This window comes from Mobula birostris, chromosome 16 (genome assembly GCF_030028105.1).
Source record: "Mobula birostris isolate sMobBir1 chromosome 16, sMobBir1.hap1, whole genome shotgun sequence".
Lineage (NCBI taxonomy): Eukaryota > Metazoa > Chordata > Chondrichthyes > Myliobatiformes > Myliobatidae > Mobula > Mobula birostris.
The window spans coordinates 55,306,957-55,595,314 of record NC_092385.1 but is presented as its reverse complement, the minus strand read 5'-3'; the positions used below and the strand labels follow the sequence as shown (position 1 = coordinate 55,595,314).

General features: G+C 46.0%; 1 protein-coding gene across 1 annotated transcript; it reads right to left on the bottom strand.

Moving 5' to 3' along the window:
• Window positions 1-89,070: 89,070 nt before the first annotated feature.
• grip2b (glutamate receptor interacting protein 2b) lies at window positions 89,071-246,714 on the bottom strand. Its single transcript, XM_072280078.1, has 24 exons — window positions 246,699-246,714; window positions 245,716-245,796; window positions 232,639-232,774; window positions 228,887-229,032; window positions 219,653-219,739; window positions 217,648-217,723; window positions 216,202-216,347; window positions 213,163-213,310; window positions 205,962-206,131; window positions 202,400-202,534; window positions 198,128-198,280; window positions 172,835-173,021; window positions 153,836-153,981; window positions 146,145-146,229; window positions 135,148-135,207; window positions 126,033-126,178; window positions 123,996-124,140; window positions 122,807-122,946; window positions 118,202-118,378; window positions 111,500-111,656; window positions 107,742-107,853; window positions 96,854-97,078; window positions 91,398-91,544; window positions 89,071-89,567 (listed from the first exon to the last, which is right to left on the bottom strand). The coding sequence occupies exons 1-24, from the start codon at window positions 246,712-246,714 to the stop codon at window positions 89,364-89,366; spliced, it is 3,225 nt and encodes a 1,074-aa protein (XP_072136179.1). The 3' UTR covers window positions 89,071-89,363.
• Window positions 246,715-288,358: the final 41,644 nt, after the last annotated feature.

The window sequence follows — 288,358 nt, the reverse complement described above, 5'->3', positions numbered from 1 at the left end:
CTCTCCTCACAATCGAGGACATCTGCCAAGAGTAGAGCTCTCCCCACCATCAAGGACATCTACCAAGAGAAAAGCTCTCCCCACCATCGAGGACATCAGCCAGGGGTAGAGCTCTCCCCACCATCGAGGACATCTGCCAACAGTAGAGCTCTCCCAAGCATCGAGGACATCTGCCAAGAGTAGAGCTCTCCCCACCATCAAAGACATCTACCAAGAGAAAAGCTCTCCCCACCATCGAGGACATCAGCCAGGGGTAGAGCTCTCCCCACCATCAAGGACATCTGCCAAGATTAGAGCTCTCCCCACCATCTAGGACATCTGCCAAGAGTAGAGCTCTCCCCTCCATCGAGGACATCTACCAGGAGAAAAGCTCTCCCCACCATCGAGGAGATCTATCAAAAGAAAAGCTCTCCCCAACATTGAGGACATCTACCAAGAGAAAGCTCTCCCCACCATCAAGGAAATCTGCCAAGAGTAGAGCTCCCCACACCATCGAGGACATCTGCCAAGAGAAGAGCTCTCCCTACCATCGAGTGCATCTACCAAGAGAAAAGCTCTCCCCACCATCTTGGACATCTGCCAAGAGTCGAGTTTTCCCAGCCATCGAGAACATCTACCATGAGAAAAGCTCTCCCCACCATCGAGGACACCAAGAGAAAAGCTTTCCCCACCATCGAGGACATCTGCCCAGAGTAGAACTCTCCCCACCATCGAGGACATCTGCCAAGAGTAGAGCTTTTCCCACCACCGAAGACATCTGCCAAGAGTAGAGCTCTCCCCCCGTCGAGGACATCAACCAAGAGAAAAGCTCTCCCCACCATCGAGCACATCTACTAAGGGAAAGGCTCTCCCCACCATTGAAGACATCTGCCAAGATTAGAGCTCTCCCCACCATCAAGGACATGTGCCAAGAGTAAAACTCTCCCCAACATCCAGGACATCTACCAAGAGAAAAGCTCTCCCCACCATCGAGGAGATCTATCAAAAGAAAAGCTCTCCCCAACATTGAGGACATCTACCAAGCGAAAGCTCTCCCCACCATCGTGGACATCTGCCAAGAGTAGAGTTTTCCCCACCATCGAGGACATCTGCCAAGAGAAAAGCTCTCCCCACCCTCGAGGACATCTGCCAAGAGTAGAGCTCTCCCCACCATCGAGGACATCTGCCAACAGTAAAGCTCTTCTCACCATCGAGGACTCCTGCAAAGAGTAGCTGTCTTCCCACCATCGAGGACATCTGCCAAGAGAAAAGCTCTGCCCACCATCAAGTACATCTGCCAAGAGATAAGCTCTCCCCACTATCGAGAACATCTGCCAAGAGTAGAGCACTCCCCACCATCGAGGAGACCTGCCAAGAGAAATGCTCTCCCCACCATCAAGGACATCTGCCAAGATTAGAGATCTCCCCACCATCAAGGACATGTGCCAAGAGTAAAGCTATCCCCAACATCGAGGACATCTACCAAGAGAAAGCTCTCCCCACCATCAAGGAAATCTGCCAAGAGTAGAGCTCCCCCCACCATCGAGGACATCTGCCAAGAAAAGAGCTCTCCCTACCATCGAGTGCATCTACCAAGAGAAAAGCTCTCCCCACCATCGTGGACATCTGCCAAGAGTAGAGTTTTCCCAAGCATCGAGAACATCTACCAAGAGAAAAGCTCTCCCCACCATCGAGGACACAAAGAGAAAAGCTCTCCCCACCATCGAGGACATCTGCCCAGAGTAGAACTCTCCCCACCATCGAGGACATCTGCCAAGAGTAGAGCTTTTCCCACCATCGAGCACATCTACTAAGGGAAAGGCTCTCCCCACCATTGAGGACATCTGCCAAGATTAGAGCTCTCCCACCATCAAGGACATCTGCCAAGAGTAAAGCTCTCCCCAACATCGAGGACATCTAAGAAGTGAAAAGCTCTCCCCACCATTGAGGACATCTGCCAAGATTATAGCTCTCCCCACCATCGAGGACATCTGCCAAGAGGAAATCTCTTCTCACCATTGAGGGCATCTGCCAAGAGCAGAGCTCTCCCCACCAGCGAGGACATCTCCCTACAGAAAAGTCCTCCCCACCATCGAGGTCATCTGCCAAGAGTAGAGCTCTCCCCACCATTGAGGACATCTGCCATGAGTAAAGCTCTTCTCAACATCAAGGACATCTGCCAGGAGTAGATCTCTCCCCACCATCGAGGACATCTGCCAAGAGTAAGGCTCTCCTCACCATCGAGGACATCTGCCAAGAGTAGAGCTGTCCTCACCATCGAGGACATCTACCAAGAGTAGAGCTCTCCACACCATCGAGGACATCTACGAAGTGAAAAGCTATCCACACTATTGAGGACATCTGCCAAGAGTAGAGCTCTCCTCACAATCGAGGACATCTGCCAAGAGTAGAGCTCTCCCCACCATCGAGGACATTTGCCAAGAGTAAAGCTGTCCTCACCATCGAGGACATCTGCCAAGAGTAGAGCTCTCCACACCATCGAGGACATCTGCCAAGAGAAAAGCTCTCCCCACCCTCGAGAACATCTGCCAAGAGTAGAGCTCTCCCCACCATCAAGGAGACCTGCCAAGAGAAAAGCTCTCCTCACCATCAAGGACATCTGCCAAGATTAGAGCTCTCCCCACCATCGAGGACATCCTACCAAGAGAAAATTTCTCCCTACCATTATGGACATCTGCCAAGAGTAGAGCTCTCCCCAGTATCGAGGACATCTGCCAAGCGTAGAGCTCTCCCCACCATCGAGGACATCTACCAACAGAAAAGCTCTCACCATCGTCGAGGACATCTGCCAGGGGTAGAGCTCTCCCCACCACCGAGGACATCTGCCAAGAGTAGAGCTCTCCCCACCATCAAGGACATCTGCCAAGATTAGAGCTCTCCCCTCCATCTAGGACATCTGCCAAGTGTAGAGCTCTCCCTTCCATCGAGGACATCTACCAAGAGAAAAGCTCTCCCCACCATCGAGGAGATCTATCAAAAGAAAAGCCCTCCCCAACATTGAGGACATCTACCAAGAGAACGCTCTCCCCACCATCAAGGAAATCTGCCAAGAGTAGAGCTCTCCACCCATCGAAGATATCAACCAAGAGAAAAGCTCTCCCCACCATCGAGCACATCTACTAAGGGAAAGGCTCTCCCCACCAGCGAGGACATCTGCCAAGAGAAGAGCTCTCCCTACCATCGAGTGCATCTGCCAAGAGAAAAGCTCTCCCCACCATCGTGGACATCTGCCAAGAGTAGAACTCTCCCCACCATCGAGGACATCTGCCAAGAGTAGAGCTTTTCCCACCACCGAAGACATCTGCCAAGAGTAGAGCTCTCCCCCCCATCGAGGACATCAACCAAGAGAAAAGCTCTCCCCACCATCGAGCACATCTACTCAGGGAAAGGCTCTCCCCACCATTGAGGACATCTGCCAAGATTAGAGCTCTCCCCACCATCAAGGACATGTGCCAAGAGTAAAGCTCTCCCCAACATCGAGGACATCTACCAAGAGAAAAGCTCTCCCCCCCATCGAGGAGATCTATCAAAAGAAAAGCTCTCCCCAACATTGAGGACATCTACCAAGAGAAAGCTCTCCCCACCATCAAGGAAATCTGCCAAGAGTAGAGCTCCCCCCACCATCGAGGACATCTGCCAAGAGAAGAGCTTTCCCTACCATCGAGTGCATCTACCAAGAGAAAAGCTCTCCCCACCATCGAGGACATCTGCCCAGAGTAGAACTCTCCCCACCCTCGAGAACATCTGCCAAGAGTAGAGCTCTCCCCACCATCAAGGAGACCTGCCAAGAGAAAAGCTCTCCTCACCATCAAGGACATCTGCCAAGATTAGAGCTCTCCCCACCATCGAGGACATTTGCCAAGAGTAAAGCTCTTCTCACCATCGAGGACACCTGCAAAGAGTAGCTGTCTTCCCAACATCGAGGACATCTGCCAAGAGAAAAGTTCTGCCCACCATCAAGTACATCTGCCAAGATTAGAGTTCTCCCCACCATCGAGGACATCTGCCAAGAGTAAAGCTCTCCTCACTATCGTGGACATCTACGAAGTGAAAAGCTCTCCACACTATCGAGGACATCTGCCAAGAGTAGAGCTCTCCCCACCATCGAAGACATCTGCCAAGAGCAGAGCTCTCCCCACCATCGAGGACATCTGCCAAGAGTAAAGCTCTTCTCATCATCGAGGACACCTGCCAAGAGCAGCGGTCTTCCCACCATCGAGGACATTTGCCAAAAGAAAAGCTCTGCCCACCATCGAGGACATCTGCCAAGAGTAGAGCTCTCCACACCATCGAGGACATCTGCCAAGAGTAAAGCTCTTCTCACCATCAAGGACATCTGCCAAGTGTAGAGCTCTCCCCTCCATCGAGGACATCTACCAAGAAAAAAGCTCTCCCCACCATCGTGGACATGTGCCAAGAGTAAATCTCTCCCCACCATCGAGGACATCTGCCAAGAGTAGAGCTCTTCCCACCATCGAGGACATCTACCAAAAGAAAAGCTCTCCCCACCATTGAGGACATCTACCAAGAGAAAGCTCTCCCCACCATCAAGGAAACCTGACAAGGGTAGAGCTCTCCCCACCATCGAGGACATCTGCCAAGAGAAAAGCACTCCCCACCATCAAGGATATCTGCCAAGATAGAGCTCTCCCCTCCATCGAGGACATCTACCAAGAGAAAATTTCTCCCTACCATTATGGACATCTGCCAACAGTAGAGCTCTCCCCAGTATCGAGGACATCTGCCAAGCGTAGAGCTCTCCCCACCATCGAGGACATCTACCAACAGAAAAGCTCTCACCATCGTCGAGGACATCTGCCAGGGGTAGAGCTCTCCCCACCACCGAGGACATCTGCCAAGAGCAGAGCTCTCCCCACCATCAAGGACATCTGCCAAGATTAGAGCTCTCCCCTCCATCTAGGACATCTGCCAAGTGTAGAGCTCTCCCTTCCATCGAGGACATCTACCAAGAGAAAAGCTCTCCCCACCATCAAGGAGATCTATCAAAAGAAAAGCCCTCCCCAACATTGAGGACATCTACCAAGAGAACGCTCTCCCCACCATCAAGGAAATCTGCCAAGAGTAGAGCTCTCCACCCATCGAGGATATCAACCAAGAGAAAAGCTCTCCCCACCATCGAGCACATCTACTAAGGGAAAGGCTCTCCCCACCAGCGAGGACATCTGCCAAGAGAAGAGCTCTCCCTACCATCGAGTGCATCTGCCAAGAGAAAAGCTCTCCCCACCATCGTGGACATCTGCCAAGAGTAGAACTCTCCCCACCATCGAGGACATCTGCCAAGAGTAGAGCTTTTCCCACCACCGAAGACATCTGCCAAGAGTAGAGCTCTCCCCCCCATCGAGGACATCAACCAAGAGAAAAGCTCTCCCCACCATCGAGCACATCTACTCAGGGAAAGGCTCTCCCCACCATTGAGGACATCTGCCAAGATTAGAGCTCTCCCCACCATCAAGGACATGTGCCAAGTGTAAAGCTCTCCCCAACATCGAGGACATCTACCAAGAGAAAAGCTCTCCCCCCCATCGAGGAGATCTATCAAAAGAAAAGCTCTCCCCAACATTGAGGACATCTACCAAGAGAAAGCTCTCCCCACCATCAAGGAAATCTGCCAAGAGTAGAGCTCCCCCCACCATCGAGGACATCTGCCAAGAGAAGAGCTTTCCCTACCATCGAGTGCATCTACCAAGAGAAAAGCTCTCCCCACCATCGAGGACATCTGCCCAGAGTAGAACTCTCCCCACCATCGAGGACATCTACTAAGGGAAAGGCTCTCCCCACCATTGAGGACATCTGCCAAGATTAGAGCTCTCTCCACCATCAAGGACATGTGCCAAGAGTAAAGCTGTCCTCACCATCGAGGACATCTGCCAAGAGTAGATCTCTCCCCACCATCGAGGACATCTGCCAACAGTAAAGCTCTTCTCACCATCGAGGACACCTGCAAAGAGTAGCTGTCTTCACACCATCGAGGACATCTGCCAACAGAAAAGCTCTGCCCACCATCAAGTACATCTGCCAAGAGATAAGCTCTCCCCACTATCGAGAACATCTGCCAAGAGTAGAGCACTCCCCACCATCGAGGAGACCTGCCAAGAGAAAAGCTCTCCCCACCATCAAGGACATCTGCCAAGATTAGAGATCTCCCCACCATCAAGGACATGTGCCAAGAGTAAAGCTATCCCCAACATCGAGGACATCTACCAAGAGAAAGCTCTCCCCACCATCAAGGAAATCTGCCAAGAGTAGAGCTCCCCCCACCATCGAGGACATCTGCCAAGAAAAGTGCTCTCCCTACCATCGAGTGCATCTACCAAGAGAAAAGCTCTCCCCACCATCGTGGACATCTGCCAAGAGTAGAGTTTTCCCAACCATCGAGAACATCTACCAAGAGAAAAGCTCTCCCCACCATCGAGGACACAAAGAGAAAAGCTCTCCCCACCATCGAGGACATCTACCCAGAGTAGAACTCTCCCCACCATCGAGGACATCTGCCAAGAGTAGAGCTTTTCCCACCACCGAAGACATCTGCCAAGAGTAGAGCTCTCCCCCCATCGAGGACATCAACCAAGAGAAAAGCTCTCCCCACCATCGAGCACATCTACTAAGGGAAAGGCTCTCCCCACCATTGAGGACATCTGCCAAGATTAGAGCTCTCCCACCATCAAGGACATCTGCCAAGAGTAAAGCTCTCCCCAACATCGAGGACATCTACGAAGTGAAAAGCTATCCCCACCATTGAGGACATCTGCCAAGATTATAGCTCTCCCACCATCGAGGACATCTGCCAAGAGGAAATCTCTTCTCACCATTGAGGGCATCTGCCAAGAGCAGAGCTCTCCCCACCAGCGAGGACATCTCCCTACAGAAAAGTCCTCCCCACCATCGAGGTCATCTGCCAAGAGTAGAGCTCTCCCCACCATTGAGGACATCTGCCATGAATAAAGCTCTTCTCAACATCAAGGACATCTGCCAGGAGTAGATCTCTCCCCACCATCGAGGACATCTGCCAAGAGTAAAGCTCTCCTCACCATCGAGGACATCTGCCAAGAGTAGAGCTGTCCTCACCATCGAGGACATCTACCAAGAGTAGAGCTCTCCACACCATCGAGGACATCTACGAAGTGAAAAGCTATCCACACTATTGAGGACATCTGCCAAGAGTAGAGCTCTCCTCACAATCGAGGACATCTGCCAAGAGTAAAGCTCTTCTCACCATCGAGGACATCTGCCAAGAGTAGAGCTCTCCCCACCATCGAGGACATCTGCCAAGAGAAAAGCTCTCTCCACCATCGAGGACATCTGCCAAGAGTAGAGCTCTCCACACCATCGAGGACATCTGCCAAGAGTAGAGCTCTCCCCACCATCGAGGACATTTGCCAAGAGTAAAGCTGTCCTCACCATCGAGGACATCTGCCAAGAGTAGAGCTCTCCACACCATCGAGGACATCTGCCAAGAGAAAAGCTCTCCCCACCCTCGAGAACATCTGCCAAGAGTAGAGCTCTCCCCACCATCAAGGAGACCTGCCAAGAGAAAAGCTCTCCTCACCATCAAGGACATCTGCCAAGATTAGAGCTCTCCCCACCATCGAGGACATTTGCCAAGAGTAAAGCTCTTCTCACCATCGAGGACACCTGCAAAGAGTAGCTGTCTTCCCAACATCGAGGACATCTGCCAAGAGAAAAGTTCTGCCCACCATCAAGTACATCTGCCAAGATTAGAGCTCTCCCCACCATCGAGGACATCTTCCAAGAGTAAAGCTCTCCTCACTATCGAGGACATCTACGAAGTGAAAAGCTCTCCACACTATCGAGGACATCTGCCAAGAGTAGAGCTCTCCCCACCATCGAAGACATCTGCCAAGAGCAGAGCTCTCCCCACCATCGAGGACATCTGCCAAGAGTAAAGCTCTTCTCATCATCGAGGACACCTGCCAAGAGCAGAGGTCTTCCCACCATCGAGGACATTTGCCAAAAGAAAAGCTCTGCCCACCATCGAGGACATCTGCCAAGAGTAGAGCTCTCCACACCATCGAGGACATCTGCCAAGAGTAAAGCTCTCCTCACCATCAAGGACATCTGCCAAGTGTAGAGCTCTCCCCTCCATCGAGGACATCTACCAAGAGAAAAGCTCTCCCCACCATCGTGGACATGTGCCAAGAGTAAATCTCTCCCCACCATCGAGGACATCTGCCAAGAGTAGAGCTCTTCCCACCATCAAGGACATCTACCAAAAGAAAAGCTCTCCCCACCATTGAGGACATCTACCAAGAGAAAGCTCTCCCCACCATCAAGGAAACCTGCCAAGGGTAGAGCTCTCCCCACCATCAAGGAGACCTGCCAAGAGAAAAGCTCTCCTCACCGTCAAGGACATCTGCCAAGATTAGAGCTCTCCCCACCATCGAGGACATTTGCCAAGAGTAAAGCTCTTCTCACCATCGAGGACACCTGCAAAGAGTAGCTGTCTTCCCAACATCGAGGACATCTGCCAAGAGAAAAGTTCTGCCCACCATCAAGTACATCTGCCAAGATTAGAGCTCTCCCCACCATCGAGGACATCTGCCAAGAGTAAAGCTCTCCTCACTATCGAGGACATCTACGAAGTGAAAAGCTCTCCACACTATCGAGGACATCTGCCAAGAGTAGAGCTCTCCCCACCATCGAAGACATCTGCCAAGAGCAGAGCTCTCCCCACCATCGAGGACATATGCCAAGAGTAAAGCTCTTCTCATCATCGAGGACACCTGCCAAGAGCAGAGGTCTTCCCACCATCGAGGACATTTGCCAAAAGAAAAGCTCTGCCCACCATCGAGGACATCTGCCAAGAGTAGAGCTCTCCACACCATCGAGGACATCTGCCAAGAGTAAAGCTCTTCTCACCATCAAGGACATCTGCAAAGTGTAGAGCTCTCCCCTCCATCGAGGACATCTACCAAGAGAAAAGCTCTCCCCACCATCGTGGACATGTGCCAAGAGTAAATCTCTCCCCACCATCGAGGACATCTGCCAAGAGTAGAGCTCTTCCCACCATCGAGGACATCTACCAAAAGAAAAGCTCTCCCCACCATTGAGGACATCTACCAAGAGAAAGCTCTCCCCACCATCAAGGAAACCTGCCAAGGGTAGAGCTCTCCCCACCATCGAGGACATCTGCCAAGAGAAAAGCACTCCCCACCATCAAGGATATCTGCCAAGATAGAGCTCTCCCCTCCATCGAGGACATCTACCAAGAGAAAATTTCTCCCTACCATTATGGACATCTGCCAAGAGTAGAGCTCTCCCCAGTATCGAGGACATCTGTCAAGCGTAGAGCTCTCCCCACCATCGAGGACATCTACCAACAGAAAAGCTCTCACCATCGTCGAGGACATCTGCCAGGGGTAGAGCTCTCCCCACCACCGAGGACATCTGCCAAGAGTAGAGCTCTCCCCACCATCAAGGACATCTGCCAAGATTAGAGCTCTCCCCTCCATCTAGGACATCTGCCAAGTGTAGAGCTCTCCCTTCCATCGAGGACATCTACCAAGAGAAAAGCTCTCCCCACCATCGAGGAGATCTATCAAAAGAAAAGCCCTCCCCAACATTGAGGACATCTACCAAGAGAACGCTCTCCCCACCATCAAGGAAATCTGCCAAGAGTAGAGCTCTCCACCCATCAAGGATATCAACCAAGAGAAAAGCTCTCCCCTCCATCGAGCACATCTACTAAGGGAAAGGCTCTCCCCACCAGCGAGGACATCTGCCAAGAGAAAAGCTCTCCCCACCATCGTGGACATCTGCCAAGAGTAGAACTCTCCCCACCATCGAGGACATCTGCCAAGAGTAGAGCTTTTCCCACCACCGAAGACATCTGCCAAGAGTAGAGCTCTCCCCCCCATCGAGGACATCAACCAAGAGAAAAGCTCTCCCCACCATCGAGCACATCTACTCAGGGAAAGGCTCTCCCCACCATTGAGGACATCTGCCAAGATTAGAGCTCTCCCCACCATCAAGGACATGTGCCAAGAGTAAAGCTCTCCCCAACATCGAGGACATCTACCAAGAGAAAAGCTCTCCCCCCCATCGAGGAGATCTATCAAAAGAAAAGCTCTCCCCAACATTGAGGACATCTACCAAGAGAAAGCTCTTCCCACCATCAAGGAAATCTGCCAAGAGTAGAGCTCCCCCCACCATCGAGGACATCTGCCAAGAGAAGAGCTTTCCCTACCATCGAGTGCATCTACCAAGAGAAAAGCTCTCCCCACCATCGAGGACATCTGCCCAGAGTAGAACTCTCCCCACCATCGAGGACATCTGCCAAGAGTAGAGCTTTTCCCACCACCGAAGACATCTGCCAAGAGTAGAGCTCTCCCCCCATCGAGGACATCAACCAAGAGAATAGCTCTCCCCACCATCGAGAACATCTACTAGGGGAAAGGCTCTCCCCACCATTGAGGACATCTGCCAAGATTAGAGCTCTCTCCACCATCAAGGACATGTGCCAAGAGTAAAGCTGTCCTCACCATCGAGTACATCTGCCAAGAGTAGAGCTCTCCCCACCATCGAGGACATCTGCCAAGAGAAAAGCTCTCCCCACCCTCGAGGACATCTGCCAAGAGTAGAGCTCTCGCACCATCGAGGACATCTGCCAACAGTAAAGCTCTTCTCACCATCGAGGACACCTGCAAAGAGTAGCTGTCTTCCCACCATCGAGGACATCTGCCAAGAGAAAAGCACTCCCCACCATCGAGGAGACCTGCCAAGAGAAAAGCTCTCCCCACCATCAAGGACATCTGCCAAGATTAGAGATCTCCCCACCATCAAGGACATTTGCCAAGAGTAAAGCTCTCCCCAACATCGAGGACATCTACCAAGAGAAAAGCTCTCCCCACCATCGAGGAGATCTATCAAAAGAAAAGCTCTCCCCAACATTGAGGACATCTACCAAGAGGAAATCTCTTCTCACCATTGAGGGCATCTGCCAAGAGTAGAGCACTCCCCACCAGCGAGGACAACTGCCTAGAGAAAAGTCCTCCCCACCATCGAGGTCATCTGCCAAGAGTAGAGCTCTCCCCACCATTGAGGACATCTGCCATGAGTAAAGCTCTTCTCAACATCAATGACATCTGCCAGGAGTAGATCTCTCCCGACCATCGAGGACATCTGCCAAGACTAAAGCTCTCCTCAACATCGAGGACATCTGCCAAGAGTAGAGCTGTCCTCACCATCGAGGACATCTACCAAGAGTAGAGCTCTCCACACCATCGAGGACATCTACGAAGTGAAAAGCTATCCACACTATTGAGGACATCTGCCAAGAGTAGAGCTCTCCTCACAATCGAGGACATCTGCCAAGAGTAAAGCTCTTTTCACCATCGAGGACATCTGCCAAGAGTTGAGCTCTCCCCACCATCGTGGACATCTGCCAAGAGAAAAGCTCTCCCCACGCTCGAGGACATCTGCCAAGAGTAGAGCCCTCCCCACCATCGAGGACATCTGCCAAGAGTAGAGCTCTCCACACCATCGAGGACATCCTCCAAGAGTAGAGCTCTCCCCACCATCGAGGACATCTGCCAAGAGAAAAGCTCTCCCCACCCTCGAGGACATCTGCCAAGAGTAGAGCTCTCCCCACCATCGAGGACATCTGCCAAGAGAAAAGCTCTCCCCACAATCAAGGACATCTGCCAAGAGTAGAGCTCTCCCCACCATCGAGGACATCTGCCAAGAGTAGAGCTCTCCCCACCATCGAGGACATCTGCCAAGAGTAGAGCTCTCCCCACCATCGAGGACATTTGCCAAGAGTAAAGCTGTCCTCACCATCGAGGACATCTGCCAAGAGTAGAGCTCTCCACACCATCGAGGACATCTGCCAAGAGTAAAGCTCTCCCCACCCTCGAGAACATCTGCCAAGAGTAGAGCTCTCCCCACCATCAAGGAGACTTGCCAAGAGAAAAGATCTCCCCACCATCAAGGACATCTGCCAAGATTAGAGCTCTCCCCACCATCGAGGACATTTGCCAAGAGTAAAGCTCTTCTCACCATCGAGGACACCTGCAAAGAGTAGCTGTCTTCCCACCATCGAGGACATCTGCCAAGAGTAGAGCTCTCCCCAACATCGAGGACATCTACCAAGAGAAACTTTCTCCCCACCATCGAGGACATCTGCCAAGAGTGAAGCTCTTCTCACCATCAAGGACATCTGCCAAGTGTAGAGCTCTCCCCACCATCGAGGACATCTGCCAAGAGTAGAGTTCTCCCCACCATCGAGGACATCTGCCAAGAGAAAAGCTCTCCCACCATCGAGGACATCTGCCAAGAGTAGAGCTCTCCCCTCCATCGAGGACATCTGCCAAAAGTGGAGCTCTCCCCACAATCGAGGACATCTAGCAAGAGTAGAGCTCTCCCCTCCATCGAGGACATCTACCAAGAGAAAAGCTCTCCCCACAATCGTGGACATGTGCCAAGAGTAAATCTCTCCCCACCATCGAGGACATCTGCCAAGAGTAGAGCTCTTCCCACCATCGAGGACATCTACCAAAAGAAAAGCTCTCCCCACCATTGAGGACATCTACAAAGAGAAAGCTCTCCCCACCATCAAGGAAACCTGCCAAGGGTAGAGCTCTCCCCACCATCGAGGACATCTACCAAGAGAAAAGCTCTCCCCACCATCAAGGATATATGCCAAGATAGAGCTCTCCCCTCCATCGAGGACATCTACCAAGAGAAAATTTCTCCCTACCATTATGCACATCTGCTAAGAGTAGAGCTCTCCCCAGTATCGAGGACATCTGCCAAGCGTAGAGCTCTCCCCACCATCGAGGACATCTACCAACAGAAAAGCTCTCCCCACCATCGAGGACATCTGCCAAGATTAGAGCTCCCCCCACCATCTAGGACATCTGCCAAGTGTAGAGCTCTCCCTTCCATTGAGGACATCTACCAAGAGAAAAGCTCTCCCCACCATCGAGAAGATCTATCAAAAGAAAAGCCCTCCCCAACATTGAGGACATCTACCAAGAGTAGAGCTCTACACACCATCGAGGACATCTACCAAGAGTAGAGCTCTCCACACCATCGAGGACATCTGCCAAGAGAAAAGCTCTCTCCACCATCGAGGACATCTGCCAAGAGTAGAGCTCTCCACACCATCGAGGACATCTGCCAAGAGTAGAGCTCTCCCCACCATCGAGGACATTTGCCAAGAGTAAAGCTGTCCTCACCATCGAGGACATCTGCCAAGAGTAGAGCTCTCCACACCATCGAGGACATCTGCCAAGAGAAAAGCTCTCCCCACCCTCGAGAACATCTGCCAAGAGTAGAGCTCTCCCCACCATCAAGGAGACCTGCCAAGAGAAAAGCTCTCCTCACCATCAAGGACATCTGCCAAGATTAGAGCTCTCCCCACCATCGAGGACATTTGCCAAGAGTAAAGCTCTTCTCACCATCGAGGACACCTGCAAAGAGTAGCTGTCTTCCCAACATCGAGGACATCTGCCAAGAGAAAAGTTCTGCCCACCATCAAGTACATCTGCCAAGATTAGAGCTCTCCCCACCATCGAGGACATCTTCCAAGAGTAAAGCTCTCCTCACTATCGAGGACATCTACGAAGTGAAAAGCTCTCCACACTATCGAGGACATCTGCCAAGAGTAGAGCTCTCCCCACCATCGAAGACATCTGCCAAGAGCAGAGCTCTCCCCACCATCGAGGACATCTGCCAAGAGTAAAGCTCTTCTCATCATCGAGGACACCTGCCAAGAGCAGAGGTCTTCCCACCATCGAGGACATTTGCCAAAAGAAAAGCTCTGCCCACCATCGAGGACATCTGCCAAGAGTAGAGCTCTCCACACCATCGAGGACATCTGCCAAGAGTAAAGCTCTCCTCACCATCAAGGACATCTGCCAAGTGTAGAGCTCTCCCCTCCATCGAGGACATCTACCAAGAGAAAAGCTCTCCCCACCATCGTGGACATGTGCCAAGAGTAAATCTCTCCCCACCATCGAGGACATCTGCCAAGAGTAGAGCTCTTCCCACCATCAAGGACATCTACCAAAAGAAAAGCTCTCCCCACCATTGAGGACATCTACCAAGAGAAAGCTCTCCCCACCATCAAGGAAACCTGCCAAGGGTAGAGCTCTCCCCACCATCAAGGAGACCTGCCAAGAGAAAAGCTCTCCTCACCGTCAAGGACATCTGCCAAGATTAGAGCTCTCCCCACCATCGAGGACATTTGCCAAGAGTAAAGCTCTTCTCACCATCGAGGACACCTGCAAAGAGTAGCTGTCTTCCCAACATCGAGGACATCTGCCAAGAGAAAAGTTCTGCCCACCATCAAGTACATCTGCCAAGATTAGAGCTCTCCCCACCATCGAGGACATCTGCCAAGAGTAAAGCTCTCCTCACTATCGAGGACATCTACGAAGTGAAAAGCTCTCCACACTATCGAGGACATCTGCCAAGAGTAGAGCTCTCCCCACCATCGAAGACATCTGCCAAGAGCAGAGCTCTCCCCACCATCGAGGACATATGCCAAGAGTAAAGCTCTTCTCATCATCGAGGACACCTGCCAAGAGCAGAGGTCTTCCCACCATCGAGGACATTTGCCAAAAGAAAAGCTCTGCCCACCATCGAGGACATCTGCCAAGAGTAGAGCTCTCCACACCATCGAGGACATCTGCCAAGAGTAAAGCTCTTCTCACCATCAAGGACATCTGCAAAGTGTAGAGCTCTCCCCTCCATCGAGGACATCTACCAAGAGAAAAGCTCTCCCCACCATCGTGGACATGTGCCAAGAGTAAATCTCTCCCCACCATCGAGGACATCTGCCAAGAGTAGAGCTCTTCCCACCATCGAGGACATCTACCAAAAGAAAAGCTCTCCCCACCATTGAGGACATCTACCAAGAGAAAGCTCTCCCCACCATCAAGGAAACCTGCCAAGGGTAGAGCTCTCCCCACCATCGAGGACATCTGCCAAGAGAAAAGCACTCCCCACCATCAAGGATATCTGCCAAGATAGAGCTCTCCCCTCCATCGAGGACATCTACCAAGAGAAAATTTCTCCCTACCATTATGGACATCTGCCAAGAGTAGAGCTCTCCCCAGTATCGAGGACATCTGTCAAGCGTAGAGCTCTCCCCACCATCGAGGACATCTACCAACAGAAAAGCTCTCACCATCGTCGAGGACATCTGCCAGGGGTAGAGCTCTCCCCACCACCGAGGACATCTGCCAAGAGTAGAGCTCTCCCCACCATCAAGGACATCTGCCAAGATTAGAGCTCTCCCCTCCATCTAGGACATCTGCCAAGTGTAGAGCTCTCCCTTCCATCGAGGACATCTACCAAGAGAAAAGCTCTCCCCACCATCGAGGAGATCTATCAAAAGAAAAGCCCTCCCCAACATTGAGGACATCTACCAAGAGAACGCTCTCCCCACCATCAAGGAAATCTGCCAAGAGTAGAGCTCTCCACCCATCAAGGATATCAACCAAGAGAAAAGCTCTCCCCTCCATCGAGCACATCTACTAAGGGAAAGGCTCTCCCCACCAGCGAGGACATCTGCCAAGAGAAAAGCTCTCCCCACCATCGTGGACATCTGCCAAGAGTAGAACTCTCCCCACCATCGAGGACATCTGCCAAGAGTAGAGCTTTTCCCACCACCGAAGACATCTGCCAAGAGTAGAGCTCTCCCCCCCATCGAGGACATCAACCAAGAGAAAAGCTCTCCCCACCATCGAGCACATCTACTCAGGGAAAGGCTCTCCCCACCATTGAGGACATCTGCCAAGATTAGAGCTCTCCCCACCATCAAGGACATGTGCCAAGAGTAAAGCTCTCCCCAACATCGAGGACATCTACCAAGAGAAAAGCTCTCCCCCCCATCGAGGAGATCTATCAAAAGAAAAGCTCTCCCCAACATTGAGGACATCTACCAAGAGAAAGCTCTTCCCACCATCAAGGAAATCTGCCAAGAGTAGAGCTCCCCCCACCATCGAGGACATCTGCCAAGAGAAGAGCTTTCCCTACCATCGAGTGCATCTACCAAGAGAAAAGCTCTCCCCACCATCGAGGACATCTGCCCAGAGTAGAACTCTCCCCACCATCGAGGACATCTGCCAAGAGTAGAGCTTTTCCCACCACCGAAGACATCTGCCAAGAGTAGAGCTCTCCCCCCATCGAGGACATCAACCAAGAGAATAGCTCTCCCCACCATCGAGAACATCTACTAGGGGAAAGGCTCTCCCCACCATTGAGGACATCTGCCAAGATTAGAGCTCTCTCCACCATCAAGGACATGTGCCAAGAGTAAAGCTGTCCTCACCATCGAGTACATCTGCCAAGAGTAGAGCTCTCCCCACCATCGAGGACATCTGCCAAGAGAAAAGCTCTCCCCACCCTCGAGGACATCTGCCAAGAGTAGAGCTCTCGCACCATCGAGGACATCTGCCAACAGTAAAGCTCTTCTCACCATCGAGGACACCTGCAAAGAGTAGCTGTCTTCCCACCATCGAGGACATCTGCCAAGAGAAAAGCACTCCCCACCATCGAGGAGACCTGCCAAGAGAAAAGCTCTCCCCACCATCAAGGACATCTGCCAAGATTAGAGATCTCCCCACCATCAAGGACATTTGCCAAGAGTAAAGCTCTCCCCAACATCGAGGACATCTACCAAGAGAAAAGCTCTCCCCACCATCGAGGAGATCTATCAAAAGAAAAGCTCTCCCCAACATTGAGGACATCTACCAAGAGGAAATCTCTTCTCACCATTGAGGGCATCTGCCAAGAGTAGAGCACTCCCCACCAGCGAGGACAACTGCCTAGAGAAAAGTCCTCCCCACCATCGAGGTCATCTGCCAAGAGTAGAGCTCTCCCCACCATTGAGGACATCTGCCATGAGTAAAGCTCTTCTCAACATCAATGACATCTGCCAGGAGTAGATCTCTCCCGACCATCGAGGACATCTGCCAAGACTAAAGCTCTCCTCAACATCGAGGACATCTGCCAAGAGTAGAGCTGTCCTCACCATCGAGGACATCTACCAAGAGTAGAGCTCTCCACACCATCGAGGACATCTACGAAGTGAAAAGCTATCCACACTATTGAGGACATCTGCCAAGAGTAGAGCTCTCCTCACAATCGAGGACATCTGCCAAGAGTAAAGCTCTTTTCACCATCGAGGACATCTGCCAAGAGTTGAGCTCTCCCCACCATCGTGGACATCTGCCAAGAGAAAAGCTCTCCCCACGCTCGAGGACATCTGCCAAGAGTAGAGCCCTCCCCACCATCGAGGACATCTGCCAAGAGTAGAGCTCTCCACACCATCGAGGACATCCTCCAAGAGTAGAGCTCTCCCCACCATCGAGGACATCTGCCAAGAGAAAAGCTCTCCCCACCCTCGAGGACATCTGCCAAGAGTAGAGCTCTCCCCACCATCGAGGACATCTGCCAAGAGAAAAGCTCTCCCCACAATCAAGGACATCTGCCAAGAGTAGAGCTCTCCCCACCATCGAGGACATCTGCCAAGAGTAGAGCTCTCCCCACCATCGAGGACATCTGCCAAGAGTAGAGCTCTCCCCACCATCGAGGACATTTGCCAAGAGTAAAGCTGTCCTCACCATCGAGGACATCTGCCAAGAGTAGAGCTCTCCACACCATCGAGGACATCTGCCAAGAGTAAAGCTCTCCCCACCCTCGAGAACATCTGCCAAGAGTAGAGCTCTCCCCACCATCAAGGAGACTTGCCAAGAGAAAAGATCTCCCCACCATCAAGGACATCTGCCAAGATTAGAGCTCTCCCCACCATCGAGGACATTTGCCAAGAGTAAAGCTCTTCTCACCATCGAGGACACCTGCAAAGAGTAGCTGTCTTCCCACCATCGAGGACATCTGCCAAGAGTAGAGCTCTCCCCAACATCGAGGACATCTACCAAGAGAAACTTTCTCCCCACCATCGAGGACATCTGCCAAGAGTGAAGCTCTTCTCACCATCAAGGACATCTGCCAAGTGTAGAGCTCTCCCCACCATCGAGGACATCTGCCAAGAGTAGAGTTCTCCCCACCATCGAGGACATCTGCCAAGAGAAAAGCTCTCCCACCATCGAGGACATCTGCCAAGAGTAGAGCTCTCCCCTCCATCGAGGACATCTGCCAAAAGTGGAGCTCTCCCCACAATCGAGGACATCTAGCAAGAGTAGAGCTCTCCCCTCCATCGAGGACATCTACCAAGAGAAAAGCTCTCCCCACAATCGTGGACATGTGCCAAGAGTAAATCTCTCCCCACCATCGAGGACATCTGCCAAGAGTAGAGCTCTTCCCACCATCGAGGACATCTACCAAAAGAAAAGCTCTCCCCACCATTGAGGACATCTACAAAGAGAAAGCTCTCCCCACCATCAAGGAAACCTGCCAAGGGTAGAGCTCTCCCCACCATCGAGGACATCTACCAAGAGAAAAGCTCTCCCCACCATCAAGGATATATGCCAAGATAGAGCTCTCCCCTCCATCGAGGACATCTACCAAGAGAAAATTTCTCCCTACCATTATGCACATCTGCTAAGAGTAGAGCTCTCCCCAGTATCGAGGACATCTGCCAAGCGTAGAGCTCTCCCCACCATCGAGGACATCTACCAACAGAAAAGCTCTCCCCACCATCGAGGACATCTGCCAAGATTAGAGCTCCCCCCACCATCTAGGACATCTGCCAAGTGTAGAGCTCTCCCTTCCATTGAGGACATCTACCAAGAGAAAAGCTCTCCCCACCATCGAGAAGATCTATCAAAAGAAAAGCCCTCCCCAACATTGAGGACATCTACCAAGAGTAGAGCTCTACACACCATCGAGGACATCTACCAAGAGTAGAGCTCTCCACACCATCGAGGACATCTACGAAGTGAAAAGCTCTCCACACCATCGAGGACATCTGCCAAGAGTAGAGCTCTCCCCACCATCGAGGACATTTGCCAAGAGTAAAGCTGTCCTCACCATCGAGGACATCTGCCAAGAGTAGAGCTCTCCCCACCATCGAGGACATCTGCCAAGAGAAAAGCTCTCCCCACAATCAAGGACATCTGCCAAGAGTAGAGCTCTCCCCACCATCGAGGACATCTGCCAAGAGTAGAGCTCTCCACACCATCGAGGACATCTACCAAGAGTAGAGCTCTCCACACCATCGAGGACATCTACGAAGTGAAAAGCTCTCCACACCATCGAGGACATCTGCCAACAGTAAAGCTCTTCTCACCATCGAGGACACCTGCAAAGAGTAGCTGTCTTCCCACCATCAAGGACATCTGCCAAGAGAAATGCTCTGCCCACCATCAAGTACATCTGCCAAGAGATAAGCTCTCCCCACTATCGAGAACATCTGCCAAGAGTAGAGCTCTCCCCACCATCGAGGAGACCTGCCAAGAGAAAAGCTCTCCCCACCATCAAGGACATCTGCCAAGATTAGAGCTCTCCCCACCATCAAGGACATGTGCCAAGAGTAAAGCGCTCCCCAACATCGAGGACATCTACCAAGAGAAAAGCTCTCCCCACCATCAAGGAGATCTATCAAAAGAAAAGCTCTCCCCAACATTGAGGACATCTACCAAGAGAAAGCTCCCCCCACCATCAAGGAAATCTGCCAAGAGTAGAGCTCCCCCCACCATCGAGGACATCTGCCAAGAGAAGAGCTCTCCCTACCATCGAGTGCATCTACCAAGAGAAAAGCTCTCCCCACCATCAAGGACACCAAGAGAAAAGCTCTCCCCACCATCGAGGACATCTGCCCAGAGTAGAACTCTCCCCACCATCGAGGACATCTGCCAAGAGTAGAGCTTTTCCCACCACCGAAGACATCTGCCAAGAGTAGAGCTCTCCCCCCATCGAGGACATCAATCAAGAGAAAAGCTCTCCCCACCATCGAGCACATCTACAAAGGGAAAGGCTCTCCCCACCATTGAGGACATCTGCCAAGATTAGAGCTCCTCCCACCATCAAGGACATGTGCCAAGAGTAAAGCTCTCCCCAACATCGAGGACATCTAAGAAGTGAAAAGCTCTCCCCACCATCGAGGACATCTGCCAAGATTATAGCTCTCCCCACCATCGAGGACTTCTGCCAAGAGGAAATCTCTTCTCACCATTGAGGGCATCTGCCAAGAGTAGAGCTCTCCCCACCAGCGAGGACATCTACCTAGAGAAAAGTCCTCCCCACCATCGAGGTCATCTGCCAAGAGTAGAGCTCTCCCCACCATTGAGGACATCTGCCATGAGTAAAGCTCTTCTCAACATCAAGGACATCTGCCAGGAGTAGATCTCTCCCCACCATCGAGGACATCTGCCAAGAGTAAAGCTCTCCTCACCATCGAGGACATCTGCCAAGAGTAGAGCTGTCCTCACCATCGAGGACATCTGCCAAGAGTAAAGCTCTCCCCACCCTCGAGAACATCTGCCAAGAGTAGAGCTCTCCCCACCATCAAGGAGACTTGCCAAGAGAAAAGATCTCCCCACCATCAAGGACATCTGCCAAGATTAGAGCTCTCCCCACCATCGAGGACATCTACGAAGTGAAAAGCTATCCACACTATTGAGGACATCTGCCAAGAGTAGAGCTCTCCTCACAATCGACGACATCTGCCAAGAGTAAAGCTCTTCTCACCATCGAGGACATCTGCCAAGAGTAGAGCTCTCCCCACCATCGAGGACATCTTCCAAGAGAAAAGCTCTCCCCACCATCGAGGACATCGGCCAAGAGTAGAGTTCTCCACACCATCGAGGCCATCTGCCAAGAGTAGAGCTCTCCCCACCATCGAGGACGTCTGCCAACAGTAAAGCTCTTCTCACCATCGAGGACACCTGCAAAGAGTAGCTGTCTTCCCACCATCAAGGACATCTGCCAAGAGAAAAGCTCTGCCCACCATCAAGTACATCTGCCAAGAGATAAGCTCTCCCCACTATCGAGAACATCTGCCAAGATTAGAACTCTCCCCACCATCAAGGACATGTGCCAAGAGTAAAGCTCTCCCCAACATCGAGGACATCTACCAAGAGAAAAGCTCTCCCCACCATCGAGGAGATCTATCTAAAGAAAAGCTCTCCCCAACATAGAGGACATCTAACAAGAGAAAGCTCTCCCCACCATCAAAGAAATCTGCCAAGAGTAGAGCTCCCCCCACCATTGAGGACATCTGCCAAGAGAAGAGCTCTCCCTACCATCGAGTGCATCTACCAAGAGAAAAGCTCTCCCCACCATCGTGGTCATCTGCCAAGAGTAGAGTTTTCCCAACCATCGAGAACATCTACCAAGAGAAAAGCTCTCCCCACCATCGAGGACACCAAGAGAAAAGCTCTCCCCACCATCGAGGACATCTGCCCAGAGTAGAACTCTCCCCACCATCGAGGACATCTGCCAAGAGTAGAGCTTTTCCCACCACCGAACACAACTGCCAAGAGTAGAGCTCTCCCCCCATCGAGGACATCAACCAAGAGAAAAGCTCTCCCCACCATCGAGCACATCTACTAAGGGAAAGGCTCTCCCCACCATTGAGGACATCTGCCAAGATTAGAGCTCTCCCCACCATCAAGGACATGTGCCAAGAGTAAAGCTCTCCCCAACATCGAGGACATCTAAGAAGTGAAAAGCTCTCCCCACCATCGAGGACATCTGCCAAGATTATAGCTCTCCCCACCATCGAGGACATCTGCCAAGAGGAAGTCTCTTCTCACCATTGAGGGCATCTGCCAAGAGTAGAGCTCTCCCCACCAGCGAGGACATCTGCCTAGAGAAAAGTCCTCCCCACGATCGAGGTCATCTGCCAAGAGTAGAGCTCTCCCCACCATTGAGGACATCTGCCATGAGTAAAGCTCTTCTCAACATCAAGGACATCTGCCAGGAGTAGATCTCTCCCCACCATCGAGGACATCTGCCAAGAGTAAAGCTCTCCTCACCATCGAGGAAATCTGCCAAGAGTAGAGCTGTCCTCACCATCGAGGACATCTACCAAGAGTAGAGCTCTCCACACCATCGAGGACATCTACGAAGTGAAAAGCTATCCGCACTATTGAGGACATCTGCCAAGAGTAGAGCTCTCCTCACAATCGAGGACATCTGCCAAGAGTAAAGCTCTTCTCACCATCGAGGACATCTGCCAAGAGTAGAGCTCTCCCCACTATCGAGGACATCTGCCAAGAGAAATGCTCTCCCCACCCTCGAGGACATCTGCCAAGAGTAGAGCTCTCCCCACCATCGAGGACATCAGCCAAGAGTAGAGCTCTCCACACCATCGAGGACATCTACCAAGAGTAGAGCTCTCCCCACCATCGAGGACATCTGCCAAGAGAAAAGCTCTCCCCACCCTCGAGGACATCTGCCAAGAATAGAGCTCTCCCCACCATCGAGGACATCTGCCAAGAGAAAAGCTCTCCCCACAATCAAGGACATCTGCCAAGAGTAGAGCTCTCCCCACCATCGAGGACATCTGCCAAGAGTAGAGCTCTCCACACCATCGAGGACATCTACCAAGAGTAGAGCTCTCCACACCATCGAGGACATCAACGAAGTGAAAAGCTCTCCACACAAGCGAGGACATCTGCCAAGAGTAGAGCTCTCCCCACCATCGAGGACATTTGCCAAGAGTAAAGCTGTCCTCACCATCGAGGACATCTGCCAAGAGTAGAGTTCTCCACACCATCGAGGACATCTGCCAAGAGAAAAGCTCTGCCCACCATCAAGTACATCTGCCAAGAGATAAGCTCTCCCCACTATCGAGAACATCTACCAAGAGTAGAGCTCCAACCTGAGTGTGGCTTCATCTTTACAGTAGAGGAGGCCATGGATAGACATGTCAGAATGGGAATGGGATGTGGAATTAAAATGTGTGGCCACTGGGAGATCCTGCTTTCTCTGGCGGGCAGAGCGTAGATGTTCAGCAAAGCAGTCTCCCAGTCTGCGTCGGGTCACGCCAATATATAAAAGGCCACATCGGGAGCACTGGACGCAGTATATCACCCCAGCCGACTCACAGGTGAAGTGTCGCCTCACCTGGAAGGACTATTTGGGGCCCTAACTTCCGCTAATGCCCCACCTCCCCCTCGTACCCCATCTGTTTTTTTTCTTTTAGTAGTTGGTGTTCTCTTTTTCCTTCTTTTCTTTATAAAAATAATTTTTTTCATTATCATATTATTCTTTTTTGATAAGTTGTTTCTCCAGCTTTATTAGTTGTATATATATATCAATTTGCTGTACTCTTGCACCATTTTAAAGCTGTAGAAGATTATGTATTAATAAAAAGATTTTAAAAATGAAAAATGAATCTGCCTCTTGCATAACACCTGGCAGTGCGTTGCACAGGCACACCTCCCTCTGTGTAAAAAAGCTTACTTCTGACATCCCCTACTTCCTTTTCTCCAATTACCTTAAAATTATTCCTCTTATTAGTCATTTCTGTCCTGGGAAATAAATCTCTGGCTATCCATAAGACCTATGTCTCTTATCATCTTGTACACCTTTCATCCTCTTTTGCTCAAAAGAGAAAAGTTTTATCTTATTCAATCTCTAAGATATGTTCTCTAATTCAGTCAGCTTCCTGGTAACTCTCCTCTGCACCCTCTGTCAAGTTTCCACATTCTTCTTATAAATGGATGACCCGAACTAAACATTACATTCAAAATGTAATCGAATCCAAGTTTTATTGAGCTACAACTTGAACTTAATCCCCAAACTAATGAAGGTCAATGCCGTGTTAACCACACTATCAATTTGTGCTGCAACTTTGAGGGATCTCTGGGCGTGAACTCCAAGATCCCTCACTTCCTCCACACTGCTAGAAATCCGGCAATTAACCGTGTTTTCTGCCTTCATGTTCGACTTTCCAAAGTGAATCATCTTAATGTTTTTCAAAAGTCCCTGTGTATCCTCTCTCTTAATATCAGTATGTTGGTGCATCTCAGAGATCTATGGCTGTTCAACCATTCACTACATTTATGGGTGACATTCATTTTTGTACACAGTGGATTAGAGCTTATGGGGTTATGGTTTGGAAACAGGCACAGAGCAGGATCTGCCATGCTGGTTGAGCAGGTTCCAGGACTCTCTGGTCTGCTTGACCTTTATGTTTTTAAGTGGTACTCAGTTGGGATTGGGGCAGTAAACCTTAGCCGATTTCCTGTATTTATTCCAGTGCAGTGACAGTCCAGTACTGGCCAGCTGTGATTGTCCTGTCCACATACTTCGAAGTGCAAACAGGATGAAGGAGAACTATTAGAAATGAAAATCAAGTAATGACTATCATGAGGTCATCACTTTCTGCTGTGCCGGGGCACACATAATGTTGGATACTGTCACTTGCACTCTGGCACTTTGTCTCACAAGTGTTGGACTAAAGGATGGCAGCCTCCTGAAAGGGCTGTGTTGCTTTCATTCAGTGATGAAATACTTTCCCTCATAGAACCCTACAGAAGTGGTGGATGCAACCTGATCCATCACAGGTCAAGCCCTCCCACCACTGAGCACATCTAGAAGGAGCAATACCACTAAAAAGCAGCATCCACCGTCCAGGCCATGCTCTCTTCTCGCCGCTACCTTCAGGCAGGAGCTACAGGTTTAAAATTGCGACAGGGATGAGGATTAGGAACAGTTACTATCCTACAACTATCAGCAATGTTCCCTTTAGTTTTTTTTTACAGCTGCACGGACCAACCATTGCTCTGACAAGGAGCTTCTTACACAGCCTGTAAAAACTGTGAGGCACTTTAAATGGTTTAATAGTAAGAAAATTCAAGCTGCGCACCATAGCAATGTGTGGGGGAGCAATTCAGTTACTGCGTGGCCGTACACCTGAGCAGCTTAGAGAGAACAGTGACCATCAGGCTCCTGAAGCATAGTGAATAACTTCACTCACCGCAACACTGAACTGATTTTTCAACCTATGGACTCATGTTTGCTGATGATAATGAAAATTATGATGATTACTATTATTATTATTTTTTGCATTTGCCCAGTTTGTCTTCCTTTGCATGTCGGTTATTCGAACGTCTTTGATTTTGTGTAGTTTTTCATTGATTCTATGTCAGGCAGGAGGTGGAGATAGCAGCACGCCATGTGCGCACAGCCCTCTGGTGAAAATGATATCGTATCCGTTAAATAGGGGCCGTGGACAATTCTGATTCGATGGAGACAGACGTGAAAGCACAGAGGAACATCTGGAGAAGTTTCTGAAACGCAGGTTTGCTGCCGCTGTTACTGGGCGATCGAGAATCTTCCGAAGGAAGGCCCCTAAATCTCTGGCAATGCCTGCTGTTGGCGACCGGGATTGAGGTCGAATCGTTCGGATAGAGATGGTGCTCGGTACTTGATGTCAGAGAGCTGATTGGAAGCTCGAAGTTTTTGGACGACTCAGATTCGGACTGTGGTCGGGCATGGCAGGGAGAGTTTTTCTTCCTTCTCCCGTCTGCGTGAGATGTGGGACATTTGAGAGACTTCGAACTTTTTACTGTGCCATGGACTGTTCTTCATCAAGTTATGGTATTGTTGCACTGTTGTAACTATATGTTATAATTATGTGGTTTTGTTAGTTTTTTTCAGTCTTGGTCTGTCCTGTGTTTTGTGATATCACACTGGAGGAAATATTATATCATTTCTTAAAGCATGCATTACTAAATGACAATAAAAGAGGACTACGTGTCTTCATAATCTAATCTAAAAAAGAATTATACTGTACTGCGCATAAGTCTTAGGCACCCTCGATTTATTTATATGGTTTCAGATTGCATGGCCTCCACTGAACCTTGATCTCAATGTCATTGAGGCTAGCTGGGATTAACTGGAGAGACAATAAGACAGCCAGAGTTCGCAGAAGAGCCGTGGAAAGTTCTCCAAGATGCTTGGAACAACATATCATCTGGTTTTCTAATAAAACTGCACGACAGTATACTTAAGAGAATTGATGCAATTTTAAAGACAAAGGCTGGTCACACCCAATATCGATTTGATCTAGTTTTTTTGCTGTATAGAAACATAGAAAATAGGTGCAGGAGTAGGCCATTCAGCCCTTCGAGCCTGCACCGCCATTTATTATGATCATGGCTGATCATCCAACTCAGAACACCGCCCCAGCCTTCCCTCCATACCCCCTGACCCCCGTAGCCACAAGGGCCATATCTAACTCCCTCTTAAATATAGCCAATGAACTGGCCTCAACTGTTTCCTGTGGCAGAGAATTCCACAGATTCACCACTCTCTGTGCGAAGAAGTTTTTCCTAATCTCGGTCCTAAAAGGCTTCCCCTCTATCCTCAAACTGTGACCCCTCGTTCTGGACTTCCCCAACATCGGGAACAATCTTCCTGCATCTAGCCTGTCCAATCCCTTTAGGATCTTATACGTTTCAATCAGATCCCCCCTCAATCTTCTAAATTCCAACGAGTACAAGCCTAGTTCATCCAGTCTTTCTTCATATGAAAGTCCTGCCATCCCAGGAATCAATCTGGTGAACCTTCTCTGTACTCCCTCTATGGCAAGGATGTCTTTCCTCAGATTAGGGGACCAAAACTGCACACAATACTCCAGGTGTGGTCTCACCAAGGCCTTGTACAACTGCAGTAGTACCTCCCTGCTCCTGTACTCAAATCCTCTCGCTATAAATGCCAGCATACCATTCGCCTTTTTCACCGCCTGCTGTACCTGCATGCCCACTTTCAATGACTGGTGTATAATGACACCCAGGTCACGTTGCACCTCCCCTTTTCCTAATCGGCCACCATTCAGATAATAATCTGTTTTTCTATTTTTGCCACCAAAGTGGATAACTTCTCATTTATCCACATTAAATTGCATCTGCCATGAATTTGCCCACTCACCCAACCTATCCAAGTCACCCTGCATCCTCTTAGCATCCTCCTCACAGCTAACACTGTCACCCAGCTTCGTGTCATCCGCAAACTTGGAGATGCTGCATTTAATTCCCTCATCCAAGTCATTAATATATATTGTAAACAACTGGGGTCCCAGCACTGAGCCTTGCGGTACCCCACTAGTCACCGCCTGCCATTCTGAAAAGGTCCCGTTTATTCCCACTCTTTGCTTCCTGTCTGCTAACCAACTCTCCACCGACACCAATACCTTACCCCCAATACCGTGTGCTTTAAGTTTGCACACTAATCTCCTGTGTGGGACCTTGTCAAAAGCCTTCTGAAAATCCAAATATACCACATCCACTGGTTCTCCCCTATCCACTCTACTAGTTACATCCTCAAAAAATTCTATGAGATTCGTCAGACATGATTTTCCTTTCACAAATCCATGCTGACTTTGTCCGATCATTTCACCGCTTTCCAAATGTGTTGTTATCACATCCTTGATAACTGACTCCAGCAGTTTCCCCACCACCGACGTTAGGCTAACCGGTCTATAATTCCCCGATTTCTCTCTCCCTCCTTTTTTAAAAAGTGGAGTTACATTAGCCACCCTCCAATCCTCAGGAACTAGTCCAGAATCTAACGAGTTTGAAAAATTATCACTAATGCATCCACTATTTCTTGGGCTACTTCCTTAAGCACCCTGGGATGCAGACCATCTGGCCCTGGGGATTTATCTGCCTTCAATCCCTTCAATTTACCTAACACCACTTCCCTACTAACATGTATTTCGCTCAGTTCCTCCATCTCACTGGACCCTCTGTCCCCTACTATTTCTGGAAGATTATTTATGTCCTCCTTAGTGAAGATAGAACCAAAGTAATTATTCAATTGGTCTGCCATGTCCTTGCTCCCCATAATCAACTCACCTGTTTCTGCCTGCAGGGGACCTACATTTGTCTTTACCAGTCTTTTCCTTTTTACATATCTATAAAAGCTTTTACAGTCCGTTTTTATGTTGCCTGCCAGTTTTCTCTCATAATCTTTTTTCCCCTTCCTAATTAAGCCCTTTGTCCTCCTCTGCTGAACTCTGAACTTCTCCCGGTCCTCAGGTGAGCCACTTTCTCTGGCTAATTTGTATAATGCTCTTTATAATTTTTTTGACATTTAGAAAGTTCTCATTTCATTATTTTTTAAAATATCTTCACTTTACAGAACTTTTACATGTGCCTAAGACTTTTGCACAGTACTGCATGTACTTTGCTGATACGTTTAATTTGAACTTTGGCAGATCAAGATGAGGAATAGAAAGGGCACACTAGTTCCTCGCAGTCTGTGGAGTTCTGAGCGTGGATCTCAGAGGGACTGGTGCTGAAAGTAAACTCCTCTGACCTCAGTTTATCAGTAATGAAAGTGCTTCTTACTCACTCATTGATACCTCTCACCTTGAGCATGGAATGGGCGGGAGAGTAATATATGCTTTGCTTCCTTAATTATTACTTTCCTTTACAAGTAGCATTCTTAAAAACACCAACTATTAGTCACACATTAAGAAATCTCTTCCAGTTTCTGTCATTTCTAGCAGGAACCTTTTGATGGAATAAAAGTATCAATTAGTGAGATGTATGTGACATAGACTCCGAGCTGATTTGCCATTTCACAGTGTGACTCACTCTCCCAAGGATTCAGTGAGAAGAACACACCAGAGCTGAAAATTCAGCTCATACCGTGACTCACTAAATTACCGTTCAGTTTTGCAGTTGCATCTGTCAACACACACTCCGTCTAATTACCCTGCCTACAGATTTTGTTTCATCTGAGGTGTCTCGCTTGCTGCAATCAACTATTCACCAGCATACATTGTCTTTGCCACATTACTGCACTCTGTTCCATTGGTATTGATCCATGCTTCTATTTCATCAGTACAGGTGCAGTGCAGGCCCTTCAGCCCACAATGTTGTGCTAACCCTTTAACCTACTCGAAGATCAATCTAACCCTTCCTTCCTACATAACCCTCCACTTTTCTAACATCCATGTACCTGTCTGAGAGTTTCTTAAAAGCCCTTAATCTATCTGCCTCTACCACCACCTCTGGTGGAGCATTCCATACAATGACCACAGAGTTTATAAAAAATACTTCTGAGTTCCCCCCCCCCCAATACTTTGCTCCAATCACCTTAAAATGATGCCCACAGGTGTTAACCATTTCTGCCCTGGGAAAAAGTCTGGCTATTCACTCAATCTCTTCCTATTATCACTTTGTACATCTCTGTCAAGTCACATCGCATCCTCTTTCACTCCAGAGGGAAAAGCCTTAGCTCACTCAGCATATCCTCGTAATCCAGGCAGCATCCAGTTAAATCTCCTCTGCATCCTCTCTAAAGCTTCCACATCCTTCCTACAGTGAAGCAGCCAGAACTGAGCACAACATTCCAAGTGTAGTCTAACCAGAGTTTTATAGAGCTGCAACATTCATTCCACACTCCTTGCTAATTTTACTTATCCAAAATGTACTGACTTTGAATTTCAATACACTAGGTGTCCCAGGTCTATCTGATGTGTCAAGGGAAAAATAATTCTGGTTGAGTTTTTAGCACAGATTTCCAGATAGATCTAATGATTGACTAACCTTCTCCACAACCAGTAAGCTGGTTTATCTGGTGTGGGAAGTAAACTTGAAGGTACAATAGGCAGAAAAGAGGCAAAGGAGACTTCTATTGCTATATTGCAGTGGTTCTGGGGTGCCAAAGGAAGTCATGCTTATATTTACCAAGTTTGGATGGGATTTTATTTAGTGTACTCTTTGCAGATTACATTTCTATATCTAAGGAAGGAAATGTGGCCTTGGGGTCATAGAATCATATAACTACAGAACACAGAAAAAGGCCATTCAGCCCCTATGTCTCTGCTGACTATTGTACCCATCTGTATTAATTCCATTTTCCAACACTTGCTGTGCCTTAGGGAATTCAGTGCTTGTCAGGATCCATAGAGCATAGAGCATAAAACTCTGAACAGTACAGCACAGTACAAGCCCTTTGGACCACGATGCTGTAGCAACCTTTTAACCTTCTCTAAGATCAAATTAACCCTTCCCTTCCATATAAACCATCCATTTTTCTTCCATCCATGTGTCTATCTAAGAATCTCTTAAATGTCCCTAATGTGGATGTGGAAACCATAGAAAGGGTGCAGAGGAGGTTTACAAGGATGTTGCCTGGATTGGGGAGTGTGCCTTATGAGAATAACTCGGCCTTTTCTCCTTGGAGCAACGAAGGATGAGAGGTGACCTGATAGAGGTGTTAAAGATGATGAGAGGCATTGATCGTGTGGATAGTCAGAGGCTTTTTCCCAGGGCTGAAATGGCTAGCACGAGTGGGCACAGTTTTAAGGTGCTTGGAAGCAGGTACAGAGGAGATGTCAGGGGTAAGTTTTTTACACAGAGAGTAGTGAGTGCGTGGAATGGGCTGCCGGCGACAATGGTGGCGGCAGATACGATAGGCTCTTTTAAGAGACTCCTGGACAGGTACATGGAGTTTAAAAAATCAAGGGCTACGGGTAACCCTAGATAATTTCTGAAGTAAGGACGTGTTCGGCACAGCTTTGTGAGCTGAAGGGCCTGTATTGTGCTGTAGGCTTTCTATGTTTCTATGTTTTATGTTTTATGTTCTATGTTCTATGTTCTATGTTCTATGTATCTGTCTCTACCACCACCCCTGGCAGGGTGTTCCACACACATGCTACTCTGTGTGTAAAACCTACCTTTGACATTCCCCATATACTGTCCTCCAAGCACTTTAAATTATGCCCCTTTATATTCGGCATTTCTGCAGTGGGAAAACGGTACTAGCTGTCCACTCTGCCTCTGCCTCTTATCATCTTGTACACCTTTATCAAGTCACCTCTCCTCTTCCTTCAACTCAAAGATAAAAGCTCCAGTTTGTTGAACTTATCCTCATAAGGTATGCTCTCGAATCCAGGCACCATCCTGGTAAATCTCCTCTGCACCCTCTGTAAAGTGTCCACATCCTTCCTATAATGAGGTGACGAGAAGATCGTTTCAGATGGTGATGAGAAGACATACAGGGGTGAGATATCACAGCTACTTCAGTGGTGTCACAGCAACAACCTCGCACTCAACATCAGTCAGACCAAAGAATTGATTGTGGACTTCAGAAAGGGTAAGACAAGGGAACACTCATCAGACCTCATAGAGGGATCAGAAGCGGAAAGTGTGAGCAATTTCAAGTTCCTGGGTGCCAACATCTCTGAGGATCTATCCTGAGACCAGCATATTGATGTAGTTACAAAGAAGGCAGAAAAGTGGCTACATTTCATTAGGAGATTTGGTATGTCACCAAAGACTCTCAAATTTCTATCGATGTACCATGGAGAGCTGCATCACCATGGGGGCGGCGGGGGGAGGCACTGCAGAGAGAAATAGGCCGAAGATCATTGTAAGATCAGTCAACTCTATCATAGGTGTGAGAAGGGAGGGGCAGTGAGTCCAAAGGGGATTTCTGTGACTCATTGGAGACCAGGGGAGACCGAATGACACAACTCATGGCTGAGTGGGGTGGGGAGGGCTGAGGAAGACAGTGCAGGCTGCTTAATCCCAGTTGGTCTGTCTGGAGGAGGTGCCAATAGAGAGGCAGGAATGAGGTTGGAGGAGAGAGCAGCAAAGATGATGCTGGAAGCATGAGATATAGAACACAGGTTGCTATTGAAAGTGAGCCCATAGGTTGTAGAATGAGTTCAGTGTTGCAGAGAGTGATGTTATCCACGCTGATTCAGGAGCCTGATTGTTGTAGGGTAATAGCTGATCCTGAACCCAATGGATTCTGTACCTCCTGCTCGATGATAGAGGTGAGAAGAAGGCATGGCCTGGATGATGGGGGTCCTGAATGATGAATGCTGCATTTTTGTGGCAGCGCTCTGTCACGTAACCCGTGATGGGAATAAAGAACCAACAGAAATGGAAAACACTTTGGAGTCCAGTATTGCTATTAACTAATGATATTTATCAGTAACTACACAATACAGTAATAGAAATGTAAATATATCAAACAGGTTAGCAATGATTATATATATAAGTAAGTATACCAGTAAGTGTGGAAATATATGTATGAAAAAAACAAGCTTCTCTAAGTCTAGGAGTAAAAAGATACAGTCTTACGATGATGAGTAAAGTTCAGTTCAGTTCATGGTATTGAGTTGAGTAGGGATGGAGAGAGAGAGAGGGAGAGATTTGAGTCTTCAGGTGAGCTGACGCCGTCGATCTTCTCGTTGACCTCCGAAATCCTTTAAAAGTCACCAAATGTGACCACAACAAAGGGGACCGGTTTTCTGTGGTGGAGCTATCACCCAGGCGAAGGTGGACACATGGACAACTCCCCACCAGTCAACCACTTTCCTTTTCACTGCAAGAACCACTGATTGATCTGCCTGATCAATCCTCCAAAAACTCACTTTTTCAGTGGACACACAAAGTCCAAAAACATGTGTCTGAGGTCTGCATCATCTGACCTCCTATTTATCTCACCGTACTGGATACCAGCAGTCATTCAAATAACTCCTCCTTCCTCTCTCTGTGTAAGAAATGCAAGCAAGCGATGTCTCTGAGAAGAATCAACACGCTGCCAGAAAATCATAACACCGAGTGTCCATCAAATAACGCCCTCGGTCACCATTGCAACTTACGAGCTGTTCGGTGCTGTCTCCAACTCAGCAGAAATCCAAAAGTTAGCCAGTTCTTTCTCGTGCCTTAGAGTGACAGTCCAACAGTTAGTCTTCGTCTCTCTCTCTCTCTCTCTTTCAAAACAACATGTCGGTGTTAAATAACTCTCTCTCTCTCTCTCTCTCTCTTTACAAAAGCACAGCTCATAGGGGTAATTCAGCTCAGTTTATAGGGGTAATTCAAGATCCTGTCACACCCCCTTTCTTCAGAGGAAAAAAAATTCTACGAAGACGGTTTTCTTTGTCTAGATGTAAATTACAGAGTTTGAAACAATACATGTATGATCATCAGATGACAGAGCAAAAACGTGCACAATTTTTCAACTTAACATTTTGGGTAACTAATCAGCTATAATATTGTCAGTACCTTTCACATGTTTGATTGTCAGATCAAATTTTTGCAATAGCAGACTCCAATTTAACAACCTTCTATTCTTATCCTTCATCTTAATTAGAAACACCAATGGCTTATAATCCATGTAAACCACAAGTGGTCCCTGGGCAACAGAAAGATTTCGAGGCCTCTGATCATAGGCCTCAAAATGTTGTAAAGCCAGAATAAATGCTAACAATTCCTTTTCAACAGTTGAATAATTTTTCTGGTACCCATTAAATTTCTTTGAGAAATAAGCTACTGGATGTTCAATGTCATTCACTCCTTCCTGTAACAGTACTCCCCCAGCAGCTTCGTCACTATTGTCTGTTGCTATAGAAAATGGCTTGGAAAAATCAGGTGCTTTGAGCACAGGATGATAACGGAGGATGGTTTTCAGACGTTCAAATGCTTCCTGGCAAAGATCATTCCATACAAATCTTTCACTCTTCCCCAGGAGTTTTGTTAGGGGGAGAGCGATGTCAGCAAAGTTCTTACAACACTTATGATAAGACCCAACCATTCCTAAAAACCTTCTCAAAGCTTTCTTGCCAGTTGGAACAGGAACTTCAGCAATAGCTTGAACCTTGGCCTGTACAGGAGCCAGTTGACTCTGGCCTACTACATAACCAAGATAAATAACAGTAGCATGACCACATTCACTTTTAGCGAGGTTCACAGTGAGAATGGCCTTGGAAAGTCTGCCACACAGTTTTTCTACAGCTGTAACATGCTCTTCCCACATGTCATTCCAGACCACTAAATCATTGATATAAGTCCCTGTGCTTTCTAAACCTCCAATCACAGAATTGATTATTCTTTGAAATGTCCCTGGAGCATTTTTCATCCCGAAGTGTAAAACATTATACTCATACAGTCTAGATGGTGTCACAAATGCTGATATCTCTTTAGCCCTCTCTGTTAAAGGAACACCCCAGTATCCTTTTAATAGGTCAATCTTTGTAAGGTATTTAGCTTTCCCCACTCTATTAATACAGTCATCCATTCTCTTTCCTTGTTCCTTCTTGTTTCTAATTTTTTCTTCAACCATTTTACTTTTCTCAAAGTTCGGTCTGTAGGGCTTCTGTTTCGTGGGCTGGGCTGAATTGAGAATGACGTGATGCCCTGCACCTGGGCACCGCTTCAGAATGCCAATCAGTCCTTACACTTGGTTTTGCGTCTGGGCCCAACTGATGGACCTTATCAGTAATATTTTTCAAAACAATGGAATTCTGACATCTTGGTGAGACTAGATTCAGTGGGTAAACATGTTTTTCCATCCCATTATCAGATTCCATGACTCAATTTTGTTCCATAACAATTCTCCCAGCTGCAATTCTAGCAAACAAGTGCTTTATTTTGATTCAACCATTTTGTAAACTTCCCTTGGCAAGGACACAAAGCTTATTAAATCTCTTCCAGAATTCTAAAACATAATTGAGCACACTGACACATGTTTCCAAATCAGACCGTAGTTCTCTGAGTAGAGTCAAGGGTCCTTTTGGCCTGTAACTGAACACAGGTTCCTACAAATTTCCCTCCAATGCCTTCTGAATTGAATCTCCAAAAATAAATAAGAGGAGGCGAACCCCCTCATCCCAATTTTTTCCATTTTTCACGCAATATGTTTTAGTCATGGTCTTAAGAGTTGAGTTGAATCGTTCCAAGCTTCCCTTGGACTCCGTGTGATATGCAGGTGGCACCATGTGCCTAGCTCCCAATTCTCTAACTATCCACTGGAATGTTCTTGAAGTAAAGTTACTGTCCTGGTCAAATTGAATTTCTTTAGGCAGACCTAGCAGTGTGTAAAACTTACTGAATGCTGATACCACAGTCTTGGCCTCAATATTTTCAAAAGACATTGCTTCAGGGGACCTAGACACAGCACACACAATTGTTAACACATACTGATAACCAGCTGCAGTCTTTTGCAATGGGCCTACGCAAGCCATTATGACCCTAGAAAAAGATTCACTAAAAGCAGGTGTCGGTTTAAGTGGTGTGACTTGAATAACCTGATTAAATTTCCCCTCAACTTGACAGGTATGGCAAATCCTGTAAAAATCTACAACGTCCTTTCTTAAACTAGGCCAGTAAAATTTCTTCAAAATCCTGTTCACTGTCTTTTTCACTCCACGCAGTCCACCTAAAGTCATACTGTGAGCCAGGTTTAAAATTTCAGCCCTGTAAACTTTCAAAACCACCACGTGACTTGCAGGCACTGTGGCTGGTCTCCACCTCCTCATCAACACCCCATCTTTAAGGTAGTATCCTACTAACTCTCTCTGAACCTCCTCTCCTGTGAGAGCTATCTCCTTTAAAGCCATCATCTCAGAATCTTGCTTCTGTCCCTCTATACATTCCTTCCTCAGTAAAGACAAACCTTTCTCATATGACTTATTCTCATCAGCTTTACTACCCTCTAAGTCCTGCTGAAATCTGGAAGGTAGGGAAGTCTGTGACACATCAACATACTTTAAACCTCTGGTTTTGCTATCATAGGCCTCAACAGCAGCTTTGCTCATCAGTTGAACAGCTATATTAACCTTACCTTGGAGAGGTGTCAACATTCCTCTATTGTTTACTAAACTGAGTACCATCATCAGGCTTATGAGAGCCATGTATACATTATGGAAGAGACCAAACAATCCACCCATCTGATTACGACCTTCACTTCGACTTGCTTCCATAACATCACACTGAATAACATGATGATGACCTTGCAGATGTCCAAATGTCCAAACAAAATTCAACAGAGTAGCACATCCTTTCTCTGCAGGCCTTTGTCCTGCAAGCAGGGTCAAAGGTGGCGCAACCAATCCAACACTTCCCAGCACTTTATCCAAAAGTTCAGGAACAGCACTTTTCCCATTATTTCCATTAACACTTACCTCACCAATTTCCACCTCATCTCTAACTTTTAAAACACCATCTAATACAAGTGACTGAGGATCCTCACAACCTCTTATTCATTGAACCAAGATCAGCTGACAGAAAAAACTGCATTCCTTATCAACTAAGTCAAACACCTCTGACTTCAACTGAGCTTCAACACAAGGTTCAGTACCCTGTGAATTCACAGGTACTTCAACAACCTGAACACATGCAATCGGGACAGCTGCCCCTTTTGGGCTGTCATCATTTGTCTCAGTTTCAAATTTAAGGTCATCCCAAACCTCCCAGCTATTCTCTGACAAACTCTCATCTGGAGTTAACTCAACCTCGTGGGTTAAAACCACTTTGTCTGCTTCCTTATCAGACCCCTGCAGGGTAGTGACATCCTCTGCATCTGGGTATGCCCTTACATCATCAGGAAAACAACTTTTAAATTCATCACACAAAACGAGCCCTTCCGAGCTGCAAAAATCATCAGGGTCTGACACTAAACCTCTTTGCTGCAACTTCTCTACCTTTTCCAGCTCGAACCACCTCTGCTTGTCTGCCACGTGATCTTCATGTTGCCATTTCTCCCTGTCGAGCTGTCTCTGTTTTTCTGCTTCTCTAACCTCCCCCTTGAACTGTTTTAATTTCAATTGCTCCGTCTTTAATTTTTCCAACAGAAGCTGAAGCTCATCCTCAATAGGTCTACCTTCCATGAACATTTTCAACACATCCTCAGAAAATTGCTTCATCAAAATATAATATTCAATTATTTTCCTTTGAATTTCTACCTTAGTCATACCCTTCTTTACTTCAATTCTCAATTCTTTAGCAATATCCCACACATCATCCTTTTTAGTTATCTTCAAAGTCACCGGGTCTGGCAATTTCAGAAAGTCCCTAACATCCATTTCTGCTGTTTTTCTACACAACCAAATCAAAAGGGAATTTCCCCAATCAATTCAAGCAAGCCTCCCGACCAATTTGTTCATATCCCAGACGAGCCCCCAATTTTGTCATGTACCCCATGACAGGAATAAAGAACTAACAGAAATGGAAAACACTTTGGAGTCCAGTATTGCTATTAACTAATAATATTTATTAGTAACTATGCAATACAGTAATATAAATGTAGATAAATCAAACAGGTTAACAATGATTATATATATAAGTAAGTATATCAGTAAGTGTGGAAATATATATGTACAAAAAAAAGCTTCTTTAAGTCTAGGGGTAAAAAGATACAGTCTTACGATGATGAGTGAAGTTCAGTTCAGTTCGTGGTGTTGAGCTGAGTAGGGATGGAGAGAGAGTGAGGGAGAGATCTGAGTCTTCAGGTGAGCTGACGCCATCGATCTTCTCGTTGTCCTCCGAAATCCTTTAAAAGTCACCAACTGGGACCACAACAAAAGGGACTGGTTTTCTGTGGTGGAGCTATCACCCAGGCGAGGGTGGACACATGGATAACTCCCCCCCAGTCAACCCTTTTCCTTTTCACTGCTACTGATCGATCATCCAAAAACTCACTTTTTCAGTGGACACATAAAGTCCAAAAACATGTGTCTGAGGTCTGTATCATCTGACCTCCTATTTATCTCACCGTACTGGATACCAGCAGTCATTCAAATAACTCCTCCTTCCTCTCTCTGTGTAAGAAATGCAAGCAGGTGATGTCCTTGAGAAGAATCAACACGCTGCCGGAAAATCATAACACCGAGTGTCCATCAAATAACGCCCTCGGTCACCATAGCAACTTACTAGCTGCTCAGTGCTGTCTCCAACTCAGCAGAAATCCAAAAGTTAGCCAGTTCTTTCTCGTGCCTTAGAGTGACAGTCCAACAGTTAGTCTTTGTCTCTCTCTCTCTCTCTCTCTCTCTCTCTCTCTCTCTCTCTCTCTTTCAAAACAACATGTCAGTGTTAAATAATTCTCTCTCTCTCTCTACAAAAGCACAGTTCATAGGGGTAATTCAGCATAGTTTATAGGGGTAATTCAAGATCCTGCCACAGCTCATTGCAAATATGCTCAGTTATGGGGAGGACTTTGACTGTGACGGAGTGTGGCTCTGTAGACACTTTTCCATTCCTGGGTTTTGATGTTTCTATACTGGGCCGCAATGCAACCAATTAGGATACTGCCCACTGTGCGCTTATAGAAGCTTGACTAAGGTTTTGTGAAATGCAGAATCTACACAAACATCTCAGAAAGTAGAGGTACTGTCGTGATGGCACTTTTGTTCTAGTTCCAGTACAGATTCTCTTATGTGATAACCCCAAGACCCTCTCCACCTCTGATACTCTCCACTGTGCATCTGTAGACATTTGCCAAAGTTCTTGTGAATGTGCCGAATCTATGTAAAATTCAGCACATCCAGTGGCCTGTTCCTTTATACAGGTGAATAAGTTTGTCCACTGTAGTGTTTGACCATATCTCCTAAACCATTGCTGTAAGAAGAATGAAGTTCTGATGTTCCTTTAACCACCCACAATCAGAAATATGATCCTAATCTGGTGAACAAATGAAGAGCATTTCTGCATTTTTCAGCTCTTATTGTTTGGTCTCATTCCCATCCAGTTTCTTTTAGTGGTCCTCCTTCCTACAGCCAAGCCATTGGGTATATTTGAAGTGGAGGTTAATAGCTTCTTGATTAGTAAGGGTGTTGAGGGCTACGGGGAGAAGGCAGAGAATGGGGTTGAGAGGGATAATAAATCAGCCATGTTGGAATGGTGCAGCAGGCTCGATGGGCCAAATGGCTCAACTCTGCTCCTTGTTCTGTGGTCTTAAGGTCTTTTGTCACCTTTACCTTGCAAATGCAACCTCAAAAACAGTTGGTGTCCTGGTTCCTGTTATTTCATTCCTTATTTCATTTGAGGAGTGAGTGTCACCAGAGAGCCTGTTCTTGTGAATCTGCTCGTGACGTGTTACCTGGAGCTGTTACAACAGATCGGACGGTGCTCGTCAGTTAAATCCAGGAATGATGGAGAAAGGGCAGTTTATTTTCTTGTCAAAGTAATATGTGACTTGTAAAGGAAGATTAAGGTTGGTGTTATTTCGGGTACCTACAGGCGATACTTACTGATGTTCTCCTGGTGCCCTGGCACTTGATGTGTCTGGTCTAGATAAACTTCTACAAAATGTTGACACTCCCACCCAGAGATGTAACAGTAAATCCATTGCAAAGATTAGCTTTATTTTCAGCGTCAGGTTCAGCATTATATTTAGATTACGAAGACACGTAGTCCCCTTTTATTGTCATTTAGTAATGCATGCATAAAGAAATGATACATTATTTCCTCCGGTGTGATATCACAAAACGTAGGACAAACCAAGACTGAAAAAACTGACAAAACCACATAATTATACATATAGTTACAACAGTGCACAATACCATAAATTGATGAAGAAAGTCCGTGAGCCCAGTAAAGTTCAAAGTTTCTCAAATGTCCCACATCTCACGCAGACGGGAGAAGGAAGAAAAACTCTCCCTGCCATGCCAACCACAATCCGACTCTGAGTCATCCGAAAACTTCTAGATCTGATCAGCTCTCCGACACCGAGTACTGAGCGCCATCTCTGTCCGAGCGATTCGACCTCTTTCTCGGTCACCAAAAGCAGGCAAGGCAGGGGATTTTGAGGCCTACCCTCCGAAAGGTTCCCGACCACACAGTAACGACAGCAGCAGAAGGGCGTTTCAGAAATTTCTCCAGATGTTCCTCTGCGATTTCACATCCATTCTCCATCAAATCAGAATTGTCCACAGCCCCTATTTAACAGATATGATATCATTTTTCACCGGAGAGCTGCGCACAAGTAGCGCACTGCCATCTTCTCCTCCATGTACATGGAAAGATACAGTGAAATGCGTTCTTTGTGTTAACAACCAACACACCTAAGGATGTGCTGGGGTCAGCCCACGAGTGAGACCACACATTCTAGGACTAACATAGCATGCCCATAATACTCAGAGCACCAAAAGCAGCCAAACAACAACAGCAAAACAAGCCTGTATCTTCTGTCCCACCTATCCACACACACAGACAGTCTTTCAGCTCCAGGGCCTCCAGTATCCAGGCGTCAGTCATCAGACTTCTGGACTTTCAGTCGACCTGCAGGCTTTCGTTCTTCAGTACTGTTCCCTGGACTAACTGACGATGGGACCCTAAACTACGGGCTTGATTGTTGGGTTCACTATCAGACTGGCCCTCATGCCTCCAGGTTGCATGGACACCTGATTCTGGGACCCACTGACCTGTGACAGCCCAACATCCACAGATGTCCTTTGTCATCCGTCCACGTCATTGTGGAGCATGGAGCGGAGGCCTGGACTCCAGATATCCTTGGTCACCCAAACACATCGTTAGCCTTCGGACGCAGAACAATGCCTTGACTATTTTTGTCAAATGAGACGTTTGTCACATATACATTGAAACTTACAGTGAAATACATTGTTTGTGTCAATGACCAGCACAGTCTGTTGATGCACTGGGGGCAGCCCACAAGTGCCACCATACATCTGGCACCAACATAGCCTGCCCTAAACCAGTGGTCCCCATCCACCGGGCCGCGGACCGGTACCGGACCGCAAAGCATGTGCTACGAGGCCGCGAGGAAACAATATGATTTGGCGATATGAAACGATATGAGTCAGCTGCACCTTTTCTCATTCCCTGTCACGCCTACTGTTGAACTTTAACGCACGCGAGGTCATCAGTGACCTAAGACGCAAATGACCCAAGACCTGCAAAGGAATGGGTCCATGACCCACTTGTGAATGTCCCCGGTGAATCATCCATGTCAGCACGGGAAAAAGACCAATTCCTCAAACTTGCAAATGACGGTGGGCTGAAAAGTATGTTTGACATAACATCTCTGCTGCCATTCTCGATCAAAATCAAGGCTGAATATCTTGAGATAGCCACGAAAGCACTGAAAATGTTGCTTCCATTTCCAACATCATATCTCTGCAAAGCAGAGTTTTCTGCAATGAATGCAACGAAAACTAAATTGCGGAATAGACTGGACATAAGGAACTCCCTTCGAGTGTCACTGTCTCCCATCACCCCTCGATGGCACCGTCTTGTTGCAGGAAAACAAGCCCAGGGCTCCCACTGATTCAGCAATATTGGTGTGTTACAGGGATTTTGTATGTTCATACGAGGAAAATATGTTACTTAAAATGTTATGATGCTATTGACTTATAAGTGACTTATAATTCAGTGGTCCCCAACCTCCGGGCTGCGAAGAATGCAGTGATGCAGCGGTAGCCGGAATGCACCCAGCACAACTTTAAGAAAAAAAGCCGAAATAAACAAGCTAATTGATTAGGTGCCACCCGGCACGTAAATGGGGGCCCAGATCAAAGGCGATTGCCGACTGCGTCGAGCTAGAAAAGTGTCCTGCTCTCACAATGCTACCATGGTGCCCCCTGCTGCTCTATGGATGAGACCTTCCCTCATTATAGGAACAAAGCTTCAGAGAGGGCGCAGAGGAGATCTACCAGGGTGCTGCCTGGATCAGAGAGCACAGCTTATGAGGATAGGCTGAGCAAACTCGAGCTTTTCTTTTTGAAGATGATGAAGGAGGATGAGAGATGGCTTGATAGAGGTGAACAGAATGACAAGAGGTGTGGGTCAAGTGGACAGCCAGATTTTTACTCAGGGCAGAAATGGCTAATACAGGGATGCATTATGTTAATATGCTTGGAGAAATTATAGGGGAAATATCAGATGTCGGTTCTTTACACAGAGTGGTGAGTGTGAGGAAAGACCTGCTGTGGGTGCCTGCAGAGGCAGATACATTAGGGGCATTTAAGAAACTCTTAGATGGGCATATCGTGTTAGGAGCAGATTTAGGCCATTTTGCCCATTGAGTCTGCACTGCCATTCCATAATGGCTGATCTGTTATCCTTCTCAACCCCATTCTCCTTCCTACTGTCTGTGACCTTTGACATTCTTAGTAATCAAGAACCTATCAACCTCCACGTTAAAAATGCTCAATGACTCGGCCTCCACAGCCATCTGTGGCAATGAATTCCACAGATTCACCATCTTCTGCCTAAAGAGCTTCTTCCTCACGTTTGTTCCAACTGAACGTCCCTCTATTCTGAGACTGTGCCCTCTGGTCCAAGACTCAGCCACTATAGGAAACATCTCCATATTCGTTCTTCCTAGATCTTTCAACGTACGATAGGCTCAAATGAAATCACCCCTCCTTCTTCTAAACTCCAGTGAGTATAGGTCCAGAGCCATCAAATGCTCCTTATAGTTAACCTTTTCAGTCCCAGAATCATTCTAGTGAACCTCCTCTAGACCCTCTCCAATGCTAGCAGTTGTTTTCTTAAATAAGGGTCCGAAAACTGCTCGAAATACTCTGTGTTCTGAAGCCTTACATCCTTGTTCTTATATTCTAGTCTTCTCAACATGAATACTAACATGGCATTTGCCTTTCTTACCACCACCTCAATCTGCAAGTTAACCTTTAGGAAATCCTGCACAAGGACACTCAAGTCCCTTTGCACCTCTGATTTTCGAACTTTCACCCGTTTAGAAAATAATCTACACCATTATTCCTTCTATAAAAGGGCATGAGCATGCACTTCCCTACACTATATTCCATCTGCTACTTTGTTGCTCACTCTCCCAATCTATCTACGTCCTTCTGTGGACTCCCTGCGTCCACAACACTACCTGCCCCTCTGCCTATCTTTGTATTTTTCCACAAACTTGGACACAAAGCCATCAATTCTGCTATCCAAGTCAATGTAAAAAGAAATGGTCCCAATACGGATCCATGCGGAACGCCACCAGTCACCGGGAGACAACCAGAAAATGTTCCCCTTATTCCCACTCTTTGCCTCCTGCCAGTTAGCCAATCTTTTATCCACGCTAGAATTGGAAATGAAATCCTGGAGGCTGCAATGTGTCCAGATAAATGTGTTGTTCCTCAATTCTGTAAAATAACTCATGCTGTTTTACAGAACATACATAAGTGACTGGACATACAGTATAATTGATTGTTCCTCTGGAGTTTGGGAAAACCTCATTGTGTGAATTGTGATGTTTTATTACACATTCATAATGTTACCTTGATTGTCACCACTCACCTATTCGATGTACGATAAAGGCTGCAGATGGAGAGGTCAGACTGGGAGAGGGATGGTGAATTAAAGTGGCAAGCAGTAGGGTGCTCAGGATCACTGTTCTATGGGGGCTTTGGGCTGTTGGGGAAAGATGACTGATCACCGAAGTGTATATGTGCAGCATACTGAAGGTGTGGAGACCCCAGGCAGAAAGGAATATCAATGTCTGGGTCTATCTTGAATTCCATTCGGAAATGTGAGATGAGTATATGTTTTTCTCCATTCTTTTTATATAATTTATCAGCTGCTTGAGTAACAGCGGGTATAAAATAACTCGGGCTATTTTACAGAACAAAAGTTTGGGAAAATCTTATAGTGTGAATTGTGTTGTATTATTACACATTCATTATTTTAACCGAGTTATAGGACACGTTTCTCACCTAATGAATGTATGATAAAGTCAACTCGTGTTAAATAAACCACCTTTGTTTCTCCAAGATCTATATGCTCTGCAGTTTGTGAGGAGTTCTCCCACCCCCTCAATGATTTACTTGCCTGCCTCCAAATTTGCTCCAAGCTTGGTCCACTCCTTCTCTCCTTTCCATAAGACCATATGACATAGGGCAGGATTAGGATTATTTGAGGCTGTGTCCTTTGGTCCTAGACTCTTCCCCCCTAGAAAAACATTATCTCCACATCCACTCTATCAAGTCCTTTCAGCATTCAGTAGGTTTCAATTAAGTCACCCCTCATTCTTCTGAATTCCAGTGAGTACAGATCCAGAGCCATCAAACTCTATCCATATGACAACCCGTTCAATCCTGTGATCATTATTGTGAGCCTCCTGGGAACCCTCACCAGTGTCAGCAGATTCTTTCTGTCTAAGTCCTTCTTTAGCCTCTCTACTTCGTCAAAACTGCCTGCCCCTCCACCTAACTTCGTCTGGTCTGCAAACTTTGCAACAAAGCCACCAATTCTGTAATCCAATTCATTGATGTATAATGCAAAAAGTAGCGGTCCCAACACAGACCCCTGTGGAACACCACTAGTCACTGGCAGCCAACCAGAAAACCTCCCTTTATTCCCACACTTTGCATCCTGCCAACCAGCCACAGCTTTATCCATGGTAGTATCTTTTCTGTAATACCACAGGCTCTTAACTTGTTAAGCATTCTCATGTGTGGCACCCTCTGAAAATCCAAGTACGCAACATCAACCAATTTTCCATTGTCTATCCTGCTTGTAATTTCTTCAAAGAATTCCAACAGGTTTGTCAGGCAAGATTTTCCCTTAAGGAAACAATACTGACCACAGTCTATTTTATCATGTGCCTCCAAGTACTCCGAGATCTCATTCTTAACAATTGACTCCAACATCTTCCCAACCACTGAGGTCAGACTCACTAGTCTATAATTTCCTTTCTTCTGTCTCTCTCCCTTCTTCAAGAGTGGAGTGACATTTGCAATTTTCCAGTCTTCTAGAATGAGTCCAGAATCTAGCATTTTTTGAAAGATCATTACTGATGCATCCACAATCCCTTCAGCCACCTCTTTCAGAACCCTATGGTGTACATGATATCAGTAAGACAAAGGAGATGGCGATGGATGACTAAGCTGCTCTGCTCCCTGTTACTATCCGTGGTAAGGACATGGATGTGGTGAGGATTACCTGGGGGTGCACTTGGCTGACAGATTTGAGTGGAGTCCCATCACAGAAGCTGTGTACAAGAAGGGCCAGATTTGCCTCTACTTCCTGAGGAGACTGAGGCCCTTTGGAGTATACAGGCCTCTCCTTCACATGTTCTACCAAATTGCTGTCATCAGTACAATCTTCTATGCGATGGTGTGCTGGGGCAATGGCATAAACATGGGTGATGCCAAAAGGCTCAATAAACTGATTAGAAAGGCTGGGTCTGTTATAGGAGTCAAAATGGACACATTGGAGGCTGTGGTAGAACAAAGGACCCCACAGAAAATCCTGGCAATTCTGGACAATTTTTTTCACCTTCTGCATGCCACCTTGACTGAACAGAGGAGCACTTTTAGTAATCGACTGAGACATCTGTGCTGCTCCAAAGAGCACTATATGAGGTCATTCTTACCCTTGGCCATTAGGCTCTATAACGAGTCAACCTACAGCCGGGGAAGTGATGACCCCCTCCTGTTAGAAAGTTTGAGGCAATTGATTTTTTATTCTTTCTTACCTCTCATATTTGTATATCTGTGCACTTGTAATGCTACTGTGACACTGTAATTTCCCTTGGGATCAATAAAGTACCTAGCTATCTATCTACCTCATCCTCAGCACTATCACTCAGATTCCCATTGATCTCTTCCAATCCATCACCCTCTGGTGCCCCTGCACTTTTCTCATTTAGAACTTTGAATATTTCAGCACAGTACAATCCTTCGGCCCCTGATGTGCCAAGATTTTTACTTCCTCTAAGATCAATCTAACCCTTTCCCTTCTACATAGCCCTCTGGTTTCCTATTCTCCACGTGCGTATTGTTACATACCCCGTAACTGGGTTGTCAAACCAGCAGAAATGGAACACTCATTGGAGTCTGTGATGACTAGAAACTAATAAAGTTTTATTAAAAAAATAAGTAATACAGTACACTAATCGCAAGGATATAAATGTAACAGGTTAGCAATGATAGTATACACATATACACAGAAATAGGGTAATAGGAATCAACCAAGTTCTATCGCAGTCTAGGGGTAAAATGATCGGTCTTAAGGTGAAGCAGAGTTCAGTTCAGTCTAGTGTAGTTCGAAGTAATCGCTGTTGTTGTACCGTTGGAGAGAGAGAGAGAGAGAGTGAGAGATACAGTTGAGGTTTCAGGCAAACCTTTCGAGGCCTTCTGATCCCAATGTGGTCACCAACTGTGACCCCTCCGTTCCAGATGCGATCGTTCTTCCGTGTTGAACCCAGCACCCAGGCAAAAGTGGACACACTACAAGTTCCCACCGGTCCTACCTTTACACCCTGTGAGCCTCTGACTGATTTCCATGAATTGGTCCTCCAAACTCCCACCAACTTGTGGGGCACAGTGCTCTTTCCAGGGTCTCGTGGCGTGTGTCCTGTGCCTTAGCAAACCCGCTATTTTTTCCTCCCCCTGATGGGGTATCACCTGTCCATCAACTTCACACTTCCTATTGTCTCAGCAGGATTGCTAATTAACAGTTCAGGTTCAGAGCAAACTGTCTGTGGCAGATGCCAACATACTGAGTTATGTGTCTCTCTCTCTCACTCTCGATATCTCTCTCTTCCCTCTTATTAGCATTTTAAATGGCTCTCGTTATCTCTCTCTCATTAACAGCATCCGTTCTGCAGCTCTGCTTGGCTTCACACATGACACCCCACCCTTGAAAGAATTTTTACCGGGGGTAAAAATTATGGGCATGAATGCACATTACAAAATACACACTAATATACAGGTAGTCATCAGCTATTTGGCTAATGCAGAGAACTTCAAATTTTAACACCTGGACAGACAATCAGCAATCACATTGTCGGTTCCTTTTACATGTTTTATCTATAAATCAAATTCTTGTAATATCAGACTCCAATTTAACAAGCATTTGTTTTTATCCTTCATTGTGGTCAAAAACACTAATGGATTGTGATCCGCGTAAACTATCAGTGGTTTCCGTGCCTGACAAATATAAACCACAATATATAACATAAATCTCACCATAGTGAAAAATTTCACAAGCACCAGACTGATTGCCAGTAATTCCTTTTCCACAGTGGAATAATTTCTCTGATGGACATTAAACTTAGAAAAATAAGCCACTGGGTGTTCAATTACCTCTTTATCTGTCTGTAACAGCATCGCCCCGGCTGCTTCGTCGCTAGCATCTGTTGCTAGGGAGAAGGGTTTTGAAAAGTCAGGCGCATTCAGTACAGGGTGGTGACACAGAATCGTCTTCAGACTCTCGAAGGCTGGTTGACAAAGGTCGTTCCACACAAACTTCTCATTCTTCAGCAAGAGCTTAGTAAGAGATAGATAGATAGATAGATAGATATACTTTATTAATCCCGAGGGATATTCGGTTTCGTTACAGCCACACCAACCAAGATTAGGGCGTAAACATAGCAATACAAAAAACCCCAACAATCAAACAACAAAATGCAAACTATGCCAGATGGAAAATAAGTCCAGGACCAGTCTATTAGCTCAGGGTGTCTGACCCTCCACGGGAGGAGCTGCACATTCGATGGCCACAGGCAGGAACGACCTCCCGTGCCACCAAGTGTTGTATCACGGTGGAATGTGGCCGAAGTCCAACAGTAAAAAGTTCAATATCCAGTCTGCAAACATGTTCCTCAATCGTAATATACCCCAGATTGCACCATCCGTTGTTAACCAGAACAGTAAGCACCCAATTCCTTTACACTTAACATTCTCAGTGTACTTCCGGTCAGCCGGAACGGTATTACCCACCGAACTCCTCTTCTCCAAAAGTCTCTGTTGTCTGGATCCGGTCCTCTTTCCTCGGCTTTGTGATCCCCCTCTGTGTGTTTTCCTCCAGATTTCAGCAGGAGTGTCCACCGCTCTGTTCGCTAATCTGGCCGGTCTTTGCTGGTCCTTGAAATACACAATGCGACCTTGCTTCTATCCCACGTGTCGGGATGTAACCATTTCCAGCGCTAAAGAAAACCCAAATAAAACTCTCTCTACCAGCATGTTAGAGAGGGTGCAGCTTCGATGTGTTACCGTGAGAAAAAAAAACAAAAAAAACGTAAATTAAAAAGTAAGAAGAAGAAAGTAAGAATAGATCGGAATGGCTGTACCAGTCTGCATGCACGACCGGCGCATGCGCACTGACATCAGGGAGGGTAATATCCGCAAAGTTTTTACAAAACTTCCAATAGTACCCCACCATCCCCAAAAACCTTCTCAGGGCCCTCTTGTCTGTCAGGATGGGAATTTCAGAGATAGCCCGCACCTTAGCCTGCATCGGTGGCAGCTGCCCCTGTTCTACCACATACCCCAGATAGGTGACCTTAGCGTGGCTGAACTCACTTTGCGTGAGGTTCACTGTCAGGTTGGCTTCAGACAGCCGTTTAAACAGTTCCTCTACTGCCACAATGTGCTCCTCCCATGTGTCACTCCAGACCACCAAATCATCAATATACGCTTCTACGTTCTTTAACCCTTTTATCACTGAATTAATCATCCTTTGGAAGGTCCCTGGGGCGTTCTTCATGCCAAAAGGTAAAACATTATACTCGTATAACCCCGATGGAGTGACAAATACTGGGATTTCTCTAGCCCGGTCGGTTAAAGGAACACACCAGTACCCTTTCAGCAAATCGATCTTTGTGATATACTTAGCTCTCCCCACTTTATCGATGCAATCGCCTACCCTTGGGATGGGGTAAGCATCAGTTTTTGTGATGGTGTTCACCTTTCTGTAATCTGTACAGAATCGAATGTTCCCATCGGGTTTCGGGACAACCACACAGGGAGAGGCCCATTCCGATTTGGATGGCCTAATAATACCTGCGGCTAGCATGTGTTCAATTTCTTTCTCCACTAGCTTGCATTTCTCCAAGTTCATCCTATAGGGGTGTTGCTTAATAGGCTGATCTGATGTAACAATAACATCATGTACCGTCCCCTTGCACCGCCTCGGGACATCCGGACATACATCTGCATGCCGGTTAATTAGTTTTATCAGCGGCTCACTCTGTTCAGGGGTTAAGTGAGAGACCTTATCAGCAAAGTTGGCCAAAACAATAGAGTTCTCCAATCTGATCGGCACCATGTTTATCTTTTCAAGACTTGTTTTCCCCTTATCATTTGGCACCACAGCCTCATTATTTTTGTGATAGCACCGACTAGATCTGCTTTCTCATCGTGGCAAGCTTTTAGCATATTGATATGCACTAATTGCGTCAGCTTACGTCTGTCCGGCGTTTCAATAACATAATTCAAAGAGTCTATCTTTTTAATCACTTTGTACGGACCATGGAATATCGCCTGGAGGGGGTTGGTTACCATTGGAAACAGAACTAAGACCCTATCACTCACTTGAAACACTTGTTCGTGGGCACGTCTATCATACCACTGTTTCACTTTTGTTTGGGAGTCTCATAGATTTTCTTTGGCAAGGTCACAGATCCTTTTAAGCCTCTCACGAAATTTTAAAACATAATCAATCACATTGACTTGTCCTGTCGGGCTGGACCATTGCTCTTTCAGTAGGGTCAGAGGTCCTCTGGGCTGATGACCGAAGATGAGCTCGAATGGGTTGAACCCCAATGACTCTTGAACCGTGTCCCTTATGGCAAATAACAAGAGAGGCAAGGCATCATCCCAGTCCCTAGCGTTCTCTTGACAATAAATTTTAATCATGGTCTTTAACATTGCGTGGAATCTCTCCAACACCACTTGAGACTCCGGGTGGTACGCGGTGGCCAAAATCTGCTTTGCTCCCATCTCATCCAACATCCATCGGAATGTGTGAGATGTGAAGACACTCCCCTGATCTGTCTGCATTTCCCTGGGCAACCCCACCGTAGTGAAAAATTTCACAAGCGCCTTTACCACTGCGGGAGCCTTGACGCTTGCCAGGGGCACATCCTCCGGAAACCTGGTGGTGGCGCACATCATAGTCATCACATACTCTCGCCCACTCGCAGTTCTGGGCAGGGGACGACAAAATCCACAATTATTCGGGCAAAAGGTTCCCCGAAAGCGGGTATCGGTCGAAGGGGCGCTTTAGACAGGCCCTGGTTCAGCTTTCCTACCACCTGACATAAATGATATTGCCTACAATATTCAATAATATCCTTCCTCATGTTCAGCCAGTAAAACTCTTTCATAATTCTATCGACTGTTTTCCTCACCCCAAAATGTCCACCGAGGGGTATCTTGTGGGCCAGGTTAAAAATCTCGTCCCTATAAATTTTCGGCACTACCACCTGGTGTACCACCCACCACTCCTCATTCACGGGCATGGTACTTGGTCTCCACTTCCTCATCAGTACTCCCTCCTTCATATAATAGTCCACTGGTTCCCTTTATATTTCTGCTTCGGAGAGAGTCGTCTCCGTCAAAACCATCAGCTCCTTGTCTCATTCCTGTGCCTGTATAAATTCCTTCCTCGCTCATGATAAGTCTACCTCAACTCCCTCACTTCCTTCCGCTCCACTATGCTCCTTCTTCTCACTTTCTAACCCCTCCTGGTACAAGGCTGGTAAAAACGTCTCAGCTAAATCTACATTCGCTTTGGCAGCCTTTCTGGACATGCGTCAAGTTACTGCACAAACGGGATAAACCTGTGAGTCCATGGGCGGGTCCTCAGTCCCGGCAGGCTTGCTTGTCAGCTTTACTGCTGGGTACACATCTCCACCTGCAAGATCGTTACCGAGTAAAACCTGCACATCTTCCATCGGTAATTCGGACCTCACCTCTATCGTGACCGGTCCGGAGACCAAGTCACTTTTCAGGTATATCTGGTGCAAAGGTACTGCTTCAATCCCTTTCCCAATGCCTTTTATCCCACTGACCTCCCCAGTCTCGGTCTCTGCACTAAGTTCTAACACCCTCCTTAAGATCAATGATTGACAAGCCCCAGTATCTCTCCAGATTCGTACTGGAACTGGGGTTGACCCCTCCTTCACCAACACTAATCCGGCCAAAGTAAACTTCTCGCGCCCTTACTGAACTCTGTCAGATCTCTTCTTCCCTGGTGGTTTGTTTGCCGGCTCAATACAGCCATTGGGAATCGTCGTTTTTCCTTTCCCCGTTTCCTTCTTTGGGGCAAAACACCTGGACACAATGTGACCCGCTTTCCCACAATTATAGCATACAAAACCAGGAGACTTCCTACCAAACTGCTTCCCGTCTTCCTTATCCTTTTCACCAGTCCCCGGCTTACTTTCTGGCTTTGCCGGCGGACTTTCTCCGCCCTCTCGACTACCCTTCTGGTAGCTCTTACTCGGGGTAAACTTTGCTTTGTGTGTTAATGCCTACTCATCTGCTAACTTAGCAGTTGCGGCTAAAGTTTCTGCCTCTTTCTCATCTAGATAGGGCCTCATACCTTCAGGGACACAACCTTTAAATTGCTCAATCAGTATTAGCTGTAGCAGTTTGTCATAATCCCCAGTGACCCCTTTCGAGATGCACCAACGCTCACAATACATTTGCATCTCACGGGCAAAATCTAAATACGTGCGGCCCCACTGCTTCCTCGTTCCGGAACCTTTGCCGGTATGCCTCCGGGACCAACTCATAAATCCTGAGTATAGCCTCTTTTACCACATCATACTTCTGTGCATCTTCTGCTGACAACGCTGAGTAAGCTTGCTGAGCCTTCCCTTTAAGCACACTCTGGAGTGAAACAGCCCACTTATCCCTTGGCCAGTCCTGACTTGCAGCGACTTTTTCAAAATGTAGAAAGTACCGATCAACATCGGCCTCCTCAAATAGGGGAACCAACCTAACCTCCTGGGTCACCTTGAACCCTCCACCTTGGTCTAGCATTTGGCCCCCCTCTAGCATTATCTTTAACTTCTCCAGCTCAAACTCCTTTTCCTTCTCTCTTTCCTCCCTTTCTAGCAGCTTCTCTCTCTCTTCCCGTTCTAGCTGCTTTTCTCTCTCTTCCCATTCTAGCTGCTTTTCTCTCTCTTCCCTTTCTAGCTGCTTTACTCGGAACTCATGCTCGAGCCTTAATCTTTCCATCTGCAACTGCACCGCCTCCCCAACAGGTTTACTCATAAACACCACCTCTAGCTCCCCGAGGGGAAACACATCTTTAGATACGTAATACTCCACGATGGCTCTGTGCATCTCCGCTCTCCTCATTGTCTGCTTCCCCTTCAAAAAATTCAACCATTTTGCAACAGTCGCCAATTCTGATTTTTTGGCATCCTCTAATGCCTCCAAGGTTGAAGCCTTTAGAAATTCCTCAATCTCCATTTCTGCTGTTTGCCCTTTTTTTTATTCGGGAATTTAACCCAATCAATTTAACCAGTCCCAAATTTGGCTTTCAAAATCCCAGACGAGCCCCCACTTATGTTACATACCCCGTAACTGGGTTGTCAAACCAGCAGAAATGGAACACTCGTTGGAGTCTGTGATTACTAGAAACTAATAAGGTTTTATTAAAAAAAGTAAGTAATACAGTACACTAACCACAAGGATATAAACGTAACAGGTTAGCAAAGATAGTATACACATATACACAGAAATAGAGTAATAGGAATCAACTAGGCTCTATCGCAGTCTAGGGGTAAAATGATCGGTCTTAAGGTGAAGCAGAGTTCAGTTCAGTCTAGTGTAGTTCGAAGCAAACGCTGTTGTAGTACCGTTGGAGACAGAGAGAGAGAGAGAGAGAGAGAGATACATTTGAGGCTTCAGGCAAACCTTTCAAGGCCTTCTGATCCCATTGTGGTCACCGACTGTGACCCTTCCATTCTGGATGCGATCATTCTTCCGTGGTGAATCCGGCACCCAGGCAAGGGCAGACACACAACAGGTTCCCACCGGTCGTACCTTTACACCCTGTGAGCCTCTGACCGATTTCTGCGAATCGGTCCTCCAAACTCCGAACAACTTGTGGGGCACAATGCTCTATCCAGGGTCTCCTGGCGTGTGCCCTGTGCCTTAGCAAATCCGTTATTTTATCCTCCCCCCCCCGATGGTGTATCACCTGTCCATCAAACTTCACACTTCCTATTGTCTCAGCAGGATTGTTAACGAGCAGTTCAGGTTCAGAGCAAACTGTCTGTGGCAGAAACCAACATACTGAATTATGTGTCTTGCTCTCGATATCTCTCTCTTCTCTCTTATTAGCATTTTGAATGGCTCTCCTTTGTCTCTCGTTATTTCTCTCTCATCAACAGCATCCGTTCTGCAGCTCTGCTTGGCTTCACACATGACAGTATCTAAGGGTTTATTAAATGCCTTCTAATGTATCTGCCTCTACAAACACCTCTGGCAGAGCATTTGCCACACTCACTACTCTCTGTATAAACAAACTTACCTCTGACATCCCCCCATACTTTTTTCGAAGCACCTCAAAATTTGGCCCCTGATATTAGCCATTTCCACCTTGGGAAACAGATCTGGCTGTTCACTCTATTTATGCTTCTTATCATCTTGTATACCTCTATATCTAACTTATTAGTTACTAAGTTCTTGGGATCTGCATGTTGCTGAACCTTCAGCAATTTTTTTCCTGTCCTTGCTTGCTCTTGAGAAGGTGATGGTGGGCATGTTCCTTGAACATCTGTTTCGCAGCACAGTCAGACATCACCAATTTCATCAGTCCAACAATGTACTGCCATCTTGCAAAGTGCCAAATGCTATGACTTACTCCTTTGGCTTTTCTACTCTCTTGGAATGCTCTAAAACCCATCACTCCAAAGACAGAATACAGTAGAAGCACTCTGCTGGCCAGAGAAATGGTTAATGTTTCAGACAGTATACACTTAGTTGGGATAGATAGGTTAAGTGAGTGGGCAAGGCTCTGGCTGAGGGAGTACAATGTTGGTAAATGCAAGGTCATCCACTTTGGAAGGAAAAATGAAAGATTAGAGTATTCTTTAAAAGGAAAAAGATTGCAGCATGCTGCTGTGCAGAGGGACTTGGAAGTGCTTGTGCATGAATCACAAAAGGCTGGTTTGCAGGTGCAGCAGGCTATCAGGAAGGCAAGCAGAATGTTGGCCTTTATTGCTAGAGGGGTTGAATTTAAGAGTGTGGAAGTTATGCTGCAACTGTACAGGGTACTAGTGAGGATGCACCTGGAGTATTGTGTGCAGTTTTGGTCTCCTTACTTGAGGAAGGATATACTGGCTTTGGAGGCGGTGCAGAGGAGGTTCACTAGGTTGATTCCAGAGATGAAGGGTTAGACTATAAGGAGAGATTCGTTCTCCTGGGACTGTATTAGTTGGAATTCAGATGAATGAGAGGAGATCTTATAGAAACATATAAAATTATGAAAGGGATAGATAAGATAGAGGCAGGAAAGTTGTTTCCACTGGTAGGTGAGACTAGAACTAGGGGCATAGCCTCAAGACTCGGGACAGCAGATTTAGGACGGAGATGAGAAGGAACTCCAGGTGCATCGAGCTGCAGTTCCTTAGGGACCGTGTTAGGAAACTGGAGATGCAGCTCGATGACCTTCGTATGGTCAGGGAGAGTGAGGAGGTGATAGAGAGGAGCTATATGCAGGTAGTCACTCCGGGGCCTGGGGAAACAGATGAGTGGGTAACAGACAGGAGAGGAAAGGTCAAGAAGCAGGTGCTAGAGAGTACCCCAGTGGCTGTCCCCCTTAACAATAAGTACTCCTGCTTGAGTACTGTTGTAGGGGACAGCTTACCTGGGGGAAGCAACAGTGGTTGTGCCTTTGGCACAGAGTCTGACCCTGTGGCTCAGAAGGGTAGGGAAAAAGAGGAAGGCAGTAGTGATAAGGGACTCTATAGTTAGGGGGTCAGACAGATGATACTGTGGATGCAAGAAAGAAACGTGGATGGTAGTTTGCCTCCCAGGTGCCAGGATCCGGGATGTTTCTGATCGCGTCCATGTTACCTTGAAGTGGGAAGGAGAACAGCCAGAGGTCATGATACATATTGTAACCAACGACATAGGTAGGAAAAGGGAGGAGGTCCTGAAAGCAGACTACAGGGAGTTAGGAAGGAAGTTGAGAAGCAGGACCACCAAGGTAATCATCTCAGGATTACTGCCTGTGCCACGCGACAGTGAGTATAGGAACCAAGTGAGATGGAGGATAAATGCATGGCTCAGAGATTGGAGCAGGGGGCAGGGATTCAGATTTCTGGATCATTGGGACCTCTTTTGGAGCAGGAGTGACCTGCTCAAAAAGGATGGGTTGCACTTGAATCCCAGGGGGACCAATATCCTGGCGGGGAGGATTGCAAAGGCGAAGGGGAGAGTTTAAACTAGAATTGCTGAGGGGTGGGAACCGAACTGAAGGGACAGAGGAAGAGGCAGTTGGCTCACAAATAGAGAAAGCTTGGAGACCATGTGAGAGGGAGGATAGGCAGGTGATAGAGAAGGGCGCACTCAGACCGATGGTTTGGGATGTGTCTATTCTAATGCAAGGAGTATTATGAATAAAGCAGATGAGCTTAGAGCATGGATCAGCACTTGGAGCTATGATGTTGTGGCCATTACAGAGACTTGGATGGCTCAGGGGCAGGAATGGTTACTTCGAGTGCCAGGCTTTAGATGTTTCAGAGAGGACAGGGAGGGAGGCAAAAGAGGTGGGGGCGTGGCACTGTTGATCAGAGATAGTGTCACAGCTGCAGAAAAGGAAGAAATCATGGAGGGATTGTCTACAGAGTCCCTGTGGGCAGAAGTTAGGAATAACTCCACTGGATGTTCTTTATAGACCACCTAATAGTAACAGGGACATCGAGGAACAGATAGGGAGACAGATTCTGGAAAGGAGTAATAAAAACAGTGTTGTTGTGGTGGGGGATTTTAATTTCCCAAATATTGATTGAAGCTTGAAGAGTCATACAGCCAGATTTGGGAACAGCTTCTTTCCAACTGTGATAAGACTGCTGAACGAATCCTGACCCGGATCTGTGCCATACCCTCCAAATATCCGGACCTGCCTCTCGGTTTTTTTGCACTACCTTTCTTCCCATTTTTCTATTTTCTATTTATGATTTATAATTTAAATTTTTAATATTTACTATCGATTTGTAATCCAGGGAGTGGGAAGCGCAAAGTCAAATATCGCTGTGATGATTGTACGTTCTGGTATCAATTGTTTGGCGACAATAAAGTATAAAGTATTGACTGGCATCTCCCGAGAGTGAGGGGTTTAGATGGGGTGGAGTTTATTAGGTGTGTTCAGGAAGGTTTCTTGACACAATATGTAGATAAGCTGTACTTGATCTGGTATTGGGAAATGAACTTGGTCAGGTGTCCGGTCTCTCAGTTGGAGAGCATTTTGAAGATAGTGATCACAATTCTATCTCCTTTACCATAACACTGGAGAGGGATAGGAACAGGCAAGTTAGGAAATTAGAATAAGGGGAAATATGAGGCTATCAGGCAGGAATTTGGAAGCATAAATTGGAAGCAGATGTTCTCAGAGAAACATACGGAAGAAATGTGGCAAATGTTCAGGGGTTATTTGCTTAGGGTTCTGCGTAGATATGGTCCAATGAGACAGGGAAAGGATGGTAGAATACAGGAACTGTGGTGTACAAAGGCTGTTGTAAATCTAGTCGAAGAAAAGAAGAGCTTACAAAAGGTTCAAAAAACTAGGTAATTATAGCAATCTAGAGGATTATAAGGCTAACAGGAAGGAGTTTAAGAATGAAATTAAAAGATCCAGAAGGGACCATGAGAAGGCCTTGGTGGGCAGGATTAAGGAAAACACCAAGGAATCCTTAAAGTATGTGAAGAGCAAAAAGATAAGATGTGAGAGAATAGGACCAATCAAATGTGACAGTGGAAAAGTGTGTATGGAACCAGAGGAAATGTAAAGGTACTTAATTAATATTTTGCTTCATTATTCACTACAGAAAAGGATCTTGGAGATTGTAGGGATGACTTGCAGCGGAATGAAAAGCTGGAGCATGTAAATATTAAGGAAGAGGATGTGCTGGAGTTTTTGGAAAGCATCAAGTTGGATAAGTTACCGGGACCGGATGGGATGTATCCCAGGCTACTGTGGAAAGCAAGGGAGGAGATTGCTGAGCCTCGGGCGATGATCTTTGCATCATCAATGAGGATGGGAGAAGTTCCGGAGGATTGGAGGGTTGTGGATGTTGTTCCATTATTCAAGAAAGGGAGTAGAGATAGCCTAGGAAACTATAGACCTGTGAGTCTTATTTCAGTGGTTGGTAAGTTGATAGAGAAGATCCTGAGAGGCAGGATTTATGAGCATTTGGAGAGGCATAATATGATTAAGAATAGTCAGCATGGCTTTGTCAAAGGCAGGTCATGCCTTATGAGCCTGATTGAATTTTTTTGAGGATGTGACTAAACAGATTGATGAAGGTAGAGCTGTAGATGTAGTGTACAGTATATGGATTTTAGCAAGGCATTTAATAAGGTACTCCATGCAAGGCTTATTGAGAAAGTAAGGAGGAATGGGATCCAAGGAGACATTGCTTTGTGAATCCAGAACGGGCTTGTCCACAGAAAGGAAAGAGTGGTTGTAGAGGGGTCATATTCTGCATGGAGGCCGGTGACCAGTGGTGTGCCTCAGGGATCTGTTCTGGGACCCTTACTCTTCGTGATTTTTATAAAAGACCTGGATGAGGAAGTGGAGGGATGGGTTAGTAAATTTGCTGATGACACAAAGGTTGGGGGTGTTGTGGATAGTGTGGAGCGCTGTCAGAGGTTACAGCAGGACATTGATAGGATGCAAAACAGGGCTGAGAATTGTCAGATGAAGTTCAAGCCAGATAAGTGTGAGGTGGCTCATTTTGGCAGGTCAAATATGATGGCAGGATATAATATTAATGGTAAGACTCTTGGCAGTGTGGAGGATCAGAAGGATCTTGGGGTTCGAGTCCATAGGACACTCAAAGCTGCTGTGCAGGTTGACTCTGTGGTTAAGAAGACATATGGTGCATTGACCTTCATCAATTGTGGGATTGAGTTTAGGAGCCGAGAGGTAATGTTGCAGCTATATAGGACCCTGGTCAGACCCCACTTGGAGTACTGTGCTCAATTCTGGTCACCTCACTACAGGAAGGATGTGGAAACCATAGACAGGGTGCTGAGGAGATTTACAAGGAAGTAGCCTGGATTGAGGAGCTTGTCTTATGAGAACAGGCTAAGTGAACTTGGCCTTTTCTCCTTGGGCAACATAGAATGAGAGGTGACCTGATTCAGGTGTACAAGATAATGAGAGGCATTGATCGTGTGGATAGTCAGAGGCTTTTTCCTAGGGCAGAAATGGCTGGCACGAGAGAGAACAGTTTTAAGGTGCTTGGAAGCAGGTTCAGAGGAGATGTCAGGGGTAAGTTTTTTACACAGAGAGTGGTGAGTGCGTGGAATGGGCTGCTGGCGGCAGTGGTGGAGGCAGAAACAATAGGGTCTTTTAAGAGACCCCTGGACGAATACATGGAGCTCAGAAAAATAGAGTGCTATGGGTAAGACGAGGTAGTTCTAAGGTAAGTATATATTCGGCACAGCTTTGTGGGCCAAAGGGCCTGTATTGTGCTGTAGGTTTCCTCTGTTTGTATGTTTCTATGAACTGCTTTTCCCAGAGAGTGGTGAATCTGTGGAATTCCCTGCCCAATGAAGCAGTGGAGGCTACCTCAGTAAAAATATTTAAGACAAGTTTGGATAGATTTTTGCATCGTAGCAGAATTAAGGGTTATGGGGAAAAGACAGGTAGGTGGAGATGAGTCCATGGCCAGATCAGCCATGGTCTTATTGAATGGTAGAGCAGGCTTGATAGGAAGATGATCTACCTCTGCCTCTATTTCTTATGTTCTTATGTTTTTACGTTGATTTACTACTGCTTGATATACAATGACCTGGTTGACTGAGAACCTTCACAGACATACTTTTTGTAACAGTGTCACATGGACTCCCCAAATCTAATCAAAGAGTGTTTGGAGTGTTAGATTTGAACAGCCTGGAAACAGGCCCTATGAGCCAGCATGTCAGTACTGAGCGCCATGCTTATCCATTACTGATCTCTCCTTCCATACTTTAGTTCCATATCCCTTTTCATCTTTCTCATTGTAGTACCTGTCAAGACGCCTCTTAAATCTTATCTCAGTTCCTGCCTCCACTGTCAGAAAATGTAGAGGAGGTTTGACACAAAAGTAGAACAGTAAGTTATATTTTACTAATTAACTGCAAAATTACAAGCAACAAAGGAGTCACAAAACAAGAGAGAACAGATACTTAGCAGAACAAGGCAACAAGGCAACTCAAAGTCAGGAGCAACTGGTTGCAAATAGCTGATTCAATGAGTGAAAAGCAGGCTGTGAATGAGAACTGGGTTTAAATAGGCTGCAGGTGATGAGTTAGAAATGAGAGCAGGTGATGAGTTGGAAATGAGTGGCACATAACTCCTGTTAGCTGTGTGGAGACTGGGAGGTGTTTGGCTGTGCCGGCCTGACATCACCCCATCCCTACGTCTGGCACCCAATAGCCCTACATGATTCAGATGGATCCAATGTATCTCCTCAATGAGTGATGGATCTAAGATTAAACTGGACAGCACTCAAGACTTCTCCTCCAGACCATACCTTTCCCCATTGACCAGGTACTGCACACTCCATCCATGATATTGTGAATCCATCAGCCAGCAAACTGTGTACACAAAACCTTCCACTATCCTTGGTTCCAATTGTGTATGCTCCGGGGGGTTGAGTGGTCCATGGACAGTGGGCGTGAGACAGAACACATGGAAGGTAGGTGTACTCCTGAGGGACAGTGGCTGCTGGAATGGTAAGTGATTGGGATGATGTGCTGGGTAATCTTAAAGGGACCAATGAACCGGGCGAGTGCTTGTGGGAGTCCACGTACTGTGACAGATCTCAGGTGGACAGCCAGATACAGTCCCCATGCTGGAGTACTCCTTGTACCACTGGCATCAGTAGGCGCAGTTGGTATCTCGGACTGCCTTCCATGCCCTCTTTCAAGCATTCCAGCATTGTCGACCCAGTGTCCTGGTGGATGGGTCCTCCACCGTTGGCTCCTCCATTGGGGTTGGTAGCCATGAAGAACTTTAAGGGGTGACAAAGGGCCAAGGAGCTGTGTAGCTTATAGGTCAGTTCAGTCCAGAGCAGGTACTTCTTCCATGTAGCATCAGAGGTGGTGAAGCATTGCAATCAATCTACTCCACTTGTTGGTTGGCTCCTTCTGAATGACCATTGGTCTAACGATGATAGGCAGAGGGCAAACTCAATGAGGTGCCGAGGAGGAAGGAGAAGGCTTGCCTGAATTGGAAGCAACATTGTGGATGCTGGACTGACTCAATGTCCTGAGGGAATTCATGGAGGCAAACTACATGTTGGAGATCCAGGTCCTTTGTCTCGATGGTTGACAGAAGTTTGGGGAGCACAAGGAAGTGGGCCACGTTGGAGAACCGGTCTACCACTGTTAGGAATACCATGGCCCCATTGGAAAGTGGCAATCCTGTGCTAAAATCCATTGTGATATGAGACCATGGGAATCCATAGGAGCACAGAGGGTCACTGGTTTGAGGAATTGGACTAGGTATATTGAGGGCAGGTGGCGAAGAACTGATGTACCATACATCTGCCACTGTGGTGGGCCACCAGGACCAGCATTACAAAATCTCCAGAGCCCTTTGTGCACCTGGACAGCCAGAGAGGGGTGAGGGATGAGCCCACTGGAGTGCACAGCTGCCAGCACGTACAGGTGTATCGGCCAGAACAGGTTCGTACTGTAGAGACTGGCAGATCTGGTTCTCAAGTTCCCAGATGATCAGAGCAAGGATCTGAGAGGATGGAATCATGGGCTGAGGGTCAATCTCCCTTTCTGCCAAGTTGAACCGTCATGATAAGGTGTGCACGTTAGCGTTCTTGGAGCCTGGTTGGTAAGAGATGACAAAGTTGAATTGCTTGAAGAAGCGGTTCCAGTGAACCTGACGTGGGTTGAGTTGGTGGGTCTGTTGTACAGATATGAGGTTCTGGTAGTCAGTCCATATCAGGAAGGACTCGGTTGTTTCCCAAGTCTTCATTCATCCAAGGCCCATTTACTGGTGAGTAGCCTCCTACTCCAAAATGGCACTGAACAGAATTGAACTTGTGTGAACAAAAAGCACAAGGGTGTGTCTTCCCATCCTCCTCGTTGGGAGAGGAAGGCTTCAGCGCCCACATGAAATGCATTCTACCTCTGCCACCAAAGGTCCAGAGTGGTTCAGATGGCAGGGAATGGGAACAGTGGTGAAATATCCCGAGCTCCTCGAAAGCATGATCTGTGGCAGCAGACCAGGTTACCCGTGAGGTAGGTGACTTGGAGAAGGAGGTGAAAAGAGTGGTGATTTGGCTGTTCAATAGTTCCATTTAATTGCAGACAATGCATGCAATATACATCCTGAAACTGTTTGGGGCAGACGTCCACGAAAATGGAAGGATGCCTCAAAGAATGAGTGGCAGTATAAACGTTACAACCCCAGAGGCCCCCCCCACTCCCCCCTACCATGCACAAGCAGCAACAAAGCATCGACCCTCCCCCCACCCCAACTTACTTCTGTCTGCAACAAAAGCATCAGCACTCTCCATCCACTAAGCAAGCAATAGCAAAGCTCCCAAGAAAGACCATGATCTACACTACAACAAAACTAATCATTCATCCTACAATTTGACAAGCCTCAGACTCTCTCACTCTCTCTCTCTCTCTCTCTCTCTCTCTCTCCCTAATAAAGGGAAAGAGAAGTGTCACCCTTTCACAGCGAGAGTGGAGACATAGAAAACAACTTGCTGATTTGCAATGATAAAGTTCCTAATGAAACGGTGGTGGAAGTTGTAGAAGGCCAAGAAGCATTGTAGCTGTTTGAGAGAGTGTGGTCAGGACCATTCAATGACAGCGCACACTTTTTCTAGTTCAAAGTTCAAAGTAAACTTTATTATCAGAGTACATTCCCGTCACTACATACAACCCCATGATTCTTTTTCCTGAAATCTATAGAACGGTAACTGTAAACAGGATCAATAAACAACAAATTATGCAAGTGTAAATATAAATCAAAAGCAATAAATAATGAGATCATGAAATACTGTAACAAGATAAAGAGTCCTTAAAGTAAGATCATTGGTTTTGGGAACATCAGAAATAGAATGAGTGAAGTTATCCTCTTTTGTTCAAGAGCCTGATGATTGAGGGGTAGTAACTGTTCTTGAATCTGGTGGTGCGAGTCCTGAGGCTCATGTACCTTCTTCCTGATTGCAGCCGGGAGAAAAGAGCATGGCCTGGGTGGTGAGGACCTTTGATGATGGATGGATGATGGATGAGCAACAACATTTCATGTAGATGTGCTCAATAGTTGGGAGGGATTTAACCATGATGTACTAGGCCAAATCCACTACCTTTTGTAGTATTTTCCGTTCAAAGACATTCCCATACCTGGTCATAATGCATCCAGTCAATACCCTTTTCACCACATATATGTAGAAGTTTGCTGAGGTTTTTGATGACATTCTGAATCTCCATAGGCTCCTATGGAAGTAGAGGTGCTGTTGTGCTTTCTCTGCAAATTCATTTATATGATGGGTCAAGGACAGGTCCTTTGAGATAGTGACATCCAGGAATTTAAATTTACTGACTCTCTCCACCTCTGCTCCTCCGATGAGCACTGGCTCATGGATCTTGGGTTTCTGTCTCCTGACGTCTACTCTCAGTTCCTTGGTCTTGCTGACATTGAGTGAGTGGTTGTTGTAATACCACCCAGCCAAATTTTCAGCCTCCCTCCTGCATCCTGATTCATCACCACTTTCGATATGTCCCACAACAGTGGTGACATCGGCAAACGTATTTTGTGTTGGAGCTGTACTTAGCTACACAGTCAAAGGTGTAAAGCGAGTAGAGCAGGGGGCTAAGCACACACCCCTGTGGTGCAGTCGTACTGATGGAAATTGTGGAGGTGTTTTTGCCAATCCAAACTGCCTGAGGTCTGCAAGTAAGGAAATCCAGGATCCAAGTGCACAAGTGGGTATAGAGGCCCAGCTCTTGGAGTTTACTGATTAGTTTTGAGGGGATGATGTAGTTGATAAAGACCATCCTGATGTATGCATCTTTGCTGCCCAGATGTTCCAAGGTTGTGTGAACAGCCAATGAGATGGCATCTGCTATGGGCCTGTTGCTTTGGTAGGCCAATTGGAGTGAGTCCGGAAGCTGGTATGTTTCAGCACCAGCCTCTGATTTTTATATTTTAGGCATCCATTAGTCTCCTGAGACCATGGATTTGCATCTTGGAAGGTTTTCAGGGTGCAGGCCTGGGCAAGGTTGTATGGAAGACCAGCAGTTGCCCATGCTGCAAGTCTCCCCTCTCCACGCCACCGATGCTGTCCAAGGGGAGGGCACTAGGGCCAATACAGCTTGGCACTGGTGTCGTCGCAGGGCAATGTGTGGTTAAGTGCCTTGCTCAAGGACACAACACACTGCCTCAGCTGAGGCTCGAACTAGTGACCTTCAGATCAGTAGACCAACGCCTTAACCACATGGCCACACGCCAACACCAGCCTCTGAAACACTTCAATATTGTGGATGTGAGGCCACTGGGTGATAGTCATTGAGGCAGGTTACCATGTTCTTCTTGGGCACAGATATGATTGAAGCCTGCTTGAAGCACATGAGTACCACACACTGCCAGAGTGAAAGGTTGAATATATCCATGAACACATCAGCCAGTTGGTCAACATAGGTCTTCAGTATTTGTCCAGGTACTCCATCCGAACGGGATGCCTTCCTTGGATTCATTCTGTTAATGGCAGTCCGCACATCATCTTCAGATACTGAGACCAAAGGATCATTGGGAGACATGCAGTTGAACAATGGTTCCTCCATGTTCTTGGCTTTCTGGAGATCATACCTGCACCTCCCGCAGCATTCTTGATCTCCAGACTTCAATGCCACTGATCTGGCCCTCAGCACATTCTGGATTTCATGGTTCATCCAGATCTACTGATTGGGGAAGAACGTGAACGATTTTGTGGGGATACACTCATCTTCAGCTGTTTTAATACAGTCTTTTACAACCCTGGTGTAGTCACTCAGATCCTCAGATGAGTGTTAGAACACAGCCCGGACCACTGACTCAAGGCAATCTAGTAACCTCTCCCCTTATCACCCGCAACCATCTCTTAGCTGCTTTGATCTCTGGAGTCTTGCTTTTTCGTTTTTGTCTATGCAATAGTAGAACAGCCAAATGATCTGATTTGCCAAAGTGCAGTCTAGGAAAGGAATGATAGGCATTCCTTATCCTAGTGTAGCAGTGGTCTAGTGTGTTGGGACCTCTGGTGCAACAGGCTACATGCTGGTGATAATTAGTTTTCGGGTTCATGGTTATGCCTTGGGGTGGAAGGACATAACTCAGGAAGGAAATGTTTGGGGTGTGGAACTGGCATTTTACTAACTTGCAGAACAGCTGCTTTTCAAGGAGATGCTGGAGAACTGAATGGATGTGACAGGCACGCCTTGGGGGTCCTTGGAGAAGATGAGGATGTTGTTGAGGTAGACAAGCATATGCATCTGTAACCGATCGCAGAGGATCAGACTGTTGGAAAATCCAAAAGGCATCACCGAGCATTTGTAGTGTCCAGTGGGCACTATGAACACCGTTTTCCACTCAATCCCCCAGAGGATACGGATCAGGTTGTAAGCACTCCATAGATACAGTCTGGTGAAAATCTGGGCCCTGTGGAGTGTTTTCAATTCACGATCCATCAAAAATGAGAGGTTAACAGTTCATAATGATTATTTTATTGAGTCCACAGTAGTCAGTGCTGGGTCAAAGACAGACGCCTTTCTTCTTGACAAAGAAGAATCCTGCATTGGCTGGGGACTGGGATGGTTGAATGAAGCTGTGCTGTAGCACATTGCCGCTGTAGTCATTCATAGCTTGGAAGGGAGATGGAGACAAATTACTTTGGGTAGGGTGGTGCCCAGGAGGAGGTTAATTGAACAGCTGTGTGATCTGTGAGGCGGCAGGATGCTGTCCTGCCTTTTACTGACAGCAATGGCTAAGTGGTGGTATTTCTTTCAGAGCTTGGTGAGGCCAAGAGCTTTCTCTGTCTCCACGGATTTATGGGATAAAGTCCGCTGAGATTGCAGGCGGGTGGGTCTCCAACCTAGATTGAAACACATGACCAGGTGAAGTGAGGGTCATGAGTGGTGAGCCGAGGGAATTCAAGATGAGAGGAGTGTTGGGTGACCTTCCACTTCCTGGGTGGTTGAAAATCCAGTAATAAATTCCTTATATGTAGGTTGCAAATGGTGGTTTTTATTTCCCCAGTTAGCGACTCCCCAAGTCAGAGTCTGAGATTGCCCATTCAGGAGAGAGACAATTAATTTTGTTTTGGCATGGTCCATGGAATACAAAGATGGCTGGAACTTGTATTATAAGATGCATTGGACAAGGAGTTGTGGCATTGGATTGGGGATCTGTCAAAGTGTTCAGGCAATGGAATCCGAGGTTCCAAGGGAGAAGGTTGAGGGGTGCGGGGTTGCTGTATCACAATGGAGAGCTGGTTGAGAGTGGCGTGCAGATGATCAACGATTTCCTGCTGCTTCACGCTTGTGTGCCCCTGTCAATGGATGACTTCATTTAGGCAAGCAAACTCTGCTGGGTCAATCAAATTTTCAGCCATCCTGACAGGAAATGTAGAGGAGGCATGGCCCTAAAGCAGACCAACAAACTACAAAATAACAAGCCTTGAGATTAGATTTAGATTAGATTAGATTCAACTTTATTGTCATTGTGCCGAGTACAGATACAACGCCAATGAAATGCATTTAGCATCTGACCAGAAATGCAAAGAATAGTGTTATTTACAAAATAACTGCGAATAAAAATAGTGCTACAACACACAAATATAAAAGTACTGAGACAGTACAATATGGGTGCAATACTGCTTAGCGCTGTGATAAGAGGTTCAGCAGGGTCACAGCCTCAGGGAAGAAGCTCTTCTTGTGCCTGCTGGTGTAGGAGCAGAGGCTTCTGTAGCGCCTATCGGATGGGAGGAGAGTAAAAAGTCCATGGTTAGGGTGAGATGCATCCCTGACAATGCTGTTCGCCCTGCCCAGGCAGCGTTTATGGTAGGTGTTCTCAATGGTGGGCAATTGGGTGCCGATAATCTGCTGGGCAGTTTTCACCACCACTGGAGTGCTTTGCGGTCGATACGAGACAATTGCCATACCACACTGAGGTGTAGTTGGTGAGTATGCTCTCAATGGTACAGCGGTAAAAGTCCATCAGTATCCTGGGACAGAGGTGAGCTTTCTTCATGCTCCACAAGAAATAAAGGTGCTGTTGCACCTTTTTGATCAAGATGGAGGAGTTCAGAGACCAGGTGAGATCCTCGGAAATGTGGACACCAAAGAATTTGAAGCTTGATACACGCTTCAAACAAGAGAGAACAGATACTTCGCATAACAAGGTAACGAGATAACTGAAGGATAGGAGCAATTAGTTGGAGGTTGGCTGGTTTGCTAGGTGAACAAAGGACTGTGGATGAGAGTTGGGTTTAAATAGGTTGCAGGTGATGTACTGGAAATGAGTGGCAGGTAATTTCTGTGAGTTGCTGCCTGTGCAGGCCTGACAGCCATCACCTCCTCTGGCACCAAATTCCAAATGCCAGCTACTCTGTGTGAAACATTTACCCCTCAGAGTTTCTTTAAACCTCCTCCCTCTCATACTAAGCATTATAGCAATGCACACAAAATGCTGAAGGATCAGGTAGCATCTATGGAAGGAAGGGAATAAACAGTTAGCATTTTGTGCCGAGCCACTTCACCCGGATTTTAAACCCATACCCTCAGTGTTAGATTTCCCTACTATGAAGAATAGGCTATCTGCCCTATCAACACATCGCATAATTTTATACATCTCCATGTTATGTCTCAACCTCCTTTGTGCTGGTAAAACTGACCCATGAAATCCTCTCTCCTCCATCCTGGCAACAACTTTATGGATCTTTACTGCACCCTCTCTGGCTTAATCACATTTATCTTCACTCAAGATTGTGCTGAGCTGCAGTCTCCGTCGAGGCTGAACCTGAAATGAATTGTTTTTTAGGTTATTTATGTTTGTAGGGATGGTTTTGGGACAGAGAGGAGAGCTAGGGGCCAGGCTATGGTTTAGGGACAGGGATGTGGGGTGTGGGGGATCTTGAGGACAGGCTGGAGTGTAAGCCTCTGCTTCGCACTCAAAGACCCGTGATTGGATGTCAGACTGTTGAGGATGAGGGATGGTGTCACCCCACTCTCTCCAGGTTAGTGAGTCAGAGCTCTGTGTGGGCAGGAGGCATGAATATCAGTAATCAAGACCGATCGGCAAGATCAGAGTTCGAGACTTAGCATTCAGGTCCCATCACTGGCAAATCTGGTGTTCAAGGCCTGGAATTCGGGTCCTCATTTGTCTTCATCGGTGAGTCTTGAGTTGATACCAAAGACCAACCAAAAGTCCAGATGGAAACCCAAAGGTTGTTTAGAAGTCCAGAAGTCAAGGCCAGATGAGCCCTGAGTCTGTGAACCTCTGTGAGCCTGCTGGGGTAGTAGAATCTATGAATGTGGAGGCTGGAGGCCAAATGCGGCCTGTCCTGGGGTTAGAGGATTGTGTAAGTGTGGGGGTGAATAGGCGGGAGGCCTGGGGCTTGTTTTGTTGCTGTTGTTTTGTCGCTTTCTATATTCTGTTTTGTTGTGTACAGCGTCGTTCTTCCAAGCATGGTGAGCATGTTACCTTTGGCACTAAAATGTGTGGCAATAGTTGCTGGCTGCCCCCAACTATCGTTGGGTCTGTTAGTTGTTAACGTAAGTGATGCACTTCACTCTATGTCTTGATGTCCATGTGATACTAAACGAATCTGAATCTGAAATCTACCCTCCAGTGTGGCGACCCAGAACTGTACAACAATACCCCAAGTACAGCCTAGCCACCATATTCCTTCATCTCGCATTAAGAAAAACTAATAGGCATGTTTCTTCCTTTCAATCTTTTTTTTATTGATTTAAAAGAATAAGGATAAATACAAATCAGTGGAGAGGTTATCTCAGATACATATTTGAATAACAGTACAAACCAACCGCATGTTTCAAATGGGTTTATTTTATCCCTTCTCATTATCGTCACAATTTTGTTCCACAGTAGTTCTGTAATCATTTCTCAATAACCAGCCAGAATGAATAGTTAACCAGTGTTAAAAATATCACCAAGGAAACACGGTAATATCCGTTTAATTAGATCTACCCCAAGCTTTAAGCTCTAATCTAAAACTAATGAAGCATGTTGCTTCTTCCATTAATCATCTTGGACTGTAAGCAATTGTTAAATAGTAAGTGGAAATTTCAGTCCCTGTTTCAATTGATGAACAAATCAAAGATCATCCATCAAACAGGAGAATGTAAGCTTTCTGCAGACTTTGGAGAACTGACAAATGTAATAAGGCGTTCACATTATATGACTTGTTAGTGAAGCTGTTGCCTGTACACTAGCTTTGGGCTATCTGGGATCTGTAAACTGTCAGTTCTGCTACATCCCACCTGAGAGGAAATATGCAAAAATATCTGTCCCCACGTTGTTGAGGAGACTGAAATCTGCCACTTTCATTGACATAAATTCAGTGTGCACAGTTACAGTTTCGTTAATCCATTAAGTTCCAATTACCAAGCATCCACTTACATTCATCCTGCACTGATCCCATTTTGTCCATTAACTCCCTTCACCTGATGGCCCAGAGAGTCCTGGCAAACTTGAGACAGAGCTGGTAAATTCAAAATAGATCTGATGCTTTCTAGACAGGGTTGGTAAGTTCAAGACAGAGTTGATGCTCTCGATACAGGACTGGAAAACTCGGGAACATTCTACATAACTCATGACATTGCACACAATTTGGAAACATGCATCAAACTTGGAAATGTAGAATCATGCTCAGGAACAAGGAATAGAACTCAGAAACATGGAATAGTCTTTGGAAGTCCATGGGCAACTCAGGAAACCTTGATAACCTTGAACATAGACTAGAAAAGCTCAGAACATGTACTCGAAAAGCATAGCCTTGGTACAAGCACTGAAGATAGAAGGCACCCTCACCTCCAGCCGACTGAAGTCTAAGTTACTGTTGAACCTCCACTGGGTCCATTTATGGCACGGGGCCCTTCTGTCACAGTGCACAATGACAAACAACTGAACCCAGGTGCGGAGGAACGATGAACTCCCACGTTGAGACAAAAACAAGAGTTTATTCACCTGACTAAGCGACACCACAAAGCTGAATCATTTTGGAAACACACAACGAGATCCCATTGGGGGAGTACCAAGACTCACCACTTGTGGTGAATGGGACAGACGACTGAACCCAGGTGTGACAGAAACAAAAGTTTATTCAGTGGACATTGGTGACTTGACCAAGCGACACTATGAGCCGAATCATTCTTGAAACACACAAGGACCCCATGATAAGTGCTAATGGGAGTCCACTTTAATCAAGCACAGTACACTGAAAACCCGAGTCAGTCAAAATAAACTTGACAAAGTGAAACAGGGGGATTTGAGGGACTTGTACTTCAATCTCCCACGTTTGGTGGGGCCGGAGGGTGTCTTTCTTAGATTTATACAGCTGAAGGAACCAGTGTGTTACACAAGCATCAGAGCCCTTGATTTATCTAAATAACACAAGATATCAGCTTCCTAGCAGTGTAAGCGTGACTGAATCCAATACAGTGACTATGCAGGTCTTAAAGAAGCAACCTACGAAAGTCCTGCCCCCCACCAAGCTGTCACCTGGCCTTGTACCAGATTCAGGTACATCGAGGAAGCATTGTTGCCATGTGGCAATGACTTAGAATCTAAAGACATTATACCTCAGGGACCCAGAATACTACTCCAAGGTACGGCAAGGCAGGTTCAGAACTGCAATGGCAGAGATGGGTGCACTGGGGATTACTGAGGGAGGGGCAGTCAGAAGGGAAATTCTCAGCTCTAAGAATGTCAGCAGTGCAACAGGAAGGTCCAGTGTCCACAGGGTGTGCCAATAACAATGAAAAATGCTGCAGAGTGAGCATAAAGGCAAGAAATAAACATAAAGATGCTTGCATCTGTGCTCACTCAGAGGGAGAGCTCCAATACATTGTCAGCTTATTTACTGAAGAGTACAAGAGAATGGGCCTTACACTCAACATCTGGAAGACAAAGGTCCCCTACCGACTCGATTACCGCCCAGCCACACTGCCCTCGATTATATAGACTTGTGGTGAGACGCAGAAACACGTGGACCACTTCCCAGGTCTTGGGAGTTGTTGCTGTACTGGAATTGGTTTGTTATTGTCAGATGTTGAGTGAAAGGCCCACTCTCTTGCACTCTTCAGTGAATAAGCTGAGATACTGTGAAAAGCTTTTGTTTGCACATTATCCATACATCAAGGCAGTACAAAAAGGAACCAGAATGCAGAATATAGTGTTACAGTCATAGAGAAAGTGCAGTGCAGGTAAGTAAATAAAGTACGAGGTCCACATTGAGATAGATTGAGAGATCATTTTTCAGCATATCCTATAGGAAGTCCATTTATATGTCTTATAACAGTGGGATAGAAGCTGCCTTCAGCCTGGTGCTACATGTTCTCAGGCTTCTGTATCTTCTGCCCAATGGGAGGGGAAGGAGAGAGTTGGACCAGGTGGGAGGGGTCCTTCACCATGTTGGCAGCCCTCCTGAATTAGCAAGAAGTGTAAACTGAATAAATTGAGGGGAGTCTGGTTTGTGTGATGGACTGAGCTGTGTTCACAACTCCTCGTTTGTGTAGTATATGTGTAAACATTGGCGAGAGTCTTAGGGGCTGTGCCAAATTTCCTTAGGCAGACATAAGTGATGAAATTCACTCTATCTTGATAATAGCCAGCACAGTCTTTGATCGATTGAGGAAGCAGGAAGGAGTGATGTCTTCATTCAATACGGGATCTTCTGGGTTCTGGACTACTTATCGCAGACATCTGAAAGTACAGGAAACATAAAGCCAATGCTTTTTCTGCAATATCTACCAAAACTGGCTGGTAGAACTGGCTGGTACTATCAGTGTCATCTTCCTGGCCAACATCCCTACAGTGAGAGCCTCATAACATTTTGAGTGAGCCACATCATAAACACAAGAGATTCTGTGGATGCTGGAAATCTAGAGCAACACACATCAAATGCTGGAAGAACTCAGCATGTCAGGCAACATCTAGGGAGGGGAATAAACAGACCATAGTTTGAGCTGAGACCCTTTATCAGGACTGAAAAAGAAGGGGGAAGAAACCAGAACAAGGTGGAGGAGGGGAAGGAGTACAGGATGGCAGATGATAGGTGAATCCATGTGAGGGCAAAGGTGAGAGAGAGTAAAGGGGGTGAAGTTGGAAGCTGGAGGTGATAGGTGGTTGAGTTAAAGAAGGAATATGATAGGAGAGGGCAGTGGACCATGGGAGAAAGGGAAAGAGGAAGGGAAGCAGAGGGAGGTGATGGCAGGTGAGGAGAAGAAAAAGAGTAAGAGGGGATCTAGAATGAGGAATGAGGCTACCAAGGTGGAATGAGAGGTGTTGCTCCTCCAACCTGAGAGAGGCCTCATCGCAGCAGTAGAAGAGGTCATGGACCAGATGGGAATGGGAAGTAGAATTAAAATGGGTGACCATCAAGAAGTCCTGCCTGTTGCGGCAGACAGAGAAAAGGTGCTCGACAAAGCAGACCCCAATCTATGTCGGTCTGACTGATGTAAAGAAGGTCGCACAGAGAGCCACATGCAAAGCACTTCAACTCTGCCACAGGGAGAGGTTACCTTCCTGCCTGAGAAGTTGGAGTTAATTCAAGCAGTGTTTCAGTGGAGGCTATAAAATTAATCAAAGGCGTTGTCTGTTGGAGATGCACCACAGAGAACCATAGAACCATAGAAACTACAGCACAGAAACAGGCCTTTTGGCCCTTCTTGGCTGTGCCGAACCATTTTCTGCCTAGTTCCACTGACCTGCACACGGATCATATCCCTTCATACACCTCCCATCCATGTATCTGTCCAATTCATTCTTAAATGTTAAAAAAGAACCCGCATTTACCACCTCGTCTGGCAGCTCATTCTACACTCCCACCACTCTCTGTGTGAAGAAGTCCCCCTTAATGTTCCCTTTAAACTTTTCCCCCCTCACCCTTAATCCATGTCCTCTGGTTTTTTTCTCCCCTTGCCTCAGTGGAAAAAGCCTGCTTGCATTCACTCTATCTATACCCATCATAATTTTATATACCTCTATCAAATCTCCCCTCATTCTTCTACGCTCCAGGGAATAATGTCCTAACCTATTCAACCTTTCTCTGGAACTGAGTTTCTCAAGTCCCGGCAACATCCTTGTAAATCTTCTCTGCACTCTTTCAACCTTATTTATATCCTTCCTGTAATTTGGTAACCAAAACTGAACACAATACTCCAGATTCAGCCTCACCAATGCCTTATACAATCTCATCATAACATTCCAGCTCTTATACTCAATACTTCGATTAATAAAGGCCAATGTACCAAAAACTCTCTTTATGACCCTATCTACCTGCGACGCCACTTTTAGGGAATTCTGTATCTGTATTCCCAGATCCCTCTGTTCTACTGCACTCCTCAGTGCCTTACCATTAACTCTGTATGTTCTACCTTGGTTTGTCCTTCCAACGTGCAATACCTCACACTTGTCTGTATTAAACTCCATCTGCCATTTTTCAGCCCATTTTTCCAGCTGGTCCAAGTCCCTCTCCAAGCTCTGAAAACCTTCCTCACTGTCTACTACACCTCCAATCTTTGTATCATCAGCAAATTTGCTGATCCAATTTACCACATTATCATCCAGATCATTGGTATAGATGACAAATAACAATGGACCCAGCACTGATCCCTGTGGCACACCACTAGTCACAGGCCTCCACTCAGAGAAGCAATTCTCTACCACCACTCTTTGGCTTCTTCCATTGAGCCAACGTCTAATCCAATTCACCACCTCTCCATGTATACCTAGCGAATGAATTTTCCTAACTAACCTCCCATGCGGGACCTTGTCAAAGGCCTTACTGAAGTCCATGTAGACAATATCCACTGCCTTCCCTTCATCCACTTTCCTGGTAACCTCCTCGAAAAACTCCAATAGATTGGTCAAACATGACCTACCACACACAAAGCCATGTTGACTCTCCCTAATAAGTCCCTGTCTATCCAAATGCTTGTAGATTCTGTCTCTTAGTACTCCCTCCAATAACTTACCTACTACCGACGTTAAACTTACTGGCCTATAATTTCCCAGATTACTTTTCGATCCTTTTTTAAACAACGGAACAACATGAGCCACTCTCCAATCCTCCGGCACCTCACCTGTAGACAGCGACATTTTAAATATTTCTGCCAGGGCCCCTGCAATTTCAATACTAGTCTACATTTGAACAAGTTGTGTCACCATCTGGTATGGAAGAGCCACTGCACAGGATTGGGAGAAGCTACAAAGGGTTGTAGACTCAGTCACTCTATCATGGGCACTAGCTCTCCCAACATCGAGAACGTCGTCAAAAGCCGATGCCTCATAGAGACGGCATCCGTCATTAGGGACCCGTTCCACCCAGCACAAGTCCTCTTCTCGTTACTGCCATCAGGAAGAAGATGCAGAGCCTGAAGACACTCAATCAATGTTTTAGGAGCAGCTGTCTCCTTCTGCCGTCAGACTTCCGAACAAAAAATGAACCCATGAGCACTATCTCACTATTTTGATTTTAATGCACTATGTTATACAGTAGTTATTTATACCTTATTGCAACATGGCAAATTTTTATGTATTTCACTGTTCTGCTACCACAAGACAACAAATTTCACAACATATGTCAGTGACAATAAACCTGATTCTGATTTCAATTCATTGACTGGATTTATTAGTCTCAGGCACACACAGTGTTGCATTGCTCCATCCAGTTTACTTTGGCTCAGAAGAACAAAGTTGCATAGAAATATGCTTAGATGACTTCATAATTGAGGAAAATAACTAACTATTTGTAGATTTAATATTGCATATAGTTATTGATAACATAATTTTATATCTGTAAACAGCTAATTTGTTAGTTATTTGGGAAAACAGCGTAAAATGCAGAAGCTAAAGCATTTCCTGATAGCTGCTTTGGAATTTACATTCCAGCTTTCTGTCACCTTCTCCCCTTCATCACAGTAAAGTGCAATTTATTGCCATAATTATTTGATTTGCCAGAACGTTGTCACACCCAGATCAACTGGATCCCATAGCCATACTAGTATGACAGGCCAAGTGAATATTGTGATGTTCCATGCAACCCAACCGTTTCTGTTTACATTTTAGGTTTGGCCTTGTGTGTAATTTACTCCCCACAAACTGCAGTGCTGGTCTTCAGCCGGTTGATTTACAGCACAGATTATTAACAGGAGATCTCCAGCTCATCATTATTTGATCTGACTCTATGAAGGCATTGTTCCATCCTGTGCAATTTGAAAAGAACCTGGGCAGCTGATGATGAAAGCATCATTTTTAATTTGGCCGTCTGTTCGATGGCCCTAATGTCAAAGAACTGAGCTCAATTTAATTCCTAGGTGCGAATCACAAATCACATGACATGGTCTTGAAGTTCACCGTTGATTGATGATGTTGAATGCTTTACGTAGTTGTACTCTGGCTCATTGGTGTCACTATTGAGAACATTCAAGATTCAAGTTTATTTGTCACATGTGCAGCAAAGTGTACTGTACGGTGAAATGCACTGTTTGCGTTAACAACCAACCATCCAAGGGTGTGCTGGGGGCAGCCCGCAAGTCTCGCTATACGTTTTGACACCAACGTACTGCAGTACGCTCACAATGCTCAGCAGAACAACACAGAACACAGCAAAACATGCCCGTTTTCTCCCTCCCACCCACACACATAATCCTTCAACCCCAGGACAGGCTCCCTCCCTCCCACCACTGCACACAATCCTTTAACCCTCGGACAAGCCACCTCCCTCCCACCCACACACACAATCCTTCAACCCCAGGACAGGCTGCCTCACTTCCACCCACGCACACAATCCTTTAATCCCAAATCAGGACGCCTTCCTACCACTACACACATAATCCTTCAACCCCAGGTCAGGCTCCCTCCCTCCCACCACGGCACACAATCCTTTAACCCTCGGACAGGCTGACTCCCTCCCACCCACACACACGATCCTTCAACCCCAGGACAGGCTGCCTTACTTCCACCCACGCACAGAATCCTTTAACCCCAAGTCAGGCCGCCTTCCTACCACCACACACATAATCTTTCAACCCCAGGTCAGGCTCCCTCCCTCCCACCACGGCACACAATACTTTAACCCTCAGACAGGCCGACTCCCTCCCACCCACACACACAATTCTTCAATCCCAGGACAGGCCGCCTCCCTCCCACCACTGCAGACAATCCTTTAACCCTCGGACAGGCCGACTCCCTCCCACCCACACACACAATCCTTCAACCCCAGGACAGACTCACTCACACACACAATCCTTTAACCCTCGGACAGGCCGCCTGCTTTGGCCTGCAGCCTCCAGCAAGCTCAGACTCAGACTTGCAGACATTGGGCCTAGACTTCCCCAGAGGGTTCGCAGAGACTCGCAGACTCGGCTCCAGCCAACAAGCCCTGGCTTTCGGACTTCCGATTCAAACCTCAGACAACGATCCTCGATCCACATTGAAGTGCCACAGAGCTGCTGTGAATTTCTGAGCACCTCCATTTTAGAAGTACCAATCACGTCCTCCCTCTTATTAGAAGTGTTTGCTGAGAGTGATGTGTTTATGAACTGCAAATATTTACTGTTGTAGTCTAGAACATAGAACAGTACAGGCTTGTCAGCCCACAATGTCTGTGCTGAACATGACACCAAATTAAACTAATCCCTAATCCTTTAAACGTGATCCCTTTCCCTCCATTCCCTGCACACTCATGTGCTAACTAAAAGCCTCTTAACTGCTACTATTACTACCCCTGTCAGAGTGTTCCAGGCACCTGTCACTCTCTGTGTAAAAAAATATTTTCTCCTCTCTCCCTAAAGCTATGCCCTCTGGTATTTGACATTTCTACCCTGAGAAACAGATTTTGATTGTTTGCCCTGTTTCTCGCCCAGATAATTTTGTAAACTTTGATCAGGGCTCCCCTCAGCTTCTGATACTCCAGGGAAACCAATCTGAGATTGTCCACTCTCTCGTTGTAGTTCATATCCTTTAAACCGGGCAACATCCAGATGAATTTTTTCTGCACCTTCTTCAAAGCCTCCACATCTTTGCTGTAATGTGGAGACGGCAGGCAGGCAAATTGGGTACAGGAAGATCTCTTACGCATTGATCCTGGTTCAACAACAGCTATCCAGGCCATGCTGTCTTCTCACTGTTGCCATCGGGAAGGAGGTACAGGAGCCCTAGGTCCCATACTACCAGGTTCAGTAGCATTTATTACCCCTCAACCATCAGGCTCCTGAACCAGTGTGGATAACATCACTCTCCGCCACACTGAACCGATTCCACAACCTATGGACTCACTTTCAATAGCAACCTGTGTTCTGTATCTCACACTTCCAGCATTGTCTTTGCTGCTCTCTCCTCCAACCTCATTCCTGTCTCTCTATTGGCACCTCCTCCAGACAGACCCACTGGGATTAACCAGTCTGCACTACCTTCCTCAGCCCTCCCCACCCCACTCAGCCATGAGTTGTGTCATTCAGTCTCCCCTGGTCTCCAGTGAGTCACAGGAATTCCCTTTGGACTCACTACCCCTCCCTTCTTTTTACAATTTAAAATAAATTTGATTTCTTTCTTTTCCTGTTTCCAGTGAAAGGTCACCTGAAATGTTACCTCTGCTTCTCTCTCCCCTAATGCTGACTGGCCCACTGCATATTGCTAACATATTCCACTTTTATTTCAACTACGTTTTCCTCCTGTCCCTTTTCTACTGATCGTAGTCTTGGCTGGGATATATGGGATGTCCAGGGAGGGTAGCACCTCTTGTCAAGGGGCTTATCGTGTCCATTCTAGGGTAGCTCACTCACTTTTTGCCGCCACCCGACACAACTCTCATCTGAGGCTCCAAGTAGCTGTTTGTATGAGAAGGTAGCCAAAACCTGGTATACCACTTCAACAGGTGAGCTAAACCAGGTGAGGGTAGCGCAGGTGGGCTAAAGCAGGTGAAGGTTGCGCAGGTGGGCTAAACCAGGTGAGGGTAACACAGGTGAGCTAAAGCAGGTGAAGATAGCGCAGGTGGGCTAAACCAGGTGAAGGTAGCGCAGGAGGACTAAAGCAGGTGAAGGTAACACAGGTGGGCTAAAGCAGATGAGGGTAGCACAGGTGGGCTAAACCAGGTGTCGGTAGTGCAGGTGGGCTAAAGCAGGTGAAGGTAGCGCTGGTGGGCTAAAGCAGGTGAAGGTAGTCAGTAGTCCTCAGACTCAGAGAGGGACATGTCTGTCCTAGCATGCAAGGTCACCTCTGGTGGGACGGGTGGATAAGAACAGTGAGATCCAACAGTCCAGAAGGTGGTTTTGTAATGATTTGTGAAGAGCAAAGGGAATGAAAAGGCACAGATGTAGTCCTGGTCATCGACGACAACAATGGAAGACCCCAGTGGTGAAGAGCATTTGTACAACTGGACCTGGACTTCCGAGGTCAAGGGAGTGGAAACTGCCTCAATGCAATGGCTTTTCCAGTTGACAGCTCTCCAACACAGGTTCTTCATGTGGTTTACATCATCTAAACTGAAGAACTGTCACTGTCAAATACAACGGACAACCAAACAGACTGACCTTAAAAAGAGACTATAAATTCTGCTATGCCCATGATGTTCAGTAATGCTCATCTCTTCCCTTTGATATCTGAGCTACTCTTTGCCTGGTTACTGACTCATTAACCAGGGTCATTGAAGTAAACTACTGAGTTTTCATACTGCGCCATCTGCAGTCTTCAGTGTGGAAGTGCAAGGAATAGGGATGAGTACACCTGAGAGCAGGGACCAGGTATCAGTAACATGCTGCAAGTGTTACTAATTGCTGTGTTTTAAAGCTCGCCAACCTATTTTACAAGCTCCCTCCTGAAACTGTCGATCATAGGAAAGGAACAATGAAAGATCACAGCTGTGTGCATGTTAAAAATAATGCTTTATTGATTATTGAAAACAAAGAAGGTCACACATGGCTGAGCGGTTTATGTTGCTGCCTCACTACTCCAGTGATCCTGGTTTGATCCTGACCTCAGGCACTGTCTATGTGGGGTTTTCACATTCTCCCCACGACTGTGTGGGTTTCCTCTGGGTCCTCCAGTTTCCTCTACATCTCAACTGGCAGGGTAACTGGCTGTGTAAATTGCCTGGGGTGACGTTAGTGGAATTAATGGGCATGTGAGTTAGAGAGAGAGGCGGGGAGGAGAGGAGAAGATGGAGAGGGTGGGGGAAGGGGCAGAGAAGGAGAGAGAAGGGGGAGAGACAGATGGGTAGACAACAGAGAGAGAGAGAGTGAGATGGAGGGAGGAGGGGGCGAGATGCAGAGTTGCTGAGGTATAGGGGAAAGGAGAGTGGGAGTGATGAGATAGGGGTCTCCTAGGAGTAGGTGGGCTGAAAGATCTTTTTATGTTGTTATAAATATTAGATAAAATGTGGTAAAAATGAGCAATGAGCAATAACAAGGTGATAGATTGTCCAAGATTTTTGAGTGATTTTTTTTTTGGAAAAGGGCCAATGACTTTCAGGGAGCTCATTTTGCATCACTCCTGCTGGAAGGTGAAGTACCCAGTGATTGATTAGTCTTCCAGACGTTCATTTCACTCAGATCACTGGGATAGAATTCCAATGGGCACAACTGTAGCTGGTTGCCCCACCCCCACCATTGGATTAACGTCCAGGCTGGAAAAACTACATGTAGGATGTGGAATCTGTCGCTAAATGAAAAACTTGTCTGCTGCATTTAACGGCCCATTTTGAATTATGACAAAGATGCCCATTTGGCCTATTAAGTCCCTGCTAGCACTCAGAATAGCCTTAGCAATCCTGCCCCTCCGCTCATTTATCTACAACCCTCCCCTGACCATCAATTCCTGATCTCTGATTTCTCTGCCAGCCACCTACACGAAAGGGAATTGACCGTGGCTAGTTGACTTACAGACCAGCCCATCTTAGGAGTGTGGGAGGAAACCTGGGTTCCCAGTGGAGACGTACACAGGGAAGGTGCAGAATCTACACTGGTGGAGCTCGGGATTGGACCAGTATCAATGCAGAGCTGAAGCAGCAGATTTAATTGTTAAGACACAAGGTCACCCTTAATGGTGTTCCTATCAATGGTGGAAAGGAACTGATTTTGGAATGAATGACGTTAAATGGACTTGTTGGGTGGAGTGTATACCCACCATCAGCGTAACGAGCTTCTGATGTAAAATAAAAACAGTAAGCCCTTGTCATGCGGACTCTTTCTGTGTCTGGTAATCACTATGATGTGTGTGATGGCACAAGAGGCTGTAAATATCACAGTCCTGACCAAAAATCAAACAGCTGGAGGAACTCAGTCTGTCAAGCAGCATCTGCAGAGGTAGAGGGATGGTCTGTGTTTTTAGGCTGGAACCTATTCAGGACTAAGAGTGTTGACGCGAGATAGTTGTTCAGATTCAGATTCAGTTATCACAGGTACTTCAAAACATACAGTGAAAACTGTCATTCACGATAACAACCAACACACCCAAGGATGTGCCGTGGGCAGCCCACAAGCATCACCACACATAGCATGCCCAATCATACCTGGCAGAACTACACAAAACACAATAAGCACCAAAGGAACAATATAACAAAGCAAATCAAGCCCAGTTTCTCCCTTCCACTGACTGACATATCCACCCACTCATGCACACACACAGAGTTCTCTAACCCCAGGAGAGGCTGTCTTCTGCCTCCTGCCACCAGCCTTCATCAGACTCACGATTCACAGACACTGGGCCTTCAACCTCCCCAACGGATTCGCAGAGATTCATAGGCCTTGACATCTGGACTTCAGATCAAACTTCAGGCTTCGAACTGGACATCCGATCGACCTTCGCGCTTTGATATTTAATGTCAACCCCGTGACTTGCCAATGATGATGGATGAGGCTGCAAGAGGACCAGGGCTGGGAAATGAATTTTCAAGGGTATACGACCTATCGAAAGGACAGACAGGTGGGCAGAGGGGGTGGGGTGGCTCTGTTGGTGTGGAATGAAATTCAGTCCCTTGCGAGGGGTGACATAGAATCAGGAGATGTAGAGTCAGTATGGATAGAACTGAGAAATTGTAAGGGTAGAAAGACCCAAATGGGAGTTATCTACAGGACCCCAAACAGTAGCATGGATATAGGGTGCAAGTTGAATCAAGAGTTAAAATTGGCATGTCGCAAAGGTAATGCTACGTTTGTCATGGGGGATTTCAACATGCAGATAGACTGGGAAAATCAGGTTGGTACTGGACCCCAAGAAAGGGAGTTTGTGGAGTGCCTCAAAGATGGATTCTTAGAGCAGCTTGTACTGCAGCGTACCAGGGAGAAGGCAATTCTGGATTCAGTGTTGTGTAATGAACCAGATTTGATAAGGGAACTCGAGGTAAAGGAGACATTAGGAGGTACTGACCATAATATGATAAATTTTAATCTACAATTTGAGAGGGAGAAGGGAAAATCGGAAGGGTCAGTATTACAGTTGAACAAAGGGGAGTATGGAGCCATGAGGGAGGAGCTGGCCAAAGTTGACTGGAAAGATACCAGGGCAGGGATGACAGTGGAACAATAATGGCAGGCATTTCTGGGAATAATACAGGAGGTGCAGGATCAGTTCATTCCAAAGAGGAAGAAAGATTCTAAGGGGAGTAAGGAGCGGCCGTGGATGACAAGGGAAATCAAGGACAGTATAAAAATAAAAGAGAGGAAGTATAACATAGTAAAGATGAGCAGGAAGCCAGAGGATTGGGAGACTTTTAAAGGGCAACAGAAGATAAGTAAAAAGGCAATACGGGGAGAAAAGATGAGGTGTGAAGGTAAGCTAGCCAAGAATATAAAGGAGGAGAGTAAAAGCTTCTTTGGGTATGTGATAGGAAAAAATTAGTTAAGACCAAAGTTGGGCCCTTGAAGACAGAAACGGATTCACATTAGACAGAAAATGGTGTTGGGTAGACAGATGGGACTGAAGGCTGATAAATCCCCAGGGCCTGATGGTTTGCATCCCAGGGTACTTAAAGAGGTGACTCTAGAAATCGTGGATGCATTGGTAATCATTTCCCAATGTTCTATAGATTCAGGATCAGTTCCTGCGGATTGGAGGGTAGCTAATGTTATCCCACTTTTTAAGAAAGGAGGGAGAGAGAAAACAGGCAATTATAGACCAGTTAGCCTGACATCATAGGTGGGGAAGATGCTGGAGTCAATTATAAAAGATGAAATAGCGGCACATTTGGACAGCAGTAACAGGATCAGTCCAAGTCAGCATGGATTTACGAGGGGAAATCATGCTCGACTAATCTTCTGGAATTGTTTAAGGTTTTAACTAGGAAAATGGACAAGGGAGAGCCAGTGGATGTAGTGTACCTGGACTTCCAGAAAGCCTTTGATAAGGTCCCACATAGGAGATTAGTGGGCAAAATTAGAACACATGGTATTGGGGGTAGGGTACTGACATGGATAGAAAATTGGTTGGCAGACAGGAAACAAAGAGTAGGGATTAATGGGTCCCTTTCAGAATGGCAGGCAGTGACTAGTGGGGTACCGCAAGGCTCGGTGCTATTTACAATATACATTAATGATTTAGATGAAGGGATTAAAAGTAACATTAGCAATTTGCAGATGACACAAAGCTGGGTGGCAGTGTGAAATGTGAAGAGGATGTTATGAGAATGCAGGGTGACTTGGACAGGTTGGGTGAGTGGGCAGATGCAGTTTAATGTGGATAAATGTGAGGTTATCCACTTTGGTGGCAAGAAGAGGAAGGCAGATTACTATCTGAAGGGCTCAAGTTAGGAAAAGGGGAAGTACAATGAGATCCAGGTGTCCTTGTTCATCAGTCACTGAAAGTAAGCATGCAGGTACAGCAGGCAGTGAAGAAAGCTAATGGTATGTTGGCCTTCATAACAAGGGGAGTTGAGTATAGGAGCAAAGAGGTCCTTCTGCAGTTATACAGGGCCCTGGTGAGACCACACCTGTAGTATTGTGTGTAGTTTTGGTCTCCAAATTTGAGGAAGGACATTCTTGCTATTGAGGGAGTGCAGCGCAGGTTCACGAGGTTAATTCCCAGGATGGCAGGTCTGTCATATGTTGAAAGATTGGAGTGACTGGCCTTGTATACACTGGAATTTAGAAGAATGAGAGGGGATCTGATTGAAACATATAAGAATATTAAGGGATTGAACCCGCTGGAGGCAGGAAACATGTTCCCGATGTTGGGGGAGTCCAGAACCAGAGGCCACAGTTTAAAAATAAGGGGTAGGCCATTTAGAACGGAGTTGAGGAAAAACTTTTTTACCCAGAGAGTTGTGGATCTGTGGAATGCTCTGCCTCAGAAGGCAGTGGAGGCCAATTTTCTGGATGCTTTCAAGAGAGAGTTAGATAGAGCTGTTAAAGATAGCAGAGTCAAGGGATATGGGGAGAAGGCAGGAACAGGGTACTGATTGTGGATAATCAGCCATGATCACAGTGAATGACGGTGCTGGTTCAAAGGGCTGAATGGCCTACTCCTGTACCTATTATTTATTGTTTATTGTCTACTGGATCTTGAATTTCAGCCCTTGAACGTCAGATGAACCAGATGGACTCTCATCTTGTTGACTTGTATACCAGGAGGGGCGGAGGGGAGGCGGGGGGCTGTGGCTCTCATGCATCCTGCTGACATAAAACTCTGATTCCTGAACCCACTGATGACTTGCTAACGTGGGGAGAGGGCCACCTGACCTTGGCCTTACAGGTCTGCCGGCCTGACATCCGACCACAGACGGCCTTCGTCCCAAGTCCACGCTGTGGCCTTCGAGGGCACAGTGGAGGCCTAGACTCCAGCCTGAACTAACTCCCTCAAATCCCTGTCCCTAAACCCTAGCCTGACCCCTAACTCCCCTCCCTTTCTCAATAACCATCCCCGGTCATAGAGCTAAGCAACATGGAAACAAGGCGATTGATCCATCTCATTCATGTCAACCATGCCACCTGCCTGAGCTCATTATATTTTCCCGAGTTTGGCCCATATCTCTCTCTGAACCTTTCCCATCCATGCACCTGCCTAAATATTTTTTAAATGTTGTAATTGTACCTACCTCTACCACTTCCTCTGGAAGCTTGTTCTATATACACACCATCCTCGGTGTGAAAATGTTACCCCCCTCGATCCCCTTCAAATGCCTCTCCTCTCACCTTAAACACAAGCCCTCACTTTTTAAGCTGAGGTTTATAAAGAGCTCGGGTCCTTTCAGGACTTTTCGGCGGGCTGTGATCATAGTAATCTCTTAGGCACTCGGCAAAGGGCAATAAAAAGACAAGGAGATGTAAGCAGAGTGGCCATTGTGTGAGTGAATAGTGTTAAGAGTGGTCAGGCTTTGGCTCAAGAGGCTTGGACAAGAACAGGTAGGATCTCAAAATAAGTTTCTAGTATTTTTTTCTTTCTCTTTCTTTGTTTATTGGTAGATGGCTAGTGCAATGTGAATGGGTCCAGTGTTAGTTGTATGTTCTTTGTGTGAGATGTGGAAACTTCTGGAGAGAGATCAATTTCCCTGATTACTACATCTGGATGAAGTGCAGCTCCTTCGAGTCCGTGTTAGGGGACTGGAGAATGAGGAGGTGATAGATAGGAGCTACAGGGAGGTAGTCACCAGGAAGTTGCTGGAGGCAGGTACATGGGTGACTGTCGGGAGAGGGAAAGGGAATTGACAGCGAGTGCAGAGTACTCCTGTGGCCATTCCCATCAATGATACATATACTACTTTGGATTCTGTTGCGGTGCCGTAGCAGCCAGGTCTCTGGCACTGAGTCTGGCTCTATGGCTCAGATGGGAAGGGGGAAGAAGAGGAGGGCAGTAGTGATAGGGGATTCCATAGTTAGAAGAGCAGACAAGAGATTCTGTGGATGTAAAAGAGACACCTGGATGGTGTGTTGCCTCTCCGGTACTGGGGTTAGGGATGTCTCAGATCGGATCCACAGTATACTAAAGGAAGAGGGTGAACAGCTGGAAGTCCTGGTACATACTGGTACCCACAACATATAGCAGGTAAAGAGCAGGAGCTCCAGACTAGTAATCTTCGGATTGCTGCCTGTGCCATGCACCAGTGAGGGTAAAACTAAAATAACTTTGCAGATGAGTGTGTGGCTGAGGAATTAGTGCAGGGGACAGGGTTTCTGATTTATGGATTATTGTGATCTCTTCTGAGGAAGGTATGGCCTGCACAAAGAGGATAGGTTACACCTGAACCCAAGGGGGACCAATATCCTTGCAGGCAAGCACATTTGCTAGAGTTGCTGGGGAGGGTTTAAACTAAATTGGCAGGGGTATGGGAGCCAGAATGATAGGGCTGGGGATGGGGCAGTCATCCCCAGTAGATGCAGTGTGTAGTGAGATGTTCTTGTTACTGTCTGTGTGATTTGCTTTTCACGCATGGGGGTGGGGTCATATATTTATTTGAACGGGTTCCATTTTTTAAATTTTGCGGCTGTCTGTGAATAAGAGGAATCTCAGGGTTGAATACTGCATACATAGAACATAGAACAGTACAGCACAGTACAGGCCCTTCAGCCCACAATGTTGTGCCGACCCTCAGACCCTGCCTCCCATATAACCCCCCACCTTAAATTCCTTGATATGCCTGTCTAGTAATCTTTTAAACTTCACCAGTGCATCTGCCTCCACCACTGACTCAGGCGGTGCATTCCACGCACCAACCACTCTCTGAGTAAAAAACCTTCCTCTGGTATCCCCCTTGAACTTCCCACCCCTTACCTTAAAGCCATGTCCTCTTGTATTGAGCAGTGGTGCCCTGGGGAAGAGGCGTTGGCTATCCACTCTATCTATTCCTCTTATTATCTTGTACACCTCTATCATGTCTCCTCTCATCCTCCTTCTCTCCAAAGAGTACAGCCCTAGCTCCCTTAATCTCTGATCATAATGCATACTCTCTAAACCAGGCATCATCCTGGTAAATCTCCTTTGTACCCTTTCCAATGCTTCCACATCCTTCCTATAGTGAGGCGACCAGAACTGGACACAGTACTCCAAGTGTGGCCTAACCAGAGTTTTATAGAGCTGCATCATTACATCGCGACTCTTAAACTCTGTCCCTCGACTTCTCTAAGCTAACACCCCATAAGCTTTCTTAACTACCCTATCCACCTGTGAGACAACCTTCAGGGATCTGTGGACATGTACCCCCGGATCCCTCTGCTCCTCCACACTACTAAGTATCCTGCCATTTACTTTGTACTCTGCCTTGGAGTTTGTCTTTCCAAAGTGTACCACCTCACACTTCTCTGAGTTGAACTCCATCTGCCACTTCTCAGCCCACTTCTGCATCCTATCAATGTTTCTCTGCAATCTTCGACAATCCTCTACACTATCTACAACACCACCAACTTTTGTGTTGTCTGCAAACTTGCCAACCCACCCTTCTACCCCCATATCCAGGTCATTAATAAAAATCACGAAAAGTAGAGATCCCAGAACAGAACCTTGTGGGACACCACTAGTCACAATCCTCCAATCTGAATGTACTCCCTCCACCACCATCCTCTGCTTTCTGCAGGCAAGCCAATTCTGAATCCACCTGGCCAAACTTCCCTGGATCCCATGCCTTCTGACTTTCTGAATAAGCCTACCGTGTGGAACCTTGTCAAATGCCTTACTAAAATCCATATAGATCACATCCACTGCACTACCCTCATCTATATGCCTGGTCACCTCCTCAAAGAACTCTATCAGGCTTGTTAGACACAATCTGCCTTTCACAAAGCCATGCTGACTGTCCCTAATCAGACCATGATTCTCTAAATGCCCATAGATCCTATCTCTAAGAATCTTTTCCAACAGCTTTCCCAACACAGACATAAGGCTCACTGGTCTATAATTACCCGGACGATCCCTACTACCTTTTTTGAACAAAGGGACAACATTTGCCTCCCTCTAATCTTCTGGTACCATTCCCGTGGACAACGAGGACATAAAGATCCTAGCCAGAGGCTCAGCAATCTCTTCCCTCGCCTCATGGAGCAGCCTGGGGAATATTCCATCAGGCCCCGGGGACTTATCCGTCCTAATGTATTTTAACAACTCCAACACCTCCTCTCCCTTAATATCATCATGCTCTAGAACATCAACCTCACTCATATTGTCCTCACCATCATGAAGTTCCCTCTCATTGGTGAATACCGAAGAGAAGTATTCATTGAGGACCTCGCTCACTTCCACAGCCTCCAGGCACATCTTCCCACCTTTATCTCTAATTGGTCCTACCTTCACTCCTGTCATCCTTTTTTTCTTCATACTTTGATAATAAATGTACTTTGAATTCATTCAATCCTTTGATTGTGAGCAATGGCAGGCAGATGATAGGGCAAAATTGCAATCGGTGGGATGAGCTGATGTGTAGCATAGGGGTAAAATCCAAAAGGGTGATGAATACAGGATCGAAGATGTTATATTTGAATACACTGTATACAGAAGGTTGATGATCTTGTAGTACAGGTAGAGATTGGCAGGTATGACGTTGTGGACATCACTAAGTCATGGCTGAAAGAAGACCATAGCTGGAATCTTAACATCCAAGAATAAACCTTGTATAGAAAGGATAAGCAGGTAGGCAGAGGGGGTGGGGTAGCTCTGTTGGTAAAAAATGAAATCAAATACTTAGAAAGAGGTGACAGGATCAAAGATGTAAAATCCTTGTGGGTAGAGTGAAGAAACTGCAGGGGTAAAATGGCCCTGACGGAGTTACAGTATATACAGGTGTCTGAACAGTATTAAGGACGTGGGATACAAAGTACAGTGGGAGATAAACAATGCATTTAGAAAGGGCAATGTTACAATAGTGATGGGGGATTTCAATATGCAGGTAGATTGGGAAAATCTAGTTGATGCTAGATCCCAAGAGAGGGTATTTGTAGAATGCCTATGGCCTAAGGCTTGCTGCTGAGCGTCAGTGGTAGTGTAGGGGTATCCGCACTTTATACACAAGTTGTCATTGGAAAACTCACCCAGTGTTTGACTCGTTTATAGAAACAGGTGCAATGTGCTCTGAACAAAAACATCCACATCCTAAACCGAACGTCCTCCATCATTTTTTATTGCAATACAAAAACTTCTTCATTGCAATTCCTTTCATACAGAAATATATTAACAATATATCCCAGTGGGGACCAAAAGATTTAAGTCTGTCACATTGTGCTATAACAAGCGATTAAGAAAAATTCATAGAAAAATAATATCGAGGGCATACAGCATAAACCATTCAATATTACACATTTAAAAATACAAGTTTAAGGATGCATCAGTTCCGATGGCATTAGTAGGTACTGTTGCCCTAAAAAGAGCAGGGTACATTTTAATGCCCTTTAACTTTTCTTTTAAATAGTTTCTACCAATATTATTTGTGATTAACATCGAGAATGTTTTTCTTTCCCCCGGTAGTAATTTGGGTTTTGACATTACATGGCACACTGTTATTGGGCAGAGATGGTACCAAAGGACATTTGGAATAAAGAGTCTCTGACACTGGGGTAAAAGGGCTGCTAATCTGTACTGGACTAACAAGGAGAAGGGGCTATGATGTGGGTAAATGATGGCATGAAGGTGCTTATGAACATTAACACATTTTTTGACACTTTTGCCCCCCCTCTCTCTCTCGCTCTCTTTCTCTGTCTCTCTCTGCCTGCTAAGATATTCTAAGGTTTCTGATTCCTGCATGTGTTGAAGACAATGAGAAAGCCACCTGACTACAGGGCGTGTAACAGTCTATCTCACCTGTGTGCTCCTGCAGGTATGGACTCAGAGTGAGGAACAATGGACTTCCCCAGCTGAGGTTGCAGAAGTCGATTGTGGCAATATTTCTTACGGTCATTAGGAGCAGGAGTAGGCCACTCAGCCCCTCCTGCCTGTCCAGCCATTCATTATGATCATCGCCGATCTACTCCAGGCCTCAACTCCTCTTCTGTGCCAAATCCGCAGAGTCTCCATTTCATCGATTTTTCAAAGGATGAACCTACACTCCCCCCCCCCCACCCCCAATGATCTGGCCTCCAGCTCCAGAATCCCCGGAGTAGAGAATACCAGAGACTCAACACTGCATGAATAGATTCCTATGCTCCCAAGTCCGACCAGAGAGCGTTCTAGAGAAGTGGAGGAGATAATTAAGCAAGTGAATGGTCGGCTCAGTGACATGGGCAACCAACGTTGTTCTACGTCACAGCCTTAGCAACCTATTCATAACAGACTTGCTAAATGCTGATAATTTAGTTCAGTAATAGCTTGTGGGACAAGGGTTGAAGCTGTTTTGCAGAGAGAGGGAACTTGGCCAAGGTATGACCCTTCCAATCATCATCTCACCGACACTCTCTTTATCACACCTGCCCCATCCACCCTGCTTTCCCCATGAAGCATGTGCGAATGCAAAGCTTTAACAGTCACTGGGCCCGTAATGTGGAATCTGGGTCTCCGGCTAGGCTCGGCAGTTTTGGGAGAGTGAGAGAGAAAGGCAGTATGGCCACGGTGAATAAAGGTGGCAACCACTGACTATCAGAGTAACACCGAGTGCCATGCTTTCACCACTAAAGGATGGTGTCAGGATGATTCTAGTAATTAATGGCTTTCAGCTAGCTATAGAAGTGCAATTTCCTTGTTTATAAACAAACATTGACGCAAACGATGCATAATTTAACATGTAAGGACAGACACAAACAAACTCATCACATCAGCCTCACAGTATGAAGTCTGGCCTCTCTGAGTGCATTAATTGTGCTTCGTTCAGTCTGAAGGGAGTTCCCATTCAGATTGTCGCCTGCAGCTTTCTCCTCCCTCCGTCCTGACTGGCCATTCCCCGCCCGACAAACCCAGAATCAGGGAAGGGCGAGAGTCCCCATCGACTCCTGCGAGCAGGACGCTGGGTCGGATATGGCTTTGACCCCCTCTCCAGACATTGCTAGCCTCTTGGGTGCGAATGTGTCAGCACCCCCAAGGTAAGAGTATTAACAATCGGTTCGAGTAAAATCAATGCGTCGTTACCACCCTCCCTGAGAACTGATGAGGGGCCCTAGTTTGGTGATCCAGCCCCACACTAACCCTCAGTCTACAACTGATGTACTTAAATATTTAGTCAGTGTTTTCTATAAAAAACAAACATTCAAAGGCTAAGGGGGAAAAATAGATACTTTCAAATAAATTAATACTGAAAGAAAACCTTTCTATTATTGCCACCCTTTGCAGGGAAGGAGGGAGCCACACCGACTCTGGGTGAACGTAGGTCTTGGAGGATCTATCTTAAGACCTCTTGCCCCAATGCTGCATCTAGTCAAACAGGGTTTTTCCCCACCTCCAATATTCTGCTAGCTACTAAGCATTTGTGCAAGTGCCTTACAAACCGGTCCTCTGGAGATGTTAAGCCCAGGATGGCTGGACACCCTGAGAGCGGGTAGTGCTCAGTGTTCGAGAGGCCCCCGCTCTTCCCATTCGGAGCAGTTCACCTGTGACCGGGATCGGGGAGTGAAAGGTCGGAAAGGTTGGTAGCACCATCAGAAATTGTCTCACAGCAGGGGAGGGGGCGGGGTGGGGTGCTCTTGCCCCTCCTGCTCACAGTGTCCGCGTGTTCTTCCTGTTCTCCTTGCGCTGTTGCAGGCGGCTGGCGTTCCGCGCATCCTCGCAGTCCTCAGACCTGCTGCGTGCCGTCATGGCCAGAGGGCTGCGGCTGACCACCAGATCCAGGCGACCACCAGACTCCGAGATGAGCGGCGCCATCACGCAACTGTCGAAGTCTCCGGTCTGGATCTGGTTCACCTGCCGGCAGAGAGAGAGAGAGAACCTATTGGCATCGGTTTACTATTGTCACGTCTACCAAGATCATGTGAAAAGTTTGTCTTGCGTACCATTCATAAAGATCAAATCATTGCACAGTGCATTGAGGTAGAGCAGGGTCAAACAAGCAGAAGCGGTGGATACAGGTTTGATTTCAATATTTAATTGAAATTTGGATAAGTACGTGGATGGGAGGGGTACGGAGGTCTTTGGTCCAGGTGCAGGTTGGTGGAACAAGGCGGAAGAGTTCAGCATGGACTAGATGGGCTGAAGGGCCTGTTTCTGTGCTGTAGTGCTCTATGACTCTATAATAACAAAGCAGAATAAAGTGTAAGTGCTACAGAGAAAGAGCAGTGTACGTACACATTGAAGTGCAAGATCACAATGAGGTAAATTGTGAGGCCAAGAGTTCATCTTACTGAACCAGCAATCCATTCAAGAGTCTGATAACAGCAGGACAGCAGCTGCCCTTGAGCTTAGCATTTCGTGTATCTTTTACATGAGGGGAGAAAGGAGGAGAGAGAATGCCCAGCAAGGGTGATATCACCTGGCTCACATCCCATCCCCGTTCCAGCCTCCCCAAAGCTGGAGGCTGGATTTCACCAGGGCAGGCTGATCAAAGGTTAATTAGTAATTGATAAATTGGTTCATTATTGCCACATATACCACAATCCACTGAAAACCTTTATCATCCTGCAGATCACATCAGTACATCAAGGGATGAGATCAAGGGCTCCTTGCACAGCCCAAACAAAAGCGTTAAATTATGAGGCTCAGTTGAATAGACCAGGCTCAAGTAGCAACAAATTACTCGACATATGACTGTCAAAATAAACCTGATCCTGATTTTGAAGTAGAGTGAGTGATGATCAAACTGAAGGGCTTAGGATAATTAAAGGGTCTGAAATATTGGAGAAAATAAAAGCAAAAAATGTGCTGGAGGAACTCAGCAGGTCAGGCAGCATCTGTGGAGGGAAATGGACATCAACGTTTCAGACCGAGACCCTTCCACTGTAGTGAAAGAGCAGAAGGGAGAGGGCCAGTGTAAAGAGGTGAGAGGAAAGGGTGGGGAAAGTGTGTATTTGGCTGGGTCAGAGGAACGGGGCTTGTTTTGTTGTTGTGGCTTTGGCGCTGTTCTGTCTTGTTCTGCTGAGCAGTGCAGGCCCCAGCACAGCCTAGGTTGTCAGCACAAATGACAGTAGTTGCAATAAATGAATCTGAATCTGTAAAAGAGCTGGCAAGTGATAGGCTGATCCAGGTGGGGAGCGGTGATTGGCAGACGAGGGTGAAGATAGCAACAGAGGCTGCGTGATGACAGGTGGACGTGACAAAGAGCTGCTGGTGGCGGAATCTGAAAAGGAAGGATGGAGCATGAAACCAGTAAGGGAGGTTGCATACTTGCAAACTGACCCCAGCACATCCATAGGTTGGTTGTTAACACAAACGATGCATTTCACAGTATGGTTTGATGTTCACATGATAAACAAGCTGAGAAATAGTTACCTTAAATCTCAGTTAACAGCACCAGCAACACTTGCAGTTTCTACCACCAAGAAAGACAAGGACAGAAGATACATGTGTACAGCACTACCTGCAGATCCACTCTGAGTCAAACACCATCCTCACTTGCTAGCTCTTCACTGACTAACTCCTGGAACTCCCTCCCCACGAGCACTGTGGGAGCATCTTCACGGGTAGGAGAACCGTGGTACAAGGCGGCAAATCACCACCACCCTCACTGGAGCGACTAGGGGTGGGCACTAAATATCAGTCTCCCACAGGTCCCTTAAGGCAAAGGTGCTTCTATCTTACCTGTAGTATCCGGTCGTAGGGTTGGAGCCCACTGCCATCAGCGGGACTATTTGGCCGTATCAAGTTGACATAAACCCCTTTCTCTAGAAGGCCGTCGGAAATACTGAAACCAAACTCTTCATTCTCGGGCTGTTTATGGATTGTAATCTGAGAAGAGAGAGTTGCCTCTTAAAGATTTCTTTCAAAGTAAACCAAATTTATTGAACCCCTCATAATAGTGAATGGCCTATAACAGAGATTAACTATTTCTTTACATTAAACAGTGCAGGAGATGGGCAGCTCAGGGAAACGGTTGGTAGGTCAGCTGTCTCACAGAGTCATGGGTTCAATCCTGACCTTGGGTGCTCCTTGCGATGATGTGGTTTCCTCTGGATTCCTCCCTCATGCCACGGACTTGTGCTTTGGTAGGCTAATTGGCAGCAGAAAATCAATTGAAGTAACTTGAGGTAATTTCTTCCATCCCCTTCTCTCTTTAGATCCCCTCTATCCATCTATCTTCTTCTCGTCACCTGCCTATTACCTCCCTCTGGTGCCTCCCCTTCCCTTTCACCCATCATCCACTCTCCTCTCCTAAGAGATTCCTTCTTCTACAGCTCTTTACCTTTTTTAGCTATCACCTCCCAGCTTCTCACTTTTATCTCCCCAACCCCAACCCACCGACTTGCCCCCTCGCCTGGTTTCACTTATTGCCTGCCATCTTGTACTCCTTCCTCTCCTCTGCATCTTCTTATTCTCGCTTCTTCCCCCTTCCTTTCCAGTCTTGATGAAGGGTCTCGGCCCAAAACTTTGACTGTATATTCTTCTCCATGGACGCCTCCTGACCTGTTGAGCTCCTCCAGCATTCTGTGTGCTTTACTCTGGGTTTCCAGCATCTGCAGAATCTCTAGTGCTTGCTTATGCTGTGCAATTAGGGATTGGCATTTCCATCAGTAAGTAATGGTTTGTGTTTCTCTCCCTTCACAGCTCATCGATGCAATAAAGTAACTTGTCGGTATAATTCTGTTTGACACTAAATTCTTTATATTAAAATTGTAAGGTTGTCCTTAAATGTTCACAATGGTAGGATTTAAGCCTGATCATGTTAAATGGTACAGTTTACAAGAGTTTACACTGTCCTCTGCTGCCCCTTGATGCTGGAAGCTGGAACTGCGGGGTGACTCCTCTGTAATTACACATTCCCCCCCCCCCCCATGTTTCGCAAAGGTCTTCTGGTGTTTGCCCAGAGAGGTGCCTGGAAAGGTTTGTGATTCTTGGGCAGAGGTAACAGCCCTGGTATTTCCCCCTGTGTTTTGACACTTGACCAGCTATGCATCAGGAGCTTACTACAGTTCCTCAGTACGAAGGCTGGGGAAAATGCTCTGTCTCTGTGCGGTCACAACCCCGTGTACTTGAAGGGATGTGGTGAAGCTGCAAGGTTTGTTACATTCTTAATGATTTTTATTGGCTTTAATGTTTTTGATCTTTTGTACCTGGCAGCCTGTGTGGAAGTCCGAGCATTCTCTCTATTTCATTCCTTTCCCTCCTTCAGGTAGATTAGTTGCGATTAACAAACTTCACCACCCCTACCTCAGGTAGCACTGCCACATGCGTCATTCATTTCTCCTGATTTCAGACCCTCCCTACGCAGGAAACAACCTATCTCTATCTCTCTTCTCAGATTCTCACACGAATACAGTACTCTCCAACAAGGGTAAAGCCCTTTCAGTTGCCACCTGTCCCCGCAGGGCCCATCATCAGAGACATGCAGCGTGTGCCCGGTCTGAAGGGGAACTCGTCAGCCTGCAGCCAAGCCTTCCGGGTGTTTTATTTGTTTGACAACACCTTACAAACCCATGACCTTCATCATCAAGAAGAACATCTAAAGCGAATGCTACTCCCCGCAACTTCTGAAAGTCACAGACTTTGATGGATTTGAAATGGATTCCCCTTCCTTACTGTCGCTGGATTAAAGCCTGGAACTAACAATACCATTGCACTGTGTGAACGAGTGTGGGTGTGAGTGAGCGTGCTTCCTTAGAAGTGTGCAGAGATTTGGAATGTCACCTAAAACTTTGACAAACTTCTTTGTCAACACCCAGGAATGGAAAAGTCGACAGAAAGTGATAGATACAGCCCAGTCCATCACAGGTACACTTACAAGGAGCGCTGCCATCATCAACGTCCCCCCACTATCCACTATTCATGCTCCCTTCTCACTGCTGCCACTGGGTAGGAGATACAAGGACCTTAGGTCCCACCCCACCAGGTTCAGGAACAGGTATTATCCTATAACCAGTACCAGTGTGGATAACTTCAGTCAGCTCAACTCTGATCTGATTTCACAACCTCGACTCACTTTCAAGGACTCATGTTTTCATCGGGTCTGCTCCATCATGTCTGATTTAATGCCCCTTTCAACCCCATTCTCCTGCCTTCTCCCTGTAACCTTTGACATTATTTATTTATTTTGTTACTCGCACAATTTGTCTTCTTTTTCACATTGGTTATTTGTCAGTCTTTATTTATATATGGTTTTTCATAGATTCTTTTTTTTATTTTCCTGTAAATGCCTGCAATAGCATGAATCTCAATATATAATAACATATACATACTTCGATAATAAATTTACTCTGAGTGTCTGCCCAAGCAGCAGTGTGTGTGCCTGAGTGTATTTCTATGCGGGTGCCATTGAGAGAGTGTTTGTGTTGCGTATATGTGTGCAGGTGAGTGTGTGTGTTTATGTGTGTATGTGTGTATGCACATGCACCGTGCTAGGTCTCAAATAGGGATGGCCAATAGGCTTCATTGCAATACCAATATTTAGATTAGATTAGATTAGATTAGATTTGATTTGATTATGAGGACACTCAATTTCTAAGTGTAAATGAAGCAGGCCCACACACACGTTACCCACTGCTCTGGAACAGACGAGCTGCAGTCAGATCCTGCCTTTGCCCAGCTTCACTGCAGGCTGAATATTGAAAGGCCTGGACAGGGAGGATCTGGACAGGATTCTTCCCATAGTGGGGACCAGATGGTACAACCTCAGACTAGGACATCCTTTAGAACAGAGATGAGAAGCAATTTCTTTGGCTAGAGGATGATGAATCTGTGGAGTTCATTGCCAGAAGTGGCTGCTAAAGTCATTGGGTATATTTAAAGCGGAGGTTGGTAGGTTCTTGATTAGAAAGGGTGTCAAAAGGGAGAATGCAGGAGAATGGTGTTGAAAGGGACATGGTGGAGCAATCCTGGGGGCAAATGGTCTAATTCTACTCCTATACCTTAAGGTCAATAACAATCCCGCCATGTGCCCAGAGCCTTCTCAGGAATCCTGCTGAGGGTGGTATTCAGGGTGGCTCAGTGCAGCCAGTTGAACTTGGAGCAACAACTTCAGATTGGAGGAGCAACACATCATATTCCGCCTGGGTAGCCTCTATCCCGATGACATGAACATTGATTTCTCTAACTTGCAATAACTTGAACCCCTATCCCTCTCCATTTTCCTATTTGTCATTCCGGAACCCCTGTGGTGCTCCTCCTTGCTCCCTTACTCCTCGTCTGTCAGATTCCTACTTATTCAGCTCTTCACCTTTTCTACCTACCACCTCCCATCTTCTCAATTCAACCCCCTCCCCTAACACACCAACCCTCCCCCTGACCTGATTTCACTTACCACCTCCCATCTTCTCAATTCAACCCCCTCCCCTAACACACCAACCCTCCCCCTGACCTGGTTTCACTTATCACCGACCATCTTCTCAATTCAACCCCCTCCCCCAACACACCAACCCTCCCCCTGACCTGGTTTCGATTACCACCTCCCATCTTCTCAATTCAACCCCCTCCCCCAACACACCAACCCTCCCCCTGACCTGGATTCACTTATCAACCCCCATCTTCTCAATTCAACCTCCTCCCCCAACACACCAACCCTCCCCCTGACCTGGTTTCACTTATCACCCCCCATCTTCTCAATTCAACCCCCTCCCCCTGACCTGGTTTCACTTATCACCGACCATCTTCTCAATTCAACCCCCTCCCCCAACACACCAACCCTCCCCCTGACCTGGTTTCACTTATCACCCCCCATCTTCTCAATTCAACCCCCTCCCCCTGACCTGGTTTCACTTATCACCGACCATCTTCTCAATTCAACCCCCTCCCCCAACACACCAACCCTCCCCCTGACCTGTTTTTCACTTATCACCGACCATCTTCTCAATTCAACCCCCTCCCCCAACACACCAACCCTCCCCCTGACCTGGTTTCAATTACCACCTCCCATCTTCTCAATTCAACCCACTCCCCCAACACACCACCCTCCCCCTGACCTGGTTTCACTTATCACCCCCCATCTTCTCAATTCAACCCCCTCCCCCAACACACCAACCCTCCCCCTGACCTGGTTTCACTTATCATCCCCCATCTTCTCAATTCAACCCCCTCCCCAACACACCAACCCTCCCCCTGACCTGGTTTCACTTATCACCGACCATCTTCTCAATTCAACCCCCTCCCCCAACACACCAACCCTCCCCCTGACCTGGTTTCACTTATCACCCCCCATCTTCTCAATTCAACCCCCTCCCCAACACACCAACCCTCCCCCTGACCTGGTTTCACTTACCACTTCCCATTTTCTCAATTCAACCTCCTCCCCCAACACACCAACCCTCCCCCTGCCCTGGTTTCACTTATCACCCCCCATCTTCTCAATTCAACCCCCTCCCCCTGACCTGGTTTCACTTATCACCTCCCATCTTCTCAATTCAACCTCCTCCCCCAACACACCAACCCTCCCCCTGACCTGGTTTCACTTATCACCCCCCATCTTCTCAATTCAACCCTCTCCCCCAACACACCAACCCTCCCCCTGACCTGGTTTCACTTATCACCTCCCATCTTCTCAATTCAACCCCGTCCCTCAACACACCAACCCTCCCCCCTGACCTGGTTTCACTTATCACCCCCCATCTTCTCAATTCAACCCCCTCCCCCAACACACCAACCCTCCCCCTGACCTGGTTTCACTTATCACCGACCATCTTCTACTCCTTCCTGCGTCCCCATCTTCTTGTTCTGGCTTCTTCCCCGTTCCTTTCCAATCCCGGTGAAGGGTCTCGGCCCAAAACTTGATGACTGTTATTCCTCTCCATAGATGCTGCTTGACCTGCTGAGTTCCTCCAGCATTCTGTGTGCATTATTGTGGAGTTCCAACATCGACAGAATCTTGTGGTTTATGTTGTGGAATTATAAATTGGCACTTCGACCAGCAGGTAATGGTTTGTGTTTCTCTCCCTTCACTGCTTGTGATTCGGATTCACTCTCTACCTGCTCAGTTACCCTGGTGAATTCACAAGTCTTTCACCAACACCCCACACTTACTCTGCCTCTTTAGCTTAATTCCCACTTTGTCTCCCACAGCACCATTGGGAGGAGGTTCCAGGGACTGTCTGATGCCAACTACGGACACTCACCTTGTGCAGCTCCACAGGACTGGGTAATGTTATTTCTTTAATCTCCTCCTTGATCTTCTTCCATTCCAACACTTTGTCCTTTGCCAGTGCCGATGCTGCAGGGCATTCTGTCTGGCCCTCTGCAGACGCCTGGTCCTGCAGCTTCCCCAGGCCTGAGTAGTCTGCCGGTTGTGACAGGTGCCCGTCAATTCCCAAAGTCAGCTCAGTTCCAGACATTATGGAAGCCTGCAAGGAGAAGGAGAGTTGTAGGTGGTTTGACAACAGGGTAAACAAAGCCCAGCACATGCAGGTCCCTGAGCCTCTCAAACCCACTCAAACAGATCACGGCTGGTCTGGAAACTCACTCCGTTTATCTCGATTTCATGTCTGCCACTAGCCATATCTGTCTAGAACATAGAACATTGAACACTACTTTTCTCCCTGACGTTGTGCTGACTTTGTAACCTACTAAGGTCAATCAAATCCTTCTTTCCTACATCACTGTCCATTTTTCTATCATGCATGTGTCAGTCTAAGAGGTTCTTCAATGCTCCTAACGTATCTCCCTCTACCACCAGCCATGGCAGTGCATTCCACACACTCACCACTCTCTGTATATAAAAAAAACTTACTTCTAATATAACCTCCTATGTTTTCCTCCAATCACCTTAAAATTATGCCCCCTGTTTTAGCCATTTCTGCCCTAGGAAAAGGTCTCTGGCTATCCACTCAAGCTATGCCTCTTATCATCTTGTACACCTCTATCAAGTTGCCTCTCATCCTCCTTCAATCCAAAGAGGAAACTCTAAAGTCTAATGGTCTAGTTCATTCTCTCACCGAGTTCTCAGTTTACATTCCCCTTTGCATGAAAGTCCTTTTGTTACCTGAGTAGACTAGTTTCAGCTAAGTTCACCCCTTAGATCTGCACACATCTATCAGAAGAACTTGTTTTTCTCCATCTATCACAAAGTGATAGAGCATGCTACTGCCATCAGGTTGGTTTCATTTTGAGATACTAGCCCTTTCAGCCCAATGAGCCTGTGCTAGCCAGTGTGACCAATTAACCTACTGACCTGGACATCTTTTGGAATGTGGGAGGAAACCGAACACCCAGAAGGTCACAGGGAGAACGAACAAATTCCTAGAGATGGGAAATGAGCCAGGGTCCCTGGTGCTGTAATAGTATTGCACAAACCATTACCCTACTGTGTTGTCAGCTTATGGACCAATCAGAAAGACTCTAACTCTTCATCAACTTGCATAACTGTTCTTAAACAATTTTTGTTTATTGTGTTGTATGTTATGCAATATTTATGTTAATTGTTAATTATGCCATATGTTAAGCAATATTTATTTTGTATTGTACATTGTGCAATATTTATGTTAATTTATGTTCTTCAGGTTTATTACAAAATAGGGTAAATATAGACAGTCTTTTTCCCAGGTTGATGAATCTGGAACTAGAGGGTATAGGTTTGAGTTGAGAAGCAAATAATTTAATAGGATTCTGAGGTTCAGACTTTTCACCCAGAGGGAACCTCAGAAAGACTTTTGCCTCAACCACTGCCTCAGGCAACTCATTACATGGCCTAATATAGATGGAGATATTAACTTCAAACTTTCTGCATAATCACTCAAAGAGTTGAACTGCACGTGCATGTAACAAGAGCTGTATAACTCATCTGCTTCTACCTTGGGCCATAAACTTATCAATCACCCCTGCTGTGGAGCACCTGGAGGTCCAAGACGCCGTCTTCTACAAAGAAGGGATCCATATGCTCCACGACTGCTGGACTAAGTGTGTAAATGTAGGAAAAATAAATGTGCTAGGCTTTCTAAAATTGACTCCTTCTATCTTAGGCCACGCACTTATCAATTACCCTTCGTATGGTTCTATGTCTCTAATAACACTTCCTTATTTCACTTCCAAGCAACTTGGGGCAAATTTTCTTTCACTTGGACAGAACTCCAGGCAAGCAGCCCGACAGGAACATGGGTGGGCAGAAAGGCAGTACAGAGTATTCAGTTCCAGTACTGAGATGTTGTACAAGGCACTGACGAGACAATATTTGGAGTATTGTGCTCTGTTTTGTTCAGGTTGCTATAGGAAAGTTGGAAAGAGTTCAGTAAAGATTTATAAGGATATTGCCAGGCCTCAAAGGACTGGGCTCTAGGGAAAGGATGAGCTGCCTAGGACTTTATTCCTTGGACCATAGGGGAGATCATGTAGAGCAGCATAAGATCATAATATTATGATATTATGGACGCACTCGGTCTCTTTCGCAGGGTTTGGGAATCAAGAGGGTAGAGGTTTAAGGTGGGGGCGCTGAGTTAACAGGAATCCGAGGGATAAAATTTTCACTCAGAGGATGGTATGTTTATGGATCATGTTGCTAGATAAAGTGATTGAGGGAGGTACAATAACAACATGTAAAAGACATTTGGACAGGTGCTGGGATAAACATAGGTGAGATGACTAGCTTGGTCATGGCATGGTTAAGTTGGACTGAAGGGCTTGTTGCCATGCTCAATGAATAAGACTTTTTTTAAACTGATAGATATACATAAAAAAATAAAGGCAAGGGACGTTTGGAAGGTTTGTAATATCTACTGTTTACCATTTGGAGGATATTCAGGGTCACAATCAGTGCATCAACTAGTGAGCAATGCTAATGTACAAGCAAGCCAATGCTTTGTGAATAAAAGCACAACAGGGTCAACACTGCATCAGTCATTGACTTCACCATAGCTGGCTGCAACACATTACCGTGAGACTGGTGGCTGGATGGACTATATGCTATAAAGTTGAAATCAGTGTCGATAGACACGACTAGATGTCAGGGGTAGATAGAGGAGGATGAGGCATTAGCACACAGCTGGGGATGAAGGAGGAAGGACTTCAGATTTTCTGACCCTGACACGAATGCTTTGTGAGATATTGGGGTCAGGTCTGAGACAGAAAGGACCTGTTCAGGAATGACAGTTGCATCTTAATAGAACTGGAATCACAGACCCACTGGCTGGTGGGATTAGTGTGGGCAGAGAGGTGTTTGAATTGATTAAGCAACAGGATGGGAGCTGGCAAGAAGCAACATTAATGAGGAATCAGGAGCACAGAGGACTGGGGAAGTGGTTATCAAAGAAGCAAGAAATAATATTCGGGGTAGGGGTAGATTACGAGGAAGTCAGCAGTAGGTATAGAATGAATGTGTATGGTAAATAAGGCTGCTGTTTCAGACAGAGATGGTGTAATTTCTGTTTAGAAACAACAGCAGATCATAAACTGAATCCCAAGTCTTCCTTGTTGGGATCTGAGTCTCTGGATTGTCCATTCAAGCCTTTGTTTTAACAGTGTCATTATTTTACTTTTCCAGCACCAGTTAAAATTGAATGGGTCAGTGATCAGGACCGTAAACACAGGAGCAGAATTAGGCCATTTGGCCCATCAAGTCTGTTCCACCATTCCATCATGGCTGATTTATTATCCCTCTCAACCCCATTCTCCTGCTTTCTCTGCAAAATCTTTGACACCCTTACTAAACTCTGCTATAAATCTATTTAAACTAGGCTAATAGGTTAATAGGTTAATAGGCTAAACCTATTAAACTCTGCTATAAATATACCCAGTTACTTGGCCTCCACATCTGTCTGTGGCAACAAGTTCCACAGACTAAGGAAATGAGAGTAAAACTGGGTTTTATGAAGGAGGACTAACTTCAGTGGGTGATCTGGCTTGGGTTAACTAGAACCAGAGACTGCTAGACAAATCTACACCAGAACAAAGAACGGCCCTTAACTTCTTAATGGGCTGGGAACAGTTCAGATTCATTCTCACCTGAGGGGATGAAGGTATGACAAGCAATGCCCTAATTCCTTGGGCGATGAAAGAGAAACTGAGCCAGAGAAATGAGTTTACATCCCATTTCAGGCTGAGAGTAGAAAGCAACTTGGCTGCATATGGAAACTTAGAGATGTGGTGAAAAAGGAAATCAAAGTCAAAGTAAATTTATTATTAAAGTATGTATATGTCACCTTGAGATCCAGTTCCTCGAAGGCACTTACAGAAAAATAAATATATTTGAATTTATGAAGACCATTCATAAAAAAGACTGACAAACAACCACTGTACAAGTAATGAAGAAAAATAAATAATACTGAGAACATGAATTGCAGAGTCCTTGAAAGTGAGTCTGTAGGTTGTGAGATGAGAATGGGAAAGGGAGAAGAATAAACTGAGAGCTAATATGAAAAATATGGGGGTAGGAGGTGAGGGGAAGTGGTAGGAAAAGGGTGAGGGTATTGAGGACTCTAAAGTAATTTATGCAAGGAGGCGTAACACATGGCTTAAAATTTCAATGAGGACCTCAGATCAGCCAATGTTGTTCATGTAGTTTAAGAGGGAGGGCGGGACTTCGGGAGGTTTCAATCAAAATGAAGAATTAGACGTACCGGTGCTGTCTTCCTTGAAGCAGAGAAGGTTAATCTGATAGAGGGGCAAAATTATGATGGGCGAGATAGAATTGTGAGACCTATCCCTTTCACGGAAGGGTCATGGGCTAGAAGGTACAGATTTAAACTAATTAGCAAAAGCCCTAAACACGACCTGAAGAAAGGCAGCTTTACACGTTTGAGCACATTACAGGGGCATTTAGCCCACCGAGTTTGGACAGGTACATGGATGAGAGGGTATGGAGGGATATGGTCCAGGTGCAGGTCAGTGGGACTAGGCAGAAAAATGGTTCAGCACAGCCAAGAAGGGCCAAAAGGCCTGTTTCTGTGCTGTAATGTTCTATGGTTCTATGGTTCTACTAAGGTCAATATACAGTGGCCAATTAAACTTCTAATCCACAGATCTTTGGAAAGAGGGAGGGAGCCAGAGCACCCAGATGAAACACACACAGTCACTGAGAGAATCTCCACATAGACAGTGCCCAAGGTCAGGATTGGACCTAGAGTTGTGAAGCAGTAACTTTACCTGCTGTATCACTCTGCTGCAATTAGTTACAATCTCAAACTTGCTGCTTAATTATGTGGTGGATAAAAATCCAATTGTGGAATTCTAGAGAGAATGAGTTAAGTATTTGAAACCTATTCATGGGTGGTTTATTTACAATGGTACGGGCTTAAGTCTAATTGAGGAGTTGGGGTGATTTACAAAAACAAGGTTGGAGATCATAGTGTTACAGACCAGAAATAATCTGGGGATTCATTACTTTATCTGTAGAGAACTGTTCATTTTCTATCCTGAGGGAGAATCACTTATCCCACAGCAGGGTCACACTGCATTTAGTAGGAATGAGAGTGTCTTCATTGGTATAGTTACTATTAGGAAGTCCCAAACCGAAAGAGTAATTCAGCTACTTTTCTTTGAAGCAACACACACAAAATGCTGGAGAAACTCAGCAAGTCTATGGAAAAGAGTACCGTCGATGTTTTGGGCCGAGACCCTACGGCAGGACTGGGAAAAAAATGATGAGGAGTAGATTTAAAAGTTGGGGGGGGGGCGGTGTAGAGAAGCACAAGGCGATAGATAAAACTGGGAGCTGGGGAGTTAGTTGATTGGTGAAAGAGATACAGGGCTGGAGAGGGAGGAGTCTGATAGGAGAGGACAGAGGCTATGAAAGAAAGATGGGCGGGCAAGGAGACAAGGTGAGAGAGGGAAAAGGGGAAGGAGAATGAGTGGGCAGGGGCCATTGCCAGAAGTTCAAGAAATCGATGCTCACAAAAACAGGTTGGAGGCTACCCAGACTGAATATAAGGTGTTTTTCCTCCAACCTGAGTGTGGCCTCATCACGACATTAGAGGATGTGGATTGACATATCAGAATGGGAATGGGAGTGGAATTAGAATGGGTGGCCACTGGGAGATCCTGCTTTTTCTGACGGTCAGAGCGTAGGTGCTCGGCGAAAAGGTCTCCCAATCTACACTGGGTCTCACCAATATGCAGGAAGTCACACCGAGAGCACTGGACACAATATGTGACCCCAACAGACTCACAGGTGAAGTGTCGCCTTACTTGGAAGGACTGTTTGGGGCCATGAATGGTAGCGAGGGAGGTGGTGTAGAGGCAGGTGTAGCACTTGTTCCACCTGAAAGGATAAATGCCAGAAGGGAAATCAGTGATAAGGGACAAAGGGACATGGGAATCACGTAAGGGGCGATCCCTCCGGAAAGCAGAAAGTGGGGGAGAGGGAAAGATGTGCTTGGTGGTAGGATCCCGTTGGAGATGGCGGGAGTTCCGGAGAATTATGTGCTGGACGTGGAGACTGGTGGGGTGGTAGGTGAGGACAAGAGGAACCCTATCCTACCAGCCTCTGTGGCCCCTTGTCCTCACTTACATTTCCAACATCTGCAGATTTTCTCTTGCTTGTGACTTTTCATGGACGAGTCCTTTTGTTGTCAGAAATACAGGACAATTTACTCACTCTGTCAGGGGTGCTGAATGTATGGCATACTTGCCCAAGATGGCATAGGCATGCAATGCTGCCTCCCCAATGAGTTAAACTCCACTCATTTTAAAGAGATACATTATGATTACCATTACTGCAGAACAAAGCAGCAAATCACAGTTTACCACCCGGGATGTCTTCACCAGAAATGCCTCACGCCATCTTGATGGTTGCAAGAGTGCGTGACATTGGAAGATATATTTTGCAATCTTTGCAGACCTGGTGTACAGATCAGCATTTGGATAGTAAGTAGTTACAATAACAATATCATTTAAAAATGATGTTTTTAAATTGTCCTTTTAAAAGATTAATATTGATATTTTTAACAGGCTTTCTAAAACGCTTTACTTATTCCAGTCTGTCTCTGTTATACTTTTATTAGTAGTAAAACAATGAACACACAGAACTAAAAATAAGGACTTGTTCTTTTTCCTTTAGAAGATCCATAATTATTGTTACTAATTCATTGATCAATAATAATCTCTGCTCAGTATCCCCATGGCACACAAGATAATTGTTTGAGATTGTCACCAATTTGGGCAAGATTTGCCTAGGTCATCTATACAAGTGATGTCAGTTGCTGAGCAAATATTGATCAGAACAACCATTGGTTGGGACACTGGTGTCCTTTGGACAGTGTCAGGTGTCCGAGAGCCTGGATAGGACCTTGGTCTGATATCTGATCTGAAAGGTGACATTACCAATAAAGCAGCCCTGCTTCAATGCTGGAGTGACAACCCAGATTCTGGATTCATCACGGGAAGAAAAAATAATAAAGGTAGAATTAAAGATGTCACCTAGAAACTGGAAAGTTTTTAAAAAGTCATAGCTGGTCAATTTGATCACATCTAATAGTGAATGAAGGGAAAAAGTGAAGGCAGTGATGCTTGCCCCCTCCAACTTTCAAATCCCTTACTCACTCTTCCTTCAGTCAGTCCTGACGAAGGATCTCGGCCTGAAACGTCGACTGCACCTCTTCCTACAGATGCTGCCTGGCCTGCTGCGTTCACCAGCAACTTTTATGTGTGTTGATAAAAATATTAAGATCAGTTTAAGGGGAAAGAAATACATTTGTGACAGACCCAGACACACACAGCATATGCATATGGGCAGACCCAGACACACACACACGCACACATATGGACAGACACAGACACACACATACACACACACACTCACACACACGCATATGGACAGACACAGACACACACACACACACACACACATGGATACACAGACACACACACACACGCATATGGACAGACACAGATACACACACACACACACACACACACACACACACACACATATGGATATACAGACACACACACACACGCATATGGACAGACACAGATACACACACACGCATATGGACACACAGACACACACACACACACACACACACATATGGACAGACACAGATACACACACACGCATATGGATACGCAGACACAGACACACACACACGCATATGGACACACACACATACATAGATACACACAAAGACATCACACATATATAGAAAGACACACACATCACACACGCCTATCTCACCCTACACATGTCACATATAAACATACACCACACAGATGATTAGAAAATACCATCAAGGGATTCAGCACATTTGTGGGATATAGATGCTCATGAGCAAGTTTATACACAGAATGGTGATGACCCAGAGTGGGTTACAACCTTAAATCTAATCACAAGCTTCTGGTGGTTTACTTAGTGATGGAAACCCTGAAGGTTTTGGATCTAATTGAGGTGTTCAGGTGATTTACAATAATGTGGTGACTTAGTGCTTTATCTGTAGAGGACTGACCACTCTCTGTCCCTGGGAGAGAATCAGTTTCCTCACAGGCAACTTCCTGTCTCACTCTGCTCCTCTCCCAGGTTCCGCAGCCTCTATCATTTTAAACCAGTTGGAGACCCTCTTCATGCCTGCTTCCTAATACTTTACATGCATCCACTCTCCATGGTCCTGCACTCCGTCCTCCAGTGCTCCAGGCAACTTACAGGCCTGTTCACCCATCTGGGCAGTCTACCTCAAGCAGATCTTTCTCCACAAGCTAACTCTTCAGCATCTGTGAGATTAAGCTGGCTAATTCCAGGATCCCACCTGCTCATCTCTCAGAGTCAAGTCCAAAATACTCCATGGACTGCAACCATGAACTCTTCAGCTGGTCCTAACTGACTTCAGCTTCTACACATCAGAGATGATCTTTTTATTCAACCCCTTCTCCAGCCTTCTCCCTGTAACACTTAGCACCTTTACTAATCAAGAAACTATCAATCTCTGTCTTAAATACACCCAATGATCTAGCCTCCACAGCCTTCTAAGGCAACAAATTCCACTGATCCACCGCTCCCTCATCTCAGTTTTAAAAGTACATCCCTTCATTCTGAGGCTGTGTCCTGGGATCCTGGACTCTCCTACAAAGTAGGAGATGGCACAGTAAGTGGCTGGTGCAGATTGCATAATGCTATTACAACACCAGCTGTAACATCGGGGTTCAATCCCCTCTGCTGTCCGTCAGGAGTTAGTACATATTCCCCCGATCTCCTGGATTTCCTCATGGTGCTCCAGTTCTCTCCCACATTCCAAAGATCTTTAGGTTAGGGTTAGCGAGTTGTGGGCATACTATGTTGGCGCCAGAAGTGTGGTTACACTTGTGACACAGTCCTTACTGATTTGACTTGACACAAATGGTGCATTGCACGGTATGCTTGGATGTACATGTAACAAATAAAGCTCACCTTCAATGTTCAATGGAAACAACAGTTCTTCCACAATCATCTTCAGCACAGGTGTACCAAAAGGCTGTACGCTTTGCCTCCTGCTCTGCTCACTTTTATACCGATAACTGTGTGGCTAAGTGCCATATTTAAGTTTGCTGATGACAGCACTGTTGGTGGATGAATCAACGGTGGTGAAGAATTGGCACTTAGGAGGGAGGCTGAAAATCTGGTGAGGAATGGTGCCACAACAACAACCTCTCACTCAACATCAGCAAAACCAAACAGCTGATTATTGACTACAGGAGAAAGAGGCTGGAGGCCCGCGATCCAGTCCTCATTAGGGGATCAGAAGTGGATCTTTATATTTCTCATTGTTAACGTATCAGAGGATCTGTCCTGGGACCAGCACATATGTGCCATCATAACAAAAGCACAACAGTGCCTATACTTTCTTAGAAGTTTGTGTAGATTCAGCATGTCCTCTAAAACTTTGGCAAACATCTATAGATGCACAGTGGAAAGTATCTTGGCTAGCTGCATCATAGCCTGGTATACAAACACCAAAGCTCAGGAATGGAAAAGTCTCCAAAAACTGATGATGCAGTCCAGGCAGAGGTAAAGTCATCCCTGTCACAGCATTTCTATGAGGAGCGCTGCCACAAAAAAGCAGCATCCATCGTCAAGGACCCCCATCGTCCAGGCCATACTCACTTCTTGCTACTACCATCAGACAGAAGGTACAGGAGCCCTAAGTCTCGAACCACCAGGTTCAGGAACAGTTATTACCCTACAACCACCAGGCTCCTCAATCTGTGTGGATAACTCCACTCGCCTTAATGCTGAACTGACTCCACAACCTATGGACTCACTTTCAAGAATTCTACAACTTAGTATAATTTATTTACATTTTATTATTGGCACAGTTTATTTTCCTTTGTCCATTGGTTGTTCATCAGTGTTTGTTATTTATAGCTTTTCATAAATTCTATTGTATTTCTTTATTTTCCTGTAAATGCCTGCAAGAAAATATATCTCAATGTAGTATATTGGGACATATACATACATCGATAATAAATTTACTTTGAACTCTACTCATCTACTCTGTCCTGGCCTTCCAATATTCAGTAAGTTTCAATGACAACCACCCTCATCCTTCTGAATTCTATTGAGCACAGACCCAGAGCCATCAAATATTTCCTCTTATTTTTAACCTTTCATTCCTTGGACCTCCACAGGACCATGGTTTCTGCTCTATCTTTAATCTTATCTGGAAATTTATTATAAGACCCAAGATATTGGAGTGAAGATATAGTCTATTCGGCCTATCGAGTCGACTTTGCCATTCAATTATGGCTTTTATTTCAACCCCATTCTCCTGTCTTCTCCCCATAACCCTTAACCTCCAAACTAATCAAATACACCCAATGACTTGGCCTCCACATCCCTCTATGATAAAGAATTCCACAATTCACAACTGAGGAAATTCATCCTCAGCTCAGTTTTAAAGGGACTTCTCTTTATCGCCCTCAGATCCCAGACTCTCCTACTGATGGGAATGTCGTCTCCACCTTCAGTGTATCCAGGTCTGAGCAGGAGCATTGTCTAGAGATTACCAACAGCTACCCACCCTACCCCGGTCTCCAGTCAAGGTGAGAGCAGGGCTGGTTACTCAACCCAGAACTTCACAGTGTAAAATAACAATAATACAAGAGGATAGTTACCTCAATTTCTCTCAACAGCTCCGATTGTCCACAAGTTTCTAAATCTTCCAAGGCCTGAGACCAAAATTTGTCTTCCTGTTCTTGCTCGAGTCCGTTGTGATTGCTAAGGTATCTGTTTAACGTACGAACCAAAGTGTCAGTATCTTCAACTCTATGCCCTCAGCACCAGTGGACGAAGGTCACAGTTCCCCGTCTGAACTGAACCTGGAGAGATGTGGGAGTGGGGTGTTGGAAGGCCAGGGGAATGGGGGCAGGATGGAGAACTGCGGCTCTGCCAGTTTTCTGGTGGGGAATATCTGGAATTATCTGCCCCCTCCCCCCAACAAGTGTAGTGGAGGTTGCTCTAGTTGAAGCATCTAAGAAGGAATTTGTTAAATATTTGAAAGATCGAGGAATTCAGGGCTATGGGGAACTGGTGCAGAGGAAGGGTTGAGGCCTGGGGGGAGGGGGTATCAGACGTGATTGTATGGAATGGAGCGGCCGGGTAGCCTACACATGCTCTCAAATTGCTTGTGTTCTTGCTTGGGAGCAGGGGTTGGAACATGGTTCTCGTGGTCGTGGGAAAGTGCTGTGGGCAGATGTCAGGTGGGATTGCAGCAAGGAACGAGGTTCATGGTTCTGCCGACACAAAATGAAGACAACACATTGAGGAAATAGTCCAGCGCCAGTGAAGCACGGTGGATGCACAGCGAGTATACAGGATGGAGGGTAGGGAGGGGCAGGGAGCATCCCAGGCAGTGAGGAGGTTGATGAGGAAAGAGCTCAGAGTTGAGACACAGACAACCTGAGAAGAGAAAGAAAAAAAAACTAAGACAATGTAACAGACAACATGGAGAAGTGTGGAGACACAGCGAGGACAGTACGAGTCTCTGAGCGACCATATTCACAAACGCATGAACCATGAGCTTCCTTTGGCTAGCAGAGTCATATGTAAGGTCCAAGCAGCGGCGCAAGTCTGTTAGAACCATTTCACACTGAGGCAAACTCGGCCGAAGACCACCAACTCAGTGAAAGGGGCTCTTCTGTCTGCCTGAACCTCACTGGCCTTCCAGTGCAGCGGGATGTCGGGAAGGGAATGCTGCTGACAGGTACGTTCCAGGCTGCAGGGGTATGCAAGATGGCGCCAACAGATTTGTAGGGAAGGATTCCAGTCTGAGAATCTACCACCTTTGAACACTGAAATCCTGTGTAACCACTGCACAAACATTTGAATGGTGTACTGTTCAAAGAGGTTATGGTTGACAGTGGGGCTTTGTACATAGAGTGTACTTGTTAATACGACAAAGGCATTGACTTAACAACACTGAATGCAATGGAAGGCATACACTGTTAGGTACTGTAAATATATTTTGTGAGTAGAATACCCTAACCACAATCTATTCCAGCTGCTACCATCCGGGAAGCAGTACTGCAGCATAAGAGCCAGGACCAACAGGCTCCGGGACAGCTTCTTCCACCAGGCCATCGGACTGGTGAACTCACGCTGACTTGAGTGTACTCTATATTGCACTGACTGTTCTATTTACTATAAATTATTATAAATTACTATGATTGTACATGGCACATTTAGGTGGAGACGTAACGTGAAAATTTTTACTCCTCATGTATGTGAAGGATGTAAGAAATAAAGTCAATTCAATATTTGAAGTAAAAAGTATTTAAAATACAGGTATGATAACATTCTTTGTGTTCTAAATGGCATGGTAAGCTTCCCATTTTAATAGGCTCTTTATAGATCTTTCACAATGAAACACCTTGGTTTCTCTTTGGTACTGCTGTATGTGCAACACAGATGTGTCGTTCAAAATGAAACACTAAATAGATTGATTTGTTAAGAGGGAGACATACTGACAGAATTGTAATTCCCATACATATTTTTATATATTTTACTTTTTTAAATAAAGAAAGGACGAGGGTGAAAAAACACTATTTAATTCACTTGCAAATACTGTCGATCACCGTGTTTCAGGGTACGAACAGAAGTTTCGTACAGCCATCATGCAGGCTCTGTGGGGAAGGACCACAGTCAGTGGTCCAAATACCACTGGACACAGAGGGGTTGAGCCCTCTGTAACAAACACTTAATGGGTGCTTTGTTTGAGGAAATGTGAGTGGTGTTGATGCATTGTAATAGAATGCACTGGATTGATGGTACTAAAGAGAAAGCCATGCCATGATTATATTTATTGCATGTAATATGAATAAAGTATATTTTTTGGGAAAAAAAATCATAAAGAGAGCCACAAAATATTCTCTCTATAAGTTTGAGGATGACGATCTTGCCCTCTCGACCCCTCAGTCGTATGAGAGCCCTTTCCACAGACAACTTCCTTTCACCTAAAATGTATCATCCAATCAGTATTCTTCTCTCCATTGATCAAGGGGGAGGGATTAAATCACCTGAATGATGCAAGGAATGGGAAATACAAGGCGCAGGATGGTTAACAATGGCTGCCAGGACGTAAGGTTTTCAAGTTGATTTAATTACAGTGGATTCTGGTTAATTGGATCATCAGTTAATTGTGGCAGCCACTTATTCAGGGCAGCAGCTCTCTAAGAACATAGTGTCAGTAGCGTGTGTTTGTATTCAAAAAGCAGTGATTTTTGTCACTGATAGTTGCCGAGAAATAAGCCGTAAGACAATTTGGTACTGTTTTGCTCGCTGCAGTTTCAAGCATTCAGGTTCGGAGATGCCAGAAACGGCCGCGAGTGAAAATGAAACGATTTCGCAACTTCAAAAATTTACAAACTATGAAGCATTTTAAGGTATCGACAATCATCTTGAGTGTTACAATGATAAGGAAGATTTAAAGGATGTAATCACTGAAAGCATTGTATGAAGGCAATCCATTATCTGCACTGATTTTGTTCACTTACATTCAATCACAGCAGCATATGAATTCCTTTGTCAATAACAATTAGAAACAAATGCACAGTTTTATAGTACTGTTAGCAGTATTGATAGTGTTCTCATTTGTTCTGAATTTCATTTATATACATGAATTGGTACTCAATTAAATGGTAGTTGGTCTCTTTAATACCGTTTTAACTATTTCCATGAAACTTTGGCTAATTGGGGAAGCCACTTAATTGGGCCAAAATGAACTAGTCCCGGTGTGTTCCAATTAACCAGAATCCATTGTAATTAGTTTAATTGTTTTTAAGACTGTGTGTTCAGTGTTCTAAAGTCTTAAATAATTTCTGTAAACAGATGATTTTCTCTGACATTGGAGGTCAAAAACATTACAAATGTTGGGTAACTAGTCATTTTAACAGCCAGAGGGCCTATGTGGGACTTGCTGTGGTTCACTAGGCCACACCAAGCTGCAAGGCTCAGCTTCCAGCGGGAAACAGTGTCTGAGATCACACTGAAGATTGCAATGTGGTTTAGCAACATCCATGCACCAACAAAATGCTGGAGGAACTCAGTTGGTCAGGCAACATCTACGGAGAGGAATAGATGGTTGATGTTTCTGGACGAGACCCTTCATCAGGACTTATGATTAAGGGTCTCAGCCTGACACATCGACTGTCTATTCCTCTTCGTAGATGCTACCTGACCTGTGGAGTTCCTCCAGCATTTAGTATGTGTTGCTCTGGATCTCCAGCATCTGCAGAATCTCTTGTGTCCATCTACTAACTCTGCGCCAGTGAAGAATCTGCCTGATTGAGATTAAGAACAAACGCTGCCCTTTAAACTGAAAGACACTCAATGGTGCTTGGAACAGACACTGGGGAAATGGAGGTCCAGCTCTTACCCGGCTGCCTTCTCCCACTCATCCTTGCTGAAGGCATTATCTGTGCAGGGGTAGCTCTTCCGACGACTGCCTTGCATTGACAGACCGCTCCTCTTGCCTGTACCCTGCTCCTCAGGAGGTTGTAGCACAGCCCCTTCAGCCTGGTGACTGTAGGAACCTATAGGTTAAATTAGAGGTTTGTCTTAACATGGATGTGACACTAATGCCCCAAAGCTTCCTCTTTTGTATGCTTGCAAAGTGCTTCACAGGGACAGTACACAATCAGACTTGGCAAGTCTACAACCCAATGGTATGAATGTTGAATTTTCCAATATCAGGTAACCCTCAACTCCCCCGGTGGATTTGCACCCTCCCCCACTCTCTCCCTCTTTCCGATCATCCTCCAGTTCACCCCTCTTGGTCCTTTTTCCATATGTCCCCTGCATCCCTTCATCACACATTTTTGTTTCCCCTCCTCTTCTGTTCATGCTCCAGGTTGATTTTTATCCATCAATGAACCAAGACACGTTTTGCAAACCTTACATATAAACAGTTAGATAGAGGATTGGGCCATTAAATCATAAGGGATGGGAATAAAATTAGGTCATTTGGCTCATTGAGTCTGCTCTGCCATTTGATAATAGCTGATTTTATTGTCCCTCTCAACTCCATTCTACTGCCTTCTCTCTGTAACTATTGACAACTTTACTAATCAAGAACCTCCGCTTTAAAAACACCAATAACTGAGCCTCCACAGCTGTCTGTGACAATGAGCTCCACAGATTCCCCATCCTCATCTCTGTTCTGAAGGGACATCACTGTGCCCTCTGGTTCTTGGGTCTCCTACTACTGGAAAGATCCTCTCCACGTCCGCTCTAGCTAGGCCTCTTCATATTCGGTAGGTTTCAATGAGATTCCCTCCTCATTTTTCTAAACTCCAGTGAGCATAGACCCAGAGCCATCAAATGCTCCTCATGCGTTAACCCTTTCATTCCCGAGATCATTCTCAGGAACTTCCTCTGGAGCTTTTCCAATGCCAGTACATCTTTTCTTAGATGCGGCGCCCAAAACTGCTCACAATAATTGAGCTGCAGTGCAAACAATTACTTATAAAGCCTCAGGCCTTAAAATCCAAGTACATTACATCCACCAACTTCCCTTTATCCACACCACCCATCACTTCATCAAAGAGTTTCAATAACTTGGGGAAACATGATTTGCCCTTCACATAAACATCTTGGTTTTGTTAACTTCCTTAAATATTTCTAACAGCTCTGCCATAACATCTTAATTTCTTTTAAAAATAATAATTTATTTGTTTTTTTTTAATTTCAGCTTTAATTTTTGATGCTGCCTTATATTTAATCATTGTATTTTATAACATGGGCTTGAACGGGGAGACACTGTATCTTTTCATTGCAGTGTTGTTTTTAATTCAGTTGTAACTTAGATGTCATCCTAAGTAATTCAGACGTTATTTTAAATTTAGCCATTGTGTTTCCAGTAATTGAATTGCCAGAATGCTGCTTTGCACTGAATGAAGTAGCACTACAATCTTGTTGTCCTCAGCAATGACAATAAAGCTCTGACTAACAAACTACCTATTTAACGGCTTCTAACCTTTTTATTCTGACAGATGTTACGCTAACTGACCTGTATTTTACTGCTCTCTATCTCCCTCTATCTTTAGTTAAAGGAGTGGCATTTGCTAGTTTCCAATTTAGAATCACAGAACACTGCAGTATGGAAACAGGCCATTTGGCCTATCTACTCCGTGCCAAACTGTTATTCTGCCTGCATCCGGACTAAATCCTTCAATCTCCTCTCATCCATGTAATTATCCACATTTCTCCGAAAAATTGAAATCAAACCCATATACTAGCAGCTCGTTCCACTCTCACCACCCTTTTGAGTGAAGTTCCCTTAAATATTTCACTTTTCATTCATAACCTTTGACCTATAGTTCTAGTTTCTCACCCTTCAGTGGTAAAAGCCTGCTTGCATTTACTCTATCTATACCCCTCATGATTTTGTATACCCCCACCAAATCTCCCTTCATCCTCCTAAGCTTCAGAGAATAACGTTCTAACCTGTTCAACCTGTTCTTAAAAGGGATGTACTGATGTTGGAGAGAGTCAGAGAAGATTTACGAGGATGATTCCTGGAATGCAGGGGCTAACATATGAGGACCGTTTGTCGGTTCTTGGACTGTATTCATTAGAGTATAGAAGTATGAGGGGGATCTCATAGAAACATTTTGAATGTTGAAAGGGTTGGACAGAGTAGATATGGAAAGGCTGTTTCCCTTGGCGGGTGAGTCCAGGACAAGAGGCCACAGTCTTAGAATAAGAGGGTACCCATTTAAAACAGAGATGAGGAGAAATTTTTTTAGCCAGAGGGTCATGGGTTTATGGAATTCGTTGCCACATACAGCTGTGGAGGCCCGATCATTGAGGGAGTTTAAGGAGGAGATTGATAGGTATCTAATTAGTCAGGGTATCAAGGGATATGGGGAAAAAGTCAGAAATTGGAACTAGATGGAAGAATAGTTCAGCTCATGGTGAAGTGGCGGAGCAGACTTGATGGGCCGAATGGCCTACTTCTGCTCCTCTGTCTTGTGATCTCTTGTGGTCTTGTGAACCTTTCCCTATAACTTAGGTCCTCAAATCAGAGCAGCATCTTTGTAAATTTTCTCCGTGCTCTTTCAATCTTATTGATAGTAATTATAAAGTACTTTAGCAGATACTTTCCCAAATCTAGGGAAGTATGGAAAATTAAAGCTAATTTCAACAGTCACTTTTAAAGATCTTCGGATGATCCATTAGGACCCAGAGACTTGTTAATCTGCAACTCCAACACTATCACTGCCCTGGTGACTGTAATTTTCCTGAGTTCCTGCTTCCCAACTTAGAGCTACAGTACTATCCCAAGTGATTAAGGCATCTGTCTAGTGATCTGAAGGTCGCTAGTTCGAGCCTCAGCTGAGGCAGCGTGTTGTGTCCTTGAGCAAGGCACTTAACCACACATTGCTCTGCAACAACACAGGTGCCAAGCTGTATCGGCCCTAGTGCCCTTCCCCGGACAACATCGGTGGTGTGGAGAGGGGAGACTTGCAGCATGGGCAACTGCCGGTCTTCCATACAACTTTGCCCAAGCCTGCGCCCTGGAAACCTTCCAAGGCGCAAATCCATGGTCTCATGAGACTAACGGATCCCTATTATTATTACTGTGCAAATGTCTTAGGCATATATATGTAGCTGGGATGCCTAAAATATTTACACAGTACTGTAGTAATTTTATGTGCTGCTAAAAAAAAAACAAATTCCATGACGTTTATGAGTGATGATAAATCTGATTTTGATATGGACCTCTATTGTGGACTGAGACTGGGAAGGGGGCAGAGAGAGGGGAATCCTGGTTGGGAAAAGGGGAAGGGAGAGGGGAAGGAGCGGGAAACACCAGAGAGACATTCTGTAATGATCAAGAAACCCATTGTTTGGAATCAAATAACCTTACCTGGTGTTTCAGAGTTGAGTGTGTCTGCACCTGCTCCAACAACCCCTCACCACCCCCCGACTCTGGCAATCCTTCTCCGCCACCTGCCCCACACCCCTCCCACAGCACTCCACCCTCACCATTCCCAACATGCCCCACCCCCCCACAGCACTACATCCTCACCATTCCCAACATGCCCCACCCCCCCCACAGCACTCCACCCTCACCATTCCCAACATGCCCCACACCCCCACAGCACTCCACCCTCACCATTCCCAACATACCCCACACCCCTCCCACAGCACTCCACCCTCACCATTCCCAACATACCCCACACCCCCCCACAGCACTCCACCCTCACCATTCCCAATATGCCCCACACCCCTCCCACAGCACTCCACCCTCACCATTCCCAATATGCCCCACAGCACTCCACCCTCACCATTCCCAATATGCCCCACACCCCTCCCACAGCACTCCATCCTCACCATCCCCAACATACCCCACACACCCCCACAGCACTCCACCCTCACCATTCCCAACATACCCCACACCCCCCCACAGTGCTCCACCCTCACCATTCCCAACATGCCCCACCCCCCCACAGTGCTCCACCCTCACCATTCCCAACATACCCCACACCCCCCCACAGCACTCCACCCTCACCATTCCCAACATGCCCCACCCCCCCACAGTGCTCCACCCTCACCATTCCCAACATACCCCACACACCCCCACAGTGCTCCACCCTCACCATTCCCAATATGCCCCACACCCCTCCCACAGCACTCCATCCTCACCATCCCCAATATGCCCCACACCCCCCCACAGCACTCCACCCTCACCATTCCCAATATGCCCCACACCCCTCCCACAGCACTCCACCCTCACTATTCCCAGCATGCTTCACTCCTGCCAGATTCACAAACTCGCTCTCCACTCCATGTTGACAAATAGAGTACTGTGCAAAAGACACAGGCGCTCTAGCTGCACAGATATATATGTGCCTAAGACTTTTGCACTGTACTTTATTTCTGGGATGTTACTGTTTTTTTATTTATCCTTGTGTTCCATTATGAATTCCACAGACACATTATATGGGACCAACACTCACTTTCTTAACTCTTCCCTTTTTTATGTATCTATAGATACTTATCTATTTTTATATCTGAGTGGCGTTCTCATAGTCAGGGCTTTTCCTTCCTTTTTAATCTTTTTGGTCATTCTTTTTGTTGTGCTTTACTTAATCATCTGACCCACCACCTGTCTGTATGCCTTCTCTAAGTTAGATACTATCTTTATCTTTTTGACTTAACCACACATCCACCTTTTTCTTCCTTTCTCATTGGAATGTTTTTCATACAGTATCACAGAGGGAACATAGTGGAGGGTTCATTGACTGAATCGATATGGGTCGAACCAAAGATGAGAAAGGTCCAGCCACTAGGATATTGAGGAACAGATTGAGAAAAGGATTAGGGAAATGAGCAAAATCAATAGGGCTGTCATAGTGGGGAGACTTTGACTTTAAAGATAGAATACAAAACACTAAAACTCAATACAACCCACAATGCTGTATCAACCTTCTAAGCTATTCTAAAATTAATTTAACCCTTCCCTTCTACATAGCCTTTCATTTTTATAGAACATAGAATTCCCCAATATAGATTGGGACCACCTTAGTGCAAGATGATTAGTGAAGGTAGAATGCATTAGGTGCATCCAGGATGGTTTCTTAAAACTACCTGCAGATAGTCCGACTACAGGAGGGGCCATACGGGACCTGGTGTTGGGTAATGAGCCTGGCCAGGTGACTCACCTTTTGGTGGGAGAACAGTTAGGAAACAGTGATCACAATTCCTTATGTTTTAAGATAGCTATAGAAATATAAATATGGATCTTGTGGGGAAGTATTAAACTGGACCAGGGCAAACTCTGAGAGTATTAGGGAGGGTTCATCGGGAGCAGCTGTTTCTGGCCAAGTCCAAATCTGGCATCTAGAGATTGTTTAAAAATCAACAGGGCAGTGTACAGGACAGGTATGTCTCAGTCAGAAGGAAGGACAAGGATGGCAAGGGAAGGAAGCCTTGGAGGACAAGAGTGGTTGTGAATTCAGTCAAGGGGAAAGAGGAATAATATGTAAAGTTTAGGAAGCTAAAATCAAAAAAGGCCTTTAAGGAATATAAAATCCAACTTGAATATTGAGAAAGACAGAAGACTGCTCACTTTTCACCACCTGCAAAACCAACACAAATTATCAGGATAAATTGTCAGAAACCCTTTGAGTGTGACATTATTCATTCGACTGAAGATATGTTTTGTGCAATAAAATTAACTACCACAGGATGGTAGCAAACAGCATGTTAAGGTTCCTGTGTCTGATCAGAAAATGAGCAGAGGTTCCATCTACCTGTTCAAAAACACTTTATTGGAAAGTCAGTCTAAATTGATTCAAGCAGGTTATACTGCCATTAGTCATACATGATGCAGGTCAAAAAGGCCCCTCACTAGTAGCCATTTATTACCAAAGCCAAAATGAAAATCAAAAAAATAACCACAGATGCTGGGTTTCTGAAATAAAACTAAACATGCTGTTCTGATGAGAAGTTCTCACAAGTTTTAATGAATGGTCTTCAACCTAAAACATTAACTGTTTCTTTTTCCACCAGACCTGCTCAGATTTTCCAGCATTTTCTGTTTTTTACCACCCAGGTCAAAGTGTTTGCCAATCCAATAACCAGTCAGCAGCTTGATCAAACAGACTCTGTGCAGCAGCCACTCACCATTGTGGTCAACTCTATGCCTGCCTCGCAGTCAATCACCACACAGGCCAACCCTATGGTCCAACCCTTGTAGCTAATCACCATTGGGTCTTGGCCTGAAACACTGGCTGTTTATTCATTTCCATAGATGCTGTCTGATCTTCTGAGTTCGTCCAGCATTTTGTATGTGTCAACCTGGATTTCCAGCATCTCTTGTGTTCACCACTCAGGTTAACACTGTGCCTGCCTAGAAGCCAATTACTACTCAGATCAAAGTGTGTCTGACGAGTAGCCAATCATCACTCAGGTCATCTCTGTGCTTGCCTAGTAGCCAATCACCTCTCAGGTCAGCATTGTTCCTGTCTAGAAGTAATCACTCAGTGCCTCTGACCAGAGTCCCTTATTATCCAAGCCCAGTCTAGGAGCAAATAGTGCTCAGTGGAGGTTAAATCACCAAAGATCTCACTTTGGCTTCCAAATGCCCCTTCCATTCCCGAGCAATCCCAGGACTCCATGGCACAGTCCATGCTTGGAATGGTGTTGGAGTAGATTTTCGAGAGTTTGCCCGTCTTCTGAGAGTCCGGGAGATCATCCTCGGGGTCACTCAGCTCACTCATGGAACTGGTTTTCTTTGCGAAATAACCTGGAAGAAATTGTGGAATTTTAATTAAACACATTTTTTTTACTTATTCATTGCAAGAAAGTATTTACCATACTTAGTCTCCCTTGAGAAGGGTGGCGACCCACCTTTTAGCAGTACTCTGGTAAAGGTATCCCCACAGTGTTGGATAGGGTTTTGCAGGTTATAAACCAAGCAATGGTGAAGGACCAATCATAGATTTTCAGCTCGGGGGGGGGGGGTGCTGTGTGTTTTGAGGGTAACTTACCAGCAAAGATGCAGCTCCTTATCCTTCCTCATGCTAGAGATCAAATGTTTCTGGGGTGGTATCAAGGTAGCCTGTTCAAGTAAATGTAGGCTATTTTATAGATCGATAGATTGCAGCCTCTACTAACTATTGCTCGAGGGAATGAATGTTTAGAATTCAGATTGAGTTTCAGATTTATTTCTCACATTGAAACATACAGTGAAGTGTATTGTTTGCATTAACAACTAACACACCCAAGGATGTGTTAGAGGCAGCCCGCAAATGTCTCGACTCATTCTGGAGCCAACACAGAATGCCTGCTATGCTCAGCAGAACTACACAGAACACAACAAAACAGAACTAGGAAAGAAACAACAACAGCAAAACATGTCCCTTTCCTCCCTCCCACTTGTGGACAGTTCTCCAACTCCTGTCTCCAAGCTTTGGCCATCGGATTTCGACTTCCGGACTTCCACTTGTCCTTCGGGCTTCTATCTTCAGTACTGAACCCCAGACGAGCTGATGGCAGGACCCCGAACTCCAGCCTCGAGCTTCAGCTCTGCAGCGTAACTGGCCCTCACATCTCCTGCTCACACAGACATCTGATCCAGGTACACACAGACCTGGCTGGGCCAGGCATCTCTGGATGTTCTTCATCTGCTTTGTCTGGGGCACTCTTTAGCTTCTTTAGTGTTGTTGCAAATGTGCAGGAACTTCATACTCTTTCAGTGTTTGGGACTACTCAAGAATAGTTGGTGATTTGTTGCAGTCACTGGCATTGGTTGAATTTGAACAATGTGGGATTTCAGAGGGTTGTTACCTTAGTGCTGTCTTCACTAAAACCAAGATTGTACATCTTCTCCTTCCCCACCTTCTTATTCTGGATTCCTCCCCCTTCCATTCTAGTCCTGATGAAGGGTCTTGGTCCAAAATGTCAACTCTTCATCCTTTCCATAGATGCTGCCTGATCTGCTGAGTTCCTCCAGCATTTTGTGTGTGTTATTCTGGATTTCCAGCATCCGCAGAATCTCTTCTGTGAATGACTGTTTTCAAATCTGTTCTCTAAAGCTCTGTTTCACAGCGCTCTTGAAATACAAGCCTCTATATCAGCAGGAAATACATTCAGATTCAGATTTATTTATCACTTGAACATTGAAACATACAGTGAAATGTGTCATTTGTGTTAACAACCGACACACCCAAGGATGTGCAGGGGACAGCCCACAAGTTTCGCCACACATTCCAGCACAAGTATAACATGCATCCATAGAGAAAGTCCATTTAGTGAATTGTTTCTAATAAGACCACTACTTGGGGAGTAGGAGCAGAATGAAACAGTGCGGATGTGAAAGGCACGAAGGGACTTCACTTCAGGCAAACTTTCTGAAATGATTAGGTGCTGTAGGACACAGGATAAGGTTGCACCCAGCGGGAACAGATCTGTAAAATGAAAAGTAGATCCCCTGCAGGCTCTGAGGCCTTGTTTGTGCTTAGAACAAGGAAGAGACCGTTTCCATTGAGCCCCTAAGTTGTGAAGAGGTTGAGAGAACAAAAATGCACTGCTTATTAATTCTACCCACAGTAAGCTTCGGACACAGGCTCATCTGGTTGGCTTGGAGAGACCCACTCCCATCAGGGACCATCAGACTCAAAAATAGTTACTTCCCCCAGTCGTGAGGCTGATCAACACGTCCACCCACTAACCCACCCTGCCACTACTACCTTATCATTTCCTATTAGAGTCACCTTAAGCACAGATCGTCCTGTACCTAGTGTCACATTATGGTTATGTATATAAGCTAAACTTATGCATTTATATTTATTGTGTTCCTTACACTTATTGTGATTTTTCACGCTGCGTCAGAACCAGAGCAACAATCATTTTGGTCTCCTTTACACTCGTAAACTGAAGAATGTCAATAAACAAACTTGAATCTTGAAGATTTTATTTTGGTAAAGGTGTTTTTTATTATTAAAAACCTATATAAAAATAATCGGTACGATGAGGACTGGGCCTCAAGCTGTGGTGCCTGTTTACAGCCGCCAGGAGAGGGGTGTTGGAGCCAGTGCACTCCACCGAGGGCGGCATGGTGCGGCGTGGCACAGCGTCTACACTGTAGTCGGTGCAGCTCCCCAGTGTTCACTTGGCCGAAGACAAGCTGGATGATGTTTGACTGCAGCATTCATGGCTCAGGGCTGGACTGCTTTTTTTTGCATGGCGGTATCCTACCAATATCTTTATGTGCTATGTGCTGCGTGTGACTGTTGGTACTGTGTTTTGTACCTTGGCCCCGGAGTAAAGCTGTTTCGTTTGGCTGTATTCAGGTATGGCTGAATGACAATTAAATTTGAATTGAATTGAAAATAGTAAATTAATGCGGATATTTATTTACAGGACAGTGAGTAATGACCCAACAGCTTCCCTCTTGCTCTCCTCTATTCTGGCAGGTACTATATAAATTAATACACACCCTCTTGTTCAAAATGCACCGGCCAATGGAATAATCATTATAGGTAGGATCACAGCTGATCTTGTTCTGAAGCCTTTCATCTCAAGGGCACCGCACTCACCAGGACCAGATCAAATCTGGACTGCATGGCCACTGACTTGTCAGATGGTTCAGTGGCCCTGCTGGGCCATTTGAGGCAGCTATTTTGTCAGTGTGACTTATAGCTGCAAGAACAAGTAACCAGGGACGTAGTACTCTTTCCCCTGAGGCCTTAAGACCCTTCCATTTGAGCACGGCTAATCTGTATTTTAACCCCATCTATCCACACTCCCCACACCCCAAACAATCTCTTAGTCTTGGTCTATATGAGACTCTGTGATTCACTGTCTGTACAGTCACGTGGCTGGGTGTGACATCAAAGCATACAGGCCCACTAGAACAGAGGGGAGCAAGGGAGCGCTGATGGATCATTCCCCACTTACCCTGTAAAGAGCACCCACAGTGTTTTGGTCTTCTGTTTTAATAAAGAGCAAAACGTTGCCAGGGAGCACTGCTACAAGAAAGCAGCATCCGTCATCAAGGGACCCACCATCCAAGCCTTGCTCTCTTCTCGCTACGACAATTGGGAAGGAGGAACAAATCCCACACCATCAGATTTAGGAATAGTTATTACCGTACAGCCATCAGGTTCCTGAACTACTGTGGATCAATGCGTCAAACATGGCGCCAGCGAACAATGCTACTAAAAGCAACGTCCTTAAGACAGATCACGAAGCAATTCCTTTCACTTCTTCTTTTTTGTTCCAGATATAGCTCTGTTACTGTTAGAGCCTGTTATCTACATTCTGGTGGTGTGATATCGGGCGATCTGATGCTTTGCTGTCTCCGAGGGATTTCCACAAGGCTGCAACCAAACCGTGCATCATGGAGGCGCGGAGCCAGGAGATGGGGTGTGAGCCCACAATCAACTCTATCTCTCGCCGATCTTGCTGGTTAAAGCACCGAGGAAGATTGAAATCACCGGGCGGGTGCGGAGCCGAACACGTAATCAGAACCATCAGCCGGCCTCTCGCTCTCAACTGCCGGACAGGGTGTCTGCGTGTTACAGTCTCTCGCTTCTCCCGAGGGAAGGTCCTGGTGTTGGAGTGATCACTCTCTCCCCGTTGATGCTGTCGGAGGGTTGTCCGGGAGCAAGGTTCAGTCAATGCAGATTGTAGATTTGGACTCTAATTCAGTCTTCATGAAATGTTCTAATCTAGCTCTAGTTCTGGTCACTATTTTTGGTTACAACTTTTAGGCGATTTTGGAATTGGGGTGGCCTGCAGATAATGAACATTGAGCTTTGATAACTTCACTCACATAACGTTGGACTGATTCCACAACCTATGGACAATGTAACTCATCCACTTGCTGTTATTTGTTTATTTATTTATCTTGCTGGGTTTTTTTTTTGACATTTGCACAATTTGTCTTTTGCACATTGATTGTCGGTCTCATTTGTGTGTAGTTTATCACTGATTCCGTTGTACTTCTTTGTTCTGCTGTGAATGCCTGCACAGAAATTAACCTCAATGCAGAATAAGGTGAAATACACATTAAGTACTTTGATAAAAAAAAATTATTTTGACCTTTGAACTTAGAACATTTGAGAATTTAAGCTTTCAGCAGAGAGAGCTCCGGGCTCTTGATATTGGAAGGAGCATGCCAAGTTCACTCCTGAGCGCTCTGATCAGCGCTGCGGTGGTTAATACTTACGGTCTGCCTGCTTCTTGATTTTCAGGGTTACTGTCTCCCCAGCCATCTGCAGCAGGTGGATGGCCTCGCTCAGAGGTTTGCCCTTGAGGCTCACACTATTAATGGCCAGTATCCTGTCCCCTACGTGAATGGCACCGGTCCTGAAAACACAGTTAAAAGTCAGCCCCCATCCACCTCCAATCCCATCCTTCATCTGCCCGGATCAAGGGTCTTGGCCCGAAACGTTGACTGTTTGACGCTTTTCCACAGAAGTTGCCGGACCTGCTGAGTTCCTCCAGCATTTTGTACGTGTGCCAGCATTCTGCAGATTCCCCTGTGTTTGTCATCCTCTCCCCTCACTGAAGTTCCCTGCGAGCAGCTACTGCTCCCTGACTGGAGTATCAGCTGCTTTAATTTCAGACCCATAATCGTGAGGGAAGTGAGGACTATCAACGTTGAAAGTCAGAAGTTTACAGTGCCACCTCACCAAAGCTCTTCAGCTCTGGGGTCCTCAGGAAGCAGCCAGTGGGCGAAAAAGAACATAGGAAATGGAAGCCTGAGAAGGCCATTCAGCCTCTTGTGCCTTCTTTCCCTATTCAATAAAAATGTGGTTGATTTTTTAACCTCTGTACTATGTCCATGCATAAAGTCATAGAGACATACAGTACATCACAGAAACATGCTCTTCAGCCCACTATGTATCCACTGGCCATTGCATACTAATTCTACTCACCTGCATTTTGCCAATAGCCTTATACTTTTCGGAAGTATAAGTGTTTCTTTAAGTGCACACAGTCTTTTCTCCCCAAGGTTGGGGAATCAAGCACTAGGGAGCATAAGTTCAAGGTGAGAGGGCAGAGTTTAATAGGAATCTGAGGGGCAATGTTTTTACCCCTCGGGTGATCCGTACAAGGAACGAGCTGCAAGAGGAAGTGTTTGAGGAAGGTACACTAACATTTAAGAGGCACTTGGACAGGTACATGAATAGGAAAGTTTTAAAGGCATATGGGCCAAATGCAGGCAAATGGGACCTATTTAAATAGGCGTCTTGGTTGGCCTGGACCAGATGAGTTTAAGGGCCTGATTCTGTGCTCTCTGACTCCATTTACTTCTTTGCTTGAGCATATCTGCCCCCACCACCTCCTCACTTAGCAAGTTGCAGGGTCCAGCCAGCCAAAGCACATGCAGATGTTGAGTGTGGGTGTTCTACCTTTCTGCCAAACCTTTCTTGGTGAGCCCGCTGATCACAATGGGATCAAAAGGCTCCTCGGTTCCAGAGATGGTGATTCCCAGTGGCCCTCCGTATCTCTTCAGCTCCACACTGTATATTATTGCACCAGTCCTCTCTTGCTCGTCTGATGGAGACAAGGAGTGAGAAGTAAATACCCAAAACAGCACAACACTCGTCATCTGCACAACACACAGGAGGTCCTATCACTCGAAGGAATATTAGGCTGGGAATTTCGGCTAACATGGTAGAAATTGGCCAATCTCTGACTTTAGGGCCAAACAAATCCCATGCCTGAGTCTTGCCAACTGCACAAAACACATCAGGAAATCCCTGTGCTATCTGCAATTTGACATTGCTATTCAACCCCACTCCAGGTAATAATTTGGGAAAAGGGGGAGGAGTCAACAACCGGAAGGCAGAGCCTCAGAATAGAGGGACGTCCATCCAGAACGGAGATAAAGAGAAATTTCTTTAGCCAGAGGGTGGAGAATCTGTGGAATTCATTGCCACGGATACCTGTGGAGGCCAAGTCATTGGGTATATTTTAAGTGGAGTTTGATCGGTCCTTGTTTAGCGAGGGCGGCGAAAGGTATGGGGTGAAGGGACGAGAATGGGGTTGAGAGGGATAATGAATCAAGCACGATGGAATGGTGGAACAGACTCAAAAGGCTAAGTGGCCTAATTCTGCTCCTATGTCCTATGGTCTAAAAAGTTTTAACTGTTGGGATGGAATAGTTTCTGTAATCAAATGTTAACAAGGCCCTAACAAGGGTCTCTCTAAAACATTGCACAGATTGGTTATGTTGAAATAAAAGCTATCTCTGAAGTCATGATAACCAATTTGCACTGAGAGGGGGCAGTATGGATGATACTGTATCTAACATACGCTGTCCTGTTCTAGGCATGTATAATGCATAACATAGGGGTGTTTTACAAAAATGCAGCTGTACTGTCCATCTCCTGGGAGTGATTGATGGGACAGTGTGGAGAGAGCTTTGCACATAACCTGCAATGTCCCCAACCTTGGGAGTGTTTGGTGGAGACTACTGAAGGAGCTTTCCTCTGTATATACAGTCAGTGGCTATTTTATTGGTACTCCTGCTCGTTAATGCAAATATCTAATCAGCCAATCATGTGACAGCAACTCAATGCATAAAAGCATACGGACATGGTCAAGAGGTTAAGTTGTTGTTCAGAATGGGGAAGAAATGTGATCTAGCTCTAAGTGACTTTGACTGTGGAATGATTGTTGGTGCCAGATGGGGTGGTTTGAGTATGTCAGAAACTGCTGACCTCCTGGGATTTTCATGCAAAATAGCCTCTAAAGTTCACAAAGAATGATGCAAAAATGCATCCAGTTAGCAACAGTTCTCTGGAAAAAATGCCTTGTTAATGAGAGAGGTCAGAGGAGAATGGTTCAATCCGACGGGAAGGTAACATTAACTCAAATAACCATCCGTTCCAACAGTGCAGAAGGGCACCTCTGAATGGATCATGTTGAACCTTGATGTGGATGGGCTACAGCAGCAGAAGACCACATTGGGTTCCATTGCTTTATCTAATAAAGTGGCCACTGAATGTATAATCCATACTGTTCCCGTACTGGGAGTGATTGATGGGACAGAGTAGAGGGACCTTTGTATGTGACTCGTAATGTCCCCAACCTGGGAGTGTTTGGTGGAACAGTATTGAAGGAGCTTTACTTTGTGTATATAATCCATACTGTCCCTCTCCTGGAAGTGATTGATGGGACAGTGTCAAAGTGTTTGCACTGGATGTTTAATCTGTGTGGCCGAAGGATTAATTGATGGATCAATGAAGACAGAGCCATGCTGGAAGAGCCCAAGGAGGGTTTGAAGTGTCAGTGTAGAGTGGCCTGCCTATGGGAGACATATTAGTATTTCAGTTGACTGTGATGGACCTCTCAATTCAATCAGTAAAGATCCTCTTTAGTAAGGAGAACCCCATAAGAAGTGGAACCTTGTTTGAAATTCTGACTCCCACGAGTCCGAGTACCTGAGTTGTCCTCGTCTTTTCGGATCTTCAGTTTGACCAGCTCGTCACACTGCTGCAGGATCTGCACAGCATCCTCCATCGAGCAGTTTTCCAGCCGTATGTTGTCGATAGCTAAAAGTTTGTCGCCTGGCTCCAGAGTTCCAGTTCTGTTGAAGGAAAGAAGGCAGTGGATAATACCACACTGCAGGGTGCTGTGCAAGGCAGCTTCTTTCAGCATGCAGAGCAATGATTGTTATCTATTCCCACGTACCCAGTGAATTCTACCTAATAGAACAATGGGATTCCACTGCCTTCCCTCACCACTCCTCTTTCCCCTTTCAGGAGTCCATTCTCTCTGTGACTCCCTACTTTGCTCATCCATCTCCACTCCTTCTCACATTCTCCCACCCATTGTTGTCTGAAAGGAGTCTGTATGTTCTCCCCATGACCGTGTGGGTTTCCTCAATTCCAAACAAGTATGGGTTAGTAGTTTAATTGGTCACATGGTGTAATTGGGTGGCGTGGGCTCATTGGGCTGGTAGGACCTGTTACTGTGCTGTATCTCTAAATCTACAACCGCAGGAGAGGCATCACCTGCTGTCTGGCCATATTCCTTCATGTTATACAGTGAGGGACCCAAGCACTATACTGTGGGAAGCTGCAAATCACTTGCACTTCTTCCTCCTAAATTTGATGTTTGTCTTCTGGAGAACCCAAATGCAGACAGGGTGACCGTTCTGTGGGGTACCCACATTGAACCTACATGGCTTTTTCCACCAGAAAAAGTGGGGCCTCCGAGTGGCCACCCATTTTAATTCTACTTCCCATTCCCATTCTGACATGTCAGTCCATGGCCTCCTCTACTGCCGTGATGAGGCCACACTCAGGTTGGAGGAGCAATACCTTATATTCCCTCTGGACAGCCTCCAACCTGATAGCATGAACATTGATTTCTTGACCTTCTGGTAATGCCCCTCCCCCTTCATCATTCCCCATTCTTATTTCCCTTTCTCACTTTATCTCCTTACCTTTCTTCCAATTCCTTCTGTCCTATCAGATTCCACCTTCTCCAGCCCTTTATCTCTTTCATCAATTGACCTTCCAGTTCTTTACTTCACCCCTCCCCCTCTCCCAGTTTCACTTTATCACCTAGTGCCTTGTATTTCTTCCTCCCCTCCCATCACCTTCTTACTTTGACTTCTCATCTTTCTTCTCCAGTCTTGATGAAGGGTCTCGCCCCAAAACATTAGCTGTTTACTCTTTTCCATAGATGCTGCCTGACCTGCTGAGTTCCTCCAGCATTTTGTGTGTGTTGCTTGGATTCCCAGCATCTGCATATTTTCTCTTGTTTGCGATTGGATGACAGGACTGGGCTTCCTGTTGTCTGTTTGTTACTTTATTGCTTTCTGCCAATCCTGCTCTAACCTATTTCTCTGACCTCCCAAACTTGCTCCAGTGAAGCCCAATAGCCTCGATCAGTGGCATCTCATTTCTATCTCAGCAGATTACAACCCTCAGCCCTCAAGGCTTGCATTCCCAAGCTCAGATAAGTGTGTGTCAGAGTTGGCCAGGTCCTATGAAAGGGTTATTGACGTGAACCATTATATCAACTTTTCTCTCTCCACAGATGCTGCCTGACCCTACTGGATATTCCCAACTTTCTCTTTCATTTCAGATTTCTAGCAACTCAGTTTTTGCTTTCTGTTTTCATTTGTCTCCATTCACATTTCTCTAGATAATTCAGCAATTAAGAAGTGCCCACTGGCCTATCTCAGCCAACACCACCATCTCTTGTGCCATTCAATCCATCTTGCTCTTCATCCACCCTATTATGTTCCCTTTCTTCTCTCTGCTCTTCCCCCTTTGCCACATGTTAAAACATGCTTGGTCTCCTGAAATGTTACCATTGTTTCTCTCTCTGAAAAAGCTGGATAACCTGCTGAATATTTCCAGCATTTTCTGCACTAATTATGCTTCATATTCCGTACACCAACAAAGTGCAAAGTAAATTTATTATCAAAAAACATACAGTATATGTCACTATATACAACCCTGAGATTAATTTTCTCATGGGTATACTCGATAAATCCATAATAGAATAATAACCATAATAGAATCAATGAAAGACCACACCACTGCATTAACATTAAAATTCATCACAACATTTCCTACTTTGTCTCATTGCTAGTATCAGAGAAGAGGTAAAAAAGCCCCAAGACACACATTGTTTTAGGGACAGCTTCTCCCCTTCCGCCATCAGACTCCTGTAATGGATAATGAACCCATGAAATCTGTCTGACTATTTTTGCTCTCTTCTTGCACAACGTATTTATTTTTTATATATTAAGTTTCCTATAGATTATAGCAGGGATGGCCAACCTATGGCGCATGTGCCAAAAGTGGCACATTGGATGATTAGAAGTAGCGCATTGCACCCCAGTGATAATAATAAAAAAGTAAGCTTACTCATGCAAAAACTATTAACCAAAAACCGATTTGTAGAAAAAAAATCTATAACAGGAATTCAAGTAGCTTAGCGTTAGAAATGGGTTTTTCTGAGAATAAATCTATAACTTAGCAATTATTTTTAGTGATGTTATTACTTCGTGCACATCTTTTGGTGAATGTTATCTTCTTTCACATTAATCTGTTTTCAATTTAAAAAACGTTTAATGAGTCAAACTAGGAAAGAAGGACTTGGTTCTGCAGTCGTTCCATAACTGTTCAATACATGTTCGATACTAGTTTAATCCTGAGGTGCCAGGCGTCTGCACCGGCAGTGCATCGCGGGTTTTTGCCCGTCAGTTTACAATTGACATTCCTGCGCTACGGAGTTGTGCTTTGTTCGTCCTTTGTGAACATTTGCAGTTTTGTACTTTTTCGAAAATTAAGCCTTGTTTTTACATTCAGTTACCCATCACAGTGCTAAAGAAAATGAGCAAAAGAAAAGCAGAAAGTGATAGTAAGCGTGAATTCAATGAACAGTGGGAAAATGAGTTCTTATTTATAGCAGGTCCGTCAGGAAAACCGTTGTGCATTGTTTGTGAAAACACTTTCTCACATAATAGAAGACATGATCTTAATAGACACTATAAAACACAACATCAGACTGAAATAGAAGGAAAACTGAAGCTAGTGCTTGGGTCCGAGTTACAGAAAGACTATGTGATTAAGAAAAAGGAAGAAACCAAAAGAACACAAAATATATTTATTAAAAGAAGTCTCATTAAGGTAAGTAATGTTTATTTTGTTTTTATATTAAATCAATATATCATGTAAAAATGCTAAATATATCTATACTAACATATTTTACAAGAATTGAATGGGGGTACAAGAGTTGTATGGTGCATCTGAACTTCCGCGTGAAAAAATTGACGCATGCAATGTAAGAGGGTGGCCACCCCTAGTTTATAGCATAACACACATCAAAGTTGCTGGTGAACGCAGCAGGCCAGGCAGCATCTCTAGGAAGAGGTACAGTCGACGTTTCGGGCCAAGACCCTTCGTCAGGACTAACTGAAAGAAGAGCTAGTAAGAGATTTGAAAGTGGGAGGGGGATGGGGAGATCCAAAATGATAGGAGAAGACAGGAGGGGAAGGGATGGAGCCAAGAGCTGGACAGATAATTGGCAAAAGGGATATGAGAGGATCATGGGACAGGAGGCCTAGGGAGAAAGAAAGGGGGGGAACCCAGAGGATGGGCAATGGGAATAGTAAGAGGGACAGAGGGAGAAAAAGGAGAGAGAAAAAGAATGTGTATATATAAATAAATAACGGATGGGGTACGAGGGGGAGGTGGGGCATTAGCGGAAGTTTGAGAAGTCGATGTTCATGCCATCAGGTCAGAGGCTACCCAGACAGAATATAAGGTGTTGTTCCTCTAACCTGAGTGTGGCTTCATCTTTACAGTAGAGGACGCCGTGGATGGACATATCAGAATGGGAATAGGACATGGAATTAAAATGTGTGGCCACTGGGAGATCTTGCTTTCTCTGGCGGACAGAGCGTAGGTGTTCAGCAAAGCGGTCTCCCAGTCTGCGTCAGGTCTCGCCAATATATAGAAGAAATTACAGCATCTGCAGATTTCCTCGTGTCCTGGTTTATAGTATATTTTATGTACTGCACTGTACTGCTTCTGCTAATCAACAAATTTCACGACATACGTCTGTGATAATAAACCAGATTCTTATTCTTTAACAATGCCTCATAATACTGGAACAACGATATATCCTAGCAACCACAGTTTATAACCTTTTAAAACCCAAATAGTGCCACCAGTCATCGCCTCTTCCTTTTTAATCATCCACATTTATATTCTTTTAAATCACTGTACTGTCACTGCAGTCTGGTTTTGATCTTTCACCTCAGTTTCTTAGCAGGAAAACAACACAATCTTCATCAATGATGCCATTACCTTTAAGAGTTTTCAAACTTCATCCAAGTTATGAGTCTACATTTTACCCTTGGATAAGTGAAATATACAGATTTTGTCAGTTTCAGATGAAAAATTGCTTGTCAGTCTTGCTTGTGTGTAGTCTTTCATTGATTCTATTTTGTTTCTTTGTTCTACTGTGAATGCCCACGACAAAATGAATCTCAGGGCAATATGCGGTGACACATATGTACTTCAATAATAAATTTACTTTGAATTTTAAAGATTACGTTGGTAACAAGCAATAAAAATAAATAAAACTGGCCTTATTAAGGGATGGGCAAATGACTTCCAGAACCACTCTGATGTCTGGTTTTATCCTCAAGGGAATGATGAGATAAGCAACTCCTTCGAGTTTAGAAAGGAGGTTTAATATTCACTTCACTACCTCAGTGCATCCCTTTATTGGCGCTATGCATTATCCCAAGCCAACTCTCTTCTCAAACCACTCTGAAATGGTTTGATACATGTGAGAAGTTTGTAGGGCCTATGTCAGAGGTTAAGGAAATTTACCCTTCTAGATAATACAACATCAATGAAGCTCATTTTCTTTTCCTAATTGGAAACAGAGACCAAAGGCCAGGGTGCAGAGACAAGACAAATGTGAAAGAACATGGAAGGGATGACATGATTGTGGCAATCTTTCAACATAGAACATTGAATGTTACAGAACAGAACAGGCCCATTGACCACAATGTCGTGCCAACCTCTTAACCAAGTCCAAGATCAATCTAACACTTCTCTCCAGCATACCCTCTATTTTACTTTTATCCATTTTACTTTCATCCATTTGCCTATCTAAGAGTCTCTTAAATGTCTCTAATGTATCTCCCTTTGCCCTGGCTGTACATTCCACACATCCACCACTCTCGGTGTAAAAAATTAAAAAATTAATTCTGACATTCCACCGCCCCCCCCACACACACACACACATCAAAACCTCCCTCCAATCACCTTAAAATTGTGGCCTCTCATAGTCAGGGTCATAGAACTGTACAGCACAGAAACAGGCCCTTCGGCCCATCGAGTCCATGCTGAAACAACTTAAACTGCCTATTCCCATCGACAAATACCAAGACCATAGCCCTCCATATCTCTACTATCCATGTACCTATCCAAACTTCTCTTAAACATTAAAATCGAGCTCACATGCACTTGTGCAGATAGCTCCTTCTGTACTCTCATGACCCTCTGAGTGAAGTTTTCCCTCATGTTCTCAACTTTTTCACCTTTCACACTTAACCCATGACCTCTGGATGTAGTCCCAGAAAACCTCAGTGGAAAAGGCCTGCTTGCATTTACCCTATCCATACCCCTTATAATTTTGAATACCTCTATCAAATCTCCCCTCAATCTTCTATGTTCCAAGATATAAAGTCATAATCTATTCAATCTTTCCTTATAACTCAGGTCCTCCAATCCCAACAACATCCTTGTAAATTTTCTCTGTACTGTTTCAAGCTTATTTACATCTTTCCTGTAGGTCAGTGATCATACCTTCACACAATACTTCAAACTAGGCCTCACCAATGTCTTATACAACTTCAACATAACATTCCCTGTCCTGTACTCAATACACGAGGAATTCTGCAGATGCTGGAAATTCAAGCAACACACATCAAAGTCGCTGGTGAACACAGCAGGCCAGGCAGCATCTCTAGGAAGAGGTACAGTCGATGTTTCGGGCCGAGACCCTTCGTCAGGACTAACTGAAAAAAGAGCTAGTAAGAGATTTCAATATCTCTTGAAAACCAAGATTCCCTACACTTGTATTCTTTATGTTTTATTTTGACAGGCACATACAAGCCTTGCACTCTCAAAAATTCACTTTTGAAGGCCTCCCACTTACCAAGTATAACTTTGCCCAGAAAACAGCCTGTCCCAATCCACACCAGCGAAATCATACCTGATACCATCAAAACTGGTCTTTCTCCAATTTAGAATCTCAATCTATGGATCAGGCCTGTCTTTTTCCATATTTACTTTGAAACTAATGGCATTATGCTCACTAGAGGCAAACTTGCCCTGTCTCATTCCCTAATAGCAGATCAAGTATTGCACACTCTCTGATTGGGACTTCTATGTACTGATTAAGGAAACTTTCCAGAACACAACTGACAAATTCTGTCCCATCTAGTTCCAGTCAATATGCAGAAAGTTAAAATCACCTACTCTAACAACCTTACAAGGGGTGATTGATCGGTTTGTGGCCTAAGGTAGAAGGAGATGAGTTATACAGCTCTCATTACATGCACATGCAGTTCAACTCTTTCAATGATTATGCAGAAAGTTTGAAGTTAATAACTCATCAGGGGTGATTGATAAGTTCGTGGCCTAAGGTAGGAGATGAGTTATTCACTTCAATCTTTCTGCATAATCACTCAAAGAGTTGAACTGCATGTGCATGTAACGAGAGCTGTATAACTCATCTCCTTCTACCTTAGGCCACAAACTTATCAATCACCCCTGGTGTGGAGACTTTCTGGAGGTCCAAGATCCGTATGCTCCACGACCGCTGGACTAAGTATGTAAATGTAGGAGGGGACTATGTTGGAAAATAAATGTACTAGGTTTTCTAAAATTGACTCCTTCTACCTTGGGCCACAAACTTATCAATCACCCCTCGTATGTTTCTTGCAACAGTCTGTGATCTCTCTACAAATTTGTTGCTCTAAATCTCTTGCATTGTTGGGTGGTCTGTAATATAGCCCCATTAACGTGGTCATCCTTTCTTATTTCTCAGTTCCACCCATAATGTCTCACTAGACATGCTCTCCAGTCTGTCCTGATGGAGCACTGCAGTGACATTTTCCCTGACTAGTAATTCCACCGTCCTCCTTCAATCCCTCTCAGTCTACCACATCTAAGATGACAGAAATCCAGAATACTGAGCTACCAGTCCTGCCCTTCTTGCAACCAAGTCTCATTAACGGCTACAGTATCATAACTCCAGGTGTTGATCCATGCCCTGAACTCATCCACCTTTCCTACGATACATCTTGCATTGAAATATAGACAGCTCAGGACACTAGTTGCACCATGTTCAACCTTTTGATTCCTGACTTTGTCCGAGGTCTTACCGACATCTGTCTCCACAACCTCTCCACTAACTGTTCTGGCACTCTGGTTCCCATCCTCCTGGAACTCAAGTTAAACCCCACAGTGCAGCATTAGCAAACTTTCCTGCTGGGATATTAGTCCCCCTCCAGTTCAGGTACAAAACGTCTCTTCTGTACGGGTCCCACCTCCCCTGATAGAGAGCCCAATGATCCAAAAATCTTATGCCCTCCCTCCTACACTAACTCCTTAGCCACATATTAAACTGTATAATCTTCCTAGTTCTAGTCTCACTAGCACGTAGCACAGGTAGCAATCCTGAGATCACAATCTGTCCTTTAACTTAGCACCTAACTCCCTGAACTCCCTATGCAGAACCTTGTCACTCGTCCTACTCATGTCATTGGCATCTAAATGGACCATGACGTCTGGCTGTTCACCCTGGACCCTGCCACACAGGAGGCAACATATTATCCAGGAATCTCATTCTTGTCCACAGCTCCTCCTCTCTGTTCCCCTGACTAATGTATCCCTTATCAATGTAGTGTGTCTCTTCTCTCCCTTCCCTCCTGTGTCATCAGCCACTGTGAATTTCCCCTACTAGGTCAACTCCCTTCTCCCAACAGTATCCAAAGTGGTATATGCATTGCTGAGGGGAATGGCTACAGGGGTACTCAGGTCTTTATCCCTTTTCCCCTTCCTGACTGTCTCCCAGTTTCCCGTGTCCTGCACCTTGAGTGTAATTACCTCTCTGTATGTCCTATCACATCCTCAGCCTCCCAAATGATCCAGAGTTCATCCAGTTCCAACTCTAACTCCTTAATATGGTTTGTTAGAAACTGCAGCTAGATACACTTCTCGCAGGTGTAGTCATCAGGGACACTGGAGATGATCTTGCATCCCAGAAGAGGTACATTCCACTATCTTGCCTGGCTCCTCTACTGTTCTAACTGAGCAAATATAAAGAAGGGAGCTTAAAAAAACTGTACCTACAGCTTTTTTGCCTTCTCTGACTGAAGCGTCAAAGAGCTAAACCCTCAGAATCTTCGCTCTGACTCTGTCCACTCACACAATGGCTGGTCCGCTTGCCCCTGCCTTACTTTAACTTGTTCTTGTTAATCAGTCCTGAACATTGATTGTCTGCTGCTCAAAGCTCTAAGAAACTGGCAAGGTTGCTGCCTTTAATACTCATTCAGCAAAACTGAGTGAATTACATCCTCTCAAGTTTCTGATCTCTCCGATTAGCCACTGGTCAAAGCCCCAAGCTCTTGTATTAACCCTGGGTAAAACATGCTGTCTATCCACTCTATCAATGCCTCCTACCATCTTGTACACCTCTATCCCACCCTCCTTCGTTCCAAAGAGAAAAGCCCTAGTTCATTCAACCTATCCTCAACTAAGACATGTTTTGGTTTTGAAGATTGTAGTTTGTGATGTGTATAAAATTGTGAAAGGTAAGAATGGGAAGGTTTGATCCCCAGATGGATATCTGTAGGCCAGCAGAGGGCACACATTCTGTACCATTGTATTTATGCATATATAGTGCACACACCTGGAACAGTGAAAGCTTAGTGTTAAAGATCAGGCATTGCCTCTTCTCTATGGTCACCTCATTATATGGACAAGTTAACTTGTGAAGAGTACTTACCGGTGTGCTACACTCCCCTTCTTAATATCGGATATGATCAGTGGCTCCCCAGGCTTCCGGCTTACAGCTGCTGAATGGAAAAATTCAAAGTCATTCCAAAGCACTTGACATAAATTGAATTACTGTCCAGCCCAGCCAGTGCCACTGTGGAGAGGAACCTGCCAGCCTTCGCCACAAAGCAGTGGCTGGTTATTGGGTTGCCCGTGTTGATTGTCACGGGGGAGGATGTTGGAGAGGTGGAGGGATGGCTGTTGCCTGGCACAAACCAGGCTGCCGGAGTACAGACTAAGAGACGCATTGAGGCTCAGTTTGGCCAATGCAAAGGCCTTATGGGGAAGTGCAGCAACATAAGGTCAACCAGATAGTGAGGAGACTCGAGTCCTATGTAACATGAGCGGCACTGATGCCTTACCCACAGTACAGCACAGTAGAGGCTTTTGGGTTTGCAATGTTATGCCAACCCTTTAACCTACTCCAAGATCAGTCTAATCCTCCCCTCCCACATAGCTGTCCATGTGCCTAAGAGCTTCTTAAATGCCCCTGATGTATCTGCCTCTTCCACCACCTCTGGCAGAACATACCACGCACCCACCGCTCTCCATATTGATAAAAAACTCTCTCTGACATCCACCTATACTTTCCTCCAAACACCTTAAAGTTATGCCCCCTCATATCAGCCATTTACGTCCTAGGGAAAAAGTCTCTGGCTATCTACTCGATCTATGCCTCTTATCCTCATGTACACCTTTATCAAGTCACCTCTCATCCTCCTTCGCTTGATGACATGATGAATGTATAGATTCTGCCAACGCAGTGCAGGTATAGACTGCACAACACTATGGGGTATAGTGAAAGCCATATACTCCTTTTGGGAATAAAGATTATTTAAAGATTGTTTAAAGAATTAAGTTTCTCTGCCCCTTTTTTTGGATGGCACACTGGGATCTTTTCAATCCCTGTGGATGGCCAAAAGCCCAAAGCTTTGCTTCTTCCACAAGCTGTGGTCCCCTCGTGTGGCCCTGCCTGGGCTGTGAGTGCAAGTCTCTTGGACAGATAGTGAAACTGTGATCTATTGATCTTTTACACAACATGAGAGAAATGAACATTCATGGTTAAGTTCGAACACCACTTTTTTAAGTGGATTTCTACATAGTCTTATCTTCCCTCTTTCCTTCCAATCCTGAAGAAGGGTCTGTTATGTTTTGTAACTTCAAAACATTAAATTAATTCAAAGGATTCCAGGAGTCCAAAATGCAGGTACAGTTTCATCTTTACTTTAAATGAGGTGCTCACATATGGTGTGGTAGCATGATGACATATGCAATTCATGAATTTATACATATAAGCTGTAATGAATTATTTAAATCAACACCCTGACACAGTGGTGTCAAGAAAACAACTCCTCCCTCAATGTTTCAAACACAAAGGAGCTGGTTGTAGACTACAGCAGGAATGGAGCAAGGCTAACCGCTATTGACATCAATGGATCTGGGCTTGAGAGGGTGACCAGCTTTAAGTACCTCTGTATACACATCACCGAGGATCTCACTTGTTCTGTACATACTGGCTGTGTGGTGAAAAAAGCACAACAGCGCCCCTTTCACCTCAGATGGTTGAAGAAGTTTGGTATGGGCCCCCAAATCCTAAGAAATTTCTACAGAGGTACAATTGAGAGCGTCCTGACTGGCCGCATCACTGCCTGGTATGGGAACTGTACTTCTCGCAATCGCAGGACTCTGCAGAGAGTGGTGCAGATAACCCAGCGCATCTGTAGATGTGAACTTACCACTATTCAGGACATTTACAGAGACAGGTCTGTAAAAAAGGCCCGAAGGATCATTGGGAACCCGAGTCAACCCAACCACAATCTATTCTAGCTGCTACCATTGGGGAAATGGTACCGCAGCATAAAAGCCAGGACCAACCAGCTTCGGGACAGATTATTCCACCAGGCCATCAGACTGATTAATTCATGCTGATACAGTTGTATTTCTATGTGATACTGACTGTCCTGTTGTACATAATATTTATTATAAACTACTATAAATTGCACATTGCACATTTAGACAGAGACATAACGTAAAGATTTTTACTCCTCGTGTATATGAAGGACGTAAGTAATAGTTAATTCAATTCAGTGAAAGATTAATTAACATATATATATATATATATATATACAAGATTATTCACGTATTGTTGAAATATCAAATACACAACACTCCTCTCTGCTTAGCTATAAACTCCAACTCAACAGAGAATGCAGCTCAACTATGTCCACAGTAAACTATATAATACTGCTGCTATGTATACACATCCACAGCAAAGTAAATTTTAAATTGTCCCACTTAGGCCTAAAGATTTAATTGCTATGGAGGATTTATTACCCTTGTGGGATAACGTCTTTCCTGACAAGGGGGTCACTCTGCTTGGCGGGTGAAATTTGTGCCTGTGAGACAAGCTTGGGTTCCTGGTCCTCCTCTGTGATGGTTGCTGGAGTTGACTCTGAGACTGCAGGAAGTGGTTCTGACAGTGGTAGCCATCCTTATTCTTCTTCTAATCAGTGCATCTTGATCTTGGGAAGGTGCATTTAGTTCACTGAAGTATTCCATTATTAATCCTTCTATTGCTCCCTTTAGGATCTGATCTCTCCTCTTGATTTCCTCATCCACCACATCATCTGATGAATCCTTTGTTTTCATATCTCCATTGACTCCTTTCTTTTTGGACTACCATTCATCCAGCTGGGCTTTGGCCTTTGCATCTGTTTTTACAAGCAGTGTTGTATCTACAACTTGAAATTCATGCAATAACCTTCATGCACTCAGATTAGGTTCTGGTTCTTTGTACTAACAAAGTCAAATGCTTGCAACTTCCCTGAAGCTTCTTGAACTCCCCTCCAGTTCAAAACTAGGCCCCGATGGAGTACCTGGTAAGGCTCTGAAAACTTGTGCCAACCAACTGCAAGAGGTGTTCACAGACATTTTCAGTCTCTCATTGCTACAGTTGGAAGTTCCCACTTGGTTCAAAAGGGTAACAATTATACCAGTGACCAAGGAGAGCAGAATAAGCTGCTTTAACAACTATCGTCCAGTGGCACTCACATCTTTGGTGATGAAGTGCATTAAGACGTTGGTTATGGCTAGAATTAACTCCTGTGTCAGCAATGACCTGAACTTACTGCAATTTGCCTATTGCCACAATAACTCTAGGGTGGACGTGACTTTATTGGCTCTTCACATAGTCTTGGATCACCTGTGCAGTACAAATACCTATGTTAGGGTGGCATTTATTGACTACAGCTCGGCGTTTAACACAATCAGTCCTACGGTTCTGATCAAAAAGCTCTGGATCCTGGGCCTCTGTACCTCCCCTGAAACAGGATCCTCAACTTCCTTTCCGGAAGTCCACAATCTGTGTGGATTGGAAATAAAATCTCCAAATCGCGGACAATCAACACTGGCACACCTCAGGGATGTGTGCTTAGCCTGCTGCATTTCTCTCTTTACACTCACGTCTGTGTGGCTAAGCATAACTCAAATGTCATCTATAAACTTGCTGAAGATACAACCGTTGTTGGCAGAATTTCAGATGGTGACAAGAGGGTATACAGGAGCAAGATTTACCAGCTATTTGAGTGGAGTCGAAGCAACAACCTTGCAGTCAATGTCACTGAGACCAAAGAGCTGATTGTGGGCTTCAGAAAGGGTAGTACGAGGGAACACACTCCAGTCCTCATAGAGGGATCAGTAGTAGAAAGAGTGAGCAATTTCAGGTTCCTAGGTTTTAATATCTTTGAGGAGCTAACCTGGACCCAATATGTTGATACAGCTACAAAGAAGGCCTGACAATGGCTATATTTCATTAGGAGTTTGAGGAGATTTAGTAGGTCACCGAAAATGTCACAAATTTCGACAGGTGTACCGTGGAGAGCATTCTAGCTGGCTGCATCACTGTCTGGTGGGGGGGGGGGGAAGCAAGTGCACAGGATTGAGGTAGGCTGCAGAGAGTTGTAAACTTAGTCAGCTCCATCATGAGTACAGGCCTCCACAGTATGCAGGATATCCTTAAGGAGTGGTGCCTCAGAAAGGCGGCATCCATCGTTAAGGACTCCCACCACCCAGGATGTGCCCCCTTCTCATTGCTACCATCAAATAGGAGGTACAGAAGCCTGAAGGAACACACTCAACAATTCAGTAGCAGCTTCTTCCCATCTGCCATCCATTTCTGAATGGATATTGAACCCATGAAAACTACATCACTACTTTTTTTATTTCTATCTCTGTGCTAATTTAATTTAACTATTTAATATTATATATAATTTTCTAGGTGGGAAAGGACAGAGTGGAGGGCCGAGGCGATGGCAAACATCTCAAGCTCTATCACACTGAGCCCTGGTGATCCCAGGGCTGTGTGCTCAGTCCACTGTTGTTCATGCTGCCAAGACACGACTGCAATGACAGATTCACATCGCTGATGATACTACAGTGGTTCGCCTCATTAACAATGATGATGGCACTCAGAGAGGAGGTAGAGAGGCTTGTCAAGTGGTGTGAGAACAACAACATGAGTCTCAACATGGACAAGACCAAAGGGATTACTGTGGATTTAGGAAGGCACAGGTCATCCACTCTATTGGGCATCACTGGCTCTGCTGTGGAGAGAGTGAAGAGCACCAAGTTCTTTGGTATGCACATAACAGGCCATCAAATCTGGATCCACAACTCCCTCACTAGTCAAGAAGGCACAGTAGTGTCTATACTTTTTGAGGAGATAGAAGTGAGCAAAATTCCCTGCCCCTATTTCAATAACTTTCTGGAGGAGTACCTTTGAGAGTGCCCTGTCTGGCTACATCACTGTGTGGTACAGAAGCTGCAAGGTATCAGACTGCAAGACCTTACAGAAGGTAGAAAAATCACCAAGACAATCCCCCTTATTGTGACCTTTACCGGGAGCATTGCAGATGGAGGGTCTGAGGAATTGTTGAAGATCCCTACCATCCATCCCACAATCTCTTTAACCCACTTCCATCAGGAAGGAGGTACAGAAGCATCAGGATGAGGAATGGCAGATTGGATAACAGCTTCTTCCCTCAGCCACCGCCGAGGTCTCATCACTAGGACGGCGAGCTGTTTACTGTTCACCTGTGCTGAACTCTGCATGCATTTTGGATTATATTTTATTGATTTTATTTATGGTAATATTTTGGTTTATGTGCTGTGCATGATATATGTTGTGTGGGTGCACTAGTCTGGAGGAAAGTTATTTTGACTGGTTGTATATATGTATAGCCCAATCATAATAAACTTGAACTTGAATTTGAACCTTGCATCTCCGCTTGGTATGAAAACACCGATGTTCAGGAATGGAGATGCTTACAAAAAGTCATGATACAGCCCATCAGAGGAAAAGCCCTCTCCACTATCGAGCACATTTATAAGGAGTGCTGCCGCAAGAAAGCAACATCCATCATCAAGGACCTCCACCATCCAGCCCATGCTCTCTTCTCGCTACGATTTGTCAGGTAGGAGGTACAAGAGCCTTAGGTCCCAGACAACCAGGTTCAGGAACATTTATTACCCTGGCTCCTGAACCAGTGTGGATAACTCCACTCACTTCAACTCTGAACTGATCCCACAACCTCCTGCTTCACTTTCAAGGCCTCAAAATCCTTTGTTCTTAGTATTACTTATTTATCTATCTGTTTGTGTGTTTATTTATTTATCTAATTACTTATTTGTACAATGTATCTTCTTTTGCACATTGGTTGTTTGTCAATCTTTGTTTATGTATATTTTTTCATAAATTCTACTATAATTATTTATTTTCCAGTAAATGCCTGCAATAAAATAAATCTCAAGGTTGTATATATTGAAATGTACCTACTTAGATATTAAATTTACTTTGACTTGGAACATTTTGAATCCGGCAAGGGTTCTACAAACTCCCAAGGGTGACCCCTGCAATATTTCACTCTCTTCCTCTTTCTGTCCATTTTGCTATTACCATTCTGTTACCCCACAACCAGGTTTTGGGCACTCTTCCCCTCTGACCCAATTAATGATGAGATAATGCATAAAAGCAAGTAAGATAACTGGTTGGACAATGGCAGAATAATAACCAGCTTCAGACTGTGTGGCTCAGTCAGAGAAAGGTCTCAAGCAGGGAAAGAGTTAATGCAACCTTAGATTCCAAGGCTGTGCATTGCAATACGATATCTTGGACCCATTGTGAGTATATTGTACAGGGAAAGATAAAGAAACCTGCCGATATAGCGGATTCTACTTAATTAGGACACATCAAGATAGTACATTTTGGCCCAATTAAGTGGTTACCTCAATTAACTGAAGCTTCATGGAAACTAGTTAGAAAGGTATAAAAACAACATACTACTATTTAACAGAGCAACAAATTATGTATTTAAATGAAATACAGAACAAATTAGAACACAGCCAGTACTACTACAGTACTATAAAACTTTGTAAAAGTTCCTAACGGTTATCGGTGGAAGAATTTATTGTGTGCGCTGCTGTGTTCTTTTGATTGACAGTAAATCAACACGGACACCGAGTGCAGATAATGAACTACCTTCATACAATGCTTTTGACAATTGCATCCTCTAAGCCTTCATTCAAGGTGATTGTTGATACCCTTAAGTTCCTTGTTGAAGTAGTGAAATCATTTCATTTACAGTCTGCCATTTCTGGCATCTCCAAGCCTGAATGCTAGAAACCACGGTGAGCAAAAATTGTCTTACTGCTTATTTCTCATTAACTATCAATGACAAGAATCATTGCGTTTTGGGCACAAACACACACAACTGCTGCTATTTCAAAACTGTTCACTCTAGACGTGGTGGAGTGTCTAATAGCTACACAAGTGCACATGGCTGATGCTAGTTAGAAACTGGCAAAAGTCTTCTGCCCCAGTTAAGCAGCATAGTGTCCCAATTAAATAAAGGAAATCTCAACTATTTTCTTGATTAGATTTTGTTCTTAAAGAGTTGTCCAAAATAAGCGGCTGCCCTGATAGACCAATAGCACAATTTACTGGAATCCACTGTATTGATTGTGAAAAAAGACTGCGATGAGAAAGAAAGCTAAAAGCAGGTCTGTTCATTTATGCAGAGCTTGGTTTGGCTGATTAAATATACAGCGGAACACTATTTCTTCCAAAGATCATTCCCACTAATTATGCTCAATGTAACTCATAAATCCAGCCTCAGATCCAAGACCTAGAGAAGATATTTGCCTGTACTTCTCTGTAAGAATGCAATCTTGCACCTCTCACAGGGCTCTTGAAGTCCCTTGTTACCAGCACCACATATTGATTAGCCATTAGCAATAAAATAAATAATTGAATTCGGTCAAGCCAATGTTTCCAGCTTCAGAGCACAAAAGGAGCATTCTCCCACCCCCCATAGACCCCTCTCATCTTCACACCACAAAGCCCCTCATCTCTCCTGAAGTCCCTTGTTACCAGCACCACACACTGATTAGCCATTAGCAGTAAAATAAATAACGGAATTCTCAGATTCATCAGTAGATAAGCAAAAATACCTAGTGGCTGGCACAGTAGTGTAGCAGATTGGAAAACACTAGTGCAGTGCTAGCCAACCGGGTTCAGTTCCTCTTCTGTCTGTAAGGAGTTTACACATTCTTCCCGTGACCGCGTGGGTTTCCTCCGGGTGCTCTGGTTTCCTCCCACATTCCATATACGTATGGGTTAGGGGGTTAATTGATCACATAGGTGTATTTGGGTGGCACGGGCTCGTTGGGCTGGAGGAGCCAGTTACTGTGCTGTATCTCTAAATAAATCTACAATGAACCTAAAGGCCCTCTTACCTCGAAAGATTTTAAAATTAGTTTTTAATCTTTAGAGGCAAGTACATCAAAACATACAATGAAATGCTTTGTTTTGCATCAAATCAAATTAACAAGGATTGTGCTGGGCAGCCCACAAGTGTTTGCCATGTCTCCAGCACCAATATAGCATGCCCAAATCTTACCAACCCTACCCGTATATGTTTGGAATATGGGGGAAACCGGAGTACCCAGAGTAAACCCACATGGTGATGGGGAGAACGTACAAACTTCTTTCAGATGGTCGCAGGAAACAAACCCCACTCTTACAGCTGGTGCAGTGAAGCCATGCACTAAACACTACACTACCATGCTCTCCCAGTACCTCTTCCATGATACAATCAAATTGTGACTGATCTTTTACCTCCTGTACTAACCTGTACTCTCCTGAACTAACCTGATATGATTTCCTTAACACAAATATCTATTGATCTCTGTCTTGATGTACTCAGCATCTAGGCATTCACAGCTCTCTCAGGGGTGGGAACTTCGATGTCTCTATTGTCTGATAAAGGATTCTTGACTCATCCCTGTCTTGTCCTTGTTCCGAGATGGTGACTCCCAATTCTACACCCCCAAGCCAAGAGAAACATGATTCCCACATCAAAAAAGACTACTGGCAGAAAAATCGGTGGGTCAAGCAGCATCTGTGGGAGAAAAAGAACTGTTGATTTTATGGATCAGACACTGACCCGAACCAGGGTTTTGACCCAAACTTCAATAATTCCTTTCCTCCCACAGAAATTTGAATATAAAAAGCAACACATACAAAACGCTGGAGGAACCTAGCTAAACAAATCTGATAAGAGAGGAGAGTGGACCATGGGAGAAAGGGAAGGAAGAGGGTGCCCCTCCTCCTTTTCTATCTCCCCTGGTTTCCCTCTGGTGCCTTTCTCCCACTGTCCACTCTCCACTCCTAGCAGATTCCATCTAATGTTGACTGCTTATTCCTCTCCATAGACGTTGCCCGGTCTGTTAAGTTCCTCCAACATTTTGTGTGTGTTGCTCTGGTTAACGGGCATCTGCAGAATCACTGAGTTTCTGATTCGAAAGTAAATGGTGTACACGGACGGTTGATAGTCAGGACTCAGAGCTGAGGGCGTATTACTTTGCTGTAGGTTTCTGTGGCTCTATAACCTGTGATTATTGGGGATTTCAATATGCAGGTAGAATGGAAAAATCAAGTTGGTACTTGATCCCAAGAGAGAGAATTTGTAGAATGTCTATGAGATGGGTTTTTTTTAGATCAGATTGTGGTTGAACCCACTGGGAGAAAGACTATTCCAGACTGGATGTTGTGTAATGAACTGTATTTGATTAGGGAGCTTAAGGTAAAGGAACCCTTTGGAGTCAGTGATCATAATTAGAGAGGCAGAAGGAAAGGAACTATAGGCCTGTTAGTCTGACCTCAGTCGTTGGGAAGATGCAGTCAATTGTTAAGAATGTGGTTTTGGGGTACTTGGAGGCACATGATAAAACAGGCCATAGTCAGTATGATTTTATTAAGAGAAAATCTTGCCTGACAAATATGTTGGAATTCTCTGAAGAAATAACAAGCAAGATAGACAAAGAAGAATTGTTGGATGCTGTGTACTTGAATTTTCAGAAGGCCTTTGATAAGGTGCCACACATGAGACTGCTTAACAAGTTAAGAGCCCATTTCTGAAAACATACTTGCATGGATAGAGCATTGGTCGATTGACAGGAAGCAAAGATGGGAATAAAAGGAGTCTTTTCTGGTTGGCTGCCAGTGACCAGTGGTGCTCCACAGAGGTCTGTGCTGGTACTGCTTCTTTTTACATTATATGTCAATGATTTGAATGACGGAAGTGATGGTTTTGTGACCAAGTTTGTGGACGATACAAAGATAGATGGAGGTGCTAGTGGTTTTGAGGAAGCAGAGAGGCTACAGAAGGACTTAGACAGATTAGGAGAATGGGTAAAGAAGTGACAGATGGAATACAGTGTCAGGAAGTGTATAGTCATGTACTTTGGAGAAGGAACAGAGGCATAGAATATTTTCTAAGTGGGGAGAAAATTCAAAAATCTGAGGTGCAACAGGACTTGTAAGTCCTTGAGTAGGATTCCCCAAAGTTTAACTTGCAGGTTGAGTCAGGGATAAGGAAGGCAAATGCAATATTAGCATTCATTTCAAAAGGACTAGAATATAAAAGCAAGGATGTAATGTTGAGGCTTTATAGGGCACTGGTGAGGCCTCACTTGGAGTATTGTGAGCAGTTTTGGGCCCCTGATCTAAGAAAGGATGTACTAACAATAGAGAGAGTTGAAATGCTTAGACAGAGTGGATATGGAGAGGATGTTTCCTGTTTGTGGGGGAGTCTAAGTCCAGAAGGCACCACCTCAGAACAGAGGGACATCCAATTTGAAAGGAGGTGAGGAGGAATTTCTTTAACCAAAGGGGTGTGAATCTGTGAAGTCAATTGCCACAGAGAGCTGCGGAGGCCAAGTCATTGGGTGTATTTAAGGCAGAGGTTGATAGGTTCTTGATTAGTCAGAGCATGAAAAGTAACGGAAAAAGGCAGAAGAATGGGTTTGAATAGGAAATTGGATTAGCCGTGATGAAATGGCGGAGGAGGCTTGATGGCCAAAGAGCTTAATTCTGCTCCTATCTCTTATTGTCTTATTATATAGGATCTTCCAGATCCTTAAGATGGTCAATACATTTAGAATAGATAAAGAAAGCTTTTGTAGTGGAATCAATGCTGCACTGCAACAATAAACACAAGAGACTTTGCAGATGCTGGAAATCTAAAGCAACAAACACAAAATGCTGGAGGATCTCAAAGGGTCAGGCAGCATCTATGCAAATAAAAAAACTGTTGATGTTTCAGGCCTAGGCCCTTCATGAGGATTTTAACAGTGAAGTGACCATTTGTACACACCAACCTCCCAAAAATAGCAAAGAGTTAAGCATGCCTATTGTGTTTTGGTTAAAGACTAGACTACCTGGAGGCTGACTTTAACATTCCACCTGAAGGGGTTACCTCAGCAGAGCAGCACGCCCTTAGGTGACTTCAGAAACTCCTCAAGCCTTTAGTTCTAAGGCATGAATCAATTCACAGCCCAAAGTGCTCGCATAACTCATCAAGCAATAGGAGGGTCTGAAAGAGTCTCTACTCACAGCTGATGGTAATGCCCAGCTCTACGCCTCTTTTCTTGGGGAGTTTCACATGAAAGGTTCCACTGCTGGGAATAACTGATTCTGTGGAAAGGAAACAAAGACAAGAGGTGCAGCCTTAGTCATTAGGACTTTATTTGTGTTAAATGTTGGTAATGTGTTGGCTCTGTCTCCTGCAGTTGATCATTTTCCACAAATGACATTGGATAAAACCTGATGGACACATTTGTAGCACATTCATGTGTCCATTGTTTTAAAGTAGCTTCTATTAACTTCACTTAAAAGCTGTAACACAGGAATGTTCAGCACAGTTGTATGTTCACACATCACCAAAATAACATGCTGTATTTCCACCATATAACTGTGTATTCCAATGATGTAATCTGTGGAATTCATTGCTATAGACGGCTCATTTAATAGTTATTCAATTTAATCATTTAATCAAAGTTAATAGATTCTTGATTAATTAAAGGCTTCAAAGGGTACCAGGAGAACACAGGAGAATGGGATGGAGAGGGATAATAAATAAGCCATACTGGAATGGCAGAGTAGACGATGGGGAGAATAGCCTAACTCTTCTCCTATGTTTTATGTCTTAATAAAAATTCATGTTTCAAGCAGAAGGAGAACTGCAGATTGGGGGTCACTGTTTCATGAGGCCTCCCCATCCTGCCTAAGCCTGTTCTGAGAAAGATCAATTTAATTATTCCCATTCTCCTGCATTTTCTCATTGTCCTACAACAATCCTCACCATATTAATTCCCAATTCATTTCCTGATACAAAGTTACTAGTGAATGTCCAACTGTCATCTTGTCAAGCAGTGCATTGCAAATCAGATATTTCATTGGCTAAGCATTTCCTCATTCCCCGCCGGGGTTTTGCCCATTGTTGTACACCTGTGTCCTCTGCTGGATGCACTCCAGGACTCCAGCAGGGCTTCCTTACTTTTTACATTGAGTTCCTCCTTTACCTATGTGCCCCAGTTCCATCATCTCCATACAATTAAGGTTACCATCCTTAGGAGTGTTCAAGTAACCTTCTGCCCTCCAAAGCGCCAAGAACATGCCTACTTTTCACTCTCTCTCTCTAACACACACACACACACACACACACACACACACACACACTTACACTTGAATGGAACTTCTAAGAAGGACCCTTAACCTCTCAATCTACCTCATCATGACCCTTGCAGCTGATTGTCTGCACTCTAGCACTATAACCCTGCATTCTGTAATTGCTTTTTCCTTTGTACTACCTCGATGTACTGATGGTTGGAAATATCATGCAAAATAAAGATTTTCACTGTACACGTGCGATAATGACAACAATAAACCAATTCCACACACACACGAAGACACACACACACACACACACACACACACACACACACACACACACACACACACACGAAGACACACAGGTGCATATGCACACACATTCAGTAGACACATGCACAAATAATAAACACAAGAGATTCTACAGATGCTAGAAACCCAAGCAGCACACCCTAAGTGCTGGAGGAACTCAGCAGGCCAGGCAACATCTATGGAGAGGAATAAACAGTTGGTGTTTTGGGCTGAAACTTCATCCAAAAATAATGAAGAGACTCGGCCAGAAACATCGACTGTTTATTCTCCTCCATGGATGCTGCCTGACCTACTGAGTTTCTCGACATTTTGCGTGACAAACACATACATGGATTATGGGTGCACATATACAGACACACACATACAGGCACAAATAACCACACCACCTGATACAAATATACATGCACTCATGGTCGCAGGCACATACACACATGAATACTAAGATGTACATAAAGGTACTCACAAACATTTGACAACATTAATACAGATGCACATGCACACACACACACACACACACACACACACACACACACACACACACATACAGTGGCATGCAAAAGCTTGGGGACCCCAGTCAAAATTTCTGTTACTGTGAATAGCTAAGCAAGTAAAAGATGAACTGATTTCCAAAAGGCATAAAGTTAAAGATGACACATTTCTTTAATAGTTTAAGCAAGAAAACTTCTTTATTTCCATCTTTTACAGTTTCAAAATAACAAAAAAGGAAAAGGACACAAAGCAAAAGTTTGGGCACCCTGCATGGCAGTACTTATTAACACCCCCTTTGGCAAGTATCACAACTTGTAAATGCTCTCTGTAGCCAGCTAAGAGTCTTTCAATTTTTGTTTGGGGGATTTTCACCCATTCCTCCTTGCAAAAGGCTTCCAGTTCTCTGAAATTCTTGGGTCATCTTGCATGCACTGCTCTTTTGAGGTCTATCCACAGATTCTCAGTGATGTTTAGGTCAGGGGACTGTGAGGGCCATGGCAAAACCTTCAGCTTGCACCTCTTGAGGTAGCCCATTGTGGATTTTGAGGTGTGTTTAGGTTCATTATCCTGTTGTAGAAGCCATCCTCTTTTCATCTTCGGCTTTTTTACAGACGGTGTGATGTTTGCTTCTAGAATTTGCTGGTATTTAATTGAATTCATTCTTCCCTCTACCAGTAAATGTTCCCCGTGCCACTGGCTGCAACTTTAAAGCTGCAGCCACTGGCTGCAAAGCATGATTGATCCTTCCCCGTGCTTAACAGTTGGTGAGGGGTTCTTTGCATGAAATTCTGCACCCTTTTTTCGCCAAATATACCTTTGCTCATTGCGGCCAAGAAGTACTCGTCAAAAGGTTCAAAGGAACATCTAAACAGGCCTGAATGCATTTTGGAAACAAGTCCTGTAGACTGATGAAGGTAAAATAGAACTTTTACTTGCTTAGCTATTCACAGTAACAGACTTTTTGACCGGGGAGCCAAAACTTTTGCATGCCACTGTACATGATTACTTGAACACTTTTTCTGTTAAAGAAGTGATTGGCATTTTGATTCCAGTTTGGCTACAGAAACAATCATTAGCTTCTGCAACATATGGGAACAGTGGAGATTCAAGATTCAGGATTCAAAATGGTTTCATGTCATTTCCAGTACACAAGTGAAAAGGAGAATGAAACAATTATTACATCGGATCTGATGCAGCATATAAAAACACACTAAGATAAAGAACCCAACAATAACGAACAAAATATATATAAATATTTAAAATAGCTTATATACATAGATTGACTATATGCTCATAGAGTAACATGAGGTACAGGGGTGTCTGTACATAAAGTTACTCTGATAGGAAATGATAGTGGTGAGTTTGTGGGTGGAGGTGTTGATCAGCCTTACTGCTTGGGGAAAGTAACTGTTTTTGAGTCTGGTGGTCCTGGCGTGGATGCTACGTAGCCTCCCGATGGGAGTAGGACAAACAGCCCATGAGCAGGGTGGGTCGGATCCTTCATGATATTGCTTATCTTTTCTGCCACCTTTCTGCATATATGTCCTTGATGCGGGGTAGGCTGGTTTTGGTGATGTGTTGGGTAGTTGTGACCACCTGTTGTTAAGCCTTCCTGTCCACTGCAGTGCAGTTTCCACAACATGCAGTGATACAGCATGTTAGGATGCTCTCCTCTGTGCATCTGCGGGTCATAGGTATTGATGGGCAGAGTCCTACTCTTCTCAGCCTCCTCAGAAAACAGAGGCATTGGTGATCGTTTAGAATGTGTTCTGGGACCATGAGATCTGTGAGATGTGCATGCCCAGGAGTTTGAAGCTGCTGGCAGTTTCCACTGCCGTGCTGCTGATGTGAAGAGGGATGTGAGTGGTGTGAGTTCTCCTGAAGTCGACAACCATTACCTTTGCCTTGTTGACATCGATGAAGAGGTTACTTGCGTGGTGCCAGGACTCAAGCTCTTCCCTCTCCACTCTGTAGGCAGTCTTATCCTTCTTGATGATGAGCCCCTACCATTATCGTGTCATTGGTGAACTTGACAATGTGATTTCTCGGGTGTTTGGCCATGCAGTCGTGTGTGAGCAGAGTGTACAGCCATGTGTTCAGCACACACACATGGGGGCCACCTGCGCTGAGGCTGATGGGAGGTGCATCATGACTACCTGGGGTCTGTTGGTTAGGAAGTCCATGCCCAGTTGCACAGTGATGTATTTAAACAGAGGAAAAGGAGTTTTTCTCACCAAGGTCTGTGGGAAGAGGTACAGTTGACATTTCAGGCCGAGACCCTTCATCAGGACAAGGTCCTTGTTTTCCAGGTGTGTCAGGGCCAAGCACATAACAGATACTAAGACATCTGACGTAGAGTGGTTCTGCCAGTAAGCATGCTGGTGTGTGTCCAGTGCAGTGGGAGTGGAGGGTTTGATGTGTTTCCTTACCAGTCTTTTGGAGCACTTCATGATGATTGGTGTCAGAGCCACCAGGCAGTAATCGTTTAGTTCTTAAGGTGTAGAGTTCTTTGGTACAGGGATAATGGCAGCTGATTTAAAGCATCCGGGGACAGAAGCGTGGATGAGTGAAGTGTTGAAGATGTTCGTGAAGACACCAGACGAGCTGGTGTGCACGCTCCTTGAGTACTCAGCCTAGGGTGCTGTCTGGTCCAGCAGCTTTACGGGGGTTGATTCTAGCTTTCGTGGGTGGCTTTGTGTTGCTAGCTTCGAAGTGTGCATAGAAGGTGTTCAGAGCATCAGGAAGGAAGGCGTCACTGGTACAGTCAACGCTGTTTTTTCCTGTGTAATGACTAATGTCCTTGATGCTCAGCCACATACGCTGGGGGTTGTTATCAGACAGGTGTTTTTGCATGCAGGCTATCTTTGCCAATGATGAGGTTTCTCCTGCCTGGTCTGAGAGCTGCTCTGCCATCAGACTTGAAGGCAGCAGCCCGGACTTTTGGTTGGGAATATATCTCTACTACAAGGGTATCACAGTGATGACAGTATTATTGTTGTTCCAGCAAGCCAGAATATAAATAAGATCTCTTGGCGCAAGAGGACCTGACCAGGAGAACAGCAGTGTGTGCTGGTGAAACCCACATTCACTCTCCAAAACATTAAACAGTGGGAACATGGGCTCACTATGGGGATCTGTGTAGGAACATGTTATCTCTCCACCCACTAATTGTGGACCCAGGCTCAAGAACTGAACCTGTTCTACGTTATATTTTCTATACCAACCTCACTTTGTAATCGGCTGATTACCATATAAGAATATCTGGGTCCCGTTAAATTTCACAAAAATATTTTGTCTAATAGGTCTGATCTCCATCTCCCAGTTTCCACCTTGTTCTTACCAGAACTCAGGAACTGGTCATCGGCCGGTCAGGGACAACCTTCCTCTCATCTCACCCTGGTCCTGGTCTTGATTCGCGTCATTCAGAGAAGTCTTACAGGTAGGGTTTTGAATCCCTTCCGAGGGGCTAATTACTTGGTTGAGGCTCAGTTGGATCCTGTAAATAGGGATCCCATCTGCGTCGCCAAATTGTTAGGGAATTTTCTTTTCCAGAACAAGACTCAGACCCAGGTATTTGTCAGGAGACTCTTTATTTATGTGACATGGAGAGCTGTCCCTCTGGAAAGCAACAACTCCATTTACAATCAGTACACGCACCCTCTTTATGGTTGATTCTAATGGGTATGGTTGTCCAACATTTCCATATTTGGTATTGTCCTAAGCAAGCTAGAGAGAAAGACACCTAAGTCACATAACTTTGTGGTGTAGAGCCGCAAGCTGGAGAGCACCACAACATAATTTTATGTCTACGGCAGTAGGGCAGGAGACAGATCCATGATTTTCTGCTGATCCAGGCCTTAAGCAATACAGCCACACAATTCTATGGTCTCGCAAAGATATTTACCCGACCCCAGTTGGCCAAAATCCTCCATAGAACCTTAACTTCCAGTGAGGTGTCTGGAATTTACACCTTCTAAACCACGTTATCTTACAAATCCCAGGGAATTCTAAGGAAAATCCCCATCACATGAAACTCTCAGAGGTCAGAATTTGGAGAAAGCTTAGGTTTCTCATTAGTCAGTATCTACATTTCACCAATTAGTTGATAGATAGAATGACCCCACTCCTAAATAAGATGAAATAGGCAGATAAATATGAACACATTCACCTTGTCTTCATGAACCCAAGTTAGGTTTTGCCTCAATCATAACATCAACCCCTGTTTTCATTCCAGATTTGTGCCAGCCAAAGTTACTTATGTGCAACTTTGCCCAGAATAGCCCAGGAAATTATAGACCAGTGAGTCTTACCTCAATGGTTAGTAAGTTGATGGAGAAGATTCTGAGAGTCAGGATTTATGAACATTTAGAGAGGTACAATATGATTAAGAATAATCAGCATGGCTTCGTCAAGGGCAGGTCGTGCCTTATGAGCCTGATTGAATTTTTTGAGGATGTGACTAAACACATTGATGAAAGAAGAGCAGTAGATGTAGTGTGTATGGATTTCAGCAAGGCATTTGATAAGGTACCCCATGCAAGGCTTATTGAGAAAGTAAGGAGGCATGGGATCCAAGGGGACATTGCTTTGTGGATCCAGAACTGGCTTGCCCACAGAAGGCAAAGAGTGGTTGTAGATGAGTCATATTCTGCATGGAGGTCAGTCACCAGTGGTGTGCCTCAGGGATCTGTTCTGGGACCCTTACTCTTCGTGATTTTTATAAGTGACCTGGATGAGGAAGTGTAGGGATGGGTTAGTAAGTTTTCTGATGACACAAAGGTTGGGGGTGTTGTGGATAGTGTGAAGGGCTGTCAGAGGTTACAGCCGGACATTGATAGGATGCAAAACTGGGCTGAGAAGTGGCAGATGTTCAACCCAGATAAGTGTGAAGTGGTTCATTTTGGTAGGTCAAATATAATGGCAGAATATAGTGTTAATGGTAAGGTTCTTGGCAGTGTGGAGGATCAGAGGGATCTTGGGATCTGAGTCCATAGGACACTTAAAGCAGCCGCGCAGGTTGACTCTGTGGTTAAGAAGGCGTACGGTATACTGGCCTTCATCAATCGTGGAATTGAATTTAGGAGCCAAGAGGTAATGTTGCAGCTATATAGGACCCTGGTCAGACCACACTAGGAGCACTGTGCTCAGTTCTGGTCGCCTCACTACCAGATGTGGAAGCCATAGAAAGGGTGCAGAGGAGATTTACAAGGATGTTGCCTGGATAGGGGAACATGCCTTATGAGAATAGGTTGAGTGAACTCGGCCTTTTCTCCTTGGAGTGACAGAGGATGAGAGGTGACCTGATAGAGATGTATAAGATGATGAGAGGCATTGATCGTGTGGATAGTCAGAGGCTTTTTCCCAGGGCTGAAATGGTTGCCACAAGAGGACATAGGTTTAAGGTGCTGGGGAGTGGATACAAAGGAGATGTCAGGGTAAGTTTTTTATGCAGAGTGGTGAGTGCGTGGAATGGGCTGCCAGCAACGGTGGTGGAAGCGGATACAATAGGGTCTTTTAAGAGACTTTTAGACAAGTACATGGAGCTTAGAAAAATAGAGGGCTATAGGTAAGCCTAGTAACTTCTAAGGTAGGGACATGTTCGGCACAACTTTGTGGGCCGAAGGGCCTGTATGGTGTTGTAGGTTTTCTATGTTTAACTTCAACTTAGGGAAGTTGTTCTGTGACCTTCTTTCTAGGAACTGTGTTGCACAGATGGAAACATTTACTGGAAACAGTAAACGAGCCATATTGGGCATGGGAATCTCATTAAAGGCCTGCTTTTTGCCCCCCAAATGGACCTCACAGACAGGTTTCAAACGTCCGTGCATACCTGCCACGTCGAACTCTATCTCCAGTGAAACTTTGTTTGCGAGTGCTGCATCCCGTAGCAACTGGTTGGCTTCCTCCAGAGTTCCATCCTCAGTTGCCATGCCGTTAATGGAGAGCACGCGATCTCCCACTTGCACAAGCCCACATCTGGATAGAGGGGTTAGCCGATGGGAAAGTTCCAGGGAAGGAAAAAGGAACAATGAAAGGAGGTTATTGGATTCCAACCCATAAATTATTGAGCATCTCAGAAACTGTGTTCCCACTGTTAAAGAACCTGCATTTAGATCGCACCATCAGCAACACAGCAAAACTCTTTAAGCCAAGCAAGTGTTGTTGATGTCGTGATGTGGGAATTTATGCAGGCAGCTTAAGCACAGTCTGATCTCAAATCCAAAACATCAATGAGCAAAATACCTTCAGTTAATATATGTTAAAGATAACCATTAAAGGATAAATGATCAGGTTAATTTGGAGAACTTCTCTTGTCTTCTTCAAAACTGGACAGTGTACAAGGAAAACATGTGCAATGAAAAGTTACTGATTAATTTTAAAGAGGTTAACGTGTCTATAATATAGGCTAGTGGAGTAATGTTATAGTGACCATTTGCTTTATCACTCACTAAATAATTGGGATATGGAAGAAGGTCATTCAGGATCTTTCCCAGCACATCTCTCATATATCCTGATGAAAATGCACCCCATTTCTCTCTCCATAGATACTTCCTGATTCACTGTTTTTATAGCGGAATTCCAAGATCGGCAGCACTTTGCTGTTTTACACCACGAATCAGTGCCTTGAACACCCAGGAGCATTTTGCTTCCCTGACATGATCCCTTAGATTATCACTAACATTTATAACACCATAGGACCATAACACAGCTTCTTCCCTCAGGCTGAGAGACTAATGCCACTACCAAGGTCTCGTCACTAGTACAGCGAGATGTTTACTGTTTACCTGTGTTGTGCACTGAATGCATTTTGAATTATACTTTTGAAACTTATTTATGGTAATATTTTGGTTTATGCTCTGTGTGTAATATATGCTTTGTGGGTGCATCGCGTTTCAGAGGAGCACTGTTTCACTTGGTTGTATATACTGTATGTACAGAGAGATGACAATAAACCTGAACTTTAACTTGACAAAGGAGCAGAATTAGACAATTTAGCACATTGAGTCTGCTCCACCATTCCATCATGGCTGACTTATTATCCTTCTCAACTCCATTCTCCTGCCTTCTCCCCGTAACCTTTGATGCCCTTACAAATCAAGCAGCTATGAACCTCTGCTTTAAATATACTTAATGATTTAGTCTGTGGCAACGTATTCCACAGAATCACCACCCTCTGGTTAAAGAAAATCCTCCTCACCTCTGTTCTAAAGGGACATCTTTCTATTTTGAAGCTGTGCACTGGTCCTACACTCCACCCACTGTAGGAAACATCCTCCCCTCGTCCACTCTATCCACGCCTCTCAATATTATTTGAAAGAGGAAGTTCATTTTGATTTCCATCTTAAACACTACTAATTTTTAAACATTTTTCTTGACTGGTTATGGATGCAGAGTTCAGCTCCTGAAAGATGTTAATGAATACACTAGGAATTTTATAAAACATTGGCAATTTCATCATCACTGTTGTTGATATTTGCATTTCATTCTGACTTCTGATGGGACCTGAACTCCTTATTAATAGGCCAGGCCACTAGAGGCTTGTTTGGTGACTTAATCACTTTGCAACTGTGTCTCAAGTTGTAGATTTTCCAAGACACTGCAAAATTAAATACTCATGTTAGCGTGGGCTCTTCCCTAAGGAAAATCCCTGAATCTGCTGGGTTTTACTCACAGTTCAACAGCGTCATGATCACTTACAGATTGATTGTAAATTTGTGAGCTAATTCTGAGGACATACTCTTAGGCTGCAATGGTGAGATTTCAATTCATATCCTCCTAATCATTTGTCTTGTCTGCAGATGACCAAAGAAAGGAGGACTTGCATTTAAAATCACAAACAAGAGAAAATGTCTCGGCCAGAAATGTCGACCGTCCTCCTTTCCGTAGATGCTGCCTGGCCTGCTGAGTTCCTCCAGCATTCTGTGGGTGTTGCTTGCATTTAAAATGTTCCTTTTCACTACCTCACAATGTCCTGCACAGGCAAGGACGTGATGTTACGTACTCAGATATTCAGTGATGTTGTTGCAGGATTCAGTTCTGGAGGAAATGGTCATTGGCTTACTGCTGTCACATGGAATGAAATACAGCGTAAAGCTTTTGTTTGAAGCCATGCAGACAGGTCATTCCATATATATTTGAGGTACAGTGGCAGAAAAGGATAAAAATAACAATGCAAGGGTATGATGAGGTAGACTGAGAGATCACAAGCTCATCTTTATCTTGAAAGAGGTCTGTTCATGAGTGTGGTAACAGCTGCCCATCTGCCTGATTGTGCATGATTTCAAGATTCTATAGCTTCTGTTTGATAGCAGAGGAGTGAAGGGAGTTGGTCTGGGGCAGAAGGGGGTCTGTGCTTATGCTGGCTGTTTTTCCAAAGCAGTGGGACATGTAGATGGAGTGAGTGGTTGGGAGGCTGGTTTGTGTGATGGACTGGGTTACGTTTACAAATCTTTGCGATCTCTTGAGGTCTTCGGCAGATCAGTTTCCGTACCGAGCTACAATACATCTGCATAGGATGTTTCCTGTGGTGTGCCTGTGAAAACGAGGTCATCAGGGACATGCCAAATTTCCTTAGGCTTCTGAGAAACTGAAGGTTTTGGTGAGCTCTCTTGGCCATAGCACCTACTTGGCTGGACCAGCTCCCTTTCCCTTCTTCAGAATTGTGTAACAAAATCATGAGATCCTTCTTATCAATCTGAGGGGGTGGATGGCACACTGCTGTATCTGAGGGGGTGGATGGGGCCCTGGTGTATCTGAGAGGGTGGATGGGGCCCTGGTGTATCTGAGAGGGTGGATGGGGCCCTGGTGTATCTGAGGGGGTGGATAGGGCTCTGGTGAATCTGAGGGGGTGGATGGGGCCCTGGTGTATCTGAGAGGGTGGATGGGGCCCTGGTGTATCTGAGGGGGTGGATAGGGCCCTGGTGTATCTGAGAGGGTGGATGGGGCCCTGGTGTATCTGAGAGGGTGGATGGGGCCCTGGTGTATCTGAGGGGGTGGATAGGGCCCTGGTGTATCTGAGGGGGTGGATGGGGCCCTGGTGTATCTCAGGGGGTGGGTGGGGCTCTGGTGTATCTCAGGGGGTGGATGGGGCTCTGGTGTATCTGAGGGGGTGGATGGGGCCCTGGTGTATCTGAGGGGGTGGATGGGGCCCTGGTGAATCTGAGGGGGTGGATGGGGCCCTGGTGTATCTGAGGGGGTGGATGGGGCTCTGGTGTATCTGAGGGGGTGGATGGGGCTCTGGTGTATCTGAGGGGGTGCATGGGGCTTTGGTGTATCTGAGGGGATGGATGGGGCTCTGGTGTATCTGAGCGGGTGGATGGGGCTCTGGTGCATCTGAGTGGCTGCATGGGGCTCTGCTGCATCTGAGGGGGTGGATGGCGCCCTGGTACATCTGAGGGGGTGGATGGCGCCCTGGTGAATCTGAGGGGGTGGATGGGGCCCTGGTGTATCTGAGGGGGTGGATGGGGCCCTGGTGTATCTGAGGGGGTGGATGGGGCCCTGGTGTATCTGAGGGGATGGATGGGGCTCTGGTGTATCTGAGGGGGTGGATGGGGCTCTGGTGTATCTGAGGGGGTGGATGGGGCCCTGGTGTATCTGAGGGGGTGGATGGGGCTCTGGTGCATCTGAGGGGGTGGATGGGGCTCTGCTGCATCTGAGGGGGTGGATGGGGCTCTGCTGCATCTGAGGGGGTGGATGGCACCCTGCTGCATCTGAGGGGGCGGATGGCACCCTGGTATATCTGAGGGGGTGGATGGGGCCCTGGTGTATCTGAGGGGGTGGATGGGGCCCTGGTGTATCTGAGGGGATGGATGGGGCCCTGGTGTATCTGAGAGGGTGGATGGGGCCCTGGTGAATCTGAGGGGGTGAATGGGGCTCTGGTGTATCTGAGGGGGTGGATGGGGCCCTGGTGTCTCTGAGGGGGTGGATGGGGCTCTGGTGTATCTGAGAGGGTGGATGGGGCCCTGGTGTATCTGAGGGGGTGGATGGGGCCCTGGTGAATCTGAGGGGGTGGATGGGGCCCTGGTGTATCTGAGGGGGTGGATGGGGCTCTGGTGTATCTGAGGGGGTGGATGGGGCTCTGGTGTATCTGAGGGGGTGGATGGGGCTCTGGTGTACCTGAGCGGGTGGATGGGGCTCTGGTGTGTCTGAGGGGGTGGATGGGGCTCTCGTGTATCTGAGGGGGTGGATGGGGCTCTGGTGTATCTGAGGGGATGGATGGGGCTCTGGTGTATCTGAGCGGGTGGATGGGGCTCTGTTGCATCTGAGGGGGTGGATGGCGCCCTGGTGTATCTGAGGGGGTGGATGGGGCTCTGGTGTATCTGAGGGGGTGAATGGGGCCCTGGTGTATCTGAGGGGGTGGATGGGGCCCTGGTGTATCTGAGGGGGTGGATGGGGCTCTGGTGTATCTGAGGGGGTGGATGGGGCTCTGGTGTACCTGAGCGGGTGGATGGGGCCCTGGTGTATCTGAGGGGGTGGATGGCGCCCTGGTGTATCTGAGGGGGTGAATGGGGCCCTGGTGTATCTGAGGGGGTGAATGGGGCCCTGGTGTATCTGAGGGGATGGATGGGGCCCTGGTGTATCTGAGAGGGTGGATAGGGCCCTGGTGTATCTCAGGGGGTGGATGGGGCCCTGGTGTATCTGAGGAGGTGGATGAGGCCCTGGTGTATCTGAGGGGGTGGATGGGGCTCTGGTGTATCTGAGGGGGTGGATGGGGCTCTGGTGTATCTGAGGGTGTGGATGGCACCCTGGTGTATCTGAGGGTGTGGATGGGGTCCTGGTGTATCTGAGGGAGTGGATGGGGCCCTGGTGTATCTGAGGGGGTGGATAGCGCCCTGGTGTATCTGAGGGGGTGGATGGGGCTCTGGTGTATCTGAGGGGGTGGATGGGGCTCTGGTGTATCTGAGCGGGTGGATGGGGCTCTGGTGTATCTCAGGGGGCGGATGGGGCTCTGGTGTATCTGAGGGGGCGGATGGGGCTCTGGTGCATCTGAGGGGGCGGATGGCGCCCTGGTGCATCTGAGGGGGCGGATGGCACCCTCGTATATCTGAGGGGGTGGATGGGGCTCTGGTGTATCTCAGGGGGTGGATGGGGCCCTGGTGTATCTGAGGGTGTGGATGGGGCCCTGCTGAATCTGAGGGGGTGGATGGGGCCCTGGTGTATCTGAGGGGGTGGATGGGGCCCTGGTGTATCTGAGGGGGTGAATGCGGCTCTGGTGTATCTGAGGGGGTGGATGAGGCTCTGGTGTATCTGAGGGGGTGGATGGGGCCCTGGTGTATCTGAGGGGGTGGATGGGGCTCTGGTGTCTCTGAGGGGGTGGATGGGGCTCTGGTGTATCTGAAGGGGTGGATGGGGCTCTGGTGTATCTGAGGGGGTGGATGGGGCCCTGGTGAATCTGAGGGGGTGGATGGGGCCCCGGTGTATCTGAGGGGGTGGATGGGGCTCTGGTGTATCTGAGGGGGTGGATGGGGCTCTGGTGTATCTGAGGGGGTGGATGGGGCCCTGGTGTATCTGAGGGGGTGGATGGGGCTCTGGTGTATCTGAGGGGGTGGGTGGGGCCCTGGTGTATCTGAGGGGGTGGATGGGGCCCTGGTGAATCTGAGAGGGTGGATGGGGCCCTGGTGTATCTGAGGGGGTGGATGGGGCCTTGGTGAATCTGAGGGGGTGGATGGGGCCCTGGTGTATCTGAGGGGGTGGATGGGGCTCTGGTGTATCTGAGGGGGTGGATGGGGCCCTGGTGTATCTGAGGGGGTGGATGGGGCTCTGGTGCATCTGAGGGGGTGGATGGGGCTCTGCTGCATCTGAGGGGGTGGATGGGGCTCTGCTGCATCTGAGGGAGTGGATGGCGCCATGCTGCATCTGAGGGGGCGGATGGCACCCTGGTATATCATAGGGGGTGGATGGGGCCCTGGTGTATCTGAGGGGGTGGATGGGGCCCTGGTGTATCTGAGGGGATGGATGGGGCCCTGGTGTATCTGAGAGGGTGGATGGGGCCCTGGTGAATCTGAGGGGGTGGATGGGGCCCTGGTATATCTGAGGGGGTGAATGGGGCTCTGGTGTATCTGAGGGGGTGGGTGGGGCCCTGGTGTATCTGAGGGGGTGGATGGGGCCCTGGTGAATCTGAGAGGGTGGATGGGGCCCTGGTGTATCTGAGGGGGTGGATGGGGCCTTGGTGAATCTGAGGGGGTGGATGGGGCCCTGGTGTATCTGAGGGGGTGGATGGGGCTCTGGTGTATCTGAGGGGGTGGATGGGGCCCTGGTGTATCTGAGGGGGTGGATGGGGCTCTGGTGCATCTGAGGGGGTGGATGGGGCTCTGCTGCATCTGAGGGGGTGGATGGGGCTCTGCTGCATCTGAGGGAGTGGATGGCGCCATGCTGCATCTGAGGGGGCGGATGGCACCCTGGTATATCATAGGGGGTGGATGGGGCCCTGGTGTATCTGAGGGGGTGGATGGGGCCCTGGTGTATCTGAGGGGATGGATGGGGCCCTGGTGTATCTGAGAGGGTGGATGGGGCCCTGGTGAATCTGAGGGGGTGGATGGGGCCCTGGTATATCTGAGGGGGTGAATGGGGCTCTGGTGTATCTGAGGGGGTGGATGGGGCCCTGGTGTCTCTGAGGGGGTGGATGGGGCTCTGGTGTATCTGAGAGGGTGGATGGGGCCCTGGTGTATCTGAGGGGGTGGATGGGGCCCTGGTGAATCTGAGGGGGTGGATGGGGCCCTGGTGTATCTGAGGGGGTGGATGGGGCTCTGGTGTATCTGAGGGGGTGGATGGGGCTGTGGTGTATCTGAGGGGGTGGATGGGGCTCTGGTGTACCTGAGCGGGTGGATGGGGCTCTGGTGTGTCTGAGGGGGTGGATGGGGCTCTGGTGTATCTGAGGGGGTGGATGGGGCTCTGGTGTATCTGAGGGGATGGATGGGGCTCTGGTGTATCTGAGCGGGTGGATGGGGCTCTGTTGCATCTGAGGGGGTGGATGGCGCCCTGGTGTATCTGAGGGGGTGGATGGGGCTCTGGTGTATCTGAGGGGGTGAATGGGGCCCTGGTGTATCTGAGGGGGTGGATGGGGCCCTGGTGTATCTGAGGGGGTGGATGGGGCTCTGGTGTATCTGAGGGGGTGGATGGGGCTCTGGTGTACCTGAGCGGGTGGATGGGGCCCTGGTGTATCTGAGGGGGCGGATGGGGCCCTGGTGCATCTGAGGGGGTGGATGGCGCCCTGGTGTATCTGAGGGGGTGAATGGGGCCCTGGTGTATCTGAGGGGGTGAATGGGGCCCTGGTGTATCTGAGGGGGTGAATGGGGCCCTGGTGTATCTGAGGAGGTGGATGTGGCCCTGGTGTATCTGAGGGTGTAGATGGCACCCTGGTGTATCTGAGGGTGTGGATGGGGTCCTGGTGTATCTGAGGGGGTGGATGGGGCCCTGGTGTATCTGAGGGGGTGGATAGCGCCCTGGTGTATCTGAGGGGGTGGATGGGGCTCTGGTGTATCTGAGGGGGTGGATGGGGCTCTGGTGTATCTGAGCGGGTGGATGGGGCTCTGGTGTATCTGAGAGGGTGGATGGGGCCCTGGTGTATCTGAGGGGGTGGATGGGGCCCTGGTGAATCTGAGGGGGTGGATGGGGCCCTGGTGTATCTGAGGGGGTGGATGGGGCTCTGGTGTATCTGAGGGGGTGGATGGGGCTCTGGTGTACCTGAGCGGGTGGATGGGGCTCTGGTGTATCTGAGGGGGCGGATGGGGCCCTGGTGCATCTGAGGGGGTGGATGGGGCTCTGGTGTATCTGAGGGGGTGAATGGGGCCCTGGTGTATCTGAGGGGGTGCATGGGGCTCTGGTGTATCTGAGGGGGTGGATGGGGCCCTGGTGTATCTGAGGGGGTGGATGGGGCTCTGGTGTCTCTGAGGGGGTGGATGGGGCTCTGGTGTATCTGAAGGGGTGGATGGGGCTCTGGTGTATCTGAGAGGGTGGATGGGGCCCTGGTATATCTGAGGGGGTGGATGGAGCCCTGGTGTATCTGAGAGGGTGGATGGGGCCCTGGTGAATCTGAGGGGGTGGATGGGGCCCTGGTGTATCTGAGGGGGTGGATGGGGCTCTGGTGTATCTGAGGGGGTTGATGGCGCTCTGGTGTATCTGAGGGGGTGGATGGGGCTCTGGTGTATCTGAGGGGGTGGGTGGGGCCCTGGTGTATCTGAGGGGGTGGATGGGGCCCTGGTGAATCTGAGAGGGTGGATGGGGCCCTGGTGTATCTGAGGGGGTGGATGGGGCCTTGGTGAATCTGAGGGGGTGGATGGGGCCCTGGTGTATCTGAGGGGGTGGATGGGGCTCTGGTGTGTCTGAGGGGGTGGATGGGGCTCTGGTGTATCTGAGGGGGTGGATGGGGCTCTGGTATATCTGAGGGGATGGATGGGGCTCTGGTGTATCTGAGCGGGTGGATGGGGCTCTGTTGCATCTGAGGGGGTGGATGGCGCCCTGGTGCATCTGAGGGGGTGGATGGCGCCCTGGTGCATCTGAGGGGGTGGATGGCGCCCTGGTGTATCTGAGGGGGTGGATGGGGCTCTGGTGTATCTGAGGGGGTGAATGGGGCCCTGGTGTATCTGAGGGGGTGAATGGGGCCCTGGTGTATCTGAGGGGATGGATGGGGCCCTGGTGTATCTGAGGGGATGGATGGGGCCCTGGTGTATCTGAGGAGGTGGATGGGGCCCTGGTGTATCTCAGGGGGTGGATGGGGCCCTGGTGTATCTCAGGGGGTGGATGAGGCCCTGGTGTATCTGAGGGGGTGGATGGGGCCCTGGCGTATCTGAGGGGGTGGATGGGGCTCTGGTGTATCTGAGGGTGTGGATGGCACCCTGGTGTATCTGAGGGTGTAGATGGGGCCCTGGTGTATCTGACGGGGTGGATGGCGCCCTGGTGTATCTGAGGGGGTGGATGGGGCCCTGGTGTATCTGAGGGGGTGGATGGGGCCGTGGTGTATCTGAGGCGGTGGATGGGGCTCTGGTGTATCTGAGGGGGTGGATGGGGCCCTGGTGTATCTGAGGGGGTGGATGGGGCTCTGGTGTATCTGAGGGGGTGGATGGGGCCCTGGTGTATCTGAGGGGGTGGATGGGGCCTTGGTGAATCTGAGGGGGTGGATGGGGCCCTGGTGTATCTGAGGGGGTGGATGGTGCCCTGGTGTATCTGAGCGGGTGGATGGGGCTCTGGTGTATCTGAGGGGGTGGATGTGGCCCTGGTGTATCTGAGGGGGTGGATGGGGCCCTGGTGTATCTGAGGGGGTGGATGGGGCTCTGGTGTATCTGAGGGGGTGGATGGGGCCCTGGTGTATCTGAGGGGGTGGATGGGGCCCTGGTGAATCTGAGGGGGTGGATGGGTCCCTGGTGTATCTGAGGGGGTGGATGGGGCCTTGGTGAATCTGAGGGGGGGATGGGGCCCTGGTGTATCTGAGGGGGTGGATGGGGCTCTGGTGTATCTGAGGGGGTGGATGGGGCCCTGGTGTATCTGAGGGGGTGGATGGGGCTCTGGTGTATCTGAGGGGATGGATGGGGCTCTGATGTATCTGAGCGGGTGGATGGGGCTCTGGTGTATCTGAGGAGGTGGGTGGGGCTCTGGTGTTTCTGAGGGGGTGAATGGGGCTCTGGTGCATCTGAGGGGGTGGATGGCGCCCTGGTGCATCTGAGGGGGTGGATGGCGCCCTGGTGTATCTGAGGGGGTGGATGGTGCCCTGGTGTATCTGAGGGGATGGATGGGGCTCTGATGTATCTGAGCGGGTGGATGGGGCTCTGGTGTATCTGAGGGGGTGGATGGGGCTCTGGTGTTTCTGAGGGGGTGAATGGGGCTCTGGTGCATCTGAGGGGGTGGATGGCGCCCTGGTGTATCTGAGGGGTTGGATGGGGCCCTGGCGTATCTGAGGGGGTGGATGGGGCCCTGGTGTATCTGAGGGGGTGGATGGTGCCCTGGTGTATCTGAGGGGGTGGATGGGGCCCTAGTGTATCTGAGGGGGTGGATAGGGCCCTGGTGTATCTGAGGGGGTGGATGGGGCCCTGGTGTATCTCAGGGGGTGGGTGGGGCTCTGGTGTATCTCAGGGGGTGGATCGGGCTCTGGTGTATCTGAGGGGGTGGATGGGGCCCTGGTGTATCTGAGGGGGTGGATGGGGCCCTGGTGAATCTGAGGGGGTGGATGGGGCCCTGGTGTATCTGAGGGGGTGGATGGGGCTCTGGTGTATCTGAGGGGGTGGATGGGGCTCTGGTGTATCTGAGGGGGTGCATGGGGCTTTGGTGTATCTGAGGGGATGGATGGGGCTCTGGTGTATCTGAGCGGGTGGATGGGGCTCTGGTGCATCTGAGTGGCTGCATGGGGCTCTGCTGCATCTGAGGGGGTGGATGGCGCCCTGGTACATCTGAGGGGGTGGATGGCGCCCTGGTAAATCTGAGGGGGTGGATGGGGCCCTGGTGTATCTGAGGGGGTGGATGGGGCCCTGGTGTATCTGAGGGGGTGGATGGGGCCCTGGTGTATCTGAGGGGATGGATGGGGCTCTGGTGTATCTGAGGGGGTGGATGGGGCTCTGGTGTATCTGAGGGGGTGGATGGGGCCCTGGTGTATCTGAGGGGGTGGATGGGGCTCTGGTGCATCTGAGGGGGTGGATGGGGCTCTGCTGCATCTGAGGGGGTGGATGGGGCTCTGCTGCATCTGAGGGGGTGGATGGCACCCTGCTGCATCTGAGGGGGCGGATGGCACCCTGGTATATCTGAGGGGGTGGATGGGGCCCTGGTGTATCTGAGGGGGTGGATGGGGCCCTGGTGTATCTGAGGGGATGGATGGGGCCCTGGTGTATCTGAGAGGGTGGATGGGGCCCTGGTGAATCTGAGGGGGTGAATGGGGCTCTGGTGTATCTGAGGGGGTGGATGGGGCCCTGGTGTCTCTGAGGGGGTGGATGGGGCTCTGGTGTATCTGAGAGGGTGGATGGGGCCCTGGTGTATCTGAGGGGGTGGATGGGGCCCTGGTGAATCTGAGGGGGTGGATGGGGCCCTGGTGTATCTGAGGGGGTGGATGGGGCTCTGGTGTATCTGAGGGGGTGGATGGGGCTCTGGTGTATCTGAGGGGGTGGATGGGGCTCTGGTGTGTCTGAGGGGGTGGATGGGGCTCTCGTGTATCTGAGGGGGTGGATGGGGCTCTGGTGTATCTGAGGGGATGGATGGGGCTCTGGTGTATCTGAGCGGGTGGATGGGGCTCTGTTGCATCTGAGGGGGTGGATGTCGCCCTGGTGTATCTGAGGGGGTGGATGGGGCTCTGGTGTATCTGAGGGGGTGAATGGGGCCCTGGTGTATCTGAGGGGGTGGATGGGGCCCTGGTGTATCTGAGGGGGTGGATGGGGCTCTGGTGTATCTGAGGGGGTAGATGGGGCTCTGGTGTACCTGAGCGGGTGGATGGGGCCCTGGTGTATCTGAGGGGGTGGATGGCGCCCTGGTGTATCTGAGGGGGTGAATGGGGCCCTGGTGTATCTGAGGGGGTGAATGGGGCCCTGGTGTATCTGAGGGGGTGAATGGGGCCCTGGTGTATCTGAGGGGATGGATGGGGCCCTGGTGTATCTGAGAGGGTGGATAGGGCCCTGGTGTATCTCAGGGGGTGGATGGGGCCCTGGTGTATCTGAGGAGGTGGATGAGGCCCTGGTGTATCTGAGGGGGTGGATGGGGCTCTGGTGTATCTGAGGGGGTGGATGGGGCTCTGGTGTATCTGAGGGTGTGGATGGCACCCTGGTGTATCTGAGGGTGTGGATGGGGTCCTGGTGTATCTGAGGGAGTGGATGGGGCCCTGGTGTATCTGAGGGGGTGGATAGCGCCCTGGTGTATCTGAGGGGGTGGATGGGGCTCTGGTGTATCTGAGGGGGTGGATGGGGCTCTGGTGTATCTGAGCGGGTGGATGGGGCTCTGGTGTATCTGAGGGGGCGGATGGGGCTCTGGTGTATCTGAGGGGGCGGATGGGGCTCTGGTGCATCTGAGGGGGCGGATGGCGCCCTGGTGCATCTGAGGGGGCGGATGGCACCCTGGTATATCTGAGGGGGTGGATGGGGCTCTGGTGTATCTGAGGGGGTGGATGGGGCCCTGGTGTATCTGAGGGTGTGGATGGGGCCCTGCTGAATCTGAGGGGGTGGATGGGGCCCTTGTGTATCTGAGGGGGTGGATGGGGCCCTGGTGTATCTGAGGGGGTGAATGGGGCTCTGGTGTATCTGAGGGGGTGGATGAGGCCCTGGAGTCTATGAGGGGGTGGATGGGGCTCTGGTGTCTCTGAGGGGGTGGATGGGGCTCTGGTGTATCTGAGAGGGTGGATGGGGCCCTGGTGTATCTGAGGGGGTGGATGGGGCCCTGGTGAATCTGAGGGGGTGGATGGGGCCCTGGTGTATCTGAGGGGGTGGATGGGGCTCTGGTGTATCTGAGGGGGTGGATGGGGCTCTGGTGTACCTGAGTGGGTGGATGGGGCTCTGGTGTATCTGAGGGGGAGGATGGGGCCCTGGTGCATCTGAGGGGGTGGATGGGGCTCTGGTGTATCTGAGGGGGTGAATGGGGCCCTGGTGTATCTGAGGGGGTGCATGGGGCTCTGGTGTATCTGAGGGGGTGGATGGGGCCCTGGTGTATCTGAGGGGGTGGATGGGGCTCTGGTGTCTCTGAGGGGGTGGATGGGGCTCTGGTGTATCTGAAGATGTGGATGGGGCTCTGGTGTATCTGAGAGGGTGGATGGGGCCCTGGTATATCTGAGGGGGTGGATGGAGCCCTGGTGTATCTGAGGGGGTGGATGGGGCCCTGGTGAATCTGAGGGGGTGGATGGGGCCCCGGTGTATCTGAGGGGGTGGATGGGGCTCTGGTGTATCTGAGGGGGTGGATGGGGCTCTGGTGTATCTGAGGGGGTGGATGGGGCCCTGGTGTATCTGAGGGGGTGGATGGGGCTCTGGTGTATCTGAGGGGGTGGGTGGGGCCCTGGTGTATCTGAGGGGGTGGATGGGGCCCTGGTGAATCTGTGAGGGTGGATGGGGCCCTGGTGTATCTGAGGGGGTGGATGGGGCCTTGGTGAATCTGAGGGGGTGGATGGGGCCCTGGTGTATCTGAGGGGGTGGATGGGGCTCTGGTGTATCTGAGGGGGTGGATGGGGCCCTGGTGTATCTGAGGGGGTGGATGGGGCTCTGGTGCATCTGAGGGGGTGGATGGGGCTCTGCTGCATCTGAGGGGGTGAATGGGGCTCTGCTGCATCTGAGGGAGTGGATGGCGCCATGCTGCATCTGAGGGGGCGGATGGCACCCTGGTATATCATAGGGGGTGGATGGGGCCCTGGTGTATCTGAGGGGGTGGATGGGGCCCTGGTGTATCTGAGGGGATGGATGGGGCCCTGGTGTATCTGAGAGGGTGGATGGGGCCCTGGTGAATCTGAGGGGGTGGATGGGGCCCTGGTATATCTGAGGGGGTGAATGGGGCTCTGGTGTATCTGAGGGGGTGGATGGGGCCCTGGTGTCTCTGAGGGGGTGGATGGGGCTCTGGTGTATCTGAGAGGGTGGATGGGGCCCTGGTGTATCTGAGGGGGTGGATGGGGCCCTGGTGAATCTGAGGGGGTGGATGGGGCCCTGGTGTATCTGAGGGGGTGGATGGGGCTCTGGTGTATCTGAGGGGGTGGATGGGGCTGTGGTGTATCTGAGGGGGTGGATGGGGCTCTGGTGTACCTGAGCGGGTGGATGGGGCTCTGGTGTGTCTGAGGGGGTGGATGGGGCTCTGGTGTATCTGAGGGGGTGGATGGGGCTCTGGTGTATCTGAGGGGGTGGATGGGGCTCTGGTGTATCTGAGGGGATGGATGGGGCTCTGGTGTATCTGAGCGGGTGGATGGGGCTCTGTTGCATCTGAGGGGGTGGATGGCGCCCTGGTGTATCTGAGGGGGTGGATGGGGCTCTGGTGTATCTGAGGGGGTGAATGGGGCCCTGGTGTATCTGAGGGGGTGGATGGGGCCCTGGTGTATCTGAGGGGGTGGATGGGGCTCTGGTGTATCTGAGGGGGTGGATGGGGCTCTGGTGTACCTGAGCGGGTGGATGGGGCCCTGGTGTATCTGAGGGGGCGGATGGGGCCCTGGTGCATCTGAGGGGGTGGATGGCGCCCTGGTGTATCTGAGGGGGTGAATGGGGCCCTGGTGTATCTGAGGGGGTGAATGGGGCCCTGGTGTATCTGAGGGGGTGAATGGGGCCCTGGTGTATCTGAGGAGGTGGATGTGGCCCTGGTGTATCTGAGGGTGTAGATGGCACCCTGGTGTATCTGAGGGTGTGGATGGGGTCCTGGTGTATCTGAGGGGGTGGATGGGGCCCTGGTGTATCTGAGGGGGTGGATAGCGCCCTGGTGTATCTGAGGGGGTGGATGGGGCTCTGGTGTATCTGAGGGGGTGGATGGGGCTCTGGTGTATCTGAGCGGGTGGATGGGGCTCTGGTGTATCTGAGAGGGTGGATGGGGCCCTGGTGTATCTGAGGGGGTGGATGGGGCCCTGGTGAATCTGAGGGGGTGGATGGGGCCCTGGTGTATCTGAGGGGGTGGATGGGGCTCTGGTGTATCTGAGGGGGTGGATGGGGCTCTGGTGTACCTGAGCGGGTGGATGGGGCTCTGGTGTATCTGAGGGGGCGGATGGGGCCCTGGTGCATCTGAGGGGGTGGATGGGGCTCTGGTGTATCTGAGGGGGTGAATGGGGCCCTGGTGTATCTGAGGGGGTGCATGGGGCTCTGGTGTATCTGAGGGGGTGGATGGGGCCCTGGTGTATCTGAGGGGGTGGATGGGGCTCTGGTGTCTCTGAGGGGGTGGATGGGGCTCTGGTGTATCTGAAGGGGTGGATGGGGCTCTGGTGTATCTGAGAGGGTGGATGGGGCCCTGGTATATCTGAGTGGGTGGATGGAGCCCTGGTGTATCTGAGAGGGTGGATGGGGCCCTGGTGAATCTGAGGGGGTGGATGGGGCCCTGGTGTATCTGAGGGGGTGGATGGGGCTCTGGTGTATCTGAGGGGGTAGATGGCGCTCTGGTGTATCTGAGGGGGTGGATGGGGCTCTGGTGTATCTGAGGGGGTGGGTGGGGCCCTGGTATATCTGAGGGGGTGGATGGGGCCCTGGTGAATCTGAGAGGGTGGATGGGGCCCTGGTGTATCTGAGGGGGTGGATGGGGCCTTGGTGAATCTGAGGGGGTGGATGGGGCCCTGGTGTATCTGAGGGGGTGGATGGGGCTCTGGTGTGTCTGAGGGGGTGGATGGGGCTCTGGTGTATCTGAGGGGGTGGATGGGGCTCTGGTATATCTGAGGGGATGGATGGGGCTCTGGTGTACCTGAGCGGGTGGATGGGGCTCTGTTGCATCTGAGGGGGTGGATGGCGCCCTGGTGCATCTGAGGGGGTGGATGGCGCCCTGGTGCATCTGAGGGGGTGGATGGGGCCCTGGTGTATCTGAGGGGGTGGATGGGGCTCTGGTGTATCTGAGGGGGTGAATGGGGCCCTGGTGTATCTGAGGGGGTGAATGGGGCCCTGGTGTATCTGAGGGGATGGATGGGGCCCTGGTGTATCTGAGGGGATGGATGGGGCCCTGGTGTATCTGAGGAGGTGGATGGGGCCCTGGTGTATCTCAGGGGGTGGATGGGGCCCTGGTGTACCTCAGGGGGTGGATGAGGCCCTGGTGTATCTGAGGGGGTGGATGGGGCCCTGGCGTATCTGAGGGGGTGGATGGGGCTCTGGTGTATCTGAGGGTGTGGATGGCACCCTGGTGTATCTGAGGGTGTAGATGGGGCCCTGGTGTATCTGACGGGGTGGATGGCGCCCTGGTGTATCTGAGGGGGTGGATGGGGCCCTGGTGTATCTGAGGGGGTGGATGGGGCCGTGGTGTATCTGAGGCGGTGGATGGGGCTCTGGTGTATCTGAGGGGGTGGATGGGGCCCTGGTGTATCTGAGGGGGTGGATGGGGCTCTGGTGTATCTGAGGGGGTGGATGGGGCCCTGGTGTATCTGAGGGGGTGGATGGGGCCTTGGTGAATCTGAGGGGGTGGATGGGGCCCTGGTGTATCTGAGGGGGTGGATGGTGCCCTGGTGTATCTGAGCGGGTGGATGGGGCTCTGGTGTATCTGAGGGGGTGGATGTGGCCCTGGTGTATCTGAGGGGGTGGATGGGGCCCTGGTGTATCTGAGGGGGTGGATGGGGCTCTGGTGTATCTGAGGGGGTGGATGGGGCCCTGGTGTATCTGAGGGGGTGGATGGGGCCCTGGTGAATCTGAGGGGGTGGATGGGTCCCTGGTGTATCTGAGGGGGTGGATGGGGCCTTGGTGAATCTGAGGGGGGGATGGGGCCCTGGTGTATCTGAGGGGGTGGATGGGGCTCTGGTGTATCTGAGGGGGTGGATGGGGCCCTGGTGTATCTGAGGGGGTGGATGGGGCTCTGGTGTATCTGAGGGGATGGATGGGGCTCTGATGTATCTGAGCGGGTGGATGGGGCTCTGGTGTATCTGAGGAGGTGGATGGGGCTCTGGTGTTTCTGAGGGGGTGAATGGGGCTCTGGTGCATCTGAGGGGGTGGATGGCGCCCTGGTGTATCTGAGGGGGTGGATGGTGCCCTGGTGTATCTGAGGGGGTGGATGGGGCCCTAGTGTATCTGAGGGGGTGGATGGGGCCCTGGTGCATTAGTAAGTTAGCATTTCATATTCTGTCTCTCATATTTTCTTACAACGTAGAAGAAAGGCACATGACCCACTGAGTCTAGGCTGCATCTCAGAACAATCCCGTCAGCCCTCTTCTCCCATTTATTTCTCTTTGATCTATTCTCTCTCCAATGATCCTCAATTTCATGCCCCACCCCCACTGATTCTTCTGCCATTTACCTATTAGGAGTAATTTACAGAAATCGTTTAATCTACCAACCACTCATCTCACACGTCTTTACATTGATTTTTTGACCCAGTATTTTCTCCTCTCTCTCCTCTCTCTCTTTTTCCATTCCCCATTCTGGCTTCCCTCTTATCCCTTCTCCTCACCTGCCCACTTCCTTCCTCTGGTTCCCCTCCTCCTTCCCTCTCTCCTGTGGTCCACTCTCCTCTCAAACAGATTCCTTCTACCTCAGCCCTTTACCTTTTCCATCTATCACTTCTCAGCTTCTCACTTCATCACCCCCTCCCCCTCCCCCTCACCGGGAGTCACCTATCACCCGCCAGCTTGGACTCCTTCCTCTCCCCCACCTTCTTATTCTGGATTCTTCCCCTTTCCTTCCCAGTCCTGATGAAGGGTCTTGGCCCGAAACATTGATCGTTTTTATTCATTTTCATAGATGCTGCCTGACCTGCTGAGTTCCTCTAACATTTTGTGTGTGTTGCTCTGGATTTCCAGCATTTGCAGAATCTCATGTGTTTATCACACATTTCTGGGCTGTGGTAGGAAACTGGGACACCTAGGGGAAACTTAATTGGAGACAGAATGTGAAAACTCCACACAGACAGGACCTACGGCCAAAATCAAATGCCTCTTGCTGAAGGCAGGAGACAGCATGTCTATCTGCCTTGCCATTGTGTCACCCTACCTCCTTCAGCACCTGCTCAGACGCAGAGTCCGTCATGTTACATGAGCACTATTCTACCATAGGCATGCTAGTGCATAATATGTCAAACTCCAGACTGCTGATTACAAAGGTTGCTCTTCTCATGTGCTGTGGGAGGCATCAAGTCAATAATTTTATGCTCAGCTCTTCAATCTGCCATCAGCATCCGGGGTCCAATCGATTAGTGACCGATTTCAGTGTGTCATGTAGCTGCAAATCAATTCAGAGTGCTCGTGCCACCCAGTCCTTTCAATGCCAGATAGTAATTTGACTCTGCCACCAAATGGATCATAACAAAGAATATAGATCCACAACCACAATAATTAGCACACGGAGATAATTACTGAGGAAAATGTTACACCATATTTATTCAATAGTGTTAAATTTCAGTGTATTTACCCTTAGCTTAACCGAAGTAGAAAATAAATGAATATTTATTATGAACAAACATTATCCTTCTTTCACGATGACATTGTTCCCGTGGGATAGGGTATTACTCGATTCTAACCCCTCTATAGTTTCATTCCTCTCTATATGTGTAAGCATCTCCAGTCCTGAAGCCCTCTGTATCTGCCCTATTCCTGCCACTTGAGCACCCACATTTTTAGTTCTTTCATCACCTCATCCTTCCTACCCTCTGTTCTTAGTTGTGAAGACAGCCTGGTCAATCACACAAGCCAGCCTCCCTTCCATTAACTCCATCTGCACTTCCCACTGCCTCATAAAAGCAGCCAATGTAAAAAAAAATGCCTCCTTTCACCCCGGTATTCTCTATTCTGCCCTCATCCTGTCTGGCAGAAGATACAAAAGCTTGCAAGCACATACAACCAGGCTCAAGGACAGCTTCCATCTTGCTGTTATAAGACTCTTGAATGGACCTCTCATTAGCAAAAGATGAACACTTGATCTCTCAACCTTCCTTGTCCTGGCCCTTGCACTTTACGTCTATCTGCATTGTACTTTCTTTAACTGTACACTATATAATGCATTCAACGTTTCCTTTTCACTACCTCGGTAGGGAATGAACTGTCTGGAGGCATGTAAAATGATATTGTATCTTAGTACATGTGATAATAATAAAGGAAATCCAATTTAAGATCACCTACACTTTTGTCCTGATTTTGCTTGGCTGTTCTAATATGTCGCTTGGCATGAACACTCATCTAATTATTTTTCTGTGGACAAGCTGCCGAACAAGGATTGTGGTTTGTAAAGCAAGTTGTCAGTCTGGTTTTGTTTCTCAGTGGTTATCGACAGACAATAACATCAGAAGACCTAACCTTTCCGCAGGACTGTCTGGCTCGATAAACCGTACGAGCGGCGGAGAAGAGAGGGGCTCGGTGGCAAAGATTCCTCCCTGAAGCTGCAAACCAAATCCGTTCAGTGGATCGCCCTTTAGAAAGATTTCCGTCGTCTCTGTGTGCACGATTTGTCCTCCTAGGCCAATAGTGCTCGAGGCCAGTGACACTAGAGAGCAAAAAGGTCAGGGTTAAGCACCATGAACAGTGGCATTCAGAGTCATAGAGTAATGCAGCATTTCGGCCCAACTTGTCTATGCCAACCTGAGCTTGTCTGCTTTGCCTGCACTTGGCCCATGTCTCTCTAAACCGTTCCTATCCAAGTGTCCTTTAAATGTTGTTGCTATACCTGCCTCAACTACTCCCTCTGGGAGTTTGTTCCATAAATGCACCATATTCTACATGAAAAAATTGCCCCCTCAAATCTTAGCCTCTCACTTTATAACAGGAACAGATCTTCAGCATTTTAGGAGCCCCGCTGATACCTCATGCTGAGGAAGGGGTCACAAAATAGTTGGCTGAACCACAATCAAGTGACCCAGCAATAAGCCACTTAATCTTCCTCCTTTTGACACAGCCATTCCAACAACTTGAGCCTGCTAACTGATGCCTTTGGACATGTGTTCTGAATGCCAGCAGTGAAGGGGAATTGGGTTCATGACACCATCAGCATCCCTAAATAATCCGTTGTATCCAGTCAACACGTGCCACACAGTGGGATGCACTGCCTTTCAGACAGACAACTAAACCGAGACACCATTTGCTCCCTCAAGAAATCTCATGGCAACTACTTAAAATAAAGGTGGTTGCCCCACCGATTCAGGCCAATGTTTAGTCACCATTAAGTAGAGGATGTCTTACTGTCTCATTGTGATTGTTAGGGCTTTGCAGATTTTGCTTCATTTGCAACACCTCCAAAGAACCTCAGCTGTGTGGCTGGATACTGAAAGATGCAGCCCCATCTCAAGCACTGGGGAGTTTGTAACTGTGCACTTTCTGAATCAGTTCCCCTTGGCAATGCAGCACAGTGGCTGCTATAGGGATGTGGGACAGGCATTGCTCCCCATGCTCAGCTCCTTCCAGTGCATTGCAAAGAGGGTGGGAGAGGTCAAGCAGGGGTCTTCTGTAACTGGGCAATTTCACAACTGCATCAGTTCTGGTGTAGGATCAATTCTTTACTTCCCCTCTCCTCAGTACACTGTCTTCCTCCCCTACACTGTACCCCACTCCACAAGCACATTGCTCTGCTGTACACATCCCTCAAACACACTGCCCATTCTACACACCTCTCCCCAACACAGCACCAAAGACACTGGCCCATTACACACACCTTTCCCCAACACGGTACCCCACTCACCAAACACTGCTCCTCTATACACACCTCTCCCCAATACACTGCACCATTATACACACCCCTCCCCAACATGGTACCCCACTCACCAAACACACTGCTCCTCTATACACACCTCTCCCCAATACACTGCACCATTATACACACCCCTCCCCAACATGGTACCCCACTCACCAAACACACTGCTCTGCTATGCACATCGACCCCAACGCAATGGCCCACTATACACACTCCCTCTCCAACACAGTGCCCCACTCATTGAAAGCACTGCCTCACTATAGACACCTCTCCCCAACACACTGGCCCACTCCATGAACACAGTGTTCTGCTGTGCACATTCCCACAATAAACTGCCCCTCTCCATGAACACACCACCCTGTTAAACACACCCCCAAACTCAACCAGAATACTCTGACCCTAAATACTATGAATGCCCCTAAATGCTGACACCTTTTCCATCCCTGTTTTGCTTGATACACATTGACTGCTTTCATAGCAAACTGTTGCACTTCCCTAACTCACTGACTCTCCTCGAAACAATGGCACTACTCCAAAACAGTCACCCTCCCTAAAACACCACCCCATACATTACCCACAATGCACTGGCTCCAACCTAATGCCATGGCAACAGAGTCAGGTTTAATATCACAGGCCTATGTCGTGAAATTTGTCGTTTTGCAGCAGCAGCGCATTGTAATACATAATAAAATTGTAAATTACAATAAGAAAATATATTTTTAAAAAACTAAGTAAGTAGTGCAAAAAGACAGCAAAAAAAGAAAAAAAATGTGAGGTGGTGTATATTGGTTCATTGTCCATTCAGAAATCTGATGGTGGAGTGGAGGAAACTGTCCCTAAATGGTTGAGTGTCTTCCCACCCTTCACAAATATTCCTTTCCTGCACATCATCCCCCGACCCTGAACTCCCATCCATCCATGCAATGAAAACCTGTTTGGCTCAGTCCTGATTGTCCTGTCACTGACTGTGCCTCCCCCCCCCGCCCCCCCCCCCCCCGGGTCAACTGGCAGCATTGAGGGTCCGAGGGATAGGGTCTTATTGGGAAGGGGCAGGTCTTCCAGGGAATGGATGTCCCAGGATAGTGGGGTTCCTGGGGGCCAGGAAGTTCATGGCAATGGAAGGGTGTCTTGGGCAGTAAAACATCTTGCAAATGGAGAGGGTCTGGGGACAGAAGATCCTTAGGAATGAGGGTGCTGAGCGAAGGGAGTAAGCTTGATTGGGATTAATATTTTTGTGCTGATGTTCCCACCTACTGTAACACATCAATAAATTACTTCAGAACATCTGCCCTTGGGTTTTATTCTGTAGAGCCTCCAAATGTTTAAAGTTTAAAGTTTAAAGTAAATTTATTATCTCAGTACATATATGTCACTATATACTACCTTGAAATGTGTTTTCTTGCAGGCATTCACAGACGAACAGAGAGTACAATAGAATCAGTGAAAAACTACACACAAAGACTGACAAACAAAAAATTTTTAAAAAAAGCTTCCCAACAATTAGTCCCTAAAAATTCATCTCCTCTGAAACAAAAAAACTTCAAATGGACGCACGACACTCAGGGCCTTAAAACGGGTAGATTTGGGTATATTTTCTTCATTTGATTTAATTTTATGCCAAGGAAGATGGCTGTTTCTTTTCCTACTTATTAATTGCCCCTGGATGTGAAGCTAACTGCCAGTGCTGGGTTCAGCACCTTCCCATGCACTGTCCTAATGATAGCAATGTGCCTTACCAATCAAATGGGTTCAGCAGTGAGGTTGCTAGAATTATTCATCATTCAGTCCAATCCATTTACTATGTGCCATCCTCAAACTGCAAAGACTTGTTGAGTTATAGATTTTAGATTTAATCAATCACAGTTTCATTATTCATGTGGTTTAGGTAATTGTTATAGATTCCAGGCATTCAACCAACAGAGACCAGGAGCTCACTGGGTGACATTGTTTACACCCCTATTTCAACTAACACCACTCGAAGGGGTTGATGCACCATTTAACTCATTAATGTTCAAGGGATTTTGCTAACATCTGACTGACAAGAGCACTTGCTAATGTATTAGTAATTATTTTAATAGCACTCCAAACAGAATTCATTTTGTGGAGCCAGCCGAGGATTTTGTCTTCGATATCTGTGGATAAACTTTACCAGATTACTTGAAAGCATGGCTAAAAATGGACCAAAGTCAATTCTGAACAGCTTCTACCATCCTGGTGGTCATGTGGTCATTAATGGGTAGGGATCTACACAGAGTGGCAGAGTGGTGGTGGAGTCAATAGAGTTGTTACCTTACCTCATAACCCCAGTGACACGGGTTCAATTCTGACCTCTAGTGCTTCCCCCCCCACTCCCGTGGAGTTCGTACACTTTCCCCGTGATCCTGTGAGAGCTCCAGTTTCCTGCCCCATGTCAAAGTCATGCGGGTCAGAAGGTTAATTGGCTGCAGTGTAGGTGAGTGGAAGAATCTGGGACGAGTTGGGATCGCATGTTAGCATAACGATTAGCGCAATCATTTTACAGCAATCACCAATTATTGTTCAATTCCTGCTGTTGTTTGCAAAGAGTTTGTAATTTCTCCCTGTTTCCTTAAGCTGCTAGTTTTGTCTCACATTCCAAAGACGTACAGATTATGGTTAGCAAATTGTGGGCATACTATGTTGGTGCTGTAAGCAGGGCAACACTTGCAGGCCATCCCTAGAACAATCCTTGCCAACTTGATTTGATGCAAAGGACGTATTTCAATGCATGTTTTGATGTACCTGTGACAAATAAAGCAATCCTCTCTTTAATCTTCATCTTAGGGTTAGTACACTGTTAATGGCAAGACCCTAACCAGTGGCAGAAGAGCAGAAGGATCATGGGTCCAAGTCCATAGCTACATAGGTTAATAGGTGGTTAAGAAGCTATAAGGCAGGTTTGCCTTTATTAGCCAATGAATCGAGCTCAAGATTTGGGAAGGTATGTTGCAGCTTTACAAAAATCTAGTTAGGCCACATCTGGAGTATCGCATTCAGTTGTGGTCGCCCCATTATAGGAAGGATGTCGAGGCTTTGGAGAGGGTACAGAAGAGATCTACCAGGATGCTGTTTGGATTAAAGGCCATGCAATAAAACGAGAGGGGAGACAAACTTGGGGTGTTTTCTCTTGAGTGGTTGAGGCTAAGAGGAGATCTGATAGACACTTATAAATGATGAGGCATAAACATAGAGACAATATCTTTCTCCCAGGGTTGAAATATCTAATACAAGAGGGAGGGGATGCATTTTTTTAACAGAGAGTTATGAGTGCCTGGAATGGTGGTAGAGATATACTTTTACTTCATACTTTATTGCTGCCAAACAATTGGTACTAGAACATAAAATCATCACAGCGATATTTGATTCTGCGCTTCCCACTCCCTGGATTACAAATATTAAATATTTAAAATATTAAAGTTAAATTAGTAAATATTAAAAATTTAAATTATAAATCATAAATAGAAAATTAAAAAATGGGAAGTAAGGTAGTGCAAAAAAACCGAGAGGCAGGTCCGGATATTTGAAGGGTACAGCCCAGATCCGGGTCAGGATCCGTTCAGCAGTCTTATCACAGTTGGAAAGAAGCTGTTCCCAAATCTGGCCGTACGAGTCTTCAAGCTCCTGAGCCTTCTCAGATATGCTGGGGGCAATCAAGGGTCTCTTTGATAGGTACATGAATTTGCAGGAAACAAAAGGCTATTGACACTTTATAGGCACCAGGGTTTAGTTTAGTTGGATATTTGATAAATAATTTATTTAGTTCAGCATAACATTATAGGCTAAAGGGCCTATTCCTGTGCTATATTATTTTATGTTCTATTAGTGTAGGATTATGGTAAATGGGTGCTTGATGGTCAGCATGAAACTCAATGGACTGAAAGGCCTGTTTTCATGCTGTATACCTCCATGAACAGCTATAAAGAGAAGCATAAATGTTTGCGGAATCAAATGGCAATAAGCATCAGTTGTGTCCATACAGATTCCCCTCACAATACATCACATCTCAAATTATTCTTTGATTCTAATTCTAAAAAGCAGTCTTCTTAAAAAAAAGCTTATTGCATCCAAGTGCTATCAGGAGTCTGGTCCATGCTAACTGTAAACAAGCTCTTTGATGGCTATCCACCGTACTAACTACATTCAAGGTCTCTCCGGGATATGTTCTATACTAACCTATCCAGGATCTCCCAAGAATCTGCTCCTTATTAACTGTCTCCAAGATCACTCTGGGATTTGCTCCATACTAATGGCAGCCAAAATCTCCCCAGACGTCTTCTCCAAAACTCTCCCAGGATTGAGCACATAGATAGTGATGTATACACTTGCAAAATATATATACTGTATCTATTAGGCACAGGACGTACATAATAAAGTGGTCACTAAGCAATTGTGGTCTTCTTCTGCTGCTGTAACCCATCCACTTCAAGGTTCAATGTGTTCTGCATTCAGAGATACTCTGCACACCACCGTTGTAATGTATGGTTATACAAGTTGCTGTTGCCTTCCTGACAGCTTGAATCAGTTTGGGCTTTCCCCTCTGACCTCTGTCATTAACAAGAAATTTTTACCTAGAAAACCAACATTCACTGGAGGATTTATTTTGGTTTTTTTTGCACCATTCTCTGTAAACTCTAAACTCTAGTGTTTACAGAGTCTCTAAAGTCTAGAGACTGTTGTGTGTGAAAATCCCTGGAGATCAGCAGTTTCTGAGATACTCAAACCACCCTGGCTGGTACCAACAAATATTCCTTGGTTAAAGTTATTTAAATCACACTTCAACATTTAAAATTCAATGTAAATTTATTGTCAGGGTACATATGTCACCATATATAACCCTGAGATTCATTTTCTTGCAGGCATTCTCAATAAACACATAATAGAATAATCACAATAGAACCAATGGAAGACTGCACCAACTTGGGTGCTAAACCAGAGGTCAAAAGACAACAAGCAGTATTAACACAAAAATAAATAAATAAATATTATTATTATTATTAATGATAATAACAACGACAATAAATCAATAAGCAATAAATATTGAAAACATGAGATGAATAATACTTGAAAGTGAGTTCATAGTTTGGGGGAACATTGTCAGTGATGGGGCATGAACTTGTGTGAAGTTATCCCCTTTGGTTCAAGAGCCTGATGGTTCAGGGGTAATAACCGTTCCTGAGCCTGATGGTGTGAGTTCTGAGGCTACTAAAGCCTCTTTCTGATGGCAGCAGTGAGAAGAGAGCAGGAACTGGGTGGTGGGGGGTCCCTGATGATGGATGTTGCTTTCCTGTGACAACGTCGTGTAGATGTGCTCCGTGGCAGAGAGGGCTTTACCCATGATGGTCTGGGCCACATCTTCTGCTTTTTGTAGGCTTTTCCATCAAGGGCATTGGTGTTCCCATACCAGGCTGTGATGCAGCTAGTCAATATACCCTCCATCACGTCTATAGAAATTTGTCAAAGTTTTAGATGTCATGTTGAATCTTCACAAATTCCTAAGTGAAAGTGCTGCCGTTTTTTCTTCATAATTGCACACACAGTGCCTATTAAAAGTATTTACCCTACTTGGAAGTGTGCATGTTTTATTATTTTACAGCATTGAATCACAGTGGATTTAGTTTGACTTTTTTTGACACTGATCAACAGAAAAAGACTCTTTTGTGTCAAAGTGAAAACGTATCTCCACAAAGTGATCTAAATTAATTAAAAATATAAAACACAAAATAATTGTTTGCATAAGTATTCAACCCCTCCCCTTTAATATGACACACTAAATTATCATTGGTGCAGACAATTGGTTTTAGAAGTCACATAATCAGTTAAAGAAAGATTACTAGTTAAGTCAGTATTTAGCAGATGCACTTTTGGCAGCAAATACAGCCTTGAGTATGCATGGATAGCTCTCTATCAGCTTTGCACATCTGGAAACTGCAATTTTTCCCCATTTTTCTTCACAAAACTGCTCAAACTCTGTCAGATTGCACAGGAATTGTGAGTAAACAGCTCTTTTCAGGTCCAACCACAAATTCTCAATTGGATTGAGGTCTGGACTTGACTTGCCCACTCCAGGACATTAACTTTGTTGTTTTAAGCCATTCCTGTGTAGCTTTGGCTTTATACTTGGGGTCTTTGTATTGCTGGAAAACAAATCTTCTCCCAAGTCGCAGCTCTCTTGCAGACTGCATCAGGTTTTCCTCCAGGATTTCTCTGTATTTTGCTGGATTTATTTTACCCTCTACCTTCACAAGCCTTCCAGGTTCTGCTGCAGTGAAGCATCCCCACAGCATGATGCAGCCACCACCATGCTTCACAGAAGGAATGGTGAGTTTTCAATGGTGTGCAGTGTTTGGCTTATGTAATCAGTCAGATAGTCAAAAAGTTCACTTTTGGTTTCATCAGACCATAAAACCTTCTTCCAGTTGAATTCAGAGCCTCCCACTTGTCTTCTGGCAAACTCTAACCAAGATTTCATGTGAATCTTTTTTGACAGTGGCTTTCTCTTTGCCGCTCTCCCAGAAAGCTGTGATTGGTGAAGCACCCGGGCAACAGCAGTTGTAAGCACAGTCTCTTCCATCTCAATCACTGAAGCTTGTAACTCCTCCAGAGTTGTCATAGGTCACTTGGTGGCCTCCCTCACTAGTCCCTTCTTGCACAGTTTCTCAATTTTTAAGGATGGCCTGCTCTATGCAGATTTACAGCTGTGCCTTATTCTTTCCATTTCTTGATGATTGACTTAATTGTACTCCAAGGGATATTCAGTGGCTTGGAAATTCTCTTGTATCCATCTCCTGACTTGTGCTTTTCAATAGCCTTTTTGCAGAGTTGTTGGAGTGTTCTTTTGCCTTCATGGTGCAGTTTTTGTCGGGATACTCACTCACTAGCAGTTGGACTTTCCAGATACAGGTATATTTTTAGCACAATCAACTGAAACACCTTGACTACACATGGTGATCTCCATTTAACTAATCATGTGACTTCTAAAATCAGTTGGCTGCACCAGTGATGGTTTGGTGTGTCGTATTAAAGAGAGTAAATACTTATGTAATCAATTATTTTGTGCTTTATATTTGTAATTAATTTAGATCACTTTGTAGGGATCTGTTTTCACTTTGATACGAATGAGTCTTTTTCTGTTGATCAGTGTCAGAAAAGTCAAATTAAATTCATTGTGATTCAACGCTGTAAAATAATAAGACATGAAAACTTCCAAGGGTAGTGAATATTTTTTACAGGCACTGTACATGCTAACTGAGGACAGGTCCTCCAAAATAATAACACCTAGGAATTTAAAGTTGCTAACCCTCTCCACCTCTGATCCTTCAATGTGGACTGGCTCATGAACCTCCGGCTTCCTTCTCATGAAATCAACAATCAGCTCCTTGATCTTGCTGACATTGAGTAAGAGGTTGTTATTGTTATGACAATACTCAGCCAGGGTTTCAATCTCCCTCCTACATGCTGATTCATCACCACCTTTGATTCGGCCTATAACATTGGTATCATCGGAAAACATGAATATGGGTATTGAAGCTGTGCTTAGCCACATGGTCATAAGTATAAAGCGAGAAGAGCAGGGGGCTTAAGCACAGATCTTTGCGATGCACCTGTGCTGATGGAGATCACGGAGGAGATGTTGTTGCCAATAAAAACTAACTAAGTAAGGAAATTGAGAATCCAACTGCACAAGGAGGGACTGAGACCAAAGTCTTGAAGCTGAAGCCAAGGTCTGGAAGCTTGTTAATTTTAATTCCACGTCCCATTCCCATTCTGATATGTCTATCCACAGCCTCCTCTACTGTAAAGATGAAGCCACACTCAGGTTGGAGGTACAACACCTTATATCCCGTCTGGGTAGACTCCAACCTGATGGCATGAACATTGACTTCTCAAACTTCTGTTAATGCCCCACCTCCCCCTCGTACCCCATCCGTTATTTATTTATATCCACACATTATTTTCTCTCTCTCTCCTTTTTCTCTCTCTGTCCCTCTCACTATACCCCTTGCCCATCCTCTGGATTTTTCCCCCTTCCCCCTTTTCTTTCTCCCTAGGCCTCCCGTCCCATGATCCTTTCATATCCCTTTTGCCAATCACCTGTCCAGCTCTTGGCTCCATCCCTCCCCCTCCTGTCTTCTCCTATCATTTTGGATCTCCCCCTCCCCCTCCCACTTTCAAATCCCTTACTAGCTCTTCCTTCAGTTAGTCCTGACGAAGGGTTTCGGCCCGAAACGTCGACTGTACCTCTTCCTAGAGATGCTGCCTGGCCTGCTGCGTTCAGCAGCGACTTTTATGTGTGTTGCTTGAAATTGCAGCATCTGCAGATTTCCTCGTGTTTGCATCTGGAAGCGTGTTGATTAGCTTTGAGGGGATGATGAGTATTGAATGCTGAGCTGCAGTCGATAAAGAGCATCCTGATGAATGTGTCCTTGCTGTCCAGATGTTCCAGGGTTGAGTAAAAAGCCAATGAGATGGAATCTACTATGGACCTGTTGTGTCGGCAGGCAAACTGGAGCAGATCCAGGTCGCTTCTCAGGCAGTAGTTGATATGCTTCATTACCAATCTCTCAAAGTACTTCATTAGTTTGGATATAATTGCTACTGGGCAATGGTCATTGAGAAAGGTTACTATGTTCTTCTTAGGCACTGGTATAACTGAAGACTTCTAGAAGTAGATGGGCACCATAGACTGCCAAAGCACAAGGTTAAAGATCTCAGTGAACTCTCCAGCCAGTTGATTAACAAAGGTCTTTGGTAATTGGCCACATGCCCCTTCTGGGTCAGATGCTTTTTGTGGGTTCACTCTTCTGAAGGTTGCTTGCACATCAGCCTCAGAGACTGAAATCACAGGATCATCAGCGGCTGTGGGAGTTCATGATGGTTCCTCTTTGTTTGGACAGTTAAAGTTATATCTTAACAGTGGTCTAATGTGTTGCAACCTCTGGTGCTACAGGTTATATGCTGATAGTAATTAAGCAGGAATTTCTTCAAACAAGCCTACTTGAATTCCATGACTATGATTTGAAATGCATTGGGATGGACTCGTTTCTTGTTTGGAGATGGCATCATGCAGTAACTCAAGCGTTTGATTATAGTTGGCTGCTGGTGGTATGTAAACTCCAGTGAGGATCACTGATGAGAACTCCCAAGGTAAATAAAATAGATGTAATTTAATCATTAAGTGTTCAAGGTCAGGGAAACACAAATTTGACAAAATTGCCACATTGGAGCACCACCGAGAGTTTATTATGAAACACACGCCTCCACCTTTTGTCTTTTCCAAATCAGCAGTTTGGTCCATCCTGTGATCGAGTAGCCTTCAGGTCTGATCACTGTATTTGGCATGCTGAGAGTAAGCCACGCCTTGGTTAAACATAGAACACAACAATCTCTCATTTCCTTCCATTACGACAATCATGCACTCAGGTCCTCAGTCTTGGTCTCCAGCAACTGCACATTTGCCAACAAGATGCTGGGTAGATGGGATCTCATTCCTCTGTGCTTCAGCCTGGCTTGGAGTGCGTCCCCTCCTGCCTCGCTTCCAGCTATGGTAAAGAAACTTCTTCCACTTAAAGGGGCCATACTGCTTGCTTGAGAGTTAAGACCACCGAATCCTTCAGAAGATCGTGTAGTTTGTAGTTCATCAAGTCGATTTAAAAGTACATTGCTTAAAGGGAATTACATGCTGCAGATTGCAGTGAGAGTAATTCAACAGAGGTATATTTAGAAGTATTGTATATAGTCTGCAGAATGTCACTGTGACTCACCAGCGCCACCTTGCAACATTTCTTCCCCATTCTGATGTTTGGTCTGAACAACAATTGAACCGTGTCTGCATGTTTTCATGCATTGAGTTGCTGCCACATGATTGGCTGATTAGATATTTGCATTAACAAGCACAAACAAGAGAAAATCTGCAGATGCTGGGAATCCAAGCAATGCACACAAAATGCTGGAGGAACTAATTAGGCTAGGCAGCATCTATAGAAAAAAGTACAGTCGACATTTTGGGCCAATACCCTTCGGCAGGGTGGGAGAAAAAAAGCTGAGTAGATTTGAAAGGTGGGGGAAGAGGAGAGAGAAACATAAGGTGATAGGGGAAACCTGAAGGGGGAGGGATGAAGTAAAGAGCTGGGAAGTTGATTGGTGAAAGAGGTACAGGGCGGGAGAAAGGGGAGTCTGATAGAAGAGGACAGAAGGCCCTGGAAGAAAGAAAACCAGGGAGGAGTTCCAGAAGGAAGCGATGGGCAGGCAAAGAGATAAGATGAGAGAAGGAAAAATAGATGGGGAAGGGTGAAGGGGGGGGGCATTACCGACTCCCTTGTCCACTCATCCCTCCCCACTGATCTCCCTCCTGGCACTTATCCTTGCAAGCAGAACAAGTGCTACACCTGCCCCTATACCTCCTCCCTCACTACCATTCAGGGCCCCAAACAGTCCCTCCAGGTAAGGTGATTCTTCACCTATCAGTCTGTAGGGGTCATACGCTGTGTCTAGTTCTCCCGGTGTGGCCTCTTGTATATCGGTGAGACCTGATGTAGATTAGGAGACCGCTTCGCTGAGCACCAATGCTCTGTCCACCAGAAAAAATGGGATCTCCCAGTAGCTACCCATTTTTCCCATTCCCATTCCAATATGTCTATCTATGGCCTCCTCCAATGTCGTGATGAGGCCACACTTAGGTTGGAGGAACAACACCTTATATTCCGTCTGGGTAGCCGCCAACTTGATGGCATGAACATTGACTTCTCTAACTTCCACTAATGCCCCCCCTTCACCATGCCCCTTCTCCTTTTCTCTTTTTCACCTTCTCTCCTTGCCCACCCATTGCCTTCCTCTGGTGCTCCTCTCCCCTTTTCTTTCTTCAATGATCTTTTGTCCTCTTCTATATGACTCCCTCTTCTCCTGTCTTCCATCTCTTTCACCAATCAACTTCCCAGCTCTTTACTTCACCCCTTCCCCTTCAGGTTTCACCTATCACCTTGTGTGTCTCTCTCTCCTCCCCCCACCCTTTAAATTTACCCCTCAGCTTTTTTTCTCCAGTCCTGCCAAAGGGTCTCGGCCCGAAATGTTGACTATGCTTTTTTTCCATGGCCTGCTGAGCTCCTCCGGCATTTTGTGTGTGTTGCCTGCATTAACAAGCAGGTGGGTGTACAGGTGTACTTAATAAAGTGGCAAAAGCAGTGTGCTAAGGTTCTGCTGTTCTGTGCACAAACATATCCAGCACATAGAGTCACAGGCCACTACATCACAAAAACAGACTCTTCAGCCCATCTACTGTTATTCTGCTGAGTCCCATTGACGTGCACCTGGACCATAGCCCTCGATACCTCTCTCATCCATGTACTAATCCCAACTTCCCTTAAATATTGAAGTTAAATCCACATCCATCACTTCTGCTGACAGCTCATCCCACACTGTCGCCACACTCTGAGTGAAGATCAATTCCCTCAGAGACCCCTTAAACATTTCACCTTTCTCCCTTAATGCACGACCCGTTGTTCTAGTCTCACCCATGCATTGATATGTCAGTCATTTCCTGTTGATACCATAACCACTCAGTGGATGTGAACTGCATATTGTTTGCGTATAGTAATCATCTAAATTTGCTGAATTGACCCCGTGCCCCCCAAAGCTGTAATTTGTAATAACTCCTTCTCTCTGGCTTCATTCTGTCTTGATGTTTGCTGAATTCCAAAGCTTTACTTGGGCCATCATGAACAGTAAAATCAGTGTCTTGTCCCTGAATGGCCGACATGAGTTAATATACTGAGTTATGAAAGGGAGTAGAGGCTTCTGAAATTATGACAAGAATAAACATGCAAAGTTTGCACCTTGAGTTTGCTTCAAACACAAACTCAAAGTAAATCAAAGTTAATTTATAATTTATCAAAGTAAAGTACATGTGTGTCGCCATATACTACCTTCAGATACATTTTCTTACAGGCATTTACAGAAGGATAAAGAGATACAATAGAATTTATGAATAACTTTACATAAACAAAGACTGACGAACAACCAGCGTGCAACAGAAGACAAACTGTGTAAATAATAAAACAGTAAATGATGCTGAGAGTGTGAGTTGTAGAGTCTTTGAAAATGACTCTGAAGGTTGTGGAACCAGTTCAGTGTTGAGGTTAGTGAAGTTATCCATGCCAGTTCAGGAGCCTGTTGGCTGTAGGGTATAACTGTTCCTGAACCTGGTGGAGTGGGACCTAAAGCTACTGTACCTCCTGCCTGATGGAAGTAGAGAGAAGAGAGCATGGCTTACACGACATGGCTTGATTTCTATCTGGGACTTTAGCTTCCTCCCACATGTCAGTTTGGGAGATTAACTGGCCACCGTACATTATCCCTTAATGCAGGTTAATGGCAAAGTCAACCAAAGGCAAATTGATGAGCAGGAATGAGGAAGAAAGTGTTGCAGTGTACAGGAAAACAAGGGGAAGGGGACTGAAACCAATGGGATTTTTCTGCTGAGAGCTAGCATGGTTCTGATGGGCCAAATATCCTCCTCCTTTTCCTTAGCTTTACCACCAGACAGTTCAACAAAGTGAAAATACTGCTGATGTTCACCAGTGTGAAGGAATTGGCAAACTGCTCTGAAGCATGGCTGGCCCAACTCTGATTTTGGAAATGGCAAAGCCTAAACCTAGCAATGATTTGCTGACTGTTAGAGGTGCCTTTTTTGGCTGAGTTTGTTAGACTAAACTGTTAAAGTGGGTGTACATTGGGAAATGGGGAGCACCCCTAATGTTCTAGCAACATCCCCCTCTCGGCCAACACTGCCAAAACAATTTAACCAGCTGGTTACCTAAATTGGGCTCTTACCTTGTGTAAATGGGCTGCTGTATGGGTCCACAAGACAGGTGTAGTTTCAGACAGTCAGCACTTCTTTGCTCTATATCTTTTAATTTATAATTTTTGCTTAACAAAGCACTTTCCTGAAGTTCATTCACTTTGTTGCTATGATAAATACAGCTACAGAACAAATCCAAATTATTAAGTGAAAAAGTGTCGGAGCAGAGGAGATTGAGTAGAGATTTGATAGAGGTAAAATGATGAGAGGCATAGACAGGGCAAATCCAAACAGACTTTTCCCACCGAGGTCGGGTGAGACTAGAACTGGAGGTCATAGGTTAAGGGTGAAAGGTGAAATGTTTAAGGGAGAACTTATTTACTCAGAGGGTGGTGACAGTCTGAAATGAGCTGTCAGTGCAACGGGTGGACATGGCTTTGATTTCAAAATTTAAGAGAAATTTGGATAGGTATATGGATGGGACAGGTGTGGAGGGCTATGGTCCAGGTGTGGGTCAATGGGACTAAGCAGAATAATAGGTTGGCATCACCTAGATGGGCTGAAAGGCCTGCTTCTGCGCTGTAGAACTCGAAAGAAGGGCCATTGAGTCCCTGCTAAGTAATTCCATTTGCCCTATACCTTACTCCTTACTTCCCTATATATCTGTAACACATTTTCTCTCTCTCTCACATGCCCACCAACCACCCTTTGATTCTTTTGTCTTTTATTTAGGGTAAGGGAGAATTTGGAATCACCAACTAACTACCTACATTTAGATAACATGTTGCATCAAATCAGGGTGACCCAAAGCACTTTCAGAATTACTTCAAAAGCAAAATGGCAAAGTGGAAGATGTGGCAAGTACTATGGGCACACCCAGATCCTAAACACCAAGATAATAAATGGCCAACAGTAAATACAGGCCAGGTCCATGGGCAAGCAGTTGTTCCTTAAAATAGTGCTGTGGAAATGTTTGCGCCCACTTTAAAGAATAGACAGGAGATTTAATCAACGGATGTCATCTCTGACCGTGCAGTATTCCTTCAGTCTTGCACTAGAGGGTTTGGCTTGAGTGCGTGAGATAGTGGTAATGTTGCTTTCAAGACATTCATGGAAGTGTCCTTCTTCTCTCTGGTAACAGCTGGAGCCGAACTGAGGTTTTAAGATTTTTCACATACAAGTTGTAACCTAATTTCACACAATTATAATGTCAGAGCCGAAGGCTGTAGCCATGTGGCAGCCGTGCTTCAGGGTTCATCTCATGAACAATGATGAAATTTCCAGGTTAAATCCTGCACTATGAAAGCAGATTTCACAGCTCAAAAAACTAGTTAACTAAGGAATTTTCACTGCATCTAAATGCTGATTGTGATAAACAGCAAATTGCACATTGAGTAAAATATTTTGTAAGGCACCATTGTCCTCCAAAAGGGGCAGGAAAACTATTCTCAGGCCATGGGGGCTGTCGGACTGCTGCTATTGGACAGAGAGACTTATTCATTTCCATAGGTGCAGCCTGACGTGCTGAGTTCCTCCAGCATTTTGTGTGCTTTGCCTTTGAGATGAACTTGGGAACTATTCTTCTACTCTCTGGCATCAGGGGAATACAACAGCAACTTCAATAACTTTCATGCCCAAGTAATAACTTAATTTCCCACAGCCATTACATCATGGATAAAAGCATGGATGTTGCTGCTTTTGAAACTGTGCAACTGACTTTCATGGTCTTTTGACATTAGTCCCTGGAAAGTTGTTATTCAGTGCAATTCATTCAGATTCAGATATATTTGTTGCATGTACATCGCAACATAGAGTGAAATGCAGTGTTTGCGTTAACAACCAACGCAACCTAGGTATGTGCAGGGGGCAGCCTGCAAGTGTTACCATACATTGTGGTGCCAACAGAGTATGCCCAGAATGCTCGGCAGATCAACAGACCCCTCCCATTGCACTGATTCTCTCTTCTCCCCTCTCCACACTGGGGGGAAGGTATGAACCTCCAACCTCAGTAACAGCTTCTGTCCTGCTGTTATCAGTCTCCTGAATAGACCTCCATATGCTAAAAGAGGAACTCTTGATCTCAACGTGAGCCTTGCACTTTATTTGTCTACCTGCACTGCTCTTTGTCTGGGAATGTTAACGCTATATTTTGTAGTTTGTTTTTTGTTTAGTACCTCTATGTCCTTATCTATGGCATGATCTGTCTATGTGTCATGCAAAATATAAGCATTTCTTTGTATTTTGGGACATGTGGCAATTCCAAGTATCTACACGCTTCTATAATGCAGTACATATCACTGCATTATAATGCTGGCTGCATAGGACACACGTGGAGTGGTATTATTTATCAGTGTTTGGAGTGACAGCTGAGGCTCCCCTGCTTTGGGAGCTGATTTGATTGCTCACAAGAAAGCTCAACACCCTGACTCTACCTGTGGATACTCTGCTTCTTTTACTAATTTCTGCAATATGTGCAGCATTTCTGAGACCACCTGGAGATCAGAGAGGCAGGAAAACCCACTGTTCTATCTCCGAGTGAGATCAATTAGGGTTAGGACCACAACATCCAACATTGAACTCTACAGCACAGTAGAGATCTTGCGGCCTAAAATGCTGTGCCTACCTTTAAACCTACTCCAAAATCAATCTAAACCTTTCCTGCATAGCCCTCCATTTTTTTCATCATTCATCTGCCTATCTACAAGTTTCTGAAATGTCCCTAAAGTATCTGCCTCGACCATTACCCCCGGCAAGGTGTTCCACACACCTACCATTCTCAGTGTTAAAAACTTACCTCTGACATCCTCCCTATACTTCCCTCCAATCACCTTAAAATTATGCCCCCTGGCATTAGCCACTTCCGCCCTGGGAAAAAAGTCTCTGGCTGCCCACTCAGTCTGTGCCTCTTATCATCATGTACAACTCTATCAAGTCACCTCTCATCATGTGGCCCTGCTGCTTGTGTTACATTAGCAGGGCTGCTGGACAGATGCAGAAGGAAATGCACACATGCTCTGGAACATTTTTGGAGGAGGGGAAGGGATTCCTATGTCTAATGACCCTGCTCCTGAATTCTGCCTGGAGGGTGCATGTTCTCCCTGTCACTGCACAATTTCCCCAAGTCCGTGCCAAAGACGTGCGTGCTGGCACGATGTTGTGCCAATCATTTAACTTACTCCAAAATCCATCTAACCCTTCCCTACCACATAGCCCTTCATTTTTCTTTCATCCATGTGCCTATCCGAGAGTTTTCTAAATGTCCCTAATGTTTCTGCCTCTACCACCACCCCTGGCAGGTATCTGCCCCTTTGTACATATATGGCTCCTCCATAGAGAGAGTAAAGTGCATCAAACTCCTGGGAGTTCACATCATGGGTGACCTCACCTGGTCCCTTAATATCACCTCCCTGAACAAGAAGGCACAGCAGTGCCTCCACATCCTAAGAAGACTGAGGCAAGCAAGGCTCCCATTTTCCCATTTTAACTGCATTTTACAGGAGCACCATTGAGAGCCACCCTGACAAGTTGCATCTCCATCTGGTATAGGAGCAGTCGAGCATCAGACCAGAAGTCCCTTCAAAGGCCTGTGAGAGCAGCTGAGAGGATCATGGAGGTCTCCTTACCATCCATCAGGGACATTTATCAGGAGCACTGTGTACGCAGGGCACTTAGTATTATTAAGGATTCCACCCATCCGTCCAGCATCCTCTTTGACTTTCTACCATCAGGCAGAAGACCACGATGCATAAAAACAAGATCAATCAGGATGAAGAACTCCAATATTTAAAATTAATGCATTTTGGTTTGTTATTTATGCGTGATTCATCTGTAAATTTTATATTTATCTTCATAAGTTATCATGGGTTATGTGTGTAATATATGCTGTTGTGCTTTGCACCCTGGTATGAAGAAACAGCTTGTTTCTATATGCATTTTATAGGCATCTGTTAGTCTCATGAGACCATGGATTTGCGCCTTGGAAGGTTTCCAGGGCACAGGCCTAGGCAAGGTTGTATGGAAGACCAGCAGTTGCCCATGCTTCAAGTCTCCCCTCTCCACGCCACCCACGTTGTCCAAGGGAAGGGCATTAGGGCCGATACAGCTTGGCACCAGTGTCGTCGCAGAGCAATGTGTGGTTAAGTGTCTTGCTCAAGGACACAACATATTGCCTCAGCCAAGGCTCGAACTAGCGACCTTCAGATCACTAGACGAATGCCTTAACCACTTGGCCACGCGCCAACATGGTTATATGGTTATATATGTTATATACATGTATATAGTTAAATGTCAATAAACTTGACTTGACTTGACCTACCCCTGACATCCCCCCTATGCTTTCCTTCAAGCACTTAAAGTTATGCATCTCATATTAGTCATTTCCACCCTGAAAAAAGTCTTCAACTGTCCACGCATTCTCTGCCTATCATCTGATACACCTCTTTCAAGTTACCTTTCATCCTCCTTCTCACCCAGGGAAAATGTACTTTGAACTTTGAAAAGCCATAGTTTGCTCAACCTGTCCTCATAGGACATGCTCTCTATTCCAGGAAGCATCCTGGTAAATTTCCACTGCACCCTCACTAAAACTTCCACATTCTTCCCATAATGAGGCATCTAGAATGGAACAGATTACTCCAAGTTTTGTCAAAGGAATAGCATTTACCACACTCCAGTCATCTGGTACTACTCCTTTAGCTAGCGAGGATGCAAACATCAACACTAAAGGTGCAGCAATCTTTTCTGTTGCTTTCTGTAGTAATCTGGGAAATGTCCTAGCCATATTTGAATTTACTTGGTATACCGAATAAGGCGGATAAATTTGTAGCACAGTTGCAGATTGGCATGTATGACGTCGCAGGCATCACTGAATCGTGGCTGAAAGATTATCACTGGGAGCTTAATGTCCAAGGATACACATTGTATCAAAAGGACAGGCAGGAAGGCAGAGGGGGTGGTGTGGTTCTGTTGGTAAAAATTAAGTCAAATTATTAGAAAGAGGTGATATAGGATTGGAAGGTGTTAAGTCATTGTGGGTAAAGGTAAGGAACTCCAAGCGTGAAAAGACCTTGATGGGATTTATATACAGAGCCCAAACAGTAGTAAAGCTGTGCGAGATATAAAATGTATGGCAAAAGGCACAGGGGAATTTCAATATGCAGATAAATTGGGGAAAACAGTGGGGGAATTTGTGGAAAGTCTAAAAGATGACTTTTTAGAGCAACTTGTGGTTGAACCCACTACAGGTTGAATGCTGCGCAATTAGGGAACTTAACGTAAAGGAACCCTTTGGGGCAAGTGATCTTAATATGATAGAATTCACCCCGCAATTTGAAAGGGAGCAACTAAAGTCAGATGTATCAGCGTTCCATTGGAGTAAAGGGAACTACAGAGGCATGAGAGAGGAGCTGGTTAAAATTGGTGGGAAAAGAACACCAACAGGGATGACAGTAGAACTGGCTGGAATTTCTGCAAGTAATTTGGAAGGGGCAGGATATGTACATCACAAAGCGGAAGAGGTATTCTGAAGGCAGGATCACACAATTGTGACTGACGAGATGTGAAAGCCAAAGAGAGGGCAAATAATAGAGCAAAAATTACTGGGAAGTTAGAGGGTTGGGAACCTTTTAAAAACCAACAGAAGGCAACCAAAAAGTCTTAAAGAAGGAAAAGATGGAATATCAAGGTAAGCTAGTTAATAATATTAAAGAGGATACCAAGAGTTTCTTTTTGATACATAAAGTGTAAAAGAGAGGTTGGAGTAGATATCAGACCACTGGAAAATGATGCTGGAGAGGTAGTAATGGGGGACAAGGAGATGGCAGATGAACTGAATAAATACTTTGCATCAGTCTTCACTGAGGGAGACACTAGGTGTAAGGAAGTTCAGGAGTGTCAGGAGGCAGAAGAGTGGGAAGTTGCCATTACTAGGGAGAAGGTTCCTGCGAAACTGAAAGGTCTGAAGACAGGTGAGTCACCTGGACCAGATGGATTACACCCAGGGTTCTGAAAGAAGTGGCTAAAGAAATTGTAGAGGCATTAGTATGACTTTTCGAGAATTAATTGATTCTGGCATGGTTCCAGAAGAATGGAAAACTGCAAATGTCATTCCACTCTTCAAGAAGGGAGAGAGGCAGAAGAAAGGAAATTATAGGCCAGTTAGCCTGACCTCAGTGGTTGGAGTCAATTGTTAAGAATGTGGTTTCAAGGTACTTGGAGGCAGATGATAAAAATAGGCCGCAGTCAGCATGGTTTGTTCAAGAGAAAATCTTGCCTGACAAATATGTTGGAATTCTTTGAAGAAATAACAAGCAGGTTCAGCAAATAAGAATTGGTGGATGTTGTGTATTTGGAATTTCAGAAGGCCTTTGACAAGATGCCACACATAAAGCTGCTTAGCAAGGTAAGAATCCATTGGTATTAGAGGAAAGACACTAGTATGGATAGAGCAATGGCCGATTGGCAGGAGGCAGAGAGTGGGAATAAAGGGAGCCCTTTCTGGTTGTCTGCCAGTGACTAGTAGTGTTCAACAGGCATCTGTGTTGGGATGGCTTCCTTTCACATTGTATGTCAGTGATTTGGATGATGGAATAGATGGTTTTGTGGCCAGTTTGCAGGGATATGAAGACAAGGGGAGGGGCAGGTAGTTTTGAGGAAGTAAAGAGGCTACAGAAGGACTTAGATTAGGAGAATGGGCAAAGTAGTGGCAGATGGAATACAGGAAGCTTATGGTCATGTACTTTGGGAGAAGAAATAAAAGCATAGAGTATTTTCTAAATAGAGAATAAATCCAAAACTCTGAGATGCAAAGTGTCCTGGGAGTGCTCATGCAGAACTCCCTAAAGGTTAATTTGCAGGTTGAGTTGGCAGCGAGTAAGCCAAATGTGAGGTTAGCATTCATTTCAAGAGAACTAGAATATAAAAGTAAGGATGTAAATTTGAGGCTTTAAAAGGCACTGGTGGGGCCTCACTAGGAGTATTGTGAGCAATTTTGGGCACCTTATCCAAGAAAGGATGATCTGACATTGGAGAGGGTACAAAGGAGGTTCACAAAGATGATTCCGGTATTGAAAGGCTTGTCACATGAGAAGCGTTTGATAGCTCTGGGCCTCTACTCACTGGAATCCTGAAGAATGAAGGGTGACCTCATTGAAACTTACCAAATGTTGAAAGGCCTTGATAGAGAACATGTGAAGAAGATGTTTCCTATGGTAGGGGAGTCTAAGGACAGAGGACATAGCCTCAAAATGGAGGGGAGTTCTTTTAGAAGAGAAGGAATTTCTTTAGACAGAGAGTAGTGAATCTGTGGAATTCATTGCCACAGGTGCTGTGAAGGCCAAGTCATTGGGTATATTTAAGGCAGAGGTTGATAGATTCTTGATTAGTCAAGGGAGGAAGGGATACTGGGAGAAGGCTTGAGATTGAAACTGAGAGGGAAAATGTATCAGCCAAATGGCAGAACAGACTCGCTGGGCCAAGTGGCCTAATTCTGCTCCTCTATCTTATGGTCTTGTGATTTTATTACCATTCCTATAGTTTTACAAATGTTCCAGCACATCTTTCTTAATGTCAACATGTTTGGGTACTAGTTCATTTTTTAGCCTGTTCTACGTTGACCTCACATTCTTCAAGGATCTTCTCAATGGTAAATATTGAAGCGAAGTATTCACTAAGAAACCTCCACTACCTCCTCCGACTCCGGGAATATATTTCTTCTTTTATCCCTGAAGCCTTGGGGTTTTCCTTAATCCTATTCAACGAGGCTTTCTTATGGACCCTTCTAGCTCTGCTATGTCCATTCTTAAGCTCCTTCCTGGCTATCCTGTAACACTCAAGAGCTCTGTCTGATCCTCACTTCCTTAACCTAAGTAAGCTTCTTTCTTCTTCTTGACTGAAGGTTCTTGTCAACCATGGTTCCTTCATCCTACCATCCTTTCCCCGCCTCAGGGAGACAAACCTATTCAGAAACCATGCAAGTGCTCTGTAAACAACATCTCCATTTCCATTATGAATTTCCCTGAATACATCTGTTCCCAATTTATGATCTCCACTTTCTGCCTAATAGCATCAAAATTCACCCCCCCCCCCACAATTAAGTAGGTAAATAGTTTCCATACTGTCTGCTCCTATCTCTGTCCAAGGCTACAGTAAAGGTCAGAGGGTTGTGGTCACTGTCTCTAAAATGCTCACCCATTGAGAGGTCTGTCACCTGACCAGGTCCATTGTCTCGTACCAGATCCATTATGGCCTCTCTTCCAGTAGCCCTGACTAAATATTTTATCCAAGAATTCTTCCTGGAAACACCATACAAATTCCACCTCATCTAAGCACTTTGCAGTAAGGAAGTTCCAGTCAACAGTAGAGAGTTGAAGTCACCCATGACACTAACCCTGCTATTTTTGCATCTTTCCAAAATCTGCCTCCCGATCTGCACCTCATAGTGTCTGTTGCTATTGGGGGGGGTCAGGGGGCTATGGAATACTCCCAATAGAGTGATTGCTCTCTTTCTGTTTCTGACTTCCACCGATACTAACTCACAACACAATCCCTCCATGACATCCTCTCTTTCTGCAGCTGTGATGCCATCCCTGATCAGCATTGCCACTTCCCCACCACTTTACCTCCCTCCCTGTCACTTTTGAAACATATAAACCCCAAACATATAAAAACCATATCCCCACAATGACTCCCGCCTCATAGTTCCATGTTCTAAGTTCATCACTCCTGTTCCTGATACTCCTCACATTAAAATAGACACATTTCAACCTGTCCAGCTGACTGAAATTATGCCCTTTACACCCCCCGATTCTACCTCACAGTCTCTCTACACACTACATCTATCTTTACAGCAACTGCCCCATCCTCTGACCTATCACTCTGGTTCCCATCCACCTGCCATATAGCTTAAACCCTCCCCAACAGTTTTATAAAACCTACCTACAAGGATATTTGTCCTCCTCAATAAATTTTGTACAGGTCCCACCTTCCCCAGAAGAGATCCCAATGATCCAAAGATCTGAAACCCTGTCCCCAGCACAGATTTGTCAGCCACATATTCATCAGCCAGATCATCCTTTTCTTATTCCCACTGGTGCTTGGATTACTACCCTTCAAAGTCCTTCTTTCCAGCTTCCTACTGAGCTCCCTGTATTACCTCTTCAGAAACTCACCCCTTTTCCTGCCCGAGTTGTTGGTACGAGCATGTACCATAGCTTCTGGCTGCTTCCATGCCCCCTGAAGAATGCTGTGGACCTAATCTGAGATGTCCCTGACCCAATTACCTTAAACGAGACTTGCTGTTAGCAATGTGTTCATTATGATCAATTGTTACCCCGCAAAGACGTGCAGGTTGTGAGGTTGATTGGTCCCTGTAATTTGCCTCTACGGTGTAGTGGGGGAAATTGTCAGGGATGAGGGGAGAGAATGAAGTGCAATTAGTGTAGGATCCGTGTAAATGTGTACTTGGTTGGTGCGTTCTTTGTTACCAAAGGGCACAGCACGGATGTCCAGACTTAAGAACAGCAACTTCGGCACCATGATTAGGTTTCAGAACCAGTCACCTCTTTTACACTCCCTTCCCACTTTTGCTGCCACATAAAGATTAAGATAATCATTATATTTGCCAAGATAATATCACATGTACATAGAAATATATGTTGTTTGCATGAAATTAGCAACACAGATTGTACTGAGCCAATGCAAATGGCACGTGCTTACAGTGGCAACATGCCTACAACTCACTAAAGTTAACCATAGGACCTCGGAATGTGGAAGGAAAATGGAGAGAATGGCGGGATTCAAATCCCAGTTGGTGATCACTGTAAAGCGATGCGCTAATTACTACGCTATTGTGCCACCCCCATTCTCGTATATTCTTGTACCCTTAACCCAACCTCTGTTATTCAGTTACTGTCAATAATGCATTTCTTTTTGCAGATTGTACTACTTTCTTTGCACCATGCTGCCGGTTTTCGCTCATCACTGTATTTATTACTGTTACTATTCACCCTGTGAGCTTCACGTAGACATTGCACCCTGGTGTCTATGTCAATAAACTAATCTCACTTAATGGCTCTACCTGAGTGGATGTGGGAAGAATCTTCTTCATCTTTCTCAAAATGCTTCTTCTCTTTTTTTTCATCATCTAACCCTCCTGGGATACAGCGATAAATATGGTAAGTTTGCTAGCATTGCCACTTTGTAGGAAGAGCTTGCAGTGACCGGTAATAAACCTTTGCTTGCCATTATCGATCATTTTGTCAGTTTCACATTTTGTACCACATAATCTAATGGTACATCAATGGTTAGGTGACTTCAGAGACAGTTAAAAACGAAAAAACAAATCTCTGATAAAAACATAAAGTTCTGGACCAGTATCTCAGATGGTATTTGTAGAAAGACAATCTGAATTTCTCTGAAAGCACTCGTGACCAAATGTTGTTTGCACTAACCAATTACAGGAAATCTGCCCTAACTTTATAAATGACTCCCTGGTGTAATTTAAGAGTAAACATTCTCCTTCAATGGATTTGTTTTGCTTTTAAATACCATGTTATGATTGGCATGGGTGTCCAGGGAGACGTGGCACCTCTGGTGAAGGGCTTGTCATGTCCATTCTCATTTACCCTTGTTCCCACCGAACACTCAGCTCTCATCTGCAGCTCCAAGTAGCGACAGCAACCACACACCCTGGTGTACAGGAGGGCTAAACCAGCAGAGGGCAGCTGGCAGCCTCATACCCTAGTGAGATAGAGCATGTGAAGTCAGCTCTGGCGGACTGGGTGGATGAAATTGAATGGCCAGGAAGGTGGCTCTACAATGCTTTGTGGAGAGCGAAGGGCATGGCAAGGCACAGAAGAAGCCATAGTCATCTACCACAACCAAAGAAGACCCAGATACCATGTCTACTCATACCATTGGACCCGGACTTCCAAGGTCAAGAGAGTGGAACTACCCCAGTGCAATGGGTTTTCCACTTCAAAAACCTCCTGCACAGGTTTCTTTGTGCAGTTCACACCATCCGAAGAAATGCCAACATCTATCATCATGTGTAACAAACAACCAATTAATCATGACTGACAACAATCAAGGGACTCACATGAACTCTTGTATTCTTTCCTCTTCACCCTCCTGCGCATCATGGTTGCCCGTGGGCTCATTGGATGGGCCGTCCGTGACAGGGTGCTCGTGTTCTGGGAGCTGAAGCCTGAAGTGCCAGAAGAGGGTGGAGAGGAGCTGACTGGGACCAGTGCTATGGCAGAGAAAGAGCAGGAGGAGGGTATGGATTAGCTCCGGAGTAATGAAGCACATCTCTACTGATGGTAAAACATTATTAAACACATTGCACAGTGACATAGGGTTGAATAGGTCTGATTGTGGTGGAAGCTACAGGAGTTGGTCACAGACAGCTAGGGTGCAGGGCAGAGTACCATTATGCCCAAGAAAGAGGCATTTTCTCTTTGAGTCACTGCTGTCTTCCAGCAGAGTAATCCAGTCAGTCTATTCTGTTTATTTCCCTCCAATTTACTTTGAAATCACAGATCACCTTTATTTGACCAGACTCAAGTTCCCAGTCATTCCCACTTAGTACCTTATATAGTTTCTCCTTTAATCTCTGCCGTATCCCCTGTCCAAAACATTAAATACATGCCTCCTGCCCCTTGTACCAACAGCAAATGGGAACAGCTTAACTTCATCAATCTCGCCTAAACCTTTGCACATCTTTCAATTTCCTTTGTTATAAAGAGAAAAACCTCATTTTTCTGATGCTTCCTTGTATCTAACATCCCTCTTCCCTGCAATAACTCTCATAACCAATCTTCTCTGCACACTATCAAAAACCTTCACACCTTTACTAAGGTGTAGTGATAAGAATGAAACACTTTAGCTCCTTACTTTTGTATTCAATAACTGACCTCACAGTTCTCTATGCTAAACATAAGAACATAAGAAATAAGAGCAGGAATAGACCATCTGGCCCATCAAGCCTGCTCTGCCATTCAATAAGATCATGTCTGATCTGGCCATGGACTCATCTCCACCTACCTGCCTTTTCTCCATAACTCTAATTCCCCTACTATGCTAAAGTCTATCCAACTTTATCTTAAATCTATTTATTGAGGTGGCTTCCACTGCTTCATTGGGAAGAGAATTCCACAGGTTCATTGGGCAGAGAATTCCACAGATTCATCACTCTCTGGGAAAAGCAGTTCCTCTTCATTTCCATCCTAAATTTACTTCCCCGAAACTTGAAGCTATGTCCTCTAGTTCTAGTCTCACCTACCAGTGGAAACAACTTTTCTGCCTCTATCTTACCTAATTTTATATGTTTCTATGAGATCTCCTCTCATTCTTCTGAAATCCAGCTGATATCTGTCTGCCCATTGTGTCGGTCTATTGATATCCTGTTGAAATTGATTGGTGGCTTGCACACAATATGCCTGACCCTGAATTTGCTCAGAATTCCATTATCAATGTTATTAAGAACAAAACTGTGAAGTCACGCTAACCCTCGCGCTATGCCCAGTGTATACTGTCCTCTAGTTTCAAAGGCAACTGTCATCATCATCATTATGTGCCATGTGGTACGACATAGACAATGATGGCCCTGTGACTGTGATTGTTCTTGACAATCTTTTCTCCAGAAGCGGTTTGCCATTGATTTCTTCCGGGCAGTGTCTTTACAAGACAGGTGACCTCAGCCATTATCAATACACCTCAGAGATTGTCTGGCTGGCATTAGTGGTCACATAACCAGGATGTGTGATATACACCAGCTGCTCATATGACCATCCACCACCTGCTCCCATGGCTTCACATGACCCTGATTGGGAAGGAGAGGGTGCTAAGCAAGTGTATTTCCTTCATCACCCTTCCTTGTTACATCAGCAGAAAAAATAAGTAAGTCAAACACCTCACCTCTCGCTCTCAGTTGTGTGATCAAATGCTTTTGGTTTCTTAACTCAAACCAAATGGATTGCATTTTGCCCAGTACTTTTGCTCTCTCAAAACTACTATGCCTTCCATAATCGGTACTGCCATCCACCTCCCTTTTCTCCGACCCTGAACACTTTGTCACCAAGTCCTCACTCTATTTGAGTCAGATTTCTGTATTTGCCACTGTCCTATGTTTCTATACAACTATTTGGCCATATCCACCATGTTTATGTATTAGTGTTTTAAACCTGTCTTGTGGCAACCCACCTCACTCTGTGCCTACCCAATATGGCACCACTTCGTCCTGCAATTGTCTCCAACACTCCTGCTCTTCAGGGTATCTTATTACTTAATGCAGATGCCCACTTCCAAAACCAGAAGACATCGAGTCTGCTCCACCATTCTATAACAGCTGATTTATTGTCCTTCTAAACCCCCATTCTCCTGCCTTCTCCCCATAACATTTGAAGCCCTTACTAATCAAGAATCTATCAACCCCTGCTTTAAATATACCACAATTTACGTTTAGTTTAAAGCTTGTAAACCTCCCTGCGCAAACTGCAACCCTGGTTCTGTGGAAGGGCAGCTCAACCCTTTTGATTGGTTGCCTCCTATGCCACCAATGCCCCATGAGCCTTATCTGTTTTAAATGGGCAAACCCCAGTGACCTTCTTCATCTCCTTTGCCATCCAAGACCATGGTTTGGTTCCTCTGCTCTTCCTTCATGGAGGAATATACCTGACTTTCAGCTAAACGCCTTGTACCTACTCAAGTCCGGCTCACAACAGCACACTGCAAGTGACTTGATAATGTTTCCTGAGTCTGCTTTCCACACACGTACCTCAGCTCTTTCTTGACATTTGCAGATTTAACCAGTAACCTGCATTTCTCTAAATTATTCAGTAAACATTTCTATCAGATGTTCTTGTTGTATCCTTTCCATTTAGAATTCACTAGTGCTACTAAGCTTTGTACTCTGCCAAGAGGCTTGAAAGTCAATCATAGAAAGAAGAGTTTGAATCACACTTCAGAAGTTAGGGAATTTATAGCTAAATAAAACACTAACTCAGTAATAGTGATCGTAAATTGCCAGTTCTTGTTAAAAAACTATAGGGTTCAAAATTTCCACTCTGACCTTTGATGTGCCTGCAGTTTCAGTAAAATAGCTGATTCTTGACTGCATTCTGGGTGCAGTCAAGAAAGTAACTGCTAGACTTGTTACTATTGCCTGAGTCTTGTGAATGGGTAAATAACAAACCAATGCAAAACCCCACTCTGCTGATTTCAATTCTTTCTTTGAACAATAGAAATTTTATATATATAATTTACTGTCCGAAAAAGAGTATTTTCGGATGTTTAGTTGAGGTAAGTGAAAAAAAATTCTCTCAATGTCATTTGAATTTGCTGGGACCAATTTCTCAGAGAAAAATTACGTAGTACCTTGGGTAAAGTTGTCTCATCACATTGCTTGTAGTTGTTTTAGTTGGGAATTCTAATTGAGATGTCATAGTTTCCAGACAGAGGAATTTGGAGTGAAGAAATAAGGAATTTAGATACTGGGCTACTTTGCCTCAGTAAGGGGTTGTGGTTGTGTGTTTTAAAAGTTAAGTTCGATACAATGAATGGATCAAGTGTTCCAATTCTTGTACTCAACTGAATATTATAAACGCACTTTTATTAAGATCTAACATAAATTCTGTTAAATGTAATCTTGCATGTCAGCACCTTAATCTGGGAAATCCCAAGGGCTACAATTGATTTTGGGGCTCTCTGGGATAACCATAATTTCTCTACAAGCCAGGCAGTAGTAACAGAGTCCAACACTATGACAAGGCATAATCACAAGAGATGGTGATTCTGAAGATGGTGGAGATCTACACCAATACATATAAATTTTGGAGGAACTCAGCAAGTCAGGCAGCGTCTAAGGAGGGGAATAAATGTTCAACATTTCGGGCCAAAATCCTGCTACAGGACTGGAAAGGAAGAGGAGAAGGAATACAAGTTGGCAGGTGATGGGTGAAGCCAAGTGAGTGGGAAGGTGGGTGGGTGTGAAAGCAGAGGATGAAGTAAGAAGCTGGGAGGTGATAGGTGGAAAAGATAAAGAGCTGAAGAAGAAGGCACCTGATAGTGTCATTGTGAAAGGACTAGGCCGAAAATGTCGACTGTTTATTCTCCTCCACAGAGGCTGCCTGATCTGCTGAGATTATGTTTGATCATGTTGCTTAACATATCTTGTCACCGTGATTTTTTACAATATAGAAAGGAGGTCCTAATGCTTGGTTCTGGCAGGCACCTTTGGTAAAGGAAAGTGGTGCTGGATACTATGAAATCAAGCGGGGTGGAACGGGATGAGAAAATAGACAAGCTAGCTTGTAAGGAAATAACTCCTTCCAAGAATGACCTAGGATTCAGAGATAAGATGTTACTGTACATTTGCAGTAGTCTGAGTTGGACAGAGAGGTTGGTGCGCTCCATGTAGGTGTCTTGCAATGCCCTGGGTGGTAGGTGTGGCAGTAGTTGACGCAGGGGTCCCAGCAGTGGTGGTGGTCACTCCTCTGAACTTTAACTGTCCGCCAACCATCGAAGGTTGAGGGTAAAGAGACAGAAGATAAAAAAGATTATTAATGAAACACAACTCCAACACTTAAAGAGCCTGTCATTATTCTAAGGATGGGAGATGACCACTCTTCTTTTAAGTTCAGTACTTGGCGAACATTGGCTACTTCAGGTCTCTTCTTCAAGGAAACATTCAGGTCATGAAAGACAAGCATAAGACATGGATTAGCATTCTTTATCACAAGATAAATGTTACCTCATTATGGGAAGTGTAGAAGCTTTAAAGAGGGTGCAGAGGAGAATTACCAGGAGGCTGCCTGTCTTAGAGAGCATGTCTTATGAGAATAGGCTGAGTGAGCTAGGGCTTTTCTCTTTGGACCAAAGGAGGCTGAGTGGTGATTTGACTTTGGTGTACAAAATGGTAGGGAGCATGGGTCAACTGGATATCCAGACTTTTTTTTCCCAGACTGGAAATGCCTAATTCAAGGCAGCATAATTTTAAAGTAATTGGAAAAAAGCATAGAGGGGGAAGTCATTGGTAAATTTTTACACAGAGTATGGGTGCATGGATACCCTGCCAGGGGTGGTGGTAGAGTCAGACACATTAGGGGAATTTAAGAAACTCTTAAATAGTCATTTTGAAGATAGAAAAATGAAAGGCTGTGTAGGAGGGAAAGGTTAGACTCATACAAGTTATTCATAGAGGGAAATGCCAGAGCATCACATGAAATAGAGACACGAGAGACTGGAATCAGGAGAAATGTGCATAGTGCTGGAGTAAGTTGGTGGGACAGATAGCATCTATAGAGTGAAATGGACGTGAAGTTTCAGGTCGAAATCCCTCAATCCACATGAGGGATTCAAGGCTTCAAGGCTCCTTCCTAACATTACATCCCCTTCATATATGATTGATCCATATGACGTAGACAGATGCCATTTCAGCCCATCAAGTTCAAGTCAGCTTACAGAACAAGTTTCTCTGTAACTATCCTTCCTATGTACCCATCAGATTTCACCACGCTGCACCCTGTGGGAAATTTACAGTGGTCAATTCACTCAGGTTATTGGACTGTGGGAGGAAACTGGAGCACCCGGAGGAAACACTTTCAGTCACAAGAAGGACAGGCAAATTTCACACAGACAGCACCAGATGTTAGGTCTGAATCTGAGTCCCTGGAGCTACGAGGCTACAGCACTGATAACTGCATGCTATAATAATCAGAGGATGCTAATAAAATTGATAGACATGATGCATTTTAAAGCCTGGCTGACGTGAATGTGTAGGCCCTTGAGGGATGTACAGGCAATCTGCACAAAGCAAGATCCATAAACAGGGGTAGGTTAATGACTAAATTTCTATATTTTTAAGTAATTGTTGACAATATTTCCCATTACTTCTTAATTCCTAAAGAATTTTTATAGCCACAGGACAGCGCATACAGACCCTCCATTTTATTTCATCCGAAGATCTGTACTTCCATAAATGTAAACCTCAGACTGGCCGTCAGAACTTTTGTGCTCATTTGGAACTTGAATGCACAAACTCTCACTCAGAAACTAAGGGTCTCAGTTCTGGGAGAACCATATCTCCTTCATTAACAAATAAGATGGGCAGAAGATGCATTTTTTGGGGCTGTTTGTAAAATTCCATGTTCCCCAGAACCTACTAGTGCAATTCTACACTGCCATCATAGGGAGCATCTTCGCATCAGTCATTACTGTCTGGTTCGATGCAGCATCCCCTTACAATATACCAAAATGATAGTAAAACTGTCAGGTCAGCAGAAAAAGTCATTGGTTGCAATCTACCATCACCGCAGGACTTGTGTATATCCAGGACAAAGAATTGGCCAGGAAAAATCAGTGCCGGCACTACCCACCCTGCAAAATGTTCTTTCTAAAAGTTTCCTTCTTGAAAGCACTAGAGGGCTATTAAAACAAAAAATTCACACTACCTTCTTCCCCCAGGCAGGTGATCTGATCAAGCATTCTAGGTACCTACCCATCCCCTCTATCTATTACCCCCATCATGGCTTTGCACTGTAATCACTTTAAAACACTTTTTTATAATGCAGTTTACATTGTAAGGATATGATGGTTTTATGTATTCATGCACATTTTATTCCATATCCATCCTTTAACCTCCATTTTTATATACTCCTTTATAATTGTTGAATATTGTTGTTTTGGTTGTATGTCATGCTCTGTCCAACACACCACAGCAAATTTCTAATACATGTAAAAGTATATGGGGAATAAAGTTGATCCTTGATCCAAATTGCCAATTGTCTATTTCCTTCCATAGATGCTGCCTGACTCGTTGCGTTCTCCAGTGTCTTTGTCTTTTGCTCCAGATTTCAGCCTCTACAGTCTCGTGTCTCCAGTTGGACTAACAAAGATGGAAATGTGAAGCTTTGGCAGAGCATTCTCAAAGAGCTAAGCACACAAGTACATCATTTGGAAAAGAGCAGTTGCAGTTATTTGGAAATCTGACAAAATGTTTGTGTTCACTGCTGTGGGAAATGAAATCAAAAGAAGAGGTTATGTTTCATCTATATAGGGCATTGATGTGGCTACATTTGGCACACAATGTATATAAGAGATGTTATTTAAGGATGATAAGGAGTTCAGAGAAGGTTTACCAGACTAATAACTGAAATGTTCAGACTATCTTTTGAGAAAAGTCTGAGCAGGCTAGATTTGTATCCACTGGAATTTAGCTGACTAAATTGTATGAGATCTTGATAGGTCTTGCAGCACCAGATTTATCCACCTGGACCCCAGACTATGTCTCGGAGCTCTGCATTCTCTCTCCATTCAGATACCATTCCTTTTCATTTATCCTCCCAAAGTGGACTATTACACATTTTCCCACATTGAACATATTTGCCTGATCTTTGCCGACACCCATCCCAGCATGTCAACTCCTGAATTTACTCCCCCTCCTACCTCAGCCAGTTCCATTACGGGTTCAGCTCTCTCTGCTATCAGAAGGTGACATCTCATGAAGATGACATCCCCTCATTAACAACCTCCACCATCCAGGCCATGCTGTCTTCTCACTACCTCCAGCAGGTAGGAGGTGCTGGAGCCCCCAGGTTCATCAATTGCTTTTTCCCCGCTGGTTCTTGAATTGACCCGAAAAGCCCTAATTCTATCTTGGAATGTAGTTCTCTCAACTTGCACTAATGTTTGCTTTTTATTCTATTGTGTAAATTATGCATAATTTATGTTAATCTAAGTCAATATAATGCATGTTGTGTTTGCAATGTGCTGCAAAAAAGTTCATTTTCATGGTATTTATACCCTGGGTAAGTATGCTTGATCTTAGTCTTCACTTTCCAGTAATAAGATGCCCCTTGCATGTGCATAATCAGGTGAATCAACTTTTCTAATCTTTTCCCCTTATCCCCGATGAGGAGGGAACAGAGAGTAACCTTGCTCCATTGGCTTCAGGGATAGTCGGCTCTGGTGCACAGGGAGGATCTCAAGCTTGACATTATCGGAGGCGTTGGTCAGGAGCTGGGTGGCCTCCATCAGGGTGCAGTGCTCTGTGCTCACTCCATCGATCGACAAGATGTAGTCACCGACGTGCAAAGCCCCACATCTGACAAAACAAATGCCATTTGAAGCCACAGAAACAGCTGACACAATCTTAGTGATCTGCATCTGTCCAAAATAATTACATGAATGCAAATGATTGCAAAAGAAGTTCTGTCAACTAAAAATAAATTCCATTGCAGGCAATTTCAAAATTTGAAAGCTGAGGTGTTGAGTTCATTAAGATTCTGCACCGTCTCAGATAACCCGTTCTTGCTGCTTCGAGGATTGTTCTTGAGTCAGAGAACAAACAGCTAAAGAAGCTCAGGTCTCTGTCAGTACTACTCAGTGGCCACTGACTCAAATCTGAGGGAGATCTCCATCTCCCTTACCTTCAAATGCCTTCATGGACTTGGCTTTGTCCCAGTCTGTTCTTCGCCTCCTGTCCTGTAACCTCATGAGATCTCTGCCCCCCTCCTGCCTTCAGCTGTCTGGCCTGATATGCTGAAACCAGGCCTCTATGTCTCTGCACTTCTCTTTCCTCCTTTAAATCTGCTTCTTGACCAAGCATTCACTTGTGTGTCAATACGGTAAAACGACAGTAATCCATATTTGATGGTTCAGTATCCGGTTCCTCGGATGATGTTTCCTGTACTCCGTTGAAACTCAGAGGGATTGTTCCTGTGCTCCTTCCAGACTCAATGGGGTCCTACTTCTCAGTCTCACTTCAAACTCTGGGTAACTGGATTCCCACACTCCTTTCAATTTCTCCAGGGCACCACATCCCACGATCTCTTGAACTCACAGGGCCCCATTCCCCCCAATCTCTTGAATTCACTGGGGCCCATTACACACAATCTCTTGTACTCATTGGGGCCCCATTTTACTCAATCTCTTAAAATTATTGGAGCCCATTTCCCATGAACTCTTGAACTCAGACAGCTGTGTTCCTCACAAACTCTTGATCTTACTAGGGCCCAATTTCCACAATCTTTTGAACCCACTGAGGCCCATTTCCCTCAATCTCTTGCTCTCACTGAGGTCCCGTTCCCCACAATGTCTTGAACTCATTGGGGCCTTGTTCCAAACAATCTCGCATCTCTGGGACCCCATTCTCCACGCTCCTTTTAAACTCACTGTGCCATCATTTCACACACTCCCTTGCAATGTACCAGGTTCACTGAAAAATCCATTAAGCTACTTGTAATACCTAGTTTTGAGAGATAGATAAGAGCAAAAGTTTGAAAAATTTGCCAGTTCCAGCACCTTCAAAGTGCTGACTGTGCCAGATTAACAGAGCGCTGTTGGATGTTCATCGATTTAATGATGAATGCTCTTTGGTCTGCCCGAAATTTGTCGTTCTCCTGGCACAGCAATATGTCCATAATGGAGTGCTGCCAACTGGCACATCCCAGGCTGCAAAACTACATCCCTCAGCACGTACTGAAGCTTGGTGTGGCCAATGCTGTGGGTCAGTGGGGAAGGGCCTGAGTCTAGCTTCCATCCTCTACCATGGAGTCAGACTGGTAAGCCCCTCAAACACTGAAATGGCATAACACCACAGAGGGGCCACATGAGTGGCAATGGCACTATAGTTAAAAAAAAGGCTACACTACTGAATGTATTAACCATGAATGTAAAATGTTTTGACTGTTTATTTCTCTGTACATATTTTTTTATTTTGAATAAATTTTACATTTGAAATTTTAAAAATAGCTGAATTTTTCCTTTTGTACCTTGCTATCATTTCCTGTCTGAGAAACGGTTAAGCTTGTTTTGCTATTTTGCTGATGTGATACAAATGTAATTTTATAACATTTTCATCTCTCCTCCTGGCCCCTTCCCACGCAAGCCTACCTGAGAACACGGTGTGGGATCATTCATAATGGTCCAGCTTTCCTTTCACAACTACTCATGATCACTATCCATCAGAGGTGCCTTCAACACAACTGCCCCCCAGGGTTGTGTCCTGAGTCCCCCCCTCTGCTCTCTTTACACCCCCCAACTGTGCTGCCACACACAGCTCCAATCTACTGATCAAATTCGCAGATGAGACGACATTGATCAGCCCTATTTCTAGTGGTAATGAGACAGCCTACAGAGGAGAGGTTGACACCCTGACACAGTGGTACCAAGATAACAACCTCTCCCTCAATGTCCAAAAGAGCTGATTGTGGATTACAGGAGAAACAGAGATAGGCTCGCCTCGATCATCACAGAGGGACTGTAGTGGAGAAGGTGAGTAGTTTCAAGTTCCTCGGTATACACATCACCGATGATCTCACCTGGACTGTACACACCGGCTGTGTGGCAAAAAAACACAACAGCTTTTCTTCCACCTCAGGCGACTGAAGAAGTTTGGCATGAGCCCCCAAATCCTCAAGACCTTCTGCAGGGGCACCATTGGGAGCATCCTGACTGGCTGTATCACCGCCTGGTACGGGAACTGCACCAACCTTGATCGCTGGGCACTGCAGAGAGTGGTACGGACAGCCCAGCGCATCTGTGGATGTGAACTCCCTCCATTGAGGACATTTACAGCAGAGGTGCAAAAAGAAGGCCTAGAAGATCATCTGGGACACCAGTCACCCCAACCGTACACTGTTTCTGCAGCTTCTGTCTGGCAAATGGTACTATAGCATTAAAGCCAGGACCTAAAGGCTACAGGACAGCTTTTTTCTACAAGCCACTGAACTTATAAATTTGCATGTTTTAACATTGCAAAGGAGTCATAATGCAGATTTTTACTCCCTCACGTTGTGGGATGGATGTATGATTTAAATAATTTCAATTCAAATTCACCAACATGTGGCTGGAACAACACACACAAAATCCTGGGAATCAGCAGGTCAGGCAGCATCTATGGAAGGGAATAGACAAGCTACATTTTGAGCCAAGAGGATCACAACCTTGTCATGGTTTGGAGGCTTGTATGCCTCAATGACCTGGAGAGCTGTGTTGGCTGGAGTCAGGACTTCATGCTTTGGCTCTTGGTAGGGTCACTCATACCAAACAAGTCAAAGGGTAGAGGCCAGACGAAGAGTGGTCTACCAGTCCTCCAGGTTCAGGGGTTCAACTCAAGGCTAATAATCCTGACTGGTAAAACAAAACTGTTACCCAAACAGCAATGAAGAAGAACCCATGACTGCGTGGCCCAGCATAGCTCAAGTACCATCTATAAATTTGCTGAAGATACAACCATTGTTGGTAGAATCTCAGGTGGAGATGAGAGGGTGTACAGGAGTGAGATATGCCAACTAGTGGAGTGGTGCCACAGCAACAACCTGGCACCCAACATCAGTAAGACGAAAGAGCTGATTGTGGACTTCAGGAAGGGTAAGATGAAGGAACACACACCAATCCTCATAGAGGGAACAGAAGTGGAGAGAGTGAGCAGTTTCAAGTTCCTGGTTGTCAAGACCTCTGAGGACCTAACCTGGTCCCAACATATCGATGCAGCTATAAAGAAGGCAAGACAGCGACTATACATCATTAGGAGTTTGAAGAGATTTGTTATGTCAACCAAAACACTCAAAAACTTCTATAGGTGTACTGTGGAGAGATTCTGACAGGCTGCATCACTGTCTGGTATGGGGGGAGGGGCTGCTGCACAGGACCAAAAGAAGCTGCAGAGGGTTGTAAATTTGGTCCGCTCCATCTTGGGTACAAGCCTACAAAGTACCCAGGACATCTTCAAACAGCAGTGTTTCAGAAAGGCAGCGTCCATTATTACTGAACCCCAGCTCCCAGGACATGCCCTTTTCTCACTGTTACCATCAGATGGGAGGTACAGAAGCCTGAAGGCACACACTCAGTGATTCAGGAACAGCTTCTTCCCCTCTGCCATCCGATTCCCAAATGGACATTGAAGCCTTGGACACTACCTCACTTTTAAAATACATATTATCTCTGTTTTTGCACAATTTTTAATCTATTGAATATATGTATACTGTAATTTATTTATTTATTCTTCTATATTATGCATTGCACTGAACTGCTGCTGCTAAATTGGCAAATTTCACGACACATGCTGGTGATAATAAATCTGATTCTGGTACATCTGAGTGCAATAGTATTCCCGAGTCTCCCCCCTGGAGTTATATGACTGACAGTAGTGAAAACTGAGAGGAAGCAACTGCCACAATAAAGGAAGCCCTGAGCACATCACAGATGGAGGATCTTCAATGCTGCCCTAAATATCAGCAGCATAATGGGCAGTAAGTAAGTAATTTTGGGCTAAGACTGGGAATAAAGGGGGCAGAAGCCAGAATAAGACTGTAGGGGAGGAGAAGGATCTGCAAACTGGGAGATTATAGGTGAGATCAGGTGAGGGGGGAGGTGGATGGGTGGGGAATGGGGGAAAATGAAGTGAGGAGGTAGAATGTGATCGGTGAAAATATATGGGGATCAAGAAGAGGGAATCTGATAGGAGAGGAGAGTGAACCATGAGAGAAAGGGAAGGAGGAGGGGCACCAGAGGGAGGTGATGGGTGAGAAGAGAAAGGGTGAAGGGGAGGCCAGAATGGGGAATGGAAAAAGAGAAAAGGGGAAGGGGGAGAAGTTACTGTAAGTTAGAGAAACCGATGTTCACGTCATCAAGTTGGAGGCTGCCCAGATGGAATATGAGGTGTTGCTCCTCCAACCCCAGAGTGGCATCATTGTTGCATTAGAGGCCATGGACCAACATGTCAGAATGGGGTTGGGAAGTAGAATACAAATGGGTGGAATTTTCTCATAACCGTCCAGAGATGGAACACAATGTGTTCTTCAGGTCTTAGCACTAAGTGTGGGATTGATTGGAACAGGAGATCTGGGGGATAAAATTTACCCCTTTTGCTTCGGCCTCCAGAGTTCCTATAGCAGCCATTGGCTAAACCACTGTTATACCATAAAGTCATGGAGACATACAGCACAGAAACAGGACCTTTAACACACTGATTCAAGGCGACCATTTACACTAATCCTACCTGAATCCCACGATCTCATCTACTCCTCCTGGATTCTACACCTCACCTGCACTGCACTTTAGCCCACTAACATGCATGGTTTCAGAATGCAGCAGGTAACTGGCGCTTCAAGAGGAAACCCACACAGTCACAGGGAGAACGTGCGAACTCCACACAGGCAGCACCCGAGGTCAGGATCAAACCCCCAGGGTCTCCGACATTGCAAAGTAGCTGCTCTGCTGGTGAGTCCTTGTGCCAAAACAGGAAACAGACCACAACAACCTTCAGCAAGAACCCAGCAGCTGAGTGTGTAGCTTCAGCTCACCCACGGGCCATTCAGCCCAGCAGCTATAAGCATCAATACTACCCATGCAAGCTCTCTCCCCAGTCTATTTCCTTGTTCTCATTCTGTCCTATGTTCATCTATTGCCTGACATTTGTGTTAAATCAATTTTTTTAAAAGTCAAGTTCATGTATGTTCATATGGCTAACGAAAGCATAGCACCACATTTCCACCCCTGGAGACTGAAGAGATGAAGGGAGTGAAGAGGAAACATTAATCCTTCAACCAGTACAAAGCTCAAGAAGTGTGCTGCAACCTCTTGAGGTCCCTGTTGATCATTGCAATCTCATCACAAAAAGACTTTGATTTAAGAGGCTTGTTAATGATCCCAGAACACCGCAAAGAGATTTAACAACAATGAGGCACTCTGCAGTGTTCAGAAGCCACTAACAAGGCTGTCACTGCTCTGAAAGAGAAATGCGACAATGACAAATGCAATCTATCTGTTAGATGTTGAAACACAGACATTGGCCAGCACTCCAGGGAGAACTCAAACAATAACAGAAAATGTTGGAGGCAGCAGCAGGTCAGACGACATCTTTGGAGACAGAAACAGTGTTATTGCTAAATGTTAAAAGTCCATCATCAAGAATTAGAGAATAGAATTATAGAAATGCACAGGATAGAAATGGGCTCTTAGGCCGAGCTCACCCATGACAACGGTGATATCTGTCTATGCTAATCTCGTTTGCCCACATTAGGCCCCTGTCCCGCCACTGTTCTTATCCAATTACAGTACCTTCTAAGCAATGTAATTGTTTCTACCTCCACAACTTCCTCCGGCAGCTCATTCCAAATCTTCACCAGCCCCTGTGTGGAAAAAGTTCTTTCAGATCTGCTTTAAACTTCTAATTTTGTAACCCCCTTTAAAATCACCTCTCAGCATCCTACAATAAGGTCAACCTATCAAAACACTTCTTATAACTACAGGCCTCCATTCCAGGCAACATCCTGGTGAATCTGTCCTGCACTCTCTCTATCGCTACCACATCGTTCCCATAGTGTGGCAAGCAGAATAGTACACAATACCTCAAGTGCAGTCTAACCAACTTTTTGTACAGTTGCAACATCCCAAATCTTATAAACAATGACTTGGCCTATGAAGGCAAGCATGTTGAATGCCCTCATCACCATCCTATCTACCTTAGTGGCCCCTTACAGGAAACTATGCAGTTGGACTCTCTGTACATCAACACTTTGAAGGTCCCTGCCATTTAGGATGATGGGTCTTCAACCTGAAAGGATAAATCTGTTTCTCTCTCCACAGGGGCTGCCTGGCCAGCTACATCCTTCCTGCATTTTCTGTTTTTTATTTCAGTTTTCCAGAACAGCAATTTTATCACCTCCGGGGAAACTCTCCCACACTTCTCTGAAATTATCACAACTAATTTAGAATACACAGGCTTCACATTTCATCTGAAAGAATAAACACAAGACATTCTGCAATTGCTGGGAATCCAGACTAACACACACAAAATGCTGAAGGAACTTAGCAGGTCAGGCAGCATCTATGCAGATGACTAAATAGTCGATGTTTCAGGCTGAGACCCTTCATCAAATCTTTAAACCTTTTCACAGATGCTACCTGGCCTACTAAGTTCCTCCAGCATTTTGTGTTCAACTGAAAGAAACCAGCTTTAGTGGACAGTGCTCCCTTAGTACTGGAGTTGAGAGTCAGTGGAGTTGAGGTACGCAGGATTTCCGAGAGCTACTCAATCAGATTCAGAGCCAGGGGTCTGAGTGATGCAGCCTAAATAACTTGGCCCGATTTCCAGAGCCAAGGTCCTTACTTAACTTAGAGAGCACAGACCTGTCCACAATGCTGGCAGCTTTGATCTTGTCGAGGATGATGACGTGCTTGTTATGATGCATTCCACTGGACAGCGATATCCCCAGTGGGCAGCCCGGAGTTTTGGTGATCTCCACAAGCAAAGGACCAGAAGCATTGATCACGGAATCTGAAAGACAGAATAGCCACTGCTATAACCACAGGACTGCCTCTCTCCAGGCACCCACACCAGGACCACTAGACTCAATAACAGTTACTTCCCTCAGGCAGTCAGACTGACCAACACCTCCACCCATTAAACCACCCCACCACCACTACTTACACATCACCTTGTGTCACTTTATGTACGTACAATCAGACAATGTATACAACAGTTACTTGTACATTGTGGTCTACAGGATTGCTTTGTATTTATAATTCTTGTGTTTTATTGTGTCATATATGCTTAGTGTGGTTTTTTTTATGCTGCATCAGATCCAGAGTAACAATTATTTTGTTCTTCTTTACACTTGCGTGCTGAAAAATGACAACAAGTAATCTTGAATCTTGAACCTTCAACTCCTTCCCAGTGCTGAAAATCAACACCAGTTCTGACAAAGAGTCCCATGCTTGAGGTGTCAGCTCTGCCTCTTCCCTCCACGGACACTGCCTGACATGCTGGGTTTTCCCAACGGTTTGGTTCCTAGTCAGTGCTCCCCATCTCACTGGTGAGGCACGATCTCCAACTTGTTGTTTTTTAAGTTTCATTTTTATTGTATTTTGAGATACAGCATAGTAACAGGCCCAATGAGCCCATGCCATCTAATTACACCCATGTGACCAATTAATCTACTCACCCGGATGTGGGAGGAAGCCAATTGGTCATGGGGAGGATGTACAGACAGCGGTGGAATTGAATCCGGGTCACTGTAATAGTGTTACACTAACCGCTACCCCACCATGTCCTGTGTTTTATTACCCACTTCAATGAGGCCTTACACATCCCTCCCAACTACTGATTCATGGGGTTCTCCTGAGCAATCTATTGCAAAATAATAAATTAATTTAATTCTCACGGCATCAGAGAATGATGGAGATACAGCAGTGAAACAGGCCCTTCAGCCCACTGAGTTCATGCTGACCATCAAGCACTCATTGACCCTAATATTACACTAACCTCATTGACATTCACCTCACATTCCTATCAAATCTCTTCAGAGTGAACCCAGATATGGAGCTCGTAATCCATCCATTCAGCACAGTTAGATGGACAGCCAAAGGGTTATACACTATGGAATCAGCTCTTCAACCCAAGAATCCAAGCCAACCAACAGCACCTATTTAGAAGGTTAAAACAATATAGCACAGGAACAGGACCTTCAGCCCAAGATACCATATCTCTGCTGAACATAATGCCAAATTAAACAAATCTTATCTGCCTGCACATGATCTATGTCTCTCAATGCCCTGCATATTCTATAAGCCAGTGCTGAAGCTATATACAGTAATTCTACATTACCCCCATTTTATTCTCCCCATAGAAAGGAGACACAGGACACTTCAGATGCCACAATCTGGAGCAACACACAAAGTACTGGAGGAACTCAGTGGGTTAGGCAACATCAAATGAAGACAATGGGCTGTCTGGTTTTGGGTCAAGACACTTTATATGGAAGGCTCTTCACCTGGAAAGTTGGAGGTCTGATGTCTGTGAGCCCATGAGTCAACTGTACACTGGAAGACCAGAGGTGGTCTGCACTGGGACGTTGGAGGAGAGGAGGAGAATGTGGTGTGTGTGTGTGTGTGTGTGTGTGTGTGTGTGTGTGTGTGTGTGTGTGTGTGTGTGTGTGTGTGTGGCTGCTCCCAGCACATCCTAAGGTTGTGATGGTTAGTAAAACAAACAACATATTTCACTGTATGTTTCGATGTACCTGCGATGAATAAATTAACTTGAATCTATAATACAAACTTCAAACAAAATGCAATGACTCAGCAGGTCAGGCATATTTATGGGGAGAAATGGATGGCTGACCTTTCAGGTTGAGACCATTCATCAGAAGGTCCCAGTGGCTACCTATTTCAATTCAACTTGTCATTCCTTGGTCTCTGGTACGGCCATGATGAAGTGAAACTCAGGTAGAAGAGCAACACCTCATATTCTGACTGAGTAGCCTAAACTTGATGGTATGAACAGGCAAGTTTACTTTTTCCCAGAGTATAGGTCCCTGGAATGCACTGTCTGGGGCCATAGTGAAGTCAAATATGATAGAGGCATTTAAGAGGCTCAGAGATAGGCACATAAATATACAGAGAATGGAGAGATTTGGCCGTGTCATATCCAATATTCAAAAGAATTTCAGGATGTATATTGTATACATTTCTCTGACATCAAATGTACCTGTTGAAACATATAATGTGGTCATTTTCAAATGGATATTTTTAACAGGTTAAGAGGGAATAAGATCACCTATAAAGAAAGTCATCAGCCTGCATCTCTCTGGCTGTCTTGAATGTACAAAGAATGAAACTGAGCTTTCCATTCCCAGTCAACTCAAAGTTTCCTCTCATGTTCATGGTTCAGTGGAAGCCCCTGTACCTCCAGCCCCTCAGAACTCCCATTGCATGCCAGAGTGGTTACTGAGAGAGTGGCACCATATTGAGGGTACCATCCTTCAAATGGGAAGGTCTAAAGGGTAAAATTCTAAAGGAATACGAGAACAAAAACATTTTACTTGGCGGATGCTCCCATTTTCAGTAACCAAACTCCAAGGCTGTTCAGCTCTACAATAGAAAGAGTGGAGTAACCGAGTGATGAGGTTCGACAGGCCACTGATCTCCCCTTGTCCTTGCCTCCTCCTCTGTAACCTGTTTCCCTCACATCCTGGCTCACAATTGATCAGGCCAAGACTCCATGCTGAGTGGCTGGACAATCCTCTTGTTTTTTCAGGATTATACAATGTACAGCTCAGCCATTATTCGCTGTGCAACCTTCAGCCAGGAGTCCCACCATGGGAATAATGTCATTCTCAACCTCTAAGTGGGAAGAAGACACCCCTGCCAGTGAGGCTCCATGCTCCTTACCCATGACGTTGACATCGTACTCAATCTGGTAGACAGCTTCCTGACCACACTGTCGCAGGATGTTCATGGCCTCTCCGTGACTGACATTTTGAAGTGGAATCCCATCCACACTCAGTAATCTGTCCCCAACCTTCAGCGTCCCCTCCCTGCAAACATACAGAAGGAAATATTAATCTTTCTGCACCGATTCCCTCTGTGTTCTCTAAGAGCACAAACTGGGGAGCGTTTGTACGTTGGGCTTTACAATTACAGGACCCAGAGCTACCTTGGGATTAGTTAGGCATCAGCCTCTAACCCACACTGCTGACTCACTTGTGAGTTAGCTGTCTTGTCCATCATGGCAACACACACTTCAGCTGTTCAGCTCTCAAGCCTTCACAACCAATCACCCATGACTCAAAATGACGGGCAGTAACAGCAGAACAACAATGGCCTGAAGACTGCTATGTATGTGTGGAGCTAGAACGACAGCAGTTTTATACGCGTTAACTCAATTAAATGTTCTAACCTTTATCTATAAGGGATGTAGGCTCAGTTGGTACTTTTAAACGCCAGTTCAAAAACAATTTATTTAACCTTGCTTTTAATTAACATCATTTTGTCTTTTATTTTTATGCTTGGACTTTATCCCACTATAAAGCATTTTGAACTGCATCATCTACATGAAAAATACTGTATAAATAAGTTATTATTACTGAGTCATGTTAGCCACGGCATATGCTGGGCAACTTTTAGCATGGGAGCGATGAACCGAGAATGGTGAGATGAAAACGTTGCGCTCAAAAATGAGCATGAGAAAGCGCCTTCTGCATATAGGAGGCCCAATCATTTCCCCGTGCAATAAACTAGCCATATGCACACTCGCCATATTCTCACTATCAATTTGATACAGTTCAAAGACGTTCTGTTCAAAAGCAATAAGGAACATGTGCTGTTGGATTGGTTTATTATTTTCACATGCACTGAAATATAGTGAAGAAATTTTGCTTATGTGCCATCCCGTCTGATCATTCCATATGTAATCACATCGAGGTAGCAGAAAGCAGGATGAAGTGTTATCGTTGTAGAGAAAGTGCAGTGCAGGTGAGAAATAAAGTGTAAAGTAATTCGGGAGATCAAGAACAAGAGAAAATCTGCAGATGCTGGAAATCAAAGTAATACACACAAAATGCTGGAGGAACATAGTGGGCCAGGCTGTATCTATAGAAAAGAGTACGGTCAATGTTTTGGGCCAAGGCCCTTCATTTGGACTCATGATGACGTGTCTTGGCTTGATACATCAACTGCTTACTTTATTCCATAGATGCTGCCTGGCCTGCTGGGTTCCTCCATTATTTTGTGTGCATTACTGGGAGATCAAGAGTACATCTTCTCATGTAGGAGAGATTTATGAATGCTTTAATTTGGCTCTTTTCATCCCTAATACTTGGAGATCCATCAGGTTACCTGTCAGCTGGTCCACCAAGCCTCACATGGGTCACCACCAGAGCACGGGACTTGTTCCAGTCTTCATGGGCTCCACCTGCAAAGCAACACTCATTTCCTCATTTCTTCCCTCAGTGAGACAGTTTCCTTCTCTTGCATCAGCTGTCCTCTGCCAGCAGCACAGTTAACAGCCTCTGCAGGTAGACAGAAAGGCATCACCTCCAAAGCTCCTCATAAACCTATTCTATCCAGGAACAGTGGCATGAGGGATCACAGGTACTCATGGAAAGGGAAGGAATCTCAGGACACGCAACAGAGATTCCACCATTATGATAGAGAAAGGCTAGGTTGAGGCCAAGATGGAGTCAATCTAGAGAGGAGATTTCTATTAGTAGAACAGGCTAGTCTCAGAATAATGGGATTCACTTTAGAACTAAGATGAGGAGGAATTTTTACAGCTAGAGAGCAGTCAGTGAATGGAATTCATTGCCATATAAGACTATTGAGGCCAAGTCATTGGATATGTTTAAGGCAGAGATTGATAGGTTCTTCATTCATTAAGGGGTTTAAGAGCTACAGGGAGAAGGCAGAAGTAAGGTGTTGAAAGGATTGAATAGCAGACCAGACTTGTTTGGCTAAATGGCCTAATTTTTCTTCTATATCTTATGGTGTTACAGTGTAAAACAGCAAGCATAATCTGCTACCTCAAGATAATATAAGACTTTGAATCTCTCCCATCATCTCTTTTGCAAAATAAGATTCTTATACAGGTCCTCTCCAGGTTACAAACTCCTGACTTGAAAATGGCCTGTGCACATAAATAGACGTTTGGGAGTCCAGTATGACTGACTTGCTGTCTGCAGCTAGCATCTTCTGCCGTGTGAGAACTCGGTTCTTTGTTCTGGTCACAAACAGTTCATAGCATCAGAACCTTGTCAGGACCTGTAGCAATATTTTAGTAACCACAAAGACTACCTTTGAACATCTAACATTAGCCATCATGCAATAGTTGCAAAGGAAAAAAAAATCACTCTTTCCAGTGTTTACAAACTCTTTTGTGTCTCACAAGGAAGTTTTTTTTTAACCTGCAACAGCTACATGGGGGAATTCTGTGGATTTACCTGCGGCGTTGTACAAGGCTTCTTATGTTCTGCCTGGGTCAGCGAACAAAGCCATGGAGAGTAAAAGGGCATGGATTGGTCTCTGAATCTGAACACCTTGGACCCAAATTACTCATGAATGACAGGATAATTTTGGCTTTAGGGTTAGGAGGCTGTGGGGCCAAGTCCCTCACTAGCCATTTGGACAATAGTCCACTACTGAGATCCTGCTGCAATGTCATAATTCCTACCCCCTCAGGTGAGACATGAGGCACAGAATAAAAGGACAACCATTTAAACCTGAAATGAGGAAGAATTTCTTTAGCCAGAAGGTGGTGAATCTATGGGATTCATTGCCACAGCTAGCCGTGGAGGCCAAATCACTGGGTGTATTTAAGGCAGAGATCGATAAGTTCTTGATCAGTAAGGAGATTAAGGGTCAAGGGGAGAAGGTGGGGCAATGGGCTTGAAAAAATATCAGGCAAGATTGAATGGCAGAACAGACTCAATGGGCTGAATGGCCTCTTATACTTGTGCCCAGACAATGCTTAATCACTACTACAAGAAGCTAGTGGGATCTTGCTTTGCAAAACACTGACTCCTGCATTTCTCATATCACAACAGCAAATGCACTGCTGAAGTAAGATACTGGCTGTAATATATTGATAGGTCCAGAGTACTGTCAAGATGCTGGTTAATAACTTTAAGTGCCACATCATAATGAAAACATTTTGTTCTGATCGCATGTCCTTACAACACCCTCTTAGTGGAGAGTTCTTGTAAAATAAGCGGGTTGTAGTCTAACCTGTAGTGAACAATGATTTACCATGCACTTGTAAATACCCAGACAGCTCGGACTAGATCATCACCAAACACAGGAGGAAGGAAAGGAAGAGGGAAAACATGGAGATAACAAAATGACGAACCCCTCATCACAAAGCCAAAGCTGTTGCCTTCTTTGTACAGTGAGATTTCGACAGTCTTTGGAATAATTCTTGAATTGTTTTCCGGAACTAGAACAAAAAATAAAATTTTGTTTAATACGCGCATTGAAGCAAGTGCCAAAATCTTCATCAAGCTGTTAAGGCTGTTCAACACCTCCACCCTTTAACTCACCCCCGTCATCCCCCACGATCACGACCTCCACAGGAGCCACTCCTTGCCAAGTCCCTCAGCACCCTTCATTCTCCCCCATGCACTGCCACTTCACACTTACACTGCGTACCTCATACCTACACCAACACAGTCACTGTCCCACTGTGCTTCCATGTGTCCTGCTGCTACCCAGGAGAGTTCCTCCTGTTGAGAGTCACTTTGTCGCTTTATCATTTCCTGTCAGAGTCACCCCATGTAGAGATACTCTTGCACCTAGCGTCACTTTGTGTGCTATACTACAATCAGACTATGTATATAAGCTGATTTTATGTTCTTGTGGCCACTCAGACAGTTACTTTGAGTTTTATGGGATTGCCTTTAGACTCCTAGACAGTATATTGTGCTTTTTTGGGTTCTGTTATTGTTTTCTTTATGCTTATTGTGTTTTTATGCTGCATCGGATCAGGAGTAACAATCATTTCACACTCTTGTACTGAAGAACAGCAATAAACAATCTTGAATCGAAGTCAGGAGCTACAGTACACATCCCAGTGGAGTGTTAATTGATCCTCAGTCAATGCCGATTATTGTAGCAAGTCACAGTGGTTTCCATACACAACAGGGTGCGGATACTGGAGGCCTTTTCTTTAGAGACAGTACAGGCAGCTTCCTACTTATTTGACCCTAGCCTGATTATAGGACAATTTAAATTGACCAATTAACTGACTAACCAGTATGTCTTTAGAATGAAGGAGGAAACCGTAGCACCTAGAGGGAACCAACACGCTTACTGGAAGGATATACGAACTAATTAAAAGATGATATTGGAAATGAGCTGTGACATCACCAAGCTGTAGTAGCATCAAGCTAACCACTATACTATTGTGTCGCTTGTACTCCTTCTCCTCTCCCCACCCTCTGCCTCTGCTTTTGCTGAATTCCTTGCGAGTCCTGATGAAGTGACTCGGCCTGAAACATCAACTGTTTATCCTCCTCCATGGATGCCATCTGACCTGCTGAGCTCATCCAGCATTTTGTGTTTGTTAACTAGAGCAATACAAAATGTGCTGGAAGAACTCATCGAATCAGGCAGTATCTGTGGAAGAAAATGGACATTTGATGTTTCAGGACGACACCTTGCTTTAGTCCAGATAAAGGGTCTTGACCTTAAATGTTGACTGTCCACTTCCCTCCACAGATGCTGCCTGATCTACAGTGTTTTGGATGTTACATTTCCCCTACCCGAGTATCAGAAAGGAATAAAATAGCCAAGGCCCTCAGTTAATTGTGTTAATGAATGCTCAGTGACTCAGGTTGCAAGTGCACGTGATAAAGTGCAAGGCAAACTGAAAAATCTTAAGGTGGATAAGTCACCTGGACCAGATAGACTACATCCCAGAGTCCTGAGAGAAGTTGCTGAAGAGATAACGGATGCATTGGTCATGATCTTTCAAAAATCACTTGATTCTGGGATGGTCCCAGGGGACTGGAAGATTGCAAAAGTCACTCCACTCTTTAAGAAGGGAGGAAGGCAAAAGAAAGGAAATTATAGGCAGATTAGCCTAACGTCAGTGGTTGGGAAAGTGTTGGAGGCCATTACTAAGGATGAGATTTCGGGGTACTTGGAAGCTAATGATAAAACAAGTCAAAGTCAGCGTGGCTGTTATGGTTCTTTCAGGAAGTTACAAGCAGGGTGGACAAAGGTGAGGCAGTGGATGTCATTTACTTAGATTTTCAGAAGGCATTTGATAAGGTGCCTGACGTGAAGCTGCTTAACAAGATAAAATCCTATGGTGTTACAGGAAAGATACTGGCATGGATAGAGGAATGCCTGACAGGCAGGAGGCAATGAGTGGGAATAAAGGAGGCCTTTTCTGGTTGGCTGCCGGTGACTAGTTGTGTTCCTCAGGGATCAGTATTGGGACCGCTACTTTTCACAGTTTGTCAATGATTTGGATAATGGAATTGATGGCTTTGTGGCAAAGATTGAGGATGACACAAAGATAGGTGGAGGGGTAGGTAGTGGTGAGGAAGCAATGCAATTGTAACAGGACTTAGACAAATTGGAAGAATGGGCAGAAGAAGTGGCAGATGGAATACAGTGTTGGGAAATGTATGATAATGCATTTTGGTAAAAGAAAAATAGTGTAGACTATTATCTAAATGGAGAGAAGATTCAAACATCAGAGGTGCAAAGAGACTTAGGAGTCCTTGTGCAAGACTCCCAGAAGGTTAATTCACAGGTTGAGTCTATAGTAAAGAAGGCAAATGCAATGTTGGCATTTATTTCAAGGGGAATAGAATTAAAAACAAGGAGATAATCCCAAAGCTTCATAAGACACTAGTCTGGCTGCGCTTGGAGTATTATGAACAGTTTTGGGCCCCTTATCTCAGAAAAGATGTATTGTCATTGAGGAGAGTCACAAGTTCACAAGGATGATTCTGGGAATGTAGGGTTTAACATATGAGGAGCATCTGGTAGCTATGGGCTTGTATTCATTGGAATTTAGAAGAATGCATGGGGATCTCATTGAAACCTACTAGATGTTGAGAGGACTAGATAAGGTGTATGTGGATGGGATGTTTCCTCTGGTGGGGGTATCCAGAACTAGAGGCCACAGCCTCAAAACTGAGGGGCAACCTTTCAGAACAGAAGTAAAGAGGAACTGTTTTATCCAAAGAGTGGTGAACCTGCAGAATGCTCTGCCACAGAATATGGTGGAGGCCAAGTCCATGGGTATATTTAAAGCAGAAGTTGATAGATTCCTGATTGGTTAGGGAATCAAGAGATATGGTGAGAGGGCAGGTGTATGGAGTTGAATGGGACCTGGGATCAGACATGATGAAATGGTGGAGAAGATTTGATGGACTGAATGGCCTAATTATGCTCCTCTCTTATGGTCATATAAAGTTAAGACCAGGCCAGACTTGCTATTGCAGATAAAATAATCCCCACCAATGAGCTCATCTACAAGAGGCAATGTCTTATGAAAATGACATCCATCAGGAACACATCATCCAGGTTATGCCCTCTTCTCGATGCTGCCATCAGATAAGAGGAGTATGAAGACCCACACCTTAAGGTTGAACGACAGCTTCTTCCCAACCACCATCAGGTTCTCAGGTTCTTGAACTGACCTGGAAAACCATTACACTGACTCTGACTGTATTTCTCTTTCTTCTCTCTCTCTCTCTCTCTCTCTCTCTCTCTCTCTCTCTCTCTCTCTCTCTCTCTCTCTCTCTCCCCCCCCGCCCCCCCCCCACCACCACCACCAAAAATGTCATTGTTACTGGAGATTCTGTAGATGCTGGAAATCCAGAGAAACACACACAAAATACTGGAGGAACTCAGCAGGTCAAGCAGCATCTATGGAAGGGAATAAACGGTTGATATTTTGGGCCGATACCCTTCACCATCTGAATGAAGGGTCTTTGCCCGAAACATCAACTCTTTATTTCTCTCTGTGGATGTTGCCTCTCTTGCTGAGTCCCTGCAGCGTTTTGTGTGTGCGACTAGTGTCATTGTGTTTATTCTGTTGTTGAGTTATGTGGAATCCTGTTAATTTAAGTTGATACAATTTCGGTTTGTCATGTTTGTAATGTACTGCTGCTCAAAGAGCTAATTTTCAAGCATGTGGATCCAGTATACATAAGACTATGATATTAAAATGGAACTGGAAGCTGCTTGGCAACCCACGGTCATGGCTGAGAACATTAAGTGTGATGGACCAGAGGTTGGTCAACACTCAAGGAACGGAGTCCAGCTTTTCCAAGGAAGTTGAAAGAAGAGAGAGTTATGGCATTGTACCTGAACTCACTGCAGTTTAGAAAACTGAGGGGGGATCACATTAAAACCCTTCGAATATCGAGAGGCTGAGATACAGTAGACATGGAAAAGATTTTTCCAATAGTGGGGGAGTCCAGGGCCAGAACACCCGGCCTCAGAATAGAAGGACGTCCCTTTAGAACAAAGATGAAGAGGAATATATTTAGCCAGAGGTAAGTGAATCTGTGGAATTCATTGCCACAAACAGTTGTGGAGGACAAGTCATTGGATACATTTAAAGCAGAAGTTGATCAGCTCTTGATTAGTAAAGGTATGAAAGGTTATGGGTAGAAGGAAGAAGAGTGGGGTTGAGAGGGATAAGAAATCAGCCATGATGGAATGGCAGAGAAGTCTCAATGGGATGGATGGCCTAATTTTGCTCCCATGTCATATCTCATGAAAATGGACCCTTCGGTCACCAGGTTCAGTCTGACCATCAAGTCTTACTGTCTCACATAAACACACGCCTCACATTTTATGTTAACCAGTCTTCCCTAGTGGCCATGCCTCTCGGGAACTTGTGTTAATATTATTTTGAAACTCTACGTGCTGCATCGTAACTATATTTTCTGTGCGTGGCTAAATGTATTCTGTTTTGCATTTTGGTCCCAGAGGAATGATGTTAATGACAATAAACTTGAATTTGAACTTGAGCTTGAAGTGTTGTTCTCTCCACACTCCCATCAGCTAACTGACAGGTTCAACATGCTAAGGCCAATTTGAAGCAGCCATTTTCCTACGAACCCATATCTTTGGAATGTGGGAGGAAAGCAGAGCACCTCCGAGAAACACGACAGTCGTATGGAAAACATGCAAACTCCACACAGTCAACACCAGAACTCAGGACTGAACCAGGGGTCCCTCAGCTTGTGAATTAGCAGCTCTGCTAATGGTGTCACTCTGCTGCTCTGTATTACATAATGTTGCAAGAAAGGTCACTCTGTTCAAACTGTCCAATTTAGTTTTAACTATGATGTGAAAAATAGCCCCAATCTCTTCTGCCTACTTCGCTCTCTTCAGTCCCTTCCCTTTCAATCCATATCTGCCCAGTCTAATTTGGAAAGCTGACAGCCACGAAATTTGTTTCAAGGCAAAGCAATAAACATGCTATACAGCCACGATTGTACATTGTACTTCACACACTAAATTTCCTTCCAATGATCATTGAATCAAAGCGTAAACGCACAGCTGCTGATATTGATCAATTACTTCACAGACATTATTTCTGGTTTGACCACTTATCCAGGGAATGAACTACACAACCACAAAGCTCCGATAGCGGTGCCCTCCTCTTCTCTCTATTCCAAGTCTCTTCCTTCGACCTTGCATCAATAATCTCTCTTCTGAGGCCCCTTAACAACTAGCAACAGGCTGCTTTTATCTACTTAGCCGATCGATAATTCCTTCACTTGCAGCATCCTAGGACCTACAGTGATCCAGTGTAAAAAGACCCCATTTTTAAAAATAATTTCTTCATGTTTATGTTCTTTTCTACCAGGAAGTATCCTACTGAATTCAAAATGCTGTAAAGGTAAAACTCTGTACCAAGTTCAAACCTTTCTCCTTTATTATGTAATGAATAATTAAGAACTGTCAATCCAATCCTTCCCGTAAATCAAGAACTGTCCAAGCCTTTCATGCATGGCTCAGACTTGTGTTACACTTTCAGTAACCACTCAGTGGCCACTTTATTAGGTACACCTGTTATCTGCTTGTTAATGCAAATATCTAATCAGCCAATCATGTGGCAGAACTCAATGTATAAAAGCATGTAGGCATGGTCAGAGTGGAGAGGAAATATGGTCTTTGACTTTGACAGTGGAATGATTGTTGTCAGTTGGGGTGGTTTGAGGATCTCAGAAACTGCTAATCTCGGAGGATCTTTACTTACAGCAGTCTCTAGAGTTTACAAAGAATGGTGCGAGAAACGCAAAAAAACACTCAGCGGGCAGCAGTTCTGTGAGTGAAAGCAGGTCAAAGATAATCAGAAGAGGATGGCTAGAGTGGTTCAAGCTGACGGGAAGGAGATAGTGACTCAAATAACCACGTATTACAACGGTGGTACAGAGAGGAGCATCTCTGCACACAAATCACATCAAACATTGAAATAGATGGGCTACAGCAGGAGGTACCTAATAAAGTGGTCACTGAGAGTATGACAGTAGATTCTCACTCAGATGTGATTCCTGACCAGGAAATGATGACATTGACCTCACAGGACTTCAGCTGCAATGCCCCATTTACAGACTGCTCAGTACAATCCTCACTGATTTAATTTGATATGATGAAAAATGAAAAAAAATCATAAATTAAAATTAAATGAAACACAATTTTTACAAGAAAGAACAAGAACACTATTAGAGCAAAAGAAGTCAATTATAGTGTGAAATCGTTTCGATGTACATGATTTGATGTTTTGATGCAAATGTGACAAAAAAGTCAATTTTAGTGCAAAGTAGTTTCGATGTTTCGATGCGAATGTGACAAATAAAGCTAACGCTAAGCTAAGCAAAGTATGACCCATGGGCATTATTCTGTACAAAGCAATCCTCAGTTTTCTGCAAGGCAGCTGAGAACGGGCTGAAGATTTCTGCTTTTCAAAACTCCTTAGCTCAGAAAAATTGACTTCCTGATCTCTGAAAGAATCTCTGCTCCTTTAGATATTTGTACATAAGGCCATAAAGCCATAAAATATAGGAGCAGAATTATCCCACTTGGCCCATTGAGTCTGCTCCGCCATTTCATCAGGGCTGATCCATTTTCTCTCTCAGCCCCAGCCTTCTCCCTACATCCCTCCTTGCCCTGATTAATCAAGATTCTATCAACCTCTGTCTTAAATATACCCAATGACATGAGCCTCAGGTCATTGCTAAAGTCATAAAGTTAAGTTGAGTTGATCTTTAAAGTTGAGTTGATCTTTAAGAAGAGAGAGAGGCAAGAGAAAGACAATTACAGGCCAGTTAGCCTGACTTCAGTGATTGAGAAGATGTTAGGGTCCATTATTAAGGATGAGGCTTCCGGATACTTGGAGGTGCATGATAAAGTAGGCCAAAATCAGCATAGTTTCATTAAGGGGGAATCTTGTCTGACAAATCTGTTGGAGTTCTTTGAGGAAATAACAGGTATGATCGACAAAGGAGAGACAGTGGATATTGTTTACTTGGATTTTCAAAAGGCCTTTGATAAGGTGCTGCACGTGAGGCTTCTTAACAAGATAAGAGCCCATGATATTACAGGAAAGATTCGGGCATGAATAGGCGATTGGATGACTGGCAAGAGGCTAAGAGTGGGAGTAAAAGGGCCTATTGTAGTTGACTCTGGTGACTAGCGGTGCTTCGCAGGGGCCAGTATTGGGATCACTTCTTTTCCTGTTCTACGTCAACAATTTGGATGACAGAATTGATGAGTTTGTGGCCAAGTTTGTGGTTGATACAAAGATAGGTGGAGGGGCAGGTAGTGTTGAGGACCAGGGAGTCTGCAGAAGGACTTGGATAGATTGGGAAGTTAAGTGGGTTGTAAAGAAGGCAAATGCATGGTTAACTTTCCATTTGAGAGGACTGGAATATAAGAGCAAGGATGTAATGCTGAGGCTTTATAAGGCATCGGTCGGACCGCACTTGGAGTATTGTGAGCAGTTCTGGTCCCCTTATCTTAGAAAAGATGTGCTGGCATTGGAGATGGTCCAGAGGAGGTTCACAAGACTTATGTATGAGGATTATTTGATGGCTCTGGGCCTGTACTTGCTGGAGTTTAGAACAACGTGGGGGGATCTCATTGAAACCTATCAAATATTGAAAGGTCTAAATAGAGTGGATGTGGAGAGGATGCTTCCTATCATGGGGGCGTCTAGGACCAGAGGGCACAGCCTCTGAATAGAGGGATGTCCATTGAGAACAGAGACGAGGAGGAATTTCCTTAGCCAGTGGGTGGTGAGTCTGTGGAATTCATTGCCACACAAGGCTGTGGAGGCCAAGTCATTGAGTACACTATAGTTAAAATAGAGGTTGGTACGTTTTTGATTAGTCGGGGCATCAAAGGTTTCAGGAGAAGGCAGAAGAATGGGATTGAGAGGGGTAATAAGTCAACCATGAAGGAATGGGCCAAATAGCCTAATTCTGCGCCTATGTTTTATGGTCTTGAGGTCTTAATTATCACATACACAATTCCATGCAATAAAAATTGGAGCATAACATTCTCAAGAAAAACACAAATTATACACATTTTTAACAACACAGAAGATGATTAGAACAAAATGAGTCAATTTTATTGCCAAGGTAGTCAGAGTGTTGTTATACTATACTGATTAGGGTTTTGCCAATTGAAGAAGAGAATGACTGAAGGGAAGTAGCTGTTCTTGAACCTAGTGGTGTGGGAGTTTATGCTTCTGCCCCCACTGCCCAATATTAGTTGCTAAAAGATGGTATGGTGCAGTGGTGCGGACCTTTGATGATGGATGGTGCCTTCCTGAGGCAGCACCTTACGTAGGTACCACCGATGGTTGGGTGGGATGTACCTGCGATATACCCAGACCATAATCCAGAGTCTGCTCATTCTCCAGACCAACTTCATGAGCACAAATCCCATGCTTCCATTCTTTTGGTGCCTCCAGAGCAGACCTCAAGTATTTCCCAGAGCAATCAACATGAATACACGGACACACAGAGAGGGATCTGTGAGTAACAAGGGCATAATGTAAAGCCCCTTCCGCAATGCCCACCAAGCACTCCCGAGTTGGCTTCAGCACGGGTTACCAGCACTGAAGTAATATCAACAGTCACAAAATAGTCAGCCAGGCATCAGCACATTATCTGTTGGAGACAATGCTGACTGAGATGTTCCTGCAGGAAGTGAGTGTGAACATTGTCAGTCAATCCCTGGTCAGCAGGAGCCAGGTAATTAAACTGCCAATTTCATGTCAATTCATGCTGGGTCAGTCTTCTCAATGAAGACTAGCTTGTGAAATAGAAGACAGTCAGTTAGAGGAGTCAAAACTAAATACTGGCAGCTGCCTTTGAGTGGAAGAACTCTTCCATTACTGGTCTCTGTGTGTATTACATGTGGTTTAGACTCGCTGAAAGAAGGGGATGTTCGTTCATCCCAACAACATGATCACAAGCCAATTTTTCAAAACCAGTGAAACAAAGGAGAAGGGTACTTTGGACGCCTATGGCCTGGAATGGTAGAGCTAGCACTGACCTGCAAGAGAATGATAGCCCAGAGTGGTTGGAGAGATTCTTACCTATCGGAGGAAGCTCGTATTCCACCTCAAGGACCACTCGCTCTCCCACGTTCTTCAGTAGACTGATGATCTCATCGTGCCGCAGTTTGGTCAGGTTGATCCCATTGACAGACTTGATGTAATCTCCAATGTTTAACTGGTCACTCCTACAAGGAGGAAGAAGATCAAATACTATTAAATACATTAGGCTGGGTGAAAAAAATTAAAGGATTCATTCCTGTTTCTGTGGTGTGTAATGCCATGCCAAGGGCTGTTCACTGGCAACTTTTAATCTGGGTCAGTTTTCATCTTCAACCAACCAATCCAATTCTTAAACAGTCTATTTGGGGGGCAGTTCTCCTTATGGAGAAAGTAGCCACTGCCCTCATAGCAAACCTTTGAGATGTGTTATCAGCTTTGGTAAACTCAATTTAAAATAATGACAGTGTTTAACATCTGTCAGGCATTCTCTACTGACACCACAAGCCTCCCAGGGCCCTGTAGCATTTAGGCATGGAATGAGTCTGTGCATAAATACTTCATGTGGACTGTACTTGGGACTATTCATTCTGTCAATAAGAAGTGGAGAATCTACAGCTCATTCTGTCTCAGAGGAACACTGAGTGAAATAATTAAACCTACGCTGTAGGCCATCAGTAAACAAGGCCTGGAACAGTTCTTTAGTCCGCTCTGTGGGTCAGAATTGACTGCAGACAGACACTCACAGAGAGCAGGAATACAAACCGTTCCTTTCTATCAAATTGATTAACCTGTCTCGTGATGCACAGACATGTATGATATATACATTCTTTCTTTGGAAATGCCAAGAGATTTTATTGAAAGACAATTATGAAGTCCATTAAAGGGATAATCTGATGCTACAGGTCTTCAGGAATGTCAAAGCACTAATATAAGAATAATCTTCCACTTAATAACTCCCTTACAACCTCAGGACTTCCCATTTGTAGACAATTAACTTTGTTGGAGGTTGTAATGGAACTGAACAAATTAGCTAATTTGCACACTGAAAGTGGTACAGGCATGTGACCAGATCAACGGATGTAGTTATTGATGGAAGAAGGGATGACTATTGGTTAACGGGCAAACAAGAGAAAATCTGCAGATGCTGGAAATCCAAGTAACACACACAAAATTCTGGAGGAACTGAGCAAGCCAGGCAGTATCTATGGAAACAAGTGCAGTCAGAGTGGTTAACTGGTCTAGTTTTCAGCGGGGTGATGGAACATTCAGAGAGCGGGGTGTCATCTGAATGGCTGCATATCTGACAGTGCAGCACTCTCCCTGTACTGTCAGCCCATACAGTGGGTTCAGCGTCCTGGAATGGAGCGTGAATCTGGGGGTCACTCAGCCACGGCCTATCCCAGCACTTGTGAGGGGGAGGCCAGGACACAGGAGTGGCTAAACTTTCAGAATGGAATTTTACTCACTTCACTGGATGTTTGATCATTGATAGGGTCTGCTGATCTTGTCTGGGTTAGCTGTTCTCTCAAACAGAGAGGGGGACTCACTGGTTTCAGTGGAGTAGCAGGGAGGTAAAAATCAGTTTGATTTTGACACAGCTACTTGCCACTCTCTGCAGAGGTGTTTGTAGGACACGGCAGCGAGTGCAGGCATCACTTTGAAATTCAATCAGGCCATAGATTTTCTGCACCTCAGCTCCATTCCCAATGGTTTATGACTGGACTAGCAGTGATGCCTCTGGCAATGTCTTAGCGATACTTGGTAATGTTCAGACAGAAAAAATGATCACTGCACAAAGATACCAAGCCCTGTTGGTATACAGTATGTATACTTGGTGGAAGACAAGGTGCAGGAGGGACAGTGAAGAAGGTTACAACAGGATGTTGATCAACTGAGAAAACGGGCAAAGAAATGGAAGATGGGATCTAACACAAATATGAGTGGGGTGGTGGGGCTAAATCAGAGTGGGACATACACAGTGAATCACAGGGGCCCCGGGGGATATAACTAAATAGAGAGACCTTAGGCTGCAAGTATTTGTGGTGAGAAAGCAGAAAGACAGGTAGACAGTTAGGCAGAAGAAAATGGATGGTATGCTTGCCTTCACTGAGTTCTGAATCAGGACATCATACGACAATTGCACAAAGCAATAGTTAGACCACATTTGGCAGTTCTGGTTGCCTTACAATAGCAGGGATGTGATTGGTCTTTGGAGGGCACAGAAAAGCTTCTCAAAGATGTTGCCTGGACTGGAGGATTTGAGTCATAAAGGGACACTGAATAGGCCGCGACTGTTTTCCCTGCAGTGGAGGAGGTAGAGAGGTTACCAGTTGGAGATTTATAAAATCCAGGATAGGGAAGACAGAATTGGTACCAAAAAGTCTGAGAGCAGCATGGAATCACCTGTTCCTCTGGGAATTTCTGTTTCACCTCTATTTATTCTGGATTATCATCTTCCATCATTCTCCTTCCCTTCATATCATGGGACACCATTCTTCCAATTGTACAGTTCCACCTCATCTCTACTCTCATGGCTCCTAGTAACTCTCTTTCCACTCTCCACAGGACAGCCCTCACCCCAGAACCCATTCTCCCCAGGACGTTCCTCCCCTGAACCCTCTCTCCCCAGGGTATCTCACTCCCAGGAACCCACTCTCCCAAAACCATTGCTCCCCCAGGAGACAACTCGCCCTGGAACACTTCTCCCACCTCTACCAATGTTCCTACTTCCCAAGACTTGGCATTGGGTTTGCGAGTGCCATGTCAGTGGCAAGTTCACTTGCCCCCAATTCAAGAGCTTGTGGGTTCTCGAGTCCTGTCTCAGTCACACGACCAAGATATTCCAGCCTGGGGTACCTCTGCACTCATAATAGAGTGCTGCACTGCCAAAGGTAAATTGTCTGAATGATACATGAAAGGGAGGCCCTCTATTGATTGTGCATTCAGAGAAGAGCAGGAGATTCTCACACCACCTTCCAATACCTCCAGACGATAACCCCCCTCACCAGCACCGAAATGTATGTCAACTGGTCATTGGAGGGAAAAACAACAGACAGAGGTGCAAATGATCCCAGAAATGAATGGGTTAATGTATGAGGAGTGCTTGATGGCTCCGCACCTATGCTCACTGGAATGAGGGGGGAACCTCACTGAAACCTATCGAACATTGAAAGGCCTAGATAGAGTGAACGTGAAGAGCATGTTTCCTATAGTGGAGGGTCCAGGACCAGAGGGCACAGCCTCAGAATAGAGGGATACTCCTTTAGAACAGAGATGAGGACGAATTCCTTTAACCAGAGGATGGTGAATCTGTGGAATTCATTGCCAAGGACAGCTGTGGAGGCGAAGTCTTTGGGTATATTTAAAGCGGAGGTTGATAGGTTTTTGATTAGTCGGGGCATCAAAGGTTGTGGGGAGAAGGCAGGAGAATGGGGTTGAGAGAGAAAATAAATCGGGCATGATGGAATGGCTGGAAAACAAATCAGCCCTGGTTGAATAACAGAACAGACTCAATGGGCTGAATGGCCTAATTCTGCTCCTATGTCTTATGGTCTTTTGACAACAAACAAACTGCTGGAGGAATTCAGAGGATCAGGCAGCATTTGTGGAGAGAAAGGGACAGTCGAGAGCCTTCACCTAGCCCGGAGCAGTCAGCAATGGAGTGAGAGTTTGAAATGATGATGCTGTGGCTCAGGAAGCCCTACAATGTGGGGTGAAGTTCTTACCACATCAACACAGCCACAGACCAGAACCAGTGGTGATAAAGGAGTACGTCAGAGCCCATGCCTTACCTGGCAGCCAGTCCTCCAGGCCGTAGGTTTGACACTCGTGGCTTGCCGTCTTTATCAGTCCCACCAGATATCGTCAGGCCTAGGGTGCAGCCTTCCTTCTTGATGAGCTCCACCACTGTCAGCCCCCTCTGCTCCTCTGTCACAGAGACACAAGGGTGAAATACTGTCCCATTCTCTGATGGATTCACCAAGGAAGTTGTCAGCACTGGGCTCCGCTGGCAGAGCTGCTGCTTTGACCCAGGGCTGATTGCGTGGAGCTTGGCATGCGCTCCCTGTGGCAGTGTAAGCTTCCTCCAGGGGGCATTGATTCCCTCCCATATCCCAGAGTCGTGTGGGTTGTGGGAGGGGGTTAAATGACCACTGTGAATTGCCTCAAATGTGTGTGGCTGAGTGGCAAAATCTGGGTGGATTTGATGAGGAAATATTGGGAAAATACAATGGGATTCATGTGTGGCTTAGTGTAAATGGGTACTTGATGGTCACAGGGGCTCAGTGGGCCGAATGGCCTGTTTCTGTACTTATGAATCTATTACTCTTTGTCATTGGGATCCTTTCAGCCAATTGTTTGAAACCACTGCACAATTAATCCACAGCATTGTAAAGATTAAATCTGATTCAGAAATGAGTTGCTTGCATTAGCAACCAACTGGGGGCAGCCCACGAGTACCGTCACATATTCCTGCATCGACATGGCATGCCCCCAATACTTGGTAGAACTCAAAACACAACAAAACAGAGAATACGAAACAACAAAGCAACAACAACAAAGCAACAACAGCAAACCAAGCCATGTTTCTCCCTGCCACCCAAAACACACATCCACGGTCCTCTAATCCCAAGACTGGCTGTTTTCCCCCCAGACAGTGGATTTGCAGACACTGGGTCTCAACATGTCCAGCAGACTCACAGATATTTGCAGACTTAGGGCTCCAGCCTTCAGGCCTCGATCCAGACCCCTGAATGGCCTTCGGGCCTTGACCTGGACCCCCAATCGACCTTCAGGTCTCGATCCGGACCCCCAATCAGACTTCGGGCCTCTATCCAGATCCCCGATCGACCTTTGGGCTTCAATGTAGATCCCCAATCGACTTTTGGGCTCTGATTTTTGTTATCGACCCAGGACTCACAGATGTCGGTGAATGAGAAACCTGGAGGAGGGCCCGAATGCCAGGCCTCGAAATGCAGTCTTGCCTTTTGAACGTTGCAGCAGGAACTGCTTCCACAACCTTTTCGGTCATTGAACTCCAGGTCATACCCAACCTGGGTTAAAATATAAATCTCTGCTCCTCCAGATCATACATGGAGTGTCAGAGTTCAGAGTTCAATTCTGGTGTCCTCGGTAAGATTTCATTCCCTGCAGAATACATGGATTTTCTCCGGGTGCTCCAGCTTCCACCCACGGCCCAAATACATACCGGTTAGAAGGTTAATTAGTCATTGTAAATTGTCCTGTGATTAGACTAGTGCTAAATAGTTGGGTTTCTGGGTGGAGTGGCTTGTTGGGCAAGAAGGGCCGGTTCCACATTGTATCTCTAAATAAAAATTAATATAAATAAAATCTGTTTGTTTCTCCAGAGAAGTTCCATATCGACACCATAAGTCCAGAGGCCCACTGCCGAAGAAGCTCAATGGTGTGTAGAGTTAACGTGACCCAAAATGAACTATTCCTTGCCCGTCCACCTCCCTTCCAAATCAAATGACAAGAGCAGTGATTCGGGCTGATCTAGCTGCATTCTGCAGACGCGCTCCCCATAGCTGGAGAGGAGGACAATCATTGGCAATTCTGCATTTCTTTATTTATATATAATCCTTTATTTTTATGTACTTCTTTATTATTGTTGCATGTTGCTGTTTTTGGTGCACGTCGTGCCAAAACACCATAACGTTCCTATGTTGTTTTGAGGTGACAGACTGGCAGGCACTCTGTGAGCCACATGGAGAGGATATTGATGGGCTCACAGAGTGCATCACTGATTACATCAACTTCTGTGTGGACTGCAATGTTCCGACAAGAACTGTCCTTTGTTATTCAAATAACAAGCCATGGGTGACAAAGGACATTAAGGACATCCTGAACGCTAAAAAGAGGGCGTTTAGAGATGGAAATAGGGAGGAGCTGAGGGCAATACAGAGGGACCTGAAAGCCAGGATCAGGGAGGCTAAAGACAGGTACAGGAGGAAGCTTGAGTGGAAACTCCAGCAGAACAACATGAGAGAGGTCTGGAGGGGGATGAGGACCATCATTGGGTTCCGGCAAACTAGCAACAGAGGAGCTGAAGGCAGTGTGGACAGGGCCAACGAACTTAACCTGTTCTTTAACAGATTTGACATTGTGGCTCCTGCCCATCCCCCACATGAGCCATCTGTTGTCGGCCCCCAACCAACACATATTCCACTCTCCCCTCCTACCCCTCCTCACAGTCCCCCACCTTGCTCTCATGACTATACCCCTTCCCCACACGAAACCACCATGGTGGGCTTCACAGCTGAACAGGTGAGAAGACAGTTGAAATGTCTCAACCCAAGCAAGGTTGCAGGCCCAGATGGTGTCAGTACCAGGGTGCTCAAAGCCTGTGCCCCTCAGCTATGTGGATTACTTCGCCATGTATTCAACCTGAGCCTGAGGCTCCGGAGGGTTCCTGTACTGTGGAAGACGTCCTGCCTCGTCCCTGTGCCGAAGACGCCGCGCCCCAGCAGCATCAATGACTACAGACCGGTGCCATTGACCTCCCACATCATGAAGACCCTGGACAGACTTGTTCTGGAGCTGCTCCGGCCTATGGTTAGGCCACACTTAGATCCCCTCCAGTTCGCCTACCAGCCCCGACTAGGAGTTGAGGATGCCATCGTCTACCTGCTGATCCGTGTCTACGCCCACCTGGGCAAGCTAGCGAGCACTGTGAGGGTCATGTTTTTTGATTTCTCCAGAGCGTTCAACACTATCCACCCTGCTCTGCTGGAGGAGAAGCTGACAGAGATGCAGGTGGATGCTTCTCTGGTGTCATGGATTCTTGATTACCTGACTGGCAGACCACAGTACGTGTGCTTGCAACACTGTGTGTCCAACAGAGTGATCAGCAGCACTGGGGCTCCACAGGGGACTGTCTTGTCTCCCTTTCTCTTCACCATTTACACCTCGGACTTCAACTACTGCACAGAGTCTTGTCATCTTCAGAAGTTTTCGGATGACTCTGCCATAGTTGGATGCATCAGCAAGGGAGATGAGGCTGAGTACAGGGCTACGGTAGGAAACTTTGTCACATGGTGTGAGCAGAATTATCTGCAGCTTAATGTGAAAAAGACTAAGGAGCTGGTGGTAGACCTGAGGAGAGCTAAGGTACCGATGACCCCTGTTTCCATCCAGGGGGGTCAGTGTGGACATGGTGGAGGATTACAAATACCTGGGGATATGAATTGACAATAAACGGGACTGGTCAAAGAACACTGAGGCTGTCTACAAGAAGGGTCAGAGCCATCTCTATTTCCTGAGGAGACTGAGGCCCTTTAACATCTGCCGGACGATGCTGAGGATGTTCTACAAGTCTGTAGTGGCCAGTGCGATCATGTTTGCTGTTGTGTGCTGGGGCAACGGGCTGAGGGTAGCAGACACCAACAGAATCAACAAACTCATTCGTAAGGCCAGTGATGTTGTGGGGATGGAACTGGACTCTCTGACATTGGTGTCTGAAAAGAGGATGCTGTCTAAGTTGCATGCCATCTTGGTCAATGTCTCCCATCCACTACATAATGTACTGGGTGGACACAGGAGTACATTCAGCCAGAGACTCATTCCACCGAGATGCAGTACAGAGCATCATAGGAAGTCATTCCTGCCTGTGGCCATCAAACTTTACAATTCCTCCCTTGGAGGGTCAGACACCCTGAGCCAATAGGCTGGTCCTGGACTTAATTCCTGGCATAATAACATATTACTATTTATGGTTTTATTACTATTTATTATTTATGGTGCAACTGTAACGAAAACCAATTTCCCCCGGGATCAATAAAGTATGACTATGACTATGACTATATGCGTGTCAATGTATATATGGCAAATACAGATCCTTGATCCTTGATCACCTTTCTTCTGAGAGCGGTCAGTTCCATTGTGGGTGACGGACATAGACAGCTGACAGGTGGCATCCTGATGGTGCCTGTAGGATATAGGATACAGTGTATGGGGTATCACTACAGACACCCTGATGGTACAGGTTACAACTCACCTCTCCTTTCAAAAGCCTGTACAAACACCAGTAGTCACACCGGGGCTTGGGGAGACAGATAAGTAGGTGACCGTCAGGAGAGGGAAGATCAGGAGTCAGAGGCCAGAGAGTACCCCTGTGGCTGTGCCCCTTGACAGTAAGTACTGCTTGAGTATTGTTGGGAGGGACGGCTTACCTGGGGGAAGCAACAGTGGCCACGCCCGTGGCTCAGAAGGGTAGGGAAAGGAAGAGGATGACAGCAGTGATAGGGGACTCTATAGTTTGGGGGTCAGACAGGCAATTCTGTGGACGCAGGAAAGAAGCACGGATGGTAGTTTGTCTTCCAGGTGTCAGGGTCCAGGATGTTTCTGATCATGTCCACAATATCCTGAAGTGGGCAGGAGAACAGCCAGAGGTCGTGGCACATATTAGTAACAACAACATAGGCAGGGAAAAGGAGGAGGTCCTGAAAGCAGACTACAGGGAGTTAGGAAAGAAGTTGAGAAGCAGGACCACAAAGGTAGTCATCTCGGGATTACTGCCTGTGCCACGTGACAGTGAGTATAGGAAAAGAGTGAGATGGAGGATAAATGTGTGGCTGAGAGATTGGAGGAGGGGGCAGGGATTCAGGTTTCTGGATCATTGTGAACTCTTTTGGGGCAGGAGTGACCTGTACAAAATGGACGGGTGGCACTTGAATCCCGGGGAACCAATATCCTGGCAGGGAGGTTTGCTAAGGCTAATGGGGAGAGCTTAAACTAGGAGTGCTGGAGGGTGGGAACCAAACTGAAGAGACGGAGGAAGAGGCGGTTGGTTCACAAATAGAGAAAGCTTGGAGACAGTGTGAGAGGGAGGATAGGCAGGTGATAGAGAAGGGACGCGCTCAGACAGACGGTTTGAGATGTGTTTATTTTAATGCGAGGAGTATTATGAACAAAGAAGATGAGCTTAGAGCGTGGATCAGTACTTGGAGCTATGATGTTGTGGCCATTACAGAGACTTGGATAGCTCAGGGGCAGGAGTGGTTACTTCGAGTGCCAGGCTTTAGATGTTTTAGAAAGGACAGGGAGGGAGGCAAAAGAAATGGGGGCGTGGCACTGTTGATCAGAGATAGTGTCACGGCAGCAGAAAAGGAGGAAGACATGGATGGATTGTCTACGGAGTCTCTGTGGGTGGAAGTTAGGAACAGGAAGGGGTCAATAAATCTACTGGGTGTTTTTTATAGACCATCCAATGGTAATAGGGACATTGAGGAGCAGATAGTGAGACAGATTCTGGAAAGGTGTAATAATAACACGGTTGTTGTGGTGGGAGATTTTAATTTCCAAGATATTGATTGGCATCACCCTAGAGCGAGGGGTTTAGACGGGGTGGAGATTATTAGGTGTCAAGAAGGTTTCTTGACACAATATGTAGATGACCTTTCAAGAGGAGAGACTGTACTTGATCTGGTACTGGGAAATGAACCTGGTCAGGTGTCAGATCTCTCAGTGGGAGAGCATTTTGGAGATAGTGATCACAATTCTATCTCCTTTACCACAGCATTGGAGAGGGATAGGAACAGACAAGTTAGGAAAGTGTTTAAGTGGAGTAAGAGGAAATATGAGGCTATCAGGCAGGAACTTGAAAGCATAAATTGGGAAGAGATATTTTCAAGGAAACGCATGGAAGAAATGCGGCAAATGTTCAGGGGACATTTGCGTGGGGTTCTGCATTGGTATGTTCCAATGAGACAGGGAAAGGATGGTAGGGTACAAGATCCGTGGTGTACAAAGGCTGTTGTAAATCTAGTCAAGAAGAAAAGAAGAGCTTACAAAAGGTTCAAAAAACTAGGTAATGATAGAGATCTAGAAGATTATAAGGCGAGCAGGAAGGAGCTTAAGAATGAAATTAGGAGAGCCAGAAGAGGCCAGGAGAAGGCCTTGGCAGACAGGATTAAGGAAAACCTCAAGGCATTCTACAAGTATGTGAAGAGCAAGAGGATAAGGCGTGAGAGAATAGGATCAATCAAGTGTGACAATGAAAAAGTGTGTATGGAACCGGAGGAAATAGCTGAGGTACTTATTGAATACTTTGCTTCAGTATTCATTACAGAAAAGGATCTCGGCAATTGTAGGGATGATTAACAGCAGACTGAAAAGATGTAGATATTAAGAAAGAGGATGTGCTGGAGCTTTTGGAAAGCATCAAGTTGTCTAAGTCACCGGGACTGGACAAGATGTACCCCAGTCTACTTTGGGAGGCGAGGGAAGAGGTTGCTGAGCCTCTGGCGATGATCTTTGCATCATCAATGGGGACAGGAGAGGTTCCGGAGGATTGGAGGGTTGCAGATGTTGTTCGTTTATTCAAGAAAGGGAGCAGAGATAGCCCAGGAAATTATAGATCAGTGAGTCTTACTTCAGTGGTTGGTAAGTTGATGGAGAAGATCCTGAGAGGCAGGACTTATGAACATTTGGAAAGGCATAATATGATTTGGAATAGTCAGCATGGCTTTGTGAAAGGCAGGTCGTGCCTTCCAAGCCCGATTGTATTTTTTGAGGATGTGACTAAGCACATTGTTAAAGGTAGAGCAGGAGATGTAGTGTATATGGATTCCATCAAGGCATTTTACGAGGTACCCCATGCATGACTTATTGAGAAAGTAAGGAGGAATGGGATGCAAGAGGACATAGCTTTGTGGATCCAGAACTGGCTTGCCCACAGAAGGCAAAGAGTAGTTGTAGACAGGTCATATTCTGCATGGAAGTCGGTGACCAGTGGTGTGCCACAGAGATCTGTTCTGGGACCCCTACTCTTCGTGATTTTTATAAATGATATGGATGTAGAAGTGGATGGATGGGTTAGTAAGTTTGCTGATGACACAAAGGTTGGGGGTGTTGTGGATAGTGTGGAGAGCTATCAGAGGTTACAGCGGGACATTGATAGGATGCATAACTGGGCTGAGAGGTGGCAGATGGAGTTCAACACATAAGTGTGAGGTGGTTCATTTTGGTAGGGCAAATATGATGGCAGAATATAGCATTAATGGCAAGACTCTTGGCAGTGTGGAGGATCAGAGGGATCTTGGGGTCCGAGTCCATAGGACACTCTAAGCTGCTGTGCAGGTTGACTCTGTGGTTAAGAAAGCATACAGTGTATTGGCCTTCATCAATTGTGGGATCGAGTTTCGGAGCCGAGAGGTAATGTCACAGATATATAGGACCCTGGTCAGACCCCACTTGGAGTACTGTGTTCAGTTCTGGTTCTGGAAGGATGTGGAAATCATAGAAAGGGTGCAGAGGAGATTTACAAGGATGTTGCCTGGATTGGGGAGCATGCCTAATGAGAATAGGTTGAGTGAACTCGGCCTTTCATCCTTGAAGTGGTGGAGGATGAGAGGTGACCTGATAGAGGTGTACAAGATGATGAGAGGCATTGATAGTGTGGATAGTCAGAAGCTTTTTCCCAGGGCTGAAATAGCTAGCACGAGAGGGCACAGTTTTAAAATGCTTGGAAGCAGGTACAGAGGAGATGTCAGGGGTAAGTTTTTTTAAGCAGAGAGTGGTGAGTGCGTGGAATGGGCTGCCGGCAACAGTGGTGGAGGCAGATATGATAGGGTCTTTTAAGAGACTCCTGGACAGGTACACGGAGCTTAGAAAAATAGAGGGCTATGGGTAATCCTAGGTAATTTCTAAGGTAAGGACGTGATCAGCACGGCATCGTGGGCCGAAGGACCTGTATTGTGCTGCAGGTTTTCTATGTTTCTAAATCTTAGGAAATAGAATTAAACATGGTACCTTGGTGGCTCACGCACCACATTCAGGCACAGGGGACAACTCCAGCCGTCACTGGACACAGGTTATCGTTATTTGTCATCGAAACATACAGTAAACAGCGTCATTTATGTCAAATCAAATCAGCGAGGATGAAATCCGTGTAGCGATGGAGAGAATGTACAAAGTCCTCACAGACAGCAGTGGGAATTGAACCACAATCTTAAAGATAGCGGTGTGGATCGAACCACCACCTCACAGACAGCGGTGGGAATAGATCCACGATCTCAAAGGCAGCGGTGGGGATCAAACTACAATCCTACAGAAAGCGGTGTGAATTGCACCACAATCTTAAAGACAACGGTGGGGATTGACCACATTCTGACAGACAGTGGTGGGAATCTGACCTTGATCTCACAGGCAGCGGTGGGGATCAATCCACGATATTACAGACAACGGGAGTAATACACACAACGGAAGTAATCAATCCATGATCTTACAGACAGCGGTGGGAATCGAATCACGATCTCATACACAGCGGTGGGAATTGAACCATGATCTTGCAGACAGCGGTGGATGGCACACGCATCACATTCAGGCACAGGGGACAACTCCAGCCATGACTGGACACAGATTATCTTTATTTGTCATCGAAACATACAGTAAACAGCATCATTTATGTCAAATCAAATCAGCGAGGATGAAATCCATGTAGCGATGGAGAGAATGTATCAAGTCCTTACAGAGTCAAACCATGATCTCTCAGACAGCGGTGGGGATCGAACCTCGATCTCACAGACAACAGTGAGAACTGAACCTTGATTTTACAGACAGAGGTGGAAATCGCAACACGATCTTGCAGACAGCGGTGTACATCGAACTACGATCTTAAAGACAGTGGTGGGGATCGAACAGCGATCTCACGGGCAGCGGTGGCAATCGAACCACGATCAGACAGACAGCGGCGGGAATCGAACCACGATCTCACAGATAGCAGTGGGAATCGAACCATGATCTTACAGACAGCGGAGGGAATAGAACCACAATCTGACAGACAGCGGTGTGAATCGAACCATGATTTTGCAGGCAGTGGTGCGAATCGAACCACGACGTCACAGACAGTGGTGGGAATCAGACCACAATGTCACAAGCAGCAGTGGGAATCGGACCTCAATCTTACAGACAACGGTGGGAATAGAACCAGGATCTTACAGACAACGGAAGTAATTGAACCAGGATCTTACAGACAACACTGGAGATTGAACCACGATCTCACAAGCGACAATGGGAATCGAACCACGATCTCACAGACAGCAGTGGGAATCGAACCACGATCTTACACACAACGGAAGTAATCGAACCACGATCTTACAGACAACGGTGGGGATCGAGCCAGGATCTTATCAACAATGGAAGTAATCAAACCATGATCTTCCAGACAGCGCTGTGGATTGAACCACCATCTCACAAGCGGCAGTGGGAATCAAACCACGATCTCACAGACAGCGGTGGGAATCGGACCTTGATCTTACAGACAACAGTAGGGATCGAGCCAGGATCTTACAGACAGCGGAAGTAATCGAAACACAGTCTTATAGACAGTGGTGTGAACCGAACTACGATCTTACAGACAACGGTGGGAATTGGAACTCGGTCTCACAGGCAGCAGTGGGAATCAAACCACGATCTTACAGACAACGGAAGTAATCGAAGCACGATCTTACAGACAGCGGTGGATGGCTCACGCACCACATTCAGGCACAGGGGACAACTCCAGCCGTGACTGGACACAGATTATCTTTATTTGTCATCGAAACATACAGTAAACAGCATCATTTATGTCAAATCAAATCAGCGAGGATGAAACCCGCGTAGCGATGGAGAGGGTGTACCAGGTCCTTACCGTGGAGTAATTGAACCACAATCTTACTGATAGCGGTGGGAATCCAACATGGTCTCAAGGACAGCAGTGGGAATCGAACCTTGATCTTACTGACAGCATTGGGAATAGAACAACGATCTTACAGACAGCGATGGGGATCAAACCACAATCTTACAGACAACGGTGGGAATCGAACCACGATCTTACGGGCAGTGGTGGAAATCAAAGTACAGTCTTACTGACAGTGGTGGAGATCGGACCACGATCTTACAGACAGCGGGAGTAATCAAATCACAATCTCACAGACAGCGGTGGAAATCGAATCACAATCTTACAAACAGCGAGAGTAATCGAACCATGATCTTACGGGCAGCGGTGGAACTCGAAGTACAGTGTTACAGACAGAGGTGGGGATCAAAAGACGGTCTTACAGACGGAGGTGGGAATCAAAACACGATCTCACAGACAGCAGTGGGAATCGAACTGTGGTCTTACAGACCGTGGTGGTGATCGAATCACGATCTTACAGACAGCGGTGGGGATCGGACCACGATCTCACCGACAGCAGTGGGAATAGAATCACGATCTTACAGACAGTGGTGGGAATCGAAGTACAGTCTTACTGACAGCGGTGGGGATCGGACCGCGATCTTACGGACAGCGGTGGGAAGTGAACCACTATCTGACAGACAGCGGGTGTAATCGAGTCACGATCTCACAGACAGTGGTGGGAATCGGACCTTGATCTTACAGACAACAGTGGGAATAGAATCACGATCTTACGGACAGCGGTGGGAATCGAACCACGATCTGACAGACAGAGGTGGGGATCGAACAATGGTCTTACAGACAGTGGTGGGAATCAGACCACAATCTCACAGACAGCGGGAGTAATCGAACCATGATCTTACAGACAGTAATGGGAATCGAAGTACAGTCTTACAGACAGCGGTGGAAATCGAAGTATGGTCTTACTGACAGTGGTGGGGATCGGACCGCGATCTTACAGACAGCGTTGGGAACCGAACCACTATCTGACGGACAGTGGGAGTAATCCAATCACGATCTTACAGACAGCGGTGGGGATCAGACCACAATCTTACAGACAGCGGTGGGAACTGAACCACTATCTGACAGACAACGGGAGTAATCGAATCACAATCTCACAGACAGCAGTGGGGATTGAACCACAATCTCACCGACAGTGGGAGTAATCGAATCACGATCTTACAGACAGCGGTGGGATCGAATTACGACCTCACGGACAGCGGTGGGGATCGAACCACGGTCTTACAGACAGTGGAGGGATCGAATCACAATCTCAGACAGCGGTGGGAATCGGACCACGATCTTGTAGACAGCGGGACTAATCAGACCACAAGCTTATAGACAGTGGTGGCAATCGAACCACAATCTCACAGACAGTGGTGGGAATCGGACCTTGATCTTACAGACAACAGTAGGGATCAAGCCAGGATCTTACAGACAACGGAAGTAATCGAACCACAATCTTACAGACAACGGAAGTAATCGAACCACGATCTTACAGACAATGTAAGTAATCGAAACACAGTCTTACAGACAGTGGTGTGAACCGAACTACGATCTTACAGACAACGGTGGGAATCGGAACTCAGTCTCACAGGCAGCAGTGGGAATCAAACCACAATCTTACAGACAACGGAAGTAATTGAAGCATGATCTTGCAGACAGCAGTGGATGGCTCACGCACCACATTCAGGCACAGGGTACAACACCAGCTGTGACTAGATACAGATTATCTTTATTTGTCATCGAAACATACAGTAAACAGCGTCACTTATGTCAAATCAAATCAGCGAGGATGAAACCCGCGTAGCGATGGAGAGGATGTACCAGGTCCTTACCGTGGAGTAATTGAACCACAATCTTACTGATAGCGGTGGGAATCCAACACGGTCCCAAGGACAGCAGTGGGAATCGAACCTTGATCTTACTGACAGCATTGGGAATAGAACAACGATCTTACAGACAGCGATGGAAATCAAAGTACAGTCTTACTGACAGTGGTGGGGATTGGACCATGATCTTACAGACAGCGTTGGGAATCAGACCTCGATCTCACAGACAGTGGTAGGAATCGAACCACGATCTGACTGACAGCGGTGGGAATTGAACTTCAATCTTACAGACAGCGGGAGTATTCGAATCATTATCTCACAGACAGTGGTGGGGATCGAACTACGGTCTTACAGACAGTGGGAGTAACCGAACCACAATCTTACGGACAGCGGTGCAAATCGAAGTACAGTCTTACTGACAGTAGTGGAGATCGGACCACGATCTTACAGACAGCAGTGGGAATCGAACCACAATCTTACAGGGAGCGGGAGTAATCGAACCACGATCTTACGGGCAGCGGTGGAAATCAAAGTGCAGTCTTACTGACAGTGGTGGGGATCGGACCACGATCTTACAGACAGCGGAAGTAATTGAATCACAATCTCACAGACAGCAGTGGGAATCGAACCATGATCTTACACACAACGGGAAGTAATCGGACCACAATCTTACAGGCAGCGGTGGGAATCGGATCTCGATCTTACAGACAATGATAGGGATCGACCCAGGATCTTACAGACAGTGGTGGGATTCGAACCGTGATCTTACAGACAGCGGTGGGAATCGGACCTCGATCTTATAGACAGCGGTGGGAATTGGACCTCGATCTTACAGACAACGGTAGGGATCGACCCAGGATCTTACAGACAGCGGTGGGATTCGAACCGTAATCTTACAGACAGCGGTGGGAATCGGACCTCGATCTTACAGACAGCCGCTGTAAAGCGATTGCACTAACTACTACGTAAAGAAGCCATCCTCCTATTTCACTCTGAGGAACCACAGCTCCCAGCTTCTTGCCTGTCCGTGAGATCTGGGCTGAACGCTAGCTCTAAGCCAGTTGGCCCGGCTTTCAGCTCACTCCCATCCCTGTACAATCCTTCACATACCCAGTTCCTCACCTCCCCTCGTTCACTGGCTGCTACATTACAGTAACCAACTCCCCCTCTATGGACACTTGCCGCTGCCTCAGTAAAGCCATCAACATAATTAAAGAGCCCTGCCTCCCCCGAGATTCTCTTTTCTCCCTCTTTCCCATCAGGCAAAATTTCCCAATGGCCATCATTTTAATCAGAATTCTATTTCCCATTCCCATTCCGACATGGCCTCCTCTACTGTGTGTGTTGCTGATGGAGTGTACCTGGTATGCTTTGCCGCCTTGCGCACACTGCAGTCTCCGCGGTTACTGCCTCTTTCCTTCCTTTGGTGTAAGGCCCATCATCTACAATAGAAGCACAATACTAAGGTTAGAGACCGTCCTACGTCACAGAGCAGTGCTCACGCCTCCGTCAACGTTATCAGGGGCAGGGCAGGAAGGTGCAAGTGTGACTGTAGAACCCTGCTCAGGTTATACACTGCGGGGTGAGCTGGCTCCGACACGGCACAGGAACATGTGACAGGGGCCCAGCTGTGGCTCAAAGACCAGCCAGAGGTCACAGGCTCAACCCCACACATCCTCCCCCAACACAGAATGAGATCCCACGTACAGCAAAGAGCAGATAACTGGCAATATGAAGTCGGTTGTGAGATCAGGGCAGCAGCTGAATTCACCTCCTCTTTCCTGAACCTCACAGAGGAGGCAGTCCTTCTGAAAAAGTGTATAGTCTCTTTCTTATATGTCCAGGTATTACCTGCATCAAAAACACTACCTGTATTGAGAGATATTACTTTTATTAAGGGATGTCACCTGTACTGAGACACATTATCTGTACTGAGGGATGTTACCTGCAAGAGGAAACATTACCTGTATTGAGGGATATTACCTGTACTGAAAGTCATTTGTTGTATTGATGGATGTTACCTGTATTGAGGGAGGTTACCTGTATTAAAGGACATTACCTGTACTGAGGGAAGTTACCTGTACTAAAGGACATTACCTGTATTGAGGGAAGTTACCTGCATTAAAGGGCATTACCTGGATTGAGGGAAGATAGCCGTGTTAAAAGACATTACCTGTATTGAGGGAAGTTACCTGCATTAAAGGGCATTACCTGGATTGAGGGAAGATAGCCGTGTTAAAAGACATTACCTGTATTGAGGGAAGTTACCTGCATTAAAGGGCATTACCTGGATTGAGGGAAGATAGCTGTGTTAAAAGACATTACCTGTACTGAGGGAAGTTACCTGTATTGAAGGCCATTACCTGTATTAAATGGTTACCTTTATTGAGTTGGTTTATTCCATAAACTGCAGTTTTTATGTATTATAACCAATGAATGCAGAGGAATTTATTTCTCTCACTGTGAAGACAAGCATACAGTCTTCATTTTAAGAACTTATATAGAACACAATGGTACTTGGTATGAAGGCATGCCAGTCCTAACAGAGTATGTGTCCGTGGATATACTTAAGGCAGAAGTTGATAGTTTCCTGATCGGTGAAGGTATCAAAGGATATGGCAAGAAGGCAGGTGTATGGGGTTGAGTGGGATCTGTAATCAGCCATGATGGAATGGCGGAGCAGACTCAATGGGCTGAATGGCCTAATTCTGCTCCTGTGTCTTATGGTCTTATGTTCAGTGAGTTGACCAGTGAGGAACCTGTGAGGTAGAGGAAGTTACACCCCTGCTGCCACTAGATGGAGCAAGAGCTCCACATTCTGATCCCGATCTGGCCGCTGTTTAACCATAAAATGTGCAATCCAGATCTTCTCTACACTGGGGAGATTTATCAGTGACATGTGGCGCTGAACCAGTAGAAACACATTATATCACACAAAGTCTCCAAAATGTCATATGGAGCCATACCATTGATCTGCCCCTGGAAAGGGAAATAAAAAGGGTTAAAGTCACATACATTATTAATGGAGTGAGGTGACATTTAGACTGCATGAATCTTATTGACTTATTGACTGACAACTCAAAACCATCATCACAGGATATTACTTTAGTCCAGGGAGTAATTTTCAAACTGGTTATTTTTTTGGTTAAGTCTGAAAAAGCAGATAACGATCGGCAGTTCAGGACACCTATAAACTGCTTATTTAACAAATCTTCCCAAGTGTGAGGTAGTGGGTTGTGATCACTGCCTTAATACCAGCAGTACCAAGGGAGTTCACAACCTGTCTTACCCGTGGGAGAGACTCCACTCCCACAGGGGTTACTGGCACTGCAGAACGACACTGATCAGGATATATTCAAGAGATTGTTTCTCTCGAGAAGCGTATGTCAAGGGGATTTAATGGGCTGTGAAAGGACTTGACTGAGCAGGTACGGAGAAAATGCTACCACACATGGAGAAGTTCACCAACAGATAGTACAGTCATGGTAAGTTGTGAATCCAGCAGAGTTCAAGGGAACTCCTTTACCTCATGAAGGTGCAGAACTCACCAGCACGGTGCCGTTCAGTGTGAGTTACTGTACGTAAATCAAGATCTGGTTCATTATTACTATGTTGTGAAACTGAAATTTGTTTTGCAGCAGCAGTACAGTGCAAGACAGAATAACTAATGTAAGAAACAATAAGAAATATAAAAGATAACTAAGTAGTGCAGGAAGAGAGCAAAAGTGAGGTAGTAGTGAAGGTAAATACACAGGGAGCGTGCTGGCTAGCAAGACTAGTTCAGAACTGAGAACAGCCACAACTCTTCTGTAACAATGCACTTCGACTGCCCCTCGCTGATTAAACTACCTAACTTTCCCAAGGAGGAGCCTATAACAGTTTAACGTGGAGCTAAGGATGTGTAGGACTGCTGAAAAGGAGAAGAAAAGTCATCAGTCTCTCAATAGTGCAATCCGAACCAATAAGCAAGCTAAGAGCTAATGAAATCCTCTCAGAGAGTTGGCAATGTCTCTGCAACCAGAGAAATTCTTCCTGGTACACAACATGGCAAGACTCTACATAAAGATGTATCACTCCCAAGCGCAGCTGATTGCAGGAGAGAACAGTGGCTTTCCATCACAGTGCTTCCCCGAGCTAACCTAGACCATAAAACACATAAGCAGAATTAGGCCATTCGGCCCATCGAGTCTGCTCTGCCATTCATTCATGGCTAATTTATTGTCCCCCTCCATCCTGTTCTCCTGCCCTTTCACCTAAATCATTGACACCCTTACTAATCAAGAAACTATCAACCACTGCTTTAAATATATCCAATGACCTGGCCTCTGTGGCAATGAATTCTACAGATTCACAACCCTCCGGCTAAAGAAATTCCTCCTCATTTCAGTTCTAGATGGGCATCCTTCTACTCTGAGGCTGTGCCCTCTGGTCCTAGACTCTCGTACTTTGGAAAACATCCTCTCTGTGTTCACTCTATCCAGGCCTTTCAATCTTCAGTAAGTTTCAGACAAGACGCCCTCCACCTCATTCTTCTAAACTCCAGTGAGTACAGACCCAAAGCCATCAAAAGTCTGGTTATTGGGTGATGCAGGTCCTGAAGCCAAATACTGTGATGACCTGAAAGGGATCACTGCTCAGTACAGGGGCAACTCTAAGCCCAGGATAGAGTGTGGCAAAGAAGAAATGGAACAGTGTGTCAGACTTTTAACCTTTGAAGGATGCGATACAAGAGGAACGTAAGAAACTCGGAAAGAAGAAAGCCATCCAGTTAGTCATAGCCTTGGTCTGTATCTCATGACAGTTTGATTCACCAAACCTCTTGTGAGCAAAACCCAGAACGCTGCAAATGGCAACCTGCTTAGTTCTGACTGTCACATGCGTGGGAATTACTTCTTGGATTCACTTCTGATCTGGTGTAGCTGATGTTACGATTATGTTGCTTTGTGCCTGGCAAACCCAGGAAAGAAACAATTTCTCCATAGTTATCCTTTTGGGATCTCTCCACCCCTCCCCCACCCCCGACCCAGGACGCACACAGAAGTTCTGCATCCGCAGGGCCCTCAGCATTGCCAGGTACTCCTCCCGTCCTATCCCAAAGTCTCTTTGGCCACCTACCATCAGGCAGAAAGCACCCTGCTGCCAAATTATTTATGATAATGTTGTATATTTAACTATATGTCATATAGACACTTTATATCAACTTGTCCATCAATAGAACAATTTTATCTGTTAATATTATTTTATGTGCTGTATGTGATACATGCTCTGTGTTTGCACCTTGGTACCTGAGGAAAGTTGTTTCGTTTTGCTGTATCCATGTGTCTAGTTAAATGACAGTAAGCTTGAACGTGAACTTTCTAGATGTCTTTAACATTTCTATTAGCCCATCCTCCACCACCCTGTGTATACAAATCACAATTAAAACATCATGCTCTGTGCAGGACATATTGCTGAAGGGGGAGGAAATCCTGCAGCAAGTACTATGGAAGATACTCTAGAGAATTGCAGCATGGAGGGAAGGAAACGCTCTTTTAATGCAACAGAGAAAGAATAAGAGACCTTTGCAATATTACTACAATTCATTCCCTGATGACTCTCACCAATTCTCACAGATGCATTGTCAGAAGTATCCTATCCTGATGCACCACAGCTTGGTACAGCAACTGTTCTGCCCAGAAACTGTAGATAATTATGAAGGCAGCCCAATCTATCATGCAAACCAACTTCCTCTCTGCTGACTTTGTCCACACTTCCTACTGCCTTGGAAAAGCAACCAGCATAAGTCAAGGGCCCCACCCACACTGACGTTCTCTGTCCCACTGGGCAGAAGATACAAAGGCCTGGGTAGATGAATCACCAGACTCAAGGACAGCTCCTACTCCATTGTTGTCAAATCCTTGAACAGATCCCTCATATGCTAAAGATGAACTCCTGATCTCCCAATTCATCTCGCCGAAACCCTTACATTTTCTTTGTCAACCTGCACTGAACTTCATTAGTGACTATAATAATATGTGCTTCATTCTGTTTCTATTTTTAAACACACGAGATTCTGCAGGTGCTGGAGCTCCACAAAATGCCAGAGGAGCTCAGCAGGTCAGGCAGCATCTGAAAAGAGGAATGAAGAGCAGCCGTTTCCGGCTGAGACCCTTCACTGGTACACGGAATGAAGGACCCTTTACTCCTCTCCATAGCTGCTGAGTCCCTCCAGCATTTAGTGTGTGCTGTTCCGTTCTCTGTTTACTACCTGTATGGGATGATCCGTCTGGATGGCAAGCAAAAGAGAAATAATTCACTGTACTTTGCTACATGTGACAATAATAATGAGTATGAAACAATAGATTTTCAGAAGCATTCTTGCATTCATCAGTCGTGGTGTTGAGTACAAAAGTTGACATCTAAGGTTTCAGCTGCATAAAATGTTGGTCAGACATCATTAGGAGTACTGTGTGCAGTTCTGGTCACTGAAGGATGTAAAGGCTTTGAAGGTGGGAGGCTGAAGGGATGACCTGAGCAAAGTTTATAAAATTCAGAGTCTTCTTCCCGTGATGGAAACGTCAGCCATCAGAGGACAAAATTTTAAGGTAAGAAGGGGAAAGTTTAAAGGATATTTGTGAGATATGTTGTTTTCTTTTTGCTGGAACACACTGCTGGGATAGGAGTTAGAAACAGGAACATCAGGAATGTGTAAGAGGTGTTTAGACTGGTAGGTAACCAGGCAGGGAGTGGAGGGATATAGGCCATATGCAGGCAAATGGAATCAGTTAAGATTGGCATCACAGTTTTGGGCCAAAGAGCCTATTCCTGTGTTGTACTGTTTGATATTCTATCTTTTATGGAGAAGGATGAGGATTAGAGAATGAATCTGAGCTTAGACTGCGAAGTCAAAGTTAAGGTTTCAGGCAGAAACTCTTCATCGATACTGAAACTATCTCACCCCAAAACATTGACCATTAAATTCCTCTCCGTAGATGCTACCTGATATGCTGAGTTCCTCCAACATTTTGCATGTGTTATTCAGGATTTCCAGCATCTGCAGAATTGCTTGTGTTTACTGTTGAAATCATCCCTGCCTAATGGTCTGGCAGTCATATTCAAGGCTGCTTAAGGCCAGCATGCCCGGGGAAAACACCACGATGTAGTGTAACAAGATCCGTGCAGGAATACAGTCAACAATTTGCAATGGTGCTTTACAATTCAGAGCAGGATGCCACTCACTCCTGAGAATGGGATAATGTGCCCATGGGAATTTTACTGGAATTCTTTGATAATACATTTTCTGGGAATGTCAGTAACAGCCCAGCAATAATAGTCCACTCCCACGAGGCGTCAGCAGTTTAATTGCAATCTGAGTGAGGAGTTAAAAGGTCACTGAATTCGGCATGATATATTACAGAAGGGTGTCCAGAATACTTGACTTCATTAGCTGGGGAACGGAATATAAGAGCAGGAACGTCTAGTAATATAAAACTACTGTTGGCTCACAACTAACTGAAGCATTGTCTGCAGTTCTGATTGCTCCACTACAGAAAGGATGTAATTGTGCTCCAGAAGAGATTCACCAGGATGTCACCTGAGAATGAGAGTTTCTGTCAAGGACAGGATGGATTGGTTGTCTGTGGAATGAGGAGATTCGGGGTAGTGGTACAGAGACGCAAAGCTAAGAGGGATATAGGCAGGGCAATAGTAAAGGACCTTTCCCCATAACAGAGACCAATATCAGGATTTATAGTACTTATCACACCCACATCGAAAGAAACAGGGAAATGCGTCATTTGCATTAACAACCAACACAACCAAGGCTGTGCTGGGGACAGCCCACGAGTGTCACTGCACTTTCTGGCGCCAACACAGCATACCCACAATGCTTGGCAAAACAGCACAGAACACAACAAAACAACATAACAAGCAACAAAATAACAACAGCGAAACGAGCCCCATTCTTCCCTACCAACCACGCACATTCACGGTCCCCTAACCCCAAGACAGGCCATCTTTTTCACCCTCCAGCACACTCGCACACACAGACAATGGGCCCGGACCCCAAATACCAGGCTTCGAACTCCAGTCTTACAAATTCGCAAAACCAGGGAATCATCAAACCTCCCGGCCGCAAGGAACTCAGAAATTCTATTTTAAGGCGTCTTGAAAGCAGAGGGCAAGGGATGAAAGGAAGGATTGAATATGGGAAAGAAATTCTTCATTCAGAGTATGGTGGGAATCTGGAATCTGTAAGGCAGAGATTCGCACAACTTTTGAGAAGTATTTAACTGAAGACTTGAATTGCCAAGGCCATGTCCTGGGAGATGGTATCAGTATAGGTAGGTACTTAATGACTGACATTGACCTGATAGGCCGAAAGGCCTGAATCCATACTATATGACCCTTTGACACCAATCTGTATGATTCTAATGCACAATGACTACAACTGCCTCCACTGAACAGTTTCAGGTCACTCACCACCATCAACGACATTTATGACAAAGAAGTTCACTCACTCCTGAGTGGGATCAAGTGCACCCGGTGAAACTACCATTTACTGCAAAACTATCAGCAGCACACAAAATGCTAGAGGAACTCCATTGGTCAGGCAGATCAGCCTGCCCGACCAGTTGACATTTCGGGCCAAAACCCTTCCTCTGGACTAGAAGGGGGAAAGAAGCCAGAGTAAGGTGGTAGGTGGAGGGGAAGGAGTAAACACTGGTGGGGTAATAGGTGAAACCAGGCGAGAGTGAAAATAGGTGGGAGGGGAGGAGGGATGAAGATAAGTGGGAAGGGAGGAGGGATGAAGATAAGCGGGAAGGGAGGAGGGATGAAGACAGGCGAGGGGGCAGAGGGAAGAAGATAGGCGGGAAGGGAGGAGGGATGAAGATAAGCGGGAAGGGAGGAGGGATGAAGATAAGCGGGAAGGGAGGAGGGATGAAGACAGGCGAGGGGGCAGAGGGTTGAAGATAGGCAAGGGGAGGAGGGATGAAGACAGGCGAGGGGAGGAGGGATGAAAGTAGGCAGGGGGGAAGAGGGATGAAGATAGGTGGGAAGGGAGGAGGGATGAAGATAGGTGGGAGGGGAGGAGGGATGAAGTGAGAAGCTGGGAGGTGAAATGGAAAAGGTAAAGGGCTGGAGAAGGAGGAATGTAATAGCAGTGGATAGTAGACCATGGGAGAAGGAGAAGGAGAAGGGCAGGTGAGGAGAAGAGAAGGAGGTAAGAGGGGAACCAGAAAAGGGAATGGAAAAAAGAGAAGAGGGAGGGGGAGAGATTACCAGATGTTAGAGAAATCAATGTTCATGCCATCAGGTTGGAGGCTACCCAGGTGGAATATGAGCTGTCATTTCTCCAGCCGGAGACTGGGCCTCGGCATGGCAGTAGAGGAAGCCCTGGATCAACAAGTCAGAATGGGAATGGAAAACCATGGTACTGCAAATCTGAAAACTCTAGAGTACGAGGCTGAGGCACCCTGAATGGTCATTCGCAGGTGTCACGTGTCCTAAAATAATAGCACATTTCCTTTCTTAGCTGCTCCCTGACCTTCTGAGTACTTCCAACATTATCTGTTTTGACTTAATGTTTCAAGCTTGCAGAGCTTAGCTCATTGCCTGTTGCCCTCATGACTCAAGGGCTCAAAGAAACTGGGTCGGGCCTGACAAACTGCTGATGGTATGTCCGATCTCACCCATGTCGTTGAAGCTGGACAGAGGTCTGTCCTGTACAAAGCTAAAACATGACTGATGCGAGCTAACACCAGCAGAGACTTACAATGTCAAAGTCAATTTATTATCAAAGTACATATTGTCACCCTATACTACTGTCAGATTCATTTCCTTTCAGGCATTTATTGGAAAATAAAGAAATACAAAAAAAATTATGTAAAATATACATAATCAAAGACTGAGGAACAATTAATGTGCAAAAGGCAAAATGTAGAAATAAACATAAATACCTCTCTCCCCACCTTTTTATTCTGTCTTCCCCCTTCTTTTCCAGAACTGAAGAAGGGTCTCAGCCCAAAACGTTGACTGTTTATTTAATTCCACCGGTGCTGCCTGAGCTGCTGAGTTCCTTCAGCATTTTGTGTGTGTTGCTTTGGATTTCCAGAAATTCCAGCAAAATTTCTCATGTTAATAATAATACTGAGAACCTGAGTTGTAGAGTTTTTGAAAGTGAGTCTGAGGGATGTGAAATCAGTTCAGAGTTGAGGTGAATTCAGTTATCCACGTTGGTTCAAGAGTAGGGTAATAACTGCTCCTGAACTGGATGGTGTGGGACCTATGGCTCCTGTACTTCCTGCCTGATGGCAACAACAGGAAGAGAGCAGGGCCTGGATGATTGGGGTCCTTGATAATGGTCGCTGTTTTCTTCTGGCAGCTCTCGTTGTAAATACGTCCAATGGCGGGGAGGGCTTTGCCTATGATGGATTGGGCTGTACTCACCATCTTCACCAAAGAAATGGAAGAGAGGTAACACTGGGAACACACAGCAGATCAAGCAGCATCAGCAGGGAGAACAAGGCAACCAGTAAGTGAGGGAAACAAGAGGGTTATATTGGGAGGGATGGAGAGAACAGAGGTAGTGCCCATGATAGGATGCATGTCAAATCAGTCAGGGTAACAATGACCTTAAACTTGATGAGAAGCTAACAACGCACATAAAAGTTGCTGGTGAACACAGCAGGCCAGGCAGCATCTCTAGGAAGAGGTACAGTTGACGTTTCGGGCCGAGACTCTTTGTCAGGACTAACTGAAAGAAGAGCTAGGAAGAGATTTGAAAGTGGGAGGGGCAGATCCAAAATGATAGGAGAAGACAGGAGGGGGAGGGATGGAGCCAAGAGCTGGACAGGTGATTGGCAAAAGGGATATGAGAGGATCATGGGATGGGAGGCCTAGGGAGAAAGAAAGGGGGAGGGGGAAGTCCAGAGGATGGGGAAGGGGTATAGTGAGAGGGACAGAGAGAGAGAAAAAACTAATAATAATAAAAAATAAATAAATAATGGATGGGATACGAAGGGGAGGTGGGGCATTAACGGAAGTTAGAGAAGTCAATGTTCATGCCATCAGCCTGGAGGCTACCAGACGGAATATAAGGTGTTGTTCCTCCAACCTGAGTGTGGCTTCATCTTGATAGTAGAGGAGGCCGTGGATAGACATATCAGAATGGGAATGGGACGTGGATTTAAAATGTGTGGCCACTGGGAGATCTTGCTTTCTCTGGCACACATGCTGAGCTCGTTGACTTCATTAACTTTGCCTCCAACTTTCACCCTGCCCTCAAGTTTACCTGGTCCATTTCTGACACCTTCCTCCCCTTTCTTGATCTTTCTATCTCTATCTCTGGAGACAGCTTATCTACTGATGTCTACTATAAGCCTACGGACTCTCACAGCTACCTGGACTATTCCTCTTCTCACCCTGTCTCTTGCAAAAATGCCATCCCCTTCTCGCAATTTCTCCATCTCCACCACATCTGCTCTCAGGATGAGGCTTTTCATTTCAGGACAAAGGAGATGTCCTCCTTTTTTAAAGAAAGGGGCTTCCTTCCTCCACCATCAAATCTGCCCTCAAACGCATCTCTCCCATTTCACGCACATCTGCTCTCACCCCATCCTCCCGCCACCCCACTAGGAATAGGGTTCCCCTGGTCCTCACCTACCACCCCACCAGCCTCCGGGTCCAACATATTATTCTCCGTAACTTCCGCCACCTCCAACGGGATCCCACCACTAAACACATCTTTCCCTCCACCCCCCGCCGCTTTCCGCAGGGATCGCTCCCTACGCGACTCCCTTGTCCATTCGTTCCCCCCATCCCTCCCCACCCATCTCCCTCCCGACACTTATCCTTGTAAGTGGAACAAGTGCCACACATGCCCTTACACTTCCTCCCTTACCACCATTCAGGGCCCCAGACAGTCCTTCCAGGTGAGGCGACACTTCACCTGTGAGTCGGCTGGTGTGATACATTGCGTCCAGTGCTCCCCGTGCAGCCTTCTATATATTGATGAGACCCAACACAGGCTGGGAGACCGTTGCGCTGAATACCTATGCTCTGTATGCCAGAGAAAGCAGGATCTCCACGCATTTTAATTCCACGTCCTGTTCCCATTCTGATATGTCTATCCACAGCCTCCTCTACTGTAAAGATGAAGCCACACTCAGGTTGGAGGAACAACACTTTATATTCCATCTGGGTAGCCTCCAACCTGATGGCATGAACATTGACTTCTCTAACTTCCATTAATGCCCCACCCCCCCTTTGTACCCCATCCATTATTTATTTATTTATTAATATTAAATTTTTTTCACCCTCTCTCCTTTTTCTCCCTCTGTCCCTCTCACTATACCCCTTGCCCATCCTCTGGGCTACCCCCCTCTGATTTTCTTTCTTCCTGGGCCTCCTGTCCCATGATCCTGTCATATCCCTTTTGCCAATCAACTGTCCAGCTCTTGGCTCCATCCCTCCCCCTCCTGTCTTCTCCTATCATTTTGGATCTCCCCCTCCCCCTCCCACTTTCAAATCTCTTCCTAGCTCTTCTTTTAGTTAGTCCTGACAAAGGGTCTTGGCCCGAAACGTCGACTGTACTTCTTCCTATAGATGCTGCCTGGCCTGCTGCGTTCACCAGCAACTTTTATGTGTGTTGCTTGAAATTCCAGCATCCGCAGATTTCCTCGTGTTTGCGTGAGAAGCTAACAGATGGTTCTGCTAGTCATTGGTTGTGTAGTCATAACTTAAGTGTTAGTGCATTTATTTATAGGGCATTAATCTGGCCTAATCAGATCCATTAACAACTCCACCTTCACTATAGATGCTGTTCGACCTGCTGAAACCTGACAAGAGTAATCTTCTGTGTTGTCTAGCCATGCATTGTGGGTATGCTACACTGACGACAAAATGTTTCCTTTTTTTTTGCAAGGAGGTGGGATTTGAGGGTTGATAATTGTCCTGCATTTCTTTTCTGCTGAAGGGTTCTGAAACACTGACTGTACTTTTTTCCATAGATACTGCCTGGCCTGCTGAGTTCTTCCAGCATTTTGTGTGTGTGTTGCTTGGATTTCTAGCATCTGAAGATTGTCCCTTGTTTGCCTTTCTTTTCCTTCTTGGTTTCACGGCTACCAAGAAGAATTGAAGAATTTCAGAGTTGCATATTTTGATAATAAATTAACCTTTGAACCTTTGAAATGGGTGACGACACTTGCGGCAACCCCTAGCATATCCCTAGGTGATGCTGGCTGTTAACACAAAAAATACATTGCACTGTATGTTTTGAAGTACATATGACAAATAAGTCTAAATCTCTAAGTCTCAGTCATTTGATGGGCCAATCAATGGTGGTGATGAATCAGTGTATAGGAGGAAGATTAAAAATTTTGCTAAGTGGTTCTACAACAACCACTTCACACTCAAAGTCAGCAAAATCAAAGCGCTGATTATTGACTACAGGAGGAAGGAAAACTGAAGGTCAATGAGACAGTCCCCATTAGAGGATCAGAAACTTTAAACTCCTTGGCATTATCATACCAGAGGATCGGTCCTGGGACCAGCACTTAAAGGCCATCACAAAGAAGGCACATCAGCTCCTCTACTTTCTCAGATTTTCTGACAATGAAGCGGCCTTTTGGCTGTTTGGAGTCTTTACCAGGTCTCATGTAATCCCATTGGTCATGGTGTCCCATCTCTAATGCAATCCCATTGATTTTAAGATCCCATCTCTAATGTAGTCCCATTGGTCATGGTCCCCAGCTCTCATGTAGTCCTATTGGTCATGATAATCCCATTGGTCATGAGATCCCATCTCTAATGTAATCCCATTTGTCATGGTTCTCAGTTCTCACAAAATCCCATTGGTCATGGTGCCCCAGCTTTCACGTTATCCCATCTATCATGGGGTCCCAGCTCTTGCTTAATCTCGTTGGTCATGGGGTTCCAACTTTCATGTAATCCCATTGGTCATAGGGTCCTATCTGTCATTTAATCCCATTGGTCATGGGGTCCCAGCTCTTGTGTAAACTCATTGGTCCCAACTTTCATGTAATGCCATTGGTCACAGGGTCCTATCTTTCACTTAATCCCATTGGTCATGGAGTCCCAGTTCTTGTGTAATCCCATTGGTCATGGGTTCCCAATTTTCACATAATCCCATTGGTTATGCAGTCCCAGCTTTTGTGTAAGCCCATTAGTTATGGGATCCCAACTTTCATGTAATCTCATTCGCCATGGGGTTCCAACTCTTGCGTAATCCCATCTGTTCCCTCTTTTAAGTGTTAATAATTGGTGCTTCAAATTGTTTTATTACATAAGGTTTAAATTTTTTGATTATTTAAATAATATATTTACCTCAGTTTTTTATCTTTGGACTGAATTCTGTGGTACTCTTGCAGTCACAGCCCATGACTGAAATCTGATCCATGTGTTCCTGCTCTGTGCTTCCTACCTCTATCTGTATCAATGTACCATCTCCAATCTAATACGCTTTAACATGTTTACCCATATCTCCACACTACATCAGACAACACCACACTCCCATGGCCTAGACGACATCCAGATCACGGTGTTAGACTCTTGAGTGTGGAGGACCAGCTAATGCAGATAAGGGTATGGAGCTGGAGCTAGTGATAGGGTTAGGAAATTGTCATCCCATTCCAAGGGACTGAGTCAACAACGCATGGCCCATTCTATTTCCTAATCCATTAATATATTGATCCTAGTAATATTTCCCTCTGCACTCACTGTGACAGAAGCTCCCTGAAAGAAAATAAATTTTGTTCATGAAACTATCTAGAAGTCCTAACACACCCAGAGGAGTGAACAATATGCTAAAGGTCTCTGATGTAACTGCCCAGATATTGTACCAAAATTAACTAACTGAGGTAATTTATTGATAAATGTGTTTGTATATGAATAGTATATTCACATTACAGCATAGAAGGGGGTTACTCAGATCATTTTCTGTCTCCAAGGAAAGCTATCTCATCAGTCCCATTCCTTCCCTTTCTCTTTGGTTCGTTTGTGACCTACCAGTGTTAAGGTGTAATATATAGTTGTAGCATATCATTGGGACGTGCAAGGAAACCAGAGCTCCCAGAGGAAATCCATGCAGTCACTGAGAATACGTGCAAACTCCACGCGGACAGCAGTGGAAGTGGCTGCAGCTTTGAGTCAGCAGTTCTACCGGCCACAGTGACCCCCAGTGGAGGGGAAGAGAGCTGCACATTTCTGTGGGTGTGAACTGAGTTCTCTCTGGTGTGCGGACCAGTCTTAATCTCTCAGTAGCCATTATGGGAACAGACTATGTGTTTCTTGAAGCCCTCTACAGACTCAGAGCTGCTGAGACTCAGGTTCAATCCTGACCTCCAGCACTGTCTGTGTGGAGTTTGCACATTTTTCCCGTGACCGTGTGGGTTTCCTCCAGGTGTTCCGGTTTCCTCTTACATCCCAACGACATGTGGGTAGGTTAATTGTCTACTGTAAATTATCCCTTAATGTAGGTAAATGGCAAAAAGAATATGTTGTTTTAATTTCCACAAACACAACTGTAAAAATTACACTAAACACATGCCCCCACACCTTGAGTAATAATACTCTGCACTAGGAAAAGGTCATTGGAATAAAGTAACCAGCCCTGTTTTCATTGATCACTTCTGTTCATTAGATCCTTTAATCCTTTCTCAGACTAAAAGCAAGTAAAATTCTTTTTAGGTGTGCTTGTTACCATTCCATTGCATGAAAAAGTCTGTCAAAAAATTGTAAGAGGGTTGCATATTTACCTCCTTCAAAAAGGTGGTCTGCTCATTGCAGAATGTGGTGGGGGGACTGGGAAGTGGAGAAGTGTTCTGAGTGGTGTAATGTCTATTTGAGGAAAGTGAACCCACAGAACTATATTGCGAGCACAGCAAAGTTCGTCAGCAAACCAGCCTTCCTTCCTTTGACTATCTATGCTGCTCGCTGCCTCAGAAAACCAGCCAACATAATCAAGGACCCCTCTCACAACAGTTAGTCTCTCTTCCCCTGTGGCCAGACAGGCAAAAAATGGAAAAGCTCGAATGCATGAGCCACCAGGCTCAAGGACAGCTTCTATGCTCACTGTAATTAGATTGTTGGATAGATCTATCATATGCTAAAGGTGAACTCTTGATCTCCCAGTCTACCTTACACTTTGTCTACTCGCACAGCACTTTCTCCAGAACGGTGACACAGCACTCAGTGGCCACGTCATCAGGTACGTCTGTAGACCTGCTCGTGAATTCAAGTATCTAATCAGCCAATCATGTGGCAGCAATTCAATGCATAAAAGTAAGCAGGCATGGTCAAGAGGTTCAGTTGTTGTTCAGAGCAAGCATTAGAATGGGGAGGAAATGAGATCTCAGTGACTTTGACTGTGGAAATAATTGTCATAATCTCAACTGTTGATTTTCTGGGATTTTCACACACAACAGTCAAATTTACAGAGAATCGTGCAAAATATTTTTTAAAAAAATCCAATAATAAGCAGTTCTGTGAGCAAAAACACTTCGTTAGTGAGAGACGTCAGAGGTTAGAGAAGAATGGCCAGACTGATTCAAGCTGACAGAAAGGCGACAGTAACTCAAATAACTGCACGTTGCGACAGTAACGTGTAGAAGGGCATCTCTGAATACACAATACATGAAACCTTGAAGTGGATGGGCTACAGCTGCAGAAGACCACGAACATACATTCAATGGCCATTTGATGTACTTCTGTATGGCGTGCACTGTCTGAGTGGCATGTGAACGAAAGCCTTTCGTCCTATGTTTGTGCAGGATGTGACTATAATAAAACCAATAACGCTGTCTACATATCATTTAGAGTACAGCTCAGAATACAGATAAGGACGCAGGGGACCAGAGGGCACAGCCGCAGAAGAGAAGGTCATCCCTTTAGAACAGATGAGGAGGAATTTCTTTATCCAGAGGGTGGAGAATCTGTGGAATTCTTTTCCACAGATGCCTCTGGAGGCCAAGTCATTGAGTAAATTTAAAGTGGAAGTTGGTAGATTCTTGATTAGTACGAGCATCAAAGGTGACGGGGAGAATATGTGAGAATGGGGTTCAGGGGGATAATAAATCAGCCATGATGGAATGGCGAACAGACTCGGTGTGCCAAATGGCCTAAATCTGCTCCTGTGTCTTACCATCTTGTGAAATAATCAGAATGCAAAACGTAGCTATATTTTAATACTTCAACATGGTACAATCATATTTAATATACAGTGCCTATAGCATTTGTCACAAAATATTGAGATGGCAGAGTGCATACGTATATTGTTTGGCCCCAACTTGCCCCACCAGGTTCCAATGTTCCTGGATGGCATTGGGACTGGGCTGGTGTGCGAAATGGTAGCTAGGAATGCAGATCACTGACCAACTTTGGGCTTTGAGATGGAAGTCTGAAATCCTCATCAAAGTCTGAATTCTCTCATGCAAAGCTATCCTCATATCTTTCGGGAAATTTCAGAAATCTTGACAACCTCCTATGTTGTTTACTCCTGAGAGGGTGGTAAATGACTGTGACGCTGAATCATAAGACCATAGATTCCACAGATTTACCACCCTCTGGCTAAAGAAATTCCTTCTCATCTCTGTTCTAAATGGTCTATTCTGAGGCTGTGCCATCTGGCCATATACTTTGCTACTACAGGAAACATCCTCTGCACAACCGCTCTATCTAGACTTTTTGATATTTAATAGACTTCAATGAGATCCTCCCTCATTCTTCTCAACTAATTCTCCCACAGAAAGCGTGAGAAGCAAGAACAGAGGAGGATTCAGAGGACTGTAAATTACCAGAGAGCTAATGTGTCAGCTCCCTCTCATTAACATCCTGTTGCAAAATGGCACAACCTCAGAAGAATACAAAGATGTATTGATTCAGATATTAATTTATTTTTATAAATTCAGAGAAATTGAATCCATAAAAGATAAGAGAACCTGAGCCTCCTAAGAAGTGAGCAGTTTTAAAACTGTTCCAGACGACTTTGAAAAGATTATTGCAGAGCTCTGCAGATGCGGATAGTACCCTGTTCCATCAGTAATTCTTTCACTGAGTAAGATCATCCAACTGCAGTTTGTATAAGCAGCCAGGGACCCATTTCCATCAGTCTCTGACTGAATAGTGGATAAGACTGCCCACAGAAGGCAGAGATGTAATACCACGCTCCCACCAACTGGAATTACATTTCTGTTGAGATTCTAAGACATTTGCAGCCATGAAGCTAACTGGGAAACAACATATTGGAGAGACATTCTCTGAAAATTGAGCTGCGGCAGCCTCAACACTGACCCTATACATTAGATTAGATTCAACTTTACTGTCACTGCGCCCAGTACAGATACAAAGCCAATGAAATGCAGTTAGCATCTAACCAGAAATGCAAAGAACAGTGTTATTTACAAAATAACTGTGAATAAAAAGTAAGTGCTACAGTACACAAATATATAAGTACTGAGACAGTATAATATGGGAGCAATACTGCTTAGCGCTGTGATGTGAGGTTCAGCAGTGTCACAGCCTCAGGGAAGAAGCTCTTCCTGGGCCTGCTAGCGCGGGAGCGGAGGCTCCTGTAGTGCCTACCGGATGGGAGGAGAGTAAAAAGTCCATGGTTAGGGTGAGATGCATCCTTGATAATGCTTTTCGCCCTGCCCAGGCAGTGTTTATGGTAGATGTTCTCAATGGTGGGCAATTGGGTGCCGATAATCCACTGGGTAGTTTTCACCACCCGCTGGAGTGCTTTGCGGTCCGATACGGGACAATTGCCATACCACACTGAGATGCAGTTGGTGAGTATGCTCTCAATGGTACAGCGGTAAAAGTCCGTCAGTATCCTGGGACAGAGATGAGCTTTCTTTATGCTCCGCAGGAAATAAAGGCGCTGTTCCGCCTTTTTGATCAGGATGGAGGAGTTCAGGGACCAGATGAGATCCTCGGACACGTGGACACCAAGGAATTTGAAGCTTGATACACGCTCCACTACAGCTCCGTTGAAGTAGATGGGGACGTGAGTGTGGCTCCTAGCATGCCTGAAGTCCACAATGATCTCCTTGGTCTTCTGGGTGTTAAGGGCCAGGGTGTCGTCGGCACATCACGTGGCCAGGTGCTGGACCACGTCCCTGTAGGCCGTCTCGTCATCTCCTCTGATCAGGCCAACCAGCATGGTGTCGTCTGCAAACTCGATTATAGAGTTAGAACCATGTATACATGTGATTGTTCTGACACCAGACCATGGGGCTCCAATACTGATCGTGGCCCCACTCCGGTCAATTTGGTGGCTCTGTAACAGCCCAGCATCCCTGGCCACCTCTGTAGTGGTGAGGTGAATGACTACTGCCCATGTCTTGGATGCAAAGGGGTTTCAACCCTGAAACATTAATTCTTTCTCTTTGCATCAATTCTGCCTGACCTGCTGAATGTTTCCAGCATTTTCCATTTTATACTGCATGTGCAGAGTAGTGGCACAGACCAGACTATCACAAAAATAAAAACCGCCTCACTGTCTACACTTGGGAAAGCAGCCAGCAGCCAACATAACCAAAGACCCCTCCCACCCCGGTCATTCTCCCTCCCCCACATCACACAAATGATACAAAAACCCCTCCCATCCCAGTCATTCTCCCCCCCCAACATCACACAAATGATACAAAAACCCCTCCCATCCCAGTCATTCTCCCCCCCCACCCCTCCCACTCCGGTCATTCTCCCTCCCCCCCACATCACACAAATGATACAAAGACCCCTCCCACCCCGGTCATTCTCCCCCCCAACATCACACAAATGATACAAAGATCCCTCCCACCCTGGTCATTCTCCCCCCCCCCCACACATCACACAAATGATACAAAGAATCCTCCCACCCCGGTCATTCCCCCCCCCCCACATCACACAAATGATACAAAGACCCCTCCCACCCCGGTCATTCTCCTACCCCCCACATCACACAAATGATACAAAGACCCCTCCCACCCCGGTCATTCTCCCTCCCCCCACACATCACACAAATGATACAAAGACCCCTCCCACCCCGGTCATTCGCCCCTGCACATCACACAAATGATACAAAAGCTTGAAAAGGCATGCCAGCAGCCTCACAGATAGCTCTATCTCTCTGTTATAGACTGTTGAACAGACCTATTGTGCGATGCAGATGAACTCAGTTTCAGAATCTAGCTTGTTGTGGCCCTTACACTTTATCGTCTACCTGCTCGGTAACTGTAACACTCTATTCTGCATTCTCAAGTTCAAGTTGAAGTTTATTGTCATTCAACTGTACACATGCATACCGCCAAATAAGCAACTTTCCTCCGAACCAAAGTGCACCCACAGTACATGTAAAACACACATTAAACACAAAGTAATATTACCACTAGGAAATTAACAAATAATAAGCCGCATTTGTGACAGAAGTTAAAAAGTAAACGGTATTTTGCTGCTGACGCCTTATCCATGATGAGACCGGAGTAGTGGCAGGGCGTTCAGCCTGGGAGACGAAGCTGTTTCTCATCCTAACTGCGGTTGTCCTAATGCTGTGGTACCTTCCACCTGATGGTATTGTGCTATTGTTATTCCACCTGATGGTAGTGGGCTATTGTTTTTCTGTTTTGTACTACTGTACCGTGATCTAATTACGTTTGGAATGATCTGTCTGGATGACACGGAATACAAAACTTTCCACTGCACTTCGACACGACGCTAATAAACCAATTACCACTCAAAACAGCCTCGGCCACTCCTGTGCACTAATGGTTAGAGCTGAACCTCGTTAGTAAATACACAGAAACCAGTCCTGTTCACTAGGATAGTACCAAGTGTGAGGATTAAACGCCAGCCTGTGTAGACACAAGAGATTCTGCAGATGCTGGAAGTCCAAAGCAACACACATAAAATGCTGGAGGACCTCAGCAGGCCAGGCAGGATCTATATTTACTTCCCTCCATATTTCCTTCCAGGCTTACTGAGCTAGAACACAGAATATTACAGCACAGTACAGGCCATTCAGCCACGATGTTGTACCGACTTTTAATATACTGTAAGAGAAATCTAAACCTTCCCTCCAACATAGCCCTCCACTTTTCAATAATCTATATGCCTATCTACGGGTTTCTTAAATGCCCCTAGTGTGCCCACCTCTTCCCCTCACCTACCACTCTATAAAAAACTCACCTCTGATAACCCCCCCACATTCTTTCCTCCAATCACCTTAAACTGATGGCTCCTCGTATTTCTGCCCAGGGAAGAAGTCCCTGGCTATCTCCTCGATCTATACCTCTCATTATCTTGTACAGCCTCCATCAAGTCACCTTTCATCCTCCTTTGCTCTAAAAAAAAGACTTAGCTTTCTGAACCTATTCTCATAAGGCATGCAAAGCATTTTGTGCATGATGGCCTATGTGAAGCTGATTTTCTCCATAAGATTACTTTGATAAACCTAATTTGAGATTGTTTCGAACTCTCTACTGAAGCTACATTACACTCACTAGTTTTTAACCAAAACCCAGTACAAAAGTTTATGCAACATCCCATGACCCTATGCTCATCTGAGTGCGGCTGGCAGTCACTGCTGACTGAGGGTATGAGAGGAGAATACACAGCAGGAAATCCTTCCCACTGTGACATTACTATGGGCACCCCTCATGTCAGAGGTAAGATAGCACCAGTGCAATCCCCTACTCACCTAAAATCCATTCACGCACACGCTGTTCCTTTCTACTGAAAGGAACCATCATCATCCTATGGGATAGAGATATATATAGATAGATAGAGAGAGAGTGTGAGAGAGAGAACAAGAACCAGTTACAGGCATCGCCCAACAGCAACACATCCTTTCTTAAAAGAGGAAAATGGGGACTTTTCCAAGCCTCCAAACCCGGGCAAATAAGAATTGAACACTCTCTTCCCAACGTCTGAACTGCATTGATTCGATTGTGAGAATTGGCTTGCGGCTGATTGATCAGCGAGGAGTCACTTGGACCTCCTACATGCAGGGGGCTCTCTTTTCAGAGGCGGGCTTTCGAGTATGCATGTTTCCGTCTCTGCGGGTTCAGGACATTGTTCTTGTACTATAAGTTACCAGCGTGAACCATTAGTAACACAACTCAATAAAAATGTTTAATATTATTCCGTTGTCATTCTTGCTCCAGTCCCAAATCCTGGCACTCAAATGCATAACACGAACCTCTTTCTAATGTACACACAGAAATTTCATTTTGTTGACAGCAGCAAACTCATCAGTCTATAGATGACGTGACTGATAGTCCTAGCACTCAGACAGGGAGATTAGGTCCTTGCGCGCACACAGAGAGGCAGAGGATATGAAAGCTTATAGAAGCCTCCCACAGCATGCTAATTACTCTCCTGCTATTGAGGAAATGTAATATGCTTTGCTTCCCCAACACTGATGTCACCTGGAGACTTTTAGGCTTTTGTCTTTCAGTCAGATTTCAGATTCATTTCTGGCTTTTTGGATCTCGGACCGACTAGATTTATCCATTGGTTCTCATGAGCAATTGTGGGTGGGTTTGAACTGAACCTGCAGAAAAATCACTTCCTTTCCCCCCCCCACCACCACCCTCTCACATTTAGACCCCAGTGCATACACCCAGATCTCACCAAACTTCCTCACACTCAATCTCCAGCTAATGACCCCTACAACCCTCACTGCAGTCTTCACCTCACATCCATCCATGCTCTTCCACCCCTGCAGAGCCAGAGCCTAAACAAGGCTTTCACCCTAACATCTTAACCACTGATGACCATGTGTACCCAGATCTCACCCACCCTGACTCATACTGACATGGATTTGACGGCCCGAAAGGCCTGTTACTCTTCTGCTAAACCCCAACCCAGCCACCACTTGCTCTGTTGAACCCAGACTTTTAGGTCTCTAACTCATTCCCTGACTAATCTGCCTACCTTTGGCTGCCTCCACCACCAGCCTGAGGCTAAACATAAACTAGCACCTCATATTTCACCTGAGAAGTTGACGACCGAACAGTGTGAACACTGAGTCTTCCACTTTCAGGTAACCTGCTTCCCATCTCCCACTCTCCTCTCCTATCAGATTCCTTTTTCTTCAGTCCTTTATCTTTTTCAACCTATCACCTCCCAGCTTCTTATTTCACTCCCCCAGTCGCCAACCCATTCACCTTCCCCCAGGTTTGACCTATCACCTGCCAGATGGAACTCCTCTTCCCCTTCTCATGACATATGCCAGTGATGTTAAACCTGATTAGATTCTTATTCTGGCTTCTTTCCCCCCTGCCTGACCTTCCTTTCCAGTCCTGATGAAGGGTCTCAGCCTGAAGCGTCGACTGTAAGGAATACTTACACAACAAGCTTCCCCTCATTTACATCCAGCCCACATTGACCTGTCCATACCCCATACCCATCCATCGAGTCAGAATCTTCCATTCCTGATCCAGTTAAGAACCACCCTAACTCTGAGCACTCCTGGCCAACTGCCTGGCATTCAGGTGTGAGATGTGAACCCAAGCCATCAGCAACACAAGTCTCAGTCCTCTCCTTGCACAGACATGGCACTGGCCTGGCTCACACTCCATAAGAATTCCGTCACCAAGAGCGCATACCACGCATCCTCTCATGTACCCAACTAACCACCCACACTCTGACGACAACCCACCCAATCACACCCTTCATCCATCCCCATTCTAACCATCTCCCACTCACCTAACCACGCCCCACAATCATCCCCACCCTCACCCCACATTCTAACTACCTCTTCCCTACCCAACCACAACTCACACCAACCCCCACTCTAACACTAACATTGAGCACATTCACTCACCTAACCACGCCCTGGACTCACCCTCGCCCTAGCCCCACACTTGCCAGCATACCCAGCCATCGTAACCACATCCTACATTACTCCTTCTCCGACCCCACACCATTTACCCTGACTCACCTGATTCCATCTACCCTACACCACTTCTGCAACCATCCCACACTCATCCTAGCACTACCTCCCCCTCACCTATCTATGCCCCACACCCCACACACTGGCCTTGCCCTACACTATACGCTACCTTACCCACACCCTGTTAGAATCCAGTTCCCCCTCTCAGGGATCTAAACCTCACACAGCCTCCCCCATGCAGAAGCTAGCCCAGATCCAACCCTCTCAGATGCCAACACACAAGCTCACTGTCCTAGGCTTCAGCTCACTCCTCTCCCCTCAGACTCCATCCCACATTCAACTCCATGTACTCAGACTCCAATTCAGCATGTCCCACACTCCCCCCCCTCCCCCGGAGATGTCACCCTATGATGCCCCTAACCCACATGCAGCCACTTCTCAATGTGCAGGCTGTGGTGCTCTGAGGACCAGCCTTGGTACTAAGCCCAAAAGTTGGGCCAAGCAGCATTTCCATGCCTATTCAGGGGCCTTCCTCCTGTTGGACATTTCCCACAACTTCTCTGTCTGAACTGAATCTGAATCTGTTATGATCCGGATCAGGTTCCCTTTAAATTTACTTTGTTTGTGTTGTGATCCGGACCGTTGACTCCCTGCTTCCCTTTGGTTCCCTGTTCTCCCGTATCCCTCGGGCTTGGTGATTAGAGGCAATTTACTCTTAGCTGAACCGGCAGTTTATAAGTCTCCAGCTTTCAGTCGTTTGGCGCGAGAGCGTTAACGAAGGTAGTGCGAGCCAATGTCATCTGGCCGGAGCCAACTAAGTTTCCTGCCGGAGCAAGCCAAGTCTCTTCCCGAGGCAAGTGCCAGCAAGCCGCCTTCCCTTGCCAGAGCGGGTCAGTCAAAGTTAACCCGCCGGGGTGAGTCAAAATCTCACCGCTGCTTGGAGCGTACTTGTGCCCAGTTATAGTACTGTCCATCGTTGTGTGGTCTCCGTATCCATGTCCTGATTCCAAAGGGGGTCCCGGCCCTGTACCCTGGAAGGGTCCTGACCCTGTGTCAAGAAGAGTCCCGACTCTGTCCTGTGTCTAAGGAGGATTCCCGGCTCAGTGTTTTATGTCCTGTGTCTGAGTCTGTCCAATGAATAAGAAGAGTCCCTGGCTCTGGAGGCTTCAGGTATCAAGTCCTGGCTCTGGAGGCTTCAGGTATCAAGTCCTGGCTCTGGAGGCTTCAGGTATCAAGTCCTGGCTCTGGGGGTTTCAAGTATCAAGTCCTGGCTCTGGGGGTTTCAAGTATCAAGTCCTGGTTCTGGAGGCTTCAGGTATCAAGTCCTGGCTCTGGGGGTTTCAAGTAAAAAGTCCTGGCCCTGGGGGTTTCAATCATCAAATCCTGGCTCTGGGGGTTTCAAGTATCAAGTCCTGGCTCTGGAGGCTTCAGGTATCAAGTCCTGGCCCTGGGGGTTTCAAGTATCAAGTCCTGGCTCTGGGGGTTTCAATTATCAAATCCTGGCTCTGGGGGTTTCAATTATCAAATCCTGGCTCTGGGGGTTTCAAGTGTCAAGTCCTGGCTCTGGAGGCTTCAGGTATCAAGTCCTGGCTCTGAGGTTTTCAACTATTGAGTCCTGGCTCCGAGGTCCGTGTTCCGAGTCCTAGCCCAGACCCTTAGTCGCAGCCTAGTCCAGGGCCTGAGTCCTTGTCCATTACGCTATTCCCGCTTCTGCTTTGCTCTCCTTGTAACGAGCAATAAACTCAGTTTAGTTAACCTCACAAGACATGTTTGTGTCTTGCATTTGGGTCCGCTCCCCAGCGCCCCCATGTGACAGAATCAGGATTATTATCACTGTCGTACATTGTGAAATTTGTTGTTTTATGGCAGCAGTACACTGCAATACATAAAAAATGACTATAAGTTACAATAAGAAATATACAGCAAACATAAGTATTGCAAAAAGGGAGCAAAAAAAGGTAGTGTTCATAGATTCACGGTCCATCGAGAAATCTGATGGCAGAGGAGAAGAAGCTGTCGCGTGTGTGCTCAGGTTCCTAGGTTCTTGTTTCTCCTCCCTGATAGCAGCAATGAGCAGAGGGCATGTTCTGGGTGGTGGGGCCCTCACTGATGGATGCTGCCTTCTCCAGGCATCGCCTTTTGAAGGTGTCCTCACTGTCAAGGAGGCTAGTGCCCATGATGGCGCTGGCCGAGTTTACACCCCTCCGCAGATTTTTCCAATCTGTGCTCTGGAGCCTCCATACCAGATGATAATGTAACCGATCCAAATCATCTCCACAGAATATTTATAGACATTTACTATTTGATTTCAATATCTCTTCATGTGATACAATGTCAGCTTCTATTGATTATACCACTTATTACATAAAAAACAACCAGCATTTACATAGTGCCTTTTTAAAGCCTGGACAATGCGTACAACTCTTCACTAATATTAGTTGTTCAAAATCTCAGTAGCCAATGGGGGATTTATGAAAACAGCAGAATAACCAACAAAGCTACTTTAACACAGAGAGTATTTAGTAACAAGGTACAAATATACAGTACTGTGCTAAAGTCTTACACATGTATATTTAGCTAGGGTTTGCACAGAACTGTATTTGTCAACGTGGAGAGGAGAGCGAGTTGGTAAATCTGGTGGGAACAAAGGATGTTGGAAATAGTGAGGGTGGAGTGCCGTGGGAGGGTTGTGGGACAGGTGACAGAGACCGAGTGCCAGGGACAGGGGGTTGGACAGGGGGTTGGACAGGGGGTTGTACAGGTGCAGACACATCCAGCCCTGAGACACCAGGCAAGTTCATTTGATTCCAAACAATTGGTTTATTGATCATCACAGAACGTCCCTCTAGAGCTTCCTGCTCCCTCCCCTCTCCCTTCCCCTTTTCCCAACCATGATTCCCCTCTCCCTGCCCCTTTCCCATTCTCAGTCCATAATAGAGCCCCTTATCAGAATCAGGTTTATCTTCATTCACATATGTCATGAAGTTTGTTTTTGTTTTGCAGCAGTACAGGGCAATACATAAAATTACTACAGTACTGTGCAAAAGTCTGAGGCATCCTAGCTATATACTGTACACAGTACCTACAAAAAGTATTCACCCCCTTGGAAGTTTTCACGGTTTATTGTTTTATGACTTTGAATCAGAGTGGACTTAATTTGGTTTTTTTTGACACTGATCAATAGAAAATAAAAAGTGAAAACAGATCTCTACAAAGTGATCTAAATTAATTACAAATATAAAACACAAAACAATTGATTGCATAAATATTCACCCCCTTTAATAGGACACACCAAATCATCACTGGTGCAGCCAATTGGCACATATGGCACATAATTAATTGAATGGAGATCACCGTGTGCAGTCAAGATGTTTCAATTGATTGCACTAAAAATATACCTGTATCTGGAAGGTCCAACTGCTGGTGAGTCAGTATCCTGGCAAAAACTGCACCATGAAGACAAAACAGCACTCCAAGCAACTCAGTGAAAAGGCTATTGAAAAACACAAGTCAGGAGATGGATACAAGAAACTTTCCAAATCATTGAATATCCCTTGGAGTCAATCATCAAGAAATGGGAAGAATATGGCACAGCTGTCAATCTGCCTATAGCAGGTCATCCTCAAAACAGAGCAAACATGCAAACATGGTGAGGGAGGCCACCAAGAGACCTATGACAATTCTGGAGGAGTTACAAGCTTCAGCGGCTGAGATGGGAGAGACTGCACATACAACATCTGTGGCCCGAGTGCTTCACCAGTTTCAGGTTTATGGGAGAGTGGCAAAGAGAAAGCCGCTGTTGAACAAGACTCACATGAAATCTTGGCTAGAGTTTGCCAGAAGTCATGTGGAAGACTCTGAAGCTAGCTAGAAGTTTCTATGGTCTGATGAAACCAAAATTGAGCTTTTTGGCCATCAGACTAAACAATATGTTTGGCGTAAGCTGTGGGGATGCTTCATTGCAGCAGGACCTAGAAGGCTTGTGAAGGTAGAGGGTAAAGTGAATGCAGCAAAATACAAGGAAATCCTGGAGAAAAACCTGATGTAGTTTGCAAGAGAACTGCAACTTGGGAGATTTGTTTTCCAGCAAGACAATGATCCCAAGCATACAGCCAAAGCTATACAGGAATGGCTTAAAAACAACAAAGTTAATGTCCTGGAGTGGGCAAGTCAGAGTCCAGACCTCAATTCAATGAAAATTTTGTGGCTGGACTTGAAAAGGGCTGTTCACTCATGATCCCCATGCAACCTGACAGAGCTTGAGCAGTTTTGTAAAGAAGAATGGGGAAAAATTGCAGTGTCCAGATGCGCAAAGCTGATAGAGAGCTGTCCACACAGACTCAGGGCTGTAATTGCTACCAAAGGTGCATCTACAAAATACTGACCTGAAGGGAGTGAATACTTAAGCAATCAATTATTTTGTGTTTTATATTTGTAATTAATTTAGATCACTTTGTAGAGATCTGTTTTCACGTTGACATGAAAATGTCTTTTTCTGTTGATCAGTGTCCAAAAAGCCAAATTAAATTCTCTGTGATTCAATGTTGTAAAAGAATAAAACATGAAAACTTCCAAGGGTTGAATACTTTTTATAGGCACGGTGTGTGCCTAAGACTTTTGTAGAGTATTGTAGTTCAAGTGTCATTTCCAAGACTTGAACAGAATAAATTACACCACCACTATGATGTAGTACTGAGAGACAGCAGCACACTGAGAAACTCTACTTTTCAATTTAATAGAGGTCCTGTTCACAGTCTCATGAAAATCCCATGGCTCAGTTCCAAGAAAAGACTAGTACATTACTGCCCATTTTTCACTCAACTTAACCCTTCACTTTCTGATGGTCACAACCATTGCTGAGAACCTGCTATAATGCAGGCTCTTCTGAACACCTGTCTTATGGACGTGCCAACATAAAGATCAAACTCCCATATTACTATATTCAAAAGTTTGATGTACATATACATTTGTTCCCATGAACAACAGAACTAGTTTCGCTTCCTCTTGACTTTTAGTAATTCTTCCTTCTTATCAATCATATGTGCTTTCAATGCCATTCAGAGACTGTGAACAGATCTACTGTACAATCCCCCAGGTACTAAAACATTGCTGCCAATCACACTCAGTTATTAGGTACCATATGAGTTAGTTTTGCTGACTTTCCTGTTAATGGCACAGCCTTTGTAACAATTCTCTATAAAGACTGACAGGTGCGGTCTGATCCTAACCCTGTATCAACAGGCATTCATATAGCCCTTTAAAATGGCTCCATGTTCTCCAAAGTTTGGAAGATTGAGAGATTGGATTTTTAAAAAAATGAAGGAATTTGGCAGATTGGAATCAGGGAAAATGTTTCTCATAGCTGAGGAGTTTAGGACCAGGAGGCATTGAGATACAGTAGTGCAGCGGTTAGTGAAATGCTTTACAGCATCGACTGTAAGACTGGGTTTCAATTCCCACCACTGTCAGTAATTAATTTAGTACTTTCATCCTGTGACCGATGGGTTTCCTCCGGGTGCTCCGAACTCCTCCCACCTTCCAAAGATGTACAGGTAAGGGTTAATGAGATGCTGCCTGCTACGTTGGCACCAAAGCGTAGTGGCACTTGGAGGCCGTCCAGCACAATCCTTGCTGATTTGATTTGACACAAGCAACACATTTCAATGTACATGTGACATCTTTAAAAATCTCTTTGGTAAGCTATCTGAGACTGAGAGGAGGAAAGATTTCTTCACTCAGAGGGAGGTTAATCTTTCAATTTGTCTGTCCTTTGGAGCTGTGGATGCTTCAATACTGTATTCATTTTAAACACTCAGTGGAAATTGTGCAGCAATGACACTTGGGTAAAATATCAGCCATGATCTTAATGGATAGCAGAACAAGTTCAGCATAGTCAGTAGGAAAGGAAACTTCTCAATGAGAAACTACAAATATGGATAAGCAAGAGACTGCAGCTGTTGGAATCTGGAGCAACACAACCTGGGTCATACAAAGCCGATCAAGAGAAATGGACAGTTGATGCTTCAGGTCGGGACTCTTCATCTGGACAGAAAGGTAGAGTGGAGACAGCAGGTATATAAAAATGTACAGGGCAGGGGTGGGGCAAGAGCTGGCAGGTGACAGGTGGATCCAGGTGAGGAGGGGTGATAGGCAGCTGGAGGAGGGACAGGTGGAACTAGTGACAGAGGCTGAAAGATGGTGAAATCTGATGTGAAGGAAGGTGGAGCATGGAAATGAATAAGGGATATTAATTTATAAAGTTATTAAATTATTCAGTGTTACGTTATTAGAACATGGGAATTAGATTCAGAATGCTTGGTCTTGGAGATGAGGATTGTTTTCTGAGTGGAAGAGGGGATAGAGAAAACAGAGGTGAGTGTGGCAAGAGAGGGTATATGATTTGGAGAATTAAACGTGTATCAGTCCCAAACCCGACATCAGAACGGTGAAAGCGAACTTGCTGTCAGTTGCAGTGATAAGATAATGTGGGGATATCGGTGATAGATTTGTCCAGGTGATGTTGCTTTCACAGGTGAATGGTTCACAGATGAATGATGATTGATAGGGATAGGATCAACTTTCCCTCTAATTTCTTTACAGCTGCGTGGACCAGCCGGAATGGCGCAGGGAGGGAGAGGTCCTGGAGTAGTACAGGAAGCGAGATGTCCCAGGAACTGGAGTCCCACAGACGCAGAGGGAACGAGGGAACCGGGGTCCCACAGACACAGAGGGAGTGAGGGAGTGTGGGGTCTGGAATGGTGGAGGGAGGAAGAGGACATGAAGCAGTTGAGGGAGGGAGAGGTTCTGAGGCAGTTGAGGGAGTGTGGGGTCCTGGAATGGTGGAGGGAGGGACAGGTCCTGAAGCGGTGGAGGGAGGGAGAGTCCTGACATGGTGGAGGGAGGGACAGTCCTGACATGGTGGAGGGAGGGAGAGGTCCTGACGCAGTGGAGGGAGGGACAGGCCCTGACGCAGTGGAGGGGGAGAGGCCCTGACGCGGTGGAGGGAGGGACAGTCCTGAAGCGGTGGAGGGAGGGAGAGGCCTTGATGCGGTGGAGGGAGGGACAGGCCCTGAAGCGGTGGAGGGAGGGAGAGGTCCTGACGCAGTGGAGGGAGGGACAGGCCCTGAAGCGGTGGAGGGAGGGAGAGGTCCTGACGCGGTGGAGGGAGGGACAGTCCTGACGCGGTGGAGGGAGGGAGAGGTCCTGAGGCGGTGGAGGGAGGGACAGGTCCTGACGCGGTGGAGGGAGGGACAGGCCCTGACGCGGTGGAGGGAGGGACAGTCCTGACATGGTGGAGGGAGGGAGAGGCCCTGATGCGGTGGAGGGAGGGACAGGCCCTGACGCGGTGGAGGGGGAGAGGCCCTGACGCGGTGGAGGGAGGGACAGGCCCTGAAGCGGTGGAGGGAGGGACAGGTCCTGACGCGGTGGAGGGAGGGAGAGGCCCTGACGCGGTGGAGGGAGGGACAGGTCCTGAAGTGATGGAGGGAGGGAGAGGCCCTGACGCGGTGGAGGGAGGGAGAGACCCTGAAGCGGTGGACGGAGGCAGAGGCCCTGACGCGGTGGAGGGAGGGAGAGGCCCTGACGCGGTGGAGGGAGGGACAGGCCCTGACGCGGTGGAGGGAGGGAGAGGTCCTGAAGTGATGGAGGGAGGGAGAGGCCCTGACGCGGTGGAGGGAGGGAGAGGCCCTGAAGTGGTGGAGGGAGGGAGAGGCCCTGACGTGATGGAGGGAGGGACAGGCCCTGACGCGGTGGAGGGAGGGACAGACCCTGACGCGGTGGAGGGAGGGAGAGGTCCTGAAGTGATGAAAGGAGGGAGAGGGCCTGACGCGGTGGACTGAGGGAGAGGCCCTGAAGCGGTGGAGGGAGGGAGAGGTCCTGAAGCAGTTGAGGGAGTGTGTGTGCGGGGGACCCAGAGCAATGGAGGGAGAGCTGGTGCCATGGTCCAAGAGTGTCAGAGGGAGTGCTCGTACTAGGGAAAGGAGGCATGAGGTTGCAGAATGGTAGAGGCAGCATGGGGACGGGGTGCTGGAATGGTAAAGGAAATACCAGAGCCAGGGTCCTGGAGGGGTAGAGGGAGGGAGTGGTCTAGGAGGAGTAAAGGGAACACTGGAATCAGCACCCACTGAGCTGTGCAAACATGGAGATTTCCAAACAATCAGACAGCCGATTATCAGCTTCCCTGAATTCACTTGGGATCTGGTTGCAGGAACACCAATTTTCATTTCCGACAACATCAGCTGTCTTGTGGGCATTCCGAGCCGGTCGAGAAGCATGGCGACATTTGTTTGCTGCTGCCAGCACACCTTTGAACTGTGTTGGTCATTGACACACATGTTCAAAGTTCAGAGATACATTTACTGCAATGTATTGATGTACAGGCGACTGGTAAAGATATCCTTAATCTCTCTGCCAACATGTCAGAATCAGACTGAATTCCTCCCTGCTGTTGCTCAGGGAATGGAACTGAAACTCAAGTCCCCAGGACCTCCGCTTGAACCCACAGTAACTTATTTCCTAAGTTGAGCAACAAATAATCTGCTGGAGGAACTCAGTACGTCGATCATAGGGGGTGTGGGGTGGAGGAAGGAATTGTTGAAACTTCTGGTCACAACCCTGTACCAGGACTGGGAGGAGAAAGAGGAAATGGGGGGAGTGGTGAGGTATGAGTCCAAGGTGAGGCGGACTGATGAGGGGTGGAGGTTGATTGGCAGGTCAAGATAAATTGGGAAGGGGCGGAGGTGTGGACTTAGGAGACGGGCAGTTGGGTGGTGGATGTAGGCAGACAATAAAAGGAGAGGCAGGGAAGATTGAAGGTGCTAGAAGGAGACCAGGAGGAACAGAATAGTCTAGCACTGCTAGAATGTTAACAGGAACCATTTGGGGAGAGGTGTGTGGCAGATAGGATCAGAACCAGATGGGAGAATGGAAGAGGCAGGGTGGGGAGGGAGCCTGTAGGTGAACTTTGTGTGTTTGAGGGAGAGGGGGCCATAAAGAGGACATAGGAGAACATGAGGAAGACCGGAGAGCAATAGAAAACACACCAGAAGGAAGGGTTACCTAAAACTGGAAAACTCGATGTTCATGCCATTTTGTTGTAGACTACCCAAGCAGAAGCTGGGGTATTGTTCCTCTATCCTGGGAAGAGGTATTGACACAGCAAACAACAATATGATGGAGGAACTCTGCAAGTTAAGCAGCACTGTAGTGTTAATGTTTTGCATTGAAAGCCTGGGTGATTTCCTCCCATAGATTCCGTGTGGCCCTTTTCTCCAGCAGATTGCCAAATTCCAGTGTCTGCCGTCTCTTGCGATTCCATTGATGTGACATGCAACTCGGAGCTCGGGGTGGCCATTGCCAGATTGAGCCCGCTTTCCTCTTATTGGTCACTGAGCTCATCCATTCACATTGGTCCATCTTCATTAACCAATGGAAATCACACCTTTTGCTAGCTCAGTGGGTGAATCCTATCAATCACTCAGTCAGCTGAATGCTTTTGTGATTAAAAGATAGAAGTAAATACAATGCATGAAAGGTTCTGATGAAGAGTCATTAATCTGAAACATTGCAATGCTGCCTAACCTGCTACATTCAGCAATATTCTGTTTTTTTGTACTTCCGATTTCCAGAATCTGTATTTTTTTTTGTTCTCAGTTTTGATTCACATCACACAAAAGACTCTTCTCCCAACTTGCTCAAAATAGGATGAATCTTCCATTCCTGAAGAATAAGGCCGTAAATAGATAAGCTGCAGGAGCTGTATTAAGCCATTCGGCCTAGCAAGTCTGTTCTGCCATTCAATCATGGCAGATTTATTATCCCTCTCAACGTCATTGTTCTCCTGCCTTCTCCCCATAGCCTTTGATACAAGTCCGTCCTGGAGGAACAGCAACCCTCCCTGGCATCAGAGAGGTGGGAAGGTATGAAAACTGTTCATTGCTTTCGGCTTGCAAAATAGCAGTACAAATCCATTAATTACAACCCAAGCTGTCTATCAGCAGTATTGGAGGAGCCATTGACAATGCTGTCAAACACACTTACTCTCCAATAACCTGTTCCCGAGACCCTGTTTGGGTATTGCTAGGGTCTACTCGTCTAAGGACTCTATTGTTCCACATATGTATAAACAACAATATCAGACGCAGCATGAGAGTTGTTGCCCTCAGAAACAGGCAGAATTTAGTTAAGTATGGATCTGTGAAGTCCAGGTGGTTGATTGTCCATCGTATCCGACGATGAGAGTTAGATCTGTGCAGTTCTTGTGCATTCAAAGACGGCTGGTGAGTCCAAATAGTGATAGACTTGGATATTCTCAATAAGGACATGGAAACTGTCCTTGTTCTGGTCGTGGAGCCACTGTGAAAACTTCATTCTGCGTTGGCCAGCGACTAGCTCTGCCTTCAGCCTGTCCTCTAGGTTGTTATGAGTGATTTGAACCAAGGCTCACCAGCCACTCTGCGCACTGAAGAAACTTGTGCGGGAGTTTGTAAAGTGGAAAAGCCATTGCACTCTGACAGTTCCACTCTCTCGACCTCAAGTCCAGGTCCAGTGATATGACTAGTCATCACAACTGGGGTCTTCCTTGGTTGCAGTGGATGACCATGACTTCTCCTGTGCCTTGTCATGCCCTTTGCTCTCCTCAAAGCATTGTAGAACCATCGTCCTGGCCATTGGATCTCACTGTTGTCCTCATCCACCCAGTCTGCCACAGCTGACTTCACATGGACTCCGGGTAAAACTGAAGTTAATGGCATTAGGGCATGAATATTCCAATGGTTGGAGTCATACCTCAGAGAGAGGAAGATGGCTGTGTCTGTTTAAGGTCAATCATTTCAGCCCCAGGACACCCCTACAGGAGTTCCTCAGGGAAATGTCTTGGATCCAATCATTTTCAACGGCTTCACCAATGACCTTTCTATCAAACGATCAGAAGTGGGAACGCTTGCGTAATTGATGACCTCACAATTTTCAGCTCACAAAATGCTGGAAGAACTCAGCAGCTCAGGCAGCATCTCTGGAGAGGAATGAACAGTCAACATTTCAGCCCGAGACCCTTCATCAGGACTGGAAAGGAGGGGTGAAGAAGCCAGAACATGAAGGTTGGGGGTACAAGCTGGCAAGTGATAGGTGAGACCAGGTGAGGGTGAAGGAGGGATGAAATGAAAAGCTGGGTGGTAATAGGTGGAAAAGTAAAGGGCTGAAGAAGGAGACTGATCAGACAATCTTAAAGAATATGACAGGTTGGTGTTATACTAATTGGAGACTGTGTTTAAGGTTGCTGTTCTGCTGAAAGGTTCCCAAAACAGCATTTAATTTTATTTCTTCATTGCAGATGTCATAAGTTATTGCCCCTCTTTAGTATGATGGTCAGAATTTTATGTGAATTGTAAGCAACTTGATATATAGAACTTTGATCACTTGGCATCCTACTGTTTGGAAAATCTGATGGGTCAGCTTCTGGATCACTTGTTAGTCTGGAGTCCAAAATAGGATTTTAGAGTGAAAGGGTGTGCAGTCGGAGCAGAGGATTAGAGTGTGGCCAGGGGTGGGGGTGGGCTCTGGGCTAGGGACTGGTGTGTAGCCAGACAAGGGTTTGCAACACCAAGGGTCAGGAACATCGGTAATTTTGTTGACAGGCCCAGAGGCCAGAGTGCTCATATATTTCCCAATCCATTTAATCTCACTGGGGTTGCTGGGGATTATTATACCCCCGAGCAAAATGTAATAATAATGGCATTATAGTATCTTTGGGGTAGTAACATCTGATCAAATTCACTAGCCAGGCATCAAAGCGCAAAAGATCATGAATATTGAACCTGAGTGGCTGAATTAGACACTTCCCAGAGCTGCCAAAGTCAACTGCTTTACATTTGTGTTAGACTAGTCATGAAGCTATACTGAAGAACTATTGCAGACTAACCTCCCTTTGCTTTTCTTTTATTGCTCTTCTTAAATTATCTCCATCAATCTGCCCTTTTTATTGACTGGTTAATTGAAGAGATATTCAGGAGGTAACTATGCAGTGGCATCAGACGAATACGAGAATGTAGAAAAAACATCCATCGGTATTTCACAAAAAAGGTGCAAACCAGCGTTTGGTGCTGCGCCACAGGCATAGCTTGACAAGGAGCCAGTGTGAGCCAATGAGGACTTAGGTGATGGGTGGACAGGACATGGGACAAACAGCTTGTGACCCGACATTGACACCTAATAGAATGGGTGAGGCCATCTAGGAGAGGGAATAGTCAAGGTTAAAGGTAACAAAGGCACAGGTTTGGGTTTCAATTTGCAGATGAGATGAAGTAGGAGCAGGGCTGAGCAAAGTCATAGTGTTGGAAACAGCCTGCCAGGATGATAGAAGGGAAGTGAAGTCCAAACCTCAATGGGGTTAAGTACAGCACTAAGAAGAATGCTTCAGGGAGTGGGCAGGAGCCTGTGGCTAGAGACATAGATATGACATTGTTTGATGACAGAAAATTTGAACTGGCAAACATCTAAATCTGAATCCTCATATTTTGAGTCGATCTTTGAAATAGATTGACTCTTTACAACATTCCTGTCCTTGGGAACCTGGGGTGTGCACAATGTATCTAGCCTTACAATACGGGCTACATGTTGGAAGTATTATGTAGCAGGACTACATGTTAGTTATGCCTTTGGCTAGTAACAGTCTGCTCACTTTTGAGTCGACTCTAGGGACCCGAGCGTAAAAGACTAGAACAACTCAGAAGGAGTGCTACATTGCTCAAGATGCCAAGCCCAAACAAGCTACGAGGCCCAAACTCTCTGCTAGGTGGAAGAGATCACACGGCATTATTTGTTAGAAGAATGAAGGTGTGCCTTTGATGTCCTGTTTACCGCCTTGTCACCTAATCATTAACAGAAAAAGAGATCGACTCATTACGACATTCCTAATCCTGGATACTTGCTGTGCACACTCTTGTAAATTGGGTTTCGTTCATTACAATATCGACTAAAGATTAAGAGCATTATATAAGCTGTGAAGTACTTAGAGACACCCTGATGTTATGATGTACTCTATTAATTGCAAATCCTTTTCATTCTTTGCAGAATTTTAATGATTAAGATTTTTTTGTCATGGAACGCTGGCGTTCTCAACAAGAAACTACTTAGCCAGGAGATCAAAGCTTGAGATTTGGATGTTGTATTATCTTTTATTTCTGGAACATTACGATGAACCATTGATGAGGCAAAACAAATGGGCCATGTCTTTCCCTACAATTTCAGACACAACAGCACCCAGGACAACTTTATGCGTGTTCAACCATTTAAACACTCAAAGATATTAGCCACGGGCAGCTCAGCACCGCTGTGGGAAGCAATTACTAACGTGCAAAATGATCTCCAAATATTGCTATAAATAAAATGGTGAATTTCCCCCTGAGCAAAGAGCAGAGGTCAGAAGTGAAGTGGGCAAGACAGCATGAATTTTCAGCTCATTGCTGCTTGCTGCCTCTGCTGTTGAAAATAAAGGTAGGTGTAGAATTGAGCAAGCTCCCACTTTGTCCCAACAGAGTATCTCATGCATGGTGTTGCTTTACCTCTCCTTAACATCATGTTGCTCTGATGATCCCTGCTTGCTGCCGTCAGCCCGTCCCTTCCTGACCAGAGAATAATGCTAGCTAATTAGTCAAGTCAGGATGGCCCCCAGACAAATCTCTGCATGGTTAGTGATTTGTCTGTGGAATTGCTGATGGGACTACCATTGCGATTCCTGTGGAAGATGATGGCTTTGCCTGTTGCTGTAGTCTCCACGTTAACTGCATAGTGCAATGGCGTGCAGATAGTGCAGTGGCACTTGTGCATGAATCACAAAAGGTTGGTTTGCAGGTGCGGCAGGCTATCAAAGCGGCAAATGGGATGTTGGCCTCAAGGGGGATTGAATTTAAGAGCAGGGAGGATATGCTGCAACTTTACAGGGTATAGGTGAGACCGCACCTGGGTACTGTGTGCAGTTCTGGTCTCCTTACTTGAGGAAGGATATACTGGCTTTGGAGGCGGTGCAGATGAGATTCACCAAGTTGATTGCAGAGATGAAGGGATTAGACTATGAGGAGAGATTGAGTTGCCTGAGACCTTATTCACTGCAATTCAGAAGAACGACAGGAGATCTTATAGGAACATATAAGATATGAAAAGGATAGATAAGATAGAGGCAGGAAAGTTGTTTCCACTGGTAGGTGAGACTAGAACTAGAGGAGATAGCCTTAAGATTTGGGGGAGTAGATTTAGGACAGATGAAGAGGAACTGCTTTTCCCAGAGAATGGTGAATCTGTGGAATTCTCTGTCCAATGAAGCAGTGGAGGCTACATCAGTAAATATATTTAAGACAAGGTTGGATAGGTTTTTGCATAGTTCAGAAAGTAGGGTTATGGGGAAAAGGCAGGAAGTTGGAGATGAGTCCATGGTCAGATCAGCCATGATCTTATTGAATGGCGGAGCAGCCTTGACAGGCCAGATGGCCTACTCCTGCTCCTATTTTTTATGTTCTTATAGCAAAACCAGAGGGGATCCGGCTCCCCCAACATAAACAGGTCTTACAACACTAAATACCGGAAATACTGAGGATCAGGTTCAGAGCTGCTGAGGTTTGTAGCAAAAGTTGGCTCAAGTATGGAGGCAAGGTTGAACTAAAACGGGACTGTGGAAGTCGTGCTTCCTGTTGGTGATGGGAATGATCAGGTGCCGGGTGGTGCTCTGCTTATTGCTGAATGTGGTGTGAGTGTGGTCTACACCATGCTCCAGTGCCACGGGAGTCATCTGAGCCATCTTCAGCTTCAGCCAGGATGGAACATGACCTACACGTTGTGATTCATAAGTCTACACAACATTTTGCTCATAGAGTCATAGATCACTATTGTGCAGAAACAGATCCTTCAGTCCATCTAGTCCATGCTGAACTGCTAGTTCCATTGACCCACAACTGGACCATATTCCTCCATACCCCTCCCACCCATGTACTTATTCAAACTTCTCTTAAATGTTGCGATCAAACCTACATTATATAAACATAAAATATACAAATTACAGTGAGATATACATACTATACAGTATATACAATATAACATTACAAACATATATGTTGTACATAATACTGTATATCTTAGGTTTCCCATCTCCTCTTGGGTCCTCAAAGCCATCTTCCTCCCACCCTACCTTCCCTGAACACCCCAACCCTTCCCCATCATCTGACACCATCAACTCTCCTCTAATCCCTTCCATTCCTTCCGACCTTTCCCTCTCTAAGGCCTTTATCCCCCTTCATCCGCATCTCAGAGAGTCCTGCACCCGCCATGATGCTAAGCTCCTCTTCTGTCGCCTCTGTCTCTGAGCCCACATCTTTGAAGAATTCCCCACCCCACCCCGATGACCCCTCCACCCATTTCCAGCCCTCCTCTTCTTGGACACTTCACTCTGGTTCTCTGCCTGCTCTGGATTTTTTCATCTCTAATTGCTGGCAATACCTGAACCATCTCCACTCAGCACTCCTCCCTCCACGAGCCCCACTCCCTCTGAACGCTATGTCCTCCACTCTCTCTGTACCAATCCCAACCTTACCATCAAACCCATAGGCAAAGTTCATGCTGTTGCAGTGCAGTAGACCAACCTTGCTGAGGCCAGGTGGCAACTCTCAGACACCTCCTCTTCCTTACCCCTTGCAAAGGACTCCACTTCAGGAAGAAACTGCTCCTGAACCGTTAAGTGTGTGCCTTCAGGCTTCTGTACCTCCTTCAATGTGAAGGGGGCATGACGTGGGTGTTGGAGGTCCTTAATAATGAGCACCACCTTTCTGAGGCATTGCTCTTCGAAGATGAGGAGGCTAATACCCAAAATGGAGCTGACTAATTTTACAACTTTCTGTAGCATCTTTTGGTCCTTTGCAGTAGCCACTTCCCCCCCCTCCATACCAGACAGTGATACAGCCTGTCCGAATGCTCTCCACAGTACATCTATAGACATTTTTGAGTATATTTATTAGCATACCAAATCTCTTCAAACTCCTAATGAAATATAGCCACTGTCTTGCCTTCTTTACAGCTGCATCGATATGTTGGGACCAGGTTAGACCTCAGAGATCTTCACACCCAGGAACGTGAAATTGCTCACTCTCTCCACTTCAGATGCCTTTATGAGGATTGGTTTGTGCTCCCTTGTCTTGTCCTTCCTGAAGTGCACAATCAGCTCTTTTGTCTTACTGACAGTAAGTACAAGGTTGTTGCTGCAACACCACTCGATTAACTGGTATACCTCGCTCCCGTACACCCGCTCATCTCCACCTGAGATTCTACCAACAATGGTTGTATCATCAGCAAATTTATAGATGGCACTTGAGCTATGCCTAGCCACACAGTCATGGGGGTAGAAGGAGTAGAGCAGTGGGCTAAGCCACTGTTGATCATCAGCGAGGAGGAGATATTATCACCAATCCACATAGATTGTGGTCTTCCAGTTAAGAAGTCGAGGATCCTGTTGCAGAAGGGATACAGACTCCCAGGTTCTATACTCCTCAATTATGTAAGCCCCTATCAGATCACCCCTCTTTCTCCTACACTTCAGGGAATAAAGTCCCAACTTTTTCAACCTTTCCCTGTAACTCAGTTAGTTATGTGACGAGAATACACATAGATTAAGATGTAGCTGTCCTGTGCTGGCACCAGTGGGATCAACAGTTGGTCTGCTACCTGTCTTCAGGAGAGAGAGAGAGAGAAGGAAAACAATGGAGCAGCATTTGGAGATGTGTAATGAAGGGGAAGGAGAGCTGTCAAGATCGGCTCCCCCTTTGAACCCTGAACTGGTTGAAGTGATGGACAGGCGATACCCCAGCAGGGGGATAAAAAGGGACAGGTTCGCTAAGGCAAGACACACACGACACCCGAGGTAACGAGACCCTGGAAGCGGTGCGTCTCTCACAAGTCGGTGGGAAGTTTTGAAAGGCACGATCGGCGGGAACCTGGTGTGTGTCCACCCTTGCCTGGGTGCCGGGTTCACCGCAGAGAAACGATCGTATCTGGAAACAGAGGGGTCACGGTCGGTGACCTCAGATGACATCACAAAGGGCTCGCCCGAAAGCTGACTGCGAAGGTCTGTGTGTGGAAGCCGTTTTGAATATTCATTCATTTTACCCTCTCTCTCTCCTTCCCCCCACTGTCTGTGAACTGAACTGAACTAAATTGAACTGAACTTTGCGTCACTTTGAAACTGGTCATTTACCCCTAGACAACGATAGAGCTTGATTGATCCTGTTATCTTAATTCTGTGTACATGTGTGTTTATCATTGCTGAACTGTTGCATTTATTATCCTTTTGATTAAAGTACTGTGTTGCTTGTTTCTTTAATAAAATTTTCTTAGTTCTAGTAATCCAGACTCCAACTGAGTGATCCATTTCTGCTGGTTTGGCAACCCAGTTACGGGGTACGTAACAGTTATAGTTCAAATTTAATTGTCTTTCAATCGTACGTGAGTACAGGCAAATGAAACAGCGTTATTCCAGGGCCAAGGTGTAAAACATAGTAACAAGTGTCACACAGCATAAGGCACATTTAGCACATACAAGATAGCAAGGTCTTAAGATCCTCAAGTCGAGACAACATCCGTGCAAATTTTCTCAGTGCACTGTCCATCTTATTGACAATCTTCCCTGATACCTTGGTAGGTGACCAGAACTGCACACAATACTCCAAATTAGGCCTCACCAAAAGGAAACTTGTTGGTCGTCCCGTCTAGGCAGCTGTTCCTAAGGGAATGCTGCCGATGTGCACATCCTGTGGTACAGGAATAGGTGCTGAGGGATGCTTGGTACAGCCACTGCAAAGATCCTGCGGGGAAGGTCCGGAGACTAGAGTCCTGCATCACTGGACACTGAGGGGCCATTCCTGTGTGACAACTGCTTCATTGTTGCCTTGTCTAAGGAGGAAAAGAGAGTGGGGTTGAGGCATTGAGAAAGGAGGTATTGGAATGATGGCAGTGGGCAGCGGGAAAGGCATGTCCCAGTTGTATGGACTATGAAGGTTTTAAATTAAGTTAACTTTTCCATTAAAAAAAATCCCAAAGGCAGGAAATGGACAATGTTTTGGAGGCAGGAAGGAGACAGGGAGCGAGATATGGGAGGGATACGGTAGCAGCGGTATTCGAGGTGGCACAGTAATCCAGCTGGTAGAACTGCTGCCTCGCAGCTCCAGAAACTCATTTCCGATCTTGACGTCAGGCACTCACGTGGCATTTGCACATTCTCCCATGACCGTGTGGGCTTCCTCTGGATGCCCTTAGTGTTGGAACCTGGGGGGAGAGGACGGGATTGTGGGGAGAATGGCTGCTCGATGGTCAGCACGGATGCAGTGGGCCGAAGTGCCTGTTTCTACACTGTATCTTTCCATGACTCTTCAACCCGAACAGCCATCAATCTGCCATAGTGATGAAGATGTGATAGAGACAACCTGCCCGAGCAATTTAACATGCCCATGGTATTTTGATTAGCTTGCATAGTACTACCTCTGAAATAGTCAATTCCTTTGATCCACATCAGTCCAGACATAAGACAAGTTTGTAAAGTTGATGAGCTTGCAAAACCTGCAAAATTAAATTATTAAACACTGGGATGGCTTGGAGAAGGTGTTGATAGGTGAAGTGTTGTGAAGTTTGCCAAATTCCAAACTTCCAGATATTCTTGCTGAACGATATCAATCACAGCAACATTGCAGCAAACATTATTCAGAGTATCAGACTCCATGGTTACAGACTGACAAAAAACAAGGATTTCACAATTATTTCTTTCCATTATTCTTGTTACCTTTTATCATATTCACATGTCATCTTAGGAAAAAGCTGACCAATGTTTTTTGGGAAAATAAACACAACCCAAAAAATTGACTCTGTTATAAGCCTCTGAAAGCTGACAGCACATCCAAGAGGACCACAAGCTTGTCATAGGGTTTGGAGGCTTGCGTGCCTCGATGACCCAGACAGCTATATTTGCTGGAGTCAGGGATTTATACCTTGGCTCTTGGTGGGGTCACTTGTGCCAAACAGGTCAAAGGGTAGGGGTCATACAGCGCACACCAATCCCCTAAGTTTGGGAATTCAGCTCAGGCCTAACAACACTTACTGGTAAAAACAAAACTGTTATAGAAACAGCAATGAAGAATCTTTCTGCATCTGAATGTGATGGCATTCCTAAATCTCCATCATGAACTTGCACAACTGACAGCAATGAAAACTGAGAAGAATCTACTGACATATAAAGCAAGCCCTGAACGCCACCAGAGATGGAGGACCTTCATCGCTGCCTTAAACACCAGAGGTTTAACATGCAGTATTTACCTGCTCACAGACTTGGGGCTCAGCTCCAGTGCTGGAAGAAGGAGACCTTAATTCCCAACAGAGCACGCAGGTATTTGAAGCAGATGGATTACCTCGGAATGGTATACGATGTGGGGATGTCCATCACCGGCAATAAATGTTCTTGGTAATGGATTGGTTGTTTCCATCAGGGGGACAGTAGGCAGAAAATGCTGCCTTCATCGGGATTATGTTTTGCATATTTATTTATGGAGATTAATGCAGTCCCACAGAATCCAATCAGCTTAAGGACCATGTGGAAGGGAGCTCTAAGCATCTCCAGGGCCAAAGACTTGAACAAATTGTGCAAAGCAATTTAGCCGCTTGCATCACTGTTTGGTATAGAGTGGCTACTGCACACAACTGGAAAAAGCTGCAGAAATTTGTAAACTCAGCCTCCTCCATCACGGGCACTAGCCTCCCCACCAGTGAGGACATCTTCAAAAGGCGATGTCTCAAAAGTGAAGTATCCATCATTAAGGATCCCCACCACCCAGGTCATGTCCTCTTTTCACTGCTATCATCAAAGGTGTGCCACAGGAGCCTGAAGACACAAGCGCAATGTTTCAGGAACAGCTTCTTCCTTTCCACCATCAGGTTTCTGAACAATGCATTACAGTACCAGCAAACCAAGCTCAATACCCACCATTGTCTGTAAGGAATCTGTACGTTCTCCCCATGACGGCATGGGTTTCCTCTGGGTGTTCCAGTTTCCTCCTACAGTCCAAAGGCATACCAGTCGGTAAGTTAATTGGTCACTGTAAATTATCCCATGA

Excerpts from the sequence above, each read along its gene's own strand:
- grip2b (XM_072280078.1), bottom strand. Across the intron at positions 124,141-126,032 it reads AAAAGACGAGGACAACTCAG|ACGAGCAAGAGAGGACTGGT; the intron begins GTACTCGGACTC and ends TGTCTCCATCAG. Across the intron at positions 97,079-107,741 it reads AGCTGTTGAGAGAAATTGAG|GCTTCCATAATGTCTGGAAC; the intron begins GTAACTATCCTC and ends TTCTCCTTGCAG.